The sequence below is a fragment of the Polypterus senegalus genome, chromosome 2, assembly GCF_016835505.1.
Source record: "Polypterus senegalus isolate Bchr_013 chromosome 2, ASM1683550v1, whole genome shotgun sequence".
Taxonomy (NCBI): Eukaryota; Metazoa; Chordata; class Cladistia; order Polypteriformes; family Polypteridae; genus Polypterus; species Polypterus senegalus.
Window position 1 is genome coordinate 174,319,955 of NC_053155.1, and position 288,358 is coordinate 174,608,312.

Here is a 288,358-nt window from a genome sequence, read left to right on the forward strand (position 1 = left end):
CTGATTTTTATCAGCACATTTAGATGACAAAAGACGCTGGTGGAGAGCGATTTAAGGTGGGACGGATTTACGAGTTTTTTCGTAGGCTCTGGTAATTCTAGTGTTAAACAATTTGACAACCCAGCCACAGGGGATGCACAAACCAGTGTGTTTCTTTGTGCCGGTCCCAAGCTCGGATAAATGGGCAGGGTTACGCCAGGAAAGACATCCGGTGTAAAATTTTGCCAAATCAAATATGCGGATAACAATACAAATTTTCATACCGGATCGGTCAAGCCTCGGGTTAACAACAACTGCCACCAGTAATGTTAGTCAAGAGGGTGCTGGTGGAAATTGGGCGCTTGTTGGCTGAAGAAGGAGAAGAAGAGGGGGGAAACGTGTCCGGAGGCAGGCGGAGAGGAGGAAGGTAAAGAGAGTGGAACTGAGGGTAGGAACTTTGAATGTTGGCAGTATAACTGGTAAGGGGAGAGAGTTAGCCGATATGATGGAGAGAAGGAAGGTTGATATATTATGTGTGCAAGAGACTAAATGGAAGGGGAGTAGAGGCCAGGTGGATTGAAATTGTTCTATCATGGTGTTGATAGGAGGAGAAATGGAGTAGGGGTTATTCTGAAGGAACAGTATGTCAAGAGTGTTTTGGAGGTGAAAAGAGTGTCAGGCAGAGTAATGATTATTAAACTAGAAATTGGAGGTGTGATGATGAATGTTGTTAGTGCATATGCCCCACAAGTTGGGTGTGCATTGGATGAGAAAAAAGATTTTTGGAGTGAGTTGAATGAAGTGATGAATAGTGTACCAAAGGGACGGAAAGTGATGATTGGAGCAGATTTCAATGGACATGTTGGTGAAGGGAACAGAGGAAATGAGGAAGTGATGGGTAGGTATGGTGTCAAGGAGAGAAATGAAGAAGGTCAGAGGATAGTGGATTTTGCCAAAAGGATGGACATGGCTGTGGTGAATACGTATTTTAAGAAGAGGGAGGAACATAGGGTGACGTACAAGAGTGGAGGAAGATGTACACAGGTAGATTACATCCTATGCAGAAGAGTCAATCTGAAGGAGATTGAAGACTGCAAAGTGGTGGCAGGGAAAGTGTAGTTAAGCAGCATAGGATGGTGGTCTGTAGGATGATGTTGGAGATCATGAAGAGGATGAGATTGAGGGCAGAGCAAAGGATCAAATGGTGGGATTTGAAAAAGGAAGACTGCAAGGTTGAGTTGAGGGAGAAGGTGAGACAGGCACTGGGTGGTAGTGAAGAATTACCAGACAGTTGGGAAACTACAGCAGATGTACTCGTAGTAAGGGTGACAGCAAGAAGGGTGCTTGGCGTAATATGAACAGAGGAAAGAGGAAAAGGAAGCCTGGTGGTGGAATGGGGAAGTACAGGAGAGTGTACAGAGGAAGAGGATGGCAAAGAAGAAGTGGTATAGTCAAAAAGATGCAGAAAGTAGGCAAGAGTACAAGAAGATAAGGTGCAAGGTGAAGAGAGAGGTGGCAAAGGCTAAAGAAAAGGTGTATGATGAGTTATATGTAAGGAAGGAGAAAATGACCTGTACCGATTGGCTAGACAGAGGGACCGAGCTGGGAAAGATGTGCAGCAGATTAGGGTGATAAAGGATAAAGATGGAAACGTACTCACAAGCGAGGAGAGTGTGTTGAGCAGATGGAAAGAATACTTTGAGAGGCTGATGATTGAAGAGAACGAGAGAGAGAAGAGGTGGATGATGTGGAGACAGTGAATCAAGATGTGCAACGGATTACCAAGGAGGAAGTAAGGACAGCTATGAAGAGGATGAAGAATGGAAAAGCCGTTGTTCCAGATGACATACCTGTGGAAGCATGGAGGTGTTTAGGAGAGATGGCAGTGCAGTTTTTAACCAGATTGTTTAATGGAATCTTGGAAAGTGAGAGGATACCTGAGTAGTGGAGAAGTGTACTGGTGCTGATATTTAAGAATAAGGGGGATGTGCAAGACTGTAGTAACTACAGGGGTATAAAATTGATGAACCACAGCATGAAGTTATGGGAAAGAGTAGTGGAAGCTAGGTTAAGAAGTGAGGTGATGATTAGTGAGCAGCAGTATAGTTTCATGCCAAGAAAGAGCACCACAGATGCAATGTTTGCTCTGAGGGTGTTGATGGAGAAGTACGGAGAAGGCCAGAAAGAGTTGCATTGCGTCTTTGTGGACCTGGAGAAAAGCATATGACAGGGTGCCTCGAAAGGAGTTGTGGTATTGTATGAGGAAGTCGGGAGTGGCAGAGAAGTATGTATGAGTTGTACAGGATATGTACAAGGGAAGTGTGACAGTGGCGAGGTCTGCGATAGGAATGACAGATGCATTCACGTTGGAGGTGGGATTACATCAGGGATCGTGAGCCCTTTCTTATTTGCAATGGTGATGGACAGGTTGACAAACGAGACTAGACTGGAGTCCCTGTAAACTATGATTTTGCTGATGACATTGTCATCTACAGTGGTGTGAAAAACTATTTGCCCCCTTCCTGATTTCTTATTCTTTTGCATGTTTGTCACACAAAATGTTTCTGATCATCAAACACATTTAACCATTAGTCAAATATAACACAAGTAAACACAAAATGCAGTTTTAAATGATGTTTTTATTATTTAGGAGAAAAAATCCAAACCTACATGGCCCTGTGTGAAAAAGTAATTGCCCCCTTGTTAAAAAATAACCTAACTGTGGTGTATCACACCTGAGTTCAATTTCCGTAGCCACCCCCAGGCCTGATTACTGCCACACTTGTTTCAATCAAGAAATCACTTAAATAGGAGCTGCCTGACACAGAGAAGTAGACCAAAAGCACCTCAAAAGCTAGACATCATGCCAAGATCCAAAGAAATTCAGGAACAAATGAGAACAGAAGTAATTGAGATCTATCATTTTGGTAAAGGTTATAAAGCCATTTCTAAAGCTTTGGGACTCCAGCGAACCACAGTGAGAGCCATTATCCACAAATGGCAAAAACATGGAACAGTGGTGAACCTTCCCAGGAGTGGCCAGCTGACCAAATTACCCCAAGAGCACAGAGACGACTCATCCGAGAGGTCACAAAAGACCCCAGGACAACGTCTAAAGAACTGCAGGCCTCACTTGCCTCAATTAAGGTCAGTGTTCACGACTCCACCATAAGAAAGAGACTGGGCAAAAACGGCATGCATGGCAGATTTCCAAGACGCAAAACCACTGTAAAGCAAAAAGAACATTAGGGCTCGTCTCAATGTTGCTAAGAAACATCTCAATGATTGCCAAGACTTTTGGGAAAATACCTTGTGGACTGATGAGACAAAAGTTGAACTTTTTGGAAGGCAAATGTCCCGTTACATCTGGCGAAAAGGAACGCAGCATTTCAGAAAAGAACATCATACCAACAGTAAAATATTGTGGTGGTAGTGTGATGGTCTGGGGTTGTTTTGCTGCTTCAGGACCTGGAAGGCTTGCTGTGATAGATGGAACCATGAATTCTACTGTCTACCAAAAATCCTGAAGGAGAATGTCCGCCATCTGTTCGCCAACTCAAGCTGAAGCGATCTTGGGTGCTGCAACAGGACAATGACCCAAAACACACCAGCAAATCCACCTCTGAATGGCTGAAGAAAAACAAAATGAAGACTTTGGAGTGGCCTAGTCAAAGTCCTGACCTGAATCCAATTGAGATGCTATGGCATGACCTTAAAAAGGCGGTTCATGCTAGAAAACCCTCAAATAAAGCTGAGTTACAACAATTCTGCAAAGATGAGTGGGCCAAAATTCCTCCAGAGCGCTGTAAAAGACTCATTGCAAGTTATCGCAAACGCTTGATTGCAGTTATTGCTGCTAAGGGTGGCCCAACCAGTTATTAGGTTCAGGGGGCAATTACTTTTTCACACAGGGCCATGTAGGTTTGGATTTTTTTCTCCATAAATAATAAAAACCATCATTTAAAAACTACATTTTGTGTTTACTTGTGTTATATTTGACTAACGGTTAAATGTGTTTGATGATCAGAAACATTTTGTGTGACAAACATGCAAAAGAATAAGAAATCAGGAAGGGGGCAAATAGTTTTTCACACCACTGTATAGCGTTAGTAGGGAGCAGGTTGAGGACACCCTGGAGAGGTGGAGATATGCTTAGAGAGGAGAGGAATAAAGGTCAATAGGAAAAAGACAGAATACAAGTGTGTAAATGAAAGGGAGGTCAGTTGAATGGTGAGGATGCAAGGAGTAGAGTTGGTGAAGGTGGATGAGTTTAAATGCTTGGGATCAACAGTACAGAGTAATGGGGATTGTGGAAGAGAGGTGAAAAAGAGAGTGTACCCATGGTGGAATGGGTGGAGAAGAGTGTCAGAAGTAATTTGTGACAGACGGGTATCAGCAAGAGTGAAAGGGAAGGTCTACAGGACACTAGTGACACCAGCTATGGTATATGAGCTGGAGACAGTGGCATTGATTTGGACATGTGCAGAGGAGAGATGCTGAGTATATTGGGAGAAGGATGCTAAGGATAGAGCTGCCAGGGGGAGAAGGTTTATGGATGTGGTGAGAGAGGACATGCAGGTGATGGGTGTAACAGAACAAGATGCAGAGGACAGAAAGATATGGAAGAAGATGATCCACTGTGGTGACCACTAATGGGAGCAGCCAAAAGAAAAAGAAGAAGAAGATTTAAACAATTTGACAAAACCTTAAAGTAGTCAACTATACATAATACAAATTAATCTAACTTTTCTTAGCCAGCATATTAATAAACATATTTGTTTTTGCAATATTTCTAAACTCTAGTGATTATGCCTTAGATAAACAGAAAATATATGTCTAAGCTGTGTCACAAAAATTCCTACATTTAGTACTGAATCAGTCAAGTAATGAAGATCTTGAACTTTATGTAGTTAACAACATGACCTTCTATTTTCTCAAAATTTAAGGAAAAACATGTTTTAATCATTTAGTGTTTCATTGCACTAAACTATTTACTTAATAACACAACAGAAGCATAACAGTTTTTTTAATAAATAAAGCTAATTATACTAATTAATGTTGCTTAAGGACATCTGTAAACAACTTAAGCTTGATAGAGTGGTTCTAGCACTGAACTTCAAGGAAGAGGAATGTAGGAGTACTGTCTTTACATAATTAAATGATTTAAAATGTATGAAGCAATCTCACCAAGAATAGTAGTGGATCGTCCAAAGAAATTCTCAGACCTTTGTAGTGCAATGCTCTGGTCAATAATATGAAAAAGTAAGTCTAAAATAGTGTTTTGCTACTGTGTTAAATATATTTGTGTTCACTATTAGTTACTATGTTCAAGAATGATGGACCAAGTTCTCTGTGTTTTTGCAAGTCCTAACTTAGTCTACTTTAAATAATTCTGGTGGCAAAACTAATTTCTCATTTTGATAAAAGAAAATGAATTGCATGCCTTACTTGTTTGATTCCATTCTTAGAAGTAGGGACTTTACTTGCTGGCAACAATACAGGTATATGTTATTTAATATACAGTATGTAATGCAGAAAGAACACTTTTATAGCAGGCACAAATGTGCACAAATGTGTGTGATGACATTGACTCATAAAATTACTAAAGGTAACGTAATGAATGTGCTTGGGGAGCTGAACCTGTTTACTCCAGTACAGAGCCGTGGCAGCCTCCCCCTCAGTCATATACAAGACACTGTTCTGTCTTCCTGCACTTGCTCTCAAGTTAGAAGCAATGTTAATGCATTTGCTAAAATACAAATTGGCTTGGTGCTTCAAAAATGCACTGTGAAGTGAAAAGTCTCTGGTTCTGTTTTATTTGCATTACCATATATGAAGCATTCATCTTACACCATTTGCAATGTATTCTAATATTGTCTGAGATTGATTTATCTAAAAATTAGAATTATTTAAGCCACAAGCTCTGTTTCCCTTAATTTAAGTACTAATATCTCTACACCTTACTCTAAGTATCTTTAAATCAGAATAAATAACACTCCTATCTGGTGTAACACTACATATTTTTTCCCCTATAGATTGAAGTATGAAAGTCACACACCCCATACAGCTATAAATGTGGATGCAATTTTTCTTTTCAGTCTTTCTTTTTATATGACATGCATTTGGTTTGTTCATAAAATGTTTGTGCCAATTTTTACTCCATATAGTATTTGTTTTCATTTTATGGTGGATTACAGGGTATGTAACTATTATTGAGAAATAAAAAAACTCATTTTTGTATCTGACAGCATGTGGCTTTATCTCCTGATATGCATTGCTGTTTTGTTTTGATGTCATGTATTATAAGAAATGCTCACAATATTTACAGAGCACAATGAAGTTTCAGAGATAGACTTAAAGAAATAGCAATAAATCCATTTCCTAGCAGGTATACAATTCTGTAATAGAGCTTTCTAATGTGTAAAACCTGCCCATGGTTTCTTGTTTTTTTTTTTTTTGTTTGTTTAAGAAAAAATGTACCTCTTTGATGTTTTCCTTCATGGTCGTCTGAGGATCACCTACCAAACTCTGATGATGCATGAGGTGCCAACACTAGGCGAGAGAGGGAGTTGTTGTAAACAGTATTGTCTCAGTACTGTGAAGATGCCCAGTGCGGACAACTGAGCCATACCTACAACATCCCAAGAAGTTTTGCCCCTTCTGGCCAAACCCAGATGTTCCCGGAAAGGAGCTGTCTTAGTTGGGATCCAGAGACTTTGTAGGCTGGATGTCTCTGACTTTCACTCTCTCAACAGCGATCACTCAATTGAGAACCCTTGCTATTTTACAAGGGAACTTACTTGCCTCATTTCAGTTCTTGCACCATCAAGCACCTATTTAAGCTTGTTTTTTTTGGAGTTTGCTAATTAGTGGGGTGGCCCAGTTGGCACCTCAACTGTTTTTACAGATTCCTTTGCTCCTTTGCCCATTACAATATGTTGTTAAAATGTATAAAGCAAACTCAACCTAGTTGTCATAATCATATTCTCCAGTTTTCAAGGATAAATTCAATGCCCGATCTTCTCTAGAAAGATGCTGGTTTTTTGATTATGTTTTTTTTTTTTGTGATTGCTGCCTCTAGTCTGCCCAGTGGTTATTTAGGCAGGCTGTAAGCATACCTTTTCACACATGGGTGCATGTGCAAGCTGAATTTTTTCGATCTTGGGGTTTAAAAGACAGAGTATGTCTAAGTGACACAATGGTTGAATCATGTCAATTACTTATGTACAATTACATTTTAGCATATTTCCCATTGAACAAGAGTTGGAGATTTATGACTGTTACTTTATGTTTCCTGCTTTTGCTGTTGAGTATTTAATGTTGTAGTCCATTTCCTGCACATTCTTGCAGCTAGCACTATGTGCACATGTTATCCCCAACTCTGTGAGCTAATCAAAGCCAGGGTCTTTCCTGAGACCCCCTGCGGCAACATACTCAGTCTAAAGGACTGAAGCAGAGGGTCTGGTATCATAAGTATTCAATCATCTGTCACTCACACAAACATGCTCTGTATGGGCTTCTTTGATTTCTGGCATCTCAGGATAGCGTCTTCCCCCACACCCTCTCTCATAAGGGAAAAAAAAACTTCTGTTCCTTTAGTTTAATTTAAAAGTAAATGTAACAGAAAAGATTAATTTAGAATTAAACCCTTTTTATTCTGCACTGCTCTTACAAATGTTATCTGTGAAATCTGCTATGTAATAAAATTTTTATTGTCTGGTAAAAGATGGTTAAGCCTATGTAAACTGCATCACACGAACGCACTTTACATTAAGATGTTCTCAAAAACCAAAACAATAAAGGGTGACTTACAAGATGTTCTGTAATTGAAAGCATCTAGCATATGCTGCAGTAAGGAAACTGCCATGTCTCTAACATTCTATAAAATTACCTTTTCAAACATCTGCTAACTGCAATGTAAATTCAAATCAAATACACATATGAGATATGTCTAGAAAGTCAATGTAGTGAGCTGCAAATCAGGACTTGGCTAAATTTAGATCATTATAAATCATTAAATCAAGTAAATCATTATTCAATTGAGTTATAAACACTTTTGTTTCTGTCAAGCAAGATTTTTGAGCCCTACAATTGACAATTTAGCTATAGTCAGTAATAAATGTTGATGAATGCTATATGCTAATTTGTTTAATATGTTTTTAAGCATCATAGTGTAATTTTGAGCAGGGAACCAACAACATCTGGGCAGTATTTAAGAAGGTAGTGTACAGCTGTTTTCATCAAAGTTTCCGGAAATTGTGGAAGTCTTGTGTACATTTACCTAGTAAAATTAATTTATTGAGTCAGGACTTGGCATTGAATTACAAGTTAGACTTTTGGTTAGTGTTTTTGGCTTAAGTGATTTGGTTTAGAAATCATTTGGGCTTTTGACCTTTGACCATCCAAGACTATTTCCCTCTTACATCTTCTGGTCCTTCAAGTAATTACTTTTAAGTCTGCCTTTCTTCATTGTGCCATTTTGTCAGAATTATGTCATTGCAATAAAACTCTTCCCACACACACTACCAAACCGTAAAACCACACAATAAGGCAATCCAAATCTTTATTAGGAGTATTATCAGCTGTTCAGATTTATTTTTTGATCTTGTCTTCCATTTAGCTGCTTTTAAAAAACTTAGATGACCTTAACATTTTTAAGAGGATGTGATCATGAAAAGAACAGAGTTAAAGTTAAATTATGATTATTAAAAACAGGCTGATTTATGGCATTCTAGCTAAAAGGCTTTTAAGAGAGCCTTTCATTTTATCTTTCCCACTTTCCTTTTGACTATCTACTTTAATGTTTACACCCTGCCTTGTTGTTTAAAATACTCATAGAGTCTACAATTGTCTTATAATAAGGTCATTGTTATTATTAAACTGTGGTAATTATGAACTTTTATTCAGCTCTGTAGCATGCCCTATTAAGGTTCTTTAGGGGTAAAATGGGAAATACTAACATCCTGTAAGATGATAACAGTAATGACACAAGATCTCTATTTTAAAAGCATAAAAAAATGGGATAAGTGTTTTAAATTTGATAAGCACTCAGATCATGGGGACCAAATGGCCATAACCTTTGGGAAGACAAAAAAAGTCACAAGCTTTAACATAAATAATCCAACAATAACAATTGTAACCTCTAAGGGGCTTTTCAAAGCCCCAAATACCATAAACTACTGCCACAGACAAAGTCCCAGGTTAAAATAAAGTGATATTATTTATATTTTTAACTCAATCCAAAATAATACAATACAACCAAATACTTATCTGTCTCTTTTCTTTCCTCAATAGTGAGTGTTGTCCTGTTCCTTCTGACTCTCACTACTAGAGTGAGGTACAATGCCTACTTTTATGTTGGACCTGGAAGTACTTCTAGTGCCATTTATTCTGTCAGTTCCCTCTGAATGCACCCAACGACTGAGACAGGGTACCTTTTGAACTACTAGTCCCATACAACCCTGCAGGGATCCAAACTGGCACCGAGTCATAAGCGCACTGCTACCTCTTGTATTGGCAGATGAACTGTTCTTAATACAGTGTCTCCCCCAGTCCATCCATTATCCTTTCACCCTAACAGGGATAAGAACTGAAAACCATCCTGGCTGGATTGCACCTTCTTCCATGCTGTCCTTTCATTACAGCCTCCCAGAGTGACAAGATATCGGCCTCTCTCACAGTCGGGATGTAAGACAATCCTCTATATCATTCACACAGTGATGATGATCTTCAAACTAGAATAGCAATGACATGGATGCTGCAAAATAAAATGAAACAATCAACACAGCAACAGGGCTACAACTTTTATACTTTTAACTGTAATCTGTTAGTTGTGAATCTTAAAGTATCTCCCATACAGAGCCAATAACTGGAACTGTCAGTTTTTACCGCAGTATAAATTTGTTCTTAGAACATATATACTACAACATATAGATTCAAATATGGTTGGTATGGACATTTCAGCTTACATTTAACATTACGACTTACATCAGTAATGTGGGACATTGTCCCATAACTTTAAAATTCATTGGCATTTACCCCTTTTTACCCCATAGATGATGTATATGATGTAATAAGAATGAGTCTCCAGACATCATAAACGTTTGGGGCAGCCACCCGAATATTTCCCAGCTGCAAAAGTTTTTGAAATATTTGAACAGAGATGTTCACAAGACTGAGTCCAAAAACAGAACTGATTATTTGGAGGTAAGATGGCGGTTTTAAGGGCTGGGGAAGGAAACGATGTCATCTAGTCTGGAACCAGAAGTGACTTCATCAGAGGTGCTGGAGCTGGAAGTGACGTCATCAGAGGCGCCGGAGCCTGGTGAGATTTCCTGGGAATGGTCTGCAAGAAACTGAGAGAGACAGACAGCACACTCTCACCCCCTGGTCTGGTGTAGTATTACAGTTTCCCAGGCCCTTTAGCTGTCTCCTAAATGCATATGTGTGACAATGATTCAGATATTTTGTCCTTCTGAGATGTGCAACAGTTACATAGGCTGAGATGTACCATTCCAAAATCTGTGTGTAAAAATGAGTTGCATTCAAAGATACTTCTGAAATGCTACTGCTGCCCCTTTCTGCAATTGCTAATAAATCACTTCCATTTAATTAATATTGTGCTCTGCTTTTCTTCAGTGCTAAATTGTTTGCTATAAATGCACACTAAATCTCTTTGTAAATACAGGAAAAAACAAGGCACATGCAAAGCCATTTAAAACATAAAGCAGTCAAATTGATTACTGTTTAATTACTGTTAGTGCATGCAAGATCAAGAATAACAGTAGCTTGGTTTGAAAAAACTTTCTTTGTTTTTTCAAAAATGAAAAACACTGTGTTGTATTAAATCCTGCTTTTGTTTGAAATGCAAGGCTAAATAGTAAAGAGATATCGGCTTCAGTTGGAAGTACTCTTTAAAACTTATTTTCCTTTTAGGCATTGTGTGTTCAAGCTTTAGAATTATTTCTGTATTTGAATAGAACCCTGTCAGTAATAATGTTATGAAGACCTTTTAACAAAGTCAGGTCTATGGTAATAAACTGGTAAATTCTGATAACCCTTGTAAGATTTAAGTCATTCCTGAATGTTCTAAATTACAAATTTTAAAAGGGAAAAGAGGCCTTTTTTAGGTATTAAATTTAAATTGTAAAGTTTTTTTGTGTAGAATTTAGTTCCATTTACTGGAGAAAGTTTCAATTGCAGCAATTTAATATATCCAAAGGTGTTGAATAAAGTATGCAATGTCAGTCATATCTTACTTTCATGCCTGCTTAATTCAATCTTTTATTGTGAGGAGTCTGACACTGCTGTATCCAACCCTAATCAGGACACCAGTCGATGGCAGAACACAACGAAGAAAACAGAAATTCAAACTGAATGACATTTAAATAGTCTTATTGTTTCCATCCATCAATCCATTTTCCAACCCGCTAAATCCAGTACTTGTTAATAGTATGAATAATTTATTTCTTTGCTTACTTTGTAGCTTCTTCCAGTTGATGTACTTTTTAAAAGGCTGCTTTTAATTTTTTTGCAGTTTTTGGTAGTATATATGGATTTCCTACTTAATTAGGTACTCCTGCTCTTCCCAAAAAATTGTCTTCACAATTAGTTCATATTGTATGTGCAGACAATAATACATTACACAAATACAAGCACAGTGAGAGTGAAAAATACTATGAAATTTAAATGGATTTGCATGCCTTAATTTAAATAACACAGATTTGTCAGAGTAAGTCTTTTGGGAGAAGCAAACTTAGAGAATATACCTAGTGTAACAGTGTTTGAGATTGAGAACGAGCCATCATCCAACCAAAGGCAGTCCTGAGGTTAATAACAGACAAACTGAAGCTGGGGCGGCACGGTGGCGCAGTGGTAGCGCTGCTGCCTCGCAGTTAGGAGACCCGGGTTCGCTTCCCGGGTCCTCCCTGCGTGGAGTTTAGCATGTTCTCCCGTGTCTGCGTGTGTTTCCTCCGGGTGCTCCGGTTTCCTCCCACAATCCAAAGACATGCAGGTTAGGTGGATTGGCGATTCTAAATTGGCCCTAGTGTGTGCTTGGTGTGTGGGTGTGTTTGTGTGTGTCCTGCGGTGGGTTGGCACCCTGCCCAGGATTGGTTCCTGTGTTGGCTGGGATTGGCTCCAGCAGACCCCCGTGACCCTGTATTCGGATTCAGTGGGTTAGAAAATGGATGGATGGAAACTGAGGCTGACTTGGCTTTAACAAAGTAATAGACAACATCTAGTAGGTAAACTAACAGCTACGTCAGAGTAGTCAGTGATACTCATGAAAGTTCATTTGCAGTCTGTTAAGGCAAAAGTACACTGGAGGACTAAATAAAACACTGCCTGCCTTTACTAGTCCAGTTCTTGGCAATTTATGTTTACTAGAGGTCCAGGGAAAGACAAATCTGAGATATTGGATTCATCTTGCCAGCTATTACCTGCACATTAATAGTGATGACAGTTTAACATCACACTTGTAACACATAACTGTATCTTTTCATTGTGCATAACAAACAGCATTTCCATGCCACCAGATATATCAGCATTTGTGATTCATCAGGTGGAGCCCTTTATGCCAGCTATGTATCTTCAAATGGGCTTTTTGAGCAAGATAAACCACAAGCTAGAAAGCTAGGAAAAGCTTTGAATGGTTCCAGGAATATACAGTTACGATTGTGTTTTCTTCATTCCAAACATCAGAGGTACCATATCACAATCCATTTTGCATCTACACTCACCTAAAGGATTATTAGGAACACCTGTTCAATTTCTCATTAATGCAATTATCTAATCAACCAATCACATGGCAGTTTCTTCAATGCATTTAGGGGTGTGGTCCTGGTCAAGACAATCTCCTGAACTCCAAACTGAATGTCAGAATGGGAAAGAAAGGTGATTTAAGCAATTTTGAGCGTGGTATGGTTGTTGGTGCCAGACGGGCCGGTCTGAGTATTTCACAGTCTGCTCAGTTACTGGGATTTTCACGCACAACCATTTCTAGGGTTTACAAAGAATGGTGTGAAAAGGGAAAAACATCCAGTATGCGGCAGTCCTGTGGGCGAAAATGCCTTGTTGATGCTAGAGGTCAGAGGAGAATGGGCCGACTGATTCAAGCTGATAGAAGAGCAACTTTGACTGAAATAACCACTCGTTACAACCGAGGTATGCAGCAAAGCATTTGTGAAGCCACAACACGCACAACCTTGAGGCGGATGGACTACAACAGCAGAAGACCCCACCGGGTACCACTCATCTCCACTACAAATAGGAAAAAGAGGCTACAATTTGCATGAGCTCACCAAAATTGGACAGTTGAAGACTGGAAAAATGTTGCCTGGTCTGATGAGTCTCGATTTCTGTTGAGACATTCAAATGGTAGAGTCAGAATTTGGCGTAAACAGAATAAAAACATGGATCCATCATGCCTTGTTACCACTGTGCAGGCTGGTGGTGGTGGTGTAATGGTGTGGGGGATGTTTTCTTGTCACACTTTAGGCCCCTTAGTGCCAACTGGGCATCGTTTAAATGCCACGGTCTACCTGAGCATTGTTTCTGACCATGTCCATCCCTTCATGACCACCATGTACCCATTCTCTGATGGCTAATTCCAGCAGGATAATGCACCATGTCACAAAGCTCGAATCATTTCAAATTTGTTTCTTGAACATGACAATGAGTTCACTGTACTAAAATGGCCCCCACAGTCACCAGATCTCAACCCAATAGAGCATCTTTGGGATGTGGTGGAACAGGAGCTTCGTGCCCTGGATGTGCATCCCACAAATCTCCATCAACTGCAAGATGCTATCCTATCAATATGGGCCAACATTTCTAAAGAATGCTTTCAGTACCTTGTTGAATCAATGCCATGTAGAATTAAGGCAGTTCTGAAGGCAAAAGGGGGTCAAACACCGTATTAGTATGGTGTTCCTAATAATCCTTTAGGTGAGTGATGAAAAAATGAAAATTAACTGCTTGCAGGTCCAATACTGGCTAATCTGTAGCTGTAGGAGAAATCATAGCATTTCACTGTCAGACATTGACCTTTTTGAATTCATGCCCCTAAACTCAGTATGTTCTAAATGCAACCAGGGAGCTGCTATCTGTTTGAATGTAACAATTCAAGTGGATGTTTTCCATGATTATGCTTGACTTTATTGCCTTTTTTAAATGTACACTTTTTTGTCTAATTATTACGGCTCCTTAGGAAAACCTCACATACTAAATAAAGCAGATAGGTAGTAGTCTCTTGATACTAAAAACACGTTACTATTTGTTTGACTTTTGAATTTGCAGGATTAGTAATCATCTATTTTCAGTGCAGAGACAGAAAAATGCTGTCAAAATATTCTCTGAACTCAAAAAATCCTGAAAATACAATGTATGCATCTTTATAAAATACATTTTCATCAAAAAAAAAACTTTGAGTTTCCAATTTTGCAGCTCAGGTGGCACATACCAAAAAATCTTGAATTTTCAATGGTAGGGTATTTATTTCTCAAACTGGGTGAGATGCATGATACTTCTAGTGGAGGAACAGTATTAAATTTCAAGCCCTTCATCTCCTGCTGAGCAGCGTTTTGCAGATCTACCTTCAAATGAATCAGCTTGCCGACTGCTATTGAGCAGATGCACTCCTGTAGAGTACATGAAGTTCTGCCGGCATGTTAAACACTGAATGCTCACTTTGACACATCTATTGGTGTGCTTATTATAAGTAGTTTCTTCTAGGGTAAATTTTATGTGAGATGAGTAACTGTCTATTGAATTAAAACAATGTACAATAAAAATATTCTGTATGTAATACAGACAGGCACTTAAATATGGAATAGATGAAGTAACATTTTTATTAAAAAGTAATAAGTATGGTTTGTCAATAATACACATAAATTTAAACTTTTTTTTTTATTTAGATAATGAAAAAGCTGTAAATGAGAAAGAAAACAATTAACTCCTCTTGTGTGCAATCTTCTCGCAGCAGGAGCCTCTTCCTGACATTCTTTGGTCTGGCAGAAAAAGCATCTGTTACTTTTCGAAAGGACTCCTTATCTGTTTACTGTGGCCTACATGACTATGGCTTCACCTGTGTACATATGGTGTGCGCCTGTGGAGAGGCAATGTCACCTTAAATTAATACCTTAGTGGATTGCATGCTACCAAAATAATTTATGTGCATTCAAAGTATCTGCTTAGGAATATTTTTGTTTTAAATAAACAGCTTACTTAGCATTTCATTCACTATTTTTATCTAAGGGCAGCTTTCACGTTTATTAAACATTATTTTAATATCTAGTGTGTAATTTGACAAGCTGATGTAATTAATGAGAGAGGCACTGCTTGCCTTTTCCATATTTCATAAATGTACTTATCTGCAATCTGGGAACAGCATGAACTTAACATCTTGTTTTTGAGTCCTCTTCAATAATATGAATATGTCCGTGTGTTTGTGTTAAACTGTTTGTTTCGGGGATGTGGGGGAATGAATCTTATTGTTATCCTTATGTTGTATGTTTGTATTGATATCTCATTGTATGAGTATTTTATGGCAATAAAGTATTTACTTGCTTAATTTTAAAAAATGCCTGCCAAAAGAAATTGGAATGATGCTTGTCAAGCCCATCTGCAACAACATTTAATATGCATAATGTCATTCAAAACCCAACCTATTTGGAATCAAATGAAATAACACATCTCACTGCAGAGATCAGTCCACTTAATCAGCCACTTTAGAAATCTAGAGATTTTTCAAAAGATTAAAATACATGTTTTCAAGTTACGTTGGATTAGTTAACAAAGAATCGAGAAATTTGCAGTCAGCTTTAACTGTGGCCCATGTAGAGTTATGAAACAGATTTTACTCAGTAAATACTGTAGTATATAGTGAAAGATTTTCAGAAGGTTATTTTTTATATATATTAACTCATTTTTATAATGATTACAGGACAACAAAATGTATATTTGAATGCTGAACTGTTGCAGAAATAGGCTTGCTGCAGCAATACAGTAAAATGAAAAAGAAATGTAATACAGCAGGCACTGATAAACAAGCATAGTAACTACTATGAAAAAATATTCTCCTGATTATTTAACCATTTGTAGTAAAAGGTAAATTAATAAACAGATCATAAAAGTAGATTTTTGTGGAATTGTCAATAATAGGAAACAAAAGCTGAGCTCCAATATGATGTGCTATGGTAAATTTGGAGATGCAGGTTAAATGTATATGAGTAATAAAAACAGACAGTCAGTACATGTGCTTTTCAGGGTTGTCTTTAGTCCCAGATCAGGTCTAGCATTTGACTGCAATCAATGAGTTAGCACTTGAATGGCCTGAGGGTTTAAACTCTACGGCTGGTGGTATGGTGTTGCTTGCTGAATGACATTGGACAAATAATTTGCTGTTCTCAGAAAATGGACTATGCTTTCTACCAGCATCTCCTATCATAACTATCCTGTTGAATGGCATTGTAACCCCAATGATAAGCTGTTTTTTTTAATGAACTTAATAACCTTACACAAGACGTTTAAGTCTTCGACATCATATTAATGTTCTAGATAGCACAGTACACTTGCTCTTCATTATGCATCTGAAAGTTAGTGACACTCTTTAGCCTCATGAAAAAGTGAACACTCTGTGTCTTTAAGTGGAAAGCTGTGGTGTTAAAAGGTAAGTAAAATCAAATTTACCTCTGCAACGACATTAATGTTAATATTAGAATGAGCTTCAAGTCTTATAGAGTCAATTGGCTCCTTGATAGTGCTGATATTGAAGGACATATTGCTGTTTTAACAGATTTTTTTCTACTTACTTTAGGAAGATCTAATCGAATCTACTGTTATGCCATCAGAAAATGTGATAATGGAGATGGACTTGGAATCATGCTTTGCAACACAAATAGTAGTAGACTGATCAAATGGGGTGGTGAGTATTAGATGTGTGGTCTTGCACTCAGCCTGAGGTCTAACAATCAGACAGACCTCAGTCCAACTCAATGCAGTATTAAGAGCAAGAGCCCCTGAACTTTATACTAGCCAGAAGAATCATATTGATTGCTATGCTAATATTACTGAACAGTAATCTCATGTGTGTTCTTTTTCTTAGTAATTTAGTTAGATGGAAATTGATTCTGCAGTAGGTAAACTTATGTCTGGTTTACTGTATTTGACATGTGCTATGACCAAATGCTTAAAGCATTTCATATATGTTGAAGTAAGTGAAGCAAGCCAGTAGACCTTCATACAAGTAATTTGTTATTTGAATAATGTCGATCTTAAAATAGGTGTGGACTGTAGCCTGATTGAAAAAAGTGTATTAAAGGTGCCAGAACATTGATTTTAGTTGGTCCTAATGAGCTCTCCATATGCTGCCAAGTATACTATCAGAGGTACCCTGAGGGAATTATTGTTCTAGCTCCTTGTCTGTTGGTCCTGAAATAACAGTGGAAGGTGTTAAGCTGATATTGTAAATAAACATTAGTAGTTGTTGTACAAACAGTAGGTTACCTTACTCTAATAGTTTATGATGGTATGGTCACCACTCCACATTTGAAAATTGTATATATTTAGTTTGTGCTTATTTTTTTTTAGTTTTGCATTAATTTAATGACTGAATAGAACATATGAAATATGTGCTGTGGAAGAATCACATTCAGACCAATAAAATATTCCTGATTAACATTTTAATCAGAAATAAACTTGAAAACTACAATACAGCACAGCTAAAATGGATTTAGAAGGAACAGTAGAAATTAATTCTGTCAAAAGAGGAGTTATGACCCTCAATTATGATTTATGGGCTTTAAACCCAGCCTTTTGGACAGCTGCACACCCAATCGTCAGCCTTTAGAGATCATATCACTCTATTTGAAATGAGTTCTGTTTGAAATGATCTATATGAGACTGGATTTGACTTCTCTTACACCTCCCTCAACCCTATGCTCCTGCTTAGATGAGATTGAAGCCTGGATGTCCAAGAACTTCCTCAAGCTGAACAGCACCAAAACTGAAGCTCTTTTAATTGGCACCCCCATCAGCTTCGTTCCTCTGTAAATTGTATTTCCTTTTCTGACTGTAACATTACCCTCTCCCCTTCTGTTGCAAATCTGGGTGTCAAGTTAGACTCCCATCTGTCATTTGATACACATGTCCATCACGTTTGTAAAATTGCATTCCTTCATCTCCAAAACATAGCCAAACTTCATCCCTACCTCTCCCTCTGTGATGCTGAAAAGCTGGTTCATGCCTTTGTTTCATGCAGGCTGGATTATTGTAATGCATTCCTCATCGGGATCCCCAGCAAGAGCCTTCAAAAGCTCCAAACAAATTCAAAATAGTACTGCAAGAATTGTAAGGGTGTGGAAATATGAACACATTTCACCAATCCTTCGTTCACTTCATTGGCTCCCTGTCCACCTCTGAATCAAATACAAACTCTGTTTGTTTACTCACCAGTGTATCCATGGAAATGCTCCACAACATCTGAAGGAATTCCTTATACTACAATCCACTGCAAGAAACCTCCATTTTGCAAATACCAATCACCTTTGCCCCCTGTGACCTAACTTCATACAATGGATGACCGAGCCTTTGCAGCCACTGCTCCACGGTTCTGGAATGCTCTACCAGAGAGCATAAGAACACAGCAGACTGTGGGCTGTCTTAAAAAACAGCTAAAGACTTTTCTATTTAGGAAAGCTTATTAACAAGAATGCCATAGTTATTGTTTTATCGCTGTTTTTATCTTGCCTTGCCTTTGTTTAAACTTTTATGTAGCACTTTGACATTTACTGCTAATGTAAATTGCCCTATAAATAAAATGCATTATTATTATTAACACTAAAATTATTAGAGCCTACGAAAAAACTCGTAGATCTGGCCCACCTTAAATCCCATCGCACCTCTCCGTCAACATCTTTTATCCTGTAAATGTGCTGATAAAGACAAGCAGCAAGCAGCCTGCTATTCCATCCCCCCACCACTGCAGAATGTGGACAAAGTTCTCCAAGCTCATGCCTTGATTATCTGGGAGTGAAGTGCTGGAGTTTTAGAGAGGAAATAATAGATCGTTATTTGGAACACATGCATTTCATGTGTGTTCCATTTCTACAATACTCTGTGTAAACACATTGTTAAAACAGAAACGTTTTTCATATCTTAGTAGTAAATGACAAAATGTTAGCATAAACTATATAATGTGTTAGGTCTGAAGTCCAAAGATCAAATAAACACTCTCACAAAAGGAACAAGGCTAATACAGCAGCTTCCATGGTGTAGCAGTAAGATTTGCTGACTTATAATCAAGAGCCCCCGGTTCGATCTCGACTGCCTCCTATAATTTCAGTTTTCAGTAGTGAATTTCTCTTACTGTTAATATTATACAGTACACACATACAAGTGGTTTGCGTCTGTAACAGATGGTGTACAGTTATAGTACTTGCAAAAGTTACCGTTTTTTTGTTCACTTTTATTCTCTCAGTCACAATCACGATACATACTATCGCCCTAGGGATCTGACGCTGTTAGTTTTATTTGAAACTGGGCATAACTGTAGATGTGAGTGGTGTTTTGAGGCAATGGAAATGGACATTCTCTGATCTGGAGGAATAAAAGCTGACACACAAACGCTGGTGAATCTGCCTTCTTTGTATCTCACCATCACTTGATTTTTTTTATTCAGTTTTAAGTCGCACTGACAAAATAAAAACCAGAGACACAGGTATACAGTATATGATATTTGAAATTATTCTTTTTATGACCTGTATAGTACATTTCGGAAAACATTGTGGCACAGATGCAACATTATTCATATTATTCATATTCATTCGCATAACATCTTGCACTTATAATCAGTGACTGCATGTTTTGTTTATTTTTTCCCGATCTTGCCAGTCCCCACATTTTGGTGCACAGTGCTGTATCCTTTGTACTCCAGGACATGCAGAGGAAAGAATAGCACAGAGTGGTCAGTTCAGTGCTATATGCAATCATCAGATTCAAATGTTAACATTTCACACACACACAAGGACCATCCTTCCTACATTTACAATGTGTGTACCTGTTACAAACAGCGTGACTGCGAGAATAAAAGTGAAAAAAAAACCAGTAACTTTTACAAGTGCTATAAATGTACACCGTCTGTTACAGTTGCAAACCAAATGTATGTGTTTACTGTATTATTTTAACAATAAGAGCAGCAAATATAGGAGGCAGTCAGGATCAAACCTGGTCAGAAAATCTTACCACTACACCACAGAAGCTGGTGTATTATCCTTGTTCCTTTTGTAAAAGTGTTTATTTGATCTTTGGACTTCAGGCTTCACACATTATATAGTATGCCAACATTTTGTCATTTACTACTAAAATATGAAAAACGTTTCTGTTTTAACAATGTGTTTACACAGATTATTGTAGAAATGGAACACACATGAAATGCATGTGTTCCAAATAACAATCTATTATTTCCACTCTAAAACTCCAGCACTTCACTCCCAGATAATCAATGCATGAGCTTGGAGAACTTTGTGCACATTCTGCGGTGGTGGGGGGATGGAATAGCAGGCTGCTTGTTGCTTGTCTTTATCAGCACATTTACAGGACAAAAGACGCTGACTGAGACATGTGATGGGATTTAAGGTGGGCCAGATCTACAAGTTTTTTCGTAGGCTCTGGTAATTCTAGTGTTAAACCTTGTAGGAAAATATATTCACAATAATAAAAAATACATAAATAAATCAAAATAACAGACTCCACAATAATTTTATATACCTATAAAAGACAGTTTTTAGCAAAAATCATTTAAATATATAGAAATAGAATCTTGTGTTGGTTGCCTGCAGCATTTCATGAAGAACAACTCCAAGTAGTGGAAGGATTGCGAAGACCACATATAATTGCGTTCCTAATGAAAACCTATGGATATCCTACTCATTGAAGAGTTGATACTTGAATGATTTGCCTTTCTTGAAGTGGTCTGCAGCTTTGCTCCAGTGAAGTGTCTTTCCAAATAACTGTAAGATTATAGAGGTGTAACACTCCACCCTTCTTAAGCACCAAAGGACATACATTTTTTTCCAGTGGTCAGACATTATAAAGTATTAAACACTAACTTTTTAAAAAACAATTCCCTGGTGAAGAGCCTTCATTCCATTAATGTCTCCAGTCAAAATCTCGAATCTGAGCAGACAACTTGTTGATGCTTAATGAACATCTTTCAGACACCCTGGTAAGTTATTCATTCAGGAGTGGTAATATTTAAATGTTTTTTAAAGAAACAAAGTTTTTTGTTATGTTTTAGAATCATCTTCACCCTAATTACTTATCCAAAAGTGCAGGATTCACCATAGCTCTCAGAAAACGTTGAAGGGCATTCTAGGCTGACAAACTGAAAGTTTAAATTAAGAACATCGAAACTTCAATGTGCTTTACCCATTTCCCTGGATTTACATAAGAATGATTTTTTTTTCTCTTTTATGGAAAACTTAATCCTGAAATAATGGACTGTGACAGTGGAAATTGTGGCAGAAGCAGTGGTGGTAAAGGCAGTTAATGTATTGTTAGTAAAGATAAAAGGAAGAAAAGGTTTTTAAGAGATGTCTCAGGATCCAAGAGACATTCTGAAAATGTATGTTTATTAGATAGATAGATAGAACTTTGGCTTTTAACAGCAGCTCTTTAAATAAATAAATACATAAATAGATACATAAGTAAGTAGATAAATATATATATATATATACAGTGATGTGAACACACACTGCAATGGCTATAAAGCAAGAAAATTCAAAAGAAAGAAAAAGTTCTGACTTGGCTGTGCCAGTCAGAGTTAGGCATTATGCAGGCATATTGCTGTTGGTATAAAGGAGCCCTAATAGTTTTTCTTGACAAACTTCTGCTGAATAATTTGTTGGCTGAAAGTACTCAGGGGTAGTGTATCAGAGAGAAGATGTGCACAGTTGCTCATAATGGCACTGTGTTTTGTTTAAAGTCTCTCCTTTGCTACGACCTCCAGGGGTCCTGAGTGCATGCTATAACTGATCTTGCCTTTTTAATTAGCTGGTTAATTCGGTGGGCCTCTCTTGAAGTGATGTTACCAGCCAGCACACTACAGTGTAGAAAATCACACTGGCCATCAAAGGATGTTACTTCCTTCATTAAAGGAGCACAGTCTCCTATGGAAAAAGAGCCTGCTCTGCCCTGTCTTAGACAGTTCCTCTGTGTATCAGAACCAGTCCAACCTGTCATTAATGTGAACTCCCAAATACTTGCAGGAGTGGAATATCCTATATCCCCTTCTTGAATAGTGACCAGATATAGAGGTTCTTTGGTGTAGCAAAACCATTTCCTTTGATTTCCTAAGTGCGGAATCGTCTGAGAATTTCTGCAACTGACATGACTTGGTGATGTATTTACAGTCATATGAAAAAGTTTGGGAACCTCTCTTAATTCCTTAGATTTTTGTTTATCATTGGCATATGACATGCCTTATGGAAACAGTAGTATTTCAGCAATGACATTAAGTTTATTGGATTAACAGAAAATATGCAATATGCATCATAACAAAATTAGACATGTGCATAAATTTGGGCACCCCGACAGAGTTATTACATCAATACTTAGTTGAGCCTCATGTTGCAAATATAACAGCCTCTAGACACCTCCTATAGCCTTTAATGAGTGTCTGGATTCTGGATGGAGGTATTTTTGACCATTCTTTCATACAAAATCTCTCCACTTCAGGTAAATTTGATGGCTGCCAAGCATGGACAAGCCTGCTTCAAATCATCCCATAGATTTTCGATGATATTCAAGTCAGGGGACTGTGACAGCCATTCCAGATCATTGTACTTCTCCCTCTGCATGAATGCCTTTGTAGATTTCAAACTGTTTTGGGTCATTGTCTTGTTGAAATATCCAACGCCTGCGTAACTTCAACTTTGTGACTGATGCTTGAACATTATCCTGAAGAATTTGTTGATATTGGATTGAATTCATCTGACCCTCAACTTTATCAAGAGCCCCAGTCCTTGAACTAGCCACACAGCCCCAGAGCATGATGGAACCTCCACCAAATTTGACAGCAGGTAGCAGGTGTTTTTCTTGGAATGCGGTGTTCTTCATCCGCCATGCAAAACAAAATTTTTGTCTCATCATTTTAAAGCACTTTGTTCCAAAACAAATCTGGCTTGTCTAAATGAGCATTTGCATACAACAAGCGACTCTGTTTGTGGTGTGAGTGCAGAAAGGGCTTCTTTTTCATCAAACTGCCACACAGATGCTCTTTGTGCAAATTGTGCTGAATTGCAGAACAATGTACAGATACACCATCTGCAGCAAGATGTTCTTGCAGGTCTTTGGAGATGATCTGTGGGTTGTATGTAACCATTCTCACAATCCTGCACATATGCCACTCCTGTATTTTTCTTGGCCTGCCAGACTTGGGTTTAACAGCAGCTATGCCTGTGGCCTTCCATTTCCTGATTACATTCCTTACAGTTGAAATTGACTGTTTAAACCTCCCCTAAACCATGATACTGAAAAATCTTCGTTTTCAGATCTTTTGAGAGGTGATTTGAAGATCCCATGCTGTCACTCTTCAGAGGAGAGTCAAAGGGAAGCTCAACTTGCAATTGACCACCTTAAATACCTTTTCTCATGATTGGAAACACCTGTCTATGAAGTTGAAGGCTTAACGAGCTGATCCAATCAATTTGGTGTTGCACGTAATCAGTATTGAGCAGTTACATGCATTCAAATCAGCAAAATTACAAGGGTACCCAAATTTTTGCACAGTCAGTTTTTCACATTTGATTTCATTTCATACAACTAAATACTGCTTCACTAAAAATCTTTGTTCGGAAAACACCACAGTACTCAGATGTTCCTAGGAAATGAAAGACATACCACTGTTATCTTTCTTGTTGGAAGTAGAGTAAATTATTATGCAGGCTGAGAGGGGTTCCCAAACTTTTTCATATGACTGTATATCCTGAGGTGTACAGAGTGAAGAGAAAAGGAGACAGGACTGTTCCCAGTAGTGCTCCAGTGTTGCTCTGTACCAGAAATACAGTCTTGGAGTGTCATGTACTGCAGCTTGTCCAACAGATAGTCCATTATCTAGGATACCATAGGCTCATCCACATGCATATCTGAGATTACCCCTTTACAGGGATGTCAGGATGGTTTTGAAAGCTTTGGAGAAATCAGAAAACATAATTCTCACAGTGCTGCCAGGTGAGAATAAGCCTTGTGGAGTGGATACATAATTATAACCCCCCTCCCACTCCAATCATTGCCTGATAGACACGTTTTTCCTCAGAATTCTACACACAACACCCCATAATGACAATGTGAAAAAAGTTTACTTGAGGTTTTTGTAAATTTATTAAAAATAAAAAAAACTGAGAAATCACAGGTACATAAGTATTCACAGCCTTTGCTCAATACTTTGTCAATGCACCTTTGGCAGCAATTACAGCCTCAAGTCTTTTTGAATATGATGCCACAAGCTTGGCACACCTATCCTTGGCCAGTTTCGCCCATTGCTCTTTGCAGCACCTCTCAAGCTCCATCAGGTTGGGTGGGAAGCGTCAGTGCACAGCCATTTCAAGATCTCTCCAGAGATGTTCAGCTCTGGCTGGGCCACTCAAGGACATTCACAGAGTTGTCCTGAAGCCACTCCTTTAATATCTTGGCTGTGTGCTTGTGACACCCCGTGTAGTGGGAATTGGAATCACCAGCCTACACTCTAGGTGTCTAGTATGTGGGACCAAGCGTGACCAGGATGATGGTGTAAGACAGGGAGACACGGACACAAAAAGGGTTGGGTTTTTTGAAAAATAAAGTGTGGTTTTATTTACAGGTGCATTAATGTCCTGCGGAATGTATATATATATTAATACACAGTCCAGTACTGCAAAGGACACACAAAAACAGTAATTAAATGGAGCCCAGAAATGACTATATTCAGTATTTACAGTGCTACCTGAAAGTCCCAAATGAAAAAGAATACTGCACACAAACTAGTGGAATCCATATATATACACAAAAATCAAAATGGGAAGCTGTCTTCCTCCACAGTGATCCAAGTCAGTAAGCTGCTCCTCCAAAAAGTGTATAATACAGGATTCACCCAAAAATATTCAAAATACAAAACAAAAAAAAGTGTATATACAAAAATAAACAGTGCACCACTAACCACAACTCAATAAATACCTCCATCAAAGTTAATTGAGAGATATTTATATATACATGAAAAAATATTTACAAAAACAAAGCACAAGCCGTAAAGCTTGGTAACTTCCAAAACCCCCTCTAGAGGCGATGATTTTTTTTTGTATTTGATGCCCCTACGCTGACCAATTAAACCGCTGTACGTCATACAATACAATACAATACAGTTTATTTTTGTATAGCCCAAAATCACACAGGAAATGCCGCAATGGGCTTTAACAAGCCCTGCCTCTTGACAGCCCCCCAGCCTTGACTCTCTGAGAAGACAAGGAAAAACTCCCAAAAAACCTTGTAGGGAAAATGGAAGAAACCTTGGGAAAGGCAGTTCAAAGACAGACCCCTTTCCAGGTAGTTGGGTGTCAAAAGAAGGGGTCAATACAATACACAGAACAGAACAAATCCTTAATACAGCATAATAATAAAAATTTTAGAAGTACGGAGCAGAATTTAACAGTAGATGATATCACATAATAAGATTTGGATATTTTTAGAGTCCTGGAGACCTCATCCATCAAGCTGCCTTCACATTTGGCCATTCCACGGCTGAAACGTTGCTCCGATGAAAGGACCCCTCTTTCCCATGATTCCTGTGATCCTCCATCACGGATGACTTTACCATAGGCAGGCAAACAACTTGGCAGGTGGGCCGTGGCACCAATTGCCACATTTGGGTACCGAGAACAGAAACAGAATAGGTGAGGGTTAGTATTCAATTATAATTATCATGTTACTTATGTTTTAGTGCTAATGACTAACAACAGAGATGCAGTATGTACAGTTAATCAGCAGCTCTAGTCAGGATATGCTAAACTGAAGTAGTGAGTCTTCAGCCGGGATTTAAAGGCTGAGACTGAAGGGGCATCTCTTATAGAAGTAGGAAGACCATTCCACAGTTTAGGGGCCCTGTAACTAAAAGCTCGATCTCCCACTGTTATTTTATTAATCCTTGGAATCCTAAGCAGACCGGCATCTTGAGATCTTAATGTGCGCACAGGTTTGTAAGTCATGATAAGTTCAGACAAGTAAGCCGGACCTTGGCCATTTAATGTTTTATATGTTAAAAGGAGGATTTTGAAATCAGCCCTAAACTTAACCGGGAGCCAGTGTAAGGATTTAAGAACTGGAGTTATGTGTTCATATTTTCTTGTTCTTGTAATAATTCTTGCAGCCGCATTTTGGATTAACTGGAGGCTGTATAAAGAACAGTTTGAACAGCCAGTGAACACTGCATTGCAGTAGTCAATCCTACTAGAGATAAATGCATGAATTAATTTCTCAGAACTTAATTATGCGGGGTACGCGATGACATGAACGCATTTGCGAAAAGCGGCGTCTACTATCCCACATAATTACTATAAAAAGTTGAGTAGCCGGCGCGCGTGCGCATAGCTGTGCCGGCTTTTCAGACATGAACTGCACTTCATGCCATAAGTGAAAGTAAGCACTTTCTATTTTTTTTCCTCCTTCCCCTGAGCTACAGCTCAGACAACTACGAACACGGGATCCCTATGCTAGACCGCGGTAAATTAATATTAAGGCGCTTTGCACTTTCTTTTGCACTTTTAGTGTTAATGAGGTCGTGGGAAACGCGTGCAGGAGTGGAGGACCGACAATGCCATCCCGGCCGGTCAATGGCAAGGCCGTCTCTCCAGTCTACACGAGACCCACTGCGACACTCCCCAAAAGGCGTTCATATCGTCAGCGAAGACATCTTTCTACACTATATAAAAGAAAAAGGCAAGCTTCCTTTCTTTATACCATTTTGTCGTTTTTATCCCAAACAAATGCCTCTCTATTAACACTGCAGAGGACATTTAACTAATATTATTTAATTACTGGTAATGCCAGTGAAGGCACATTACCACAGTGCTTAGGGTCGTTGTCCTGCTGAAAGATGAACCGTCGCCCCGGTCTGAGGCCAAGAGCGCTCTGGAGGAGGTTTTCATCCAGGATGTCTCTGTACATTGCTGCAGTCATCTTTCCCTTTGTTCTGACTAGTCTCTCAGTTCCTGCCGCAGAAAAACATCCTCACAGCATGATGCTGCCACCACCATGCTTCACAGTAGGGATGGTATTGTCCTGGTGATGAGCAGTGCCTGGTTTCCTTCAAAGTGACGCCTGGCATTCACACCAAAGAGTTCAATCTTTGTCTCATCAGACCAGAGAATTTTGTTTCTCATGGTCTGAGAGTTCTTCAGGTGCCTTTTGGCAAACTCCAGGCAGGCTGCCATGTACCTTTTACTAAGGAGTGGCTTCCGTCTGGCCACTCTACCATACAGGCCTGATTGGTGGATTGCTGCAGAGATGGTTGTCCTTCTGGAAGGTTCTCCTCTCTCCACAGAGGACCTCTGGACCTCTGACAGAGTGACCATCGGGTTCTTGGTCACCTCCCTGACTAAGACCCTTCTCCCCCGATCGCTCAGTTTAGATGGCCGGCCAGCTCTAGGAAGAGTCCTGGTGGTTTTGAGCTTCTTCCACTTATGCATGATGGAGGCCACTGTGCTCATTGGGACCTTCAAAACAGCACAAATTTTTCTGTAACCTTCCCCAGATTTTAGCCTCGAGACAATCCTGTCTCGGAGGTCTACAGACAATTCCTTTGATTTCATGCTTGGTTTGTGCTCTGGCATGAACTGTCAACTGTGGGACCTTATATCGACAGGTGTGTGCCTTTCCAAATCATGTCCAGTCAACTGAATTTACCACAGGTGGACTCCAATTAAGCTGCAGAAACATCTCAAGGATGATCAGGGGAAACAGGATGCACCTGAGCTCAATTTTGAGCTTCATGGCAAAGGCTGTGAATACTTATGTACATGTGCTTTCTCAATTTTTTTATTTTTAATAAATTTGCAAAAATCTCAAGTAAACTTTTTTCATGTTGTCTTTATCGGGTGTTGTGTGTAGAATTATGAGGAAAAAAATGAATTTAATCCATTTTGGAATAAGGTTGTAACATAACAAAATGTGGAAAAAAGTGATGCGCTGTGAATACTTTCCGGATGCACTGTACTTCATGATGTGAGAGTAAGTGCCACTGGTCTGTAGTCATTAGGTGAAGAGGTGTCTGCCTTCTTTGGAACAGGAACAATGCAGCATGTTTTCAGCAGCAGTGGCACTTTCTGAAGGAACAGACTGAACAGTTGACAGAGGACACCACAACTTTGCTCAGCACAGGCCTTAAGATCTTGAGGACTGACTCCATGTGGTCTAGGAGGTATTCCTATGTGTAGCTTCCTCAGTTGTCTCCTTACTTGGTCTTCAGTTATAGACAGTCACACTGATGGTTAATGGTGGATTTGGCACTGATCATTCCAGTTGATGTGGTAGGAATTGTTGATGTAGTAGGGATGGTGTGGGGAGACTGGTCATTGGAAGAGGGTGGCATTGGGAGAGAAACTCTGTTACAAAATTGGTTCAGGGCATTAGTTTTGCCCACATCCCCTTCTACCACCTGAGCCCTGGTTTTCTTGAGTCCAGTAATTATGCCCAGTCCATTTCAATCATCCTTCACATTAATCTGAATTAGTTTGTTTTCTAACTTTAGCTTTGTAAGCATCCTTTCCTCGATTCAGTATTTTCTTTAACACATGCTTTGTGTCCTTCAGAGCCTCTTTGTCACTGGATTTGAATGGTCTTTGTTTTAATTCCGGAAACCTTTTAGCTTCTTATTAAGCCAGGGCTTGTTGTTTGGAAAGAAACACCCTATTTTTGTAGGTACAGTACCACTGTGTCGAAACTGAAGTTAATATAGTCTGTGATATGGTGGCATAATCCCTCAGTATATCCCTTATTTGACTCATACATTTCCTAGTCTGTCTTTTGGAAGCAGTCATTCAGAGCCATTTCAGCCCCCATACCCCGCTTTTTCTCTATTCTAGTGGTAACATGATGCCATTCAATAATGGCTGGAAATAAGATGAATCAGGTTGTGGTCAGACTTGCCTAAAGGAGCAAGCACATTACACTTAAAGGCATCTTTAACATTTGAATACTGTAAGTCCAACTTGTTATTTCCTTAAGTGGAACCAGTCACAAACTGATAGAAAATTGTCATTGTTTGTTCCAAAGTCACATGGTTGAAGTCATCACTTATTATAACTGCAGGGTTGGAGTGAGTCATCATGAAAGTGTTGGTGACAGAATGAATCATTTCTGTTGCTAAGTAAACTTTGCAGAGGGAAGAAAATAAACATTAATAAGGATGATGTAATTTTTCTCCCTGGGCAAATAACGTGACCACAATTTCAATGTCTGTATTACAAACTCTAGTTTTACCATGATATACTCCCTTCTATTCATTCACGTAGATGACCAGTCCCCCTCCTGTCTTTTTTCCACACCGCACTGGGTGTCTGCTCAAATAAGATTAAATATGTCCAGCAGTAAATCATTGTCAGGTATATTAGTTTTATGTGAGCTCTCTGTAAAGCACAAAATGCCACTGTACTTATATACTCCATGGTATGCTATAAGCAGAGACAGTTCATCCATCTTATGTGGCAGTGATTGAACATTTCTCATTACAATAAATGGTAGACCAATTTTAAAACCTTTTCACCTTGCTTTTAGTCTTAGTCCAGCACATCGCCCTCTATGTCTGTAGATAAATAGCTCCTGTGGTCAAGTGTAACTGAACTTCTTAGTCATTTGCAATCCCAGTGCAAGTAGCTGGTTACGAGTGTATTTAATACACCCTGCTTTTATTTTCCTCAATGTCTCTTACTGTTTCAGGAGTTGCAGACATAAGACAGCCTTCAGGTCCTCTTCGCAAATCATGTTTACAGCCTGTTTGAAGTGTAGTAATGACAAGTTGATACCTAGGTTTGCGTGCATTGCATTTGAAATGAGTTTATCCGATTTCTAGTGGCTACTATCAGTGACAGGCCAGAAAACAGACCAGTTCTAATTTTAAATAAGACTAACAACTAGTAAAAAAGTTTAGAAAAAAAAAATCAAAAATGAGAAATATGGAGCTTCTGTAAAATGTCTTCTGCTTGCACAGAGACCGGAAGTTATCCATCCATCCAACCATTATCCAACCCGCAATATCCTAACTACAGGGTCACGGGGGTCTGCTGGAGCCAATCCCAGCAAACACAGGGCGCAAGGCAGGAAACAAACCCTGGGCAGGGTGCCAGCCTCGGAAGTTATTATTAACATTAAATGGCGACTGAGCTTAACTGTTCTAATCAGTCCCCAAAATCCCTGCTCCTTCTCAGCAAACTTTTACTGTATCAGGTTATTCTAATCATCAAAATAACATACAGATGAATAAGAATTAGATGCAAATTCCTTCACCAGACATACCTCAAACTGGTTTACCCATTTCCCTGGATTTATATAAAAATGATTTTTTTTCTCTTCTTCTCTTGAAATCCCAATGGTCAAACACATGCTGCAGATCCCTTTAACACTTAGCCAGCTCAGATTAACAACAGCCTTCCATGTCTGGTAATAGTTACTATTTGATAGATCAAATAAATATTATTGTGTTTAAAATCAAAATAATCAATTCTGCAAATGCCTATAAATTGGAATCCTAGGAAGATGTAATTAATACTAATGAGATGTAGCAAGGAGCTCTGGATAGGCTTTTCAGTACTTTGAATCTAAAAAAATTCTGCAGTTAGAACTATATACTGATTCCCTGCCTTTTTGCATTTTTGTACAAATAAGTGGAGCAGCTGTAAGTGTAGAAGAGTTTCTTCAACAGATAGAAGTTCAAGTGCCATGTCTTACTAGTATTTTAGGTAATACGTCTTTACTACTAAAAACAAACAGCAAACAACATTCAAAAGGTAAACAGTCTCCTTAGTCATCAAATAATGTAAAATTTCAAAATTTACTTACAGTATCTGCTAATCAATGGAATCAGTTGTTTGTCTTTCTAATTATATTAATTGACCCTCGATTCAAATAAAATCCTCAGTTGTACTTACAGGACTCCAACTACTTGAGCATGAAAAAGTGTCATTCACAGATGTTCATAAATTAAGTAAGTTGCTGGATATTTGTCAAATGGCAGAGGTGTACAGGAAATTATTTTTAAAATTTGAAAACAGCCTGTAAAACATTCTTTTCTTTTGTGTGACATTATTATGACATTCTTAAATTAAGTTGATTCCTACATGTGAAGTATTTGTGCAATTACTGTTACATGAGCTATCATTCACCCTTTTGTCTCTTAACCTCTTGTGCAATGTGTGGTTTTTCTATTGACTTTTGGCAAATTCAAGACAAAATTGTTAAATGTGCAGATTTCAATTGTTACTTTAAGTCTCACCTGTTTCATCCAACACACTTTTCCTAAATTTTATGAGAAAACCAACAATATAGATTCAGCTTGTGAAATGGAGAAAATGCCTCCTTTCTGTTAAGACTTACACAGTGAATGTCAATTCAAAGTCTCAAAACCCCATTCTGAAGAATGTTGCCTTTGAAAGGACCAAAATTAAAAACAGTCCGGAAAAATATGAATGATTTGCTGTAACTATAAAGCCCAAGGATGTGTGTGAGAAATGTGTTTTCTGATTTTGAAAGCCAAGAAACAAGAAATCATCCCAAATTATATTTAAAGAATGTATATGACTGGGAAATCATGGCCTTGGGCTTCTGCTGCCTTTGCAAAATAATGTTACCTCAAATATCAATGGTACACATTCATAGAATATAATGCAAAGTCACAATGGGTACCTTTTAAATGAAATACCTGACTTGAAAACAATAAATCCTCAGGTTACCTCTCATGGAAAGAAGTTGATGTGATTTATGGACTCTTCGTTTTTCAATGTGTTGCATTGACTTGTTTAACTTTTTACCAATGAAACTGAGTGTTATGCCTAAAGCCATGGGGCTTCAGAAATAATGGCTATTTTCCTTATTTGTTTCAATACAGCTGAAAATCAAGATTACATTGGATCTTATCCTGATCCAAAGAAATACAGGTTCTGTGGGAAATTAATGTTCACTTTCTGCCACATACACAGTATGCTGAGTTGAAAAGGAAGAGAGCCTTTGCATTGTACTTGGTGCACTTGGCAACGTCCTATAAGGTCCTGTAAGGTTTGAAAAGTAAACAAAATTTGTCATTACTTTGAAAGCACTACTAAGCTGTTCTAGATAAGCAAAAGGTAAACAAGAAGCTCCAAGCTATCCAGTCTGGTATACTAATCAAGCTTCCTAGGAATGGTATGTTAAAGAATATTATCAGAAGGGAGATGTACAATTGGATCGCAAAGTGACTGCTGGAAATCCAGCAAAATGATTTATAAATTATTTTTAATTCTCTTTGGAAGAAAACTGAGCTTTAAGCTACCTGCTACTCATAAAGACACCTACTGTACTGCTGACAGAAATTCAAAAAAGTGTCTGGATTGGATTGCATAATTTTTTTCTGAATATTTTGTCTATTAAAAAAAAATACAAAGTATTTTTATGATTTAACCAGTTGGTATCTGCCTGCATGATAATACATAAATATACTGTCCCATGTTAGAAGCCAGGAGTGAAAAATTTACAAACCATAGTATGATATTTATTTACATAATTAAAATATGTATTACTTACAGCTGAGTACAATTTTTCTTTGCTTCACTGATGCAGGTAGAAGATATAGTGCTGACTGCATGTGTCAGATCTAGCATTAAAGTTGCCATAGTTTTGACTTAAAAAGAAAATTCTCTTGGAAAGTGAATAAAATCTGGATTTTTTTTAAAATAGGAATTGCACTCCCCATCTTCCTCTATTAGATTTAATCACATCCATCATTCTGAGTTTGATGTTGAATATTCATTATGATCAAATCTGATCAGAATAAATGTGGTCCAGAAGTTCCACCATTTTGCTCCCAGTCATATAGGTAACTTAAAAAAAAAAGTATTGTTTTCTCCATTAGTCTGTCTTATCCATTCTGTTAACCGTGTCTTTAGAAAAATACCTGTATTAAATTGAGAATGAAAAGTCCCCTGGCTGTAATTTAGCAGGCCTTCTAAGATCACTCTGTAGGGAGAGCAATTTGAAGTCTGATGGTCCCCCAAGGTGATGCTGTATCTACTTGTGAAAGCAAATTGGATATTGGGTAGTTGACAAGTGCACATTAAGCATGGGATGCACCATTAGTTCAATCAGCTTTCATAATTTTATAGCTGGGGTGAAAAAGTGTGTTTTTCTAGTTAAGGTAATCTTTCCCACTCTCGGCTATGAAAATCTCCAGGGATGCTACTTTAGATAGGGCAGGGAATCGTGCAACTTTAAAATATGCTTTTTTTTCTACAATCATCTCAGTAAAATGTACTAAAAACAGAGATCTGACACGGTTCAGACATTCTAGGCAGAAAAGTCACTTAGCTTTACTGTACCCACGCTAACGAAATGCTATAAATGGTTTGTATCTTGCTTTTCTGACAGATGACCCATTAAGTGTTACTGGAGGCGTCCCGAGATTTTTTCAACTCCATCCCGGCTTACTTCTGTCTTCCTGACCACCAGCTATGTGTGTTATTGCCTTGGAAAATAGATCTTTTAGAATATTTTGGCAGGTGATGTAATACATGGTTTTAATATATCAAAACTGTTTTAGAGAGGTAAAGTTCTTGTAAAACTAAAGAAAAATATCCTAATTCCACCTACATATATCACAGGGGAGCCAGAAAATGCTGGTAATTCACTATCTGCTTGTGTCTGGTAAAAGTTAATGGAGACATTGGGGCCTTGGTAAGCTCTCTTTGTTTTAAACGTGCATGCAATCTTGGACTTTTCTTAAATGTAACTTCACTATACTGTAACAACACCAAACTAAAATGACATTTTTACTCAGATCCATCTTTACTTCAGTGGTCACTATAATAGTGATTCTTTCTCAATGGGGCATAATGAGGTTTGCCATACGTGATGGTAGTAATTTTATTCATTTAAAGAGCACTTTAAAAGGGGTACAAATCTATCTCCAAATGTTTTGCGCATGCATAGTGATATTGTTTCTCTGTAAAGTGCAAAGTCCTGCTCTGATATCAAACAGGTAAGGTGACTTGCAACAAATGCCTCAGGTGTCATCGGGATGGGATCTTTATATTCTCCCCAGCTATGCTGTAACTTGTACAGTTTAATTCTTTCCACCAGGAACTACTGTACAGTACATAGACTCTTCTTTCTGCCGCATTATAGCTGAATTTTCTCAGAATCATTGGATGGAATTGCTGTTCTGGTTTTGTCTGTCACAGCTCAAGGTTGTCTGGTTCATACAGTATGACAGACAGCACATCATACATCCCTTTGTAATTCTGCAAGGAACATAATAATGTTTTTTAATTCCCTGAGCAGAAACATGAAGTTCATTTTCTAGTGTGTCTAGGGTGTTTCATATATGCAGGCTTTGAACTTTAGCAAGCTCCACTTCCCAAGTGGCATCTAGTTCTATTGGTTTCCCAAGCTATATTGAAAAATTTAGAAACTGTGTTAGGAAAATATCTGAGGAGGCATTGCTAGGCAGAAAAAAGCCTTTTACACTCCAATGTATCCTGTTGGAGAATGATTTAAATTATATATGGTCATCTTGCACGTAGTCCTCTGGTATCGAAATATTAAATTTTTCTGGTCTGCTAAACCACTTGACTAAAATGCACCTTTTTAATTCTTTCCTTGCCAGTTTTTGATAAATACTATATACGTCCATGTTATCAGTTTTAATGTTTTGTAGTTCAATGTCATAATAAGAACCTGTGATTCTTTCACTGTTAATGCTTCAGTATGTACAGTACACTGGAGGAGCCTTAAGTACAAGATCAGAGACTAAAGATTTAATCTGAAATTTTTTTTATACTCTTTTGCAAAAGAATGCCTGGGTTTAGATACCTTAACTGTACAGATATCTTCTACTCTGTAGATTAGTGACATTGCAAGCAATTTTAAAACCTTTACTGGAATTTAAATTGTTTACATTAGAAAGACCCATTTTTATACTTTGATGGCAACTGTGGCAGTAAGAATGAGTTAGATCTGACAATTTATTGATGCAGGTTCTTCTATTATAACCACTGAAATATATCCAAATTTCACCATTCAATATCTTATTAAACCTCACCATCACGGAGATTTTTAACTCACTCCCTGTGGTGAAATGTTTTATTCTGTTTAACAAATGTTGAGAATCTCAGTTGAAAAAACTCTTTGCTATTATCACGCCAATGTTTTCAGGAATTCTACTGCCATTTAAATTGTCTTTGAGTGCTTTTGCCATTTTATTTTTCAGGACCAATAGCCACATGTACTTATAAACATTTTCTGATCTGTACTGGTGTTGTAACTTTTTTATAGTTGGATTTGCCATTGTCTGCTACAGACATTTGCCATTGAGAGTATGTATTAGACACATAAATGTAATTTATTAATTTATTAATGTATTCTTGCCATTTTAAATGTAAGCATATTGACTAGATAACCTTTCCGACACTTTGACCAAGACCTCAAGACCTCATTTCAACATTTCTTTTAGCTCAAAACTCTCAGGAATCACATAATGATGATGAGAAATGTTTTTATGTAACCCTCCACCTTTGCATGCAAAACAGATACTATAAACTTTTTAAAAGAATCAGAGATAATATATAAATATTTCTTGAAATTAGACATTTTTATTAAATACTTCAACAAACATAGTTAAAATTTATAGTTGTAATTTATTGAAAATTTCAAATAATGCAATACATTTTTTCATCCATGTCAAAAGGCTTTAAAAACTGGTACATTGATAGTTTTTTTTTGCAGCAGCATTTTCCACAATCTTGAGGGTTTTTTGAAAGGACAGAAAAATACAAAGCAGTATTAGGTTTAACCAGGCTTTATGAAAATGCCCATTGCTTTTGTCAAAATAAGCCCAGCTCAAAAACAGAGTTGGACTCTGACAAATGTACTGTCTTGCTGGGATGATCAATTAAGCAGGTTTGACAACTAGATCCCAATCACCAATTATATCCAGAAGAGGAATCATTAAACTCTTACTCAGTTTCAGGGCCTTTTGCCATGTTTCACCCATCACTCCATCAGTGAGAGCAAGTCCATCCCTACCTAATCACTGTTCACATCTCCTGTTCATGGGGCATACCCTGAGTGCCTGTGTCCTCAGCTTAAAGTATGTCTGGGTGGTCAAAACACCATCAGGCACAAAGATGTCGGCACTTGTGCAGACATCCAAGGGCGGAACAGAGTCGGTTTGTACACATTGTTGGTCACAGTTCCTAGTTTTCTTCATCAGAGCTTGAATCATAGAATTTGTTAATTACCTTCCCAGAAAACATGGATTCCAATTTTCTTTTAATCCTTGTCATTCAGACAATATCCCTCAATAATAACCTCCAGATGGCCAATATTTGTATTGAGAAATTTCATAAAAGTCCATTATTTTACAGAGAAGCTCATATCAGTCACCAAAACCTCTATTGCATTTTCCTGGTTATTTTCTTTATATTCAGGAAATAGCAGGTATTTTTCAGAAATAAATACTGCAAGATGTCCCAAAGCATTTTTTTTACCTGTGTCAAAGAACAATTAGAAATATACTAAAATAATGGTTTTGCTTCTCACACATTCTAGAAACCCTACTACTTTTAATCTTTTCTTATAGGAATATTCACAAGTACTTCCATTAATAGAAAAGTGGAAGTCCTAACAATATTACTAAATGTTAAGATTTTTATACAGTCCAAATTAAAAGAAAGAAAAATCTTTCCTACTTCAGAAAGGTGGCACACCATGCCCCTTTAATCTTACAGATAGTTGGAGGTGACTAGGCACACCTTGCAGGGGTTGAACCACATACCACACGGAGTAAAGCGAGTCATTCAAGCATCAACTCTCCAGTGGGGTAGGATACCCATAGGTTTTATAAGAAGCAGTGATGTGCAGTTGTTTACAGACCTCAGTCACCCACCTGCCTGGCACTTTGTAAAGTGCTGCTTTCAATCAATGCAGAATCCTGGTGAGGTGAGTGTTTTGTCTCTTGTTCAGAAAGCGGACGCAACTTCGCCAAAAGCGGACGCCACTTGTTTTTAAGATTAGGCACCCACTCTAAATTTTTGACATTAGGGATCCTGGTGTACCTGGCCTTACCCCCACAAACCTTAAGTTCAGGGTTTATAGTAGAGGTAGACCAGTCTAAAACAAACAACAAGAAGAAGATGGCGTGCGCTTTCTGAACAAGACCCTATTTCTTTATCACTAAAGGTGTCTTTTGTACATGCATGGCTGGAAACATATATAAATAACAGTGTCTTTCATTCAGACCTTTGGTTATTTGTTTTATAAGTAATGCTTGTACTAGCTATTTTTTCCTAACACAGAGCTTGGAAATCCTTTTTTGTGATCAACTTTTTATTGGAGATTTATTAGCAATAATGAGAAATTAGCAGGTTTTTCATAAAATAGACTCAGAATAGAATTATAACAGCTAACAGTTAAAATGCCCCCATACCCAGCTCCACCTACAAAATTTACCCTGTTCAATGAAGAGATAAAATGAAATTGCCTGAGCAAAAACTAAGAGACAGATACAATTCGAATATCAGGTCCAATGGGATATTATCTATAAAGATGTTCAAAAGGATACTGTAAGCATATCATATTTTATGGGGGGCATTATAAGCAATATTTGGAGCATTTAATTTGTAGGAATAAAGGGCAATGGCCAGAGGTATTCCAAAAATAGATTAAAAAGAGGAGAGAAAGTGCATCCATGTCTGACATCAAGGGCTTTTTTGCGTCAAGAACTAATAACGCCACCAGACTAGATAAAGGAGGGGCCAGATCAAGAATGTGCAAATGTAAACTCATATTATCAGCAGCTTGAGGAGAGTGAGTGAAGCATGTCAGATCAAGGTGGATTAGTTTGTAAATGACCAATTACAATGGTTTTGCAAGGGGCTTAACTAACAGTTTTGCATTAAAATTAATCAATAAAATGGGCTAAAGATGGAAGAGTTTTCTGAGTCTTTTGCCTGTTTTAAAAGCTGAGTAATTAGGGCTGAATTAATTGTAGGGATCAGTTTGGAGACAGAAATAGGATTTAACATCTGCAGATACAGGGGTGCCAGTTGTACCTTAAATGTTGAAATTACACCGGGGAGGGGGTAAGCCATCAGTGCCTGGAGACATCCCCCAATTCACTCAATCTTTTTTTAGCTGAGATGAAGAAATCAGGGAATCTAGCATGACTTCATCCCCAAACAATCTGGGAAGAGAAGCTCTCAAACACATTATTTTGCAGACAGTTGGATCTATCAAGACAATTCACAGAAAAGAAGCTGTTATTAATCTGTAGGGGTTTAATGGTGTGAGAATCTGATTTATTTTTAATGGCTGCGGTGAATGTTAATAAATTACTGTTCGTCTGCACAATTTCAACACCAATACTCCTAAGCTTTGCTGTGGACACACAGTAGCATATGTGAGTACAATGAATCTTAAATTCTGCCTCTGAAGCAGCAAAGACTTTAATTTGTTCTGACCATGGAAATCCACAATTTGCATCCAAGATGTACCACACAATGGTGTAATTCCTCCAAGTTAATTTATTTTATTTTACATTGGCATGTATGGATTTGATTTGCATAAAACACTATTGTGAAGTCACAGATTACACCCTTTACACACTGGCAGACATATATCGGGTTTCAGACAGCGGTGAAGTTGATTAAACTAAGGAATTGGTGTGGTTTCACGCAGTATAGAACACACCAGGTTTAGAACTTGAAGAGACAAGCATGTTAACCTAATTTCTAGCCCAAATTTCTAGTGCCATAGTAGAATAAGTAATAAATCAAAAATGCTTGCCTCAATGCTAGGAGTACTAAAAGTAAAATAAATGAATTTAAATTATATGCAGCTTCACATAACTTTTATGTATAACAGAAACCTGGCTAAATAATAGATTTGAGTAGAAATAAAACTTGGACAGGTACATTTTTTTAGGAAACACATGCACACCAGACAAGGCTGGTAAGTAAACATTTACAGTATATAAAACAGAATTTAAATGCAAGGCTTCTTCAGTTAGATAGCGGGTCCCAGGATTGTGAGAATGTTTGGGGACTAGACAGCATTAGGGATCAAGGCCTTTTATTAATAGTGTGTACATAAACCCCCTAATTCAGACAACAGTTTCAATTTATATCTTTTTAATAATATTGAGAAGAAAAGTTTAGAGGGTGATATAATAGTAATGAGGGACTTTAATTAACCAAATATTAAATAGGTTAACCTTACAAATAGCGGAACTCAAGAAGAGTTTAGGTGTAATCAGTGATGTTTTTTTAACACAGTATGTTAAAGAAACAACAAGGTTGGAGGCCTGTGTAGATTTATTATTATGTAATAATCAGGGTAGAATTCAAGAGGTAGAGGTGATTGAACCATTAGGATCTAGTGATCATAAAATAATAGATTTCACAGTGTTTTGGCAGAGTGGATAATCTAAAAGAAAAACAGTTACATGTAATTTCAGTATTTCAAAGTTTGAACCATAGCAGCAAAGTTTATGTAGAATAAATTGGTTTAAGCTTAAGTATAGAGAAAGTTAAGGAGATGTGGAGCAGGTTTAAATGTGTTTTACATATAATACAGTTTATCCCAAACTTTAGCAGCAGTGACACGCTTAAGAAAACTAAGAAGGGCAGGAACTAAAAGGGAAATTACAGTTGTTTGAAAGTAGTCCTAAGTAGTTATATGCATGGACCTTCTGTCAAAAAGATTTATGACCCTTAAGCCCCGCCCCTATGATGCCATACCGGAAATCCCGCCCGTATGATGCAATACCGGACGTCCAACCCCTGCTTACATCATGCCTGTCCCCCCGCGTGACCTAGCCCCGCCCTCCGACACCTGATTGGTTCAGAAAACTGTCAAGGGCCTTTTGATGGATGTCTGCCCCCCTCCTTGAACCCACCCCTGACACCTGATTGGTTCAGGAAACTGTCAAGGGCCTTTTGATGGATGTCTGACCCCTGTTTGAACTCATCCCACAGCCACATGCTTAATTAAACAAACTGTCAAGAGCAGCCCCCCTCCTTTAACGGGCATGCCCAGGGCATGTCCTGACAAAATCCAGGCAAGTTTCTATCCAGACCCTGCCGTCCACCCCTTCTGAAAGGGCTGTATAAAAAAGCAGATCATCTTCGGTTCTAAAGACTCTGTGAAGAAAAATGGAATCTATGCCCGATGCACCGGTGAAGCGTCCGTTCCGCAGAATCTGTTTGAAGGATCGTTTGAGAAGGGTTAAAAGCTGTTTGGTGCCTGAGTTTCTTGAAGCTGAAGCTCGGTCTAAGTTGTGCGAAGCACGGTTGTTATTGGAGGACAACAAGGAAAACTGTCCGCTGGCTTTAGTATTGAAGGAATTAATTCTGCAAATTGAAATGGCGGTCGAGTAACGGACTATGAGAGCTGAGACATAACTCGATTTGAGTGATGTCGTCATGGAAAACCCTCCTTTATTTTAAGCCACGCCCTTCCCTTTTATCATAAATACACAGCCTGTTAGTCAGAGGACCAAAAGGAGGACCATTTAAAGTTCCCCAGCATGTCGATAGCTACAGACTTTGAAATGACGGGAATCGGCGTAACACCCTCAGGGGTCCCGTCTGAAGCTCCAAAGCCTGAAGCTTCATGGTCTGAGACTTCATGGCCTGAGGCTTCATGGCCTGAATCTTACCAGTTCCATAACTCGGTCCAGACTGACGGCCTTCAAGATCCCCAAGAATCTGACCTCCGGTATTTTAGTATACGACCCGATTACAGTCTCTGGTGAAGAGACCTCAAGCTGGATTGCGGATTCCATTCTCCAGGTCCGGGATGGTCTTCCGCCGTCTCCGTTGATGATCAGACGGATAACCCCGTCTCTGCCAATGGTGCTCAGACGGATAGCACCGTCTCCGATAAGGGTACTCAGACGGACATCTCTTACCTAGCTCCAGGACAGGCTCAAGTTGCATTCCGCAAGGTATGGCAATTTTTTCACATCGGATGCAAACTGTTGCCTAGGTGCTGTGATTCGCGCCCCTTCTTTCCTCCCTACTCTGCCGTCTCTGTGCTGTGAAGTGCATTTCTGTATCCCCGGAGATCTGATCTGTTTAAGGCTTTGGCTTTAAGATCCGAGGGACAAATGCCAGCGTGATTTAGAATCCCGTTTCTGGTAAATATTTGTGTCGTGGATTATCTGAGTACAATTCTAACTTTGCGAAAGCACGGTGAATAGTTTTCTAAATGTGTTTCCTTAGGGGCAGCTGATTATTTAAAATGGAAGGTAATGGATGGAGCAGGGCTTTTTTAAGATATACAAAATATAAATCCGATAAATTGTCCGGCTCTCTGTCTACACAGCCAAGTACCTGAGTCTGTAAAAAGCTGACAGGCTCTATGTAGACAGAGATTGAAAGAGAGCAGCGGCTGCTAAAAGCCGGGCTGCTTGTCTTTCGTACTATACGCACTTGCCTGCGTGTACGCTTTGAGCTTCAGCCTGTCTGCTCAGCTCTCATGCGTCAAGAGTGCGGGGTTACTAACAGCTTTTTAGAGTTCCATGTACTCTACTGTGTAGAGAGAGTCGGCAACTCATCTTTCGTGCTTGCCTGCGTGTACGCTTGGAGTTTCGACCCCGGGCATCTCGGGGGTGCACGCAGAGGCTGTCTCAGCTCTTAGCTCTCACACGTCAACTGTGTAGAGTGAAGGGACAGCTTGTCAGCGCAGAGAATGTCCGGGAGCTTGACTTAGATAAAATAAAAAAAAACGGTTTATAAATGCTAAACTAAGGTTTAGATCTTTAAAGTCATAGATTATTTTAAATAATAGATAGATACTGAAGTTCTTACCCAAACCGTAGAGGCAGACAGCTCTGCCCCTTGAAACGTTTTTGTGTGTGTGTGTGTGTGTCTTCGAGAGAAGTGGGCCACCAACAGGTCTGTAACAGGCCTGGGCATGCCCGTTCAAGGAGGGGGGCTGCTCTTGACAGTTTGTTTAATTAAGCAGGTGGCTGTGGGATGAGTTCAAACAGGGGTCAGACATCCATCAAAAGGCCCTTGACAGTTTCCTGAACCAATCAGGTGTCAGGGGCGGTCCAACGAGGGGAGCAGACATCCATCAAAAGGCCCTTGACAGTTTCCTGAACCAATCAGGTGCCGGAGGGCGGGTTCATGGAGGGGGCAGATATCCATCTAAAGGTCCTTGACAGATTCCTGAACCAATCAGGTGCCGGAGGGCGGGGCTAGGTCACGTGGAGGGGAGAGTCATGACATCAGCAGGGGTGGGACTTCCGGTATTGCGTCATACGGACGGGACTTCTGGTCCAAAAGGGCGGGGCTTAAGGATCATAAATCATTTTGACAAAAGGTCCATGCATACAAGTACTGTCCTATATCAATGTAGCTATTGACTAGAACTGAGGTTTTGCAACATGTACAATACATGAGCAGCTCTTAGATGAAATATGATGGTACACATGCACCTGAAAAAAATAGCCCTTAAAACAACATAGTGGCTAAACCTGTGTCTCCATGCTCAACTCTGCTTCAGTTGCACCACACCGCTCTGCTTGATGAGACTTCACTCCTGCCTTGCTTACCCCACCCCTTCTCCTCTTCCATGTCCACCGTTCACACCAATTCAAAGTCTAACATAACCTCACTATCTTGTTTCCTACCTCTTTGAGTCGATCCATACGAAAACTGAGACTGCCTGTAAACCAAATGTCCAAACCATGAGAATTTTTGTGAAAAAGAGCATTTTAAAAAGCTGTTTTTGCACAGTGTGTGTGTCCAATCTGCCAGCATTATAATATTTTTAATTTTGGTAAACATTTATATAATGACTATCAAAATTGTCAGACAAATGAAAAAGAAAATACAATACAGAATATACAATACATACATAAGAAATTTGAAAAACAAGAGGAAACCATTCAGTCAATCAGGTTCATTTGTTTAGCTATTAGCTAAGCTGTCTCAATATCTCCTTCTGAATCTTCTTAAAGGTAGATAGATAGATAGATAGATAGATAGATAGATAGATAGATAGATAGATAGATAGATAGATAGATAGATAGATAGATAGATACTTTATTAATCCCAAGGGGAAATTTACATAATCCAGCAGCAGTATACTGATACAAAAAAATATATACAGTGGTACCTTGGTATACGTCTGCTTTGGAATAAGTCCAACTTGGTATACGACCTTTGTTTGGAATGCGACTCGCGTGCTAACCTTGTTTACCTCTCTCGAGACAAAGCCACGACTGCCCACGAGCATTAGTGCACCAGTTGCTAGCATTCAGTGAACAACCAGCGCTATAACTCTCTTTGAACTTTCACGTGTGTGATATAGCGGGTCCACAGCTCCTGTCAAAGTCCAGCTTTAAAATAAATAATCACCGCACTCGCAGCTTGGTGAGGGGGCATGGTGGTTATGTGGCTGAAGGTTGTCAGGGCGATTCGCAATGTGGCCGTTTCTCACCAAAGTGCACTTGTGAGGGACCGTCTGCATTCATGATTGTTCCTGGGGCTGCTTATCTTGATAAACAGAAGTCAGCTAGAAGGGGAGTAAAAAAAAAGGAATGGAAGGGGAGGTTGAGTGAGTGAGTGAGTGAGTGAGTGAGAGAGAGAGGGCTGCTTATCTTGATAAACAGAAACGCGAGTTGGCTTGAAGGGGAGTAAAAAGAAAGAAGCAGGGGGGAGGTCCAGCCAGGTAAAAAGGCACCAGGCTTCTTCTTGTTTTTTTTTTATTTTTAAAGAATGCTTCCTGCTTTATTTTAACTTCGTTGTTTTTAAGAAGACTTTTTTCTATTGTTTTTAACCTCCACGTTGCACTTCTGATTTTATGGATTATTCATTGGAACTTTGGAGACTGCACTTTAATTTGAACACCTTGTTTTGTTAATTGTTTTAATAAAAGCACTTTGCACTTTTTCACCATCCCCTTGCTTTACCAATGAGGTTAGCAGTGAGGCACATTACCGACAGTGTAGGGTTCAAGGGCTCCCCGGCAGCAGATGGGAGCATACAGCAAACCTGCATCGTCACAACGTGATTTTGTGTTTTTTTCATGTAAATTTGAATTCATTGTTGAAAAGTATGAAGGTGGCATGCGTACCTGGGACATGACTGTTGCATACCGTTAGCCGAGAACGATGGTATCTACGATTGTGAAAAACAAAGATGATGTTAAAAAGTAAAATGAGGTAAAATTTTTATTTATTTCATCTAATTGCTTTTGTATTTATGTATTTTAGTATTAAGCAGTGTTTAAATAATTTTATACAACCCCATTAATGTATAATATGCCAATACCAATAGGATTTTTTTTTTCATGGGAACGGATTAATCATTTTCCCATTATTTCTTATGGGAAAAATTTGTTTGGTATACGTCCTGTTTGGTATAAGTCAAAGGGTCTGGAACGAATTAAGGACGTATACCAAGGTTCCACTGTATATTAAATTAAAGAGTGATAAAAATGCATGTAAAAACAGACAATAGCATTGACTAATGTTAGCGTTTACCCCCCCGGATGGAATTGAAGAGTCGCATAATGTGGGGGAGAAGCGATCTCCTCAGTCTGTCATTGGAGCAGGACAGTGACAGCAGTCTGTCACTGAAGCTACTCCTCTGCCTGGAGATGACACTGTTCAGTGGATGCAGTGGATACTCCATGATTAACAGGAGCATGCTCAGCGCCCGTCGCTCTGCCACAGATGTTAAACTGTCCAGCTTCATTCCTACAATAGAGCCTGCCATCCTAACAAATTTGTCCAGGTGTGAGGCGTCTTTCATCCTTATGCTGCCTCCCCAGTACACCACCGCGTAGAAGAGGGCACTCGCCACAACCGTCTGGTAGAACATCTGTGTCATCTTATTTCAGATGTTGAAGGACGCCAACCTTCTAAAGAAGTATAGTCGGCTCTGACCTTTCTTACACAGTGAATCAGTATTGACAGTTTAGTCCAATTTATCATCCAGCTGCACTCCCAAGTATTTATAGGTTTGCACCCTCTGCACAAAGTCTCCTCTGATGATCACGGGGTCCATGAGGGGCCTGGGCCTCCTAAAATCTGCTACCAGTTCCTTTGTCCTTCTGTGAGAACCCTAAATACAAAGAGGACTGTTTCATTTATGTTAGGTAGAATGCCCAGAGGGGACTGGGCGGTCTCAAGGTCTGGAATCCCTACAGATTTTCTTTTTTTCTCCAGCTGTCTGGAGTTTTTTTTTTTTGTATATTCTGTCCACCCTGGCAATCGGACCTTACTCTTATTCTACAGTATGTTAATGTTAATGTTGACTTATTTTATTTTTTTACTGTGTCTTTTATTTTTCTATTCTTCATTATGTAAAGCACTTTGAGCTACATTTTTTGTATGAAAATGTGCTATATAAATAAATGTTGTTGTTGTTGTTGTTGTTGGTCTTGCTGGTGTTCAGGTGTAAGTGGTTTGAGTCACACCATTTAACAAAGTCTTTGATTAGCTTCATGTACTTGTCCTCCTGCCCACTCCTAATGCTGCCCACAATAGCAGTGTCATCAGCGAACATTTGCATGTGGCAGGACTCCAAGTCGTATTGGAAGTCTGATGTATATAGGCTGAACAGGACCGGAGAAAGTACAGTCCCTTGCGGTGCTCCTGTGTTGCTGACCACAATGTCAGACCTGCAGTTCCCGAGACGCATATACTGAGGTATGTCTGTAAGATAGTCCACAATCCATGCCACCAGGTGTGAATCTACTCCCATCTCTGTCAGTTTGTCCCTAAGGAGCAGAGGTTGGATGGTGTTGAAGGCGCTAGAGAAGTCCAAAAACATAAATCTAACAGCGCCACTGCCTCTGTCCAAGTGGGAGTGGGATCGGTGTAGCATATAGATGATGGCATCCTCCGCTCCCACCTTCTCCTGGTATGCGAACTGCAGAGGATTGAGGGTGTGGCGGACCTGTGGCCTCAGGTGGTGAAGTAGCAGCCGTTCCACATCACATCACATGTGATGTCAGAGCAACAGGCTGGAAGTCGTTCAGCTCACTAGGACATGGTAACTTTGGGACTGGGGTGATACAAGATGTTTTCCAAAGCCTCAGGACTCCCACCTGTTCTAGGCTCAGGTTGAAGATGCGCTGTAGAGGACTCCCCAGTCCTAGCGCACAGGCTTTCAGCAGTTGTGGTGATACTCCATCTGGACCCGCTGCTTTGCTTTGATTAAAATGTCAGCTATTTTTAAAATCTTGTTGTGTGACTACAATTAGCAGTTACCAACAATCCAAAACCATGCTCTATTTTGCAACATTGAGTTTATATTAGTGGGGGACCTTGGCCCAATTCTACAAAGTTTTGGGGAGCTTTGACATAAAGTTTGGGAACTGTTAATATAACTGAATAAGAGACACATTGTTTGAGCAGAGGCAGAAATTATCTGAGTAGCTCATTGACATATGCATTTGCATCAATGTTCACAACAAATTCATAGTCTTTTAATTGATGTACTATACAGTAAGGAATGATTAGGGCAGCATACCTTAGGTAATATGTTATGTCAAGGTTTGATCAAAGGTAATACATTAGGATCAGTCATGAAAGTATAGATCTAGCCACAAAAAGGGCTACTGTGTTACATCCTTTGCTTGTCAAAATGACCAAAAAAATGGGGCATGTGATGTACAGTTCTTAATGATTCAATTGTCTCATTTAATCTTATTACTGTGAATGATGAAATCCACTTAATGTGAAATTTTACAACATTCACTCTCTGGGTGTGGATATTCTGGGAAAGTTTTGACATGCTCATTTTGACCATTTTAAAATATATTCACTTTATTACACTTAATATTTTACACTTCCTGAATATTTGCACTTGGTATCACATACAAAAGCTCATTAAAACTATTTTAATAAGAAATAAAATCATGAAATGACAGTCTAAAGAAGTCAATAAGTATAAGAATCTAAATAATGCATTTATACGCCACAGTTACTTTAATATAATTGATAATCTTACTTCCTTTGTACACATCTGAATAAATTTCATTTGTTCACTGGCTGCTTTTACAACTTAAGCCTTTAAAATAAAGTGGTGTGATAATGAAGTGTATTGGCTCCAGCAGATATAGCGGGTTGGATAATGGATGGATGGATGGATAGATGGATGGATAATGAAGTGATAAGATAATTTTTGTTTTGTACTTTTAAGATTGAATTCAGTCACATCATATTTTTTAATTAGATTGTTTTATTAGCTGGAAAAAAAAATATTGGATGTGCTTCTTTTAAAACATTTCATTCATCTGATCACATATTTATTTACAGTTATATAATGTAGTTTTTGAGAATCCTTGTTTAATCTTGCCTAATGACTTTCTCTGAGATTGCAAGGCATGACCCTTTAACTTCTGAAACTGATGAAGTTTACAGATGTGGTCCACACCAGCAAGTCAAAATTTTGCATGACTGTCTGGTATCTTCTAGTCTTGTTTGATGGGTACCAAGAGGCAAACATAATTTACCACTTTAACACACCTGTCTTCAAAGCCCAAAATAAAAAGCCATTTAAATGAATTGCAAACACGATATGAATTTATTCAGCTAATGAACTGCAAACACAACAGTTCTATTCAGCTTTTTAAATGTATAACTTTTTGTGTAGATGAAAAATCAACACCACAGATAGGACATACTGCAATTTGTGAATCTACTGAAGACCTTAATATTTTTTGTGAAGATACCTGATTTGTTTTTTTTTTATAAATCTTGCATGCAAGTAGCAAGTCTTTGGTGTTAGGCTTTTTTTAACATTCCTTCCGTAATTCACTTTGCCAGTTCAACAGAAGTGTGTTAAATGCTACAGGGGTCCTTTTTGCCAATACAACTTTATAAATCCTCACGGTGACTGCTCTGTTATTAGCCAAGTCCGAAGTTTTTTCTTCTTTAGTTGTAATTCTTGTGTGTGTTTGAGCATTGTTGGTGTTAGTTTTTTGTTATTATTCTTGAGCTATTGCAAGAATATAATTTTCCCATTGCGAGAAATAAAGTACTACAGTATCTCTTCAGTCTTTCTCTCTATCAATTATTCAGGTTTTGTTTTTTTCAAAATACAGTATATCCTCATTTTTTTCAACACTGAAATATGGAACATTTTTGTGAACATATCCTATTTAAAATAGTTTTTATAAATCTCGTATGTAAATCTATGATGTTGAAAGTAAAGCACAGTGCAAACCAAAAAACTTCTTTAAGACAAAATCCTAATATTCTTTCATAACTCACATTTAGCCTTATAATCAGTCTAAGACCCTTAAAATTACTTATACTGTACACTTAAAAATCACAAGATTTCTGTGTATTAATATGTCAGTGTCATTAAATTCGGCAGTTACAGCTTTAAACTGAAAATAATTATAATGATAGTATTCAAGTTGGCCATATGTTTCGATGTGCTAGGAACTGAGGAATATAAAAATTATATAAATTTTGGAATGATATAAAGGATCAGGATTGAAACAGTTTTGAAGCAGCAATTTTATGGTAAGTCCTTGCTTTCATTGCTCTTGTTTATTTTGTGAATCCTTTTTCACTTTTAACAACCTTATTTCATTGCTTGTTTCTATGTCTAGTTTTCATAAATAACACCAATATTTGTTGTTTTAAAAGCTTTAAATTTGTTAATGAGAATAACAACATGGTGACATGATGGTATTTGTGTGATTGGGGTATGTGATGAAGCAGATCACTTCCTTATTCAGTTCCAGCCTTGCACCCAATGTGTCCAGGATACACTTGCCCATCCCTGGGCTCTAAATTGAATTAAGCACTTTGGGAATTTAACTCAATAAAGCGATGCGCTGGCATCTATCAATTAAGGACCTTAAGGAGACTAGAGACATCGAGTATGCACTCTCCATGGCTCTCTGGCATGGGGTTGGGTGGTCCAGGCAGGTTTTATTCTATTTGAAGTGTTAGTAGTAATACTTTGGAGGAGGGAAATGTATTTATCACTTCTTTTCACTCAACATTTGGTAGCTTAACAGGACAGAGATTGGCATAGTACATTCAATAATTCAAAGAGTTCTAAAAACAGTATAAAGTTGATTATTGAAATAAACATATGGCACTTAACAATATGCAATTTTACAACAAGGCAATGGTATCCACTTCTTTCAAACATCTAAAAAATCTTTTGGAGTACCAACTGACATTTTAACTAACTTATACTAACTTAAACTAAATCAAACTTTCACAACGATGATCAATTCATGTCCACTCTCCAATCATCACACTACTGCAGTTCTTTTTCAAAACTGCATAACCCCTAGTTCTGTGTAGGGAGCCTGCTGTTTCACTGTGTTAACAGACTGGCCCCTGGCCTTGTATTTTTTTGCCTTGAGTCCAGTTCTGCTATTTTGTTTTTGTATACTTTATTGATTCCATTGTAGCAATTACAAAGAGTTTCAAAAATATTTCATTTTTCTGAAACCCACCAATCCATTTTCTGGGAATCTATACAAGGTTGCACAGGACAAAAGTCCATCTCAGCAGCATCAAGCAGAAAGTAAGCTCCATGCTGAGCCCACTTATTCCTACTCACTAACACTTTTATTTGCCCACACAGAATGGCTTTCATTGAAACCACAGTGTGGATCACAAATGGAAATTAAACTTATTTAAAGAAACATTCACAATAATGCTGAAAGATATGACTTTGCGGAAGTGAAAGGAAAACCCAGTTAGTCATATAGAGTACATGTAAACTCCAGACAGACCAGAATGCACTCCGGTTCTAAAAGCAACAGCTCTAACTAATGCACTTTTCAACTTTCATAATGTCTGCAGTTTAAAACATTTTAAAGGAAATGCTTTAATCCACTTTTAAACCAACTAGGCGCACTGTGTAATTGTGTTAATGGGTAATAGACTGATATAAGGACAAAACAGACAAAAGAATTCCAGCAATACCACTTGCAATATTTTAGCTGCTTAGATTTACAATTTAATATTAATATCACTACCAAGTAGCAATAATTTAGTTAATTGTTTTTACACTAACAGCAAACATTTTTCTTGCTACTATAGATTATGCCGTACGAACGGATGAAGCATTATACAGTAAAATGAAGTTTAAAATATGCAAAATATATGAATGAGCAAATATTTATGAATAGGATGGAATTCACTTGTATATGTTCATTGAGTATTTTGCTACAATGGTGGTCCCTTCTACAGATATGTATTTTATGATTTTTATTTTATAATGTGTCCTTGAATGTTTGGAAAGGCATAATTAAGTAAAATGTTTTATTAGTGTTTTTATTTTCTGCTGCCAAAATTATACTCATTGGGTGAGTGCTTTTGGGGCTTTTTGTTTTTATGCTCTTAATCTTATCTACTCTATTTATATGAAAAGATTAGCAAAATCGTGCAATGTTTTAATAAAATAAAGCCTACTTAATAGCACCCGCTTACAAATTGTAAAGCTGCATAAACATTCAACTGTCAACAAAATTATGACTGGTGATCATGCAGGAGAAGTTGTATTCCTTCTCCATTTTAAGTTAGATACTGGCGCTACTTCAGCAAGTAGATTACCATTCATCTTGCATAGATAACAATTTACAATAGTTTTAGTATTTGCTATAACTGTAAATAAATCTCAAGGCTAGAGTTTTGACTGTGTTGGAATATACCCGTGGACTGATAGCAAGCAAAATGACTTAATGAAGGGAGTTGGACCACCATAAATGGCCGGGGGTACACTCCCTAGTATAGATATTGTTGTAATTCTTTCTGTTAAATAAATTAATATTAATTTAACTATACATCTACTGGTAGTTTTTGAAAGGGATTATAATTAGGGCCATCTCCTGTGAGACATCCTTGTGTATGTACCCATGAAAAGCGAAACTCTAATCCATGGGGGGGTTGCTATGTTGCAATTACCACAGCTCCTTGTAAAACACATATTGATTCTGAAACTGAAGTCTTCTTTTTTCATCTTCAACAGGTTGAATCTGAGAGATTTAACCACTGGAGATTACTGCTAACAAGCCCCCACTAAGCAAGAATTTTACTAGGCTGCCATCAAATTCTTAACTAATAGGAATAGCAGTTGACAAACTCAAGTGACAGAACTGAGTTTTACTGATTTTTTCTTTGAAATAAGTTGTTTTCTATGTTCCAATGAATTCCAAAATAAAGATATTCCTTAAAATGTAATGTAAAATTGTGGACAATAAAATATTAAATAACTTGTGTTGGTGGAGGTAGAATTGAAAAAAAAAATCAAAGTAATAAATGGTGAAATAATCCCCACAGGACAATAAGTTTTCAGGTATTGTAAACATCTTATTTTCCTTTCATTTTCTGTTTGCTTATCCAGATGATAGTTGCACTGACAGGTTCAACTGGTTTAACCAACTTTCCTTAGCAATAGCCTCCAGCTCCAATTTGGTAATTCACAGGATTGTCCAAACCTTTTGAGATAAACGCTCTTTCTATTTTATGTCCCAAAGTCTTCCTAGTGGGCCACCATGCCAAATGTTTTATTACATGAGAGCAGCAGAAACCCTAACCCTCCTGGATTGTTGAGCTCCTCACACTGTTAGGGAGATCGATTCTCTATCCAAATGAAGAAGCCTGCTTTTGGTATACTACACCTGTGATCCCTTCAGTCATAATCAATCTTTTATAACCATAGAAAAGGATGCAAATCGATGGATAACTTCAGGAAAAAAAACTTAAGAAACTTTATTGAAGATCTTGGCACCCTCATAGTCATTCTAAATGCCAGGAGTGCATAATTGAGCAGCAAATACAATAATATAAAAAAACTACAACTTTTAGAATTTCATTGTATTGGTACAATGACAATAAAGGCTTCCTTGCTTATGTTCCTGCAAGGTAAAACATACTGTCTTATGGCCTTTCAAATAAATTTTAGCACTTGTCTTTTTGACAGTACCTTCTAATAGTAGAAATAAATTGCTCTGTAAAGGGGGTAATTTTATGACTCTTAAGCATTGATCCCTTGGACAGCTGCACACCTGCACACACCATCAGCCATTAGAGAACACATGACACACTGACGGTGCGGGTCAGCCCCATGCTACCAGGCCTCTTGAACTCACTACCGCCAATTACATACCTGAGGGATAAGCCAGCACTTGAGGACAAACACATACACAGAGCAAGCGGTAGGTGCATAAAGGTGCCACGTGCTTTTATGAAAACAATCCAACAAAACAGTGTCCAAAATCTGTGCGGTGCTAACTCTTCAATAAATAAATCTCTCTATTATATAAAAAGAATTTCCGATGTAAGAAGTCATTTTAGGAGACGAGACGAGACCTTTTGGAAAATATTTTTTCAAGTTCGTGAGACGAGAATATTGCCAAGATATTTTTAAAAGTCATGCCCTCCTAGCAACCATTTTCAAACAAAACCATGGTACTCTTACCTCTCAGTCTTGTGAATGCTTTTGTCAGATACACTTCCTGCGCTCTCAGCTCAGTTCTCAGTATCATGTCCAAATCTGATTGAAGAATTTCATCATGAAGGGTTATCAACAGAAAAAATGAGTACACAGGCAATCCTAGCACCTAGAAATGAGGAAGACAAACGAATTTACGCTACAAAATGTCGGTCGGTAGCATAGCAAAATGGTTAAATGCGTATCAATAGACTATGCTGCAACAGTTGGTGGTGATCGTGCAGAAGATGAAAACAACAACATGCAATTTCACGAAGAATATCTACATCCATTAACACTGTCCAGTATTCAACCGCACAAATTACTGTAGAAAGAAGGATGTATCTTAGAAAGGTAATGCAGTATATCTCCTGTGGATAACATTAACCACCAAAGGAGATCTTGATATGTCATTCATATTAAAACATTAACAGCTTCCCGTTAGAATAGCTTTTGCAAAGACAATGAACAAATCTCAGAGCCAAACAATCGAAAAAGTCGTTTTATTTAATAGAGAGAAAGAAACAAAATACAATCACGGGCAGTTATACGTCGCATGGATACAAATGTAACACTTCACATGAAAATTAAAATCTGTTTAAATTGTACATCCACATCCCCATATGCGAGCGGAACAACTGCAAAGAGGCTAGTGTATAGCGCTGGCCGGGCGTTGGAGAACGAAGTGAACTGGGGCCAAAGCCCCCTAGTAATTCATGAAATAAAAGGTGCTAGTGGAGGTTAAAAGTTCCAAGAAATAAATCCTTTAAAAGTGAGGTTAAAAACAAATCTGTTTACAATCTGTAAAAAATTGAGTCTTCTCTCCCATCTTCCTGCCTGCTTCTTTCTCCATGCTTTAACCTCCTTGCCTTTCATTCTTCTGCTCTGCCCTTTTCTTGTGCTAGCTCCCCCTTATATGCCTCTGTGGGTGCAGTGCCTCAGTTTCACACAGCAGAAAGCTGATGAAGCAATTGATACAGACTGCACCCTCATGTGCTGGTGTGTCTCACCCCAATTACCTCACCAACCTCTTGCAGCTGCGTGAGCACGCACACCCACGGAGAGTGAGCTGGCCAGTCAATTATTTATTTATTTAAAAATGGGCCACTAAATTGTTAAGTTGCAGACCTCCTATTCCACAGACAGTTTTGTAAATTGCTTAATGTTTAATTTCATGCACAATAGTAAATATAAGAAATAAATGTAATAGATGAAATGCATAAATAAATTAAGAGACCCCACAAAAATCTTTATTCCTTTCTCTGTAACAAATAGTCAAACAAACGTGTCTCTTTTCAAAACCGCAGGACATTACATAGAAAGAGATGCAACTCCAAAAAAAACCCCAATTTTTAAAAAACATACCCTTAAACATTTAGTGTGTGTTTCATTTCTGTAAAGCATTAACAATATAGTCAACAATTGCTCTAAGCAACTCTCTTTTAGAAAGTAGCTTACAAAAATTACAAACACTGAATGTTCCAATTAAAGCCACTAAGTCCTAACCAACTCTATTTTTAAGCCAAACAGTTTAAATTTCTCCATTTTAAAATGTCAGACACTGAAGAAACCGTATAAAATAAGTCCTAAAACCACTTTAGTCAGCATTCATTACTGCATTTTAAAACTGGATTCTTTTTTAAATAACCTTTCATGCAGTTCACCCAGGAACAAACAAGCACTAAAAGTAAATCCCTATAATACAAGAAACAGCACATAACAACCAGTAATCTAGAAATTAGTGCAACTACTAAGTACATCCATAAACCAGAAAAATACTCTCTAACAAAATCTAATGCTAAAGGGCAAATCCTTATGCTTGAAAGACAAAAGCCAAACCTTTTCCAGAAATTTAAGTCATGTTAAAACTAGAAGGACTAAAGTAAACAGAGCTTTAAATAGAAGTTAAGCCACTTAAATTTCATCATGGAGTTCAACAGGAAATGCCTATCCTTATTAGTGCTTATGGGTCCCCAACCACAGCTCTATTCATGCTGTTTCATTCCTGCTTAATCAATTTAAAGTACATAGGTGCCTGAATCCCATTTTCACAATTTCATATGGTCTCTGGCAGTGAGCAGGCTTTAATTTTCAGATTACTTTTGGAGCAAGTTCTGGAATAGGATATGTAGCACCATTTATAACTTTATGGCTACGAGCTAACAAGGGCACATAACAGTCCTGGTGGAGTTACACGAAAAATCCAAACATTTTAGGGTTCTACTTTGAGGCTGTCACTAGCCAACCTGGAGGTTTTAATTGTTTCTTTTTCACATTCAGGGATACTTACTTCTTCATCTAGAAGCCAGAATCTCTCTCGATTACTCCTGGGGGGATATCCATCTGGGACACACAGTATTTCTCCCTTATCAGTCCCTGACTTCCCAAACAGGAGTGGTAAATTGGACATTCATCCATATGTATATATTTGATTTTGTTTTGTCCTGAAGTGACCTAAGGGTACTTGCAATTCCAAAGTGGACCTCTGTCTGCCAAAAAAACTCTCAAATTAAAAATTGGAAGTTCTGATGAAAAACAAGCTGGTAATAATACCCCTACATTTTGTAGAGACTATGGCATTGCCTGTTTAAAAACATCTGCACATGTTACTTATTTTACCTTATCTTTCCAGAATCTTAATTCTAAACTAGCAATTATTTTGACTACATCATCATCATCATCATTACCAAGTGAATAGCTGCTGTTTGTCAGATTTCTCTGGGTTAGGTGGCTGCCCCTCAAATCTGTTTTCTCCACAGTCGTGGGAATCCTTTGGGATAAGACTCATACTTTTGATATTCCGCAGAACCACCACCAACCACTTCTTCAGTCTCTCTCTGGCCTTGCCCTGTTCCACTCCATATTAGTGTAAATCTTCATCCAATCATCCTGTGCCTTTTACTCCACATACCCAATCTATCTTATTCTCTTTGCTTTGACTGCTGTACTAGTAGAAAAATGTAAATTATCTGCTTTAAATGTGAAAAAAAATCACCTTTATAGATTATTTTAACAAATGTATGCTGCATGAACATAGCATGTTCCAGATCAAAAGTGGATATAACACACCTCTCCATTTGCCTGCAGGCAGTGGTCCCCGCTGGATTAAGTTTAGTTCTTAATGCACAGATTCACGTGTTTTGTATTTCCAGTCAACACATACAGTAGACTATTTGGCTCAGATTAAACTGCTTTATAAAAAAAGACAATAGTTCCCTTTTCTGTATATTGTAACCTAGCAACCTCAGACAGGTAGCTGTTTACCACTGCCCTGAATTTTATGTAACAGATCTTTTATTCACACACCACCTTTTTGGGCAATAGAAAGCTAATATGATGCAAATAATGCTATATAGTACAATATATAAAAAACCACTGAGGTGAGAATCATGTTATAAAGTACCTGTAGGTGTAATAAAATACTATTAATAATTTGCCTTTTTACAGAAGCTCTTTAAATAAATACATACATAAATATTTAGAAAAATAAATAAATATATACACACACTATGGTCTGAACACACACCAGAATGACTAAAAAGCAAGAAAACTAAAAAAAAAAAAAGAAAAGTTCCGACTTGGCTGTCATTGTCACAGTGAGGCATTATGCAGACGTACTGCTGTTAATATAATGGAACCCCAGTAACATTTCTTGAGACTCTTCTGCTGAATGATTTGTTGGATTAAAGTACTCAGTGTGTCAAAGGGAAGATGGGCAGCATTGTTCACAATGGCACTCAGTTTTGTTTTAAATCTCCTAGGCCTCTCTGGTAGTAAGGTTACCAGCCCAACACACCAGAACAAAGGCAATTGCACTGGCCATCACAGAGTTGTAGAAGATGTGAAGGATGCCACTTCCCACATTAAAGAAACACAGTCTCCTAAAAAAAAGATCTTGCTATGCATTTTATTATATATTTCCTCTGTGTTCTGAGACCATTCCAGAATGTCATTAATGTGAACTTCCAAGTATTTCTTGTGACCAGTCTCTTTGGTGCAGCAAAAGTCAATAACTAGTTCCTTTGTTTTGCTAATGTTAAGGTGCAGACAATTCTCTTTTGCACCATGAAGCTAAGTTTTACACCTGGCTCCTATATTATGTCTCATCTTCTGTATCAATATACCCCATAAGTGCAGAATCATCTGGGAATTTCTGTAAGTGAGATGACCTGGTGTTAAATTTATTTAGTTAGCTTTGTTCACATCCCCGTCTAGCACGTGAGCCCTGGATGGCTTAATCCTAGTACTTATACACAGTCCATTCCACACATCTTTCATTTTATTTTGTTTTCTGTTTTTAGTTTGTTTTCTATTTTAGCTTTGTAAGCTTACTTTCCTTCAGTTGTCTATTTTCTTTAGCACACGCTGGATGTTCTTCAGAGCCTACATTACAAAAGTTAATATAGTTTGTGATGCAGTGAGTCCCTTAATATTGTTCCCATGTGGTTTGCACATCATTTCCCAGTCTGTCATTTGGAAGCAGTCATTCAGAGCCACTTTAGCCTCCATGCTCCACTTTTCACTATCTTGTGGTTGAGTGAGGACTGACAAGCTCGAGAAAATAAATGTTGGTGCCAACCTGGTCGTCCTCATTTAATTCTCGTTAGCTTTTTCTTTTACACTCAAAATAAACAGGCATTCTATGGCACAGAAGCAAAATAAACAAAAAGTAAATCACCTCTTGGTGCTTAAATAAAGGGTTCTTAAATGTAGGTCACATGGATGGCACTCAATTCTGCAGGTTGCTCTGTTAAAGCCTGCTTCCTGTAGACTCAGACTGGAAGAGGTAGAGTCAGCTGTCCTCACTATATATCTTCTGTAGATGGAAGGGAAGAGGCCCCACAATATCACGGTGTGGTATTCACAAACTTGTATGTATAAATGTGTATATATCTGTATATATGTATATATATATATATATATATATATATATATATATATATATATATATATATATATATATATATTTATGTGTGTGTGTATATATATATATATATACAGTGGAACCTCGGTTTACGACCATAATTCGTTCCAGAACTTTGGTCAGTAAACCGAGTTGGTCGTGAACAAGCAGTTTCACTCATAGGATTGTATGTAAATACAATTAATCCGTTCCAGACCGTACAAACTGTATGTAAATATGTAAATATATGTAAAGATTAAGCACAAATATAGTTAATTACACCATAGAATGCACAGTGTAATAGTAAACTAATGTAAAAACATTGAATAACACTGACACAAAACACCCAGGCTCCCTGCTCAGCTACATGAGCAGGCTCACTCGCGCTCTCTCTCTCTCTCTCTGTAGCACACACACCACCAAAGCCCCTCCCTCCCTCAGCTACAGGAGCAGGCTGGCTCACGTGCTCTCTCTCTCTCTCTCTGTAGCGCCCGTGCGCACGCACACACACACACACACACACACACCACCCACCCCCTATCCCTTCCCTGTCAGCTGCCCGCTCTCTCTCTCTCTCTGCGCTTGCTTGCACAGCATTTTTTTTAAAATGAGTTTTAAGCACAGCGGAAAAAAGGAAAATTAGAACAAATCCGAAGTGCATGCAAAAACCAACTCACAAGCAACCAAAAAAGTAAGATTGCAGGAGATCACGCTATTAAACTTAAAGCCTGATCGCTGTAAACACTGTTTTTAAAATGAGTTTTAAGCACAGCGTAAAAAAAAAGGAACATTAGAACAAATCCGAAGTGCATGCAAAAACCAACCACAAGCAACCATAAAAAAGTACTATAACAAGATCACTCTATTTTAGCCTTACATTCCAATCGCTGTAAACACTTTTTATAAAATGAGTTTTAAGCACAGGGAAAAGAGAAAAGTAACATTGCAACAAATCGCGTTATGAACTGAAAAATTAACTTTTGAAAAATCCGTAATACAAAAACCACCAAGAAAACTAACCTTGCATGAGTCGAGTTCTGGCATGAAGTGTTTTCCTTCAGGTGTTTTCTCTCTTGTGATTTCTTGGGTTTCTGGTGCTTTTAGCTGGTGAGAGTGAAAGCCTCATGCAGCCATTCCAAAAACAAAGTTCTTGTGACCCAACCCTTCGTGTTTGCTCTCCACATTACTGGCAGTCTGGCTTTGTTTACATTGTGCTGCTTGAAAGCACGAGGGTTCTCAGATTGGTAAATGAGTAAACTGGTAAACAGTTTTTCCACCTCTTGTAATTTCTTTCTTTACTTTGATTTCAATTTTCTTCAAAACTTTCTTCTCACCACTCTTCACTTGCTTAGAAGCCATAGTTAACTGCAAAAGCACATGAAATACTCTAGAGCACAAAGAGAGTGCACGTCTGACTGAAAACAATGAACAAGGAGTGGCTTTGCTTAAATGAAAAAGCCAGGCAGCCACACGGCTTGCTCGCTTTCTCTCTCTCTCTCTTTCTCTTTCTCTCTCAGCCTGCCTGTGGTGGGGGGATGGTTCGCTTGCACTACAGCCTGCAGATTTACTGCGAGCTTTTTGGTCGTGAACCGAGTTGTATGTGAACCGAGACGTTCGTAAACCGAGGTTCCACTGTATATATATATATATATATAGTATGTATATATGTGTATATATATATATATATATATGTGTATATACCTATAATAATAAAAGGCAAAGCCCTCACTGACTGACTGACTGACTCACTGACTCATCACTAATTCTCCAACTTCCCATGTATTTAGAAAGCTGAAATTTGGCAGGCTTATTCCTTACAGCTTACCTAAAAAAGTTAAGCAGGTTTCATTTCGAAATTCTACACGTAACAGTCATAACGGTCGATAACGGTCGACAACGTCCGCCATGTTGAACTTTCTTATTTATGGCCCCATCCACATGAAATTTGGTAGGCGGCTTCCCTGCACTAACCGAAACCGATGTACTTACTTATTTCGATGGTATGACACCAATGTCGGCCGCCATATTAAACTTTCCAACGTCACCAATTTTCAAACTTCCCGTGTAGGTAGAAGGCTGACCCCATCTTCACGAAATTTGGTAGGTGGCTTCCCTGCGCTAACCAAAACCGATGTACGTACTTATTTCGGTGGTATGATGCCACTGTCGGCCGCCATATTGAATTTTCCAAACGTCACTAATTCTCCAACTTCCTGTGTAGGTAGAAGGCTGAAATTTGGCAGGCCCATTCCTTACAGCTTACTTACAAAAGTTAAGCAGGTTTCATTTCGAAATTCTACGCGTAACAGTCATAACGATCAACAACGTCCGCCATATTGAACTTTCTTATTCATGGCCCCATCTTCAGAAAATTTGGTAGGCGGCTTCCCTGCGCTAAACGAAACCAATGTACATACTTATTTCGGTGGTATGATGCCACTGTCAGCCGCCATATTGAACTTTCCAACGTCACTAATTCTCCAACTTCCCGTGTAGGTAGAAGGCTGAAATTTGGTACTTATTTCGGTGGTATGATGTCACTGTCGGACCGCCATATTGAACTTTTAATGGAAACCAATGTCCGTACTTATTTAGTTGGTATGACACCACTGTCGGCCGCCATATTGAACTTTCCAACGTCACTAATTCTCCAACTTCCCGTGTAGGTAGAAGGCTGAAATTTGACAGGCCCATTCCTTACAGATTACTTACAACAATTAAGCAGGTTTCATTTCGAAATTCTATGCGTAACGGTCATAACGGTCAACAACGTCTGCCATGTTGAACTTTCTTATTTACGGCCCCATTTTCACGAAATTTGGTAGGTGGCTTCCCTGAGCTAACCGAAACCAATGTACGTACTTATTTCGGTGGTATGACGCTACTGTCAGCCGCCATATTGAATTTTCCAACATCACTAATTCTCCAACTTCCAGTATAGGTAGAAGGCTGAAATTTGGCAGGCTCATTCCTTACAGCTTACTTACAAAAGTTAAGCAGGTTTCATTTCGAAATTCTACGCGTAATGGTCATAACGGTCAACAACGTCCACCATGTTGAACTTTGTTATTTATGGCCCCATCTTCTTGAAATTTGGTAGGCGGCTTCCCTGCATTAACAAAAAACAAATGTACGTACTTATTTCGGTGGTATGATGCCACTGTCGGCCTCCATATTGAACTTTTCAACAGTCTGTTACTTATGGGCCCATCTTCAAGAAATTTGGTACACGGGTTCCCAACGCTAACTGAATCCTACTTACGTACATATATACGTCCATTACCTGCAGCTCGGTCACGGTGTGAGGTGGCGTTGGGTCCCCCATCCCAACGCCTCCCGCGTTGTTGGCTGCCTGCCTATATAGGGCCGTCTGTCGTTCCAGTCTCTACATTCCCTTCCTTGCTTCGCCACGGGATTCACGTCTCCCTACTGATAACTACAGCGTTTTTGTTTAATCCACGGCTTCTCCGCTGTTTTATTGTTTGTTTATTACAATTATAGTTATTGTATAGGTATTTTACACTTACTTTACATTGCTCAGGTACCCATTTCCTTTATCATTCCAACCCCCATTACCATGTCTATCGAGATGATCACTATCAATCAAAGAACTATCACTTACCGAGTGGTTTCCATGTCCGGAGATACCACCTACCTTTTCCATTCTCTTTGTTACATATTGCACGGCCATATCAGGCTCACTCTTGATATCCGGAGGAACATTGTGTCTTATATATTTAATGACTGGGACAGGTTCAAAGTGTGGACTGATGACGGTACAGGAGATAATTATACTACAGAGGAGCACTATAAGAGTGAAATGCTTAAGCCCTTCACCTATGGTTCTGCATGTGAGTTGATGGCTGCCGCTGAATTGTTCAGTTGTCGCTTTCAAGTGTACTGAAATGGCCAAATATTTTACACCTTTCAACAACCGCCAATGCCTCTTAAACATCTTAGACTCACAAGTGACGATTTCAGTAGTGGACACTTTGATGTTTATGAATGTTTAAACTCTCAAAAGCTGGATGTGATTTTATTGCTGAAACCAGTTGTGTGCTTACAACGCTTGACAGATGCTGAATGTCACTTCAATACAACAAATCCTGCAAATACTGTCATAATTGAAACAAACCATGAAACTCAAACCGATTATGACAGCAGCAATCCAAGCTGTGAGATTTGAGACAAGATTGCTGTTCACATGGCCAACTGTAAGTTGCATGCTCAAGAGTAAGCTCAGCGCACAGCTTGGTCATGTTACAACCGGAGTGCCGAACTGACAACATGGTATACAAAGAGATCCTTAACAAACAATTATTGGCATATTTTCCCTCAGTTTAAAAGGTTATATTTTCTTCTTAATAAAAATTTTAATGCAGTACTTCGCCGCTGCGAAGCGTGGGTATTTTGCTAGTATATATATATTTGTATATGTTGTGACAGATAGGGGGCACTGCCGTCCCCTTGAACCCTCAGATCAGACACTAGGTAAAAGTCCAATAATTTTCTTTATTTGGACAATACAGTGCACAAAGCACCCTTCACACTACAATACTCATACAATAACAAATCAATAATCAATACAATAACCAAATACACAAGCCTCCACTCCCAGACACGTTGTCACCCTGTCACCCGACTCAGCTCGCCCGTCTGTGATCTCCCACAGTCTTTTATAGTCCAGGACCCGGACGTGCTTCTGATCCATCAAGTCAGGTGATTACCCAGCACTTCCCGGTCAGGTGAAAATTCCTTTTCTTCGTCAGCCCAGAAGCACTACAGTATATTTCTTCTGTCCTTGTGACATGAAAGTACTTCCAGGCTATATGGAAAATAAACATCTTTGAGCCTCCCTGCAGCGTCCCCTGGCGGCCCTGAAATTATCCAGCAGGGCTGTGCCCAAAAACTACATAGTCCATGATGCCCTGCTGGAATTCGGGGCATCTCCATGTCTCAGGGAGGGCTCCCTTTGGCGGCCTAGGGGTATGGGCCGGGATGGATGGCCAGCCATAGTCCACAATGTATTTGTATATACAGTATGTGTGTGTGTATATATATATATATATATATATATGTGTGTGTATGTATATATATATATATATGTATATATTGTCACGTGTGCACGCGCATAGGGAGCCGCGTAAAGACCCAACGAGCAGCGTAATATATCGTGCCTGGGGCAAAGGCAGGGTACTAATCTCTCTTTCTTTATCTCCACAGAAAGAACAAAGCAACGCTGCCTTGAATTCACCCGGACTCCCTAACCAAACGCTACCATTTCCGCATTCCTTCATTCCCTCTGGTCCACCTCTGATGATGTCATGACTCCCATAGAAGGTACAGGAATCTAGCCTTATTTAAAAAATTGTAAAATTTCTGTAAGTAGCATACTCATCACAAAAGGATAATATAATTAACTGTTTGTTCACTATTTTAACTCTACTCCAATTAATCGTTTTAGTAATGATAGACTTTCTCCTGTCTGAAATTAGCAACAATAATGTCTTTCAGCCTGCCAACATGTATCAAAACATTCCCTCTGTTTTTCTGTTGGCAGCAGTCATCTAGTACTGAATGGAGACATTTGGCACACACAAACATAACCATTCCTAAAAGGTGGTGTGATTTCAGCATTACCACATTTTCTGAGCAGTCCCATGTCACTCTATCTGGGATTGGTTCCTACCTTGAATTTGATGTTATTGGGTGAAACTTGAGCTTTCTAAAGCCCTAAAACCTGTTTCAGATAGGCTGAACATTTTAAATATGTGTTTGACGATTCATTCGGTTTTATGTTGATTGCAGAAGGGTGGACCAGAGCGTGCTGGATTCTTATAGCTTTTAGTTCCCAACAAGTCAATGAAGGGTTTTGTTCTGTTTTGTTCTAACACAACCATCATATCAGGGTGGACAACTTGTACATTGTAATGAAGGCCAGCCTTGTTTCTTTTTTCAGTACTAAAATTTTTGTGGTTTTCTGTTACAATTAAGGTGGGGAGGTCATATCTTGCTGTTATGCATGGAAACTACGTTAAAGGTGTGCTGTGAGTGTGTTCTGTTTAACTCTACCTCTGCTTTTACTCCCTTTAATATTCCTTGGAATCTACTATAGCTTTCCACAAAGATGTCTTAAATTAATTTAGCATTCACCTATTTTCTGCTTAGCTGCTGATTGAACGTATTCCACATACAAGATTAGCAAAATTTTGATGGAATATTCATCTTCATGTAACTATTCATCATTGTCAGCTTTTTGATGTCCTTTTTTACCTGCAGTATCTTCTAAGATGACCAGTTTTTCCCAATGAAAGCATATTTTCAATCCTGAGATTTAAACATCTTCCACTTAACATTGTTCTCAGACATTCTCCACACATACTTACTTTCCCTGTAGCAACAATATTCCTTAAACTTAGTAACAGCACTAAGAGACTGTTGACATATTTATATATACCTGTTTTCCATTTTAGCTATGGTATAGAGAGTATTCATCATACCACAAGTAAATGTGAATGGCGTAATAAGACTACATGACAATCACCAGTTGTAAATGAGAGGCACAAACAAACATAATGGTTTGGGGAAACTGTTCCCAACTGTAACTGTACTTAAAGAGTTTAGAAAAATTGCAAGCAATAGTCTTTATAAACAGAAGTCCAAAACAGAACTGAACAGGCTATGAAACAGGATGGATATACATACAGGTATATTTGAGAAACATGAAAAGGAGGGATCCGGAAATTACTTTATTGGACTGCGATATCTGGTGATGCTGAAATTGGGTTATTAGGAGGTGGGTTCTTCTTCTGGTCTGCAGATGGACAGTGCCAACCCCTGGTTCATTGGAGAAACACTTTTGAGCTTATAAATCATTTCCTATGTGCATGTGTTTCCATCCATTATCCAACCCGCTATATCCTTACTACAGGGTCACGGGGGTCTGCTGGAGTTTCATTTTACCATTTTAACTAATGGTAAAAACTACTTAATTTGTATTCTGATAATCACATATTATAAATTACTTTAATTTTGATTATTAAAATATGTACTAGTTTACCATGTTAGATTGTACTTGAAATTGGAAGCTTAGCACATTGGTGTGGCAAAGAGTCAGATATAACAAGTGCATAAGTGTTTAACAAATTCAGAAAATGTTAACCAAGTATCTTACAATGATGCTATAATACTGAAAAAACAATGCCATCTTAAAGCATCCTTATGGGGTTCAGCAGAACAATTAGAAGTAAGGTTATGCATAGACTGTGGATTTTCTAATTCCTCATAGAATTAGCTGAAGGATTGTTTCTGGTACGTGCTTACTTAGTATTACAGAACAAACATTTCTATGCAATATCAGAACACCCAAAGCAAACAATCGGAGTTTAATTTATTTGCAGAATTATCAGTGACCCAATGACAAGTGAAAACACCTAAATATTCAGGGCCAACAGTACATCTGCAATATGGATATGTTTTACTGAACCAATGAACATTTTCTTTTTTTATTAATTATATAGTTTTGTCTTATAGTTCCTAACAATGAATATAAAAAATCCACACCTTCACCATTGTTAAAATAATTTATAGGATCACAACCTGTTTCATTCAGAACAAAAAATCAACATAAATCAAAGTCACTGAGAGTCAGTGGGAATGCTGACAGAACTTCTTAACAAATATTTAGACGTATTAGTGCAGTGTTACAATAATCCACTTCAACAGAGGTAGCATGATGTCAAAGTTTGGGTCAAAATCAAACAACCTACTGAAAATTGTATGCCTCAAACTGAAACCTTTGCTCTATTTGATGCATAGAGTATGTTCAACACTACCAGCTGAGCCCACTACAACCAACTGCTGCTTCTCTAACTCCATTAACCTAGTTAGTGCATTGTCTGTTTGTATAGTAAGTTGTGCTTACCTTTATCAAAGCAGAACCAGTTGCCTATTTCTTTTGTTTTTTTGTACACTTTATATACTCATGTACAAGCTTTGCTATCAATTATGGTTCACTGTGAAGTGTTGCAAGATCTAAGAATGACATTATAGAATGCAGCCAGTTCTTTATCCTTCTCAGCTAAGAAGAACATTTTGAAGTGGCAGCTTCCGCGGGCAAAGTAAGAGCCTGCTGTACAAGCTTGTAGAAATTCAGGTAATATGTCAGCTCACTTAGGACCATATTCAAAGACCCTGCACTTGCAACAGCACCCATTTCCAAAGAGATAAGACCATCATTGAGAATTTAGTCAGCAAAGGTCCAATGCAATGCTTGCCACATCAACTAACTGACCCTGAAAACTGCACATTTTTTAGTACTAATTACAACCTGGTGCTTATTCAACTGTAATACAAAAACTTTAAATATATTTTAATAAAATTGACTAAATTTGTTTTATTTTCAAAATGAAATGTACTTAATTACAATGGTTCATTTTAGACATAAAGTTTTATAGTTTATACAAATATGAGTATGTGTGACCTGCACCTTGATAGACTACATCTATGTCACATATAGCTGGCCAAGACTGATGTCCCCAGTTGTAACAACCTGACAGCCAAATACAACAAGAATACACTAATAGTGCATGTTTCTAATATTAAATACACCTATAACAATCAACGGTATATTAAAACAAATTGTTGCAGTCTAAACAAATAACTGTTCCATTCTCCCATTTGGTCACAAAGGTTCAGAGCCTTTATTATTGAATTCTATACACATGAAGACTCACAACCCTGAAGCTGAGAAGCAACATGTCTAACAACTGTGCAATATGCTTTCTTAAATGACAGATTTTTAGATCTGACAAACACAAATTTCAACATTTTTTGTCTCATATTTTGTATAATCTTCAAAGCCAGGATAAAAAACAAATAGTTCCTCCTATATAAGTTCAAAGGAGCTTTTTCTTTATGGGCATGGATCTTCTAAAACTAAATGAGTAGCCGAAGATTTAAATTTTAGTTTTACTAGACCATACTGTAGAACCTCATGCGTACATTCAAAGTCCCAGAAGTGTTTTACCAAACCTTGAATGCTTTATTTATTTTTCCTCTATAAGAGTTTTCTGTTGTCTACATTCCCAAATTACCTGCCTAATTTCTGACTTGGATGTGGTGAATACTCAAAACTGAACCAATCTTTGCAGTTCTACATTTAACTCTGGGATTCTTTTTTTTTCCCCTGTCTGCATCATTTTTCCTTACTTTGTGCATAGATAAGGTTATCTTACATCCTTTTCCTGGTATTGTAATCAGCATTTTTATTGGGACTGAAATACTGTATAATACTTTCCTAGCAGTATAAAATACTGTATTTAACTATTTGCATGTTTATATCGAAAATCTGATGTGTGAAGATCAACAACTGTATGTGATTTTGAATTGTCATTTCCTTGCCTTTACCCAAGCTAATGGATAACACATTTTCTCATTACTTCCTTTTCAATGTGCTGGTGAAACTGAGGGAAAACTGTCAAAAAAAAGAAAAATGAAAGACAGTATTTGAATAAGCAGAATTTTATTGAAGATGTAAATGCATAAAAAATTGGGAATATTGACATATATTTTTGAGAAAAAGAAATAAGAGTATCAATTATTTTTCAAATGTATTATTGAATAATTGAATTAAATAATTAGAATAAAAGACAGCGGTTTTCCCAATTTTGTGCATAAATGCTGTAGATAGTGTATGATCTGTATCTGTGATGCTAACCTTATACTGCTTTTTAATGTGTGCCAATAATAATCCTACTGTATCAAGGAGAAGCTTGAATTCATCGTATGTTATAAGGCAGTGGTTCTCAGTCTTGGTCCTGGGGACCCACTGTGGCTGCAGGTTGTAACAATTATAAAACTATGTTTGGTAAATTTTTATTAAAATGTACTAAGCAGTTATATGGGAAATGTAGTTTATACTTTTTAACAACATTTTCATCCTGATTTTCATTTTTCTTTTCCAGGTTTTCTGGTTAGTTAATCCATTATTTACTAATGAGTTGTAGCCTGTCATCATTCAGGTTTCTGCTCTGCTTCTTTTTAATTGTCATCCTTAGGGTACAATGAAAGAAGCAAACTACAAAGAAAAGGGTCAAAATAATGGGAAAAATGAGTTAAGCATTTAAAGATATTAAAACAATAGAAATACTTCTAAATATTTTATACATTTAAAATCATACTGTTGTGCTTTTCTGAATATAGAATAAGAAGAGAAAAATAAGACCAGCTAATTAAATGATACCAATTATTATCATAGATTTTGAATCTGGTTGAAACAAAAGCCTGTAGCCACAGAGGGCCCCCAGGACCAAGTTTAAGAACCCCTGTTACAGGGCTTTAAGGTAACACTGCCAACAGTAAGTAATCCTACACATTTAAAATGATAGCAGCAAGGAACTCTACAATGGTATCCCAGACCCCAGACAAATAAATGAATGTAGGTAATATTAAGCCATTAGGAACAAAAGAGAAGATACAAAAAAAAAAATCCCTAAGTACTCCAACAGAGATGTAGAACATCATAGGATGTTTATTATTTAAGCGTATGATGTAAGGTGGCTTCTCAGAATATTGAACAACAACAAAGCATCTTGACCCAAGTTGGTTTCTACACCGATAGAAAAGTCCTCAGCTTGCTCAAGTTTTTGCAGATCTTTTTAATATTTCATTCAAACAGGAAAAACTTATGATGGTCATGGTAACAACTGTTCAAGAGAAATCCACAATGTGCTGTACCTGACAACAGACCTGTCACCCAGCTATCCATCATGAATATTTTAGCAACTCATAACCAAGTTCCTGTGTGTAGTTTACTTGGATCAGTTGTAGTTCCCCTACATGGCTAGTGTCAGCAAAATGCACAGTGTCTGTGGATGTTACTAATAATTTTTAATACCTAGAATCATGGCTATGTTTTTTATATTGGCTAAAAGTTAACATTTAACACAATGTACGCCATTCATAAGATTTTATTAAAACAAATACACTTACTCACACTGTGAGGCTTAAGCCTAGTGTACAAACATACATTTACAAATGTGTCCTTTTTATTAATTTAGCCCTCCATAAATATTATTAAAGCATATACAGAAAGTGTATAAATCTTTAAACGCTGGGTCTTTCATAGCAGGGTGGATGAGGAAGACAGGGCTTTCCAAAAACATTGACTATCACGCAATGAGACTTGGAGTTTTCTTCTGATAATTCTCCTGATAATCTCACCTTGGCTGACAATCTCTGAATGCCCTTGGGAAAGATTTATAATGAGAAACTTAGAAAACAGTGTCAAATGGCTAGTGTGGATGAAAAACATTTAATCAAATACAGTATTTGTATTTATTTATTAATTTATTAGTGTTACTGTGAACTAAGCCTTAATAACTTGAATCATCTTTATGAACCTGTTGAATGTCTAAACGTGTATTTTCTTAAAATTTTTTGACCTATGTTGGGTAAAGATGATTAAAGTTGCCCAAATCTAATCCTGTCTTATTATTATGGAACTGTTAACAAAACTGCATTCAACATGTAACTTAATTTGTATCTTATAAAAAACAATAAAACACCATTTTTGTTACTTTGATTCTTGTTTTTGAATCTAATTTTGGGAAATGTCCATATAGACACTATTATTTTCCCCTTTTTTGGACAAAATAAATATCTTAACATAACACACATACAGGAAACCTCAGTCAATGATTCCGATAAAACCCCTAAAGACCTTTTTATGAAATAAATGGACATCCTGCTGCCACCATTAATGTTGATCCCTCCAACTTGTCCAGTGCTGCCACATTACCTGCTGTGTCTTTAATCCCTGTTCTGGTAGATTGGATGTAAATGATATATGGACGGAGGGAAAATGGATTGAGTTTTTTGGTAAATTATATTATTCAGACTTTTAGTCACAACTGATAATTAAAAATATTTTTGAAACTATTTTATCATGTGCTGTGTAACACTTCTGACTTCAGTAGGTAATTAACTTTATATCAGTCTTCAGGTTTTATTTTTGCAGTGGTCTTAAGAGAACTTGATAGTGCTGCAAATAAATGAAACTCTGGTTGTAAATAAAATTAATGAGCCATTTAAGTCACAGTTTTGCTTGTGGCAGTGTGCAGGCATAGCTCTTGTCAGGAATGCAAATGATACTCACTAATATCTGCTAATGGCTTACTTTTCCATTCTTTTTAATGACCCATACTGCAGCACATTTATAATTGATGACCACGTAGGAAATTTCAGGTGTCACTATAAAGTAGTTCAGATCTTATTTTACAAGTAAAACATGTCTTTTTAATCTAGGTTTAATTAATTTTACTTTCCCCAGGGTTCCATTGGGTGTCTCTTTTAAGGTTTAGGCTCTTCTTTCTGGTGTATTATATATCAACATGGTGTTTTAATTTTCGTTTTCATATACTATCACAGAATTAGCTTCACTTGGTAAATTTAATGTCTGTTTTTACCATTTAAACTGATTATGAAACACAAATGCACATAAAGAAGCTAAATCTGTTAAATCGGGCACCTTCTTCAGTGCTGTTTATCAGTTTGCAAGAAAAATCATATTAAAGATCAGAGCATTATTTTTTTCATTCAAATTGTGTTGTATCATATTGTATTTTGTTTAATTTATCATGCTTACCTTCATTGCAGTTGGGCTTTACATTTACGTACATAGATAAGCCAATTTACATACACATGTTCCATACACATTTTTAAACCAAGAAAAGAATAACTCTCATTAATATTTTCATTTAAGAAGAGTATTTCAATTAGTAATTTATTATTATCAGGCGAAAAGAAAACACGTGAAAAAATATTTGTGAAGCAGACAGCAATGGTATGCCATTTTTGGGGAATTTGTGTGAGTCAACTGACCTTATTTTAGGGGATACAGACATGTGCAGCTAAATCAGGTACGATGTTATTAAAGTCACTTTCACAGTTTAATGTGCTTTTACTGTTTTCTATTCTGTTCAGTTTCTCACATATAGACTCTTTGCCTTTCCATCCATCCATCCATCCATTTTCCAACCCGCTGAATCTGAACACAGGGTCCTTTCCCATTAGATATTTTTCTCAGCACTTTATGGTACCTGTTGCCCATTCATGGTGTGTTCTGCTCAAGACTGACTGACTAGTGTATAGACCACCTTACCAGGGTGCCACATTTTCAGCATTCGGGAATTAGACTTTGGTTTTCCATGTTCATGAATTTAAAATAAGAGCATTTGAAATTAATGAATAGATATAAAAAATATTCCCTGGCCAAATCTTATTTTTATAAATAAGGTCCTTAAGACCCATTTGTCTCTCATACCTTGGTCTCATTTTTTCTGTTTCTGTCTATACACCAGGAAGTAACATCTAAACTGGAGGCATCACCTTGTATTCCATGACTACTCTTAAACCTTTTCTGAATTTCCATAAATTCATTGGAGTAAAGTATGGCTATAAATGAGAGTGATAGGTCTTACAATATGACATTTTATACATCCTGAACCTGTGACATGCATTACAGAAAATACTGCATTTAAAAGGTTTTCAACAACAGATCAATAGAAAGGGAACATAGCTGTGATTTAGTTGTGCAATTACAGAGTCAGAAATTAAAGCATTAAAATAACAATGGAAACTTTAAAAATCAAAATATGAGTAGTGGCCAAGTTTTTCCTTAAATATTCAGCCTAATTATATTCATGCCTGAAATGAGTGTGCTGTTGCCAAGGAGCAGAAGATTCAGGAAAAAAATGTGGACAGCATGTTGTCACACCTTGCCATATGTCTCAGTAATTTCTCAATAGCATCACTGCACTTACCAGTAGCGTTTGTACTTTTAGTACGTGGCATTCTAATATAATGGTTCCTCATTGAAGAGAAAAGATACAACAGCTTGTGGGAGATGTTCCCAGATTTAAATAAATGTATCCCTTATGCTGCCATCTCCTCATCTACCTAATCCTCACCAGAATCAATATACAGATGCTAATAATAGGAACATTTGCATTTTTTAAACAGTAGTGTAAATTGCTTTTGTAATTTAAGAACAGCAGAAGCAGTACAATGTAATCAGCAAATGCAATTTAAAATGGCTATAAGATAACTTATCACAAAACAGCAGAAAACAGAACCAAAGAGTGCTGATATAACTTTATTGGAAGTATTGTTAACATACACTAAATTGGGACAGACATACTTAGTTGTAGAAGACTGGAGTGACTGCCAAAAACTATTTTAGTGTATGGCACTGCATTTGGTTTTTTAAGGATTGTTTCTTTCTCGGCCTTTCACTACCTCCCCTTCTTCACTATTTATTTTTATTCACATCCTATAATTTGCTTCAGTTAAAAGCTTAAACTTAAAATTTTAAAACAGAGCTAGTCAGTGAAGTGGTTTGTTTACTGTAAGTATTCAACTTTGGCATTTATCTCTCGGCCTGCAGACTGCCGATGAGGTTGGCTGGTCGGTTTGTCAGAGGGAGGTAGACTTTCACATGCCTTGACCATTTGGCTTAGAAGTTTATATACTTTGGGATGTAATGACAGGAATTGTATATTTATCTTCTTAGCCAGCTTGTTTCTTCTATATATATTAATGCTTTTTATAATATTTACTACCTTCATAAGTTAGGCTAGAGTGTTGGTGCAGTGGTTACTGGTGCCACTGCCTCTCATCTTTACAGTACTTAATTTAAATCCTGTTTGGGACTGGCCTGTATTGAGTCTGCATACTCTCCCTGTGTCTACATGGAGTTTCATTCCAAGAAAAGGTGTACTGGGTTGATCTACAACTCAAAGTAATACTGAATGTGAGCATTTACTTGATGAAGCCCTAGGATGCTTTTGTATTATCCAGGGTTGGTTTATGCCTTAAATCCAACACTGCGGCTATAGGTTCCAACCCACAAACCCCTCCCAACCATAATTTGGAATAATTCAGAAACCTAATGGGAGGGGAGTCATGTAAAACTTTCTGCATATTTAGTTTCTTTGTATTTTTTTTATCTATGGCAGATTTATTCTTGTTTTGTAAAGGTGTGAGATGAAAATATCAAAGTCAACTTAATGTCTCCTGCAGGGGGCACTTTCCTCCTGGGATTGTGTTCTTTATTGAATGCAGAACAGACTTGAGCCCCATACACATCCCGTTACTAACCATGGCGGGAATAATGAGAAGAGAGTAATACGGTGCAAAAAGATATTTCTATGTATATCTTATATATAAACGTCTACGTGTGGAAGTGTGTGTCAGTCGGGGTAAGGGCTCCACCTCCAAGGATACGCAAGCGAGGCCAGCATGTCAGCAAAGTGAAACCTCTGAAGACAGAGTCATTTGCTTAGCGGTTAATACAGCTGTGAGGCGAACACATCGGCAAAACGGTATCCCTTTTACTGTTTCTCCCACCACTAATACACAAGCGAGACAAGCACACCGGCAAAAGGAAACCTCAAAAGAAAGAAAGTCACTTAGCCTCTAATTCACATACTATGCAAGCACGTTGGCAACACGAAACCTTCTAGGAGAGAGATGCCCAGAGTAGTTCCTTTCAGTTACCTGACATCTCTACATCTCAATTTTTTTTTCTGATGATTTCAATAGTTTCTAGGACCCCATGCTTTTTACAGTATGTAATATATATAATAATGTATATGTATATTATTTTACTTACTTGAAAATGTAGCTTTTACTCCCAAAATACAATGTATAATTATTTATACATAAATATCCCAGCTAAAAAGAAGCTTTGGAGCAGTATAATCATTATACAGTTCTTCAGTGAGGAATGCTGATGAATGCACATCGAATTCAGTGTAGTGAAGATGTAATGTGGCCAGATTCCGGCTTCTCTGTTGTTACTATCCAATATAAATACTCTCATATTTTGCATAGTTAATGAACTTTTTTTATAAAACTTTTGCACCTGCTCTAATCACTAATGGGTTCTGGAGACTGTGACCCTGGCCATATATTGATCAGCAAAAAGGGCAGAACAGCCTTTTCTAAATAGTCTGCCTGTGTGTCCTTCACATGTTTCTGTCTATCTCCCTGTTCGTTTCACCCAGTCAGCTAGGTTGTGAGATTTCAGCTTTATGGCCTGATAACATGATGTGTTTGGAATAAACTGCAGAGATCACAGTGGCACACTTCAAACCTATGGTTACACTTTCATCTGCTGTTTTTATTGTTAGTCAATGTAATATAGTAAACTACAAATACAAATGTGGATAAATTTGTTGGTACCCTTACACCTCATCGAAAAAGTGTTGTATACCCCCTGAAAAGTGGATAAATGACAATCAAGAGTGCCATGAATACCTGAAAGTGTGGCATTGCTAATACTACAGAGGTATTTTAAAATGGCCTGGACATATTTGTAGGTACCCCTAGAGCATAAATAATTGGATTTAAGTGAGTCTTTAATAAATATCACACATGTCTCCAATTGAGCAGTCAGTCATTCAGTCATATTTAAATAGAGAATAGTAGTCGCTCTGCTGTTTTGTGTCATTATGTGCCCCACACTGAACATGATGTTCCTGTAACATGAGATGCAATTTTTGTGGCTGCAAGATGAAAATCGCCCCCTGAATGGGCAGAACGATAGTGAGAATAGTAGACAACAAAACTAAGGACAATTTCCAAAGTGATACAAGCTGAAATCTAAGGTCTAGGTCCATCAGTGTCTGATCACACCATCAGTCAATTTTTCAGTGACAGTGGGCTAAATGGAAGAAGACCCAAGAAGACTCCATTGTTGAAGAAAATTATGAAAAGGCTAAACTGAAGTTTGCTAAAATACATATTGACAAGCCACAATGCTTCTGGGTGAATGTCCTTTGGACAGATGAGACAGATAAGATCAGAGTGGAGCTATTAGCTCTATGTTCACAGACAAAAAAAAATTAAGCTATCAAAAAAGAACACCATAACTTCTGTGAAACATGGAAGTGACTTGGTTGCATAGTGTCTATGCTGGAATCAATGAAATATCAAAGCGATCCAAACATTCTGGAGCAAAACGTACTGCCCAGTTTCAGAAAACCCTGTCTCTGTTGCCTGTTATGGATCCTCCTACAGAATAATGACCCAAAACACAAAGCTTAAAGCCCCCCAACAAAACATTGTACTATTCTAAAATGACCTTCTATGAGCCCTGATTTGAGTTCTATCTGACATCTATGGAAAGAACTGAAACCAGCAATCTGTAGAAGGCATCCTTCAAACCTAACACAGCTGGAGCAGTTTGTTCAGGAAGAATGGGCCAAATCAACTGTTGACAGGTGCAGAAGTCTCATTGAGAGGTTCAGGAAATGCTTTGTTACTGTGATGGTCTCTAAAGGTTATGCAATGAAATATTAGGTTAAGAGTCCCTTCATTTTTCTCTATGCCATTTTCATTTGTATTATTATTTGAAATATTCATTTGAATCAAAACTCACAAGCAAAGCCTGAATTTAGTTGAATAAGGAATAAACAATGAAGGACGGCAAATACTTTTGACAGTTTCAAGTTATTTCAGAGACAATTGTTGGCTCTTCTTTTTTCATGGAGGGGTCCCAACACATTTGTCTACATCTATTAAGCATGTAGAATGTTTCTAAGATCTGGATGACAATGAACTAAACAGCAATATGCCTGTTAAATCTCACATAAGCATCTTTTCTTCCACCTCTGTGCAGCCTTTAGTATTTTAACTTGTGAGCCCAATCAATATATAAGGTATGCTTATTAACCATAAAATGAGCTCTTCCTGTCCCTTATCCTGGCAGAACCATCTGCACATTTTTCTTTCTTAGTGCTGATAAAATAAGAAATACTTCTTAACATTACAGTATTTGTGGTGAATCAGATGACATGCTGACTGAGTTAGAGAAGAGATGAGTTGCGAGAGAATATTTCTCATGTTGGCAGTGGATGAGCAGTAACAACAACTGAGAGATTTTAATGATTTTGCTAATTTAAAATTTCAGCTTTGTTTTTAAAAAACATTTTTACAGAGCTTAGAAGTTAAACGTTTATGTTATATACCATTAGAACTGGGATCTCCAACACAAACATATTTTTAAAATGTTTTGTTCATTTTTCGTCTTCCTTTTTACATGAAATAATATTGAATGCACCTACACAGAAATTCCCTGTTAAAGTTATTGTCAATTTCCCCTCAGACATTGATGATCTGAGTGCTGCTATATATTACATTAATGCAGGAGTTTGCTGCACTGCCCCAAAAGTAACCTGTATGGCTGTTGGTTTTCCTTCCAATTATTTTTCAATTTTTCAGTAAATTTTTTTTTTTTAAATCATTTTCAGTATTAAAACTTTAGTGCAGAAAAACATACTAGATTTCAGTTACTTGCTAAGGCAAAACTGGCTAAGCTTTGTAACAAAGAACAAGTAGCCAATTTGTTAACATGTAGATGAGCTATGATACCCAGTAGGCTGGCACAATACAATATATGAACTCTTATTATAGGTGCATGTCCGACTTCTGCCGAGTATTTTTTGGTTGCTGCTGGTTTCTTAGAAGGTTCATTGACTACACACAGCTACATAGGGTTTATTTTACTTATATCTAATACAATGTTTGTAGAAAATCATCCTTGAACAAGCAGGAGTCAGTATATCATACTGTTTAGGATGTAGTTAAATAAGTTAGAAAAAGAAAGCAAACATTCTGATGCATGAAGAGTATTTAATTTTTGAATTCTTAGTATGGCCTTTCAGTAAGGGTTGTGGAAGAAAATTCTGAATACAAACACCCCCAACTGGAATGCCCTGATTTAAGCAATAAAACACAGGCAGGAGAAAGCATGAATCGTTATTCTTTATCTAAATCTCTGAGGAGGTAACAAGTGTATTACATGTTGGCCACATGTTAGTCACATGCTACAAAGAAAAAAGTGTCCTCTGCGCTATATTTATACAATTCATTGATTAGGTCACTATTCTTTAAAAGGAATTTATTACATATTCAGAAAATGTTTAACATGTTTGGTTACACCTAGTTGCTAACAGGACATGGCAGATGTTGATACCTTAGATGACCACAACTTCATTGATAGTCCTGTTTGTTTAGGATGTACATGACTTTTTGAATGTATATTTTCCATTCTTATTTTTATTTTAGGAGATGTGTGAACTTTGCCACATACATCTTGTTCTCCAAAAAGTATAGAACAATGGACTCATTAATTTTATGATCCAGCTTTGGTACAAAAAACAGGAAACTTAGTACTATAGAAAGTGGTTATGCCATAAATATAACATTTCTCTTGTAGGGTTATATAAATAACAAGAATTATGTTTTATCATAGTGAATAATAAAATAACAGCATCAGCTTTTAAGCATAAGATCAGAAGGATATGAGACTCAGGCACATGCCAGATGCAGACATAGAGCAGGGTTCAAATTTAACTCTTACAGGATCTCAATTGGTTGCTGATTGTGTGCTGGATGTTACACAGGCTCAGCTACTACCTAAGAAAGATGCCCACATGGGGACAGGTAAGGACAAATACAGGGTAAAATAGCTTTCTCTGTAAATTAATTAGATTTTGTTGTTTCATGTGCTGTAGTTTCAATATTCAATGTGAAAAATAAAACCAGGTTACCTATATTTCATTTAGCTGACATTAATTTAAATGTGTTCAAGCACAATCAGCTGGGACATTTATCAGAAAACACTCCCCAAGTTCATAATAAAAGTGCTAAATGACAAGTATCCCAGTTCAGGACACTTTTATACATATGAATTGCTTTACTACTGTTTTATTATCCCTAAGGAAAGCTCAAAAGGACCTTATTATCCCACTTACTTTCAGATTTCTGTTCATTATGTCTAATGTGTACAGATGTTCTATTTTCCATGAACCCAACACTTTGATTAAACTGAGGTATTGTCATTGCTACTATATTTTTCATATTCTGTCAAGAGTAGATCATTCAAACAAACCAGTTATGTTCATGTGCATAATTGAAACATGAAGCTTTAAAGTAGTGTGACAAAGAACTGAGGACAAATTCAGAGTTGTCCCTAAAGAACAACCCTCAGTCAGCAAAGTGTATAAAACAAGGTCAAAGAGAATGAAGTTTGCCAAAACATAATGAATAACCAAACAGCAAAATTAAACTTTATAACTTTTGATTTATTTAGTCTTTCTTAACAAAATTATGGCCAGGTCTTTTCTTTGTTTTAAATTAAAAATTAAATACACTTTCTTGTTGGTGTCTCCATGCTTAACAGTGATAGCTCAATGACTTCACACATTATGCGACTAGCAATGGAAGTCATCATTATGATCAATATGGTGGCAACCATGTACCAATATGCACAACATGATAGCATCCGTATTCTTCTTCTTCTTCTTTCGGCTGCTCCCGGTAGGGGTTGCCACAGAGGATCATTTTCCATATCTTTCTCTCCTCTGCATCTTGTTCTGTTATACTCATCACCTGCATGTCCTCTCACCACATCCATAAACCTTCTCTAAGGCCTTCCTCATTTCATTTTCCTGGCAGCTCCATCCTTAACATTCTTCTCCCAATATACCAAGCATCTCTCCTATGCACATGTCCAAACCAACGCAATCTCTCTCTGACTTTTTCTCCCAACCATCTAACTTGAGCTAACCCTCTAATGTACCCATTTCTAATCCTATCCATCCTCGTCACACCCAGTGCAAATCTTCGCACCTTTAACTCTGCTACCTTCAGCTCTGTCTCCTGCTTTCTGGTCAGTGCCACCATCTCCAACCCATATAACATAGCTGATTTCACTACTGTCCTGTAGACCTTCCCTTTCACTCTTGTTGATACCCTTTGTCACAAATTACCCATTCTACCCTGTCTGCACTCTCTTTTTCACCTCTCTTCCACAATCCCCATTACTCTGTACTGTTGATCCCAAGTATTTAAACTCATCCACCGTCGCCAACTCTACTCCTTGCATCGTCACCATTCCACTGACCTCCCTTTCATTCACACACATGTATTCTTTCTTGTTCCTACTGATCTTCATTCCTCTCCTCTCTTGAGCATATCTCAACCTCTCCAGGATCCCCTCTACCTGCTCCCTAGTATCGCTACAGATCAAAATGTCGTCAGCAAACATCATAGTCCATGGGGACTCCTATCTAATCTCGTCTGTCAACCTGTCCATCACCATTGCAAATAAGAAAGGGCTGATCCATGATGTAATCCCACCTCCACCTTGAATGCATCCATCACACCTACCGCAGACTTCACCACTGTCATGCTTCCCTTGTACATATCCTGTACAACTCTTACGTACTTCTCTGACACTCCAGACTTCTTCATACCATACTACAGCTCACTAATCATCATCTCACTTCTTAACCTATCTTCCACTACTCTTTCCAATAACTTCATGCTGTGACTCATAAATTGTATCCCCCTGTAGTTACTACAGTCCTGCACATCCTCATTATTCTTATATATCGGCACCAGTACACTTCTTCTCCACTCCTCAGGACTCCTCTCAATTTCCAAGATTCCATTAAGCAATCTGGTTTAAAAACTCCACTGCCATCTCTCCTACACACCTCCATGCTTCCACAGCTATGTCATCTGGACCAACGGCCTTTCCATTTTTCATCCTCTTCATAGCTGTCCTTACTTCTTCCTTGCTAATCTGTTGCACTTCCTGATTCACTATCTCCACATCATCCAACCTCTTTTCTCTACTTGTTCTCTTCATTCATCAGCCTCTCAAAGTACTCTTTCCATCTGCTCAACACACTCTCCTCACTTGTGACTATGTTTCCATCTTTATCCTTTATCGCCCTAACATGCTGCACATCTTTCCCAGTTTGGTCCTTATGTCTAGCCAATCGGTACAGGTCCTTTTCCCTCTCCTTAGTGTACAACCTCTAATACAACTCATCATACGCCTTTTCTTTAGCCTTCGCAGCCTCTCTCCCTTCACCTTGCGCCTTACCTCCTTGTACTCTTGTCTACTTTATGCATCTCTCTGAGTATCCCACTTCTTCTTTGCCATCCTCTTCCTCTGTATATTCTTCTGTACTTCCCCATTCCACCACCAGGTTTCCTTTTCTTCCTTCCTCTGTCCAGATGTCAGGCCAAGCACCCTTCCTGCTGTCGCCCTTACTACATCTGCTGTATTTGCCCAACTGCCTGGCAACTCTTCACTTCCACCCAGTGCCTGTCTCACATTCTCCCTAAACTCAATCTTGCAGTCTTCCTTTTTCAAATTCCTCATTTTGATCCTTGGCTCTGCCCTCACTCTCTTCCTCTTCTTGATCTCCAATGTCATCCTACAGGCCACCATCCTATGCTGCTTAACTACACTTTCCCCTGCAACTACTTTGCAGTCTTTAATCTCCTTCAGATTGACTCTTCTGCATAGGATGTAATCTACCTGTGTGCATCTTCCTCCACTCTTGTACGTCACCCTATGTTCCTCCCTCTTCTTAAAATACATATTCACCACAGCCATGTCCATCCTTTTGGCAAAATCCACTATCACCCAATCTTCTTCATTCCTCTCCTTGACACCATACCTACCTATCACCTCCTTGTCGCCTCTGTTCCCTTCACCAACATGTCCATTGAAATCCACTCCAATATCCACTTTCTGTCCCTTGGGTACACTGTTCATCAGTTTATCCAACTCACTCCAAAAATCTTCTTTCTCATCCATTGTACACCCAACTTGCGGCGCATATGCACTAACAACATTCATCATCACACCTCCAATTTCCACCTTCATTATTATTACTCTGTCTGACACTTTTTACACCTCAAAAACACTCTTGACATACTGTTGCTTCAGAATAACGCCTACCCCATTCTCCTCCCATCCACACCATGATAGAACAATTTGAATCCACCTCCACCTCCACCTGGCCTTACTCCCCTTGCATTTAGTCTGTTGCACGTACAATATATCAACCTTCCTTCTCTCCATCATATCTGCTAACTCTCTCCCCTTACAAGTCATACTGCCAACATTCAAAGTTCCTACCCTCAGTCTCACTCTCTTTATCTTCCTCCTCTCATCCTGCCTCCGGACACATCTCCCCCCTCTTCTTCTCCTTCTTTGGCCAACAGTAGCCCAATTTCCGCCAGCACCCTGTTGGCTAACAGTACTGGTGGCGGTTGTTGTTAACCCGGGGCTCGTCCGATCCGGTATGGAAATTTATATTGTTGTTTGCATATTCATTAGGCAAAATTTTACACCAGATGCCCTACCTGACATAACCCTCCCCATTTATCCGGGCTTGGGACTGGCACGAAGAAACACACTGGTTTGTGCCTCCCCTGTGGCTGGGTTGATAGCATCTATATTAATAAACAAAATAAAATGGTGACACTATGCCATCACCTAAACAACTATCATAATAATAAATAATGATAATACAAAAACAATGATTACAATGCCATAAATCAAAGAAAACCATAGCAACACCAACTTTTAATTAGTTCTTGATAAACTGTATTAAATTTATTTTACTGGTATGGGTTAAACACATAAGTCTTTTCAACATATTGTAATTGTATGTTTTGCCTATTGTTGATAATTATCTATATTTCCATCCATCCATTCATCTACTGAATGTGTGCAGGGTCACTGGAGAGAAATATTCTTGAAGAAACAAGAAACAATTGTCAATCACCAAACATACAAACTCATATCTGGCCAATTTATTCGTCAGTCACCTTAAGATGCATGACTTTGAGATATGGGAGAAAAACAGATTATTTTGTTTAAAGAGCAAAAAAATCAAATAAATGAGAACAGTAGTGTGAGCTTGTACCAAGAATTAATTCCAAGTTTCTGGATCTGTGAGACAGAAGTAATTTTTGTATGATTTGTATTTTTTTTACATTTTAGTTACTTTATCCTCCATTTATTATGGTAAACAGATAAAACTGCCTTCTGTCTTTTTCATTCCATTTAAACGTGTTTTACTGATCTGCTTAATTAACACATTTTTATTTGTTAGCCAAATTTTTATTTTGTAATGAATTTCTTCAGGCAGATTTTCAATAAATAAATGCTTTAGTCAATGAATAAACTTAGTTGAAGATAGTTACTAAAGATTTATTTGAAAATCAATAGGGCTTATTTTTCTGCATTTTGATGTAGCCTTGAAGCTTATTTCTTTTGATATTGCACTCACAAAGATTGTTTTGCATTTGTAGATCATATACTTGAGTATGGCAGAAACATGCACTTGAAATGTTTGGAACACAATTGAGATTCGTTTTTTTGTCTTTTCCCATTAGGAAGATCCTAAATTTTCCGTGACATTTTCTAATGTGTTTAATTGATGTTAATGCACATTTTAAGAAAAATTAAAAACTGAAGATTACGATCTAGCAAAGAATGCTATTTGCAAGTGTTCTTCAGTATTCTTAAATCATAAATCTTCTCAAAGGAGCATTAAAGTCTATTAAACATTTTAGAAAACAGGGAAAATGTAAGTTCTTCTTAAAAAGAAAAGACAAAGAGCAACATGCATTTTTAAAAAACTTTAAATGTAATACTGGTCTGGCACACTTTTAAAAATGTTTTAAGTTATGCAAAATGTTAAATTGGCCTTATTGTGTGTGTGTGTGTGTGTTCAACCTGTTATAGATTGGCTTCCTGTCCAGTGATTGTTCTTGTCTTGCATTCTATGCTTGCTGGGATAGGATCCAGCTTCCAATGACCCTGCCCTGGAAAGCCAAGTAGAGTAGATACATGGGTAGTTTTAACATTTTTGTCATCTATTTTGTTGGCAGACAATCTGAAATAATTAGCAGAGCAAACTAATTGCATATAGGAAATGCATTTAATTGGTACTACAAAAATATAAATAAAGTACTTTGTATTGTCCATCCAATCATCTGTTCTGTTTATAAGACCAGGTCTTTCAATGCAGTTAGCCATAGTGTGCTTCAACAGAATCGAACACAAGGCAAGCACAAATGCTTTATGGGTACTTTTTTGAAAACATAGAAAAGCCACCATTTAAATAAGCTCAGATAAAAATTATTGGTAAATGTTAGATATGTTACAAGACAATAGTCAAAACACAAACTTTGTATGGGTGTTTAACAGGAATGTGCAGAGACAGGTGGTTACAGCTGGTCAATGCTACCTCTTCAACCCAACACCGTCGATAGCATAACCAAATGAGCTGACAGATGAATACAAAACACATGCTAAACAACAGGTGGTGCAAAAGTGTTGAATGCTGTCAGAGGTGGCTGGGGTGGCGTCCCGGCTAGGACGCCCAGGAGGACCGGAGGAAGGCTTGCGCCTTCCCCAGACCATCTGGGGGCGACCGCCCTGGTTCCTTTGGGGGCCACGGGTACAGTGCTTTAAAGCTCTGCCCTGTAGGGGCCCGTGTTCACCGCCTGGGGGGGCCCTCATGCCTTTGGAGCCCTGGTCCTCAGCACTTCCGCCACACCAGGAAGTGCTGGGGGGAAGAGGAGCAGGGACACCCGGAGTGCTTCCGGGGATACAGCTGGCACTTCCGACACACTGGGGCGTGTCGGCGGGTGATTGCCGGGAAGCAACTGGAGCACATCCAGGTGTGGATAAAAGGGGCCGCCTCCCTTCATTCGTGGCGAGAGTCAACAACAACAACAACAACAACATTTATTTATATAGCACATTTTCATACAAAAAAAAAATGTAGCTCAAAGTGCTTTACAAAATGAAGAATAGTAAAATAGAAGACACAATAAAAAATAAAAATAAGTCAACATTAATTAACATAGAATAAGTAAGGTCCGATGGCCAGGGTGGACAGAAAAAACAAAAAAAAAAACCCAGAACTTGGGGGAGCGGAGTGAGCTTGCTGGAGGAGGCAAGAAGGCACCCTGAACAAGAAAGTAAGGCATTGCGTGGCCAGGACTTTGGGGACTGTGGGGGTTTGTGGTGAACTTAAGACTTGTATATATTGTAAATAAACGTGTTTGTGGGTGACATGAACGTGTCTGCCTGTCTGTGTCCGGGCTAGCATCCACAGTGCTTTTATTAAAAAAAAAAATCAAAACAGAGTCAAAATAAATAGTGCAGTGCTCAAAGATAATCCATACAAACATGAAAAAGTGGGGGATAAAAATCACAATAAATCCTTTAAATGCAGAGGTTAAAAGTCAAAGTCACTGGCTCCGTCATGTTCTTTTCAGTGACTGATGATCCCAGCCCACCTCCTTCTTTGTCTTCCTGGCTCACCCATAACTTGCACAACTGACGTAGACTCAGAAGCCACGATCTTCATCCTCCAACCCCCATCTTGGCTGCCTCATCTGCCAGACCATCCAAGGTCAGATTTCCTCCTGTCATCCTTCATGCACCTGCAGTCGTACCTCGGATCACTGGGGAGGTCATCAACCATGTTCTCCCCACTCCATATCTTTGATCACTGGGGCAAAACAGCCCCTAGAGCACCACTACCTAAACTGCTTCGCAGGGGCTCTGTTCATGTTGCTTTTCTCTCTAGGTGGCCGGATCATCCTGCCTGAGACTGCTGTTCCACCACATTTGAAACTCTGACCCTTTTCTCCTTTTACATGGGGACGTGGCATCAATTATGGACACGGGTGATTCCTCACCTGTGCACTTAAGTGTGGAAACACCCGCGCCGCATCAAACCCGGGAACCGCTCCTGCCACACTACCATGCCCCCTCCTTAAAGCTATGAGTGTGGCAATTATTATTTAAAAAGACAGTCAGCCGTGGACCTTATTGTACCACACTCAAGCCCCTGTCCTTTCTACTTTTACTTGCTAAAAGTCTGAAGCATACAAAAGAATGGTTGTGTCAAGTACCAGATATGTGACTTCCTAAACATTTGACTTGCAAAAGGCACTTTATGGAGAAAAAAAAAATTGATGATTTGATGTATTGTGATGTGAGTTCTTTCTGTCAAAATGGAAAAACTGCATTTGGTGCTTCATGAAACTAGATTCAAATTCTACTATTTGCTTTTACATCATGTTAAGATGTGTTGTAGCAGGAAGATAAAGTACAGCAATCCCTTCTCGATCACGGGGGTTGCGTTCCAGAACCCCCCACAATAGATGAAAATCCGCGAAGTACAAACCATATGTTTGTATGGTTATTTTTATATATTTTAAGCCCTTATAAACTCTCCCACACTGTTAACATTATTAGAGCCCTCTAGACATGAAATAACACCCTTTAGTTAAAAGTTTAAATTGTGCTCCATGACAAGACAGAGATGACAGTTCTTTCTCACAATTAAAAAAATGCAAATATATCTTCAAAGGAGTGTGCGCGTCAGGAGCAGAGAACTTCAGAGAGAGAGAGAGCTCTCGCTCGCTAAAAAATGCAAACAATCAAAAAATCAATACGTCTTTTTGGGCTTTTAAGTAGGCCAAAGCACCGCGATAAGGCGGCATTTTTTAGAAGAGCATCCGTATCTTCTAAGCAAACAGCCCCTCTGCTCACACCCCCTCCGTCAGGCGCAGAGAATGTCAGAGAGGGTGAGAGAGAGAGAAAAGCAAACAATCAAGCACCGGGCAGGAAGCATATCGTATATCATTGAAGAGTTTTAGTTAATATGTAATACATGCTCTGATTGGGTAGCTTCTAAGCCATCCGCCAATATCGTCCCTTGTATGAAATCAACTGGGCAAACAAACTGAGGAAGCATGTACCATAAATTAAAAGACCCATTGTCCGCAGAAATCCGCGAACCAAGGAAAAATCCGTGACATATATTTATATATGCTTATATTTAAAATCCGCGATAGAGTGAAGCCGCGAAAGTCGAAGCGCGATGTAACGAGGGATTACTGTATATGCTCAATGGAGGGGGTATACTGTAGTTTCTAATAATCTAACATAATCAGCAATGGACAAATGCTGTTTTCCAAGTTTGTTAATATCACCATGCCCCGAAGGTAATTCCAAATTTTCCTTTGTAATTAAAAACAATTTAAATAAGTGGGCACTTGTTTGTGTCCAGGATTTAAATGTGTGAAATCCTGTCTGTTGTCACACACGTGTGATTAGGAGGCAGCTAAAGGGCTTGAGTAATTGTAATACTACATCAGACCAAAGGGTGGCGGAGTGTTCGGACTGTCTCTCTCAGTTCCTTCCAGACCACTCCCAGGAAATCCCGCCAAGTTCAGGCGCCTCTGATGACGTCACTTCCAGTTCCGGCATAGATGACATCATTTCCTCCACCAGCCCTCAAAACCTCCAACTTATCTCCACGTATTCAGTTCTGTTTTGGACTCAGTCTTGTAAACAACTCAGCCATTTCAACCTTTTGCATCCAGGATCATAATATACGGGTGGCTGCCCCAAACCTTTTTGACTGTCTGGAGTTTTTTTGTGACACTGTAAAATGCCCATTCTCATTACAGCACTCAAGCTATTTGTCCAAGAATACGAGTTGAAATGTATAAGAACCATAGTCCTGTGGTCTTAGTGTCTGGTTAACAATTGATAATATTCTACTTCTTGATTTGGTTCACAGTTTTAGCTTCTTAGCTAAAGCTGTTGATAATCTTGTACTTTTGTTAACATCTCCAGGCAATTATTGTTTAAACTTGATTTATGAGTTTAATGCTCTGGTTTTTTATAATTGTGCTTGAGAAACTTAAACTCTCCACTCTTGTTGCAGTTTCTGAAACACCTACATCTCCCGGTCCATTTTAACACAACTTGGTGGTTGCTCTCAATTTACATTACAAACAGGCAATTCAGAGAAGGCTGACTGGTATCAAAGAAGCAGGTGGACCAAGACAATGCTGCAGTTCAGCCAAGCTACTTTAGATTCTCCTGACTGGAATAACAACATCATGGTTTACTTGAAATTCCAATCTGGACTTTGCAACAGTCACAATACAGAAAGAACATTAACTTAAGTTGTAAATAACATTTTAACATCTTCTGACAAAGGAAACTATATTGTAATTACGTTGTTAGATTTAAACGCAGTCTTCAATGTCATTAACAACTCTATTCTGTGTTTTCAGAAGTTAAATATAGTGTTCTGCATGTCTGCAGTTCTCAGCCTTTTACTGTTTTCATTTTCCATTCTTCTTCTGAGAGATATCATTACAAAACATAACATTCCCTTCCAGTCATATGCAGCTAACACTTAGCACACCTCTCATTCAGACCAAATGCTGTTTGTCCTGTAATTAATTTTTAAAATAAAAAACAATTGTTATGCATTGGGGGAATGATACAGAATCCAACAATGACATGTCACTTTTTAACTCTGTAGGTGTAAATGTTAAGTTTCCTGAATAAATATGCATCTTACACATTATCTTTGACACCTGTCTGTCATTTAAAACACATTAGATCACAATCTAAAACCTGTTTATTCCAGTTTTTAAAATATTGGAAAATTAAGACAAATTAATTAATGTATTTATTTCTAGTAGAACTGACAATTTGAAAGCAATTATCCCCAGACTGTTGAATCTGTTCTTTATGCATTTTTCGGGTAATTTAAAATAATGCTGCAAGAATCATTACTCAAACTAGAAAGTATGACCATTTAATTCCTATTCTTATGTCATTACACTTGCTTCCAGTTAAGCTTAGGGCTGATTTGAAAATCCTCCTTTGTATATATAAAAGCTTTAAGTAGCCTAGGCCTGCTTTACCTTACTGTTTTATCTTGGTAGAGTAATATATATATTGCTCTACTTTCCCCTATTATATTATTAGCATGTAGCCTTAGAATGCCTAATCTCACAGACTTACCATTGTTTATAAGGTATTATTTTATATAACTTATCCCCACCTTCCCTTCTATATCTATAACCTCAGGCAAATAGATGTAGTAAAAAGATAAGCAGGAGTTAAGTTACACATAAAATAATGTATTACTGATGATATTCATAAATAATAACAAAATGCAAAGTACATTTGAATATTAGCAACCATACAACCTGATTAAATGATGATGTGTAGTTTCAGGTGGCACACAGACTTGTAGTTACTTAAAATGTCTCTAGTTAAGGCATCATTGGTGCTCAGCTTTCAGCCACATGTCTGGTCAATATGGCTGAAACTGTGCTCTTCATTGTGTTGTCTTCAGTTCATGGTGTGATGGTCTTCTTCATCAGATCAGTAAGAGAGAGCTTCTTTCAGATGTTAGTAAGAGAGAGATACTTCTATACCATCACAGGTTAGCAAGAGATGCTTCTTCCAGGTGTTAGTAAGAGAGAGATATTTGTACATCATCACATGTTAGCAAGAGATGCTTCTTTCAGATGTTAGTAAGAGAGACAGAATGAGATAAAGCAAGCAAATTTATGGGTTTTCTGTCCATCCCCTACAACCAATAGGACATCATGGTACTTAAAGGCCTCTGAGACAAGCCAGTTCCAAACAGCCATACCTCAGACCAATGGGGGAAATAGAATAATAACACCTGCCCCCAAACCATATGTTAAACATCGTGGCTTCCTTGCAGGGGTTGAAAGACCTTAGCAGAGAAATACTCATCCGCCCCCAACTCTGTCAAAAAATTCAAAGAGACTCAGTCGTAAAAGGCAGGGCAAACACGAATGCCTCTCACCAAAGTAACACTAAATTACATTGCTTTGCCTAAATTACAAATAAAGATATACAAAACATTTATCAAGTTACATGCTAAATCTCACATCACAACACTTACTGAAATTATAGTTTCATGTAAACTTGAGCATGTAGTGTGATCTCAGGATGCTAGTATGCTAAAATATTCCAAAGACTAATAAAACAGTGTGAGGTTAAGCCCTTAGCTACAGGGTCCCAAAGGCCAGGAAAGAAATTACCTTCTTATATAAGTAACTAACAACCGATTGATCTCAGCTTTAAAATCCATGGTGAAGACTCACTACTTTAATCTAGTACACCCTGGTTAGCAGTGATTGTTAGCTATTTATTGCATTTCTCCATGTTATTAATTTTTTACCAAAATATGAATTACAAAATTTTACTCTATTTCCCACTTTTCTATCCTGCTGCAGCAGAAATTTATTTCTTGTTGGCCCTGCCATTTTGAGTATCTTAGAATAATGTGTTGTTAGCAACACCTCAGAATACTGCTTATGACAGCAGGAAGTTAACAGGTGACATAATTTTTCCATTAATGATGATATTAAGGTCAGCATCCCAGATTTACTGAATGATTAAGATTGTGGCAAACAAGCAAACAGATTTTACGATTACTTTCTTACCTGAGAAAGTGGGGTAAAATTATATCTTTTATTGGCTAACTAAATAGACTACAAATGCAAGCTTTCGAGGCAGCTAAGGCCCCTTCATCAGGTAAGGTGTAACAAAGAAACTGAAAAATACTCTAGGTTATATTGGGACAGCAAAGTGATTTTTTTCTTTCATCTTAACAACCTTTTCGTTTAAATGTTAGCAAAATTAATAAACCTTAGATGAATTAACCCTGAAAGAAGAGAACAATGAACTAATAAAATGTAGAGATAAGATAACCATCACTAGAGAAAGTCCTGTAAGGTTTTTTTTGAAGTACATTGTCTGTAAGAAGTTCACATATCTGCTCATACAATTCTTGTCTGTATTCAGACCATTTTGTAGAGTATTGAATTTAAGCATAAGTTTGTGCTCCTATTCTCTCAGCTCCTATTGGGTCTTGAAATTACCCATAAGCATAGTGACCCTGAGATCCTTTATGCTGTGGCCATTACTGTTAAATTGTGCTGCCACCAGAAGATCAACACTGTTCTGATTAATATAAATTCTCCTGTATCAATCTATGGATAACACGGTACAACACTCTACTGCTATGATTACTTTCTTAGGGTTTTAAATATTTTGTTACAAATTGTAACTATCAGTTTTGTCCTTCTTGTTAGGGTTTTGGTGCAGTTTCTAATCTCCCAGGATTGTCTTTCAGGCTGAATTTTGACTTTATTTTTCATTTCCTCGGGCTTCTTGCATAATGCCGTGCATAGAATTCACATTAAAACATGGAGTACTGACAAAAGTGGGATTGTGCGTACACACAAAAAAACTCAGAATCACAAAACCATCCGTAAGCCAACTTTCACATAAATCCCTGACAGTGTGAAAAGTAACGCTCGTGCATGTGCCTGCCTCCCCAAACCAGACTCCTCCCAGAATTTCACATATTTTAATATGCAAATCAATATAAATAGCCCTTTCTGTTCAAGGTTTGGTTAAAAGACAATGGAAAAAGCACATGAATAAAAGAATTTCAGCGAATGCGAAGTTGAGGCAAGGAAAAACGTACTATTTGTTAGTTTAAGCAATGGCATAAACAACAAAAGGAAGTCGATCGAGTGATACAGAGTGCAGAGAAACTTGAAAGTTTAAGTTCAGAAAGTTGCATAGTGCCGGAAATAAAAAAGAAGTGGTCATATATCAAAGTCGCCATAAAAAGGTGAGTCTTTGCCCACCGTTTGAGTGTCATACAGAAGCGTATTAGGGTACAGAGTAAAGAAAAAGAAAATAGGGACACAGTGATAAAAAGGTCAAAATGTCCATTTTAATCTCGTAGTTTATTTTGTCATTAAAGCAGAACATCATAAACTTAATTTTAAAATCAATGTTTAATTTACTAGAGTTTCTCAGATCCCATCGAAACTAAAGTAGCACATTAAATTCTTCATATTGCATGTGTTCATCTATGTGCTCTATGTGTGTTAATCAGTATATGCTTCTTAAACGGGCTTTCCCTTACGCCGGGAAGACACAGAATACATTACATTCATGATATTACAGTTCCCTGAACAACTTAAATACTAAGATGTATACTTGATATCATGTTCATGTGAAATGAATTAAAGCATGTATTAAACAAGGGGGTGTGGTGGTGCAGTGGTAGCGATGGGCTCGCTCCTCATCCTGAGATTGTTCCTGGCTCCCGCAAGATGGTTGCTGGGACGTGTGCAACCCTTGCTGAAATAATTCATTGCAGCAGTACTGTTTCTTTCAAACTTACTAACCCTCAATTCCTGTCCTTCCTTTTATTTCTCCAAATAACCAATTGCCACACAATAAGTTCAGTAATAAATGTCAAGCCATCTGTAAGCTTAGAGGAACATTGAAATATCTTCATAGCACATGTTTAATTATTCCATTCATTTGGCCATCCAGGGTCATGCCAGACCCAGCAAGTATACAGCGCAAGGCAGGAAAAATCCCTGGACAGGGTGCTAGCACTTTACTTCCACTGCAGCACTGTGCCCACCCATTTAATTATTAACAGTATACATTATTTAAATGAAGTTAAAATTTATCTGTATAATGCAATATACATACTTTAATGCATTTCATCTTAAAAATGATATCAAGACCTCCAAGAAAATGAGTCTTGGAAATCTAAATTGACTTAGAAGCCAGTTTTCATCATCTGTAAATATGCGCTCTCTTCTATTCAATTGACTTGAATTCCTTCATTGTTATTGTATAGTACAATGAGAGTCAATATGTAAATCCTCCATAAACTTTTTTCCTATAAAATGCTAAAATTATAATAATAATAATACAATAAAAACAATGAAAATACACAATATGAAAGGATAAGTACAATATACAGTGCATCTGGAAAGTATTCACAGCGCATCACTTTTTCCACATTTTGTAATGTTACATTTATTCCAAAATGGATTAAATTCATTTTTTTCCTCAGAATTCTACACACAACACCCCATAATGACAACATGAAAAAAGTTTACTTGAGGTTTTTGCAAATTTATTAAAAATAAAAAAACTGAGAAAGCACATGTACATAAGTATTCACAGCCTTTGCCATTAAGCTCAAAATTGAGCTAAGGTGCATCCTCTTTCCTCTGATCATCCTCATCCTTGAGATGTTTCTGCAGCTTAATTGGAGTCCACCTGTGGTAAATTCAGTTGATTGGACATGATTTGGAAAGGCAAACACCTGTCTATAGAAGGTCCCACAGTTGACAGTACATGTCAGAGCACAAACCAAGCCAAACATTTAGGACAGTCAAAGGAATTGTCTGTAGACCTCCGAGACAGGATTGTCTCGAGGCACAAATCTGGGGAAAGTTACAGAAAAATGTGTGCTACTTTGAAGGTCCCAATGAGCACAGTGGCCTCCATCATCCGTAAGTGGAAGAAGTTCAAAACCACCAGGACTCTTCTTAGAGCTGGCCGGCCATCTAAACTGAACGATCGGGGGAGAAGGGCCTTAGTCAGGGAGGTAACCAAGAACCCTATGGTCACTCTGTCAGAGCTCCAGAGGTCCTCTGTGGAGAGAGGAGAACCTTCCAGAAGGGCAACCATCTCTGCAGCATCCACCAATCAGGCCAGTGTGGTAGAGTGGCCAGACGGAAGCCACTCCTTAGTAAAAGGCACATGGCAGCCCGCCTGGAGTTTGCCAAAAGGCACTTAAAGGACTCTTGGACCATGAGAAACAAAATTCTCTTGTCTGATGAGACAAAGATTGAACTCTTTGGTGTGAATGCCAGGCATCACGTTTGGAGGAAAGCATGTACCTCTCATCACCAGGCCAATACCATCCTTACAGTAAAGCATGGTGGTGGCAGCATCATGCTGTGGGGATGTTTTTCAGTGGCAGGAACTGGGAGACTAGTCAGGATAAAGGGAAAGATGACTGCGGCAATGTACAGAGACATCCTGGATGAAAACCTGCTCCAGAGCGCTCTTGACCTCAGACTAGGGCGACGGTTCATCTTTCAGCAGGTCAACGACCCTAAGCACACAGCCAAGATATCAAAGAAGTGGCTTCAGGACATCTCTGTGAATGTCCTTGAGTGGCCCAGCCAGAGCACAGACTTGAATCCGATTGAACATCTTTGGAGAGATCTTAAAATGGCTGTGCACCGATGCTTCCCATCCAACCTGATAGAGCTTGAGAGGTGTTGCAAAGAGGAATGGGCAAAACTGGCCAAGGATAGGTGTGCCAAGCTTGTGGCATCATATTCAAAAAGACTTGAGGCTGTAATTGCTGCCAAAGGTGCATCGACAAAGTATTGAGCAAAGGCTGTGAATACTTATGTACATGTGCTTTCTCAATTTTTTTATTTTTAATAAATTTGCAAAAACCTCAAGTAAACGTTTTTCACGTTGTCATTATGGGGTGTTGTGTGTAGAATTCTGAGGAAAAGAATGAATTTAATCCATTTTGGAATAAGGCTGTAACATAACAAAATGTGGAAAAAGTGATGCGCTGTGAATACTTTCCAGGTGCACTGTACATATGTAGTGTATAGTGCAAATGGTTCATAAAGTGGCTCAGGTTGCGTAATATTACAACTATAGTATCAATCAATCAATCAATCAATCAACCTGGCTGAGAGGCTTCTGCGAGAATCAAGACATCGGGTTCATAGACAACTGGGATCTTTTTTGGGAAAGGCCGCGCTTCTTCAAGCGGGATGGACTGCATCCGAATAGATTTGGCGCCCGGGTCCTCTCCGAAAACATCGCTAAGGTAATTCGTCTATCTTGACTGTCTACTTCTACTGTTAACCCCTTACGTAATGCTACTGCTTTGATAGGACATAATGGCTTAACAGAGTCTTCCGTTAAAGTGCACATCATTAATAATCTAATAACAAATCTTAATGCACGTAAAAAATCTAGGCAGTGCGGCATAAACACCAATAATTTAATTGAAATTACTACTTCAGATCAACACTGCATTAAGACTATAAAAACGGATTGTAGATTACATAAAAAGTACACACAGAGCGTTAACAAAAATAACTTAATTTTTGTTCCGATTACCAATAACACGCATAAAATTCAGCTCTGCCCTTCAGAAACATTAAATATGGCACTATTAAATGTTAGAGCTTTAACTAACAAGACATTTTTATAAACGATCTTATTAGTGATAAAAAGATTGATTTTATTGCTAAATGAAACATGGCTTAATTCAATGGGCGGCAGTTTTAATCGAATCTGCACCTCTGGATTACAGTTTTACTCGTGTAGACCGCCAGGGGAAAAAGGGGGGCGGATTGGCAAACATTTACTCGAGCCGATTAAAATGTAAAGATGTTAGTTTTGGTAAATTTAAGTCCTTTGAGTATCTCGCCGTTGTTATTCATGGAGATTCTCACGTTCTCGTATTATCCGTGTATAGACCTCCTAAATATAACGCGTCTTTCCTTGAGGAATTCTCTGACTTAATGTCAATTTTAGTTACAAACTATGACGCACTCTTAATAGTCGGCGACTCATATCGATAATCAGTGTGACCAAAAGGTAAAGGAATTCATGAACCTCCTGGACTCTTTTGATTTGAGGCAGCTCGTAAATCAGCCTACACATAAAGCAGGTCATACGTTAGACTTAGTGATTACTAAAGGACTTAAAGTTGATATAAAGCAGGTCATTGATATGGTCTATCAGACCATTTCCTTCTACTATTTAATATAGAAATAAAGATAGAAAACGCTCATGAGAAGCATTTTGTTAAAAAACGCTTCTTTGACTCATCAGCAGCTTTAAAACTTACAACTATTCTAAGCAATCAGTCCGTTTATAATGCCAACTATAATAGCGAGGATAATGTAAATAGTAAAGTGGAAAACTTTAATTCTAAAGTAAGAACTGCTGTTGACATAGTTGCACCTGAAAAGACAGTTAAAAAATCCTCTAGTACTGTTATTCCATGGAAGACCCAAAGAGTGTCTGATTTAAAAAGAACATGTCGTAGAGCTGAGCGTAAATGGAGGAAAACTAAACTAACTATCCATTATGAGATATTGAAGTTAAAATAACAGAATACAATAACACTGTCCGTCTTGAGAGGCTGCTATTTCTCTAATATTATAAATAACAATGCTAGTAATCCCAGAGTCTTATTTTCAACAATTGATCGTCTGTTAAACCCAGGTAACACAAAGGAATGCCCCCAGAATACTTCCAGTGAAACCTGTGAGAACATTGCTGTATTTTTCACTCAAAAAATTAATGATATTAGAGATAACATAGTATATCTCCCCAACACTGCAGAACCTCCAAAGCCCCGGTACTCCGTTATAAACAAATTAAATGCTTTCACCAGGATAGATTTACCTGAATTACATAGTATAATCTCTCAACTGAAACCCTCCACCTGCGTCCTTGACCCAATACCAACCAGGTTTTTCAAAGAAATATCAGGCGTGCTAATTGACAATATTCTGGACATAGTAAATCGTCATTAGATACGGGGTCTTTCCAGACTGTCTTAAGACTGCTGTAGTTAAACCCCTGCTTAAGAAAATAATCTTGACCCCTCTGCCTTTGAAAATTTTAGACCCATTTCTAACCTGCCCTTCTTAAGTAAAATTCTAGAGAAGGCAGTCATTATGCAGTTAAATGACCACCTCAATAAACATGCTATTCTTGATAATTTCAGTCAGGCTTCAGAACAAATCACAGCACAGAAACTGCACTTGTTAAAGTAGTAAATGACTTGCGGGTAAATGCAGACAGAGGCCATTTATCTGTTCTCATCCTCTTAGATCTGAGTGCTGCATTTGACACCATTGATCATAATATTCTTAGAAATCGCCTTAGTCAATGGGTGGGCCTCTCTGGCAGTGTCTTAAATTGGTTTGAATCCTACCTGGCAGGAGAAAATTCTTTGTGAGTTGTGGTAATCAAATCTCAAAGACACATGATATCCGATATGGTGTTCCACAAGGCTCTATCCTGGGTCCGCTGTTATTCTCAATCTACATGCTTCCGTTAGGTCAGATTATCTCAGGTTACAACGTGAGCTACCACAGCTATGCTGATGACACACAGCTGTACTTATCTATAGCACCTGATGACTCGACTCTTTCGATACACTAACACAATGTCTTACTGGTATTTCTGAATGGATGAATAGTAATTTTCTCAAACTAAATAAAGAGAAAACTGAAATTTTAGTAATTGGCAATAATGGATTCAATGAGGTTATCAGAAATAAACTTGATGCACTAGGATTAAAAGTTAAGACGGAAGTAAAAAATTTAGGGGTAACCGTTGACTGTAATCTGAATTTTAAATCGCATATTCATCAGACCACTAGGACAGCATTTTTTCACTTAAGAAACATAGCTAAAGTTAGACCTCTTATATCATTGAAAGATGCTGAGAAATTAATTCACGCTTTTGTTTTCAGTAGACTAGATTACTGTAACGCACTCCTCTCAGGACTACCCAAAAAAGACATAAATCATTTGCAACGAGTGCAGAATGCAGCTGCTAGAATCCTAACTGGGAAAAGAAAATCCGAACACATTTCTCCAGTTTTGATGTCACTACACTGGTTGCCTGTGTCATTCAGGATTGACTTTAAAATACTGCTTATGGTTTATAAAGCCTTAAATAATCTCGCTCCATCTTATATATCGGAATGCCTGACACGTTATATTCCAAATCGTAACCTTAGATCTTCAAATGAGTGTCTCCTTATAATTCCAAAAGCTAAACTTAAAAGAAGTGGTGAGGCGGCCTTCTGCTGTTATGCACCTAAAATCTGGAATAGCCTGCCAATAGGAATTCGCCAGGCAAATACAGTAGAGCACTTTAAAACACTGCTGAAAACACATTACTTTAACATGGCCTTTTATAACTTCACTTTAACTTAATACTGATACTCTGTATGTTCAATTCTTCATAATAACTATTCATGGTGGCTCTAAAATCCATACTGACCCCTACTCTCTCTTCTGTTTCTTTTTCCGGTTTCTTTGTGGTGGCGGCCTGCGCCACCACCACCTACTCAAAGCATCATGATGCACCAACATTGATGGACTGAAAGCCAGAAGTCTACGTGACCATCATCATCAGGTCCTTCCATGAAAACCCTAAATACAAAGAGGACTGTTTGATTTATGTTAGGTAGATTGCCCAGAGGGGACTGGGCGGTCTCTTGGTCTGGAACCCCTACAGATTTTATTTTTTCTCCAGCCTTTGGAGTTTTTTGTTTTTCTGTCCACCCTGGCCATCGGACCTTACTCTTATTCTATGTTAATTAATGTTGACTTATGTTTATCTTTTATTGTGTCTTCTATTTTTCTATTCATTTTGTAAAGCACTTTGAGCTACATTTTTTTGTATGAATATGTGCTATATAAATAAATGTTGATTGATTGACAACTACAGTAAATGTGAAGTAATTGTATTTATAAGTACAAATAGTTCTACCAGGAGAACTTGATGAACTAATTGAGTGCATTTATTGCTCTTGGGATGAAACTGTTTCTGAAAAATGAGGTTTGTGCAGGAAAGGCTCTGAAGCATTTGCTGAATGGGGGAAGTTCAAATCCTCTTTAAGAAGGGGAACAAGAGGCTGTGTTCCAACTACAGAGGGATCACACTCCTCAGCCTCCCTGGAAAAGTCTATTCAGGGGTCTTGGACAGGAGGTTCCGTCAGATAATCGAACCTTGGATTCAGGAGGAACAGTATGGCTTTTGTCCTGGTCGCGAAACAGTGGACCAGCTCTACACCCTTAACAGGGTCCTGGAGGGTACATGGTAGTTTGCCCAACCAGTCTACATATGTTTTATGGACTTGGAAAAGGCGTCCGACCGTGTCCCTCGGGGAATCCTATGGGGGGTGCTCCAGGAGAATGGGGTACCGGACCCCCTGATAAGGGCTGTTCGGTCCCGGTACAACCGGTCTCTGAGCTTGGTCCGCATTGCCGGCAGTAAGTCGAACCCATTCTCCGCCAGGGCTGCCCTTTGTCACCGATTCTGTTCCTAACTTTTAGGGACAGAATTTCTAGGCGCAGCCAGGGTGTTGAGGGGGTCCGGTTTGGTGGACTCAGGATTGGGTCACTGCTTTTTGCAGATGATATTGTCCTGTATGCTTCATCAGGCCATGATCTTCAGCTCTCTCTGGATCGGTTCGCAGCTGAGTGGGAAGGAGCTGGGATGAGAATCAGCACCTCCAAATCTGAGACCATGGTCCTCAACTGGAAAAGGGTGAAGTGCGAGATCCTGCCCCAAGTGGAGGAGTTCAAGTATCTCGGGGTCTTTTTCACGAGTGAGGGAAGAATGGAGCATGAGATCAACAGGCGGATCAGTGCGGTGTCCGCAGTAATGAAGGTTTTGCATCGGTCTGTCATGGTGAAAAAGGAGCTGAGCTGTAAGGCAAAGCTCTCAATTTACCAGTCGATCTACATTCCTACCCTCACCTCTGGTCATGAGCTATGGGTAGTGACCGAAAGAACGAGATTGCGAATACAAGCGGCTTAAATGAGTTTCCTCCACAGGGTGTCTGGGCTTTAACCTTAAAGATAGGGTGAGAAGCTCAGTCATCTGGGAGGGACTTAGAGTAGAACCACGGCTCCACCGCATTGAGAGGAGTCAGATGTGGTGGTTCAGGCATCTGATCAGAATGCCTCCTGGATGCCTCCCTGGTGAGGCGTTCCGAGCACGTCTAAATGGGAAGAGACCCTGGGGAAGCCCCAGGACACACTGGAGGGACTATGTCTCCCGGCTGGCCTGGGAACACCTCGGGATTCCCCTTGAAGAGCTAGAAGAAGGGGCTTGGGAGACAGAAGTCTGGGCATCTCTGCTCAAGCTGCTTCACCCATGACCTGATCTCGGATAAGCGGAAGAGGATGGATGGATGGATGGGAAGTTCAAATAGACTGTGTGCATGGCTGAGGCAGTAAGTGCTGCATTGAAAGTAACAACGCTAAAGCAGCTGTGGTATTTGGAATAATTTGGCTATTCGTTAGCCCATTATATTGTTACAGGATGATTACAATCAGATGCCTTAAATTTATAAACAATATGTGGTTAATTTCAGTGTATTTGATAAAGCCGCATCAGGGATGTGAATCTAAAAAGAAAAGGGAAACCACACAGGAACAGCAGCACTGCTTTGATGTTGGGTGCTGCCAGTTTACAAAACCAAGCTGAAAACTTGTATACGCAGTGGATTCACCTGGCTTGAGAATGTGTGTGGTTTTAGGCCAAGTTTAGTTTTTATACATTGTGATGTAAGCATGGAAATGGGTGTACGCAACATTTTTGTGCGTACACACTGTTTATACATGAGGCCCCTGGTCCTTTCTCCTTTTGCCTTATGGCCTGAAATCTCCACCATTTGGCAGAAAAGTGTGATGGAATTGTAAGGAGTAACTACAATTAAAACAATAGCATCACCTTTTATTATATATTTCAAATCTAATCTTTTCTTATATTTTTTCTATTTTAACAATAATATCTTAATATCTGTGTGTAATAGTGCACGTACTAGTTGTCTAAAAGGTAGAGGAATTAGGGTGAAGTTTCAAGTCCAGGTCAATCCATTTCCCCTATCCCCCTCAACCAAAATATGTGAGTAAAGTAGTTGGTTACACCAAATTTGGTATATATGCCCTGCATGGACTGGCTTTGATCCAAGGATGACCCCAGCTCCCCATAACACTGAAACAAAATGGAGCTTCAGAAAATGAATGAAGAGATGCTTTGCCTGCTGATAGGATTACAATGGTACAGTAGTAAATTACATGATCTGGTGAATGACTTTTAAATTTTATTATGATTCATGCTAGTAAAGTATGTGTTGTTGGTGGTTGTGGTACAGACGAGTAAATGTGTAGATCAACAAAAGAATGGTAAAGAATTTAAATGCTTACAGTTTTTTTATTACTAATAATTTAGGTTGCTGCCTTGCATACATTGTTCATAACAAAGTGGCACTGATGGATGGGTTACAGTTTTGCTAATACTAAATAGTGTACTGTATCTTTTTCTCAATTTATCTTAAAATTAATTTTTGGCCACTAAATATTTATTATATTCATCCCATTCATTTGTAAATGTTCTAAATTCATGTTTTGAGTCTATGCTGGAAACATCAAATGCAAGTCAGGAATTAGCCATTGCAAGGCTGTATCATTCCACACCTACACTCACTTATGCCTGGCAAGTTTTTATAGATGCCAGTCAAACTAATGAGTATGTCTTTGGAATGTGGGAGGAAACTGCAGCACCCAGAAAAACTCCATGCAGATACTGATTAGGCTAGTATTCAAGGTTCTCCATTTCTTTCCTCAATACTTTAATATTTCCTCTATTTTTTCATTTTCGTTTGTTTTTGTACAATTTGAAATCATCCATATATTATAATGAGCTCTCTGCTAAACTGGAATATCTCCAGCGTTCAGTATTGGAACACATTCAGCAATGCTTCTAATAACAGTTAGAGCTGGTGAATCACAGTTCATTAAACTAACTTTTAATTCAGTGTTTAAAATGTAATGAATAAATTAAAGCAATTATAACTGCAAGTAAGACTAGAAAGAAGAAAAAAATCACAAAAAATAAGGTCCTGTGTGTCTCTTGCTCACAAAATTCTTTAAGGCCTAAAGATGATTGAAAGTGAAGATCCTGGGATGTAACTACATTACCATGAACATTGAAGCAGTACGTTATTCCTATTCATTATATTTCATTTACAAATGATATAAAACACCATTTCTGTAATGCTTGTCATTTCAAGGCTGTTTGCAATAAGACATCAGGAAACAACTGAAGGGATAGGCCTGGTACTGTATCCTTACCTTCAATAAAATAATAGTTGGTAGGTTGGAGCACCTTTTATACAGTACATTCTAAGCCTTCAAACCATCCATGAAGTTTATAAACTGCTTCCTTCAGTTCACTGACATGAGGCACAGTGTAATCTGTCAGCAACATTTGCTGTTAGTTGAATCTGTTAGTTTTCGCATACCCCTTGGGGTCAGAGCACAGGGTCAGCCATTGTACAGTGCCCAGGAGCAATTACAGGTTAAGGGTCTTGCTGAAGGGCCCAGCAGAATAGATCTCTTTTGGCAGTGACGGGGATTCGAACCAACAACCACCAACAGATCCTTAGCCTCAGAGCCACCACTCCACCCCAGTTTCCCCAGTTAGATACCAAAATACCAAAGCTGGTGAATGGTATGTGCAAATATTGTGGGTTTTTTTCTCTTCTCTCCATCTCCCTACCAGTGAGCCTTTGCCAAAATTCATCTCCTGTCTTCAAATTCAATCGGCACTGGTAGGGAGTGTCTTTTTAAACCCCCTATAGACGTAAGGATGTCTCTGAATTGCTATCTGGGCTTTGTCTATTCCCATTGTGTGTGCTCCATATTAGCTTTGAAACCCCATTAAAAGGGGCATTTCCTAACTAGCTTTTTATACATTAGTTTTTATTGCCTTTAATTCAAGTTTAAGGGTCACAGACACCAGGATCATATCTCAAATGTATCATGCAAATATCATACATTTACTCCTTTTTCAAAGTGCTTCTTCAAAAGCAGAATCCCACTGAGATCGGATCTGGACTGAAGGCTGTATCAGATTCTAGATGGGACAGCATTTCCTTGTAGAGCACAGTCACTCACCCATGGTTAAGTTACAGTCATCAATGTATCTTTCTATACATATTTAGGACGGAGGAAGAAGAAAAAGAAGATCCACAACAATGCTGGACCCTTGTTTACTGCCCCCTCACTGTTCAAGAGAGTTTTCTGTATTTATTTTTCCAAGATTGTAAAAGTCTCTTGTGATGTCTCAAAGTTCACAGTCTCATCTCCTGGCTTCCAGAAGACTGACTAGTTCATTTTTTTCATACTCCACTTTCTTATTTGACGGCTGCTGTCACTCATTGCTGACCTATTTTATAACTGCAGTGGTTTGCGTCCATTCTGCAATTGTTATCTCCTTTGAGATAAAGGCAGCATGCACTAGCTTTTAGAGCATTTGGCTTTAAACTAAAAAGATGCTGGATCAGTCCACCAACTATGACCCTTGGTAAGTCACTTAAACTGCGTAACAAATGCATTCTGATCTTTTAGTCAGGTAAAGTAAAAAGTAGACTACAAAGAGATGGACACTTACCATTTTGCTGCTCCCTTTTTTCATTTCCTATAGAGATTTCTGTAGTCTATGTGTAGTTTTTTTTTTTTGACCTAATGTAGTTTGCTCTCAGTCTTTTGCTTTTAGCCCTAACACTATGTCACGGTAACATTGATTCATTTTGAGATGCTTTTTTATTACAGTGTCACACACCCTGTAATCAGCTTGTCTTTAAGCTTACAAGTAGTGCACTGTTTATCTACCTTACTAGTTTAAGAGAAATTGCTAAAGTTCTCAGGTATCAAGTATTCCTACAGTATATGGTATTTAAAGTTAATCTGAAAATTACTTCTCCTGTTACTCATTTCACTCTTTCAATAGAGAAATTCAGCTTGTATTTTGCATACTGAGCTCTTATGTCAAGTAATTTATACATGAATATGCAATTCACCTGGCTTGTCAGAAAAGTTTTACAGCTTGGCTGCATACTTGCATAAACGTAAACTGAAATATCACCACATTATATATGTAAATTGTATTATGTTTTCTTTTTAAAACATTTATTTCTGTTAGGTGAACATCTTGAGGTGAGAAAAAACAAAACCTACAGACATATGCCATTCTGAAACATTAATAATGCTCAGTTGTGTGATTTTGATGGGCCAAACAGGCCATAAATCAAATATTTTTGTACGAAAACTATTGGTTTATGCGTGAACATTATTGGTTTATGAATAATTACCATTGGTTTGTGTATGAACAATACTGGTTTCATTCATATGAACTACATTGGTTCGTGTCCGTATATTATCGTTTTTTGCGTCAACTATATCTGTTTGTATATGCATAGCACTGGTTTGCATTTGAACTATATTAATTTGCGTGTGTATATCACTGGTTCCAGTGCGTTTATTATTGGTTTGTGAGTGAACTACATCAGTTTAGGCTCACATGTTACATGTGGGTAACAAGTCAGTTTTGCCCTTGAACTATATTGGTTGTATGTCTTTACTATGTCGGTTTCTCGTACGAAACATACTGGTTATGTGTGTGCTCCCTATTGAAACTTTGTGCATGAACTATATCGGTTCTGCGTGTGAACTATATTGGTTCAGCAGAAATGAGAGTGGCAAGAAACAGGAACTCAAGGGCCATTACGATCATGGAGTATGCAGAGAAGTGGGTAGGAGAGGGATCTGTGTTTAAACAGAGCATATTTGTTCATTTGCGAAAGGTCTTGGTGGTAAATATTGCTATTTAACAGAATCTCCCCTTGAGTCTAATATAGTTCATATGCAAACCAGTACTATGCATATAGTTGACGCACAAACCGATAATATATGGACATGAACCAATATAGTTCATATGAATAAAACCAGTATTGTTCACACACAAATCAATTAAGTATGCACGCAAGCAAATAGTAATTATTCATAAACCAATAGTGTTCACACGTAAACCAATAATTTTCGTACAAAAATATTTGATTTATGGCCTGTTTGGCCCCTCATATCCTCATACTTGTTGTATTTTATTCTGTATTTGTAGCTGCGTTTGACGAATGTTACCAAATGGTTCAAAAATAGTTGAAATGCAGTTACCAGATAGACATTCCGGCACTAATATGACTTGTCTTGACAAAAAATACTCCACAGCCCAAGTGGCTTCATTTTAAAGATTTTAGTGAAGTTCAAAGTTCACACAAAAAATAGAGAATATAGTTGATAATATACACAAAAAAGAAAGGGAGAAAAGGGGATTTATGATATTCTGCTTTAATATCAAAGTTACATTCCTTAATGTTTATGTATTGTTCTATGCAATGGACTATAAGAAAACTATATGCACTTAATGTCTGACTGTTCATGTTTCTTTCTAGCTGTCGTGAAAGTGAACCCCGACACAAACAGACACAGAAGACACAAATGCAAAAACACAGGACTTTTATTTTCTTTCTCCCTTGTGAGAAACGTCTTCCCTGTCTCCCACAAGCACAATACAGTCCCAAAAGCACAGCAAAACACACAATTCTTTTCTTCTAATTTTTTTTCTCTTCCTTCTCTTCCCCTCCACTCCTCCCGACTCTGGTTTCCCGAGTAGTGTCGGCTTGCCACTTATATAAGGCACCCGGAAGTACTCCAGGTGCTTGTTGATGGATTTCTGGCAGCACTTCTGGGTGTGGCATCTGCTGCAGCACTCCCTGGTGGTACTCACGGATCCTAACAGGGCTGTATCGAACTCCAACTCCTATCGAGCCCTGCAGGAGTCTGAGGCACCACTGTCAGCCAGAACGGTTGCCACCTAGCGTTCTGGGGGAGGTAATTGTCTAGCCATGTTCCCCCCCAGTCCTTGCGGTGTGGAGGCATCCTGGCAGAGCAAGGGCTCAGGCTGTCCATGACACTGTGTAACTTCAGTCTATGGGCTATTCTACAGTACTGTCACACAGTGTTATGATTTTGAACGTTCCATTTTTAATAATTTATCAGGGGTTAAATCTGAATCTTCCATTATCTTTGTTAAGCTATATAATATTCAAGTTCAAGCTAAGCAGACCAAGGAAAATTTACCATTAACATTAACTAAAAGAATTTGGTTTTTACTGTATTTGCAAAGTTGACTTCTAGCTGTTGGATAGTATCATTCTCATTATAACACAGGAAGCATTTAGAGTAATTTTCGGTTGAAAGATCATGCTACAAAACAACAGCATCAGTTGACACATTGGCAAGGCTTACCTTTCAATTAATATAAACAAACATTAAGTAAACACAATTATGGTATATACTTAAAGGTTTCTACATAGGCCAAAAATGCCATGGTTAGCAAATAAAACTAAAGTCTACAAAAATGAAAAATGTTCCAAAAAAATTAAAGAAATGTCAATTTAATGTTTGTAGATGCCACATGAGCTGGATGGGCATCCCAGCCAGGAGAGGGATCAGACCCAGAAAGGACTGGAAAGGGTGGATGGACAGCCATTAAAAAGACAAGATATTGCTGGGTTTTTTAAAAAAAAAACAACCCAGCAGGCTAGATGGCAGCAACCCTAGTTATCAGTGTCCAGTGGGAAGTCAGCAGGGCACGCCGGGAAATGTAGTCCGGCAGGGCAACCCTGCTGCAGTCAAGGGGTGTCACAAGAGAGCACTGCAGGGAGACAAGCTCCCTACTGTAATGGACTTCCCTATGACCCAGAAGTACTTCGATTGGGCAATCGCCCTGGCACCAGAAGTACTCCCGGGTCTGTATTAAAAGGGACCGCACTCCCTTATCCAGGCAAGTCGAAGCTGGGAGGTAGAGAGGCAACACTTGACTGGAGGAAAACCTGTATTATTTTATGCTTTTGTTACATTAGAAGATCAAAGGTGAATAAATCAACCTTTATTTTGAACATGGGGCTGTGCTTGTGTGTTCGTTTCGAGGTTTGGGCTTGCTGACACCCGGGTTTCTATCACAGTTGTATATTACACTAAGTCTCCACTTTAGTTAAAAAGCATAAATTATAGATAAGACGTATTGACATTTATTTATGGCATAGTTAAATAACTATACGCAGGTTTAAAATCTGTTTAACTAACAACTCTGTCTCTGTGTATACAGTATAGTATACAGTACTAGTTACAGTCTAGAAATTCTTACCTAACCATTGGATACAAGGTTTAGGAACTTGAATCATCATTAATTAATATGATTTAAAAACATATATCCTTCAGACAAAGGTATAATTATTTTGGAACATGACCATAAAACTTACATATAAAATACTTTTAAAAAAGAAAATCATTAAACTATACCTTGGCATTTAAGAGGCAATAAGGCAATGTGTAAAACACCTACTTACCTCTTAGCTTTGAATGCAGTGAGCAAATAGCTTGTTTGCAGAATCTTTCCTGAAGTCTAGTGAAATCATTCAGGCAATTAGGTATTTATTCATTGAAGGAAGTAACATTTTAGAATTACCGTATGTAAAATGACATTAAAACTGCTGAACTTAAGTTAATTTTGTATACAACGTTGAAATTCAAATTGAAATAGTGTAACTTGCTGGCCATGTTTACACCTGGCAGTTGCAAAGCTTACACCTCAGTTTTTGTTGTAGCTTTCTGTAAGTCACAAGTAATTTGGAATTTATGAAGAACTGCACCTAATTCAGTATATGTTAGAATACTTGACAAAAATTAACAAGTATATTATCTAGCACAAACAAGTAAACTGTTTTTGAAATACAACACCTAGGTATTTGCTGCATACATCAATGATCGTAGTGCAATGATGTTTACAAAGTTCCTAAAACGATATGTAAAAAAAACCAAAACAAACTTTTATTCTGTTGAAACAAGCAGAACTCAAAAAACATAAACTACTTTCTTCAAAATGTCTTTAAAAATGTAGCAATTAACATGAACTTCATCTTGGAATCGCACATCTCTGTTGCAGTCAATCTTGTATTATCTATAAAACATTCCCAGAGCTTGATCCTAACTAGCTGGGATTCAGAAGTATGCTGTCATGCTTTGATAACTTCTTAGTTTGATTGCTACAGTTTTCTTTTAAAGTTAATTTTTTTAAAGGAGAACATGGTATATTTGAATTTTTGCTTAGTTTGTCACATGAAATTGCATTTTAAAGTGAAGCATATTTTATTAAAAAAATAATGATAGTAACTAGCCTGCTCTTTGTTTTTTTATAATGGAGTTTATGGGTGTCAACATCTCATTATAAAGAAAAGCCTTAAAAAGTAGTAGTTTCTTAATACATCACATAGTGCAAATTGGACACATCATCAGTGGTAAACCAGAATCATTGGATATTTCAGGTCTTAAGATCATTAAACATCCTTACCTGGGTGACCCGGCTGCATGAGGTTAGTTCCTGGATTGTGTCATCACTACCCACTACCTCATTTGTCTTCCACCATGGCATCGTTTCTGCTCCAGGGTCGTGGATTCACATTGGAAAGTCATCACCAAGCACCGTTATTGACATTAGTGATTGTTGTTGCCCAAATGTAAGTTGCTCTGTCTATTTTGTAGGTAACTAGACAATAATAACTGAAAAAGTCACACTTACATTTGCTTATTTTCTTTAATTATGTGGGGGTTTATTTCTTTATTTCACAAAGATATTGTCTGCTGCCACTAAATTGATAAAACAAGTGCCTGTAACCTTCTTATCTACAACAGTGTCATGGGGCAGATGTCGCCTATCCCAGCAGAATCAAGCTCCAGACAAGCAGCTAGTCCATCGCAGGGCGAACATATACACACACCCAAAGGCCACTTTAACAATGCCAATCTCCCTAAATTAAATGTGGATTGGAAACTGGACCACCTAGGGAGAAAATGCAAACTTCACACAGGCTCAAACTTTATTCTTCTTTGCCACAAGACTGCAGCGCGAATATTATTACTAGTGTAACAGCCGACCCCTTTACCCAGCCGGCAGCTACACCTCCAAGATCTGTGGCCTGGATAATTTACTGAGAAATCTAACTATCAAGCCGTACTTCTACACAATTAAACTTTTCCCCACAATCGACGGTATAAATGCAAGTACACAAAAGCAGGATGTAAAATTAAACGGATTAAATGTATTAAATGAAACAAGACATGCCACACAACAGATATAAATATAAATATCCCTCCACCCCAGCAACAACAAGACAGCACCAAATATAAATACAAAAACCCTCCCTTGTCCCTGTAACATATAACACACAACACGAACAACAAAATGACTGATAAACAGAATGATTGTGAACTTGAGTCCGAATATAAAAAATGTCCTGAATACGGATGACTGAACTAGCGGCAATTGTAGTGTTTGATTTTCCCGGCGATTGGAGCAACCTCACCGTGATTCCTCGGCGTATGGTGGATGGTGAATCGACCCCGGGGTCTCAGCAGATGCAGGTTGAAAGACAGTCCGGAAAATGAAAAGCAAACTGGTGAAAGGCGCGATGTGAAGAAACAGCAAGCAAGTTGAAGTGGTTGAAACAAAACAGTCTTTTTCCTTCTCCCTCTTTCCTCCTTTTTTCTCCTCTCTCCTGATTACTTAAATAGTCTGTGACGGCTGTGATTGATTAATTAAGAACAGGTGTTTTCCAGGTTTGCGGCTGTGGTCTCCTTCCATCATCCGTCCTCCTTTACGGGGACGGCATTAACTGCTACACATACAAACAGCAAACGGGACAATGAAACGAGACGCACTCAGAACTGACATTTAAACACTAACTATGTGGCCCCGCTACACTAGTATTAATTACTGTCCTCAAAATTTTCCATCCGTTAATCTATTCATACATTTTGCACTCCTATAGGCACAATAATAATAATAATAATCCATTTTTCTAATCCACTTATCCATGGCAGAGTCACAGGGAAGCTACAGTCTATCCCAGTGATCATAGGGCACAAGGAACAACACCTAGATAATAATAATGTTCTAATGTTCAAATAATAAAATAGAAACAATAATAATAATAGGTTGACACAATGGCACAGTGGTAGCACTGCTGCCTCACAGTAAGGAGGCCTAGGTTAACGTTCCTGTGTGAAGTTTACATGTTCTCCCAGTGTGTGTGTGAGTTTCCTACATGGGTTCTGGTTTCCACCCACTACCCAAAGACATGCAGTTTAGCTGAATTGATAACACTAAATTGGTTCTTCTGTGTGGTGAGATGTGTGTGTTCATCCTGCGATGGACCAGGATTTCTTCCTGCCTTGCATCCTATACTAACTGAGATAGGCTCCAGCACCCCCCAATACCCTGGGTCTGGATTCAGCTGGTTAGAAAATGACATAATAATAATAATAACAACCTCCCTCAATGTCTACCACCTTGTCTTGGCAGAGGGGCCTGCAAGTGTTTATGGTTCTTAAAGCAATTCCAGTGGGAGCTTTATACTCCTGGTATGGGCTCCCATGCCAGTAAGGTGGAGGTGAAAGGCCAGAATAAAGGTAGACTACTATATGCTCAGGCAAAGATATTAAATTAAAAAAAAATGTTATAACAACAAATGAAGCTCATACTGGCTTGGTTGTTGCACAAGATTAAAATAACAACATTCCAAAAGTGAGTTAAAATCTCCCTGGCACTGGCCAGGCCAGACCACCAGACCCAAACCATTATGAGTGGTTTGTGGGCCCCCCAAGCCCCTGACCACCATAGCAGATAATATCCGCCAGCATTTGCAATGGACAAAAGATATCAATGAGATCATCATTCATACATATTATACAATTACAGAATTAAAAACAGATACAACAAGTTACAGACACACATTACACATTGCTTACACAGAAATACCCAAACATACAACTCACAGATCAAGGAATCACAACAAACTATCCTCACACATACCCTTATCCCATAAACAACTCTCGAACACATAAAACAGGAATTTTCCGCTAACTTACAGAAACAAACAGGAGACACCAACAACAACCCTAGAAGAATGAACACTAAAGCAACTTATATTTTTACCAATAAACCTATCAAGACACTATCCATTGTGAATTATATACTACTATACAAACTAATATTGGACATTGAAAGAACACTCATACAATACACAGCAACAGACACCACTCAGCGTACCCCTTAAAACAAAAACCGCCGAAAACAAAGAAACTAATAACGCAGCATAATAGCACTGTAGCTTGCATCAAGGTAGAGCAACAAAACGTGGATAAAATAACACCATTTGCACTACAAGCAAATCACAATAACAGATCTCACAGAAACAAGAAACAAAAACACACAGCTGACAGGTTTGGGTGGAGTTCACATAAGAGGTGTAAGAGGCTCACTTTTCTGCACTTGGTACTTGCATACAAGCTGACATACATTATACACAACCCACAAGAGACACTACAGTGTTTAATGGAAGGCATCACATACGTGAAGCCCAAGTCAAAAGATACTACAAATCCCAAAAACTACAGATTTCTCACCTGTCTTCCTGCTCTCCACAAAATACTTACTGCATGTATAACAAACAAAATATATGCACACATCACAGATAATGATGTACTTACAGAAAAAAACACTGCCAGAGGCAACAAATGGGTTGCAAGGAACAGCTCTCAAATGTGATACTCCAGCAGGCATATAAAAATACAGAAAGCTACACACAGGATCCATTGGCTATTAAAAAAGCATTTTACAGTGCCCTACACAAATGACTGTACAAATATTACACTTACACAAAACTGCCTACAAATATTAGTGGGTCACTGGAGTACAACACTACATGTATGCATTAACAACACATCAATACATGCAGACCTAATACAAATAAGTTGAGGCATCTTCCACGGACACTTACTTAGGCCTCTATGGGTAGTCTCACTCTCAACTCATTACCAAACAAATTAAACAATATAGATACAAAGTCAAAAACCAACACCAACAACACACCCTATCACAACTATTCTTTTTTTTTTTTATTTTTTTTTTTATTTTATTAATTTTATTACAATCAATACATAGCAATCACATTTTACAAAAAAAAAGAAAAAAAAAAAGAATTATGCTAAGAACTATTCTATATAGACGACATAAACATGTATGCAGGAAGAAACAGACAATACAACAGTTACTAAAAATAACTGAAACATTTTTACTAGCAATACACATGGAGTTTGGACTTGTCAAATGTAAAACAATTAATGTAGAAAAAGGAATCTTTAGAGAAGGTGGGTATATACTCTTGAAAATGGCAACCAAATGGAGGCCATGGAAGATGGTGAACTATACAAATACCTTGGGTTCTAACAGGGCAAACTTATATAAACACAAACAAATTAAATACAGTTTTACACAAGAACATACACCATGTCTTTCACAAATACTAAAGACACATCTTCATACATGCCAAATAATTAAAGCCGTTAAAAATATGCCATGCCAGTACTCAGGTATTCCTTGGGAATTATACATTGGTCACAAGCATACCTAGAACAGCTCCAAAAGAAAACATAAACACTGCTCACAAAACTCAACACCACTCCAAAGTAGTCATAGAATGGCACACTGTCCACTTGCTGAAGGAAGAAGGAGTCTCACAGATAATTAATTTACACAACACACAGATTAATTAAAGAAGATTCTTCCATACAAAACAGCACACATTAACACTACATAAAACAACAGTTCATGCAGACACACACCACTTAACCTACAGACTACGGACAACATTACAGAGGACATAATAACCACACAAGAAACAGACCAAGAAAACATTGATTGGAAGACATCCTTGTGTGGATAAATACTGACTAAGCGGTGATGTTATTTTTGTAGATTAATAATTCTTTATGCTAACCACTCAAGATCAAATGATAAACAAGTATTCTTAAGGAAACCAAGACTACGGACAGTACATGCAGATACTACCACAAGGAACAAGAAACAATCCAACACATCACATCAGGATATAAGCTACCAACGTAGACAGGCTATGTGCACAGACACAGCCAGATGGCAAACATTATACAGACTTTCGCAGCTTTACTCCATTGCGGATTTTATAAGTAAGCATATTTAAATATATATCACAAATATTTCGGTGGTTCGTGGATTTCTGTGGACAACGGGTCTTTTAATTTATGGTACATGCTTCCTCAGTTGGTTTGCACAGTTGATTTCATACTACCCAATCAGAGAACGTATTACGTATTAAATAAAACTCAATTATATATATGATATGCTTCCCGCGCGGTGTTTCGAATACTTAAAAGCCTGAACAACACGTATTGATTTTTGATTGTTTGCTTTTTTCTCTCTGTCTCTCTCTCTCTATGATATTCTCTGCTCCTGACGGAGGGTGTGTGAGCAGAGGGGCTGTTCGCACACTGGCCTAGTGTGCGTTCCTCTGAAAAATGCTGAGAGACTACCTTCACATTGGTTCTTTCCTTGCGGCTGCTTTATCGTGGTGCTTCACATACTTAAAAGTCCGAGCACCACATATTGATTTTTGATTATTTGCTTTTCACTCTCTCTCTCTCTCTGACATTCTCTGCTCCTGACGTGCACTCCTTTGAACAGGAAGATATGTTTGCATTCTTTTAATTGTTAGACGGAACTGTCATCTCTGTCTTGTCATGGAGCACAGTTTAAACTTTTGAAACAGAGACAAATATTTGTTTGCAGTGTTTTAAAGTCACTGTCTCTACAACCTCCTGTGTTTCTGTGCAAATCTGTGATCTAAGCAAGACAATATAAAAATAACAATATAAACATATGGTTTTTACTTCACGAATTTTAATCTTTCGTGGGGGGTTCTGGAATGCAACCCCTGAAATCGAGGAGGGATCACTGTACACCAAATACAAATACAACACGAACTAACAGACACATATAAACCATATTATAAGTACACCCCACAATAATACTATAAAATGCCAAATATAAACAATACTGGGATAGATCTATACTAGCAGACAGAACTATCCACCATAACAGACCAGCCTTAACACTGGTAAACAAACAAAATAAAACTATGTATATATATGTAGAAATACACAGTATTGATAGAAGCATTACACCACTTATGGAGAATGGACAAGGGAATTATGTCCATTGTTGTATCCATCAATGGTGTCATCCCACATACACTACAAAAAATGTAGCTAAAAGTACTATACAGAATGTCACAGAAATAAATGCAAGATAAGAAAAACAAACTAAAATTAGATAAGATTTAAAATTGAATAAATAACAAAAAAATCAACAAAATGGACTTACACAAAAATATGTAATTATTACATTGGTAGAGTCCTTTGTAAATGCCACATAGGACAGATGGGCTTCCCAACGAGGATGGACTTCTTAACCCAGACTGGATGCATTAATGGAAGGACCACAACCAGGCCAGAATGCCCTATAATCTTTATATTATTGAGTGGACTGTGAGAAGGTGGATTTTGGCAGCAGTTTATTCCCCCACACAGATGGTGGTAGTGTTCCTCAAGGCTGATACTAATCAGGACACTTGCAGGAAAACATGGGAATTGGAATGTGAAAGTGCAGCTCTGTCGGGGTCCTATGGTGTCACCAGAGGGAACTGTTGGTGGAGGACATTACTGGATTCCATGTGACATGCAAGTGCTTCCGACATGCAGTTTGGTGACACCAGAAGCAGTCCCTAATCTGGACTGAAAAGGAGCCTGCCATCTCACATTGTGGAGTTAGAGGCGGAAGGCAGCAGACAATACTCTTAGAGGAAGGAAGGAGAAAATTGACTAAACTGTGCATTGCTTATTTATATTTTGCATGGGTGTTTACTGAAAAAAGTGTGGTGGCTAAAAAAATGTCTCTTGTTTAAACCCAAAATTGTGTTGGACATCTGTGTCTGTGGTTTTGGGCTCTTGAGCATCCCCAGTGCTTACACCTTATGTACAGTGTCATTTCATAAATCTCTATAGGTATGTCCAATGACAACATCAGATGGCTGGTAGAACAGAAAAAAAACAAACAAACAAGAAAAAAAGAAAAAAACAGATAAAGTAGAGAAAAAAATTAAACATTTGCAAGGGTCCCAAGATGAAAAGACCACCCAGCCCATACTAGGAATTTTTCCTAACATAAATGAACTTAAGGTGTTCCTTATTGTTTTTAGGAAAGTAGTTCTAATAGTAAATAACACAAGACAAATAAAAGAACAGCACAGTAAGAATGTAAAACTGTGAGGCAGACACTTAACATCCAACCTTCGACATTTGTTTCATATAATATATTCAACCCATTATATCTAACACCCCAGAGATCCTATTATCTTTAGATGCAGAAAAAGAATTTGATAGGGTTGAGTGGGACTATCTATTTACCACATTACACAAATTTGAGTTCGGCATCCCACAAACATTTACACTACAAATACAACTTCTAATCAACACAATTCCACAATTTGCAGGTGTGTACAGTCTCCATCTTCATTTGCACTGTAAGCAGCAGCAAAGAGCACAGGCAATGCACCACCACAGACAACTGGAAAAAAGTCAAAGAATTAGTCACACATAAAAATGAAATCTATTAAAGCATGCATACATGGTAAACTATCCATCCATCCATTTTCTAACCCACCGAACCCGAATACAGGGTCACGGGGGTCTGCCGGAGCCAATCCCAGGGCACAAGGTAGGAACCAATCCTGGGCAGGGTGCCAACCCACCGCAGGACACACACAAACACACCCACAATTTAGAATCGCCAATCCACCTTGCCTGCATGTCTTTGGATTGTGGGAGGAAACCGGAGCGCCCGGCAGAAACCCACACAGACACAGGGAGAACATGCAAACTCCACGCAGGGAGGACCCGGGAAGTGAACCCAGGTCTCCTTACTGCGAGGCAGCAGTGCTACCACTGCGCCACCGTGCCGCCCTATGGTAAACTAAGCAAAGGCCAAATATAAAAAATGTTTTTTTCTTTTTAAGATTTTCACAGAGATTTTTATCTTTATCAGCAGAGTGCAGTGATCCCTCGCTATATCGCGCTTCGACTTTCGCGGCATCACTCCATCGCAGATTTTAAATGTAAGCATATCTAAATATATATCACAGATTTTTTGCTGGTTCGCTGATTTCTGCGGACAATGGGTCTTTTAATTTATGGTACATTCTCCCTCAGTTTGTTTGCCCAGTTGATTTCATACAAGGGACGTTACTGGCGGATGGCTGAGAAGCTACCCAATCACAGCACATATTACATATTAAATAAAACTCCTCAATGATATAAGATATGCTTCCCGTGGGGTACTTCAAACACTTTAAAGCTCTAACAGCCTGTATTGATTTTTGATTGTTTGCTTTTCTCTGTCTCTCTCTGACATTCTCTGCTCCTGACGGAGGGGGTGTGAGCAGAGGGGCTGTTTGCCCAGAGGCTGTTTGTTTAGAAGATACGGACGCGCCTGTAAAAAATGCTGAAAGACTACCTTCACATTGATCCCTTCATTGCGTTTGCTTTTATCGCGGTGCTTCCCATACTTAAAAGCCCAACAGCCCTATTGATTTTTGCTTGTTTACTTTTCTCTCTCTCTCTCTGACAACTATTGCAAGTTGGACACAGAGTGAGAGACACTTCAAAATATAGGCAGGATTGAGATTGTTAACAGCCTTATAAACCTTCAACAGTATTTTAAAATCAATCCTATAGGATACTGGCAGTCAGTGTACTGAAGGTAAAACACAAAAAATAGGCTCATTTTTTCTTTTCTTTAAGATTCTGGCTGCCACATTTTGCAATAACTAAAACAGATTTATGCCTTTCTTAGGTAATCCTGACAGAAGTGCATTAGAGTAATCTAGCCAGTTCAAAACATGTCAGTAGAGATCTAACTTTTGTAATATTTCTTAACTTGAAGAAAGAAGTCCTTACAATATAATTAATATGTGATTTTAATTCTAAATCTCTTTAAAACACCCAGAGTTTTTACTTCTTACTTGATATTTAAATCCAAGTTTATTTCTAAAGCCTACAGTCATTCCATATAAACCAATGCACACACATAAAACCACAGAAAGCAGCCATTTTTAAATACATGTCACATACTGAGGAAATTCCTTAACACAAACACATTACCTTAAAACATATACACATATACAGTACTCATCACATAAAACTGCTTTATATCTTGGCCTAGTACCAATATGGAAAATAGCAATGGGACTATCCCTGAACATATTTTGAATAATAATAATAGTAATCCATCCACCATTCTATCCTGCTTATATATGGTAGCGTCACACAGCACCTGTAGCCAATGCCAGCAAGTATTGAGTGTAAGGCAGAAACAACACCTGAAAAGGTCACCAGTCCACCACAGGGCAAACACACACACACACACACACATGCCCTTTCCCACTAGGGCCAGGTTAGCAATGCCAGTTCAGCTAAATTTATTCAAGATGAAGTTTAGTAGGTTCAGCAGATATGTTTTAACATAGGCAGAGTGGTAGTGCTTACATATTTGAACATCACAACTGCAGGTAATGAATAATCTGAGAAATGATCAAACATTTTTCCAAGGAGAAAGTGCTGCATTTTCAGTCACATTCATAAAGTGAAGAGAAAGTCTTTAGTGTCCTTTCTCTGTAAACTTTTCATAATGTAAGAGCATGTACAGCCTAGTTACTTACAGAAAAATGGGAACTTGTTTAATGCTCACTGGCTAGAAAAATGGATGCATCTGTATCCTGTGATAGAGCATCATAGAGTGTTACCCTTGTGTTAGGAATTTTAGACCAATCCTTTGAGCAATGAAAGCAAAACTTGAGAATTTAAAAATATCCACTTTGCAAAATGTTTTTTGTTTCACAAACACAGATGAATGGAAGGTAAAACCACCACCATATTTCTTTTTCTTTTATGTTGAAGCTGCACATGCCAGTCTGCAAACTTCAGTGTAAAGTGGCTGGAAATGCTGCACCTCTATAAAGACATAATACAGGAGTTTTGGCAACAGCAAGCCACAGCATGGTTCGCCCAAGCAGAGGCACAGTTCACGTTGCGGGACATTATGGCAAATGGCACAAGGTACTAGGTTGTTGTTGTAGCTCTCAGTGGCTCCACAGCGTCCAGGGTGGTGAGTCTGCTTGAAAATCCCCTGGACACGGACAAATATATAACCTTAAAGGCATACCTTTTAGAGACAAACAGCTGCTATCATTGCCGGGCCCCGGAGACACAAAACCATCCTCATTGATGGACTACCTGTTAGTTTTGCTAGGCAGCCATAAGCCTTGTTTGAGCACCTAAGCCTGCATGGGTTGGTTATCAATCCCGCTAAGTGTCTGTTTGAAGTGCCTGTCATAGACTTCCTGGGGCATCGCATTTCAAAAGAGGGTGTGATTCCTTTGCCTTCTAAAGTCTCTGCTGTCACAGATTTTCCACAATCCCACACCGTACAAGCCCTCCAGGTAATGTTGGGCATGGTCAATTTCTACCTCCGCTTCATTCCTCGGACAGCACTCATTATGCAGCCTGCATATGAGGCACTGCAGGGCCAGCCCGCAAAGTCCCCTGTCACATGGTCCAAAGACCTTGATGAGGCATTTATGAACCCCAAATGTGCTTTACCTGATGCAGCCATGCTCACACACCTGCTTCCCAATGCTCCACTCGCTCTTACAACTCACGCTTTGGACCATGCAGTGGGGATGGTGTTTGAACAATGAGCTGATGATGCATGGCATTCGCTGGTGTTTTTCAGCAGACATTTACCGCCCAATGAATGCAAGTATAGCACTTTTGGCCAGGAACTACAGAGTTTGTACCTGGCCATTCGACATTTCCACTTCTTGCTTGAATGCCAACCATTCACTGCATTCGTTGACCACAAACCACTTGTTTTCACAATGTCCAAAGTCACTGAGGCATGGTCTGACTGGCAGCAACGGCACCTGGCTTTCATATCAGAGTTCACAAAAGGCATCCAGCATGTCGAGGGTAAGAACAATGTGGTGGCTGACTGTCTCTCTTGGCCCTCACTAGCAACCATACACATTGGAAATGACTACTCCCAGCTGGCGGCTGACCAAGCTGAGGACCTGGAGGTCCAGGCACTTCACTCTGCAGAAACTGGGCTGCAGTTGCCATAGGTGCAGTTGGACAGCAGCGCTGCTAAGCTCCTGTACTACACAAGCACAGGTTGCCCAATTGTCCCCAGCAACTGGAGACAGCGCATTTTTGACACCATACACAGCCTCTCACATCCAGGGCAGAGGGCAATGTTTGGTGGTGAGCAAATTCGTTTGGTGGGGCCTCAAGAAAGATGTTCTTAGCTGGGCAGCAGCTTGTGTTCCATGCCAGAAGGCTAAAATACATCACCATGTTAAAGCCCCACTGACAAATTTTCCAGTGACTGCTCGCCATTTCATCCATGTTCATGTGGACCTGGTTATCCTGCTTCTTTCTTCTCATGGTTTTACACACGTGCTCACTGTTGTTGACAGGACCACCAGGTGGCCTGAAGCTGTTCCTTTGATTTCCACAACAGCAGTATAAGTAGCGAGAGCATTTATCAACACTTGGGTTGCACGGTTTGAGAACGCCATCCCACATCATATCCGACAGTTCACTTCACAGCTCTAGGCAGCAATGGCACAAGACCTTGGGACAACCCTGCACCATACCACTGCATACCACCCCCAAGTTAATGGTCTTTGTGAGTGATTTCACCCTTCACTAAAGTCAGCCCTCAAGGCCTCCCTTGTCAATGTCAACTGGGTCGACCATCTGCCATGGGTGCTGTTAGGGTTACGTACAGCTCTAAAAGAGGATCTGCAGGTCTTGTCCGCTGAACTCGCTTTTGGTCAGCCTCTCTGTGTGCCCAGGGATTTTATCCTTCAGAGTTATGCCCTCTGGACTGCATCCCGACACCAATCTCTACTCCTGGACACAGCAGCCAACTTCCAGCCAGTGCCTCCTGCATGGCATTCCTCATTCCTGGTTCCCATGCCACCTGCAATTAACAAAGTTCGTGTTTGTCCAGCACAAAGCACATCATGGACCACTGAAATCACCTTATGATGGCTCTTTCTGAGTCCTGGAATGCGGAGACAAAACATTCGTGCTTGACATCGGTGGTAAATAGCAGACGGTCTTGGTGGATTGCTTCTGGCCTGCACATATGGATTCCTCTAAGGTTTTTGACTTTTTTCTGGTACCCGTTGGTGACCTGGCTCCTGCTTCCCATAACCTACCTGTACCTACTGGGCATGCAGATGTTAGTTCTCCAGGTCCGGTCACAACCCTACCTACCCAAACTCGGACAGGGTGCATAGTGCATACCCCAACAAAGTTAATGTTGCTCATGAATGTGAATTCTGGGGGTTCTGTATAGCAGTTGGAAACTCCACGTCTCTATAAAAACACAATACACATGCACTGCAGTGTGGGAGGAGGCGAGGTAATGAGTGGAGAGGCAACAGTTCTGTACAGTATATAGTTTCAAAAATAAAGTCAGTAGTTTTTGCCTGCATTGAGAAAATGTTGTCTGGTGTGTTTTTCTTTCCTCGCAGGGTGCTATAAGTGCATCATTCAGCCATAAGGACAGTAATTTGTAGCTCCTTAATAAATACAGTAAAATGGCATATTCAGGTATCCAGAAATAGTGATTAGGTATAGAATAATTGTTGTCTCTTAGAACAGATAATGATAAAGCTCCCTAATGCTAGTCTGATAGGAAGTAACACTTTACAGCCTGTGACCAGCAGTTCTCTGCATTTTCTGTCCCTGTTCTGCCCCATTTTCTGTTAGATGAGATGTTCTGTTCCAGCTAGAGGCATCTATATTGATCTTTGATCCTGCACATTGCACACAGCTCAAGAATGTTTACCTTTGTTTCTCAGAAGATGTCTTCCTGTTAGCAGGGGACCTTTGCAATGAGCCCCTGCAGATCATGTAATGCTAGGTGTATGCAATGTTTAATCATTTTAAAAAAATATGAGTTTGGGTATTAGATTAAAAATTGGATAATCGATTAAAGTAATTTTCAAGGAATTAAGAAATAGTTACCCATTCTGTACAGAACAGTAATTTATTGTATAGGCACATTCTTGTTAAAATTATATGCATAAGTAAAGACAGCTACTGTTATACAGTTTCCTTAATTTTCAAAACTCACAAGTAAGGCATCAATATTTATTTTTAAATCTATCAGTGTATCTTATCAGTGACAGGATAGTTATAATGACAGCATACCTGCTTTCAAGAACACAGTCACTGAATTTAAACAGTACTAACTACAGACAAGTTGATAGCATGAAACTGTAGCTATGTATAATAAAAACACAACACAAAAATTAAGGCTGCTTTAATGAGTTTTTTAAGAACTCAACTCTACATTTCTGTTTAAATTGTGAGCCTTTTAACTTCAAAAAATAAACAAGACAAACAAAACAAAGGTATTCCAGTGGTACTGTGATCTGCAATGATCTAAAATAAGAAAATAACTGGAGTCTCAGGACATGAAGCGGCCATAGTTCAAGACAATACAACTTACTCAAAACAATGCTGAACAAATAAAAAATTAAATTAAAATAAAACATTGCATTATTCAGCGGGTTGGAAAATGGACGGATGGATGGATGGATTATTCAATCTGTGTAACCTGTATCCAAATGCATTTTTATAAAAAAATAAAAATAACACTTTCATTTGTGGGGTTAGTGAAAGTTTCTAAGTTAAATAGCAGATTCAAAAAATTTTAAAGGAAAAAAAAAATTAATAAGTAACAAATGCCTAAAAGCAAATATGTCAATGGGACCATTTCTTGTTCTTCCTTATATTACAAATGTGTCAAACTGTGTAGGCTTAATGTTAAAACAGGCAGTTTTGTTGTTTGTTTTTATTCCTATGCTAGTATTTTATTATATGTTAAATATATTTTAAAAGAGAATTATATATAATGAAACTTTTATCTTGTAGTATAGTAAATGGTGGGTAGAGGGAGACTGAGGTGATCATCTTTGATAAAAATTACTAGCCAAGAGCCTCTGCAGAGCAAAGTTTGCGCATCTTTAGTAAACAAAATCTTCTGCTTAAATAAAACATGAGACTTCCTGTTTTATATGCTATACTTGTTGGATAAGGGCCATTAAAATTTTATCAAGAAAACTGTAATTACAAAAAATACTTTAATGTATATTTTATAAATGAGTTGTTTTAGGCAATGACTCTTTAATTAAGCTTAATTATGAACCTTACAAACAAAACAAATGAGTAAAGCACAAACACTTTTTTTAAATAGTTGTGAAATTTAATCCATCTGCAAAAAACTGGAAATTAGTCAATACACAAAGGTATTCTAAAGAAGGTAAAAAAAAAACAAGCATATTCTATAATTTAGGATGTTTGTTCACACACAATGCATTACTAAGCCAGCAACAAGTCGGCTTGATATGGTTGGGTTAAAAGCAAATGGTGTTTGTAGTCACTTGTGCTGGGTGTTTGGCTGGCAAGTTTGCCACTACAATGACAAATGGCTGCTAGGGGATGGTACAACCTTTATGCAGTGAAATCTTCAAATGTACAGAATGAGAGCAAGATTGAGACTATTGCCCTGGGATGAAATATGCACTGCCTCCCCAGGCTACTAGAGGATGTGTGCAATGGAGGGATAGCAAAAAGCCTCCTAGCTAAATGCTTGCAGCATGGTGTCCCTAGCTGAGGGCACCAGGAGCAAGTTATCTCTTCATTATTGAGGGCAGGGGGTCTGCCAGTAAGTCACATCATTACTTTCCTGTCTGGACACTAGGGGAATGCACCGTGGTTCCTGACCTGGGGGTAGTGGGCTTTGTGGAGGAAAAACCTGAACTTGGAAAGCCCAGAGGGCAGTAGGATTTTTTCTTTTCTCTCTATATCCCTTCATTGTGTGTTTCATTTTAAAATAAGCACATCTTTTTGATACATTATTTATAGCGTTTTTGGTATTATTTCATCTGTATATGGATGTCTGAAACAGAGCTGTCATTTACTACTAAGATACTTGCAACAGTGATAAAGGATAGAATGGGACGGATGAGAATGGCAGACAAAGCAGAAATGTTCATAAGCATAATATAATTTCAGATTCCATGTATCCTGGGCCAAACAGCCAACCAGCATCACTAAGGTCATTTTGCAATTCCTTGTGTAAAGAAGCAGTTGATGATCATTCCCACAGAATATCCCAAGAACCTGACAGTGAATTCATCATGGGCATCAGTGACACAACCCCTTTAGAGTTTACCAGGTGCATTCAAAGAAGCCCAAGGAAAGAAAGAAAGATTTAGTAAAAGAGAATCATTAGCAACTTCTTCAGTTAATTGAAAAGCTGACAGACCAGACTTAGCCCTGGCTCTGACAAGAGTATTATAAAATAATGACTCTTTAACCTTCATTTAAATACTGGAACTTAAAAGTCCATTTTTGAATCGGTGACTGTGTTGGACATTATTGGGTCTGGAATGTGGAGCTCAGAGGTGCCCCCTTCTGGTTACATATTCATTAGAATACACAAATGAACAAAAAGGAAAGGTAAAGTTTACCTGATAAAGTTTGGGATTTTTTTCCATCCTTGTTCCTTACATTTTATTGGCATGTGCAATGTTCATAATGTGTGTGTCTAATGGGGGTATGAGCATGGACCTTTTGAGCTTCGACACCCTAGGGACCATGGGGTTCTTAATCCAGGCCTGGCCCAAACATTTTCCGTTTAGACATAATACAGGTTCCAGAGAACAGATTTCTATTATATACAGCTCCATTTCACCTTTTCGGCCAACATCGCTTGATGATCAGACATGTGTGTGTTCCAGACTTGAAGTAAAAATTTTTGGATGAAGAATGGAATGAGGTTTTCCATCCATTTCACTCATGTTTTGTTTGTGCCAGAATGCTTAAAGACATTTACAGTTTTCATGCAATACAGTTCTGTAAAATAAAATTAGTTTACATATTCCCAGATATCCAACTGTTTGATGTGGAAAAAATAAAGACATGAGATATTTCAGTTTATTTGTACAACTATCCATCCCTACCCCTCTGTTTTTTTTTTGAAAGTGAAACTTAAAAAAATAAAACAGTCATGTAAGTTATGTCAAAAGGATCCAATCAGCATGCAAAACATTACCAGATTTATACACTGTAAGATATATTTTTTCATGTTTTCTTTCATGAAGAAGTCTTAAGGCCTTTTATGCATTTTTGATGCATTGTGAATATCTTCTTTTTTAGTGAAATTTGCTGAGTAGCTCTGCTTGTGTTGCTACAAGGGACACTCACTGTATTAGTTAAACTTCTTGGTAAATTCATTGACTTACTCCACATATTCTGCAAACCAGTTTACCATTATGAACTAGTAACCAGTTAAAGCTTTTTTTTTTTTTAAATAATCAACTGTGGTCCTTTCGTCTAGTATTGAAGACAATTTCCTTCCTCAGCCATGATACCATACAATGATAAGGGATCTCAGCGGTTTGTCGTAATATTGCAAAATGGCTCCTGTTCTTTCTCCCTCTGCCCTTTTTTCAATGATGAAAGAAAGTTTATATATGCAGAAGTTCTATACAGTGAAGAATTAACCCTTCCCTTATATTAAATTGACTAATCTGAACTCTGAACTCAGGCTTCCATATTACCAAAATCTGCAATCTGTGAATGAATGTGTATGGCTTAAAAAAATGTATTCTCCATGGATTTCACATACAAGAAATGAGGAGCTACAAAGTAAATCTAAAAAGTAGATCTAAAAAGTGCCAGGTGCATGACTAGCACTCTGCATATCATCAAGGGTTAGAACGGGAAGTATGACAAGTGAAGGAATGTTTGAATTAATAATTTTAGCAGAGGCAGAACAGTGTTGCCATATATATATACGCACACTTCAAACACTGATGTTTTGGTACTTCCCCAGGGTGGGTCCATTTTGCAGTCATATTTTTACATCAGTATGTAATAATATGCATTTACTGTTTTTGATGCAGTGTAGGCAGTCCAGTCTAGTTTATATGATTTTTAGAAGTTGCAAGTAAACTACTTCCCCACCACATTTACACTAGGTAAGGGATGTTATGTTGCTCTGAGTAATCAGCTTTGATTCTAATGAGTCCATTTTTTATTTTTTATACTACCATTACCTTCTTTTGTCTTTTTATACAGTGTTCTGTCCTCTTTTTATCCCTTTTCTCCTTTAACCCCTAGTTATTATCCCATTTGTTTTGCTAGAATATCTATTTCATTAATGTCTCATATACAATAATTGGCCTTATATCCAATTGTTGAATATGTAATATATTTAAATATGGAATTTTACGTATAGTTCATATATCTGTTATTTACATATGTAGCTCAATCTCAATCCATTTTTCTTTTTACTTCAGCTGGTTGTTCCTCTGGTATTTTTTAATAATTTGTAAGACAAACTACATTCCATATTCATTTACAGTAAAAAAAGCAACCATCTTGTTAGATGCAAATAGCATTTATGTTTGGTATTAACACGTTAAGTATCAAAAGTTGTGTTGTATGACATTACAATATTTAACTGGGCTGCCGAATAGCACCAGAATACTGGCTTAGACTCCATGTCTGGTCACTTTATATGTACACATTTCCTTCCCTGCCAGTCAGGGAATTACCTATTACTAGATATAGTGGAACTTAACTGAAATTCATGGCAGTTATTATTATCATTACCATTATTATTATTACCACTGATGCTATTATTATTATTATTAGATTAATAATGATATTAATAAGCAAATGCCCTACTTATTTCACATGTTTGTCAATTTACAACAGCTGCCCAGTCTCTGGAAGCAGGCCACTGTCATATAAATTGCCAAAACAAAAAGCCTTCAATGACTTCAAATCTGTCGCCTTAACTTTTCACAAAATCCTTTGAGACCTGGGATATGAAACATAAAACTCTGGCCCATCTGGACCCTAACCAATCTACATACTGAAAAAAAGAGGGGGCTGAAGGATGCCACTGCTACTATTGCTACTCCTCTGCATATGCTGTACAAGCACTTGAAAGGTGGAAAAATTCATAGCAGATTGCTATTGATTTTTCACCTTCTTTTAATACCCATCCAGACTCCCATTTTAGTTGAGAAGCTGATTGATACTTTGTGTTTGTTAGGTTGGATCCTTGATTTTCTTTTTTTTTTATTTTACAAAGAGTTACACTTAATGGTTGGTAGTCTGACAAGCTCTCTTCCTCCATTGTAAATTTTACACAACTCTTATTGGTTTATTGCTTGATGAGGACAACAGTCTCATACCTATCGCTGATCATTCTGCCAAGCAGAGTAAATGTTTTAAATTTTTTTATTGATTATATGAGATTACTTCAAGGAGAATATAACACCTATTAATCAAGGATACAGTGAGTACTACATCCAACACATATGTGTTTACTAAAAATATTTAAATACCTATCCAAAATGTGTTCAAACGTGTTTGGTATACCTAATATGAGAATTCATTGACACGTCAAAAAAACAAATTCTGTATCATTCCTTGTAGAGAAAATTATTTTGTTTTCTAATTGTAAGTAATAAAAGACATATTTTTGTCTCACTGACTTATAGAAAATGGGTTGGAATTCTTTCAGATGAGTCAAATAAGATGATCAACAAGCAATGTAGTGTAAGATATCCCAACAGATTTTTCATGCGGAAATTTAATTTAACAGGTATTCCTCCAGATAATAATATTAAAGAATTTGGAATAATCCTGTGTTCAAATTTGTCTAACAAATAAGTAGTGTGTTTTCCTACTATTTCAGCTAAGTGAAAAGCTTTAACTAAAAATATTTTTTTTCTTTTCCCAAAATGGCACTGTAGCAGCAGCAGCAGCCTGTTACAGCAGCTCCATTGTGTGTTCTTGTTGTAGTTACTTTATTGTGTGTGTGTGGTTATTTACTGAAGTAATATTACTGGCAAGACTATGTTATTGAGACTATATATATAGTCAGAGCACAAACCAAGCATGAAGTCAAAGGAATTTAATGTAGACCTCCGAAACGGGATTGTCTCGAGGCACAAATCTGGGGAAGGTGACAGAAAAATTTCTGCTGCTTTGAAGATCCCAATGAGCACAGTGGCCTCCATCATCCGTAAGTGGAAGTAGTTTGAAACCACCAGGACCCTTCCTAGAGCCATCTAAACTGAGTGATCGGGGGAGAAGGGCCTTAGTCAGGGAGGTGACCAAGAACCCGATGGTCACTCTGGCAGAGCTCCAGAGGTCCTCTGTGGAGATAGGAGAACCTTCCAGAAGGACAACCATATCTGCAGCAATCCACCAATCAGGCCTGTATGGTAGAGTGGCCAGACGGAAGCCACTCCTTAGTAAAAGGCACATGGCAGCCTGCCTGGAGTTTGTCAAAAGGCACCTGAAGGACTCTCAGACCATGAGAAACAAAATTCTCTGGTCTGATGAGACAAAGATTGAACTCTTTGGTGTGAATGCCAGGCGTCACGTTTGGAGGAAACCGGGCACCGCTCATCACCAGGCCAATACCATCCCTACAGTGAAGCATGGTGGTGGCAGCATCATGCTGTGGGGATGTTTTTCAGCGGCAGGAACTGGGAGACTAGTCAGGATAAAGGGAAAGATGACTGCAGCAATGTACAGAGACATCCTGGATGAAAACCTGCTCCAGATCGCTCTTGACCTCAGACTGGGGCGACGGTTCATCTTTCAGCAGAACAACGACCCTAAGCACACAGCCAAGATATCAAAGGAGTAGCTTCAGGACAACTCTGTGAATGTCCTTGAGTGGTCCAGCCAAAGCCCAGACTTGAATCCGATTGAACATGTCTGGAGAGATCTTAAAATGGCTGTGCACCGACGCTTCCCATCCAACCTGATGGAGATTGAGAGGTGCTGCAAAGAGGAATGGGCAAAACTGGCCAAGGATAGGTGTGCCAAGCTTGTGGCATCATATTCAAAAAGACTTGAGACTGTAATTGCTGCCAAAGGTGCATCGACAAAGTATTGAGCAAAGGCTGTGAATACTTATGCACATGTGATTTCTCAGTTTTTTTATTTTTAATAAATTTGCAAAAACCTCAAGTAAACTTTTCTCACGTTGTCATTATGTGGTGTTGTGATTAGAACTCTTGAGGAAAAAAATGAATTTAATCCATTTTGGAATAAGGCTGTAACATAAGAAAATGTGGAAAAAGTGATGCGTTGTGAATACTTTCCAGATGCACTGTACTGTATACTAATGTCACGGATGAATATTGCTCTATAGCATTACCCACTCTTGGAAACTCTGATCACAATATGGTTTAATTGAGGCCTCTGTATAAGCCATTGGTACTGAGGAAACCTGTTGTCACCAAGATGGTAAAGAAGTGTTCTATGGAGGTTGTGAATGAGCTGAAGAATTGTTTTGGAACAACTGACTGGGATATTCCCTGTGAACCATATGCTGAGGAAATTGACAATGTCATAAACTTTTTAACTGATTATATACATTTTTGTGCAGACAATATTGTAACATCTAAAACTGTGCGTTGTTTTGCAAACAAACAAACCCTGGGTTCACAGGTGACCTAAAGGCCCTGTTGAACAAAAAGATAGGGATAGGGACTGTCTGAGGAGCATTCAGAGGGAGATGAAGGTGAGAATTAAGGAAAGCAAAGATCACTAGAGATGAAAATGGAGAGCAATCTTCACAAGGGTAAGTTTAAAGAAGTATGGAATGGGATGAGATGGTGACTGGTGTCACACACATGTGCTTAACACTAGAATTACTAGAGCCTACGAAAAAACTTGTAGATCCGTCCCACCTTAAATCGCTTCTTAAAACCGTTCTCACCTCTCACCATGCAAGCTGTCGTATCAACCGCCTACTGTAACTTGCTTTATTTTTTCTTCACTTATAGTCTAGAATAAAAGTGCACTTGTTTTGTTATACTTGTATACCAACATATGTTCCTGTGTTCGAGCGACACGGGCATGCTAAAAAAATAGACGTGTAATGCCACGAAAAGTGCACGCAGGCACTGCAGTTCGCAAGCATTGGTACGAGAATGCAGTTACAAGTACGCTGCAGTGCTACAGCACATCTTTATGTGAAAACAGCAGTGTCAGATGGGGGGGAGGCAGGGAAGGATCTTGAACATGACTGAGAGAATGAAAAGTGAATAAAAAAAAAAACTAACCTTTACAAGTATCATTAATTATACTGGCTGTTACACACTGAAATCAAATGTATGTTTTTATTTTAAAATAGTAAGAATAAGAGCAGTTTGCTTCTCAAGAGAGAATCGTGCGGGATCAAACTCATGACCTTTTGATTAGTAGTCAGCAGCTGATACCATTACACTACCATGGCAGTTGTGATAAGTATGTGTCAATGTGGCATGCCAAGGCGGCTTTTTTCTGCAGTTATATTTTTGAATAAAAGCATACTTCTTCTGTTATATTTGTACCTTTTGTGAAACTGTTAATTTGATATTTGGACTTCAGGCTTCATTATATAGTTTATGCCTACATTTTGTCATTTACTACTACAATATGAAAAACGTTTCTGTTTTAAAAATGTGTTTATACCGATTACTGTAGAAAAGGAACACCTGTGAAATGCGTGTATTCCAAATAATTATCTATTATTTCTACTCTAAAACTCCACTTCACTCCCAGATAATCAATCAAAGCATGAGCTGGGAGAAGTTTGTGCACGTTTTAAGTCGGTGGGGTGATGGAATAGCCGGCTACTTGCAACTTTTCTTTATCAGCACATTTAGATTAACAAAAGACGCTGGCGGAGAGGTGAAAATGGTTTTAAGAAGCGATTTAAGGTGGGACGGATTTACGAGTTTTTTCGTAGCCTCTGGTAATTCTAGTGTTAAGGGGCAACCAAACAAGTGTGAAAGTATGAATGATAAGGAAGCAGGACAGAGTATTAATGCCTTTTCTTTTTCGTCAACAGAAAAAAAGAACAACAGCCATAAAGAACCTCGGATCCACGCAACCTCAGTACTTCCGTCACTCTGCGATCTCTCCATTTCTGGATTCCACTATCAAAGACATCACCTCCGTCCTGTAGCGAACGTATCAGTTCTGGTCCCATGTCAATGATTTCACTCCCGGCTTCCAATGATGACGTGCAGAAGGAAAAATTATTATATTAGCATAAAAATAGCAAATTAACATAAAGGGCCATAAAAAGTAATTAAAAGCTTCTAAAACATTAGATTAAGCATAAATTAGAATGTTAAGCAAATAAGGTCAAGTAAATAGTTAACTAAAAAATCAGTCATTTTGCATTATTTTTTAAGCTTAAAGCAGAATTGTTAGTATGAGAAAAGAACAAAATGAGATGTAGAAAAATGACGTGTAGAAACCAGCTTAGAGCAGGATAAGAAGATTGAGAACACCTTTGTCCAAGGCTGGGAAGCTAAAGGAACGATACCACAGAGAGAAGATGGCCCTGGTAGGCACGTAAGAGACCAGCTGGATTTGTGAATCAGCAGAAAGGCAACAAAAGGCTTTTACTATAAGCAAGGTCACAATGATGTAATGCATGAAAGAAACATTAGTAAATTCAGGCATTAGAAATAAATATAGAAGGATGTATTAAAAATTAACTTTAGCGTAGAAATTAAGGCAAGTCAAGCATGCCAAGCAATGATTAAATAAAAACACGTACCATATTTCGTTTTAATTAAAGCTTAGCTTTGGGCATCAGACAAACCAGCTTTAAAGTCCAAGAAAGAGGAAGTGATGAGAGGAAAGCCCATATAATGAAGATGAATGTCTGTACCGGCCTTGGCCAGTGAAAGAAATAAGCAAAAACAGAAACTAGAAATGAACAATAGACAGTGAAATACCAGGGGCCCAGCTGCAGGAAGATGAGAAATTGGGTGGACCGGAGTAGAAGGGAGTCAGAGGAAAACAGCAAATGAGCTAATTGAACGAGGTCAAAGTGATAAGAAATTGTTATATAAACTTCGATTGCTGAACCGTTCAGGGCTAGCTCAATTTAGCCGTATTGGGTTGAGTCTGTGTTGTTATTTATGTTGTTTTATTGCAATAAAGCTTTAAAACTCTGTCTATCTCGAATCCTAATAGCCTTCATTTTCAGGTAAAAAGCCTTCTGGTGACAAATGTTTCGCCACGACAGACGTCACTTCCATCTTTTCATTTCTTTCCAACTCAGTTCCGTTTTGTGTTTATCCAATTTATTTCTATAAAACGTCTCAGAAAATGCAATGTATGGGTTGAATGTGTTTTTGTACCATTTATGACCAGATTACAACATTGACGACCAATCAATAAAGCCAGATATTATACTGCGAATTTTCCCAACCTTTGATTGCTTTCTTTGTATTTTCTTCTAATTCACACTAGGTATAAACAGGGTGAATGAGTTTAATGCCTTCTTTAATAGGTTTGATGGTGGGATAATTGCAAATACATCTCCCGGGAAACCCTTATAAAATACCCTTTCTCTGTGTTCTTCATAATTATCACATAACTAACACCTCCCACTGTCTCACATCTCCACCCCAAATCCAGAGTTTATTATTACAGAGGGTGAGGTCACCAAAACTCCTCAAACAATACCCATCTTTTTCAGCATATTTATCTAGACTTCATTCTAACTTTCAGCCTTATCACTCAAAACCTTTTCAATCACTATGGGATCTTCAGCCTCTGAAGTACAGCAGATGTAGTAGATGTACAGTGGCTTTACTATGATGCTTTGGAATCTGTCAACTCTGCACTGACCATGGCTTCCAGGTACAGAATATTCTCAAAGTGGTTTATCCAACTCAGTGTAACTCTTCTTGTTGATTATAACTCAATGAATGTCCCACATACGCTTATACATAAAGCTAATGGTTTGCTAGGATGTATTTTTGGTTGTCTGAATCCTCCCACTTGTAAAACTTTCATTATGGGATCTCCCTGTGGTGTCTACTAACTGTTTGGCCTGCCTGTCATATTTAAATCCAACAATCATTTCTCAAACCTGCTGAAAACACACAGAAAGATTCTTTGTTTTTCTTTTGATGGCTTCTCAATATGGGTGCCCACATGTTGCTGCTATGATGGGTAGAAATAAAATTTGACCCAATATCTTGCAGCTGCTTGCAACACTGAGCTCTACTCATAATACCCATTAAATTCAAACTCAAGTGTCACCTATGTGTTCAAAGGATATATTATTTGCTTTACTGTTCATGAGTGAGTCTCTACAGTTCAGATTGCGTTGGGGAGCATGCACTGGTACAGCATGTTGCCACACCCATCACATGATGAAACAGCTCAGGATCCTTGATGTCAACTCCCTAGGAAGACCCACAGGAAACGACCATCTATCTGTCACATCCAGGTGTTAGGTTGGCGTCCCCTTGGCCTGGTCCAGCTGATCGGGTCCTCAACAATGTGGATCCTGTGTGCTGGATCACGGTCGGGGGATCACATCAAATGGAAATAGTGCGTAAATGATGCCTAAATCACAATGCAGGTAATGTGCCTCATTCAGCACTCCGTAAACATTCACTTGTTTGACGCAAAATCAATTCAGTGGTACCGAAGGATTTTCTGAAGTGACACAGTACCACAGGAGTCAAGCCTTCATCTCAGGCCACTGGACAGCATCCATGTCTCGCAACCATGCAATATTTCAGGAAGCACCAGGACTCTAAAGACTTGGACCTTAGTCCTTTTGCAGAGATATCGGGACACTACACATCCCTTTCCAGCAACCTCATGAGCCCCCTTGCTCTCACAATCCATCTACTGACTTAACAGAAAGAGTAACCAGAGAGTCACTATTAATGAAATATCTACTAGATAGATAGATAGATAGATACTTTATTGCTCTTGAAGGAAATTGAAGTGAAATTCAAGTGAAAAATCCCAATGAGAGGACCACAGAATCACAGATAAAAAGTAACAATAGATAAACAAAGTCCAACAGTATCTGTGTTATATTTTTTTATTTACTGTTCATGTAGAATTTTGCCCGTGAATACTTTTCCAATAAAATTCTTGACAAAAAGTAACTTTAGTAAATATTTTATTATAAGCAGAAATATATCTTAGAGAAATAATCTGTGTTAAAACAAATAGCAAATACATGCCAGTAAAGAGAATAATCAATATGAAGCATTGCCTAGGTAGTAAAGGCTTACATTCAGAGTGGCAATCAACACAGGACAGACCCATTATTGCCTTTAATTAAAAGAGTCATTTAGGGCAGTAGTCTCTTTTTTAATGATGCCCTGAAGTAGCTATTTGAAAGGCACTGAAACAAGACACCCCACCCTGTACTTAACAGTCATAAGTAGAATAACTTCTGTTATCTGTCCTATCTGGTGGGCAGGTAGGTTGGGCTATATCAATATTTTTTATTGGGAATAGGGGCTCATGGATATAGTAATATGTAAGGCATTTGATGGAGTTGTTTCAGGATGGCTCTATAACATTTAGTATGTATTCCTTACCAAGGAAGCAAACTCTGGATGAGTTGAAACATTTTTTGGTTGCCAGTGGCATAGTTTCTGCTAGGAGGTTAGTCAGGACAAAAGTCTTGACTGACAGGTGTGCAGCTGGGATCCAGAGAACTGCAAAAGCAGAAGGTGGATAGGACAGAGATTTGGACAATGAGAAATTACAGGAAAAATAGAATAAAAATGTCTTAAAAGCCTTTATACATAATTAACTGCTGATTGTGAAAAAGGTACATTTCTCGAAATCTGCACCTAATAATATAGAAAAATTGTAAATTTAAGTGTACCTATGTGAACTCAGAATAATATTACTGTATTGTTGCCCTTGTGGAAAGTGATGAAGAAGACATTTTTAACTTACATTGGAGATTAAGAGCTCATGTTGTTTCTATGCTGAATGTTTAAGCACTATTATGGGTTTGATAAAAACTATATCCAGCAGGAATGTGCTAATGGAAGACGGGTAATTAGTTATTTATTCTTAGATCTAGCACTAAACCTTGGAGATTTTTTTAAAAATACGTCAAATCAGCACTTTTAGTGGAAAAAAACAGAAGTTTGTTCAGATTTTAATTTGAACTAATTATTAGTACTATTTGGAATGCTTTTTAAATGCTGTGGGAGACATAAATGTTGTTTGATCTGCTTTGCTGATGCAAATTTTGTACATAAGTAAAGATCCCAGGCTCTTGATATTTGCCTTGGGAATGGTTACCAGAAACAATTTTGAGACTGCAAATATATTTTTTTGCATGCTAACATATAATAAATAATAATAATAATAATAGTGATATTATTTTTTTGAAGTATAAACTTAAATATTTCTAAAACATATTTAAAGTAAAGTGCTACATTTAAAAGCACAGACTTGCAGGCATTATCATTTACCTTTGATTGTGTAATTAAACAATGCATTAATATTTTGCTCCTCTTTCTATTTACAGTATTTATCCCCAAATTATGCTTCATTATGATGTTCTATTTTGATTACATTCAGTATAAACAAAATGGCCAAAAATTTGTGGACACCTGACCATCACTCCTATCTGTGCTTGTTGGACATCCCATTCCAAAAACATTTGCACTAATATGTAGTTGCCCCCGTGTTGTGGCTATTACAGCCTCCACTCTTCTGGGAAGTTTCCACAGGATTTTTGTGAAATGTGGAAATTTGTGCCCAATCAGCCAAAAGAGCATTTTTAAAGGCCAGGTACTGATGACGGACAAGAAGACCTGACTCACAATCAGCATTCCAATTCATTGCAAATTCTTAAATAGGGCTTAGATCAGGGCTCTGTGCATACCACTCAAGTTTCTCCACACCAGACTACTCAAACTATATCTTTATGGACCTGGTTTGGAGCACAGGGTCACAGTCATGTTAGAACAGAAAAGTGCCTTCCCCAAACTGCTGCCACAAAATTCAGTGTGCACAATTGTCTAAAATGCCTTTGTTTGCTTTAGCATAAAGACACATTCACTTTAACCAAAGAAACATATCTGAAAACCTGATAAATGACTCCAGACCATTACCACTTCTCTAGAAAACTTAGGTTTACAGTAGGCATCCACCAAACCCAGATTAGCCCATCAGACTGCAAGATACCAAAGTGTGATTGATCACTTCATAAAATACATTGCCACTGCTCCAGAGTTCAATGTCAACGTGCTTTACACCACTCCACACAAAGCTTGGCATTGCATATAGCGATCTTAGGCTTTTGTGCAGCTGCTTGGAAATTGAAACCCATTTCATGAAGCTTCCATTGCACAGTTCTTATTCTGTTGTTGTTTTCAGAGACAGTATGGAACTTTTTTGTGAGTGATGTAAAAGAGGGTAAGTAATTTTTACATGCTATGCACTTCAGCATTTGGCAGCCCCGCTCTATAAATTTGCACAGTTTGCCACTTTGTGGCTGAGCTGTTGTTGCTCCTAGTTAACATGCTGACTTGTAACAAAGGTGGCATCTTATGACCAGGTCAGGTCAGATCAGGTTGAGGAGTATGCACTGGTACGATGTGTTACCGCATCCACCATACAACGAAAAAGCTTAGGATACCGGTTGGCAACACTGTAGGCAGACATATGGTCCAGTCCCACCATCCAGAAATGGCTATGCATCTGCTGCAGCCAGGTGTTACATGGGCATTCCCTTGGCCTGGTCCAGCCACTTGGGTCCTAAGCAATGAAGATACTGCAAGCCAGATCACACTAGGGGTAATCGTGCCACATGGCTGTAGTGCTATAACTGATGTTCCCATCACAATGTAGGTAATGTGCCTCATTCAGCACTCTGCGAGCAACCACTTGTTTGTCACAGAGTCAAATCAGCGGTACCCAAAGGATTATCTGAAGTGACACAGTACCAAAGGAGTCCAGTCTCCATCTCAGGTTACTCCATAGTGTCCATGTCTCACAAAACAGGAAGCACCAGGATTCTAAAGACTTGGACCTTCGTCCTTTTGAAAAGGTATCGGGAGCACCACACACCCTTTTCCAGTGATCTTATGAACCACCCCATGCTCTCCCAATCCATCTACTGACTTCATAGGAAGAGTCACCAGAGACATGATTGTCACTGCTGAGCTAAGATAACCTCTCGATGTATCCTATGACCGTGAAATGTTTAATGTTACTGTGATCTCCAGTACAACCCATTCTACCACCAATGTTCTCAATGGAGATTGCATGGCTATGTACTTTATTTTATGCACCTGTTAACAATATTATAATATCTGAAGTCAATAATTTGAAGTGGTGTCTACTTATTTTTGGTCATATAGTGTAATTATATATTAAACATTTTGTCAACTTGATAGCCACTTTATTACCAAGTCCAAAAAGTTTATTGCATCATTGTCAAAAAAAGTACAATTAATAGTATAAACAGAGGGACATGTGTTGTGATGCTGAGAGCTCTCTTACTATTGCACAGGATCCCCTGTGCATCTACTAGCCTTGTCGGCATTTGGCGATGAGGAGTTTCTCTAATTAGCTCAGCTGACTGAAAAGCATGCTATTTATTTCCAAGGTTTGGAGTTCACGTCCCAGCAGTGTGTAATGTGAAGGAATGCAGCTGCATGGAGTTACACCCTGAGTGAATCCCTGAGCAAGTAAACATATTGTTGTTGTTTGAGTAAAACTGAGCAAAATGGAAAATACAAAAAACATATTTTTGAAAAGTTTTAAACTTATTAAGATTACAATTTGTTCCAAAATAGAGCTGTAATTTAAAATACCAAATTTTAAAGCCAGTCCTCATGAATTAAGTTTATGCAATATTTTTGTTGAATATTTATTTCACGTATGTGATTTTCATACATTGTGAAAACCTGAGATGAATAGATTACTGCTCTGTTCAGGGATTCAATGACTTTCTGCAAATTTAGCATAATTTATTCTGATTGTTCTCTAGTAGCTAAGTCTGTCCAGTCTCACAAAGGATGTTGTCACTAATCTCTTCAGTTCTAGGGTTGCAGTGGAAACTTGCCGAGCTGAGTTGACCAGAACACTCTTGTCCTCAGTAACCTTTTCCATCTGCTCCTGGGGAATTCCCAAACATTTACAGGAAAAATCAACAGATTGCTTTACGTAGTGTATTCATATATTCATGTTGCCAAAATATATTAATTACAGTTTAAAAATACCTGTTTGTTCCCAGCTATAAAATTTTTGAATTCAGTTTGTCCCACACATTTATTTTCAACATTCAGGTCATTTTGTAAATTGAAACTAAGGAGTTAAAGTATAAGTTTATTTTCAAACAGATTACATACTGTATATATAGAAAACATAAAGAACCAGAACTGTTGTGATTATCCTTCTAACATATGCAGAACAGCAGTTGGGATTATTATTAGAATTAGGTATCCAAAGGAAAAGGATTAGTTGGGCAAAATGTATTTTCTGTTTTTGTTGATATAATCACTTTTTATATTTTTTGTAGGCTCCAGGGTGTATAGCAATGAGGTAATGTTTTATTTTTTGAGGCATCTATCACCTGAATCTTTTTTGTTAAGTGGTGCTGGTTAACCTTTCACAATTTGCTTATTTGACTTTAAAAAATTCTGTTTTATTACAAACATCAATCAGGCACTGCATATTGCTGCTTTTTCTGTGGTCCTTCCCTCCTCCGACATCTCTTCTCCTATTTGCACTTCTTGCTGATCCTGCTTATTTAATTCTTGAGTCAAGGGCAACCAGAGCCCAGCTACACCCAAATCAGTTCTAGACATACGTATGCACTCATTCACATTCAGTTGCAGAGTTTTCAATTAACTTAACATGTTTAAACAATTTCTTCTCTCATTTTCAAACCTGCTTAATCCAGTTTAAGGTCATGGGGGCACTAGCCCTATCCCAGCAGCACTGAGGACAAGCTTATCGCAGGCTAACTCATGCATGCACTCCAACTCACAGGGGATCAATTTGGAATTGTGAGGAAAACTCATGGAGGCATGGTGGAATAACTGCAAACTCAACATGGGTAAGGTTTGGATGTGGGATTTGAGATGCACTATTCACTGCACCAAAGGCAGCCATAGCAGTTTCAATATTTTATGAATACATTGTGGGCAAAAGTATACTAATACCGAGTGAAGCTCATAACTACCGTATATAGAGAAATACTGGGATTTTTCCTATACTCAAATTAGCAAATATTTTAGTGAAAAATGATATTATGGGAAAGCAAAGTAAGGGTTTACTATGTGAACTTGGGCAATGGCACCTGTCATGCAATTGACAGCACTTTTAGCTTGTCAGGTTTGATTTTTATGAAGTCTATGTAGACAAAGAAGATGTATTTCCTTTTTTTTCTGACAGCAGTGTTATGGCCTAATTGTAAGGTGTGCAATGAATAAGGATGTATACTCAATTCATAGTATACTGTATGCCTTAAAGAACAAGATACCCAAACATCAGTAATTTGAAACTGACATTTTGGCAGCAAGTGAGATCAAGAAAAAGAGCCACCACTGTAAAACACATTCAGATATGTACTCAGAAACACACTGGTGATTTAGGATTCTCTAGCTTTGGATAAACAAAGAATTAGCAAAGTGAAATATTGAAGGCTACTTTGTATCTTTTCTAAGCTTTTTGTTTAAATAAGTGCTTTTATTATGTATCAGTTTAAACATGTGAAATGCCCTATCAAATGAATATCAGCCTTGATGCTCCTTTAAAATTATCTACTAGAGTATACTGCATGTGGATATTACTACAACTCCAATGCAGGTGCAATTTTTCAAAGACTACTGTGTTACAAAAGCCAGTAGGTTGTTTTGTTCATATTAAATTAGGATTAACGTCCATGTGCAACAGAAACTGCTGAACTTGTGTTCAGCCAGGAGAAATAAATCCTAATCACACATAAGTGGCAGGCAGTGAGGGCATAACCGGTGTCTTTGAAAAGAAACTACAAGTGCATGTAGACATCTCAGTCTCCCACATTGTCCGTACACAAATTTTGTGGGAGGAACTGACATTCCATTTATTAGTTTACTGAATGTGGACAGCGTAATCAAACTGATCACTACAATGAGAAATGTAATCTTTATCTGAGAGTATCTAAAGGATAAAAATGTTAAAGACCTTCTAGCAGCTCTATAGGCATTAGGAATTGGCAATTTGATGCTGCTTAAAAGATTACTGTACCATTTGTTGATTATAGGTTACATTACTATCTTATCAGATATACATTCTACATTGTCAACTGGGAGTTAGAGTCAGATTATGTGCTATACATGCAGGACATAGTTTTTTGGTGGTTTCAGCTGTTGTAGCCTGGACCCCATTGTACCATACTGTGTAAACTGTAAGTAAAGCTAATTTACATCATTTAGATAAATCATAGTTTTGTAGACAAGTGTCAGCTTTTGGGTTGTCATGCCTCTCAGAAGAGTTGATTTTGATGATAACTGCAGTGGTAATAGTGAGCTTAGCCTAACCTTCTAACTGTGACTGTGGTACATTCTAATTTTTACCATTGTGCATTCTTTACTTTACTTGGATTAATTGTATCCACTGCGTGAAATTTAAATTGGTAGAGGACATAGAAATAAAACATCAGCACAAATATTCAACATAAGGATAACAGTAGTTCTTATTTCCTAACAACTTTCAATCAAAGTAACATATACATAGCTCTATGCAATGAGGACATCTGGTAGTTCTGGATTTGATAGACTTTAGCCACTTACCTGACACAAGTAGAGTAAACAGGGACTGGCCTGTGTGTGACTAGTCAGAAAATATCTTAATTAATTGCAGGTTTCATTCTGCAGAAGTAAAATGTATCCACATAATGATTCTTAGAAGCAGTATTTGAACTCTTTCTAGCAGATTCCATAGCAAATTTTGAAAAAGAAAAAAAAAAAATCAAAAACACACATTTAATTATACCTGTAGAAAATATTCATTCCTTCTTATGACACTCTGAGCTTTTTTTATACCTTTTAGAAAGAACAGCCTATGGTGGAAGTTCTAGACCATGTCAGCTATGTTGTCATGTTTAAAATTTTGCCTGCTATATTTACAACCTGGACTTGATGAATAAAGGTGAAAGTGAACTTTTGGCTCTCTAACTATATTTAATTTCATTATAGGATGGCTAAACCAGGAAACCAATTCAGCTACAGTACATTATTCTTCGATGCACACTGATCACAATTTGTGATAGGACCAACAGGATCTGCATGTGAAATGGAGTCACTCATGTCCAGTGAATAAAAGAGGGATAACATACAGTAGTGCAACTCACCAGGGCACTCATTCTCAGGGTGAATGCCATTTTGATGTTATCAGTAATGTGTTTACTGAGTTTGTAGCCTTATGTGGTTGTTTATCAAGTCTTATTTCCTTTTGTGCTCCACTTTTTATGTACTCAATTTGAAAGACATTGTAGCCTGCTTTTATCTTCCTTGATTTCTGTAAAGTAGGTTAAGACTGCTACTGTCTACTGCTTCCATACTATAGTTATATGAATTTAATAATACCAGCAGAATATTGAATTATTAAACAATAATAAGTGTATTACCTGAAAGTGCCCAAATTAAATTGTTAAGATTGTTATTCTCTTGGGAAGGTCAAATAACTTTGCCATTGGACTCAACACAATACTGCACCACCAGTGAAAGTAAAAAAGATTAAAACTGTTAATCATAATAGTCTGTTTTGTAATTTATGGAGAATGCACTGTGGTAATATGCCCTACTGGCATTACCATTAATTAAATAAAATTAGTTTAGCGTCCTCTGCTGTGTAAAGAGGGAGGCTTTTGTTTGGAGGAAAAAATGTATAAATAAAGGAAACTTACCTTTTTTCATTTATATAGTGCAGAAAGACGTCTTTGTTGACGATATTAGCGTCTTTTGGGGAGTGTCACAGCGGGTCTCATGTAGACCGGAGAGACAGCCTTGCCATTGACCGGCCGGGATGGCATTGTCGGTATCCCACTCCTACACGCATTTCCCGCGACCTCATTAACTCTAAAGGAGTAAAAGAAAGTGCAAAGCGTCGTAGTATTAGTTTACCGCGGTCTAGTAAAGGGATCCCGTATTCGTAGTTGTTTGGGCTGTAGCTCAGGGGAAGGAGGAAAAGAATAGAAAGTGCTTATTTTCTCTTTATGGCAGAAGTGCTGTCTCAGAAGCCGGCACAGCTATACGAGCGCACGCGCCGGCAGCTCCATTTTATAGTAATTGTGTGGGAAAGTAGACGCGCGCAAACGTGTTCACGTCATCGCGTACCTCGGGAGGGATGACGTACAGCGGTTTAATTGGTCAGCGTAGGGGCGCCGAATACAAAAGGGAATCGTGGCCTCTAGAGGGGGTTCTTTCTGAATAGATCTTCTTAGAGAAAGGTACCTGACAGAACAGCATTACGGCTTGTGCTTTGTTTTTGTAAATATTTTTTTCATATAAATATCTCTTGAATAACTTTGGTGGAGGTATTTATTGGGTTGTGGTTAGTGGTGCACTGTTTATTTTTGTATATACACTTTTTCTATATTTTTGAATATTTTTGGGTGAATCCTGTATTATACACTGTTTGGAGGAGCAGCTTCCTGACTTGGATCACTGTGGAGGAAGACAGCTTCACATTTTGTTTTTGTGTATATATTTGGATTTCATTAGTTTGTGTGTATTTTACTTTTCTTTTGGGACTTTCAAGTAGCACTGTAAATATTGTATACAGTCATTTCTGGGCTCCATTTGATTATTTTTTGTGTGTCCTTTGCGGCATTGGACTGTGTTTTAATATATAAATTCCAGGACATTATTTTTGATTATTTTCTTTAAGTGCACCTGTAAATAAAACCTCACTTTATTTTTCAAAAAATCCAACCCTTTTTGTGTCTGTGTCTCCCTGTCTTACACCATCATCCTGGTCACGCTCGGTCCCACATACTAGACACCTAGAGTGTAGGCTGGTGATTCCAATTCCCACTACACGGGTGTCACATTTTGGTGGCAGCGGTGGGATCTGATCAGGTGTGCTAAAAGTAAGACAGTATTTTTGATTTTGGAGTACGGACGAAGACAGTTTTGGCAGTATGGCTCCAAAGAAGCCTCAAGGAGTTGGCACTCCAGACCGCAATACAGGAGTGGTCTCCGGAGCAGCACAGGCAGAGGAAGAAGTCCAAGTCACTGGGGATATCCGTACAGTGGAGACACTCTTGCGACAATTCATCACTGTGCAGGAAGACAAAGACCAACGATTGGAACAGCGATTCAAAAGTCTGCAGCACCAGTTCGCCCAGCTACAGGGACAGGTGAATTTGGTTCAACAGTCGCAGTCCTCCAACCCGGATGAATCTGTAGAAAGAAGTAGAGGAGCCTCAGCAAGAACATGGGAATACCCTTGTCTGATGCCCTTCCAGGAGCCGAGGACATAGAACATTACCTTTCAACATTCGAAAGGGTGGCTACAGTGTGTGACTGGCCAAGAGCAGATTGGGCAATCCGTCTTGTTCCTTTACTTACAGGAGGGGCCAGGGCGGCATTTTTGGCCATGCCAGTAGAGGAGTCCCTGATCTATGACTCATTAAAAGCTGCCATCCTTGAGAAGTATGAGATCAGCACTGAAACATACAGGGTGAGGTTCCGTTCTCTCGAATGGGAGGAAGGTCAGTCTCCTAAAGAACTTCTGACACTGTTGAAAGAATTATGCACTAAATGGTTACAACCCCAGAAACACTCAATAGACCAGATAATTGACTTTATTCTGTTAGAACAACTTTTGCAGGTATTTGATATTAAAATCCGTACATGGGTAGAGGAGCATCGGCCAAAGACTTCCAAAGAAGCAGCGGAGCTGGCTGAGGTATTCCTGGCTGCCCATCGTCCAAGGAACCTGCGGAAGGAGGATAAAGTCATTCAGAGGCCCAGAACAACAGCTAAGCCCACAGGTATGTCTCGGGGTGAAATGGGTCGTGGTCCTACAAGATTAGTCAACCCACCTGCAAAGCCAGATTATAGGGAGGGTTGGTTGTGTCATGGTTGTGGACAGAAAGGCCATCTAATTAAGTTTTGTCCAAACAAACGTAAGGAGGCAAAATTTTGTTTTGTTCCATGCCCCCTACCTGAGAAGAAGACACCTTTTAAGAATAGGGAGAAAATTCTAAGGGTTACTATGGCAGGTAAACTGTACCCTGCATTAATAGATACAGGAAGCACCCAGTCTCTGGTGAGGAAAGACTGTTTGGTCGACCAAGTGGTACAGTCAGGTCAGCAGGTAGTATTGAGGTGTGTCCATGGTGAAGAAGTCACCTATCCTCTTGTCCGGGTGAACCTGGAGATTCAAGGTTTGGGATATGAGTTGCCCATGGGCGTATTAGACAACATGCCTTACCCAATTCTACTAGGGTTGGACGTGCCGGGGATCGAAGATCTCTTACAGAGTACTCTGCAGGCGGAGACTCTGATGGTCACAAGGGCCCAGGCGGCAAGGCAAAAGCAAGATGCCCAGGATGGCTGGGATGTGCTGCCATTTGGGGAAGCTGACAAGACAGGCACGGTCCGTAAAGCCCGTAGTCAGAGAAGGCGTGAGAAGCTCTGGGGCGTTCCCAGAAGCAGGGTGAGCTCATATTGCCTTTGGATCTCACAGGAAACAGTAGCGACTTACCGAGTGATGTGGCTTCCGCTCAGCGGGACGACCCCAGTCTGCGTGTCTGCTTTGACAAGGCCACAAGGGGTTCACAGTCTAAGACAGGAGAGAAATTTATTATTAAAGATGACCTCCTGTATCATCAAGATGACCATGGGCAGAGATTGGTGTTGCCATCTAGTCTGAGGGCAAAAGTGTTACAGATTAGCCATAGCATTCCCTGGTCAGGTCATTTGGGGCAAGTAAAAACATCTGATAGGCTAGCACGGCATTTCTATTGGCCAGGATGGACTAAAGACGTAACAAATTATATAAAAGCATGTGCAGAGTGTCAGAAAGTTGGACCAGTGAAGAGAGGAGACAAAGTTCCACTAATACCTTTGCCTGTAGTGGAAGAGCCTTTTTCCAGAATAGCGGTTGATATTGTGGGTCCTGTCGAACGTAGCCCACTGGACATAAATATATTTAGTAGTGTGTGACTACGCAACCCGGTTCCCAGAAGCCTTTCCCTGAAGAAGACAAATGCAAGTAACATTGTGAGGGCTCTAATACAGCTATTTGCCAGAGTGGGGATCCCAAGAGAAATGTTAACTGACCAGGGGTCCAATCTAACAGCAAAATTGATAAGACAGGTGAATAGTTTGTTAGGAATTCGGGGTTTAAGGACCACACCCTATCACCCGCAGACGGATGGGCTAGTGGAGCGATTTAATGCCACCTTAAAACAGATGCTGAGGAAATTTGTTAGCGTGACTGGATCAGATTGGGATCAGTGGCTACCATACCTGTTGTTTGCTTACCGGGAGGTTCCGCAGGCATCTACTGGATTCTCTCCGTTTGAGCTATTGTATGGTCGGCATGTCGAGGACCCCTTTCTGTGCTAAAGGAAACCCTAGAGGGAGATAGAGACAGAACTGAGTCACAAAATGTGCTAACTTTGTCCTTAAGTTGCAGGAAAAATTCGCCAACCTGTCGCAGTTTGTTAAAGCAAATATGGAAAACGCACAAGCCAAGCAGAAAGCGTGGTATGACAAGGCAGTCAGAGACCGAAACTTACAGTTGGACAGAAGGTACTGTTATTATTGCCTACTTCAGAGAGCAGTCTTTTAGCCAAGTGGCAAGGGCCATACACAGTAGTTGCTCAAAAGGTCCTGTCACTTATGAGATTGATATGCCTGATCACCCTAGGAAATTAAGGCAAACTTTTCATATTAATATGCTGAAGCCATGGCAGGAATATACTAACCCTTCAAGTCAGCTATTCATTCAGTAGCGTTCGAAGAAGAGGAATCGGAGGAGCAGTACTTGCCATCTTGCAGAGAAGTCCAAGTGGGACCATCATTGGAACATCTTGAAGAGACAAAAAGAGCAGAAGTACAACAATTGATTCCAGAGGGTCTGTTTGGATCTTTGCCTGGTAGGACTCCTCTATACATCATGATATTCGCCTTACATCCCCAGGTCCTGTGAGAACATCCTACTGTAGAATTCCTGCACGCCTACAAGAGGTTTTCAGAGAGGAGCTGGAACAGATGAAAGATTTAGGCATCATCGAACCTTCAGTGAGTGACTGGTGTAGTCCTGTGGTACTCGTTCCTAAAAAGAATGGACAGATGAGATTCTGTGTGGATTACAGTAAGCTTAACGCCATCTCAGCTTTTGATACCTACCCAATGCCTAGAGTGGACGAGCTGGTAGAGCAGCTAGGTCCAGCAAAATATTTAACAACAATTGATCTTTGCAAAGGTTATTGGCAGGTCCCACTCACCGATGAGGCAAAACCACTTACCGCTTTCAGGGCTCCCGGAGGTTTGTACCAGTTCACGGTCATGCCATTTGGGTTGCATGGAGCGGCGGGCAACTTCCAGCGCCTCATGGACAAAGTGCTGCAAGGAGCAGAGAGGTATGCTAGAGCCTACATAGATGATGTGGTAGTATACAGTAAGACCTGGGAGGAGCATCTAAAACACCTGGCGGATGTGTTTGAAAGGTTAAAAACAGCTGGGCTTGTGGTTAACCCTGAAAAAACAGTCATTGCCAAAGAGGAAGTGCAATACCTTGGTACACCATAGGGGCGGTTTGATCCGACCCCAAATTGACAAAATGCGCTATAAAGGATCGTCCGTGTCCTGGAACAAAGAAGCAGGTCCGGTCATTCCTTGGTTTGGTGGGGTGGTACAGAAGATTTATCCCCAATTTTTCGGATATTGCAGCACCCCTCACCGACCTGCTTAAAGGATCTGCACCACGAAACGTCAAATGGACAGAGTCATGTGAAAATGCCTTTCAATCTCTGAAAAAAATATTTTGTAAGAATGTTGTATTGCATTGTCCTGACTTTGCAAAACCTTTTACTTTGCAGGTTGATGCCTCGGGGGAAGGTTTGGGAGCAGCCTTGATGCAGGGAGAGGGTGACGAGAAGAGGCCAATTTTGTTTATTAGTAGGAAGCTGTTTGACCGAGAGAAGAAGTACGCTACCTTAGAGAAAGAAGGATTAGCAATAAAATGGGCTGTAGATAGCCTTAAGTATTATCTACTGTCCAACAATTTATTGTGGAGAGCGACCACCGAGCATTGCAGTGGATCCAAAAGATGAGGCATTCTAATGCTCGTGTGGCCCGCTGGTATTTGGCTCTCCAGCCATACAGGTTTCAGGTATGCGTTATGCGGGAAAAAGAATCTAGTGGCAGATTATTTATCCCGCACATATGACCTGAAATCTTGAGGGGGAGGGTGTGTGGTAATATGCACTACTGGCATTACCATTAATTAAATGAAATTAGTTTAGCGTCCTCTGCTGTGTAAAGAGGGAGGCTTTTGTTTGGAGGAAAAAATGTATAAAGAAAGGAAACTTACCTTTTTTCATTTATATAGTGCAGAAAGACGTCTTTGTTGACGATATTAGCGTCTTTTGGGGAGTGTCACAGCGGGTCTCATGTAGACTGGAGAGACAGCCTTGCCATTGACCGGCCGGGATGGCATTGTCGGTATCCCACTCCTACACGCGTTTCCCGCGACCTCATTAACTCTAAAGGAGTAAAAGAAAGTGCAAAGCGTCGTAGTATTAGTTTACCGCGGTCTAGTAAAGGGATCCCTTATTCGTAGTTGTCTGGGCTGTAGCTCAGGGAAGGAGGAAAAGAATAGAAAGTGCTTACTTTCACTTTATGGCAGAAGTGCCGTTGGCGTCTCAGAAGCCGGCACAGCTATCTGGCGCGCCGGCAGCTCCATTTTATAGTAATTGTGTGGGAAAGTAGACGCGCAAAGCGTGTTCACGTCATCGCGTACCTGGGAGGGATGACGTACAGCGTTTAATTGGTCAGCGTAGGGGCGCCGAATACAAAAGGGAATCGTGGCCTCTAGAGGGGGTTCTTTCTGAATAGATCTTCTTAGAGAAAGGTACCTGGCAGAACAGCATTACGGCTTGTGCTTTGTTTTTGTAAATATTTTTTTCATATAAATATCTCTTGAATAACTTTGGTGGAGGTATTTATTGGGTTGTGGTTAGTGGTGCACTGTTTATTTTTGTATATACACTTTTTCTATATTTTTGAATATTTTTGGGTGAATCCTGTATTATACACTGTTTGGAGGAGCAGCTTCCTGACTTGGATCACTGTGGAGGAAGACAGCTTCACATTTTGTTTTTGTGTATATATTTGGATTTCATTAGTTTGTGTGTATTTTACTTTTTCTTTTGGGACTTTCAAGCAGCACTGTAAATATTGTATACAGTCATTTCTGGGCTCCATTTGATTATTGTTTTTGTGTGTCCTTTGCGGCATTGGACTGTGTTTTAATATATAAATTCTGCAGGACATTATTTTTGATTATTTTCTTTAAGTGCACCTGTAAATAAAACCTCACTTTATTTTTCAAAAAATCCAACCCTTTTTGTGTCTGTGTCTCCCTGTCTTACACCATCATCCTGGTCACGCTCGGTCCCACATACTAGACACCTAGAGTGTAGGCTGGTGATTCCAATTCCCACTACACGGGGTTTCACATGCACCAGGTTTGAAAGTTGCGCATGTCAGGATGCATTGCCAGAACAACCTATAGCACCAGACTGGTGTCCAATGATAACCCAAAAAAGAAGCCTTAAATCAACATTTTCTATATGAATTTGCATCATGAGCTCTGCTGAGCCTCTCATGCACGTTAATGTGTTGTAATTTGGTTTTATCATATTGTCACGCTTGGGTCACAGATTTGCACAGAGACACAGGTGGTTGTAGAAAACAGGAATTTTATTCAAACACTGCAAACAAACATTTGTTTCTTTTTTCAAAAGCTTAAACGTGCTCCATGACAAGTCAGAGATGACAGTTTCGCTAGGAACAGAGAATGTCAGAGAGAGAGAGAAAGAGAGATAAAAGCAAACAATCAATTCCAAAACTGACAGGCGCTGCACAAGGCTTTTAAGTCGGCGGAGTACCGCTTGAGGTTTGTATTACGCGTTACAGCGCAAGGATAAAGAGCAATGTGAGGGTAGTCCGTGTTTCAGGGGTTGTGGTTTTCCCAGGGGCGTCTGTATCTTCTTGGGGTGCGATCAGCCCTCCAGCTCACAATATAGAAATATAGTCTTCTTGAAGTATTGAAATTGATAAGGGGATGCTTCTCTGATATATCTACAGACTGGGAAAAGGTCTGTGGGCAGTATGGTGAGAATATTGATAGACTTACTGAAGCATTACTGGGTACATAATGTTGTGTGTTTGACACTGTTATTCCAACAAGGACTGTTTGTTGCTTGATAGTACAAACATATAAGACATTGTTATTCAGGTACAAGAAAACAAGCCAAGACACAACAGCCAATAACTAGTTGTGATAAGTATTGGATGTAGCAGCGTCTCAAACCCCGAAACACAACTACATAACACAGTACTGGGTTCAAACAGAAGATTTTTTTTTTTATTTTACAGTACCTCCTAATCCTTTCCTCAACAGCACAATACAAAATCTTCTTCTCTCCTTTCACAATACAAAATCTTCTGGTCTTCTTCCACACCTCATGCTCTCTTCTCCTGATTCTGATTATACATACAAGAAACTCGGATACTTTTATGCTGTTCTGGGGAGTACTTCCTGTGCTGCCACATTTCATCCAGGAAGCATTTCTTGGTCAGGCAAAAGTTATTTAAAGTAAAGGTGATCTGCTTCTGCAGCTCCCCTGGCGGCACCTATGGACCATAACTTGGCTGTCTCACAGGATTGCAATTCCTAGCCTGCCCTGTGGGTTTTCGTGCAGGCACTGTAGCCCAAGAAGATTGCCACCTATCGTATAAGGGAAGCAAGTAGTCCATGTGATTAGTTTCATCCTGTCCTTGTGTTAAACGTGCTGGGTACAGAACCTTGAACCACCCTGGCTGGAATGCCAGCACATGCCTGGTGTACATGAAATAGTGTTAAGTACACACACTCAGGAATAGTACAAATATTAATAATTACAGCACACAATATAATAATTCAGAATTTAGCATTTAGCAGCATCCCTCTTAGTAACAAAATTCTAAATGCTTATAGCTCTGGGAATAAAATAGTCCTTAAATCTGTTGCTCATTACCCTCAAAAACCTAAATGTGTAGCCTGATGGCAACCGCTGAAATTTAGAGAATAATAGGATGGCTACTTTCTGACAGAATTGAGTTGGCCTTCTTTCTAACCTGTTTGTAATACATTTCTGTGATAGGGTTCTGCTGTAAACCAATAATTTTAGTGCTAGTTTTTACAACATTGTTAAGATGGTTTATATTTTTAATGCTGAGGCCGACAACCCATCAAACAGAAACAAATGTAACAACGTATTCCATAAATGTCAACATGGTTTCATCCACTTGAAAGCAGTTGATTTTCCAAAGAAAGAATAACAACGTCTGCCCCCATCTTATAAATTAGTTCTGTGTTAAGATCAAAGTATAGCCTGTTATTAATGATTGTCCATAGATATTTCTAGAGCTCTATTATCTCCACTGTCTCCTCTTTAATTAAAGCAGAAACAGTGAAAGTACTGGAGCACCTGAGATCTACAACCATATCCTTTGACTTTGAAATATTTAGCTGAAAAAAACAAACTTGCCAACAACAGATCCTTATTTGTAAAACATTCACAATGACTGAGTCGTCTGCAGATTTCAGGATACAGTATGTTTGTCCTTGTGTGAACTCCTGCAGTAATTTGTATATAAGATAAAAGAGGCGATAGGCAGAGGCCTTGAGAGTCTATCAGAAAAAGCCATTAACACTCACTGTTTTGTGTTTTGTTAGTTAAAATGTCTAAAATCTACCCCACAAAGTTGGAATCCAAAAAGAATTGATCAATCAGTTCAATTGTATTAAAACCAATTAGAATTCTATAAGCAGCAATTATGCATGGTTTATTTATCCTTCCAAATGCTCATACTGTACTGTAAACTCAGAAGTGTTGCTGTGGTACCCTTCAGCCCTCTCTTTATTCTGTATGCAAAATGGTAAGGGTGCAAATAAGCCTGGGTTTTGTTATGTAGTTGTTTCTTAATTATCTTCTCAATAGATTGATATGTGAAGTTATGGCCAATGGTCTGATTCACTTAATGCTTCTTAATGCTTTTGCCAGTTTCCATAGGCTGGGTAAATCCAAAGACATCTCAGATATGGAGTGGAATATTGGAGAGAGCTGCTATGCACAGGAGTAAAGCAGACACCCACTTATTTTGTCTGGACCAAGCTTTTATTTTAGGATTTTTAAGGACCTTTCTGAAATCATTCTGGTTAAAGAAGAGCTAACTCCTGGCTCCAATCCTGAGTCTATTCTTTTGCTGACTAATTTCAAAAGCTAAATCTGAAACCTTGAATAGAATTCATTGATATTTTGAGCCAACTGATATTCAGTTTTAGCAACTGGCAAACATGGTTATTGCATTTAGTGTGAATGCCAGCCATCATATTCATGCCATGCCATTCCACAATGAACCCAGGATATCAGTCAATAGTTCATACTCTATCCTGTCCTTATACTCACACATTTCACCTTTTTCTGTAGTTCTTTCTGTTCAGTTCATTTTCCATGTTGAAATGCTTTTTGTATTCTCGTTACCAGCTCTGTTAAATCTCTGGTAATCCATGGCTTGTTGTTAGGAGTACAGTATATAATGACTGAACTGACCAGGATTATGGTGTCCTTCCAGAATTTTATATAACTGCTTACAGTTCTGTCAGTTTGTCAGTGTCAGAGCATAATTTTTTTAAAAATGATCCAGCCAGTGTATTCAAAGCTGCCCTGCTCAATAGTATCCTTACCTCAGACTCTTATCTTTTTAATTTATGTTTTTCCCCTTTTAATGACTGGTTTATTAATAGGAATAACTTGGACACATTTATGGTCAAATGAATTCAAAGAGAGTTTGGCTCTCAATTCATAAGTGTCTTTTATATTCCCATAGTCCTGATCAAGTACCCGGTTGTGATGAGTTGACATATTGGTAAAAACTATGCAGTGTTTTGTCCAGTAAATACTGGTTAAACTCACCCAAAATAAAATTCTGGGAGTCAAGAGACAACAACTCAATTATTTGTATCACTCTGGAGATGGTGTTAGTGGCTTCTTCCACCGCTGTCTTCGGGTGAATATAGACAAACAAAAGAAAAATTTGTGGAAACTCTCTGGCAAGTAAATAGTGCACAGCAAGGCAGACAGAAGTTTCACATCCTTTGTGCTCACTTTTTTTCTAGCCATCACCATTTTACACCATTGTTTATTAATATGCCTCTGGCATGTTACGTACCAGTGATGGTTAACTCAATATCCAAATGGGCCCAATCCATCGATCTTCTAGTGGTCATCCAAATCATTTTAATGCAGACATATTCCTGTAAATGTGATTAGAACATTAGAACATCAGAACAATCTAAATAAGAACAGGCCATTCAGCCAAACAAAGTTTGCCAGTTCTATCCATTTAATTCTTCTAAAAAACATCAGGTCTAGTTTTGAAAGTCCCTAAAGTCCTACCATACTACTTGGTAGCTTATTCCAAGTGCCTATGGTTTCCTGTATAAAGAAAACTTTCCTAATGTTTGTAAGAAATTTACCCTTAAAAGGTTTTCAACTGTGTCCAATTGTTCTTGATGTACTCATTTTAAAATATCAGTCTCAATAAACTGTACTATTTCCCTTCATAATTTTAAACACCTATTAATCTTCTTTTGCTTAAATTGAAAAGGCTCAGCTCTTTTAATCTTTCATCATAATGTATCCCCTGTAGCCTTGGAATGAGCCAAGACGCTCTTCTCTGGACCGTTTCTAGTACTGCTATGTCCTTTTTGTAGCCTGGAGACCAAATTGTTCACAATACTTTACACACATGTATTTGTAATTGACCTGAAAGTGTACACATGCTTGAAGTTCATCCACTTTATTTCAGAAATTTTTGTCTTTCTCCAATACCTCCTGTTTTTTTCTAACTACATGACTATTATGATATATTAATAAATTAAAAATAGTGGTTAGATTTACTGAGAAATCATGTGTAGATTTGTGTGCTCATGTGAGTTCCACTGTAACAGGTACTCTCTGCTGTACGTAATTTGTGCAAGCTGACTATTAGGAGTAGCATGAAAATAAATCCAAATAAATCCAAATGATAAACATAAGAACACACATTCTGAATTTGTATACTTTGCTCCAACACAATCAACTCCCCACAAAAGAATAAGAATGAATAGATGAATATAAAAAAAGGAAGGAAAATGTAAAAGAAACAACAAAAAAGCAATACTGCTACCAGAAAAATTAAGCCTTCAGGGCTAGAGACAGTTGGGAATTTATAGGATGTAGAGGACTAAAGGAAAAGATCCAGGAGACTAAAGAAAACTGGAGACCAAACTGGAGGCTAATGAAGAACATCACAGGCTTTATACATTTCAAGTGCAGATCAAATGTGGGGATATTGGGGAAGGCTAATAAAGCAATTCATTAACAGGCCTGACTGTGGCTTCCCTGCTCACAGTTTATCCAACTAGGTAACTGGGAAATCTGTAGGGTTTAACTTTCCTTGTGCCCCAACTCCAGTATGCATTACTCAGCAAGACCATGTACTATGGACCCCATGCTATTCCTCCCATCCCCCTTACTTTCCATTCATACATCGGCATATCAATTGCCAGTGTCTCTGTCCTCATGTACCAGCTATAATGATTAATATCCACCATTCTCATAAACCTTGCAGCTACCCAGGACTGACTTTCACATAAGACTGGATGAAGAAAGAATAACAGAAACTCAATCAATGCAAAGCTGACAGACCCGATGGTGACATCCCTAAGATACTGAAAGAGTTGTGCTGTGCAAGTGTTTGTGTAGTTTTTGATCATATCATTCATGTAAATATTATCATACATAGGGTTCTAGCTTTTTGAAAAACATCTTCCGTGGCACCAGACTCAACAATAGGGCAGCTAAAAGTCTTAAATTACTACTGACCAATGATTCTGACCTCACACTTTAAGAAGACCTTGGAAAGGCTAATATTGGCTCTCTTGCAACCCCTGGTCAGAACAACACTGGGCCCTCTACAGCTTGCCTACCAGAACCATAAATGGGTGAACGAAGAAGTCATCTATCAGCTGAATAGAGCCTATTCCCTTCTGAAGAAACAGGGTAATATGGTGAGGATATTATTTTTTGACTTCTCTAGTGCTTTCAAAACCATATAGCCCAAACTTTTGGGAGAAGAGGATTGTCAATTTTTTTTACACTATGTACTTCAACCCTTGGCTGACCTGCTCTGTGAATCTGAATTGCATGGCTGAGCTATTGTTGTTTCTAGATGCTTCCACTTCACAATAATAGTACATGAGCGGGGTCGATCTAGTACAGCAGAAAATTTAAATACTGACTTGTAGCAAATGTGCCTTAACATGACAGTGCCACATTTAACCTCTTTGCCATTAACCTTGGTTGTGATTCTGGATCTGAATTCTGTCTAAATATGAGTATTTCCAAGTCATACTTGAGGTGGCATGCAATGATCTGCTTTAGAGCGTTAAGCTTATGTCTCAGGACAGTACACATCTGCCATATAGTTGATGAAATAACATCATGCTGTTATTTCATTGAGTTTTGTGACTCTAAGGTAACTCCAACCAAAACACAATGGCATGTAAATGAGAACCTATAGAGCTGTAGAACAAAGTGAAACTGAAATATTAACTGAATAAAGTGACAGTAATGGCAATGTGAAATTAAGTCCAAAGTTGACACGGATAGTGAAATTAATAAATTTTAGAATTTATGACTGAACCGCTATAATATGGCCAGTTAATTCGGTCGTCTGACAGTTCACTGTGGTACAAATAGGTGTGTGGGAAAAAGGTAAAATAATTGCAAGGACAAGAAAGACTATAGCCATCTAAGCACTATTCACAAAATGTGGTAGTCATTAAGCTTTATGCTATGGTAGCATACAAAGGGTGTGTCGATCATGATATTCTATCCTCTCAAGCGCAAGCAACAGTAAAAATATCACAAGAAAAGTGTACAAAGAAACAGAATCTACAGTCCCAATTGTCACATCAGACAACATTGATCAGTTATGGCGGCACGCACAGACTTGGCGGCTCGGTGCTCTTCGCTTCAATGTTTAGTGTGCATCTGGGCATTCTACCTAACATAAATGAAACAGTCCTCTTTGGATTTAGGGTTCTCACGGAAGGACTTGATGATGATGGTCACGTAGACTTCTGCCTTTTAATCTATCCATCATTGTTGGAGCATCATGATGCTTTGAGTAGGTGGAGGTGTCGCAGGCAAAAAGAAACAGAAGAGAGAGTAGGGGTCAGTACGGATTTTAGAGCCACCATGAATAGTTATTATGAACAATTGAACATAGAGTATCAGGATTAAGTTAAATTGAAGTTATAAACAGGCCATGTTAAAGTAATATGTTTTCAGCAGTGTTTTAAAGTGCTCCACTGTATTTGCCTGGCGAATTCCTATTGGCAGGCTATTCCAGATTTTAGGTGCATAGCAGCAGAAGGCCACCTCACCACTTCTTTTAAGCTTTGTTCTTGAAATTCTAAGGAGACACTCATTTGAGGATCTGAGGTTACGATTTGGAATATAAGGTGTCAGACATTCCGATATATAAGATGGCGATTATTTAAGGCTTTATAAACCATAAGCAGAATTTTAAAGTCAATCCTGAATGACACAGGTAACCAGTGTAGTGACATTAAAACTGGAGAAATGTGTTCGGATTTTATTTTCCTAGTTAGGATTCTAGCAGCTGCATTCTGCACTAGTTGCAAACGATTTATGTGTTTTTTGGGTAGTCCTGAGAGGAGTGCGTTACAGTAATCTAGTCGACTGAAAACAAACGCGTGAAATAATTTCTCAGCATCTTTCAGTGATATAAGAGGTCTAACTTTAGCTATGTTTCTTAGGTGATAAAATGCTGTCCTAGTAATCTGATTAATATGCGATTTAAAATTCTGATTACAGTCAACAATTACCCCTAAGCTTTTTGACTGTACACACCAACATGTTCACATTGTTTTTTTTCCGAGTCCAGGACAATGCCCCTTCTTCAGTTGTTTGTCCACCCTTATTGCTTTTGCTGTCTCCTTCATCTGGAAAAACTCCAGCCCAGTGCAGTGCATAGCATGTACATTAGCATAATATTAATAAATATCTACAAATAAAAAAACACAAGTCAGATAATTTCTTTCTATAACATCATCAAATTTCTATCAAGTCATTGAAAGCATTTTTGATATTTTGGGATATTTATCTTTTCTACTGTGCTACTCCTAATCATGGATATGCCAAAATTCCTTTTTTAGTGGATACCTACTGCTCTAGATATATATTTCTGCCAAATTTTAGATTTTAAACTAAATGCAAAATAGTGTGACTGAGTGAATGAACTTTACATTTGAGATAGATAGATAGATAGATAGATAGATAGATAGATAGATAGGCAAAAGTATAGTAATCAAAATGACTATATTATAAGTACACCAAAAATGATACTAGTACATTAAATTCATGTGATAGGGAAGTATGCAGAATAATCCAGGTACAGTATGACTATAAGAAGGCAATGAAAAAGGAAAAAAATCACAAAGATTAATTAAAAATGTTAAATGAAGACACAGGTCAAATGTGCATAGGTTGGGAGCCGCAGTCTGTTATCAACTGTTAACAAAATGCATTTAAATCAGTTTCCTGGACAATACACTTCCTTGTTTAGTCTTGTTAATCCCCTCCCTGAACCCAATTATCAAGAGTTTTTGTTTTCAGTATTTAGCTATTCAGAATTACAGCACAGAAATTAATTAATGTAGCTAAAACAGGCAGTAATTTGTATTAAAACTGACACTCATTCATTAAAAACAGTCATATTTCCTGATCACTACCCAAAAGCAGTAAATAGGAATTGAATTGACACAGCTCCTCTTTCTCCTCCTCTTCTTCATAACACTTTGGAGATAATGCCCTCAAGTCACAGGCTTACAGTTCCCTGTGTCTGCAGGCACTCTTTTAAAAGGTCTTTAATTCCCACTGCAACTGTGTATTTGAACAGTATTATGAAGGACAGTATAGATTTACTGTTTGGTATTGATCCAACTTTTACTACTTTCAGGTCAAACTTTTTTTGTGTTACACTGATACTCTCTGCAAAAGTCTGTGTGTAAGCCAAAGTGAAACATGACCTGAAATTAAATATGTTTATGGTTTTCTTGAATCTGGGTAAAATTGTAAGAAAAAAATAAAATAGATTATGAATAATCTTCCATGTACATATAGTAAGAAAATGAGTAATAAGTAATTCAAGGGCTAAATTATAAATATTCAACTGGCAGCAAATATACAATGTCATTCATACATTATTTTTAATGCTAGCCTGCACTGACAGGCTTTGAACTAAAAGAGGAATATCAGTACAAAAAAAATCTACTTTAGCTTACAACTTGAATTGATCAGAAACGTCTTGCACCCTACACATCTGCAGTCTATAAAAATGTATTAAACACAGACCTGGTTTGTAAATATATTTTGTTTCAACTCTTACGCTGTATTTTCAATAAAACATTGTAGAAGCATGACCACTGTTGGTTTAGCCATATTTTATATACAGTATTTTCACTGTTACATATGTATTACTCTGCTGGCTTGAGAAATTAAAGAAGCACTATGATTAAAAAAATTTTTAATTTAATTCTATAATTAAGTTAATTATAGAAACTGACCATTAAGAAATATTTAAAAACAAAGCAGTAAGCAAACACATTGATGAGGTCTACTTGCTACTCATATAATATTAATGTACCAAATGTGGCTAAATATACCTATATAAGTTTATATGGCATTTTCATACATTGCTTGGCCAAGAAAATATCCTTTAAAATAAATGCAAACATTGTTTTAATGCTTAGATAAATGTAGAACATTTTACATCATTTTAAATGAAAATGTTCTGTACTGTATTAACTAGATTTTATATTTGTTCCAGTGCTCTTCAACACAATTAGATTATCTTATTTTTAATTATGAAATGCTCTGATTTGCATTTAAAATATTTCCCTTGCTCTGATTAGTTTACATTTTACAGATTCATTCTATCAAGACATTGTGAAACATATCTCATTTTGATTGCTTCCTCCTAAAGTTTGAATGACCTCTTTGTTCTGAATAAAATTTGCAACAGGCTTCCTCCTTACCTTGTCCTTTAGAATATTTATTAAAATTAAATGAATGCAATAAAATTCTATTATTTCCATTTTTTAGGTTCTTCCAGACTAGATTTTGTACCTACACATACAAATCGAATTGATTTGAAGGTCTGGGTAACCTGGTCATCCTTTTATTTTGTCCTGATGGGTTGTTCATTTCGCTGGAGCTGGTAGTGACTCAAGCTTCATTTATTTGGTAATTTTCAGGTAAGGAAGACCATCATTTCAAAATTAAGGAAGAAGATTCAACGTAAGGTAGTTATACTTACTCACTAATATTGGCGCTGGAGAATGGTGTTGTATTGCATACTGATTAGTACACAGTGTTATGAAATGGAGGTTCCTACAAGTCAAAAATGGGTGACATCTGCAAAAGAAGTAAGAAAGCAGGCAAAAAACTGTACCTGGTCTACACATCAGAGGAAACCTTAACTTCCGACAGACAACCTGCTGACTTCAGCTGGAGTAGGCCTAAAATGAAAGAGCTGGCAAAACAACTAAAATGTCCATAAAATATCACTAAACCCACTGCAAGAGGAGGGTAATGGACAAATGGGCATGCAAAGAACCTTTATTAAAATAAGACTTATTAATGATATATCAAAAATACAATGATATGCTCCACATTTAAAAAGAGGCACAAAGGAGTTGCTAGATCTTCCTGACTCATTTATATAGCCAGAAGGGGGCCCTTTACTGGTCGGGCAAGGGTGGTGGCCACCTCTTGGGCTTCCACTGACAAAGAACATGGAAAATACTCACATTTAAAGAGACAATATACAAATACATAATCACATAACATTAAAACATGAAAAATAATAACTCAAATAAGAAGAAACAATAAAAAAACATAAAATACACATAACGTCTTCTGAATATTTAGCACATAGAACTAAGGTTTTAGCTGTACACTTAACAATAATGATCCTATTGTAACAGGCGGCCTCGGCCACTACCCGGCCAGGGTGCCAACTATATGGAAGGACCGGGAGAGAGCACCTGTGAGGCACTACCTCCCCTGGAATGCTAGGGGGCAGCCCTTCGGAGTGGCTGTGGCACCACGGATTCCTGCAGGGCACACTGGGAGCTGGAGTTTGGTGCAGCCTTGTTGGGTTCTGTGGCAGCCACCAGAGGGAGCTGCAGAGCCCTATACTCGACTTCCACCACACCTGGGAGTGGTTCCAGCTAATCATGATGAGCCACCAGGAGTACTCCCAGGTGCTGAATAAAAGGAGCTACCTCACTCCATTCGAGAAGCCAAAGTTGGGAGGAAGCGAATGAAGCTCACTGGAGATGGAAGGACTAGCAAAGAGAAGGAACTGTGTTTCCTCTACTGCTGTGGCTGTGTACTGTGCTGTGGGGAGCAGAGAAAGCACTCCCACCTGTAAATAAAAGCATGTGTTGTGTGGCAAACTTGTGTCTGCCTGTCTGTGTCGGGTTAGACACGTGCTGTACACACCCTTGGGCATCACACTATACCAACAAGTCACCAGTATAATATTACTATCTGAACTTTCTGTATTGATAATATTAAGTGAAGAATTCACACTACTGCATGCTTTGTGGGTCTATAATACATTCTTAGAGTCATGTTTAAATCCTTGCTACTTTCTTTTTGTACCCAAATATCCTCATAAAGAAGCACCCTTCTTATTTACTGTATATATTAAAATCATTAAAACAATCTTTAGCCTATGATTGTTTCATTTAACCATATGTCTTTATCCATTGCTTGAAACACCATTGCTTATGTTAACTACAAAGGTACATTTTTAGGTGTAATCAGGAAAATTTATACCGCATCCCTATCACTCTATTTCACACTGTAAAGTTGCAAACAGACTATACTGAATGAATGTTCTTACTCTTGCCTTAGATTGACCTTCATTTAAGATTTCATCTGATGCTGCCCCTGCTGATATACATCTCTCCAATTTCAACGTAACCATGTTGCACAGTCTCCATTACCAATGCTCTGGCCAAATATACCCTATAATTGGCTCTCTCTCAGAGTAACTGTTGTTTGAGTCATAGTAACAAGCAAAATGATTGCTTGACTTCATGATGGGATATTAATTGCAGGAATTATCTCAACGTGAACACCCATGTAGAAGCACCTGCTTTCAAAAGAATTGGTGTTTTATTTTTGTGAATATTAATTAATAGGAAAATGTACCTGAAATCTGGTCTGCCCTCCTAGTCATTCCCTTATTAAATGGAGCTCAACTCCTGGTTACCCATCCCAGAAGTGCAGGTTGTGTCTTTTATACAGGGAATCCCAAAATCCCATAAATCTCTGACTATCATATAAGAAGATTTTAAAATCTTCACATATTGTTAATTTTATCAAAACTGACACAAAGTACAAATAGAATTTATGAGAAAAAATCCTTACCACTTCTGTCTATAAAATTTTATTTAATGTTATTTATTATTGAGCACTTCCACAGTGGTGTGGGGGTGTAACGTCAAGTAGGGGATAGCTCTTTAAGGCTATGCCATCAGTGGAGAAGGCCTCGGCTGAAGTACCACTTAAGGCGTTTCGCAAGGTGGATGGGCTTAAAGAAAACCCTGAAAATGGTGGCTAACACAGGCAACGGTGAAGTAAATGCAGGCAGCTTTGACAGAATACATGGTCAGAAGGGCGATTCGGCATGTCAACTCGACTACAGTTTTGGTCAGCCTGCTGCGGGCACAGTTATTAGACCACATGTCACGATTTTCATGCCTGTGTAAATTGGTCCGTGTGCCAAGAGAGAGTGGGATTTGTTGCACAAGTATCTCTCACTATAATCCACTCCAAGTGAAGATCTGTTATTGGTGGTGTGGTGCATCTTTTCCAAGTCCTGCAGAGATGGGAGAGTGGCAACGGGCACAGGTGGAGGATACCACTGGGATTGTCTAGTTTCAAACCTGCATGTAGGTGGCTCAAGTGTGATGGCCACTCGTTGTAGACCTGGAACTACTGCAATGTGCGTGTCCTACTTGAGTGGCAGAGCAGCTCTATTTAGGGATAGCACTTCTCTCTTTGAGAAGAAGGTGAGGATAGAAAAGATTCCTCAAACAAATGCTAGTTCCATCTCCTCCTACTGGTAGACCGCGACCAGTTGGATATCCAGTTTGCAGTCGAAACCTGAGCAAGAGTAAGAATAATCGCCAAGAGCGGCCAACACTTTGGCCACATGGAACGTCCGTAACCTTCTCGACAACACAGATAGTCATGAGCGAAGAACAGCAATAATTGCCAGAGAGCTATCTTGATACAATGTCGATATTGCTGCACTCAGCGAAACACGTATTTCTGGTTACTCACAGTTCACAGAAGCTGGAGGTGGATATACCTTTCACTGCTTTGGACAACCAGAAGGGATACCTAGACAGGGTGGAGTTGGTTTGCTATTAAACAGTCGATAGCTACGAAGGTGTCTGCTTCACCAGTTGTCATCTCAACTCGCCTGATGTCCATGACAATCGATCTGCCTCAAGGGGGGCAAGCTACATTGCTGTCCAGTTATGCACCAACAATGACAGCAACTAATGAAGACTTCAATGCACGTGTAGGCCGTGACTATAAGACCTGGAAAAGAGTACTTGGGCGTTATGGTGTTGGTAACGAGAACGCAAACGGCACCCTGTTGCTGGAGTTGTGTGCCAAACATGAACTGGTGGTTACGAACACAGTCTTCCAGCAAGCAGACAAGCATAAAACAACATGGATACACTCTTGTTCGAAACACTGGCACATGCTTGATTATGTATTAATAAGGAATTGTGATGCCAGAGAAGTTTGTTTAACATGGGTCATGTGTGGTACATCATGCTAGTCAGACCATAGACTAGTACGTTATTCCGTCTTCTTGTTGATCCGCCTACCGTGCAAACAGCGTTGTGCAACAGCAGTGAGGAAATTAAACGTGGCTTCACTTAAGAACCCAGAAAAACAGCTGAAGCTACAGTTAGAATTTATGTCCAAATTGGCTGACACTGGTGAAGGCTGCCCAGCTTCGTGCAATGAAAGAATGGTGGTGGGCAGCTAATACTATGGAACTTCAAGCGTCAGCAAATCGTCGTGACATGAAGGCATTCTACTATGACCTGAAAGCCGTGTATGGACCACGCAACTCTGGCAGTGTACCTGCGCGATCCAAAGATGGCAGTTCACTGATCACGGATTGGAACAAGATCATGGAATGTTGGGCCGAACACTTTCATCACCAAGAATCCTTGTTTTAATGAGAGTGTGCTAGCTGAAATACCACGATGGCAGATAGCTGACAACCTTGGTATACCTCCACCTGAGAATGAAGTCTTATATGCCATCAAATGCATTGCATCTGGAAAGGCGCCAGGAGTACGCGGTCTTGTTCAAGAAGTGTTTAAGCATGGGGGCCAGCCGATAGCATGCAAACTAACACAACTGTTTATGCAGATCTGGGGACAGGAGACGGTACCACAAGATTTCAAAGATGCACAGACAGTTCACATATTCAAACGTAAAGGGGATCACTCAGTATGTGGTGATCATTGAGGCATAGCCCTATTATCTATCCCTGGCAAAATACTTGCACGCGTGATCCTGAACAAATTATACACACACGTCTGAAAATGGCATACTCAGTGTGGCTTCCATCCTGGGCGTAGTACCATGGACATGATATTTGCTGCAAGACAGCTTCAGAAGAAATGCCGCCAACAAAACAAAGATCTGATGGCTGTGTTTATTGATCTCACCAAAGCCTTTGATTCTGTAAATAGAAAAGGACTTTGGCTCATTCTGCATAAAATTGGTAAAATTGGCTGTCCCACAAATCTGGTGAATATTGTCTCTTCAATTTATGATGGCATGAAAGCTTGCGTCACTGAGGATGGTAAAATATCACAGGAATTCATGGTCTCCAATGGCATGAAGCATGGCTGCGTGCTTGCCCCACTCCTGTTCAGCATCTTCTTCTCATTTATGCTGTATATGGCTTTCAAAGATTGCAACATTGGTATTCCAGTACAGTTCAGAGCAGATGGTGACATCTTCAATCTTAGCCGCTTACAAGCCAAGTCCAAAGTCCATAATGCTATCATACGTGACCTCCTATTTGCCAATGATTGTGCTCTCATGGCTCATTCTTTGGATGACCTACAGGGAATCGCTTTGCCAGTGCAGCCAAACGTTTTGGTCTCACTGTCAGTCTCAAGAAGACAGAAGTAATGGTTCAGGCATCTTCCAGTAGTCACCTCCAACAACAAGCGGTGACTGTTGATGGGACAGCACTTGTATATGTAGACAAGTTTACTTACCTTGGCAGTGTCCTGAGCAGTTCTGCGGGCAATGACCGTGATATTTCTTCAAGACTCGCCAAAGCCAGCATATCTTTTGGTAAAGTTCAGAATCGCCTCTGGAATGAACATGAAACTGGCAGTATATAGAGCCGTTGTCCTAACGACTTTATTGTATGGATGTGAAATGTTGACACTGTATGGCTGCAATCTGAAGAAGCTAGACCAGTTCCATCCATCTGTCTCCTCAGAATCATTCATGTCAAGTGGCAAGACATGGTCCCAAATACAGAGGTGCTGCATAAAAGTGGTATGCATGGCATCGAGGCAGTCATCAAAGCTGCACAGTTGCGGTGGGCAGAACATGTGGTGCACATGGCAGATACTCGGATCCGAAAACAAATCTTCTTCGGACAGTTGTCAAATGGCCGTTGCTCAGTCGGGCGTCCTTTACTCCGATATAAGGACACTGTCAAATTCAACCTGAAGACGTGTGGTCTTACGTTACAATTTTATCAACTTGCTCTGAACCGGTCCACCTGCCGACGAATCTGTCATGAAGGTGTCCAGCACTTTGAGGTGAGCAGACTTACACAGCTGGAAGCAAGGAGGATGCAAAGGAAAGAAGCAGCAAGACAGCTAGCCAGTGGTGTTTTACCTGTGATGTCTGCAGTAAAACCTGCAAATCCCGACTTGGCCTACACTCCCACAAAACTACACACCGATGACGAGTTCCATCGTATCGATGGCTCAGTCCATGATTATTGAGCATCTCTAAAAAGTTAGATTTCCTCCTGGGGACAAATAAATATCTATCTAACTATTACATGTTATATGTTTGCTTAACCTCCCATTCACTAGCTGTCATTAGACTACCAAAACAGGCAACACATGCATCATCATGCTACACACGTGCATGATAATACCTGTGGCAGGCAATATCTTTGTGAAAAAACGCAATACATTTTTTTTTGAATGGCTGGAATAAGTTTCCATATGATTCAGCATATATGTCAGCATTAGGGCTGTGCCAAGGGGAAATGTCAAACCTTCACCCATGACAGCTGCTATGAGAAGAAAATTTATTTTTACTTCAAGAAAATGCTACCAAAAATTTGTGATATAATTTATTCCAATTTACTTTTATTGTCATAAGCACTTCTCAGAAACACAGAAGACAGGTTTACTTGAATCAAAACCTTTGGTTCTTCAAAGTGGGCATACTAGCAAGTTTTAATGCTTTTGTCTTTCACTATCATTTTAAAGTGCAATAGCAGTACTTTTTAAAATTCATTTATAAATGCTCCACTTTAGAACTCAATTTCTTTTAGCACAGTAATATACAGTATATTGTGATTGTCAACAAATAACTTGACTTGAAAACTACCCTGCGGTGGGCTTGCGCCTTGCCCGGGGTTTGTTACCTGCCTTGCGCCCTGTATAGGCTGTGATTGGCTCCAGCAGATCCCCGTGACCCTGTAGTTAGCATATAGTGGGATGGATAATGTAGGGATGGATGAAAAATACCAGACTGATCCTTTAATTCTTGCCAACTGACACCATTGCTTAAGCAATTTTTAAAACTCATGTCAAACTCATCCCTAGTTTGGAGGTGACCCACAGGTACTCTACAGTCCTATATAATAACCCAGAAGTATCAGTGTTGCCATTTTGGAGTTGATGCCCCAGAATGTTCACATCTTACATTAGACAGTGATCCCCCTGCCTATTCATCTCATGACTGATACCCCTCTGCCCTTGCCATTTTTGACGGGCACTGTCTCTCTAAATACATACTGTATGTGTCATCGGCTGCATATCTACAGTAAGCTGCTAGAAAACGAGTCTACAAGAATCCACGTTAAACAGCATTGGCATTGTATCTATTCCCTTTTTTTAAGTGAAACTGTACTTATTTCATTCTGTATTTTTCTTTGTAACTAAATAAAGGTACACTATATGCTATGTGCTTATTTATCTGGTAGATTAAATTATTCTCAGCAGATTTCATTAACGTGATACTAGGCCTTCTTAAGTCGTATTTCTTTCCGTGCCTCTTCAACATGGAATGATTCTATCATTGTTGCACTTGTCTGTCTTTACATAGTTGTGATAGAAAGAACATGTTTACTTAATACCCCTTTTAAAACATATTTTACTGTTTCCTATATTTCTGTACTCCTAGTGACTTATATTTAAATGAAAATAAATGAAATATCTTGAAATATATATTGATGTCTAAGATAGAAGTAATACCAATAGTAATAATGTTACAAAGAGGAGAGGTAGGGGTTGATCTTTGGCGATAACTTAGCCTTGCCCTCTGGATGAATTTGCTGGTAGTGAACATAATATGCTTCACAAAGCCAAGAAAGCAATTCTGTCCTCTGTTTTGCAGCCATGAAGAATGAGTGATGGCATGTGCTAAAGAGAATAGAAAGACTATACTGATCTGAAAAGTAATAAACCATAAAAAAATAAAAGTAATCTTAAGATGTCTAACTTTGGATGATTTACCTTTGCCATAGGGGTTGTAATGTTTCTCTTGGGGAAGATCTAATTAAAAAAAAGTTATTAACAAGAAGAAATCAAGGGAGCAAACTTAAAGTGGAAATGTCAAAGGAAAAAAATATGAAGTTTTCTTTACCCTACCCTCTGTACTATTACTGCTCACTAGAAACAAAAGAAATTTTATTATGTATTTTAGCTCTGATACGTGGTGACACAGAAAAAACTATAATAGTTTTAAATATTTGTCACCATATTTTTGCTAATGCTTTTTCATAACTAAATAGAAAATAAGACAGCAGAAGACAAAATCCCACTGAGTACAAAAATAATTTGCTTAGACAGATAAAATATTTTGTTATTGATGAAAAGAGAAAAAATAATTAGCCATTCCACAACCAGATGCATTGATTTCGGTTTATTAATGGTAAATAGAACTGTTTAAAAACAAATAAAAAATTATTAAAAAAACGAATTTCTGTGAAGAAGTGAATGGAATACAATGAAAACCTTGACTGAGTTATACATAAGACTAAATCTGCTAAAACATTAAAATTGATTTTTATAGGTATATTAATTTTATTTCAAATCGTTTTGCATAAAAATGACTTGTTTAAAAATAATTCAAAAACTATAAATAAGGTTATCGTTTAATTTAATAAATAATTTTGTAAAAATGAAATACACCCTTCTCTTCATTTCCAAATCTATTTTATCAACTTAAGGTCACGTGGCGACTTGAGCCTACAGTATACTAGTAGCATTGACAGAAAATGAAGGAAATTATGCAATTAAAATTATATTAAAATGCCATATATTATCTAGCCTAAAATGTAATAGTTCAGTGTGCAAATAATATAAGTTATACAACCATTGCAATGTAAATTCATTCAGTATTCAGTATCAATTATTTTAATAAGTGATAAAAACAAACCAAGAATGAGAAGAATAATCTTGATGGGCTTAAAAACTTTACAAATAGGCATAAATAATGATGACGCTTTGCATTGTTTAGTTAACATGTTTTTATTATAAGAAAATAAATCTCCACTGAAACGTGTTGGACAAGGTTTTGTCCAACATGGTTTTGTATCAATAACAGCATGGTAGATGTCAGGGTTCACTATATGTGCACACTTAAACTAGCATTCAAAAGATTGTAGTGTGAATTTGAAATGAACGAAGAAAGAATGAAACTATTGTGTAAAGTTTTTTTTCTCAGGAAGATCACATGTCTCTTATGCATGTTAGGATGGAATTTGAGGGCCAATTACTTTTTCCCCTTTTCCTCCATAAACTTCTTCCAGAAAACCACAACAAAATTTATATTTTATTCACCTTTCTTCAGAGGTTCAAGTGGTGGCTGCCAGATATCCATCTCTCTGCCTCCTTCTCTGGTTTCTGAACTGGTGAAGAAAGCTGTTTGTACCAAGAACGCCATTGCCTTCACTGAGGATATAAAGGAGTTTGTTTTAGACCAGCTTGCTGTCATGAGATACTCCCTGCAGTTTTCCTTTTGTGAAAAGCTCAGCATGCTTAATCGCAGTCACTGAGGTTAAAGAAAAGTATAAGTAGATCACAAAGGTATTTAATGCACAGGTAAACATGGTGAGCTGCCATCACAGTAAGGTTTTGACAGTGGAACATTAAGTTGCTTCTTTAACTTCCACGCTAAAGGATTTAGATAACAGAAACCAAAGAAATAATTGCATAACAGTCATCAATGAAAATGCAGAGAATGATGTTGTGGTGCTTGCTGTGCTTCTGTGTCAGTTTTCGAAAATCAGGTGCTATAAAAGCTTTTACACCCTGTCTGTGCTACATTTATTTTTGGCTCTTATGTTGATTCTGTACGTATGTATTATGTTGTATTACTTCTACCCTGTTTCTGTTTTGGATAATGTTTCTTTGCCTCATTATAATGCATAAACTATTTCTGGCATACTTGAAATAACTTTGTAAAATGAAATATAAAGTAAAAAAAGCAATAATTTTAAAAAGGGATTAAACACCCTGGGTCATCGATATTTATAAACCAAGATAGATTTGGCAATGAGGACACATAAAACAGAAAGAGTGGCTGCAAAGTGTGCAATGTTATATTTTCATTAAAAAAATTAATAAATAATCAAATAAATAAGTTAAAAATCCAAGGTTAAAATATGTCAGGACCTGGTCATAAAAACAATCATGACCCTCTGTGTATCTATGTAAAACCACAGCTCTTCTGCACACCCATGCAGTCTGCTCAACAGCAGGATTTGCCTTCTGATAAGCATAGTCAGCAATTTAATTGGCTTGTACCCACTGCCATCCCTCTGTGTTCAGCGAGGACCCTGCGAGTCCTTCACTTCTCTACCACCACTGTCCCCTAGCATTCCGCGGGAATCTCTCAGAGCAGTTAGTCACTCCTGCTCCATGGGCACTCAACAGGAGCGACCCTACCCTGTGAGTACTATCTTCTCCCTCCATCTAGGGGTATCATCTCCGAATACTTGCCTCCTCTTGATACTTTTTACTCTTTTCTTCCTTTCCTTTATCCTCCTAATCTTTTATATCTTCCTATCTTTCTTGATCTCCCTTTTAGTGTTTTTATATCGATCTACTTGTTACCTGCTCAGGCTCCCTTTTGTATACTACTGTCAGTTTTGGTTACCTGATTATGCCACACGGTGTGCAAATTAAGAAACCCACTGAAAGGACCATGCCTGCACTTGAATACACGGCCAGTCAATTTCCCTATTAAACACCCACTATTAAATACCACTTTGTGCATACCCATATGCACCAACCCTGAGTGCACTCTATCCTATTTTTAAACTATGCACTGCCACGGACCCCTAAATCAATTTTACTACATCTCATAGATGGCACACCAATAATATTACCAATGCTGATGAAATGTAAATACACACTGTTCTTTCCACATTTTGGTTAGGTGTTTGGATTCAGTTTGACTTTCTCAATAATAATTCTGAACAAGTCTTGGTCCTCATGTGAACTGCTCCAGTTACAAAGTGTGTCTGGCTATGCCTGCTTCTGTTGAATTAGTAGTCAATACATTGGTAAATAGCAATAAAACTGGCATTTGATTTTTTTCTAGGTCCTTATGAAAATGTGATGATCTTCCCAGCTAAGGCAACTGACTTTTTCTGACACCCCCTGTTAGACAAGTCCTGACAACTGAGCAGTCTCTCTGCTCCTGAACCTTGTCTGTCAGTAACATCACAGTTAGTGCTTGAGGACCGCTGAGTAATGCACATTGTATTCATAACTAGTATTCTATTGTTCCTCCAGTTTTTTGGAAATATTTTTTAAGTGAGTGATTTTTGAAGATCTTACTAACTGTTTGGGTATTTAATTAATAAATATTTAACAAAACTTACATAAGCTTAAATCTGAATTAATTACTTTTAATATAGCACTAAAAGTATGAATGTTAGTAAACATCTTTGTACTTGGCAGAGTATTTGGTCAGTAGAAGATAATTATAATATCTCAAATATCATTCACTCAAATCAAATTGCACATCGTATCCACACACCTGAGCAGTTTACATTCATCACTGTGTGTGTGTTTGTGTTTGTGTGTATGGTTAGGATAAAAGAAGAAACAGGAATGCCTGAAAAAAGATGCAGAGAAATGCAGTGAATTTGCTAGAGCTACATAGTCAGTGACAGGACCCAGGTACTAGTGGAGTCAGGCAAAAGTACAAGCCACTTCACAATGCTGCTCCTATTAATAACTAGCCATGAATCTGCTTAACACTGAAACTAACTAAACCATTAAACAGCGTTAGGTGAAATGCAGTCTTTCCTGTCTAGGATGTTCTAACAGAATCACAGGGATGTACAGTGGGGGAATACACTAGCTTGACTTGTGTGCTAGATATTGTTTGCCTAAACACTAGGCATCATACAGTACATTCTGAAAAAAATCAGTTGCTTTTATACTTCTCTTGTTTGAATCACTTTTAAAATGATCAAAAATGTCCTTATTACTGGGTGTTGGATGCCATACATCATCTTAATCTCACTTTCACTTAAAAAAAAGTACTTACGTAAAGATAGCGGTATAAATCAAAGCAAATTTGAATTTTCAGCATTTGTTCCCCATGAAATACATACAATGAGACAACCTTAAGGCTTTCATTAGTTGAGTGTCATCATTAATCATTAATTGAATCTGAATGGATGTCCATGAAGTGCAGCTTTCACCAAATCTCTTAGAAAACCTGGTGTAAGAAGTAAAAGAAATAATGACAAAATTAGATAAGCAGCAACAAAGTGCTTTAGAATATTGAGTCATGAAAAATTTAGATGTGAACAGAAATATAAGATGAAAGAAGCTATTTAGAGTAGAGATCCATCATCATTTCTGTTTGCAAAAACTATGGAATACAATGAAATGCTTCTTTAGTCTAGATGTTTGATAAATTCTGGATATTTTCAGATCAAATATGGGACAAACTTGATATTAGATGGAAGTATCCTTATATATTACAACATTGCATTCTTCAAACCTGCTTAATCCAATTTGGCAAGTAAAATTAATAAGTGTTACATGCAAGTAGATTGGATGGACAGCAACACAGACGCTCTCCATCTGCCTTTCAATTTCCAGCTGCCCTCTTCAAATAAGCTACTGACAAAACGTGAGAGAGCAAGCTTCTAATTAGAATGTGGACTGTTGAACATCCAGGACTCATTAATAGGAGCACAAACATTCACTTGAAGACAAAACATTAATACTAAGAATCAAATCCAGACAAGGAAAACTGTGAGTCATTAGCCGAAAATCAGAACCTGAAGCACTAAACCAACACTTGTTCACAGTTCAGTTCCATCAACTCGGACAAATTGCCACAAACAGAAAAAATATGTTTAAGGCAAAAAAAAAAAAACACATTAACAAGAAAAGAGGAATTTTCAGTCTTTATAAACAATGAATATAGCATAGCAATTTGTGTTTAAATTGCTCATGTAACAATGCATGGGATGTTTCCTCTGTTTATATACACACATAAAAGTACTATGAATTAAATAGCAGGTCTGTGACATGTGACACAATCCCCCTTTCAATTTTAAAAATCCAGCTAGAGCTGAAAATCAAACCAAAAGTATTTATATATAATATACTTGAGCAAAGTTGCCCTTTTCTCCATTTAGGCACTAGCCTGATAATGGAACATTTTCAGTTTATTTTCTCAGGTTAGGAAAAAAAAAGTGACTGACTTCAGTTAAAAGCCTTTGCCATTAAGTGTTATAGCCGCAGATTCTGGACAAATCGCATCCTCACAGTATAAACATTAATTTCTTTTCATGATGTATCTTAGGATTGTTATCAGAAATTTTGTTTTATTTTAATTTGTAAACTGGACTGCCCCACAAAGAAAGGATGCCCAGTGCAGCTGTCACTAAATGTAAACTAAGTCTCTGTCTCTAATAAACTAAAGAAAATAAGCAAAGTAGAGGTCAACGGACTATTAAAAAATATGTGTTGTCAGAAATTGTTTATTTGATATTTTTACATCAGTCTTCACACATTATACATTTCATGTCTACATTTTGTCAATTACTGCTAAAACATGAAAAACGTTTCTGTTTTAGTGATGTATTTACATAGATATTTGTAGACACAGAACACACATGAAATGCATGTATTGCAAATGATGATATATTATTTACCCTCCACAACTTCAGGCACTTCACTCCAAGATAAACAGTAAGTACTGAGAACCTTCTTTGCGAATTGAACTGTAGAGGTGGGTGGGGAGATGGGATAGCAGGCTGCTTGCTGCTTGTGCTGATTGACACATTTACAACACAAAGGACGCTGACGGAGAGGTGCAAAGGGATTTAAGATTGGCCGGGATTACAAGTTTTTTCATAGATGTCAGTAATTATAATGTTAATGAGGATAAATACCTATTATTACTGCTAGAGGTGGTGGCTATCACACCTTTGTCTCCTTATCCTTTAATAAACACATTCTCATGTTTCTTTATCTTAACGGCAGACCTGATCACCTTTGCTTTTGTAAGCCGTCCATTGACTAGCTGGCATAGCATGATGGAATGGGCTTCTCATAAATGACATGGGTATTGCACAGAGACCAGCATTCCCTTTAGTTGCACCTTATTTTTAAAAAAAAATACTGAAACACATTTTAAATTACTACTGCATTGCACCCAGCGTTGCTAAGATAAGCTCTTGACACTGTTATAGCTATACTTGTCAATATAGTTGCCTTACTTCTCAGAACATTTACAGAAGTAGTCTACAAGTTTCTGAATTTTTTTGGTTGAGTGTGAAGCCAATTATGCTGCACTTCATCACAAATACAATTTGACAACCAATGCTAGTTGTAATGTAGTTTCCACAATCATTACCATTCTGTCATTTAGAACAATGATCCTAGCTTCATTCTGCTTCTCATCACACCTATCCCAAAAATTTTAATCCATGACAGTTTACCAAGCATTGCTGAGCATCTCTGTGCACTCTTATACATTATCCTCATATTAAGTGCATAAAAGGATGTGAATTTCTGCTCCTTAATTACATAACACTTTTATGATGCATAGCTATGTTCAAGACTTGATAAAAACACTCACATTTCTCTTTGTTTTTTTATGGGCCAACATTAAACACATTCATAATTCATTGCATTTATATAGCGTTTTTCCTCACTATTCAAAGCGCTCAGCAATTGCAGGTTAAGGGCCTTTTTCAAGGGCCCAACAGAGCAGACTACCTTTTGGTATTTAAGGGATTCGAACCGGCAACCTTCCAATTGCAAATGCAGATCCCTAACCTCAGAGCCACCACTCCACCTTCATTCACATTCTTCATTATTACATGCATTTCTCACTCAACTCTGAGAAACTCATCATGATGGTTAGAACCTTCATCAGACAACTCAAAAAACAAATCTGTCACACTAAAATAGCAGCTCCCTGCTGTAAATGGCCGCATATTAAACAATTCATACATGTAACATTTGTTTAATCCATTTACACAGACAAAGCTGGTGAGAAGCATAGAGTAAATGTTTCTAACAGTGTTTCCTCTGTGTTAGACAGAAAGCATGTGCTCTCAACCCCTGTCAATTATTCTCATACTAATTTACTCTCAAGCATATAAACTGCTCCACTGTGAGCTACAATAGTGTGCAGTACTGTAAGGATCAGCATACTGTCACACATGGACAAGGCATGTTGAGTGCAAAGTGTCCAAGAACCACAGACTAGGTCCAGAAATAAGGACCATTACTGTTGATAATGTAATTAACCATGGCCTAAGCATGGCTGAGGCAGGGAGACACAAGCAACCTCAGCTGGTCTACTGTGACATCCATACTGCAGATATTTCAGAATGAGAACAGGTACTGAATTTTACTCTATATCCATGTTCATTGTTATATGAATGTTTAGTCCTGAACAACGTCATGTAGATCAGCTGGAGCCTATCCCAGCCAGCACATGATTCAAGGTGGGAACAAAACAAACCCTGGACAAGGCACCAGTCCATCGCAGGGAATCCCATGCAGATACAGGGAGAACATGCAGACTCAACACAGGGAGGACCCGTGATGCGAACCTTGGTTTACTTACTGCAAGACAGTAGTGCTAAAACTGCACCATGATGCCACCCCAATAGCAAATTTGGCGAGGGCAAATGATGCCATTATACTTCCTTAAATCCAATGTGCTGTTGCAAATGACAATATAACATTTAGGAACGTAGCATCTGTTAGCTTGTCAACTGTGGGCCGTGTATTGAAGAGACATGCAGTGATAACTAAGCAACAATACAAAGTTCCATAGGAATGAAATAGTGACAGGGTAAAGAAGTAAAGATATCTACATGTACAGGTAAGGTCATATAGTATTGTTGTTTAGGCAGATACCTGCACTCTGCCATGTATTTTGACACTGTACCATGTAACAATTATTTCACTTAAAGTATATTGCATTGACAATTTACAGTAAGTGCTACAATATACTGAATGAGTCCAGTGATTTACAGGTAATTGTTACTTCATTCAGAAGGTGTTAGAGCTCGAGGGCAGTGAGACTCTACACACATTTGTGTATGTTGATCAGGCAGGCTTTAACCTCAACAAGGTCTGATGTGCCTTGACAACAGGCAGCAACATCACAATGTGTGCTGCATTGTCTGAACAGGGTGTGCTCCACAATGTTCCAGCTATTGGGCCCTTCAATACAGATCATCTTGTACTATTTTTGGATGGGTTATTCAATGCATTCATTCCTGAAACTGAGAGAGGAGTGGTTGCTCTACTCAAATAAAAACTTGATTTGACACCCAACCAAAGATGTTCAACTTGTTTCTTCCACCATATTCACCCTTCCTTGATCTAATTGAGGTGTTTTGTTCTGCATGGAGGTGGAAGGTGTACAAGCACCAATCCCATAACCAAATGTCTTTGCTAAAGTAAATGATGACTGAGTGTGTACACAACACTTGGAGCATTTTATGGGTGGATACAACATGCTTAAAGATATTTCCCCCTGTGCCTTTAAATACAAATTATAAGGTGTAATTCGGATCCAGTTCTGTGGCCGGAAACCGAAGAAATAATAGATGGCGTGAATAGGGTGCAGGGGGTCGGCAGTCTGTGTATATTTTTTCATTTGCAGGATACCTTTCAATGTAATATTTTCATAATTTCTAACAGACATGTTTTTACAGAAAGTTTCCATTTCCTGTATAGGTTTACTACAATTATTTTTACTTGATTGATAAATACAGTGGTACCTCGGTATACATCCTTAATCCGTTCCAGATCCGTTGACTTATACCAAACAGGACGTATACCAAACAAATTTTTACCATAAGAAATAAAGGGAAAATGATTAATTCGTTCCCATAAAAAAAAAAATCCTATTGTTATTTGCATATTATACGTTGATGGGGTTGTATAAAATAATTTAAACACTGCTTAATACTAAAATACATAAATACAAAAGCAATTAGATGAAATAAATGAAAATTTAACCTCACATTACTTTTTTAATAATGTCTTTGTTTTTCACAATTGAAGATACTGTCATTTTCGGCATACAGTATGCAGCAGCCATGTCCTGGATACACATGCCACCTTCATACTTTTCAACAATCAATTCAAGTTTACGCAAAAAAACACAAAATCACATGAACATTCACATGGAGTTATAGCACGGGTTGTTAACTGAATGCTAGCAACTGGAGTACTGACACTCGTGGGCAGTCGTGGCTTTGTCTCAAGAGAGGTAAACAAGGGATAGCACACGGGTTGTTAACTGAATGCTAGCAACTGGAGTACTGACACTCGTGGGCAGTCGTGGCTTTGTCTCAAGAGAGGTAAACAAGGGTAGTGCACGGTGTTCTAGCACGTGAGTTGTACTGCAAACAAAAGTAGTACACCAAGCAAAGTTTTTCACGTCCAAACAGGACATATACCAAGATGGACTTATTCCAAAGCGGACGTATAACAAGGTACCACTGTATATTTGTATATACTGTAAATATATAATAAATGTGTGTTAGTTACGTGTCATTATATGGTATTGGTTTCACCTTTGTTGTAACAGCAGTATTCCAAATGCCAGGTTTTGATGAACAGAAAAAAAATCTGTTTTGGAAAATGCTTTCACAGCTGTGAAAATGTTTTTTTTGGTGTGAGAAATGTGTCAAATCTATTAAGAACTAAAATATTGAAAATGGGATCCACTTGATCTCCATCACCAACTTCTTAGCACACCAGAAGTCTTCTCTTACAAAGGTGTGAACACTTTTTCATTGGTTCCATACATTTTATACACCTTTTTTCAAAACTGTTAACACAGATTTCATAGGAAGACTACAAACCTCCATTGGATTAACTGTGTTAAACAAAATTAAAATACCGATACACAGCTAATAGAAATTACTTGCATTATTATGAATATCAAGTGAATCTACTGTATGTGAAACACCTTTGCACACTACTTCAATCACCAATCACTCCTTATCCATTGTCACACATTTGCGCTTGGAGAACAACTTAAGGGCTTGGTTAATGATATTACTCCCCCGGAACATACAAGGGTGCTAAACAATAAAAATTTCTCTTCTCCTTTCCCCTCTGCAAAAAGGAAGATTGACATACCTCCAACCATGATGTCACTTCCGGAGTTACTCCACTTGGACCCACTTCTTCCTCCCAGAAACCATCAAATCTTTAAAACATAGCTACCTTGGACAGACTCTATGAACTTATCAAGAAGTCTTGACATTTGTGCTTAACATGTGTTTTTTTGTGCCTTTTGTGCTTTTAAATATACAGGGTTTACTTTTGTGGTGCCCCAGACCCTTTATAATTGTCTATCTTGTCATTACAGTGGCAGTGCCAGCAGGATCAATTGTGGTAATGACAGAACCCCAGTACATCACAGACTTGCTCCGAAAGATGGCCGAAGTAATCCAGGTGCTAAAAGTCCAGGTGGGGCAACAACAAACCCAACTTACAGAGGTTTAGGAAGGTAGCCAAGATTGTGTCGCTCTCCAGAAAGACCTACAGATGTGTCCATCCCTGGTACTATTACCCCTCCATCTGGATGGGGATATTGAAACATATTTTCTTGTTTTCAAGAGAACCGCTACCCGTCATCATTGGGATTTTGCTGAGTGGGCACATATACTGTTACCATCCCTATGAGAATTGGTAGAGATGGCTTACTATGACATCGAGGAAACCAACACAGGTGAGTACAATAAGTTAAAATCCGAGGTGCTGCTCAGATATGAGATCACTCAGGACCAATAGGCGAGGGCTTGCCATGAGTGGACCTTCAACCCTGACAAACTTGCCAGGTCCCAAGGTTCTGAGATCTGCAGGCAAGTGGGCCGATGGCTAAAACCAGAAACCAGCTCATCCAAACAAGGAGGCAAGAGTCCTGTCCAGAGGTAAGAGTATAGGAGCATGGACAGCCTGATCACAGCCATCGAACGTCACCGCATTGCCTCCAAAGCAGAGAGGGCTGATAGACATATGCACCACCACAAGCCTCATCAGGGACATGCCAGCCACTCAGAACCCTCTCGACATGATAAAGGAACCTGTGGTGTGACCCAAGGAGAGATCCTTAATACCACCCCGCTGCTACAAGTGTGGGGAACTTGGCCATACCATCCCTAACTGCTCCCTTTTTGGTAAGCCTATGGAATGCAGCTGGGTGAAGGGAGAGAAGTATTTCTTTTTGCAGAATAGTATAATCGAAAGTAGGAAAGCCACCTCTAGGAAGAAATTAGGCACAATTATTGATGGTGGCAACCCAACAAAACACAACACAAGTTGTTCCCACGAAGCGTATACAGCTGGGGGGTGACCTGATTCATAGTGCTACTTAGTGGGACGAGAATGATGTACCAACATTGCAGTCTAATGATGTAAGTGAGGTGGAGAACACAACAGTTCGGGATATAACTTCACCCCTTGAGGTTACAACTGATGTCCTTAATCATTTACATTTTCAGCTGCTGTTCTGATTGATGGCCAATGTACCAATTATCCCATGCCTCAATGAGTGCACTTTGTTTTGAAAAATGATTTGCTCTATTGGGTAGCCAAACATGAGGGTGAAGTAAGGTCGTCATTGTTAGTACCATGTACTTTCCAGCTACAAGTGTGCGAGTTAGCACACATCCACCTTATGGGTGCCCATTTATGTACTGAGAAGACACTTGAGAGAATAAAAGTTTGATTTTATTGGCCAGGGATCAACAAGGAGATCGGTTGCTTTTGTGCTTCCTGCCCTGAATGCGACCTGTGGCAGATTCTTTGGAAGGACCCTGCTCCTCTTGTTCCTGTCCTGCTCATTGAAATAGGGTAAATACTGCAGGATCCCTACAACACTCAGCCAGAGGCCACAAATATATTTTACTTATGGTGGATTATGCTACCTGATACCCAGAAGCCATCCCATTAAGAGTGGCTAATTCAAAACTTGTCAGAGTGTTTGTGAGGGTGGGCATCCCTAAAGAAATCCTAAATGGATCAAGGGATGACAAATTACTCCATATGAAGTATTTAGAAACCTCCGTGTATCATCCCCAGACAGACAGTTTAGTGGAGCTGGGATCAGTTACTTACCCTGTTTTTGTTTGCCATACTAAAGCAAAACATTAAACATGCCCAATCAATGCAGGTTGGTTATGACCGGGTCACGACTCTAAAAGAGTTTCAACCCAGGGACTTGCATTATGGTTCTTATTCCCACATCTCACTCTAAATTTATTGGCTCATTGGCAGGACCCATATGAGGTTAAGAAAAAGAAGTGCTTGGTCGATAACTTGATTAAACAATCAAATAGACGACCAGCCGAGTGATTATATCATTTCAATCTTCTGAAACTGTTGAAAGGAAAGCGATCCTGATTCTTACTCCACTTCACCTTGCTCCTTCTTTGCATCCAATAGCCTTAACTTTGGTTCTGATTTAACATCCATACAAAGGCGAGAGCTTGAAGAAGTTATATTATTCATTTCGGATGTTGTGAATGAGAAACCTGGAAGAACCTCCTTGATTGTGCATGACATTTTATAGAACCAGGTGTCATCATCTGCGGACGCCCATATTGCCTCCTGGTGGCCAAACGTGCTGAAGTCAAACTAGAAATCAAATGCATGTTGGACCTGGGGGTAATAGGGGAAAGTTTGAGACCTTGGTCCAGTCACATTTTCTTAGTCTCAGAGCCTGACTGAAGTAGGTGTGTCTAAATCCGCCGCCTTAATCAGGCATCTTGGTTTGCCACCCACCCGATGCCCCGAGTGGAAGAACACCTCGAGAGGCTCAGATGGGCACAGTACTTGACTACTTTAGACATGATGAAATTGTATTGGCAAATTCTCTTAGCGGAATCCACAAAGGACCAAACTGCGTTCAGTACCCCGAGTGGTCACTGGCAGTATACGGCTCTTCCATTCGATTTACACGGGGCACCTGCAACCTTTCAGCATCTGATGAATAGATTGCTCCGACCCCACCAAACTATCAGTGCCGCATATTTGGATGACACCTGGAAGGACCATATACCACAGGCACGTGTGGTGCTCTGGACACTAAGCAATGCCAGCCTATGAACTAATTCAAAAAAACATTTTTTTTACGGTTGACTGAGGCAAAATATATGGGCTACCTGCTGGGCCGGGGAAGCATATGACCACAGTGTTCAAAAATTGCTGACAATATGAATTAGCCCCATTTAATAACTTAGAGGCAAGTACACGCTTTTGTAGGACTAGCAGGATATAATTGCTGGTTGTACCTCATTTTTCCAAGAGAGCTTCCCCTTTAACTGATATGACAAAGAACAGTGCTCCCAATTCTGTGAAATTGGATGAAAAATTAGACGCTGCATTCTGTGACCTTAAAAAGGCCCTTATATCAACACCTGTACTAATAATGGCAAATTCTTCTTTACCTTTTATATTGTAGACTAATGTTTCGGAAACAGGCTTGGGCACCGTGCTAAGCCAAAGCATCAATGGTGTTGAACACTCGTGACCTACCCAAGTCGGAAACCTTTGGATCGGAAGTCGAGGTATGTGGCTGTGTTTGGCAATCAAATGGGATATTAACAAGCTAAGGTATTACCTCTTGAGATGAAAGTTCACCCTGGTGATGGACCATGCCCCTTTATATTGGATGGCCTTGCACATGCACAAACCTGGTGGTTTCTGGACTACTTAGGATGCCCTATCCGATGGATTGGTGGGTTTGGCACTGTCACACATGTGTGCTTGGGGAACAACTTAATTAACTAAGCCCTGTTAATTAAATCATTCCTACGGAACACATAAAGGTGGTAATGATTTCTCTTTGCCTTTCCCCTCCGTAGAAAGAAAGATTGACATGCTTCCAACTATGACATCACTCCACGGTGATCTGCCTCTTCTTCCCAGAAAGCATCAAAACCGGAAAAGTAGCCATCTTGAACAGACTCTATGAACTTATCAAGAAGTCTCTATATTTGTGCTTAACACACTTTTTTGTGCCTTTTGTGCTTTTCAATATACACGGTTTGCCTCTGAGGTGCCCCAGACCCTTTATAATTGTCTGTCTATTCATTACACCATATAAAAAAGATGCCACCTCCTTCATTGCTATTTGCCACCAGGGAATAAAGAGGCCAAAGGCATGTAGGGTGAATAAGATGGAATCATGGCAAGAGGAGAAAACAGAGCTGAAGTTTCCAATGAAATTTTGGCAACAATTACTGACCATTTTATAAGTCATTGCTTGTCCATTAGAGAGGCCGAACAAATGGTCCAGCTCATTCTGAATGAAAGCTGTGAGGCATCTATTGTCAGAATTGTTTGGAATGAAAATAGGTAAGTCACAATGTTACTCTGTACCACTGCGTATTGCAGCTTTATTGCATTGCAATGGCAGAATAGACTGTGTCCATGTAGTTTTTTCATTAATCACATTTATGTGACTGCCACAATGTCAGTTTTGATATATTTTTTGAATTTACATTACAAATTCACAGGCTACCACACACTGGTGGTAGAAAAAAATATCTTTACAGTAGTGCTGAACAGGAGGATACCTTTGAAGTCATGGTGTGGCCAAAAATGTGATCAGACTATGAAATCCAGGCAGCAGTTTTTGCAGATCACATAGCATTTAGGAAAATCAACATTGTAAGTTTGGCTGCTTTCGATTGGCTTTGCAGCGCAGCCCTGCATATTGATGCAATTCCTCCCTACATGTTCCCCTTTTCTCAAAATAATTGAGGAATTCTTCTCTTCATAGAGATGAAAGGTACATGATCACCAGTCATTTGGCCAGATGTCCCTACTGGAGCAATGAGTGCTGCAGGCCTGGCAACAGGTGAATAGGTGCAGAGGATAGCCATGCAAGGAAGTATTTCCTGCAATTCATTGCAAATGAAAACATCCAATGTCATGTTGAGTAGAACCTGTGGCCTAATTGTCAGAAATGCATTGACTGAAAGTGAAGTTCAAAATATTTCAGCTGTTCAATTTTTGTTATATTTTTTTCACCCATATTTTTCCTATGATTTCATTTATGTGTGCTTTATTTACATTAATTCAATACTTATGAGTTTGAAACCTATGGAAAAAGACAGTTACATTTACAGTATATGCATGAATCTGATGCTGTACAACAAAAATAATTTCTGATTTTAGGTGAATTTCTTTATTGGTTCTTTGGTGAAAAGTGAATGCAGAACAAAAGCTGTACCATACAGAATGCAGGTGAGGAATTCTGCAGGATTTGTTACTGTATCTCTTGTAAAATTATTTTGAAAGAAAAAAATGCAATTCATGCTTACTTACCTCTTTTGGCACATAGTATGATTATGTAAAAAAATCAACAAGTAGCACAGTAGAATATATATCACAAATTACAGTCAAACAAGTTCATATTGATAGCTGCATTTTGTTGCCCACTGTGTAATGGTTAGTTCTAGGAATGTATTAATTTGACCACAAGTTGTGGTGTTTGAGGGAAATATTTGCTTTGGTTGCCTGTTGTAGGTTTTGAGAGCGTCAGACCATTTTGAAAACAAAATTAGTAATTTTACCTAGTCAGCTTCTATTTCAACTGGCAAATCAAATCAAATCAAAAGTTATTTATAAGGCACAATTTTAAAACACCATAAGTGTAAACCAATGTGCTGTACAATAAAATAAATAAAAATCTATACTAATAAAAGGCAAAGCCCTCACTGACTCACTCACTGACTCACTGACTCATCACTAATTCTCCAACTTCCCATGTAGGTAGAAGGCTGAAATTTGGCAGGCTCATTCCTTACAGCTTACTTACAAAAGTTGGGTAGGTTTCATTTTGAATTTCTACGCGTAATGGTCATAACTGGAACGTACTTTCGTCCATATATACTGTAATAGAATGCAACTCGATAGCTGTGGGAGGCGGAGTTTCGTATTAAAGCAATTAACCAATCACATTTCAGCCATCATTTGTTGCCAGGCAGAGAGGCTTTCAGAATCTGTTGTGGAATAAATAATAATAAATGTTGATTAACCTGTTGCTTCAACCAATCAGATTTTGAGTTGGTGTCAGTAGGGCCCTTTAGCAGGCGTACGGCAACGTCACCGTATTCAGACTCATTGATTGGATAGAAGCCGATATGAGGAAGTCTACGACGCCACTGAATGCACCACAAACGCTCTGAGCGAAAGATCGTCGCGTACACTACGGCCAACTCCATGGCAGGATTCTGGACAATATTATTTGCTAGACACAGACCAGATTTCAAGACCATGAAAACCTGATGTTTGTCACGCTCCTCGAGCCCCAGAAGTTTCGGGAATGCAAGAAAAATTTCACACATGCAGCCTTCTCCAGTTTAATACAAGCGCTTTTTGATCTGTCTCGGCTAAAAACAGAACAGACTGTAATGTATGCTATGGATAATTTTGCAGGAGAATCTCCCACTGATCTCCTTGACTTCCTTCATCAGAAAAATCTGAATGAGAGCATGGGGCAGCTGTTCACATTGGTATATTGTGGCTACAGGAGTATATATATATATATATATATATATATATATAAACTGTATATATATCCCGATCTACATGTTGTCAAATAAATGAACCACACGGCGTGGCGCAACACGAGAGGCTTCACCTCTAGCGCTGACATCTGAGGTTCGATTCCCGAGAGGGGGTGCAGTGAGTATGTACGCCTGATGAGCCCAGAATTAGGATGAAACACGTGCCGCGTATTGTCTGCATTAGTTGACAGTAAAACTATTTCAATATATTCAATATATATAAATCAGAGCTTCCCGATTCATTTTACCCTCGCACCCCCTTGGTTTGAAAAGAAGTATGAAAAAATATGAGATTAACGCAGAAAAAAAGATCACCAATTGAAGCTTTATGAATAATGGATACTTTATTCGCCATCAATAATTATTTTGGTAAAGCCATACTCACTGTAATCCTCCTTCCATGTTCTGATTTTTTCGCGACTAGCCATGATTAAATGAACGGTAAAAAAGTAAGAGCTAAGCGAGGGTGACTTATCCAGGCAGGCAGGCGACAGCTCAATAGCTCGAATTTGGATATAAGTAGGTTTTACTTAGTCGACAGAAATATCTTTGGTAGGAATGTAAGTTGAATTTACTCTTTAAATTTCTATGGTGAAGAAAAATTTATGCAATGCTGACTAAATTTAACTTTCATTCCTACCAAACATATTTCTGTCGACTAAATAAAAATTACTTATATTTAAAATTTAAATAGAACTTGAACAGATACGATACTTCATAATACCCATGCAGCACTACAGTAAGTGCACGTAAGAACAGGAGTCATCCGTTTTAACAAGCAGCATATTGCACTGATAGGAAATAGCCTGCCCATTTAATTATTTAGGAATGTATAGATAAATTAAGATTTTGTACAAATAATGTTTTTCATTTTTCTTCCTCGATGGATTCTGGCACCCCCAGTAACATCTGCTCGCACCCCAAAGGATATATATATATATATATATATATAGATCGAGAGATGATATATATATATATATATATATATATATAGATATAGATATAGATATATATATATATATTTAGATATATAGATAGATAGATATATAGATAACAGTGACAAAAAATTATATTCATTACATTGACAATCATGTTACGTTATTTTCAAAATGTTTCCTTTTCTTTTCCATTACTTCAACACACTACTTCTCCGCTGCAAAGCGCGGGTATTTTGCTATATATATATATATATATATATATATATATATATATATATATATATATATATATATATGTGTGTGTATATGTGTATATATATGTAGATGTGTATATGTATATATCTATAGATATGTGTAGATATGTTTATATGTATATATGTCTATGTATAAATGTTTATATGTGTGTGCGTCTGTGTGTATATATAGGACAGCATCACTCATATCAGTGACAAAACAATTACATTAACATTCATGTTACATTATTTTTAAAATTTTTCCTTTTCTTTTTCATAACTTCTTTAACACACTACTTCTCCGCTGCGAAGCGCGGGTATTCTGCTAGTCAATAATAAATCAGTAAACAAAGTACAAAAATTACATAAATACTAAAACAAATAAGTTAAAAGAACTGATTAGAAGATAAACAATTTACAGAAAAACAATGGATATGAAAAAATATATATTAATAAAATTGATACCAGAGTTACTCATATACAGTTAAAAGAAATGGAAAACAAGTGTGTTTTAAGTCTAGATTTAAACTTTTCACTTGATTGTGCCAACCTAATTTCAAGAGCATTCCATAACTTTGGTGCTAGTACTACAAAGGCACGATCACCCCTTGTCTTCATTTTAGACTTTGGCACAACCAACAATTGCTGTTGAGAGGAATGTAAAGAGCGGACTGGTGTATGGGACGAGCAACTTGGCCAGATAGGATGGGGCAACACCATTTAGCGACTTATAAACCAAAAGTAAAAATTTAAAATGAATCCTAAATTCAACTGGGAGCCAATGAAGGGAGGCCAGAATTGGAGTAATGGACACAACTTTCTGAGACCCAATAAGAAAACGAGCAGCAGTATTCTGAACCAACTGCAGCCGAGAAAGATTAAATTTACTGATTCCAGAATAAAGTGAATTACAATAATCAAGACGCGATAGTATAAAAGCATGGCATACCTTCTTCAAATCAGAGTGCCCCAGAAACGGTTTGACTCTAGTAAGCAGTCTAAGCTGAAAAAACAGATCTTAACAATGGACGAAATCTGTTTATTAAAACAAAGATTGGAATCAAGGATAACCCCAAGATTTTTGATGTGGGGTTTGCAAAACCCAGCTAATGAGCCGAGCTGATCCCTGACAGCCCCATCAGAAGCCATTGGTCCAAATACAATAACCTCAGTCTTACTCTGATTGAGATTCAAAAAATTTACAGCCATCCAATTTATGACCTCATCATAACATTCATGTAGTGACTTTAAGGACTCCTTAGTCATAGGTAAATACTGTAAATCTGGGAATGAAATACCATATTTGCGAAATATGGACCCAAGGGGTAGCAAATACAAGGACCCAGAATAGACCCCTGTGGAACACCATATTTCAAATGAACAGTAGAGGAAAGTACAGACTTGTTACCAACAGAAAAGGTCCTACAGTGGAACCTCGGTTCACGAACATCTCGGTATACGTACAACTTGGTTCACGACCAAAAAGTTTGCCAAAATTTTGCCATGATTCACGACCACACACTCGGTATACGAACTAGCCAGTTTCCCTTTCGGTTTGTGCGTGCCGATGATTTCCCCACGTGTTGCATTGTTCTCGATCAGACGTGCCTGCCTGCCTGCACGTGCGTGCCTGCTGGTTCATATGCGCCGATTACTGTATTTAAGCACATGTTGAGCTGCTCCCTGTTCATTGTTCTCAGTCAGACATGCGTGCTTTACCTGTGATCTCTTTGTGCTCTACAGTATTTCATGTGCTTTTGCAGTTAACCATGGCTTCTAAGCAAGTGAAGAGTATTCAAATGTTCCTCTCTATTTTGAGAGGGAAAGAGCGAGCGCGTGCTGCTGAGAGAGAGAGGGAGGGTGTGTGTTGCTGAGAGAGAGAGAGAGAGCAAGCCTGCTCATGCAGCTGAGAAGGGAGCCTGGGTGTTTTGTGTCAGTGTTATTCAATGTTTTTACGTTAGTTTACTATTACACTGTACATTGTATAGTGTAATTAACTATATATGTGCTTAATCTTTAAAAAAAATATTTACATACAGTTTGTACGGTCTGGAACAGATTAATTGTATTTACATACAATCCTATGGGGGAAACTGCTTCGGTTCACGACCAACTCGGTTTACGACCAGAGTTTTGGAACGAATTATGGTCGTGAACCGAGGTTCCACTGTATTTGTGAAAGATTTAAACCAATCTAATGCACCCCCTCAGAGTCCTAAACACTTATTCAGCCTTAACAACAGTATGTTGTGATCAATGGTATCAAAGGCTGCAGTTAAATCCTTCCATCCATTATCCAACCCTTCTATATCCTAACTGAAGCCAATCCCATCCAACACAGGGTGCAAGGCAGGAAACCTAACCTGCATGTCTTTGGACTGTGGGAGGAAACTGGAGTATCCGGAGGAAACCCATGCAGACACGGGGGAGAATATGCAAATTTCACACAGGGAGGACCCAGGAAGCAAACCCGGTTTTCCTAACTGCGAGGCAGCAGCGCTACCCACTGCGCCACCATGCCGCCCACAGTTAAATCCAAAAACATTAAAACTGTCGAAACCCCAGAGTCAGCTGAAAGTAAAATATCGTTAACAAGCCATTTCAGTGCTGTCATAAGTTTTAAAACCGGACTGAAAAATTTCTTGACCACCATTACCATCCAAAAAAATCAGAAGCTGCTGCAAAACAACTTTCTCAAGTACTTAAATAAAAAAGGTGGTTGAGAAATCGATCTAAAATTATTTAAGTTCACCTTACTAAGGCTAGGTTTTTTCAATAAGGGCTTTACCACTGCATGTTTAAAATAGGCAGGCACAATTCCAGTGGTAAGAGATAAATTAATAATATGTAGTCATAATAATATGTAATCATATGGCAATCATGTAGTAAAAGAGAACAACACAATATTACAATTTATGAAAATGGAAAAACAAGAAGGAAATGAACAAGGTGAACAATCTTGGATAAGGCGAATTTCCCTCACTCAGCCACCATTAGGCAATGGTTTGCATCCCACTACAGTCTGCTGATGGAATTCTTTCCACCCTGTTCATTATTCCTTAACCCAACTGAGAAGTTATACTCAACATGGAGATGGAAGGTTTACACTCGCCATTCATACTATATATTTAGATAACCCTGCTGGATGCCATGAATGTAGCATGTGAGGATGTTACAGCAGACCCCTGCAGAGGCTGAATAACACATTCTAAAAGATTCTAAAAGAGAACATTTTTGTTGTGATGTGGATGAGAAACTGGGGTCCAACAGACCGGAACATCAGAAGGTGTAGATAGATTGCACTGTAATTCTCCATACAGCACTGCATGTGCAATTCAACCTAAGCGGTGTTTCCTATGTTTGCATTCCTAATTTTGTTTTTTGTCCTTTGCACTATGCAGTGCTTTTCTTATCTGTATCAGAATGGCATAGTCTGTAAAAAAACTGCAGTACATACAGTAAAATTGTAAATATGAGCCCTGTCCAACCTCTTGCTATCTCCCACATACAGCAATGTGTAACATTGTACTGTTGAAATTGATATGTGCCATAGAGAAAAACTGCAGCCTTGTGCATTTTCCAATTATTGTCATCAGAATCTTAACCATAGTTCACATCAGGATATGTGTTATATTGACAATATGGCAAAGCATTTTCATTATCTTGTTTGTAAACAATGACACAAGGACTCATCTTTATGATGGCCCTGACATGTTTATTGATATAAATATTTAATTTTGAGATATAAAATAAGGATTTCAAGCAAATTACAGGCTTTTGCAGGTAATCCATTGAGTTTTTATATTTGTATGAATTGTTTTGAAAAATACACTTACTATTTTGCAAAATGTTAAGGGTGATTTCAGAAATGTTCCAATGATCACTGAGAAAAACTGTAATGTTCAATCCCAGTATAAAGGAACAGAGACTCTTACTTAGCAGAGGTCACGTCTGAACTGATGCTGTAATATTTCAGTGAAAGAAAAAGTGGGATCTTCAATATTCTTGCTTTAGAATTTGAAACATTTAAAGTTATCAATAATCAAAATTGTAACATTAATTCTAAAAATAGTATCCATATCACTTCAAAAAATAATCCATAAAAAAAATGTCCAGCTTTCCAACTCATTTGCTTAATTGAACCAGGCCTGTGCACAGCTGGAATCTGTTAAATCAACAATGAGAACAAGACAGAAATCAAACTTAGACAAGGCAATGGACCACTGAAGATAAATGCAGTATCTACATTAGTAAAGGTGTGATCTATGTGTCATCAGCTAATAGTCCCAAGCACCAAACACTATATCTTGGACAGTCAGTTAAAAGTGAAAAGGAAACAAACATGAAAACACATGTTATATTTCTCAATTCAGAAAAACATACAGAAACCCATTTGTCTTAGCGTTGTGAATCTGAAGTTACAATAAGAAAACTAATTTGTTTGCTCTGCAATAATACAGTGTCATCAAGATATACACTAGCAATTCAAGCTAATTTAGTGGAACACATTGAAACTGAAAGTTCACATTTACAGAAATTATGTTACAAATTGTCCTTCAAGGACAAAATGTACTTTAATAATACATAACTGTTGCTGTTACTGAAATAAACAACATAATTCAAGTTTTAGCACTAGATGGTAATTGTATGCAGTAATAAGACAATTAGCAACACAGTTTTTGATAAGAAATTGTCCACCGCCAGGTGATGCATAAAAAGGTTGCTGACTACTTAAAACTATTACTATGAGCATTGATGGATAGGTTGATATCCAGAAATGTATTATTGTAAAATGTTTTCTATTTCTGCAGTAAATTTCAGCAGTCACCTGCAGCAACCTTTGAAATAATAAAAAAAAATAAACAAAACAAACAAAACAAAAACAAACTATTAAGTCACTTTTCTCTTCTGAGAAATCTGGACACCTGCGGCACTGCGTAAGTACCTTCAAATTGTATATCTTGTCAAATTCCAGTTGGGATATAAAGCAAAACCACAAACATCCTCCCAAATCCCAACAAACAAGAGCAGTTAATAGTTTCATTGTATTTATTAATGATTCATAAATATATTTATTATAGCAATAATTATTGGTTCAGTGAAATTAATCCAATCCAAAAAAGTTTAAATATACAGAGGCAAAACAAGAAATAGCAAAACCAAAGAACAATACATGGTCACTCAATTATTACTAAGGCTAAACAAAATTAAGGAAGGCTAAGAGAAAATGTCCAAAACACAAAGAATTACTTAACAACAGTCACAAAAAGACAGAGAAACGTACACTATAAATAAATACAAAATGCCACTGAGAAAGTGATAACAGCTTTTAAAAATTAACGTCCTGCAAAAGAGTCAAGCTCCAATATTCTATTTAACAGTCTAAGAGACAAACACTAGAAAAGAAGCAAAAAAACAAAGAAGAGCAAATTAATACCACAGCAAACTGACAGGACTGAGACAATGAAGCAGTGCTGACAATTTCTTTTGCCAAATGTAACATTTATTAAGGAACTATCATTAACCTTGCATACAAGTATTTTAGTTAGCATTGTACACTTAGGACCACAGAAGATGAAATACATTTTTTGTTTGATTACAAATAAGCAAGAGCTAGAAGCACTTGTCATTGATTGTCGCCCACCTACTATCTTTGAGCATGTTGTAGGCAGCAGTGAAATTAATGATTTATATTGTGTCACTGTGGACTGTGTATTTAATATGCTTGCACTCATATAAAATAGTCTGATTATGAAACATAACTCTTTCATATACAATATATAATTTTATTTCTGATCATTATTATTATCTATTATCACTATGTCACAGTGCTTATTTTTCCTTTTCGTTATGCATCACTGCCTATTTTTTATTCTTGGGCTCTGAAGGCCAAGAAAGGCCAAGAAAGTTTTTTGTTTTTGCAGAGACTTCAAAAAAAGGGGTGGAAAAACACCTACATAGATACTGATTGGTTTATGGTATGAAAAGATATTACCCTAATATTATAAAAGTCTTACCACACCCTGGTATGTTCAGAATCTACAACTGCTGGACCCTGGACATGATGGGACACCACAGCTGATGAACTACTCAACCCTGGAACTCTAAAATTGTTGCCCTCTGTAAGTTTCTGCACTCCAAACCTCAACAATCTTGTACAAATGAACTTCTGAAGAAGAAAGGAACTGGAGTAGCTAAGCTTAGAACTGCTTTTATCTCTGTCAACTTCTAGCTTGACCTCACTGTGGGTATGTATGCTAAAAGATTCTTTATACAAGCTAAGTATAAATGTATTATTTGCATTGTGATTGATATGTGTCATTGTTACACAAAGCACAAGTTATTACATTCAATGTAAAAAAAATATTTTTTTTTCAGTATAACATAACTGGAATCATTCATTGAATTGTTGAGACAGAAATTGAAATGAAAATACAATTAATTACTATACTCTGCAGTGGCAAAAGCTCCCTAAAAAATGTTTTTTTTTACCCATTTTAACAACCACATTTTTCCACCTACAGGTGTTCCTACAGGAACAGAGGAAAGCTTGAACACAGCTCAATTGTTAATGGTGAGTTAAATAAACAGCTGTTGAATGTATAGAAAAGCAACACATCAACATCAGAACAAAAGGCTCTGGTCTAGTACAGAAAAAACAGTAACAGTCCAGCACATTCTTGTTGCTTTGTCATTCACTGGCTTTTTTTTTTTTTTACAATTTTTTAATTTTGTAGAAATCCAAAAGGTGGCCAGCGTGCATGCCAATGATGATGGATGTTGAGAAGTATACTGCAGGCTAAGTAGGTTTCTTAATAATTTTATATAAATGTAACATAAGATTAAATAAATAAATAAATAATGTATATTCAATCAAAGCACAAACCATAGCCATCTTTAATTTTGTTAATTAAACAGTATATGATATAAAACCTACACTGTGAAAGACTGGAATGACATGATTGGCCTACTGCCAGTTCCCACCCTTAAAAAGAAAAACATGATAAAATATTTTACTGGTTGGGACCATGCTCTGTGCTCTATTGGACATGATGATTTCCAAATTTCTTCCAACCTCATGTGGCTGTATTTTTTTTTATAAAAGGTTAGTAAGCTTTCTGCATGCATCTTCTGAATTATCATCTTTTTTATGATATTCTGAAGGAATGCTTTCCATATTTGTACCCCTTTTGTTGTCCTTCCAGGGCACACAGCACACATACAGGGTGTAGTGCCCTGTGTTTTTTTCTCCCACTATTATTCTGTAATTGATTTGTTGTTTTACTGATTGTAAGGCTAAAATACGAAAGATTTCAATTTGTTTATCTAATTTTGGAAAATGTTTCCTAATTACCAAAACAGTACAATGTCGATCAATTAATTTATTTTGCAATCTGGAATGTTAGTGGTCTCAATCATAATCTTAAGAGTTAATCTTAGTATTTTGCAAGAAATATGCTTTAAAAGCAAGGATATTTTTTGAGATTGGTTTAGTCAGTTTTTTTCAGAACAATTCCAGTTGTAGCCATTGACGTAGTCTCTGACTTGGAAGGGTGATATATTATGGTATTCAGGAATATCTATGAATTAAAAATAATTCCTAAGGGTGTATGCTTAAGGTTCATTTAATAGTTATCAGAATTGTTACTATTACAATATTACTATTATTATTAGTACTGTTCTCTACTGAATCTTGTGAGTACAATGATATTTTTTATCTCTGACCATACTCTTCTTATCTTCAAGGTCAAATCAGTATGCCACACAAATCCAGCTCATAATTGGCAACTAGCTGGTGAGGACATTATAAAACTAATCTAAACAAAAAATTTTATTTTTTAGAGATCATGCAAAAAGATTTCTGCAGGAATATTCTGGGAAACACATAACATAGTTTTAATAGGCCAATTTAGCCTGTATATTTAAAATAAAAATAAACTGTAAATATAAGGGCATTAAAGTTGATCACCAAGATTTCTGGAAATGATTTTATACATATTTATATATCCATACATCAGGTGCCTCATGCATAACGCTGTGCGTAGAATTGGCACTATAACATGACGTAAGCGCAAAAGCCGAAATGTGCTTAAGTACAGAAAAATCCACATGCAGTGGAGTGCACTTCCGCTACATAAATCCCGGTCAGCGTGAAAAGTAACACTCGTGCACGTTCCTTATGTCCCGCCCCAACTCCTCCCAGAATTACGCCTCTTTGAATATGCAAATCAATATAAATCGGCCTTAAGTGCAGCCTTCTGTGAAAAGACAATGGGAAAAGCACGGGGGAAAATATAAGAATTTCAGTGGAGGCAAAGGAAAAACATACTATTTGTTTAATTAAACCGTGGTATAATCAACAAAAGGAAGTTGATCGAGTGACATAGCATGTTGGAGAAACTTGAAAGCTCAGATATCAAAGTTGCCGTGAAAAGGCGAGTCTTAGCCCACTGTCTGAGTGTCATATGAAAGCTTATTAGGGTACAGAGAAAAAAAAAGGCACACAGTGGGGAAAAAGCACGAAATGTCAACTTCAATCTCGAAATTTCCATTTTAATCATGTAGTTTATTTTGTCATTAAAGTAGAACATCATAAACGTCATCTTAAAATCGTTTAACTAACCAGTTTCTCAAATCACATTGTAATTAAAGTAGCACGTTAAATGCTTTGTTTTGTATATAATCTTCTGTGTGCTCTATGTTTGTGAATCACTACTTGCTTTTTAAACCGGCTCTCTTCCTCCAACTGGACACAGAATCAATTACATTTGTGATATTACAGCTCTCTGAATAACTAAAATACTGAGATGTATACGTGATATCATTTTCATGATGACAGGAGTTAAAGCATGTTATTAAACATGGGTTTCACGGCACAGTGATTGTGCACGACCTTCGATGAAATCATTTATTGCAGCAGTACTCATGGGCGGCTCTAGGCTTGTGGTGGCCCTGGGCAGCGAAAGAATCAGTGGCTCCTTCGCCGCCAATGTCAATATGGTAACTTATGCACGGTGGATGGCCACGTCCGTGTGGACACTGCATAGCCGCCTCGTGCTCATGATACAAGCGTTTAACTTTTGTCGAAATTTGCCACTGCGTTTTTAACTGTGTCGTTATTTTCTCTTTCTGTTTTATATTCAATATATATTGGCGTGGCCACCCCTGCTGTCCTTGCTTTTTTTTCTCCAAGTAACCGTTTGCCACACAATCAGCTCTGTAATGGATGTTATACATCGCGATTTGAATGTGCAAAAGTTCTTACGCAACATTTCTGTGCATACGCACCATTTATACATGAGGCCCCTGGTCACAATCTGATTTTTCGATGGTTACCTACCAGATAATGCTTCTGGTTGGTCGACCAGTTGGCAAACATCCACCACGCCTTCTCAGTTATGAGAAGCAGATCACAGACTTGTAATATAGTACCTGTGAAATAATAGAAAGAGTGCACAACACGTGTTTCGTCCTAATTGGGGCTCATCAGGTGTATGCACCTTTGGTTCTCATTCACTCTTCAGACATCAGGCAGTATATATATATGCACACACACAATATATACACATATATATATATAGGAATCTAGCATAAGATTTCACAAACCCTGATAATCATGTACTTGCTTGAATATGACATTGTATCAGGTATAAAACCACGACTAAATCTTTCAAAGGTTGTCTCAGTTATTCTTAATTATGTAAGCAAATAAATGCGCTTGATAATATTTTTAATCCATAAATGTACAGTTCTCTGAATTATAAAAATCCATCAAAAACATCTTCAAATAACTCAGGGGTGTGCTTAACAATAGGGAGATTAGTGCCAAAATGTGAATATCCATATATATCGGGGAACAACTAATAGGTTACATCCTACAGATGTTCTGCAGCAATTAAAGTAAATTAAGTCAAGTAAATTGAAACAAACAATTTGTAGATGTGTCCCAGGTTCTGTGGATTACTTAAAAAACCTTTGTCAGTCTTGAATCAGAGTTAGAACAGACTATGTTACTACACACTCTGAAGTACTTGAACAATATTCCAGCGATAATGGCAAGAAAACGACAATTAACAAGTGAAATGAAGTGTAGGCCTTTGATTGTTTGTTTGATTGTTTGATCTGTCAGACCCAAAGTCACAACCCAATCAGAAGACACTTTTCTGAGGGTCACCAGCTCACTTAATAGTCACCTCACAGCACAACAGTCTCAAGTACAGTTTAACAGTTATCAAAAAGGAAAGTCTCAGTTTCTACTGTGAAGAGGAGACTTTGTGCTACAGGCTTAACAAGGCAAGTGGCAGTAAGAAAGCCATTCATTAAAGGACAAAAAAGTGTATTGAAATACTGGCTGTTTACTACTGCAAAGTAGAAAAAGTGACTGAGGCGTTTCACTGAACATCATTCAGTTGTGATTTACCATGCATACATTTCAGTTTAGAGATATAAAAATGTAAGGTTGATTTATATGCTAGATGGTACAGCACAAATAATAAAGAATTTGCTATAGTTGATATAGTATTTGTATTGCTAACAATATTTCACATCATTCAATCAAACAACCAAGCAATTACCAATGTTATAGCTCTGGAAACCTGTACCATATTGCTAGTATACATATGCTGAATTTACTTCTTAGTCTCCATATGACAGAAGTACAATAACAACACAAAACTGCCGTATAACATCCAATAGAAGCATGGAACTTTGCTTACGCACAGTTTTATCTATCTGAAGTTTTTTATGTATACGCAAATTTCTGTTTTTGTCCGTACGCTATGTTTTAGTGTGGATACTACACATAGCGTTATACATGAGGCCCCTCATGACTAGGCAGTCATAATCCTTTGGAAAGATACAGTTTTAAATAACACTAGCTAGTCATCTGCTGCTACCTGTTAACCTGGAGACTCCTGGCTTCTTGACATTTCTACATGTTCACTATTAACATATATATGTATATATTTTTGCATGTGTGTGTATGTGCAGAGCATACACACAGTATATATGTATACATGCATACATATATGAGCCATATAACTCTAACTCTAGATGATGATCCAGCAAGTTTATGGATTTAGCATTTAAATGAAGGAGAGGGATTTATTACAGTGAAGGGAATCCTCTCTCCTTCTCAAGTGCGTTAAGAAAAGAAGTACAGTGATGAAGACTCAGAAGAAAGCTAATTATACACTGTAAAAGCTAACGAGAGAGAAAAGGCTTAGAAAAAATGTTTAAAAACTCTACAGGGAGCCTGTCAGGATCCGGTGAATTACTACTCAGTTAAGATTTAATGATCCACAGCATATAATTTCTTCAATATTGCCTGATTTTGAATATTTTTTGGGAACAATTGATAAAATATGACAGTCCTGAAACATAGAGTCTATTAATAAAGGGTCACCAGCAGACCTTTACAAAGAGGAATAAAAATAATGTAAAATGTGTATTTACTTTTTGATAGTTAAGGATAACAAATTTAATCAGGGCAAAGGAAGCTAATCCATTTAACTGTGCAGTATGAATGTAACAGCTGGAGTAACCACACATAAAGTATTTTAAAGTGTTTAATTTAGTTTGGTTACATGTCAAATGAGTTATTCCTCTTTTTGAGCTATAGGTCATTTAACACACTGAGCATCACATTTTATATTGGAATTGGTAACATATTAGGTATGTTAATAGTAACTGAACGAAAGCATTCAACATTTTTTGGTAAATTTTACACTGTTTCAAAGAAAAGAATATATATGTAGGAAAATAAATGTTTTACAGATTTACAAATTAAAATAATATATATCTGGTACAGTGTGCAGTAACATAGTATTAAAACAACAGTATTACAAGATAGTTAAAGCATAAAACATATTTTTCTTGCTACTGTAATAAATAAATGGAAGAAAATTATTATGTAAAAAAATATAACTAATAATGATGGACATAGGAAAAGGATTCCAGACAGGCTGAAAATAATATTCATTAGAAACAAATCTAGAGAAAAAAAGCACTTGAAGGCCAATTGTAAATTTCATGCATATTGGGTTATCATTTAGTAATTATACCAAGGCTTCACTGAGCAAAAACAATATTTTGTGCAATTCAGAAGTAGCTGTGCATTATTAACAGCGACTGGAGGACTGATTGTTGAATACAGTTAAATAAAAAACTTCCTCAGGTTGCCCCCAAAGTAAAATAAATACTTAAAAATGGATAATGCACATTTATTAATATACACAATATAAAGAAAGTGTTATTTAAAACTAATATATAGCACTGAAACATGTTACATTTTTCAACTGCAAAATATTGTGATACAACTACATTTATTTACCCAGCCAGGATACCATCCCTGTGGAAGCTAGATGGCAGCCCCCCAGGTTACGGCAGCGCCACGGATTCCCACAGAGCATTATGGAAATTGGAGTTCTTTGGCTCAGCCCTGTTGGGTTACGTGGGTGCCACCAGGGGTTTGGTAAGCCCTACTTTGTCGGGCTCCAGCCTAAACCAGAAGTGCTCCTGGCAATGATTATGGGACACTGGAAGTACTTCTGGGTTTTATATAAAAGAAGCTGCCTGACTTATCTCAGAGAACCAGAGTCGGGAGGAGTGAGACAAAGCTTGTTGGGAGGAGTGGAGGAAGCAGAAAGAGAGAGAGCGAGAAAGAGAGAAAGAAGAAGACAAAGACTTGCTTATTGTTGTACATGTGTTGGTGCTATGGGAAACGATTGGGAAAGTGTTTCCCACAGAGAACACAATAAAAATACTCTTGTTTGCTGTGACTTTTGTCTGAGCCTATCTGTGTTTGGGGAGCTGGAGCGCCCCCTGGTGGGCACAATGTAAAAACATAGAAGATTTCTTGTAGTAATCTTGGAAAATCTAGAATTTATTTGTTTTATAAAGCATATTTGCCATTACCATGAATTTAACAGTGTTGCTTGTGTTAAGGTTCATGTGACAATAAATTTTAAAAATCCTATACCAATGTGAAGAACAAACTGGAGTATATTATTGTAAAACCAACATTGAGTCTTATTCCTGTCTTCCTCTTTCTTTCTCAAGTCCGCTTGGAATTGGATTTGCAAAATATGGGCTTCCTCATTCTGCATCTACCTGTATATGCTATAGCTAAATACAACATATGCAGTTATTTCATGTGCAAAATTCACACTGTGAAGCAGATTTTCATTAAACTTTAATAATGTTGCTGACTGTCCATAAATTCTAAAATATTTGTTTAATCAGGATATCAATATGCTTAAATGAATATAAATAAGCATAGTTTGTTTAAGCAGATTAATTTCATTTTATTTTTTGGCAGCATAAATATTTGCTTTTAATTATCAGTTATGTCATAAAGGGACCTGCTAAAAAATTATGAATACAACCCAAAAAGTTTTTTTTCTTTTTACATTAGAATCCCCAAAGCCTTCAAAAATATTCGTAATGCTGCCTTTGCTTTGTAAATGTGTCAATTGGCTGCAGGCAGGCAGCCTGCTATCCCATCCCCCACCGGGGCAGCTGAAGTAGGATGCAAAGTACACACAACTGAAATCTGTTTATCTAGGCGTGAGGTGTCTGGAATTGTATAGGAAAATAATATATTGTTATGTGAAATATATACATTTCCGTGTCTACAATGATCTGTGTGAATGTAGGTTATGTTTAACACATAACTAAAAAAGATTTTTTTTTCATCAACAAAACAAGCGTGCTTTTATTCATTTACATAAAATCACACTTGTTTTGTTATACCATATATTTATCTGAAAACTAACAGTGTCGGATTGGGGGAGAGTGAACGTGACTGAGAGAACTGAATTGAAAAAAACACTAACTTTTACAAGAATCATAGCTTTACACAGGCTGTTAAGACGGTTAAGAATATTGCACTGAAAAATGGGATTTTCTTAAAAGTGCATCAGCCTGGTCATTTAATGAAAAAATTTAAATGTTTATTTTAAAAGTTTATTTCCCTTGACTTCAATTACAGTGCAGACGGTTAATCGGATGTATCAGAAGCGCTATGTAACTAAATACTTTTTAGTATACAATATTTGCAGTTAGTTTTTTTTTAAACCGGGGATAATATTATTACTGTAGTTCACAAGAGCTGCTTAGTGTTTATGCTATGTACAGTTGCCCAGAGTAAAACATTTCTGGCATAGATTAAGTCCTGCTTTTCCTAGTGGCTGACTTAGGCTTTTAATGAAGTTCATTGCGAAACACTATTTTATGGGAAACTGTTTCTTTTTATCTGAAACAGATTATCAGTAGTAATAATGGGAATTTTGAGTATTTATGTCCACCTGCCTTGTGACCTATGCTTGCTGGCATATATTCTAGTTTCCCCGCAGCCCTGTTCAGGATAAAGTAGGTTTAAGAACTAGAAGAACAGATGAACAGAGGAATATTATTATTAATTATTAAATGTTAACAATTTTCATTTGTGGACATCATTTACTCAAGAATTACTTTTCATGTATTTTCATCAGTTGTATATTCAAGCTTTTTTTTGTTTACCACAGCCAGATAATAAAGTTGTTACAGTAAATTGTGTTATACTTTAACTTGTTACAAAAAGCAATGATGTTTACAGGCTGCACATCTGTCTGAACCATGCAATGACTTAAATATTTGAAATGCACAACCCCCACCTCCTCCAGCCTGTCTGTTTTCCTTTGTCACGGCACCACTGCTTAGTCACTTCTACATTCATGCTATTGGTAATTGGCAAGTGATGCAGTTGAGCTGGTGGCATTCAACTGACAGCCACAGTTATCTGTGCTTAGCAGAAATTAATACAGGGTCCTTAAAATACCTCACTGTCTAAAGCATTATTATTGATATACTTGTATATCAACAAAATCAAAAAATGTGTGGTGGCTAATTTATATTTTCTAAAACGTCACCAAATTTCTGTCAAATCACTTTAAGCATTTTTGAGGTTTTAGGGGTATTTACTTTTTCTATGGAGAGTTTACCCCTGAATATTGACCAGAAGGGGGCACCACTGGACCCCTAAACCTCAGACAGAATAGTACTCCACACAGTCCCAGGTTCAAATAAACTATTTTAATGTAAATAAGTTATGAAATTTACAGTAATGACCTACCTCAATTGCAATTAGAACAAGTGTTGTTCTTTCCTCTCCTTCTGCTCCTCATTTGAGTGTTGCCTACTGCCTCCCAACTCTGCCCACAGAATCAAGTTGGACTCAGGGATGCTTCATTTGTCACAGAGTGTCTTTTTGGAAGCACTTCCAGGTCAAATGGAAAGCAAGGAGATCCTCCCCCTACAGTGCCCTGTACTGGCACCCAGGGACCCTAACTTGGTTGCACTTCCAGACTCAAACTTCCAAGCACCCCTGTGGGTGCAACGGAGGCATGACCACGGGGGGGCTAGGGTGGGCACTGCCCCCGAGACAATCCGTGCCCACCCTGCGAAATGCTCTGTCTGTCCAATGAAAACTCTGGAGAAGAATGACATTTGATTTTCACAGTTCACTTCGCTGCGCATTTTGCAGCACGTTTTGAACCTGTTGACCGTATTCTTTAATTAAAACAGCATATATGTTCCATTCTTATTTTATTTTCTGGTTAGTAACACCAAAGGCTATGCATAGGTGGCTTATTAAAAAGCAGACATCTTCAACCTCTGTCCCTCCGCGAGCTGCTGGCTCCACGGTTGAGCCCAGCACAACTGCTACCAACATGCAACACAGCGCACCCACGTCGGGAACTGAAACTCCAAAAGATGTAGATACGCCTACACTATCCTCCAGTTCTGCGCCCGTGTCGGGTACTCCAAACCTCTGCCTTCAACAAAATATACAGTACAATCTGCCTGACTTAAATATGGATAACCCATCCCAGCCCATTTTAATTAATTATCCCAAGTGCGCATTCGGAAAGACACTCAGATGTTTTAGTGCAAGCTGGTATCAGTCTCGACCATGGCTTGAATATTCTGTTGTCCGTGATGCCAGCCTTTGCTTTGCCTGCCGCAAATCAAGTGTTTCCAATTCGGACTGCGAGGACATATTCACCAAACACGGCTACACTAATTGGAAAAAAGCTCTAGAAAAAGACAGTGGCGGCTTCCACAAACACGCATCTAGTATCCCACATGTCAGAGCCATGTCTGCATGGCAAGAGTATCGGCGCCGGGCAGAGACGGGTGAAAGCATAGTTCAACTACTGGATCCAACCCAGATACAAAAGAATAGATATTATGTGAAAAGCAATGGGGAGGCCGTTCAGTTCCTTGCAGTCAATGAACTGGCTTTGCATGGTCACAATCACGAAGGTGGGGAGGAGGGACTTTTCCTTAAGTTCTTTGATTACACAAAAAAGATGCTCAGATCTGGGAGGAGCATTTATCTCAGTGTGAAAGTAGGCCTACCAATTCACTCAAAAGGAAACGGAAAGTTAATTTACAGCTTGATGATAGTATTGTCGTGTCTTCGCTTGGGCATGGTGACTCTGATGAACAAATTGCTCCTAATCAAACTTTTAAAAGGGCTATGTTCAGCATTCTTGATAGAGCTATTGTGGAAATAGAGACAAGATTCTCTCAGAGAAATGTTGAATTATTGAGGGCCACATTGCTTCTCCTGCCAAAATCAGAATTATTTCTTGATCATTCTCTCCTGAAACCACTTCAGGCACTTGCAGGCACAGAGCAAAACAGCATGAGCTTGCAAAATGAAATTGCTGTGGCAAAAGCAATGTTGATTAATAAACTGCCAGCTGATGCTAATCTCTCTGAAGCATGCAAATGCATTCAGCAGTACAAAGAGGCCTTCCCTATGTTGCATTTGCTATGTGTCACAGAACTCATCATTGGTGTGTCTTCAACTACATGCGAAAGCTCTTTCTGTACTTTGAACTGCATTCTCACTACACTCCGCCGAACAATACTGTATTCAAGGAAGAGAATTTTAGTCATTCTGGCACATGAGAAAAACATCACAGAAAATCTAGACATGAATGAATTTATTTCAGAAATTGCCAAGAGTAACTGCAGACCGGTCCTGTAGATAATATCCAGGTTAAACACTGGAAACTGATATCCTATAGCCTCCCTAATAACTACAATGAGCCTCGTTTCTGTTCTTGCTCTCATATGTTGTATACATTTGACTTTATTGATATTTACCTTGTATATGTAGTTCTATATTTGTTCACAAAAAATAATACAAGTTCCATTGCCTCTGTTAATTTTATTGAACAATAGGTTATGATTTATGCCACAATTTTTTCTTTTATATCTATACTAATAAAAGGCAAAGCCCTCACTCACTGACTCATCACTAATTCTCCAACTTCCCGTGTAGGTAGAAGGCTGAAATTTGGCAGGCTCATTCCTTACAGCTTACTTACAAAAGTTGGGCAGGTTTCATTTCGAAATTCTACGCCTAATGGTCATAACTGGAAGGTATTTTTCTCCATTAACTGTAATAGAGTTGAGCTGGAAAGACGTGGGGGGCGGAGTTTTAGTGTGACATCATCACGCCTCCCACGTAATCACGTGAACTGACTGTCAACGCAGTGCGTAGAAAACCAGGAAGACCTCCAAAAAGCTCTTAAGAAAACATGCATTATATAATTGAGAAGGCAGCGAAACAATAAGAAGCGAGCGAGTGACATATACTACCATATTCATGAGTGCTGCTACCTCGGAAAGAAACCAAGGTGTAAACCTAAACTTTAAATTAAGTTCATAGACAGGCTACCGCTGGCGTTTCACATGCCCACAGGTAATGCGGGATACAAGTTTAATGAGAGGACGCAGGATATAAATGAGTTTTGATCACTTTGTAACTAAGTTAAAATTGTAGGTGAAGGGGTGTGCTTATGCAAATTCCGAGACTGTGTTTGTGGGGATTGACAGTTAAGGCGGGTGGGGAGTCACGTCATCATCTCCCTCCCATTCATCATTTCGCTCTGAGCTGAGCTCAGCTAACGCCGTCTTCGAAGCAACTTCGTCAGACTGCCACCAAATACTCACAGAAAAATCCACAAGTTAATACACACGCTGTCTCTAGAGTTTCTACACACTGAATCCTCCAGGCACTACTTACAAAAGGTCACATTGACAATCGTGTTACGTTATTTTTAAAATCTTTCCTTTTCTTAGCACAAGCACAGCTGAGAAGCTTCGATGCATGTGCTCCATAACGCGTTAAAAATAATGCATTTAATCACACTTTGCATTACAAGCAAAGGGAGCTTTTGTCAATGCATGATTTCCTGGTACACCGATTACATTGATCAACGCATCCCGATTAATTTTACCCTCGCACCACCTTAGTTTGAGAAGAATGAAAAATATGAGGTTAACACAGAAAAACAGATCACCAATTCAAGCTTTATGAATAATCGATTCGCCATCAATAATTGTTTTGGTAAAGCCATCCTCCTTCCATTTTATAATTTTTCCGCCACTAGCCATGATTAAATGAACGGTAAAAAGTAAGAGCAAAGCGAGGGTGACTTATTTAGGCAGGCATATATATGACAGCAACACTCATGACAATGTCAATCATGTTACGTTATTATTAAAATGTTTCCTTTTCTTTTCATTACTTCTTTAACACACTACTTCTCCGCTGCGAGGCGGGTATTTTGCTATATATATAATATATGAATGACCTCCAAAGAGCGCTGAGACTTTTGATATCATGAACGTGTCTGCAAAAACTGGGGTCTCCTGCCCAGCAAAAGTCGAGCAGCCAGCACGCGTGCATAGCTGTGCCGGCCTTTGAGACGCTGACTGCGCTTCTGCCTTAAGTCAAAGTGAGCACTTTTAATTTTTTTCATCCTCCCCCTGCGCTATAGCCCAGACAAGTGCAAACACGGACCCCTTTTCTACACCACGGCAAAATAATATTAAGGCGATTCACACTTTCTTTTGCATGTATACGATTATGAGGTCCTCAGCTCGGATTATGAAGACACGCACAGGAGTGGAGGACTGACAGTGCCATCACAGCCGATTAATGGCGGGACGTCTCACCAGTCTACACAAGACCCACCGCGACTGTCCCCAAAAGGCAATCATAACGTCAGCGAACACATCTCTCTATACTATATAAAAGAAAAAGGCAACTTTCCTTTCTTTACACCTTTTTTCCTTTTATCCCAAACCAAAGCCTTTCTCTCTTAACACTGCAGAGGACACAAAACTAATTTTCTTTAAATGCCGGTAAGGCACATTACCAGAGGCACAAATTTGAACGTTCACATAGAAAATGTAATTTCAATGTACCTGTACTTCTTAAAACGTTAATGTTTTACTGTTTAATAACTTATAGACTATAATTTATTATTTTTCCCTTGCACTCAGTGACCAAACCTATACACACACATATAGACACATACAAACATACACACAAGTATATGTATGTGTATATATATATACACACACACATACATACATACATACACACATATATATAATTTGTGTGTGTGTATGTATGTATGTGTGTGTATATATGATGTAGATAGATATGTATGTATATATATATATATATGTGTGTATATGTATATAGATATGTAGATATGAAGATATGTATGTGTATATATATGTATATCTATAATAATAAAAGGCAAAGCCCTCACTCACTCACTCACTCACTCACTCACTCTCACTCATCACTAATTCTCCAACTTCCCATGTAGGTAGAAGGCTGAAATTTGGCAGGCTTATTCCTTACAGCTTACTTACAAAAGTTAAGCAGGTTTCATTTCGAAATTCTACACGTAACGGTCATAACGGTCGATAACGGTCGACAACGTCCGCCATGTTGAACTTTCTTATTTATGGCCCCATCTTCACGAAATTTGGTAGGCGGCTTCCCTGCGCTAACCGAAACCAATGTACTTACTTATTTCGATGGTATGACGCCACTGTCGGCCGCCATATTGAACTTTCCAACTTCACCAATTTTAAACTTCCGTGTAGGTAGAAGGCTGACCCCATCTTCACGAAATTTGGTAGGTGGCTTCCCTGCGCTAACCAAAACCGATGTACGTACGTACGTACTGTCGGCCGCCATATTGAATTTTCCAAACGTCACTAATTCTCCAACTTCCCGTGTAGGTAGAAGGCTGAAATTTGGCAGGCCCATTCCTTACAGCTTACTTAAAAAAGTTAAGCAGGTTTCATTTCGAAATTCTACGCATAACGGTCATAACAGTCAACAACGTCCGCCATATTCAACTTTCTTATTCATGGCCCCATCTTCACGAAATTTGGCAGTCAGCTTCCTTGCGCTAACCGAAACCAATGTACATACTTATTTCGGTGGTATGATGCCACTGTCAGCCGCCATATTGAACTTTCCAACGTCACTAATTCTCCAACTTCCCGTGTAGGTAGAAGGCTGAAATTTGGTACTTATTTCGGTGGTATGATGCCACTTTTGGCCGCCATACTGAACTTTTAACGGAAACTGATGTCCGTACTTATTTCGTTGGTATGACACCACTGTCGGCCGCCATATTGAACTTTCCAACGTCACTAATTCTCCACCTTCCCGTGTAGGTAGAAGGCTGACATTTGGCAGGCTCATTCCTTACAGCTTACTTACAACAATTAAGCAGGTTTCATTTCGAAATTCTACACGTAACGGTCATAACGGTCAACAACGTCTGCCATGTTGAACTTTCTTATTTACGGCCCCATCTTCACGAAATTTGGTAGGTGGCTTCCCTGAGCTAACCGAAACCAATGTACGTACTTATTTCGGTGGTATGACGCCACTGTCAGCCGCCATATTGAACTTTCCAACATCACTAATTCTCCAACTTCCCGTATAGGTAGAAGGCTGAAATTTGACAGGCTCATTCCTTACAGCTTACTTACAAAAGTTAAGCAGGTTTCATTTCGAAATTCTACGTGTAATGGTCGTAACGGTCAACAACGTCTGCCATGTTGAACTTTCTTATTTATGGCCCCATCTTCTCAAAATTTGGTAGGCGGCTTCCCTGCACTAACCGAAACCAATGTACGTATTTATTTCGGTGGTATGATGCCACTGTCGGCCGCCATATTGAAGTTTTCAACAGTCTTTGTTACTTATGGGCCCATCTTCAAGAAATTTGGTACACGGGTTCCCAACGCTAACTGAATCCTACTTACGTACATATATACGTCCATAGCCTGCACCTCGGTCAACATGTGAGGTGGCGTTGGGTCCCCCATCCCAACGCCTCCCATGATGTTGGCTGCCTGCCTATATAAGACCGTCCGTCTCTACATTCCCTTCCTTACTTTGCCACGGGATTCACGTCTCCCTACTGATAACTACAGCCTTTTTGTTTAATCCACGGCTTCTCCGCTGTTTTATTGTTTGTTTATTACAATTATAGTTATTGTATAGATATTTTACACTTACTTTACATTGCTCAGGTACCCATTTCCTTTATCATTCCAACCCCCATTACCATGTCTATCGAGATGATCACTATCAATCAAACAACTGTCACTTACTGAGTGGTTTCCATGCCCGGAGATACCACCTACCTTTTCCATTCTCTTTGTTACATATTGCACGGCCATATCAGGCTCACTCTTGATATCCATTGTGTCTTATGTATTGAATGACTGGGACAGGTTCAAGGTGTGGACTGATGACGGTACAGGAGATAATTATACTACACAGGAGCACTAGAAGAGTGAAATGCTTAAGCCCTTCACCTATGGTTCTGAATGTGAGTTGATGGCTGTCGCTGAACTGTTTGGTTGTCGCTTTCAAGTGTACCGAAATGGCCAAATATTTTACACCTTTCGACAACCGCCATTGCCTCTTAAACATCTTAGATTCACAGTTGACGATTTCAGTAGTGGACACTTTGATGTTTATGAATGTTTAAACTCTCAAAAGCTGGATGTGATTTTATCGATGAAACCGGTTGTGTGTTTACAACGCTTGACAGATGCCAAATGTCACTTCAACACAACAAATCCTGCAAATACTGTCATAATTGAAACAAACCATGAGACTCAAACCGATTATGACAACAGCAATCCAAGCTGTGAGATTTGAGACAAGATTACTGTTCACATGGCCAACTGCACGTTACATGCTCAAGAGTAAGCTCAGCACACAGCTTGGTCATATTACAACCGGAGGGCCGAACTGACAACATGGTATACAAAGAGATCCTTAACAAATAATTATTGGCATATTTTCCCTCAGTTTAAAAAGGTTTATTTTTCTTCTTAATAAAATTTTAATGCAGTACTTCGCCGCTGCGAAGCGCGGTATTTTGCTAGTATATATATATATATATATATGTATGTATGTATGTATGTATGTGTGTGTGTGTGTGTGTGTGTGTGTGTGTGTATATATATGACAGCAGCAATCCAAGCTGTGAGAAAACAGTAAAAAGGAGGCGTGTCGTGGTACATTTTCTGATGCAGCTACCGAAAACAACTTCGTGACGCTGCCGCCAAATACACAAAACAATTACTTTGACAATCATGTTACATTATTTTTAAAATGTTACCTTTTCTTTTTCATAACTTCTTTAACACATGACATCGCTGCAAAGCGCAGGTATTTTGCTCTATATATATATATATCACAGCGACACTCATAACAGTGACAAAACAATTACATTGACAATCATGTTACGTTATTTTTAAAATGTTTCCTTTTCTTTCTCTTTCCTTCTTTAACACACTACTTCTCCGCTGCCAAGCGCGGGTATATATATATATATAGATAGATAGAGATATATATATATAGATAGATATGAGAACAACACTCATATCAATGACAAAACAATTACATTAACAACCATGTTACGTTATTTTTAAAATTTTTCCTTATCTTTTTGGTACCTTCTTTAACACACTACTTCTCCGCTGCGAAGCGCAGGTATTCTGCTAGTGTTATATAAAACTATGTTGTTATTATTATTTGACCCCCCTATAAAAATGGGGATGGATGGATGGATGGATAATTTTTGCCAACCAACAAGCCAAATGCTCACCCACACATGATGTTCTGGTCACACCTCTGGGGTGCAACAAACTGGGATGCTACCAGAGGAACGTGCTACTGGGATGCTACCAGAGGACCACTGCCATCTGCCATATGATGGGTGGAATTGTTCCAGCCTAAAATTGTGCTGGTCCATCCATTACATTGCCACCCTTGAATGAGAGGCTTGGATATCATGATGATTCATAGGAACTCGCCCGGAAAAAATGTAACTATGATAAGGCACTAAACAAAGTTGTGCATAAAAAAACAAACAAAAAAAAAAACTAAGAAGTAACAAAAACTACAGAAATTCTATTGTAGTGTCCTGGATGGGTTGAAGCCCCGGGGAGTGGAGAAGGGCAGTAACTGCTGAGTTGATCGAGAGAGGGAGAACTGACATTGGGTGTATGATTGACGGTAAAGAGAGGAAAAGGGGCAGCACCCTGAACAGAGAGGAAGGAGAGAGGCAGAAATTGTAAAGAGTTCATGTCCAAAGTTGTTAATTTTCCTTTTACAACCATGTAATTTTTCTTTTTTGACTGTTCCAGTAAACTATTCTGTGATCCTGTCTTTGTTTGTCCGTTTCTTCCTTTTTTCGAACCTGACATGTTGAGGTTGCCACAATATGTAAGCTAGTGAATATGTAATGTTTTCTTTACCTATGTTTAAAAATATCAGATTGACTAAATATGTTCATGTTAAACTGATTTAAAACAATGCTGTAAACATAGTGTAATTTATGTAATTTTGATTAGATTTCAATTTTGTACTTAAATGTGATAGAAACATTCTAATTATGTTTTTATTGTGTTCATGAATGCAAAAAAAAAACAACAATTTTTATTAGTTTAATTTTGCAGATCTGTGCAAGTGGAAAGTGGGCCTTATATTTGTGTATATCTGGACAGTTTCATAGGGTGCTGCGCTCTTAGTGTCCAGCGGCAGGATTTTCCCATTCCATGTTTTGTTTTATTTAATTTTTTTGTTCAATTTTTCATTATATAAAAAAGTTGGGACACTTTGTAAAAATGCAATTAAAACTAAAATCTTTATTTTAGTAATTAAAGTGTAATTTTAAGAAAAGGGGATGTGATCCAGCAGTAAACTTACATCTGTCCCAACTTTTTTGGAGTGTGTTGCAGGCATCAATTTCTAAATTTGTTTATGTTAACAAATAGACTTACATTTGTCAGTGAAAAAACTGAAAATCTTGTCTTTGCCTTTTTGCCTGTTAAATAAAGGTTCAAGTGAATTACCAAATTACAGATTTTAGTTTTTAATGCATTTTTAGAAAGTGTTCCAACTTTTTTGGAAATGGGGTTTGTGTGTGTATATATACCTAATCCTTATTCTTTTTTAGGCTTAACAATGTTGTAGCTAAATAAACAAATTCAAAATGTTTATCTTACCTTTATCATTTGCATTTACTTCATGCTTCCCCTCCTTAAAAAGCCTACATGGATTTCTTACAGCAGAGACTACCTGTTTTAATGGAACTTATTTATACACACATATCTACCACCCAATTTCTTAGTGAATCCCAGCACTATTATTAACACAGTAACTTGGAAAGAATGAGAAGAGGAAAAAGAGGTGGTATTCAAGAAAGACTGAAAAAACTGCGTGGAGTTTGATCCCTCTTACGAACTGTTATAATGGGAAATGTTCTGTCTCTCCGAAATAAAGTAGATGAAATTCAAGTGTGTCCACGCTTCAGGCCAATTACTGAGACACATGCATTATGGCGTTTACAGAAACCTGGTTAAATGGAAACGATTTGGGTGACCGCTTGACTATAAATGGATTTCATGCACCAATTCATCTGGACAGAGACACAGCCATCACTGGTAAGTCACAGTGGTGGTGTCTGCCTTTATATAAATAAACATTGGTGTAAAATGGTGATGGTTAGAGAAAAAGTACATGAAAGGTGTGGAACTTTTGTCTGTCTTGCTGCATCACATTTATCTGTCCATGAGAATTTCTACAGATTTTCATTATGATTGTGTATATTTACCCAAAGGCAGTGGTGAGTGAGGCCATTCACATCATTACCAGAGTAATACAAAGGCTTGAATCGCTGTCACTATTTTGGGAAGCTTTAACTGGCATGCACTGAACAAAACCCTTTGCAGTTTTTAACAGTATGGCACTTGCCCAACTCATCACAATTGAGTGTTTGATCAACACTACAGGAACATCAAAGGTGCTTCTGAAGCAGGAGCAAATCTGCCTATAAAAAGAGGGCATTTAGAGTATTTCAACATGGAATATTAACTGCACAGAAGGAATTACAGAAGGAGGTGAAACGTGAAATAAAGCAGGCAAAGATGAAGTTTAAGGACAGGATAGAGAATATACTGTGGACTGATAACCTGGGGTTAATTATGGAAAGGTATGAAAATGAAGGATGACATTAATAGAAAAAGTAATACTTGAGTTGAACTGGCAGGGGTCAAAACTGATTATCAGAACTTGAATTAATTCTACTTAGGATTCGAAACACAGGATTTTGCTTCAGAAACAAGTCAGCAAAAGAGCAGACTCAGGACTAGAGCCAGTAATCAGCCCTTTCTTGACCAGAGTGATATCAGAAAGGTCCTTAAACAAACAAATATCCAAAAAAGCTTGGGTCTATACAGACTAACTGGCTGTCTGCTTCACTACTGTGTAGAGTATAATAAGTGATATATATATATATATATATATATATATATATATATATATATATATATATATATATATATATATATATATATATATAGTGAGATGTGGCCGGCTTGTCATCCCGGCCAATACCCCCAGGCCGCCAGATGGAGCCCTCCCTGCAGTATGGAGGTGCCCCGAAGACCAGCATGGAGTCATGGGACATGTAGTTTTTATACAAGACCCTGCTGGATACCACAGGGGCCACAAGAGGGAGCTGCAGGGAGGACCAAAGATTTATTTGTGCCCTATCACAAATCACAGTTTGTCAAAGGAAGAGCGACAGGCTTCCGGGGTGAAGAAAAGAACTTTTACCTGACCTGTAAGTGATACAGGATCACATGGACTGGGATTGGGAACACTTCCGAGTCAGAGAATATAAAAGGACTGTGGGAGCTCCCAGACGGTGAGCTGAGCTGGGTGGAAGGGTGACAACGCGTCTGGAGTCAGAGGATTGTTTACTGTAGTTATTGTGTTTATTATATGAGTATAGTGGAGGAGAGGGTGCTTTGTTCACTGTGGCAATTTAATAAAGTCAAATCTTGGACTTTTACCTGGTGTCTGGAGTCGTGGACAGGGGTTTAAGGGAGCGAGAGTGCCCCCAATTTGTCACTATATATATATACAGTATACAGTATATATTAGTTACACTAATCTTCTTCTTTCAGCTGCTCCCATTACGGGTTGCCACAACAAATCATCTTCTTCCATATTTTTCTGTCCATAGCATCTTGCTCTGTTACACCCACCGCCTGCATGTCCTCTCTCACCACATCCATAAACCTCCTCTTAGGCCTTTCTCTTTTCCTTTTTCCTGGCAGCTCTATCCTTAACATCTTTCTCCCAATATGCTCATTATCTCTCCTCTGTACATGTCCAAACCAATGCAATCTCGCCACTCTGACTTTGTCTCCCAACCGTCCAACTTAAGCTGACCCTCTAATGTACTCATTTCTAATCCTATCCATCCACGTCACACCCAATGCAAATCTTAGCATCATTAACTCTGCCACCTCGATCTCTGTCTCCTGGTTTCCTGGCATCCTCATCATTCCACTGACCTGCTTCTCATTTACACACATGTATTCTGTCTTGTTCCTACTGACCTTCATTCCTCTCCTCTCCACAGCATATCTTTACCTCTCCAAGGATTCCTCAACTGGCTCCCTAACATCGTTACAGATCACAATGTCATCAACAAACATTGTAGTCCACGGAGACTCCTGTCTCATCTCGTCTGTCAACCTGTCCATTGCCATTGCAAATAAGAAAGGTCTCAGAGCTGATCCCTGATGCAATCCCACCTCCACCTTAAATGTATATGTCACTCCCACCGCAGACCTCACCCACGGTCACATTTCCCTCGTACATATCCTGTACAACTTACATACTTCTCTGCCACTCCCAACTTCCTCATACATACCACAGCTCCTCTTGAGGCACCCTGTCCCATGCTTTCTCCAGGTCCACAAAGACGCAATGCAACTCCTTCTCGCCTTCTCTACTTATCCATCAACATCCTCAGAGCAAACATCCCATCTGTGGTGCTTTTTCTTGGCATGAAACTGTGCACTCATCATCACCTCACTTCTTAACCTAGCTTCCAGTACTCTTTCTCATAACTTCATGCTATTGCTCATCAATTTTATCCCCCTGTAGTTACTACAGGTCTGCACATCCCCCTTATTCTTAAATATCAGCACCAGTACACTTCTTCTCCACTCCTTAGGCATCCTCTCACGTTCCAAGATTCCATTAAACAATCTGGTTAAAAACTCCACTGCCATCTCTCCTAAACACCTCCATGTTCCACAGGTATGTAATTGGACCAATGGCCTTTCCATTCTTCATAGCTGTCATTACTTCCTCCTTGATAATGCTTTGCACTTCCTGATTCACTATCTCCACACCATCCAACCTTCTCGCTCTCTCATTCTCTTCATTCATCAGCCTCTCAAAGTACTCTTTGCATCTACTAAACACACTCCCCTGGCTTGTGAGTAAGTTTCCATTTTTATCCTTTATCACCCTAACCTACTGCACATCATTCCCAGCTTGGTCTCTCTGTCTAGCCAATCGGTACAGGTCCTTTTCTCCTTCCTTAGTGTCCAACCTCTCATACAACTTTAGTTACACTGATATAACATTAGCACAATATGTACAAAAATAGTGCTTGAAAATTGTACACTTTTTAAATCAAGTATATTTTATTGCACTTTTTTTTACTATGACTTTCAAGACCATAAATAAGGCTTTACTAAATATTAGAGCATTAACCAGCAAGACTTGTTACCTTAATGATTTTATCAGTCAGCCAACTTTCTGTCATTAAGTGAAATGTGACTCAGCCACCAGCTTTAATGGTGCAACAGTGTTAAATGAAGCAGCACCTCTGAATTATTGCTTTATTCATTTGGTTCACCAAGGCAAAAAGGGTGGCAAGTATAGAGTGAGTATTTACTCGAGCCAATTAAACTGTAAAAACTCCTGATATGGTGCTTTTACTTCTTTTGAGTATCTTGCCATGGTTATACAAGGAGTGTCGCAGTCTCTCATATTGACTATTTATAGACCTTAAAAATATAATGTCTTTTATTGAGGACTTCTTAGACTTAGCATCTATAATAATAACTACTTTGGAACCACTAGGTTACTAATTACAAGCGATTTTAATTTTCAAGTGGATAGCCAGTGTGACCTGACAGCAAGAGAATTCTTGAATTTACCGCAGACTTTTGATCTAAGTCAGCAAGTAAGCCAGCCCACACATAGGGGAAGACACGTCCTGGATTTAATTATTTCAAAGGGATTAAAAGTTGACATGAGGCAGGTTGTGGATATCGGTATGCTGGACCATTTTTTGCATTCCAATTAATGTAGAAATACTGATAACTACAACTAATGAGAAGCATATTATTAAAAAAATGCTTTTTTGATGCATCTATGGCTATAGTATTTGTTAATATTTTAAACAATTTGGATTGTAGTACTTACCTTAATGATACTATTAGTGTAAATAGTAAGGTGGAAAATTTTAATTCTAAGATGAAAGCTGCAGCTGACTCAATGGCCCTGAAAAGACAGTTAAGAAATCCTCCAGCATTATCATACCTTGGATCATCCAAAGAGTGTCTGATTTAAAGAGAACATGCCGGAGAGCCGGGTGTAAGTGGAGAAAACTAAACTCATAGTCCACTATGAAATACTGAAGGCAAAAATAATTGAATATAACCACTCAGTCCACCTTGAGAGGCAGTCCTATTTCTCTAAAACTATAAATAGTAATGCTGGTAATCCAAGAGATTTATTTTCAACTATTGGTTGTCTTTTAAACCCAGTTCACTCAATGGAATGCCTCATAAAAAACTACTAGTGAAATTTATGAGGCTTTTGGTATATTTTTTAAACACAAAATAAATGATATTTCAAATAATATAGTACATCCTCCCAAAGTTATACTAATTGAATCCCAGCATGCTCTTTTAAGTGTGTTAAATTCTTTCACTGGAATAGATCAACCCATACTACGTAGAATTATTTCTCAGCTGAAACCGTCCATCTGTGTCCTTGACTCTGTACCAACAGGCTTTTAAAAATAAGTCTCTGATGTGCTAATTGATAGTGTACTTGACATAGTGAATTCATCATTAAATATGGGGGTCTTCCCTGACTATCTAAAGACTGCAGTAGTTAAACCTCTGTTCAAGAAAAATATTCTTGACTCCATTGTCTATGACAGCTTGACAAGTTTTAAGAACAAACCATAGTACAGAAACTGCACTGGTTAAAGTAGTAAATGATTTGCGGGTTAATGAGGACAGAGGCCGTATATATCTGTTCTTGTTCTCTTAGACTTGAGTGCAACATTTGGCACCATAGATCACAGTATTCTCATAAATCACCTTATACAATGTTTGGGTCTCTCTGGCAGCAACTTAAGTTTGTTTCAGTCGTCCTTAAAAGATACAAAATTCTTTCTTAGCTGTGGTAATTGTATTTCAGAGACCCATGATATTGTAATTGGTGTACCACAAGTATCTCTTCTGGGTCCACTGCTTTTTTCAATCTACATGCTTCTATTAGGTCAGATTATCTCAAAGCACAAAGTGAACTACCAGAGCTATGCAGAGGACACACAGCTTTATCTGATCCAATGTCTTAACAGTATTTCCGAATGGAGGAGAAGTAACTTTCTCAAAATAAATAAGGAAAAAACAGACATTTTAGTGATTGGCAAGCATGGTTATAGGGAGGACATTAGAAATGCACTTAATCTCTTAGGTTCATGGCAAAGGTAAAGAATTTAGGGGTAATCATTGACTCTGACCTAAACTTTAAATCGCATATAAACCAGATTATCCATCCATCCATTTTCTAACCCGCTGAATCCGAATACAGGGTCACGGGGGTCTGCTGGAGCCAATCCCAGCCAACACAGGGCACAAGGCAGGAACCAATCCTGGGCAGGGTGCCAACCCACCACAAGACACACACACAAACACCAAGCACACACTAGGGCCAATTTAGAATCGCCAATCCACTTAACCTGCATGTATTTGGATTGTGGGAGGAAACCGGAGCGCCCGGAGGAAACCCATGTAGACACGGGGAGAACATGCAAACTCCACGCAGGGAGGACCCGGGAAGCGAACCCAGGTCTCCTAACTGCGAGGCAGCAGCGCTACCACTGCGCCACCGTGCCACCCTATAAACCAGATTACTAGGACTTAATTTTTTCACTTAAGGAATATAACAAAAGTTAGACCTCTTATAACTTATACAGTGCATCTGGAAAGTATTCACAGCGCATCACTCTTTCCACATTTTGTTATGTTACAGCCTTATTCCAAAATGGATTAAATTAATTTTTTTCCTCAGAATTCTACGCACAACACCCCATAATGACAACGTGAAAAAAGATTACTTGAGGTTTTTGCAAATTTATTAAAAATAAAAAAAACTGAGAAATCACACGTACATAAGTATTCACAGCCTTTGCTCAATACTTTGTCAATGCACCTTTGGCAGCAATTACAGCCTCAAGTCTTTTTGAATATGATGCCACAAGCTTGGCACACCTGTCCTTGGCCAGTTTCACCCATTCCTCTTTGCAGCACCTCTCAAGCTCCATCAGGTTGGATGGGAAGCGTCGGTGCACAAACATTTTAAGATCTCTGCAGAGATGTGCAATCAGATTCAAGTATGGGCTCTGGCTCAAGGACATTCACAAAGTTGTCTTGAAGCCACTCCTTTGATATGTTGGCTGTGTGCTTAGGGTCGTTGGTTCCTCTTTCAGCAGGACGTCACCCCAGTCTGAGGTCAGGAGCGTTCTGGAGCAGGTTTTCATCCAGGATGTCTCTGTACATTGCTGCAGTCATCTTTCCCTTTATCCTGACTAGTCTCCCAGTTCCTGCCGCTGAAAAACATCCCCACAGCCTGATCTTGCCAACACCATGCTTCACTCTAGGGATGGTATTGACCTGGTGATGAGCGGTGCCTGGTTTCCTCCAAATGTGACACCTGGCATTCACACCAAAGAGTTCAATCTTTGTCTCATCAGACCAGAGAATTTTGCTTCTCATGGTTTGAGAGTCCTTCAGGTGCCTTTTGGTAAACTCCAGGCGGGCTGCCATGTGCCTTTTACTACGGAGTGGCTTCTGTCTGGCCACTCTACCAAACAGGCCTGATTGGTGGATTGCTGCAGAGATGGTTGTCCTTCTGGAAGGTTCTCCTCTCTCCATAGAGGACCTCTGGAGCTCTGACACAGTGATCATCGGGTTCTTGGTCACCTCCCTGACTAAGGCCCTTCTCTCCTGATCGCTCAGTTTAGATGGCCAGCCAGCTCTAGGAAGAGCCCTGCTGGTTTTGAACTTCTTCCTCTTACGGATAAAGGAGGCCACTGTGCTCATTGGGACCATCAAAACAGCAGAAATTTTTCTGTAAACTTCCCCAGATTTGTGCCTCGAGACAATTCCTTTGACTTCATGCTTGGTTTCTGCTCTGACATGAACTGTCAACTGTGGGACCTTATATAGACAGGTGTGTGCCTTTCCAAATCATGTCCAATCAACTGAATTTACCACAGGTGGACCCCAATTAAGCTGCAGAAACATCTCAAGGATGATCAGGGGAAACAGGATGCACCTGAGCTAAATTTTGAGCTTCATGGCAAGGGCTGTGAATACTTATGTACATGTGCTTTCTCAATCTTTTTAATTTTAATAAATTTGCAAAAACCTCAAGTAAACTTTTTTCACGTTGTCATTATGGGGTGTTGTGTGTAGAATTCTGAGGAAAAAAATTAATTTAATCCATTTTGAAATAAGGCTGTAACATAACATGTGGAAAAAGTGATGCGCTGTGAATACTTTCCAGATGCACTGTATATATATATATATATATATATATATATATATATATAAAATGTTTTTCATCAGCTAGATTATTTTAATGCACTCCTAGCAGGACTACCTAAGAATGACATCAATCAACTATAGGGTGGTCCATATCTAATTATGCAATTTTCATTACACTATAATTTATTAAGTTTATTACATAGAAAATCACCTGAAAAATCCCGGACCATCGAGAAGTGTGCAAACTGACAGCATGAAGAATAGTGTTTGTGCCGAACTGGAATCGTCCCTGCATAAATCAAAGTCATCCAGACGATTTGGATCTGCCTAATTAGATCTGGACCAACCTGTAGAATTAGTGCAGAATGCTGCATCAAGAAGTTTAACTAGAAAAATATAATTTCACAAATCTCACCAGTTTTAGTATTGTTACATTGGTTATCCATGTTGTTCAGAATTTACTTTAAATTAGGGATGCACGATAATATTGGATTTATATCTGTATCGGCAGATAATGGGTTAAAATAATTTTATCGGCATCGGACCGATGACTAAATTGGACCAATAATTCGAATCGATATTGATGACGCATTAACTGTGTTCCGGATGTGCCAGACCTTTAGGCGACGCTGGGCTACTGTGTGAAAATGTCTGCGGTGTGGAAGGTTTTCAAAGTGAGTGAGAGCGACATAAAATATGCCATTTGCAACACTTGTTCGATTAATGTTTTGCGCGTAGGGACCAAAGTGCAAAATTTCAATACCACCAACTTAATTACACACTTGAAGACACGTGATCCTGACAAATATACAGAATTCCTCAGAGCAAAAGAGGAGAATCCTGCGCCACCACACACAAAATCAAAAACTACAGTTGCTCAACGTGTTGATCAGTTACTTGAAAAATCAAAGAAATTTGATAAAGATAACCCTAAAGCTCAAATAATTACTGCAAAGGTGTTGGAATTTGTTGCTCTGGACAATCAGTCATTTTCTGTTGTAGAAGATACGGGATTTCGAAGGCTGCTTGAGCACCTTGAGCCCCGTTACCAGATACCCAGTCGCCGTTATTTTTCTGACATAGCGCTGCCAGAGTTACATAAGATTCATGTGCACAAACTCCTTGCTGAAGATGTCACAGCCATAAGCTTTACTACTGATATATGGACATCTGATATGAGTGCTATTAGCATGCTTAGTTTAACTGGTCAGTGGATCGACCGCAAGTTTGAATTGCAGAAAGCAATCTTGCACGCCCAAGAATGCTCTGGAACACACACGGGTGCTGCACTCCCTGTTACATTTAAAAGAATGTTTGAAACATGGAAAATACCTAAAGAGAATGTTCATGTAGTATTACAAGACAATGCACGCAACATTGCAAAGGCTATGGAGGAATGTGGGATCCCAAGTTTGTCATGTATGGCTCATACTTTACAGCTTGCCGTGTATGGAGGAATATTTGGACAAAATGAAATAAATAAATAAATCGTAAATAAATAAAAGTACTGTGAAATGTGAGCATAAATAAATACATGTGTCATGAAATGAGAGCCTTGATAAATAAATATGTCATGAAATGAGAGCATAAACAAATAAATGTGTCACGAAATATGTTTTTAGATTTGCTTATTTATTTATTTCATTTTGTCCGTAACATTCCTGCAAACCGTCATGAAATACGGCTTGAAATAAAACTGTCACTTTCACTCGTCAAAGTTGAGAGGGTGGGCTCTAACACGCCCTCTAGTTACTGATTGGTGAATCGATAGCACAACGATTAATTAGAAAAATGCTTACTGCTGCCGATTAAATGGATTCTGCGAAGATATTACATTATTTCAGAGAGATTGAAGATTTATCGGAAGAAATTACAATGTTGGCGGCCCTTTTAGAACTGAGTATTTGACCCTTGTTTAACGAGTAGAAAGTCAGTTGCATATTAGAGCTACTTTTCAAACAACTGTACAGCTCTGATCAGTGGTAAAGTTGTTCAGTTCAAAATATTAGGTGGAGCTGCTTTGGGCATTCCATGTCAAAGTACCTAAACTAATACAGCCGTTGCAGCTTACGTATATCAAACTGGCTCATTAAGCCTTGTGATCGTCTTCTCTGATACATCATACAGATCTGCAATCTGTTGTACTTTTAAACCGCATAACAGAAGGTGTTCTATTGACTCAGCTGGAATGTCAAAGGATGGGCGTCAGAGCAGGGAACTGCATCACCTGAACTGGAGTGTAGTAGAGTCCGTTCCACCTGTTCTTGATAATTTCAAAACAGTTTCATCTATATTGGAGTCTAAAGGGCGCCAACATTCTAATTTCTTCGATAAATCTTCAATTCTCTCTCTGAAATACGTAATATCTTGGCAGAGTCCATTTCATCGGCAGTAGTAAGCATTTTCTAATTAACTCTTGTGCTATCGATTCACCAATCAGTAACTAGAGGCGTGTTAGAGCCCACCCTCTCAACTTTGACGAGTGAAAGTGACAGTTTTATTTCAAGCCGTATTTCATGACGGTTTGCAGGAATGTTACGGACAAAATGAAATAAATAAATAAGCAACGAAAAACATATTTAGTGACACATTTATTTATTTATGCTCTCATTCATGACATATTTATTTATTAAGGCTCTCATTTCATGACACATTTATTTATTTATGCTCACATTTCACAGTACTTTTATTTATTTACGCATTTATTTATTTATTTCATTTTGTCGAAATATTCCTCCATAGCCGTGAATGATGGCGTACTATCCCAGCGCAGCGTCTCGGATACATTAGCGATCGGCAGAAAAATAGTCGGTCACTTTAAGCATTCACATTTACCCAACTCACGTCTTAAAACTATACAAACTGAACTTGATATGCAGCCAAAAATGCTTCAACAAGACGTTTCGACTAGATGTAACAGCGCATTCTATATGATGCAAAGCTTGCTGGAGCAAAAAAGAGCCATTGGGGCTTATGCCTCCGATTTTGAGTTACCTGCAACTCTAACACCTATTCAGTGGGGTTTGATCGAGAACATAATCACACTCCTTGCTCCATTTGAACAACTGACAAAAGAATTTTGCCAGTCTGAAGCCTTGGCTTCTAACATTATTCCCTCAGTTAATGCTTTAAAAAGACTGTTGATCAAAAGTGCTCATACTGACTTCGGAGTCAAAACTAGTAAAAGCACTCTCTTGGATGCTGTAAACAATTGTTTCATTGAGATTTACACAGAATCCATGTATTGTGTTGCCACTATTGTAGACCCGAGATACAAAGACCACTATTTCGATACAGATGTAAAATCATTGGCACTCAAAATGTTGCAAGCCCAGATGGAACTTGCATCAAACGAAATGCAGACGAGTGAATCACAGATAGATGGTCCACGACAGAAAAGGGCCAAGAAAAATGATAAGGTGGCATGCACGCTCTTCGAAATGTACAACGAAATTCTTGAAGAGAACTCTTTGATGCCTCAGGAAAACAGCCAGATGACAACAGAGGTGAGTTAAAAAAAAGCCCTGTGGAGATCTTTACAACATTGTTTTAAGTAAATAACTAGGGCTGTTGGAGTGAATATCACTATTCTAACATAGTTCGAATGTATAAATAAAATATCTTGGAAGGCAAGAAAGAAAAACGGCAATCAAATGGAAAAGTGCGGTTGTTGGTTTTACCTTGCACTAACTTTGGCTTCATGTTACTTAAGACGTGCTGGACACTACGGTGGGATTTTGCAGATCTGTTTTTGCATGTAACCTTTTAGGATCAGCCTATATGTGTTTCTAAATTGATAACCCATATTGTTATTAGTCATTAATTAAACGGTCAGCATCTTCTGTGCTAAACACACCCATTTTAAAGATCTCTAGTTTTCATCAAGCGACTGAGCCGACTCCTATATTTCTTTGCTTCATATTTTTTTTCGGTGCGTGTTAACTAAATAGTTTCATAAATAAACTCAAACTCGTTTTACATTTTTTTGTTACTTTGAAAAATGCTGTCTGCTAATAATTAATTATAATACACAAAATACTTAAAAGACCTCAACAAAGTAACATTTAATACACTTGTAAAATTCATTTGTAAAACACTTAAAGGGTCACAATGCTTCAGTTTATTTACTGTAAAAGATAGACACATGGATATAAGGTCCTCTGGCCTCTAGGAAAAAAAGAAAAAAATGACTGCATTTACTTTGTTTGAGCAATCACTGACAATTTTGTTTGTTTTTCTTTTGAACATGTCGTTAGTAAGTGCCAGTGTGGTGCGTGTCTTATTTTTCTTTGCGTTTCCTTTTGTGGGAGAGCCAATCACATTCACGGAAGCCTCTGTTTTCACTGGAGTCTCTTAAGCAATAATGAGCAACTTGTAAGCAGATCATGATCTACAGTAAAAAGTAAAAATATTTAATGTTTCCAAAAACAGCAAATACAATGCAGACATGCATTCAATTCAAATACCATATACTTATTTTTATTGTAAGGTTTCTAATCTTAATCTGACAGCCCTGGTAAAAGCCAAAATGTAGATCTATCTTTTAGATATGAAAGATGATACAGAATATAATACTGGAACAACAACTGGAGTCGGTTTCCTACCATTGCCAAAGTCACACGCAAGTTCCTGTCAGCTTCATGTACTCGTGTGAACAGCGAGAGATTATTCAGTTTGGCTTCTATTGTGATCAACGAAAAGAGAAACAGAATTTCTTGTGACAAGGCAGAATTGCTCTTGTTCGTTAAGAAAGACCTCCCCATCATGCTTAAAAAATAGAAAAGAATAATAAGCCTCCAGAAAAAAAATTATTTACTGTTTTATGCTTTTTTGTTTTTTAAAATTATAGATTGGTTAGATGTATTCCATTAAAAAGAAAGAAAAAGCGTTATGTGGTATTTAATACTTCAGACTGTACAACAAAGGATCAGATAGCCAGCCAAATGTGGTTGAGCAGAAGCCATTTTAATGATTGTAAATAATCTGCAAAAGTTGGTATTCTTAAGTGGTATTGCTTATTTCATTGTCATTGTACATTTTACCATTTTTCAATTTTTCGATTATTGTTGAATTTGTTGTATTTGTTCCATCAAAAAGAAAGAGAAAAGTGTTATTTAAAGCAACAACCTGCAAAACTGTTTCCTATATAACCAACAGGTATCCAGCCAAATGTGGCAGATATAATTTGTTTTAATGATTGAATGTGTTGTGCAAAATTGTTATACAAATAAATGTTCACTTTGTCTGTAATTCTTGTCCAGACAGATGAAGTCTCATTTATCTCTGTATCTTATAAATATGTATATCGGCATCGGTAGATAAGTACATAGACATTATTGGATATCAGCATCTGCCCAAAATTCCCATATCGGTGCATCTCTACTTTAAATACTACTAATCTATATATATAATTCACTAAGGGCACGCAAGACAAAGAGCCACTCTAACAGAGCTCCGCCCACCAACTGTAAGACCATGTGATACTATGGGATACGCACGACAGGGCCAGGCCCGCCAACTCACAGAGCCCCGCCTGCCAACTCTAGGACCATTAGATACGCTCAACAGAGCCCCACCCGCCAACTCTAACCCTCCTCCCGCGTCATGGGATACACACGACAGAGCCCCTCCCACGAACTGTAACCCTCCTCCCGCGTATACCATTGACTTATCATTGTTCTTTTTGGTTCCGGCTGATTTTCTGTATAGATAATCAACCAAGTCGCCCAACCATGGGGTACGCACAACAGAGCCCCGACCGCCCACTCTAACCCTCCTCCCGCGTCATAGGGAACGCACGACAGAGCCCCGCCCACCATTCACTAAGGGCACGCAAGACAGAGAGCCACGCCCGCCAACTCACAGAGCCCCGCCTGCCAACTCTAAGACAATGGGATACCATGGGATACGACAGGGCCCGCCCACTAACTGAAGTCCTCCTCCCGTGTCCACCATCGCTCTAGAGGCATGTGCACTGCCTGCTCATGTACCCGCACGCAACAGCTCACCAAACACAGTCTCAGACGCTTTCGTCTGTGCTACAGTCCACATGTACCTCCGAGGCATGTTGACTTTTCATTGTTCTTTTCGGTTCCGTCTGCTTTTCTATATATATAATCGACCAAGTTGCCCGACCATGGGGTACGCATGACAGAACCACGACCACCCACTCTAACCCTCCTCCCGCGTCATGGTGAATGCACAACAGAGCCCCGCCCGCCATTTACTAAGGGCACGAAAGATGCACGCAAGACAGAGAGCCACGCCCCCCACCAACTGTAAGACCATGGGATACACATGACAGGGCCAGGCCCGCCAACTTCTCTGATGGCCAATGAAGAGCATTACAAGAAGTACATACTGCAGTAGGTAGGCCAATGTCAAGTTCTTGGACGGGAATGGCGGTATCTTTTTGAAAAGCAGCGTAAAACTGAATGCGATGACTGTGCATGGGGTTTGCGAATTGAAACTGAAAGGAATTGGAATGAGTTTGTAAGTGCTTCTTGAGAGCACGAGTTGTTTTGAAGCATTGCTGGCAATGTTCACATTGCATAATTTGTTCAGTGGAGTGTGATTTTAAATGTGCATTGAGATATCATTGCAGTCAGAACGTTTTCGAACAAATAGTGCATTGAAAGACCTGTGTGGAATGCGTTTGTTCAGTGGAGTGTGTGTTTAAATGTGCTTTGAGATATTTCTGGAGCGTGAAGGTTTTTAGAAGAATTTCTCGTGTGAAATGCGTTTGTAAATGTTTTTCAGTAAGAGGATAGTGGGAAGGTGACATCACATCAGTGTGGCTGCAGACAAATATTTGTGTTGAATGGATTTCCACATGGTTGAGGAGATCCGTTTCTGTAATGGCACTAGACTTTCTGTTACCAGTATTCACCGCAATGTACTGGATTGTAAGACTATCACATCTGCTACTTTACAAACTGTCCTTATTCTCTGGATTTCCCTGACCCCATCAGATTCAAATTTCCCTTTTTTCGTTTACACGCAGACAATTTCCTGTTAGATTGGCATTTGCAAAGGCAATTAATAAGGCACAGGGACAAACTTTCAAAGAGATATACCTGTATCTGCCAAAACCTGTTTTCAGTCACGGATAATTGTATGTTGCTCTCTCCAGAGTTCCATCTTTTCATTCACTTACAGCTGTATCCTCAAACCCTCCCCATTTGGACAACTGTGTCTTTCAGGAAGTGTTCACACATCATAAATAATTATGCGGCGTATGCTACGCTGCGGGTTGGCTAGTGGTTTATAAACCCTTAAATAATCTTGCTCTAACTTATATTTTGGAATGCCTATCCCCCCACACTCCAAGGTGTAACCTTAGATCTTCGAATGGAGGTTTGCTAATAATTCCAGAAGCCATGCTTAAAAGAAGGGGTGAAGTGGCCTTTTGCTGTTATGCACTTAAATTCTGGAATACCTTACCCATAGAAATTCACCAGCAACAACATTTACTGTATGTATATAGCACATTTTCATACAAATTATGTAGCTCAAAGTGCTTTACAAAATTAAAAAAAGAAAAAAGAAAAATATAAAAATAAGATTAGGCAATACTAAGTAACAAAGAAAAAAGTAAGATCTGATGGCCAGTAGGAGAGAAAAAAACAAAAAAAATCTGCAGGGGTTCCAAGGCCATGAGACCTCCTAGCCCTGACTAGCTATCCTACCTAACACCACTTCTTTTAAGTTTAGCTGTTGGAATTATAAGCAGACACTCATATGAAGATCTAAGGTTACGAATTGGAGTGTAAGGTGAGAGGCACTTTGAAATATAGGATGGAGTGAGATTATTAAAGGCTTTGTAAACCATAAGCAGTATTTTAAAGACAATTCTAAATGGCAACGGTAACCAGTGTAGTGACTTCAAAACTGGAGAGATGTGCTCGGATTTTCGTTTCCTAGTTAAGTTTCTGGCAGCTGCATTCTTCACTAGTTGCAATCAATTGATGTCTTTTTGGGTAGTACTGAGAGAAGTGCATTTCAGTAATCCAGTCGACCAAAAAACTAAAGCATGAACTAATTTTTCAGCATCTAGCAAAGTTATAAGGGATCTAATTTTTGCTATATTTCTTAAGTTAAAAAATGCTGTCCTAGTGATCGGATTAATATGTGATTTAATATTTAGGTCAGAGTCAATAATTACCCCTAAATTATTTACCTCTGTCTTGATTTTTAAGCCTAATGGATCAAGTTTACTTCTAATATCCTCATTATATACATTTTTGCCTATCACTAAGATTTCTGTTTTCTCCTTATTTCATTTGAGAAAATTACTACTTGTCCACTCAGAAACATAAATAAGACATTGGGTCAATGAACCAAGATAGATCATCAGGTGCTATTGATAAGTACAGCTGTGTGTCATCAGCATAGCTGTGATAGCTAACGTTCTGCCTTGAGATAATCTGGAAGCAAGTAGATCGGAAAGAGCAATGAACTCAGGATAGATCCTTGTGGAACATCTTCAAAGTATAATTACCACAACTAACAAACCATTTTTTACCTGTAAAGTAAGACTCAAACCAATTTAAAACATTAGTATAGAGGTCCACCACTGACTGTGGAGATTTAAAATAATATTGTGATCAATGGTATGAAATGCAGCACTCAGATCTAGGAGAATGAGAACAGATAAACGGCCTCTGTCTGCATTTACTACTTTAACGAGTGCAGATTCTGTACTGTGATTTGTTCTAAAACCTGACTGAACCTTGTCGAGAATAGAGTGTTTGTTCAAGTGATCATTTAGCTGTGTAATGACTGCCTTTTCTAGTATTTTATTTAAGAAAGGAAGGTTAGAAATAGTCTAAAATTTTTTAAAAACAGAGGAGCTGAGATTATTTTTCTTGAGCAGGGGTTTAACAACGGCAGTTTTAAAACAGTCTGAGAAGACCCCATATCTAATGAAGAATTTACTATATCAAGAATACTATTAATTAGCAGACCAGATACTTCTTTTGGTATTGGGTCAAGGACACAAGTGGAGGGTCTCAGTTGAGAAATTATTCTATACAGATCAGGTAAATCTATCCTGGTGAGAGAATTTAATTTGATTAAAATGGAATACCAAGATTTAATTTGATCAGAATTGAGTGAATGTACTATATTACTTCTAATATTATTAATTTTGTAATTAGCAATCCATTGCGTGGCCTGGCAATCCATTGCGTGGCCTGGTTATAGCAAACAATCAATTGTAGAGAATAAAACTCTTGGATTACTAGCATTGTTATGTATAATTTTAGAGAAATAGCACCACCTCTCAAGATGGACTATATTGTTGTATTCTGTTATGTTAGCCTTCAGTATTTCATAGCGGACAATCAATTTAGTTTTATCTCCATTTACGCTCAGCTCTTCTGCATGTTTTCTTTAAATCAGACACTCTTTGGGTTTTCCATGATGTAACAGTGATGGAGATTTTTTTAACTGTCTAGCAACTATGTCAGCAGCAGCCTTTACTTTAAAACTAAAATTTACCTTACTATTTACATTATTATCACTATTGTAGTAAGCACTACAAGTGGACTGGTTGCTTAAAATGTTGGTAAACTTTGAAGCTGCAGATGAATCAAAGAAGTGCTTTTTAACAATACGCTTCTCATTAATTTTATCTATCAATATTTCTATAATAAATAGTAAGAGAAAATGGTCAGATAAACTGATATCCATGATCTGCCTAACATCAACTTTTAATCCTTTAATAATAACTAAATCCAGTGGGTGCCCCACTTTGTGTGTTGGCTGATTAACTTGTTGGCTCAGATCAAAAGAGTGCAAGAGGTTCATGAATTCTTTTGCTTTCTGGTCACACTAATTATCGATATGAAATTTAAAGCCGCCAACAATGAGGAACCTGTCAAAGTTAGTTATGATAACAGGCACTAAGTCTGAGAGTTCCTCAAAGAAAGATGCATTATATTTAGGAGGTATATACACAGACAATACTAGAGACTTAGAAACTCCTTGAATAACAAAGGCAAGATACTCAAAATACGCAAACTTGCCAAAGCTCACATCTTTACACTTTAGCCGACTCAAATAAATATTTGCTAAACCACTACTTTTCTTACCTTGGTGAGCCGCATGAGTAAGGCTGTAATTCGGAGGTGCAGATTCAATTAATACAGCTACACCATCAGAACTAAGCCATGTTTCATCTATACTAATAAAAGGCAAAGCCCTCACTGACTCACTCACTGACTCACTCATCACTAATTCTCCAACTTCCCGTGTAGGTAGAAGGCTGAAATTTGGCAGGCTCATTCCTTACAGCTTACTTACAAAAGTTGGGTAGGTTTCATTTCAAAATTCTACGCGTAATGGTCATAACTGGTATGTATTTTCGTCCATATACTGTAATACGTAGAATGCAGCTCGATAGCCGTGGGAGGAGGAGTTTCGTATTAAAATATTTAACCAATCACATTTCAGCCATTATTTGTTGCCAGGCAGAGAGGCTTTCAGAATCTGTTGTGGAGGCACTCTAACACAGAATAAATGTTGATTAACGTGTTGCTTCAACCAATCAGATTTTGAGTTGGTGTCAGTAGGGCCCTCTAGAAGGCGTACAGCAACGTCACCATATTCAGACCCATTGATTGGATAGAAGCTGATATGAGGAACTCTACGAGGCCATTGAACGCACCACAAAAGCTCCGAGTGAAAGATCATCGCGTGCACTACGGCCAACTCCATGGAAGGATTCTGGACAATATTATTTGCCAGACACAGACCAGATTTCAAGACCATGAAAACCTGATGTATGTCACGCTCCTCGAGCCCCAGAAGTTTCGTCAATACAAGACAAATTTCACACATGCAGCCTTCTCCAGTTTAACACAAGAGCCACGGAGCACTTTTTGATCTGTCTCAGCTAAAAACAGAACTGACTGTAATGTATGCCATGGATGATTTTGCAGGAGAATCTCCCACTGATCTCCTTGACTTCCTTCATCAGAAAAATCTGAATGAGAGCATGGGGCAGCTGTTCACATTGGTATATTTGGCGGTGAGCGAAGTGTACACTGCTTCTGTCGAGCGGACATTTTCAGATCCAAAGCGAAATAAAACTTATGCCAGAAATACCATAGGACGGGTTCGCCTTTCAGCATTAGCTTCGATGGCGATAGAAAAAGTGAGGTTTTGATGGAACTGAAGTGCATGGATAATCCGTACGACAGAGTAATTGAACTGTTTTTGAGGAAAGAGAGGACGATGGATTTTGTTTACAAATAATCTGAATTTTTTGGTGAGTAAAATGTTGCAATTTTCCTAAATAATGTTGCAAGTTTATGAGTTATTATTGATGTTTTTTATGTGTGTCGCGGCTGTGGCTACAATAGAAAGGAACTTGCTCACTCCTGGTTTGTCTTCACTACAGGACATATTTTACAAACGCAGTGTCCGCAAGGCCTGCAGCATTGTGCAGGACCCATTACACCCCTCACATGCACTTTTCACACTTCTGCCATCCAAGAGAAGATACTGCAGCATCAAAGCCAAATCTGCCAGGCTGCAGGAGAGTTTTACCCCAAGCTGTTAGACCTTCCACACGACCTCATCCACCACTAAAAACAGAACTTTTATACATGAAAACCACTGTCCTGCAAAGATGAGTGTGCATGTAGAAAAGAATTGAAAATCTCATACTGACCTTTAAGGATTTTGACACTCTTGATATCCTTATGCTACGAAACATTCTGACCTGTCATTGTTTACACACGTCTTCAACAACTATTATCATACACTGATAATTTCTGTATTATCTATATCTATTATTTATTATTCATTTATTTATTATATTACATATCTTACACATCAATATTGCTGCTACTTCTTTGTCCTTTCTTTGCACAAGAAGTTTGTGTTTTAATTTTAAATTTTTATTCTATTTTTAATTTACTATTTGCACATCATGTTGTTACACTGTGGACCCTGAGCTTCGCAATTTCGTCTATCTGTATACTTGTATATGGTTGAGATGACAATAAAGTTCACTTTGACTTTGAAATAAAGGCATTTATTGTGGCTACAGGAGTATATATATATATACATATATATATATATATATATATATATATATATATATATATATATATATATATATATATATATATACCCCGATCTACATACTGACAAATAAACGAACCACACACCGTTGCGCAACACGAGAGGCTTTGCCTCTAGCGCTGACATTCGAGGTTCGATTCCTGAGAGGGGGTGCAGTGAGTGTGTATGCCTGATGAGCCCAGAATTAGGGCCAAACACATGCCGCATACTGTTTGCATTATTTGACAGTAAAACTATTTCAATACATTCAATAAATATATATCAGCGCTTCCCGATTCATTTTACCCTCGCACCCCCTTGGTTTGAGAAGAACTATGAAAATATGAGGTTAACGCAGAAAAACAGATCACCAATTGAAGCTTTATGAATAATGGATACTTTATTCGCCATCAATAATTGTTTTGGTAAAGCCATACTCAGTGTAATCCTCCTTCCATGTTCTAATTTTTTCGCGACTAGCCATGATTAAATGAACGGTAAAAAAGTAAGAGCGAAGCGAGGGTGACTTATCCAGGCAGGCAGGCGACAGCTCAATAGCTCGAATTTGGATATAAGTAGGTTCTATTTAGTCGACAGAAATATCTTTGGTAGGAATGTAAGTTGAATTTAGACTTTAAATTTCTATGGTGAAGAAAAATGTATGCAATGGTGACTAAATTTAACTTACATTCCTACCAAACATATTTCCGTCGACTAAATAAAAATTGCTTATATTTAAAATTTAAATAGAACTTGAACAGATACGATAGTTTATAATACCCACGCAGCACTACAGTAAGTGCACGTAGGAGCAGGAGTCATCTGTTTTAACAAGCAGCATATTGCACTAATACGAAATAGCCTGCCCATTTAATTATTTAGGAATGTATAGATAAATTAAGATTTTGTACAAACAACGTTTTTCATTTTTCTTCCTCGATGGATTCTGGCACCCCCAGCAACAGCTGCTTGCACCCCAAAGGATATATAGATATAGATATAGATAACAGTGACAAAACAATTACATTGATTATATCGACAATCAAGTTACGTTATTTTCAAAATGTTTCCTTTTCTTTTTCATTACTTCTTTAATACACTAATTCTCCGCTACAAGCGCTAGTTTAATGTAATAAAGTCGATTTTCCTATCACTAGTAAGATCGTTGATGGAAAACGTCTTGTTGGTTAATGCTCTTATATTTAATATGGCCATATTTAAGGTCTCAGAAGGGCATAACTGAATTTTTGGAGAATTACTGCTGGTTGAAATGATAATTATTTGTATTAATGCCGCTTTGAGTGGATTTTTTATTTAATCCATAGTCTGTTTTTATAGTTTTAATGAAGTGCACATCTAGAGGTGAAATGGTAATTAAATTATTCGGCTTTATACCCACTGTCTGGATTTTTTATATGAACTAAGGTTGGTTATTAAAGCTTTGATGCAGTGCACATTTGAGTTACAGTTCACTACAGTGTTACTGAGTCCTTGCAAGACATTATGGAAAGAATTAGGATTAATAGTACATACTCAAGGGAGATGAGTTACCTTACAGATGTTTTCAGAGAGGACCCCGGTCCTGAATCTATTAGGATGCAGACCATATTGCCTGAAGAAACACAGCCTCTCCCAGAAGAGATCCCAGTTGCCCAAGAACCCGATGTTTTGTCCCTCGGAGAACCCTTCCAACCAGATGTTTAATACCAGCAGATGGCTGTAGTACTTAGGTAAAGGTCTTGAGATGAAGATTCTTACAGCCGGGGTCCTCTCCTTCATGGCATTAATGAGGGCTGTGAAATCCCCCTTAAGAATCTCTGACTGTCGGTATCTCACGTCATTAAACCTTGCATGTATTATTATGGTTCCCACTGCCCTGTTCTTATGCCTCTCAAAGACTGTCGGCGCTCTTCTCATAACATCTTGTACACGAGCACCAGGAACACAAGAAACAAAAGATTTCAGGCTAATGCTGTGGAACATTTTAAAAACTGCTAAAAAACCATTATTTTTTTTTCATAGCTACATTTTTGTTGCATTCTAGCAAACTATATGAGTATAGAATTATCAAATTCTTCACGGTTAGGGTTGTACAATCTGTAGTAATCCACACTATTCTCTGCTGTTTTTTCCGGTCCTTCTGCATTGGCAATCTGCGCCACCACCACCATGCAGCTGCATGAGACCAACTTCATCAGTATTCTATCATGTGAAGCATGAAAACTAAGAGATTTAATTTACAAACATACAGTATATGTTAGGTTGATTGTCTAGTAGGTGCTGCGTGGTCTCTTGGCCTTGGAACACTCGCAGATTTTGTTTTTTTTTTTTCTCCAGCCTAACTGGAATTTTTTTTTTTTCTGCTCTCCTGGCGATTTGACCTTACCTTTTTTATTGCTACTTTATTATTTAATATTATTGCCTAATCTTAATTGTTTTTCTTTACTTGTATCTTTCTGTTTGTTATCTTATAAAGCATTTGAGCAACATTGTTGCATGATAATGGGCTATATAAACAAATGTTGTTGTTGCACAATGGTCTGATCGCTTCTATTTACAATTAAATATTTCTAAGAGAAAAGACATGATTGTAGATTTTAGGTGCTCCCCTCCATAATTGAAAAGGAGACAATGGAGATGGTAGTGAAATACAAATATCTGACTACAATCATTGCTAACAAACTAAACTTTGATCTTAACACAGAGTACAGTTGTAAAAATGGACAGTCACAACTTTTCTTTCTTAGGAAACTGAAATGTTTTAAAGTGGACAAAACCATAATGACACCTTTTTATAAGTCTTTTGTTGAATCCATTACCTTATAAAATTAGCAGTAAAATTATTGGTTCACAGCAGACCTCTATCATTGGAATGCATTGCAAACAGGTTATAATAAAAGCAAACTCAGTTCCGTAAGCTTCCCTCTTTTCTCTAAATTCTAGCTGCATTTTAAATTCTGTTACTTGTAGGGATGCTGCTAAATGTTAAAGTCTGTATTATTGTTTTTGTACTGTTGAAAGTAATCATTCTTCTTTGTACTAATCGAGTGTGTGTTTATGTAATAACATTGGTTGTCAAATGCTGTGTCTTTATCTATTTGATCAATGTAACAATGTTTTCTTTTCTTTTTTTTTTTGTATTTTTTGCTGCATACAAATTTCCCTTTGGGATAATAAAGTCTGCCAAAACTCAGAAGCCCTGCAGTAATGGCTTAACTACAACAAATGAATGTAAAGGTAGTTCTTCAATTAAAAATGTTGAACTGTCTAAATGTTCTTGTTTATTGTGTGCAAGATTATTTCCATAAGTGGTTTACTGAACAACATTTTAGCATATGATGGGGCATTGTGAAAGTATTCATTGGATACCTGATATTTATATTATGCGACACAAGTAAATTAAATTTTTTTTCAAATTGATGTTTTATAATGTTTTGTATCAGGAATTTTGTGACCTCCTTTTTTATGAAAACATAAGATTAAAGATTTTTCACAGCCATTGATACAAACAACAGAGAATAAATACCTAATGCAAAAATACCATATTTTGGGTGGAATATTCCTTTAAAAACAATTTTCTACATATCCAGTTAGTTATTATTATTTATTACAGTGTGCTATTCTCTGTCTAGTCATTTTAAGTTTTACTAGTTTTATTGTATATTTAAGGTTTTTTTTACAATTTTGGTGTTCTTTTTTTATTTTATTGATTTCTTTTGAGGAAAATAACATTCCAGATGATCAAGACCAACTTTTAAAATAAAGAAAATAACATTACATACAGTCAAATCAAACTTAACTATCCACAATTCAACCTCCGTCCAAGAGAAAGAGAGGAGAGCCAACAGCAAGAGCAAATTTTTAAAAGCAACAAAGAAGGAAGAATGTCCTTTTACCAGATATAAATGTTTATTCTAAAATTGTATTTATTTTATCATCTGAGTGAAAATTAAAATTTTTCCAATTTCAAATAGTATAGAGCATCAGTTACCCACTGCCTTATAACAGGTTGGTTAGATAGTAGATCTAGATAAGTCTACATGCTAGTACTGTGGATTAAGCAATTACAATCATTTTGTCCTTCTCCACTTTAAGTCCATCTGGGAGTATACTAAACACAGCTGTTAATGGGTTATGAGTGATTGTGACACCAAGGCTCTCTGATAGGAATTTAAAAGATTTTCGTCCAGAATGACGTTCATTTGGTGCACACCCAAAACATGTGGCTCAGTGAGGCTGGAGCTAGAGTGCAATGTTCACATGTTGAATTTTGGGCTGGACATATTTTAAACAAATTTAAACGAGAAAATTTGTGCTCGATAAAAGATTTTAAGTTAAGTGATTGAATGCTTTGTGCATATGGAGCTAGTGTGTATTCTATGCACGGCTGCCTTCCACTTCATTTCTGAGATGCCAAATGAAACATCGTTTCCCCACCATACCTTGGGATATTTGAAAGAAAGGGATTTTAAAGTGTTTTATATACTATTGTGATGTTGTCTGAGTAGGTTCCTTTTTGCAAAGTTTCTGATTTGAAAGTAGTGAGAAAATTGTGTTGATGGCAAGCCCAATTTGAAGCATAATTGTTTCTAAGATGCAACGCATTATCTATATACAATTCTGTAAATAATCCCAGATATTTTCCAAACATTAAGCACTGTTTAGGTTTGAAAGGGTAGAAAGAGGTGATTATTATGCAACTGATAAAAGCTTCTAAACTTTAAAGTGCTTCTGAATTGGTTCCATATGCTGAGTGATTGATGTAAAATTAGATTATTTGTATATTGATGATAATATGTATTTACAATTGCACTAAGCAGGGCATATAAAGAAGTACATTAAGATTTTATTTCTATTGTAGACCAAGCTTGTGTGTATTTATCAATATGTGTCAATTTATAAATCTTTATAGCTTGTATATTTGCCACCCAGTAATAAAACTGAAAGTTAGGTAGTGCCATGCCACCTTCTGCTTTAAGTCCTTTGGAGAGTCACCCTCTGGATGCGTGGATGTTTTGAATTCCAAATAAATTAGGTTTTAATTGAATCTAATTTCTTAATGAATGTTTGTTATAAAATATATATGAGGATGCTCTGAAATAGAGAAAGAAGCTTGGGAAGGATGTTCATTTTGACAGTTTTGATCAGTGAATGGCAACCTTTTTTGAGTTGCGGCGCACTAAGACTGCCCATAAATAAAGTCGTGACGACACAATCTATGGACACTCGCCAGTAAAAACAGTTCATTTTACAAGTTTAAAAGACATTTTATTAATAAAGGAATCAAAGGATAAATCTTAAATTTAATTAATGTGAACGGTGAGATTGTTTTTCAGCACATATGAGATTGATGCGAGGATCAATTTTTGAAAGACAGGTGCACATTTCCTTGTTGATCATTTGAAGTCGTTCGCGTTACTTAGACTTCATTTCATAAGTGTTCCGTTATCTGTTTTTCCAACATAAAATATATATTTTTAAACATTATCTTTTTAATCAACCAAAAGTTCAAAAACACTAGCAATTTTACATATTTTACAAAAGATTTCGTGGCACCCCTAGAAAATTTTGATTCTCCCTGGTATAGTGAGATGGAGGGTAGAGTGTTCACATCTTGTTTAATTTTTTCCATGAGAAAGCAATTTTTTTCCATCTGCCTATAGTGATATTATCTGTTCAAGTCCTCCTTCGCTAATCCACTTTATCTGTGATGCATTTCAAAAGTAAATGGCCATTGGCTCAATGGTAATTGCAAAAAGCAATGGTGATAGGGGGCACCATTGGCAGGTACCATACTGTAGTTTGAACTAGTTTGAAATAATGTTAATAAAAACAGAGGCTTTTGGACTAGTTAATAGTAGTTTTATCCATACACATATATTTGGGCCAAACCCAAATTTGTACAGTATGGTAAATAGTCCCATTCAACCATGTCAAATGTTTTTTCTTTGTCCAAAGATAATAAGATCTCTGATGTGTTAGATTTTATGGGTGAGTCATATTAAACAAATATCAAAAATTAGAAGCCAAGTGTCTACCAATTAAATTTTGCCTTGTGATATTACAGAAGGAAACATTTCCTCAATCCTTCTGACTAGAACTTTGGAGAGTATCTTAACACCGTTATTTAGAAGTGAAACTGGTCAATATGAAGCACATTGTAATAAGTCCTTATTTTTCTTTGGAAAGACGTTAAATAATGCTTGGTGAAAAGTTTGAGGTAGAATTTTGTTGTTTCTAGCTTCTATAAACATTGCTAATAATAGTGGAGCTAACTTATTTTAATTTTTTTTGCATAAAATTTCACTATCTATCTATCTATCTATCTATCTATCTATCTATCTATCTATCTATCATTTGGTAGCTGTCAGGGCCTGCTGCTGTCCCATGTTGGAGTGACTTTATAGCGTCCAGTAATTCTTAGAGTGTCAGAGGTTTGTCCAGTTCCTCTGCATTAAGAGTATCTAATTGAGGTATTTGTAATGCATAAAAAACTCATTAGATTGTATCTTATCTTCTTTAAACCGTGTAGAATATAAGAACTTATAGTACTCTCTAAATGAGTGGGTTATATTTTCATGGTCAATGATTCTATCTCCATCTGTGTTGGTAATTTCTGTTATTGTGTTGTAAACTTAATGCTTGTGGATTCTATCTGTGAACATAGTATTGATGTTGTAATTTAAAGTTGAACTGTTCCATTTATTTTGTTGTCTTTTGATTAAATTTTGATTTCAAAACTGTCTTATACTATTTCTTTAATGTTATTAGTTTTTAGTCTTTTTAATTATTTACATGAATATTATATTCTTTCTCTATGTCCCATTTCTAATAATTTGTTTTTAGAGTTTTACATACTTTTTGTTTAGTACAATCAATTTACTTGTTGGTTCACTATATATTAATTTACTCATTCCTTGATATTTTTTATGTTTTTGGACTTTTTTTTTTAAACCACAATATCTTATGGAACTCAACCATTGTATTGAACATATGGGGAAATAATACATTCTGGGTCAGTTATATTAAGCAATATATCTCAGTATAGAGGGCAAATTTACATTAAATGTATGACAGGTAGGTCAGTTACATCAGCAAAAAATAACAAGACAGAAAGATTCCTAAATAGAAGACATGTCTTAGAATATAGAAATCAGTTTATATTGTTATACAAAGTGCATTGCTTTACCTATAAAAGGTACCAATCAGGTAGAAATATAACTAATAAAAAAGAGTGATATGAAAATGGGCTAGAAGAAGTAGTATGGACAGGGGCAATATTATGCTAGAACATACTGAAGCATGCCTGATTCAAAGTATTTGACCTGAATAGAACACCACCAAAGGGCATTAACCTCTTACATTGGAGTGTGCCTCCTCAAACATGAAATATAAATGATTGGATTGTTCCATTGCTTAAAAAATGAATAAGAAACTCCCATATTTCCACTTTATAGTAAAACAAATGGCAGCAGGAATTCCCAAGGAGGAAGCCTATTACATAGTCAAATTACCAGGACTATTCCTGAGTACATAGTACTTTAATTGAGATGTATAGGTTCAGCCATGAATCAATATTACAAAGTGGGTACTAGACTTTTAGAGTGTTTTTTACCCTAGAATTGTACTTTGTGAGTAAGAGTCTGATTCAACGGTTCCTTACAATGAGGAAAAGCAGTTAAACAAGAAAAACAAGTTCAGTGGAGATACACTGAGGTTTTTGAGATAACAGGTAATCTTCCTCCATTCCTAGTTGTGGATGGCATAATTTTAAAGGGCCCACGGTAGAAATGAATGAGTTTTGTTTTCATATTCTTTCTCTTTTTCACAGCCATCAGCTGAATGTGAATATAGTAAACCCCGATTTATTACAATTATTATACCTTTAGCATTTACTTTCAAGAGCACATTTCCTTTGTAAACATTAATAAATGTACATAAGCAGTATGCTTGTTAATCAGTCATTCTGTCTTACGAGCCTTTTACTGTTTATAATCACTTTCATTATTATATGCCTTTGGTGTGTTAAGGGCTAACTAAACTTAAATAATACAATGCCAGACTGAAAGGTAAAATTAATTGTCAGTGAAATAAAAGACTCAATACCAGAGAGTTCATATTTACTCTTCACATTATGGTGACTGTCAAGTTTGACCAGTGATTCTTGAGCAAGCTGATTTGCATGTAATGTAATTGGTTTGCAAGAGCAGGGGTAAAATCTAAATTAAAAACAAAAAGGTAACCTATTCTGACTTTTAAACCATGTCACTGAGCATTCTGAGTTAGAGAAAAGCAATTTCAGTTTATGTTATAAAATGAATTACCATTCTCATTTCCATTTCATTTGATGAGCTCTTTCAAATGAATGAAGTAGTGTTATTTTTTAAATAGCCAAGTAGACTTGCCTTCACAATTGCTTTAGCCTAATGCCCCTTATGTTCTTAAACTGTGGAAATGATGTGTTTGATAAATTAGTATTCAAATGTTTATTTTTGTATCACTGCACAATATTTTCTGACCATTTGTTACAACAGTCACAACATACAAAGTGAATTTTAATAGTTATCCAAACGTTACTGATCACATTTCCACATTACCCTAAAGTTTTCCTTATGGAACATTAGAGTATTTTCTGTTTAAAGCTGTTTCTTAATAAGGAGGATACAGAAAGTCTGTATATAAGCTCTCAAATATAAATCACATTTATGTTTTCCTTTAAAAACCGTTGGATTGTTATTGAAAAGTTACAATGCTGCAGTAACATAATAACTAAAATACAGGGATGTCCACTTCTGTTATAATGTGAGAAGACACTTGGAGACCGCTCTTACACTGTGAACCATTTAAATCTGAGGGAATCAGTCTGAGGTACTTAGAACATGTGCCACACAACTGTGTGGTGCCCTTCATTACCTATTTACCTTTCCTTTAGACCAGTGAAAGGCAACCTTTTTCGAGTTGCGGCTCACTCCAAAAAGTCCAAAAATTTTCTTTCACGGCGCACCTGAGGGACGGCCCATAAATAAAGTCGTGATGAAACAATCTATAGACAATCGCCAATAAAAACAGTTAATTTTACAAGTTTAAAAGACATTGCATTAATTAAGGAATCAAAGGATAAATCTTAAATTTAATTAATGTGAACGTTGAGATTGTTTTTCAGTACATATGAGATTGATGCGAGGATCAATTTTTGAAAGACAGACGCGCATTTCCTTGTCGATCATTTGAAGTCTCTCGCGTTTCTTAGACTTCATTTCCATAAGTGTTCCGTTATCTGTTTTTCCAACATAAAATATATTTTTTTAAACATTATCTTTTTAATCAACCAAAAGTTCAATAACACTAGCAATTTTAAACATTTTGCAAAAGTTTTCGTGGCGCCCCTAGAAAATTCCACGGCTCACCAGTGCACCACGGCGCACCGGTTGCCCGACAATGCTATAGACGAAGACTCTTTAGTGCTCTTAAAAGTTACAGATTAGCAACTCTAACATTTTTTTAAAAGGTAGGTCCTAAAGCAACAGCAACCTCTGTTCAAAGACTACCAGGATCTCCAGCAGTTATTCTTACTAGGCACATGACTATTTAATGTATATATTCCACAGTATGTTAAAAAAAACTCCTTCAATCCTTAAATGTAAAGCTGATACAAGATTCTTTTTTGATTTCCTCAGAATCATTACCATTACATAGGCTTCTTGGTTAGAGAATAAGCTCAAGGCAGCACACAAGTCAATGCACCTATAGCATCTTGGAAAACAGACCATCAAACTGACATGACATGTTTTGGAGATGGTGGCAAGAAACGCAGGGGCATTGAGAGGAACTGTCTCCCCTTCTCTTCAGCCACTTATTTTAAATACAGTTTTATTTTACCCTGCGTTTACAATAGAAATGAGAAGGAGTGAGTGTTTATAAAGTTGGTATGGGGATGACCAAGGGCAACTTATCATTACTCAAACAAAGGATTTATTGGTGTGTCTCCTGAGATTAGCTACCATTGTGACAAAGAATAACAGGTGATTTACATTTATAAATACCTGGTAATCCATCTGCTCATTAAGATAGATTGGCATGTTGCATGAAAAAGAGTCCATTAATGTGTGTGACAAGCTCCTGAGGATGTTCTACCAATTTATATTGGCCAGTATACTGTTAGCTGTGGTTGTATACTGTGACATTAATGCCTCCTCAGGAAATGTAAGATGCCTGAGTAAACTGATCAGGAAGGTCAGTTCCATTACAGGACTGATCTGTTACTGATTGGAAGCAAAAGAACATAGAGGATAATGGCACAATTAAAGGCTTTCATGGAGCACTTTTAGACATAGTGGGTTTTGCAGTGCCTTCATCCATTTAGACTGTGTAATACCTCCCCCAGCACACATCTTCATTCTGGTCAGTTTATAGCATATGGGCATTAGGACAATACTTGTTTAATGACACTGCATATTAAGTATACACTGGGTTTCTAGTGTGTAGTGTTCTAGGTTTTGCACTTATGCATTACTTTGCAGTTTGTGTACTTCGTACTTGCTGTTTTGTACTGTGTCCTGTTTACATTAGGTTTTTCTCTTGCTGCCTGAGTTTCCACCATGGGAATCAAAAATGTTATCAATCTATTTACATGCAACAAGTAGTTTTTTTTTTTAAATGGCTTCCTATTAAGTTTAGAGCTGATTTTAAAATCTTTAAAACATTTAAATGGTTTATTGGTTGAATGCTGAGTTGTTGTTTTTTTTTTTTCAAAATATATTTTACTCTCATTTGCCTGATTTAGTTGTGTTTTGTTTTTATTAATGTTTTGCTTCCTAATAAAATAAATTTAAAAAGGAGTATCTCATTTTTACCTTACTGTACATGACTTATTAATGCTAATAATTAATAGTTTACAATGTAAACTGCTTACACTAGGATTGACACCAAGTGCCAGTTTTACTAAGTCATCCCTTTGGATTTTAGAACAGAATTTTAGAGTTGATGGTAGGCCTTAGTATCATTAGTATTAATTTCAGTTCATCATGCAGTAGAACATTATGAAACATCCACGGAATTGCTAGGTGGCCAGTTGGTCTACTGTAGGACAAACAGCTTTTAACTTTTTTAATTAATTAATTAAGCTCATAGTTAGTACCACTGGCTTGTACAGTTGTGCACTTCAGAGGAAGAACACTGGCATAACCAAAAATCAGAAGTAGGCAAGGTTGTCAGATTTGCTAGAGTGTCTCAGGAATATTATAAAGAGTAACAAAGGGTGTTTCAAGAATATTACACCCCAGAAAAAATAGCTAATGGTAGTACTGTAATTAGAAATAGACTGTAAAAGAAGTTACAATTGCATAGGGCAAGTTTTCATGGAACATATAGGGCTTGATGATAAAAGCATCTGAATGCCATGATGGTAGCATAGCACCCATCTGTAAAAAAACATTTACATAGGAATAACATTGCATGTTACAAGACTAACTGTTTTGGCTCCCACAGTCCATTCAAACATCTGTGAATAAGCTATTAAGTGTAAAGTTATTTTACAATAATCATTGCACACATTGGAAGGAAAAAACATTATTAGGGAAGTGTAAAGTGGCTACTTACTATATACGTTCAGTTCAATTTAACATTATAAAGTGCAGTGTCCATTTATGAGGCCACCACACCACACATTATTACAAATTCAATATAGTTATACATTTCATGTAAATACACTTTGCGATTTAAACGTATAAAAAAGAAAAAGACCTGTTCCAGAATTTCAACTGACCTTGATCAGCCAACCAAGGAAGTTCTACTATGAATACTGTGCAGTGTACTGTGCAGTAGGCAAATGTCAATGATTCCAGCTGAACACCAGAAAGTTCTTGCAATAGGTCTGTTATTAGTGATGACACATCCACTTTAATGTCCTTTTCCAAAATAAGGAGAGAGGGTTTGATAAAAATAATAATGTCATCATGTACCAACACATAACACCAAGATTAAAAAACAACCGTCAAAAAAGGCTTCTGATTGTTTAAGCAACTAAACTTGAGTCACATGCCCAAAGCAATCATAATTTGCAATGAGCTGGTATACTCATTATGAAGACTAGTGATCCAGGAGACATAAAGGAGTTTTAAGTTATTTAAATTTCTTTAAAAAAAACTAAGTTAAATTTATTTTACTGTATTGTATGCATTAGGATGCATAAGTAACACTGAAAAAAGGCTTGAATGAATTATTTTTGAGTAATACATGTTTGTTATTATTAGTCCTGTGGAAGATCAGCCCGGCTACAGACAGACAATGAGACACGCAATGTCCAAAACACACACACATTTATTAATTGTCTTCTCCTATACATCACACAGTGCACAGATTACCTAAGTAAAACTCAGTCCCTTTTTTTCTTTTCTCTTTTTTTCTCTTCAGCCACCTCCACTCTTCTCCTCACAAGCTCTGTCCACTGCTTCCTGACTCCGGCTCCCCAAATGGAGTGAGGTGGCCCCTTTTATGTTGCACCCGGAGGTGCTCCAGGTGCATCCTGAAGATTTTTCTGTAGCACTTCAGTTGCGCTCAGGTTCTCTTCCAGCATCATTTCCTGGTGTGGCAGAAATGCTGCAGTCCAGGGCTCCAAGATTGTCCAAGTGTGGTGGCCACGAACCCCAACAGGGCTGAGCTTCCAAGCTCCAAATCTATGGTCCCGAAACAATCCAGGGGTGCTGCCCTCTTGTGCCCCGGGCAAGATATTGCCCCGGTCCCGATCCTTCCCTTCTCCAGGAGTCCCGGTGGGGCAAGGTCCCCGGTCATCTGCCACAGTTCACATGTAAATTAATTTGTTTCTGTATTCTGTTTGTAAGAATGATTGGCTTCATGCACTATTCACTATTCCTTTCTGCACTCTTTTATTAATCAAAACAAGTACTGTATATTGAAGTTTGCACTTTGGGCATAAAGTGGCACAGCATTTAGTAGTGCTTTTTCCAAGCTGTAGGAGACTGGGTTCAGACTGCTTCTTAATCCAACACTCGACATAAAGTCATAGTGACAGCCATTTGAAATGGTTTCTGCTGTTCAAACAAACAACAAGTAATGTAAAAACAATGACCTTGTATTTAAAGTAAATACAATGGGGTTTCTATGAAAGTAGAATATTGGTTTTATTTATCTTTGGAAATTTAAGCAGGTCTACATCTTTTGAGGTAAAGGTATACATTTTCCAAAGGGCAAGGAGGTAGGTCTAAGCCATTTAGATTAAATGCGAAAACAAAATTGCCTCTGTATTTAAGAATATAAAAATGTCACTTAGACTAGTCATATTATATGTATTGTATGTAGCATATACAGTAGACATACCTTGTTATGATATTTGTTTTGAATTTAATGCAAATTAGTAAGTGAGGGATTTAAACTAATATAGTTTGCAATACTTACATCAATATGATACAAATTACTAAAATAACTTTTTATTATCTTGCATATTTACAAGAAGAAGATCCACATAAATGTGTCAGTATTTCTGTACTGGAGAAAACATGTCAAGATAGTGTCGAGTTGTAACCAGTGAAGGTTAACTCATTGTCAAAGATATAGTAACACCTACTGTATATTGAGTGTATACAGCAAATCTGAGTTGTAACCCATTTGAATTGTTAGTAATGCCTTACTATTTACAGACCCTGAACTCTCTAGTAGTATTTCAATCAATTCTGAATTAAGGGATATTTTTTCTGTGCTGTTTTACTTAATGACGTCACTAAAGCAGTATCAGTGTTACCAATAAAACAGCCACATATTAGCTAAATATGCATTATTATGATTTCTGATACATTGAGTTATATTTCTTAACTAGCAAAATACCCGCGCTTCACAGCAGAGAAGTAGTGTATTAAAGAAGTAATGAAAAAGAAAAGGAAACATTTTGAAAATAACGTAACTTGATTGTCAATATAATCAATGTAATTGTTTTGTCACTGTTATCTATATCTATATATATATATATCCTGCTGTTGCTGGGGGTGCCAGAATCCATCGAAGAAGAAAAATGAAAAACATTGTTTGTACAAAATCTTAATTTATCTATCCATTCCTAAATAATTAAATGGGCAGGCTATTTCGTATTAGTGCAATACGCTGCTTGTTAAAACAGATGACTCCTGCTCCTACGTGCACTTACTGTAGTGCTGCGTGGGTATTATGAACTATCGTATCTGTTCAAGTTCTATTTAAATTTTAAATATAAGCAATTTTTATTTAGTCGACGGAAATATGTTTGGTAGGAATGTAAGTTAAATTTAGTCATCATTGCATACATTTTTCTTCACCATAGAAATTTAAAGACTAAATTCAACTTACATTCCTACAAAAGATATTTCTGTCGACTAAATAGAACCTACTTATATCCAAATTCAAGCTATTGAGCTGTCGCCTACCTGCCTGGATAAGTCACCCTTGCTTCGCTCTTACTTTTTTACCGTTCATTTAATCATGGCTAGTCGCGAAAAAATTAGAACATGGAAGGAGGATTACACTGAGTTGTCAATGTAATTGTTTTGTCACTGTTGTGAGTGTTGCTGTCATATATATATATATATATATATATATATATATATATATATATATATATATATATATATATATATATATACACACATATAAACATATATATATACATATCCATACATATACACATATATTTGTACACACACAAAAGTACATATATATATATACATATCTACATATACACTGTAAAAGAGCAGAAGCAAACAGCGTAAAGGTTTGGGGTTTTCTGGCCCTGTATATTGTAGACAATCCACAATAATTAAAAAAAAAGCAGGTCAAAATATAAACAAAACAGTTTATATGCACGACGCCCTTCAGAGGCATCGGCCATTTTATAGGGGAGGAGCGGAAGTGGAGGAATGCTGGGAAGGAACCGTGAGGGAGGATGGGACTGCTAACGTCAGGAAAGATGGCGGAGGAAGGGCGGAAGTAGACGTACTGCAGGAAGGCTATGATGGCGGAGCGTCTCTTTTCCTGGAAGACAAAGGAGAAAGGTTAGTACCCCGCCACTCCCTGCTGGCGAACGTCTTTCGAAGCGGTTTAAGGTCCTTCCGCGGCCTCCTACTCGCGTATGCGTGACAACACACATACATATATATATACACACATACTACATACACACACATATATACACACAAATACATATATATATATATACATACACACACATATAAACATATACATACATACATATCTATATATATACATATACACACACACATATATATATATATATACATACATATCTACATATATACATATACACACACACATATATATCTATACTAATAAAAGGCAAAGCCCTCACTCACTCACTCACTCATCACTAATTCTCCAACTTCCCATGTAGGTAGAAAGCTGAAATTCGGCAGGCTTATTCCTTACAGCTTACTTACAAAAGTTAAGCAGGTTTTATTTCGAAATTCTACACGTAACGGTCATAACGGTTGATAACGTTCGACAACGTCCACCATGTTGAACTTTCTTATTTATGGCCCCATCTTCACGAAATTTGGTAGGCGTCTTCCCTGCGCTAACCGAAACCGATGTACTTACTTATTTCGATGGTATGATGCCACTGTCGGCCGCCATATTGAACTTTCCAACATCACCAATTTTCAAACTTCCCGTGTATGTAGAAGGCTGACCCCATCTTCACGAAATTTGGTAGGTGGCTTCCCTGCGCTAACCAAAACCGATGTATGTACTTATTTCGGTGGTATGATGTCATTGTCGGCCGCCATATTGAATTTTCCAAACGTCACTAATTCTCCAACTTCCTGTGTAGGTAGAAGGCTGAAATTTGGCAGGCCCATTCCTTACAGCTTACTTACAAAAGTTAAGCAGGTTTCATTTTGAAATTCTACGCGTAACGGTCATAATGGTCAACAACGTCCGCCATAGTGGTATGACGCCACTGTCAGCCACCAAATTAAACTTTCCAACGTCACTAATTCTCCAACTTCCCGTGTAGGTAGAAGGCTGAAATTTGGTACTTATTTCGGTGGTATGATGCCACTGTCGGCCATATTGAACTTTTAACGGAAACCGATGTCCGTACTTATTTCGTTAGTATAACACCACTGTCGGCCGCCATATTGAACTTTCCAACGTCACTAATTCTCCAACTTCCCGTGTAGGTAGAAGGCTGAAATTTGGCATGCTCATTCCTTACAGCTTACTTACAACAGTTAAGCAGGTTTCATTTCGAAATTCTACGCGTAACGGTCATAACGGTCAACAACGTCCGCCATGTTGAACTTTCTTATTCACGGCCCCATCTTCACGAAATTTGGTAGGTGGCTTCCCTGAGCTAACCGAAACCAATGCACATACAGTACTTATTTCGGTGGTATGATGCCACTGTCAGCCGCCATATTGAACTTTCCAACATCACTAATTCTCCAACTTCCCATGTAGGTAGAAGGCTGAAATTTGGCAGGCTCATTCCTTACAGCTTACTTACAAAAGTTAAGCAGGTTTCATTTCACAATTCTATGCATAATGGTCATAACGGTCAACAACTTCTGCCATGTTGAACTTTCTTATTTATGGCCCCATCTTCTCGAAATTTGGTAGGCGGCTTCCCTGCACTAACCAAAACCAATGTACGTACTTATTTCGGTGGTATGATGCCACTGTCGGCCGCCATATTGAACTTTTCAACAGTCTTTGTTACTTATGGGCCCATCTTCAAGAAATTTGGTACACGGGTTTCCAACGCTAACTGAATCCTACTTACATACATATATACGTCCATAGCCTGCACCTCGGTCACCGCGTGAGGTGGCGTTGTGTCCCCATCTCAACGCCTCCCCCGTTGTTGGCTGGCTGCCTGCCTATATAAGACTGTCCGTCGCTCCGGTCTCTACATTCCCTTCCTTGCTTCGCCACGGGATTCACGTCTCCCTACTGATAACTACAGCCCTAATTTGTTTAATCCACGGCTTCTCCGCTGTTTTATTGTTTGTTTATTACAATTATAGGTATTGTATAGGTATTTTACAATTACTTTACATTGCTCAGGTACCCATTTCCTTTATCATTCCAACCCCATTTCCATGTCTATCGAGATGATCACTATCGATCAAAGAACTGTCACTTACCAAGTGGTTTCCTGCCCGGAGATACCACCTACCTTTTCCATTCTCTTTGTTACATATTGCACGGCCATATCAGGCTCACTCTTGATATCCGGAGGAAGATTCTGTCTTATGTATTGAATGACTGGGACAGGTTCAAGGTGTGGACTGATTACGGTACAGGAGATAATTATACTACACAGGAGCACTATAAGAGTGAAATGCTTAAGCCCGTCACCTATGGTTCTGCATGTGAGTTGATGGCTGCCACTGAATTGTTCGGTTGTCGCTTTCAAGTGTACCGAAATGGCCAAATAGTTTACACCTTTCGACAACCGCCAATGCCTCTTAAACATCTTAGATTCACAGGTGACGATTTCAGTAGTGGACACTTTGATGTTTATGAATGTTTAAACTCTCAAAAGCTGGATGTGATTTTATCAATGAAACCGGTTGTGTGCTTACAACGCTTGACAGATGCCAAATGTCACTTCAACACAACAAATCCTGCAAATACTGTCGTAATTGAAACAAACCATGAAACTCAAACCGATTATGACAGCAGCAATCCAAGCTGTGACATTTGAGACAAGATTACTGTTCACATGGCCAACTGTAAGTTACATGCTCAACAGTAAGCTCAGCGCACAGCTTGGTCATGTTACAACCGGAGGGCCGAACTGACAACATGGTATACAAAGAGATCCTTAACAAATAATTATTGGCATATTTTCCCTCAGTTTGAAAAGGTTTAATTTTCTTCTTAATAAAAATTTTAAGGCAGTACTTCGCCGCTGCGAAGCGCGGGTATTTTGCTAGTATATATATATATACACTCTTTGGGGTGCGAGCAACTGTTGCTGGGGGTGCCAGAATCCATCAAGGAAGAAAAATGAAAAACATTATTTGTACAAAATCTTAATTTATTTATCCATTCCTAAATAATTAAATGGGCAGGCTATTTCGCATCAGTGCAATACGCTGCTTGTTAAAACGGATGACTCCCGCTCTTACGTGCAAGTCTGCGTTGATATTATGAACTATCGTATCTGTTCAAGTTCTATTAAAATTTTAAATAGAAGGAATTTTTATTTAGTCGACAGAAATATCTTTGGTAGGAATGTAAGTTAAATGTAGACATCATTGCATAAATTTTTCTTCACCATAGAAATGTAAAGAGTAAATTCGCCTTACATTCCACCCAAAAATATTTGTGTCGACTAATTAGAACTTGAAAAGATATATTTTTTCGAATGTGATTGCGCAATTCAGATCGAGTTGACGCGCACTACATTGAGCCCGCGTGCTATTGTGGTTTCGCCTCAATAAGTCACCCTCCCCTCTTACTTTTTTACCGTTCATCTAATGATTAATGAATCTAATGATGGCAAATAAAGTATCCATTATTCATAAAGCTTCAAATGGTGATCTGTCTTTCTGCGTTAACCGCATAATTTTTCATACGTCTCAAACCAAGGGGATACGAGGCTAAAATGAATCGGGAAGCACTGATATATATGTATTTGTGTGTATATATATATGTATATATACATTGAAATAGTTTTACTGTGAAATAATGCAAAGAGTACGCAACACGTGTTTCGCCCTAATTTTGGGGTCATCAGGCATACATACTCAGTGCACCCCCTCTCAGGAATCGAACCTCGGACGTCGTCGTTAGAGGTGAAGCCTCTTCCATTGCGCCACAGCGTGTGGTTTGTCTATTTGAGAGTATGTAGATCGGGGTATATATACAGTATATATACCCGCGCTTCGCAGTGGAGAAGTAGTGTGTTAAAGAAGCTATGAAAAAGAAAAGGGAACATTTTAAAAATAACGTAACATGAATGTCAATATACAGTAATTGTTTTGTGAGTGTTGCTGTCATCAAGGATTTGATTATCATTATTTCTTTCAATCAGGTTCGTATTTGTAGGATGTGTCGTGTTCAAGTTACATTCCGTGTTTGTCAATCATTGTAAAGATAACAGGTTTCATTCATCGATTCGTTTCTTACTGCATCAATAAACAGCTCGTCTTCCTCTTTATCTGAGACGTGACACACTGCATGCACGGGGTTTTTTTTTACACTTTCTTCCTTTAGCGGGACATTGACTTTTTCCACCGTGTACTTTGTTTCCGCAGTAGTTGCACTTATGACTATGCTTGTATGTGTCACACGCTTCATATTGTTTTGCTGTCTTCTCAATTGTGTAATTCGGTTTTTGTTCAGCACTCTTTGAAACTGTTGCTTGTTGTCTGTGCACTGCGTCAGTTCACGTGAGCTGCTCGGTGTACATGCATCGAAGGTTCCCAGCTGTGCTGGTGCCATCTCGTGCGATGTCCACGGCTCCATTTAATGTTAGCTAAGACCCGGCACTTAAAAGTTTCTCTCACAGTTTGGCTGAGTTTGTGCCAAACACCACCCTGACCATCTCATCTTCGTCTGCATGAGCACAGTCCTTCACCCGTGAATATTTAGCGCCAGTGTTTCTATTGGATTGCTGCTGACGGACGGCCTTATATGGGCAGGCACTAAATTACGTGGGAGGCGTAACTCCGCCTCCCACAGCCATCGAGCAGAAGTCTATTATAGTATATGGACGAAAAAATAAGTTCCAGTTATGACCATTACTCGTAGAATTTCAAAATGAAACATGCCCAACTTTTGTAAGTAAGCTGTAAGGAATGAACCTGCCAAATTTCAGCCTTCAACCTACACGGGAAGTTGGAGAATTAGTGAAGAGTGAGTGAGTCAGTCAGTGAGTGAGTGAGTGAGTCAGTGAGGGCTTTGCCTTTTATTAGTATAGATCAGGGGTCTGCAACCTTTAAGACATAAAGAGCCACTTGGACCCGTTTTCGAAAAGAAAAAAAAACTTGGAGCCGCAAAACCATTATAAAACAAATCTAACACTGCATATATTGTTTCTTACCTTAATGCTATATACAGGATCATGCAGTTAGCTGTCAATCTGAAGAAAAAAAGGACTTTTTCATTTAACAATGTAAAATATATTTTTGCACATTAATAGCTAATTAAAATATTTAATTTACCTGGTTAATGGGATTTTTGCTCCTGAACCTCAGTGCACAGTGTCTGCACATCAGGGCTGTAAGACGTCACCTTCATTTTCACACAGGCTTGCAAGCTGTCATCTGTGAGGCGTGATCGATGTTTGTTTTTAATATAGTTCATGTTGGAGAAGACCTGCTCACATACATATGTGGAGCCGAAGATCGACAGCACTCCAAATGCATACTTTTTCATGTTTATATAAGTGTTGGGGATGGCATTCCATGTTTCGAATACAAGTTTGTCCTGTTTGGGAAGGTTTTCAATATCAGTCCATTTATGATTCTGAGCCAGAATGGCCTTCTGACGGGCAACATCCTCAAGAGTAGCGGTCAAGCATTTGAACTTGGACACCCATAGATCTTTGTCGGCTATATTGGCCAATTCCATCTCAAGATCAGGTTGACTTACACCTGTAAATGCAGTCATATTCAATAGGGATGGATCGATCTCCAGGGGAGTGACAGGGAAGGATAATGACTTTGTTTGAACTCTCTCAAAGAGGGAAAGTGAGACAGTGGGCCTCTCTGTAAATCTTTGACAAACACTGTCAACTTGCGCTCGAATGCCAAAACCTCCTCCAGTATATGCAGGGCTGTGCCTCCTTTCCCCTGAAGGGTTGTATTTAGCGTGTTTAGATGTGCTGTCATGTCTACCATAAAATGTAATTTTTCCAGCCACTCTGGCTATTCCAGCTCAGCAAATGTGAGCTCTTTGCTCTCCAGGAAGGTTTTTACTTCTTCCAAACATGTGACAAAGCGTTTTAGCACCTCGCCTCTGGACAGCCACCGGACCTTGTTGTGGAGCAGGAGGTCAGAATATTTGCTTTCAACCTCATCCAATAACAAACGGAACTGGCGGTGGTTTAAACCCTTTGCCATTATCTTATTTACAATCTGAATGACCACATCCATCACTTTTGTGCATTCCGGCGGAAATGTTTGAGCAAACAATGCCTCTTGGTGCAGGATGCAATGAAATGACAGCAGCCTTCTACCCAACGCCTTCTGCAGTAGAGCCACAAAGCCCTTCTGTGCTCCTGTGCAAGTATGCCATAACTGAATTAATGTCTTGAATTTGTGGTTTGCTAATGTTGTCTGCCATTTTTAGGGTTCTGTCTTTGACAGTCTTCGCAGAGAGTGGCATGTTTTTGATTTTCTGCACAATTTAATTTTTGTTTTTGACGTCCATGTATAGATGTTCCGAAATATTAATGAATGCTTCTTTTATATACTCTCCATCGGTGAAGGGCTTCCCGTGCTTGACTATTTCCTGAGCGGCCACAAAACTAGCATATGTTGTGGTATTTGCAGACTTCACCCACTTCTTGAAATTATTTTTGCTCATATTAACCTTCCTGATAAGTTCTGCAACAGCTTTTCGTCTCTCATCTCCATCTAGATATTTTTCAGCAAAGGCTGTGTGTTTATTCTGGACTTTTTGTGGTTTGCTAATTTCTCACCACATATGAAGAATACTGGTAAACCAGTCTCGTCAGTAGAGAATGCAAATGATTCTGTCCACGTATCATTAAACACTCTGTTTTCTTCAGAAATGTTTCTCTTCTTGCCTTTATCCATGGATGGCCTACCAGGGGGTTGAAAACAGCAACGTAAGTAGAAATCACAGGGCCCCATACCAAAATTTGCTATGCCCACTTCCCCTTCCTTTACCTGCAACCTGTTTGAAAGTTTTTCGGCGTTTCTGCCGCAATACCACTGTACCGCTAAAAATCACAGATCACCACCATTACTGGGCCAATAAGCCCCCCATATAATGTGCCAGTAGCCACAGACCCCCTATAATATGCCAGTAGCCAATAGGAGCCCCACAATATGCTAGTAGCCATAGCTCCCCCCTACATTGTGCTAGGAGTCATAGTCCCCCCTATAATGTGCCAGAGTCCAGGCCCCCCATATAATGTGCCAGAGTCCAGGCCCCATATAATTAGCCATTGGTGTTAAAGAAAAGAAAAGAGGAAAAAAATAAAGTGTGACTTACCTCCTGAGAGCGAATCACGCGCCTTTCTTCAGCCCGGTCCTCCTCTTTACGGCAGGCTCAGCAGCGCAGCGGCAGTCTGGCGGCCTCTCTGATAGGCTGCCGGCCAGCGGCAGCACACACGTCATCCTCCGCGGCGAGCAGCCTGACAGGTAAGGCGGCGCCTCCCATTCTTCAGGAGCGCGCCGCAGCCACTGAAAGACTCTGGCCCGCGTGACACACTACCAAAGGTGAAAAAGAGCCGCATGCGGCTCTGGCGCCGCGGGTTGCCGACCCCCGGTATAGATAAACACATATTAACCCCAGGGCCAACACTGAGGGTCATCCAGAATATAGAGAGGCAGAGAGAAAGAGCTGATGAAATATGGCTGCCTCTATTTATGTATTTTAATCTCTTTTTAGAAATGTCTGCTTTTGATATTGACCTTAACTTACAGGATCACTGTGTCTTTGATGCAGCTGGCTTGTCAGTTGCCTAATAGGGGGATTTGTTAAAAAGTCTTAATTTAATTCATGTATACATTAGTCTGAGAAGGGGCTCCCCAAGAGAATGTCCTGAGGTAAGGTTACAAAGAAAAAGTAACTTACTTTTGTAGATCACATTGGCTTATCCAAAGGCAGCACGTCAGGATGTGCTCATGCTCACGCTTACGCAAGGGCCACTAGCATATTTAATGCCTGTCTGGCAGGCACTAAGAGTAACACACCTGTGCAGAGTGTACTTGCGTCAGTTGCGAATGGTGTAAAGAAGCAGCATGTCTCAGAAATTGGTTGAAGATTTCTAACCCAGATATAAAAGGCACTTCTTTTGAGACCTGGGTTAACAGGGTGCTGGCAGAAATTGGGCTACTGCTGGCCGAAGAAGGAGAAGAAGAAGGGGAGGACGTTTCCGGAGGCAGGAGGAGAGGAAGAAGGTTAAGAGAATGAAACTGAGGGTAGGAACTTTAAATGTTGGCAGTATGACTGGTAAGGGATGGAGAGAAGGAAGGTCAATATATTGTGCGTGCCAGAGACTAAATAGAAGGGGAGAAAGGCCAGGTAGATCAGAGAGGTAGATTATATCTTATGCAAGAGGGTCAATCTGAAGGAGATTGAAGATTGCAAAGTGATGGCAGATGAAAGTGTATTTAGGCAGCATAGGATGGTGGTCTGTAGGATGACGTTGGAGATCAAGAAGAGGAGGAGTGTGAGGGCAGAACCAAGGATCAACTGGTGGAAGCTGAAAAAAGAAGACTGCAAGATTGAGTTCAGGGAGGAAGTAAGACAGACACTGGGTGGCAGTGAAGAGTTGCCAGATAGCTGGGCAACTACAGCAGAAGTAGTAAGGGTGGCAGAGGAAGGAGGAAAAGAAAACCTGGTGGTGGAATGGGGAAGTACAGGAGAGTATACAGAGGAAGAGGTCAGTGAAGAAGAAGTAGGATAGTCAGAGAGATGCAGAATGGAAACGAGTACAAGGAGATAAGGTGTAAGGTGAAGACAGAGGTGGATAAGGCTAAGGAAAAGGTGTATGATGAGTTGTATGAGAGGTTGGACATTAAGGTGGGAGAAAAGGACCTATACCGATTGGCTAGACAGAGGGACTGAGCTGATAAACATGTGCAGTAGGTTAGGGTGTCAAAGGATAAAGATGGCAATGTACTCACAATCGAGGAGAGTATGTTGAGCAGATGGAAAGGATACCTTGAGAGGTTGATGAATGAAGAGAATGAGAGAGAGTGAAGGTTAGATGATCTGGCAATAGTGAATCAGAAAGTGCAATTAATTAGCAATGAGGATATCTATGAAGAGGATGAAGAATGGAAAGGTTGTTGGTCCAGATAACATACCTGTGGAAGCATGGAGGTGTTTAAGAGAGATGGCAGTGGATTTTTTAACCAGATTATTTAATGGAATCTTGAAAAGTGAGAGGATGCCTGAGGAGTAGAGAAGTGTACTGGTACCGATTTTTAAAAATAAGGGGGATGTACAGAGCTGTAGTAACTGCAGGGGGATAAAATTTATGAGCCGCAGTATGAAGTTATGGGAAACGGTAGTGGAATCTAGGTTGAGAACGAAGGTGATGATTAGTGAGCAGCAGTATGGTTTCATGCCGAGAAAAAGCACTGCAGATGCAATGTTTGCTCTGAGGATGTTGATGGAGAAGTATAGAGATAGCCAAAAGGATTTGTATTGTGTCTTTGTGGACCTGGAGAAAGCATATGACAGGGTGCCTCGAGAGTAGTTGTGGTATTTTATGAGAAAGTTGGGAGTGGCAGAGATATGTGTAAGAGTGGTACAGGTCATTAATAGCACTAAATAGCCTACAGCTCAGGACATCTATAACACATGCACAGGGTTATTTAAGACATCAGCCATTCTGAAATTGCTTTTGTCACTCCTCCCTTCTGAAAAAACGATATAGAACCATTCAAACTTACACCAGTAGTTTCACAGCCATTCATAATAACAAATGCATTATGTCCACAATACATATTATTCTATATAGGATGCATTCTATGAACATTGCTCTTGCGTTACTGTTACTATTCTGAGGAGATCTGCAAGGAAGAAATTCATTGTAATATGTACACATGACAATTACCATGAATTTGACGAAAGATCAAACCGCAACCACTGGAAAAACTCAAAATACAGTATTAGTAGCAGTATTCACACACTGCAGAAAACCATGTCCTAGGGATAGAAATCTGTTGTGTAGGGAGACAGGCAATTTGAAGAACACTTCTTCTGAAATGGCAGAATTTCATTAAAATATACTTTATTCCTGAAAAAGACATTGTGTTATCGTCTGTTTACCCCTTACACTATTTATTGGATTGGTCTACTCCCACACCCTAAATAATAACACACACATACATAGATACACACACACTCAGACCCTAACCACAACAGTGCCCTGCAAATAACAGACACACAGTTGGCTAACTTTTAGCACTTTAAACCACACAAGTGTTATAAGAATAACACAACTTGTCACTCTCTCAGCACATCAAGAGACTTATTTATTATCGTCACGAACAGCATATGATGTTTTAAATAGATGTCAGACGTAAATATTACTTTTGGTCTCCAAGAAAATATTAAAACATACAAAGACTCAACATCCTTGACTATAGGCAATTTATCAGCCAAGAATGCCTTACTTTACGTGCTGTTCCCTACTATTGAGTGGAGCTCTTACAGAGGTAATGGCAAATCTCCTGCTGCACTAGATGCTCAAAAAAATCTAACTTATTATTTCAATGACTCTAGACATTAAAACAAAGCATAGAAAAATGAAAAGTTAATATTTATTAAAGAACAATAATAAGCAATAGAAAATAAGATTGATAGTAAAGTCTGGATAAAATAGTCTTAAAAAAACCTTACTGAAAGGAATAAGTGATGTCAAGGATGAAAGTCCCAGGCTGGCATTTGATTTAGCAATCGATGTTCATGAAAATGCTGTTAACTGACGATCAGATGAAAACTGGTCACAGGTGTCTTTGTTTTCTTTTCTGATGTTGCTCTTCTGTTGTCGCTGTTTCTTTTCTTCTGACGTTGCTTTCAAATCAGGCAAATTTATTATAAAGTTTCATGCCGTGGTTTCACAGCACATAATTGTTGCATGCACCTGATTGGCTGGCGGTCAATATGATGGATGAATTTTGCTCAAACTCTTTATCTTTTCCCAGATAATAAAGTTTTTTGATGTTGCCTAAAACATTGCCTTGTCCGTCTTTCCCAGGCTGTAAACCAAATTGTTGTCCCAGATGTCCATCCATAAAGTAATCAAAAGCCTTCAGGTATCGGCTCAGTCTTCCTTTCCCAGGCTGTAATACCAATTTAGCACTATACTATGAACGACTGTTATAAAAGTGAGGTGTAAGGGAAGAGGATATGCCTTTTTTATTATAATGCCTCCTTATTATGAATTATAATTCATCTTGTTGGGATTGAGAAAAATATAATAATAAAAATATAGAGAATCATTTGTAGATTTTTTACACCATAACAGACATGAATATGCTGTTGTACAGAATTTGTACAATATCAAGATGCTGATCAATACTGTAGAACATTCTTGACCTGAGAAACATGCATACTGTCTATCTGGCAAAGTTCATGATAACCTCAGAACTATGGACATTTTTCTAGATATGTTAGCTTTTGTAAAATATCATCTTGTCTGCCATATTCCATTCCTTTTTAGGAGTCTGGGGAGGCCATTTGAAAAAAAAATATACAGCATATATATACATATAATTTTTCAATGAATGACCTGTTTGAGCAGGTAAGCATTAGAATATCCCATAGTACTGAGGCTCCCCTACTCTGTGCACTGAATGACTTATTGATAAGCTGTGATGCTGACATCTACTCAGTTTTGCTCTTGCTAGACATTTCAGCTGCATTTAACATGGCTCTTGCTGAATCATTTAGAATCCCAAGCTGCTGAGTTTGGCATGTATTTGTTGATTTGCCTCTTATTAGTCAAATTAATGCCAGTTTATAGCTGTAAATAATTTAAAGTACACAACTGTACCTCTCCACTTTGGTGTTGCTCAATGTTCTTTTTTAGGCTCTACTCTATTTCCTACATACAGTGCTTCCACATTTTGGGTAATATTATCTACTTCAGATTTTCAGGTTCATATTTATACAGATAAAACTATAAGACACTCTTATACCATATTCTTATATGTTTCCTTACTTTGAATTGTTTCAATGAAATTTGTCCATGTGTGAGCTTGAACTTGAACTTTCCACATCTTAAGATAAGAATACTACTGATATGGAACAGAGAAGAATGCTTGAGAACCTACTCCATATCTTCAAAATTCTTAAAGGCATTGCTAAAGTAGATCCAGCTGAGTTCTTTCAGCTACTTGGTGCATCCCATACATGAGAATACTAGTGCAACTTAAGTGCATTTAAGACTGAAGCCAGGAAGCATTTTTTTATTAAAAGAATGGTGTGAATCTGGAACAAACTACCAGGTCATGTAATTGAAAGAGAATCCTTGGCAGTCTTTAAGAGATATCTTGGGACAACTTATATATATAACATATTTTACAAACACAGTGTCCGCAAAGTCTGCAGCATTGTGCAGGACCACTTACACCCCTCACATGGTCTTTTCACGCTGCTGCCATCTAAGAAAAGATACTGCAGTATCAGAGCCAGATCTGCCAGGCTGCAGGACAGTTTTTACCCCCAAGCTGTCAGACTCCTTAACATCATTCTACCCCTGGGATCGTCCACACTGCCTCAATCATCCTCAACCTCACTTTTCATGTGCATGTAGAAAAGAACTGAAAATCTCATACTGACCTTTAAGTATTTTGCACACTGCACTTTGACATCCTTCTGCTGTGAAACATTCTGACCTGTCATTATTCACACGTCTTAAACAACTATTATCATGCACTGATAATTTCTGTCTTATGTATATTATTTATTAATTTTATTACATATTTATTTACTATATGTATTTTGATTGCATAATACCATACATTGCATCGATGTTCATATTGCTTACTACACATCAATATTGCTGCTGCTTCTTTGTCTTGTCTTTGCACAATGTCTTGTCTTGCTTGTATTTTAATTTTCATTTTGAATTTTAAATTTTAATTTTAATTGTAATTTTAATTTATTTGTACTTCATGTTGCTACACTGTGGATTCTGAGCTTTTCAATCTCGTCTATCTGTATACTTGTATATGGATGAGATAACAATAAAGTTCGCTTTGATTTATTTGATTGTTAACATTTATAGAAGTTGGAGCTAGAAAAATCACATTTTTATTATTTATAATAATAAATATGCCTTTGTCCAATGATCAGGAAAGGCACTGGGGGTTCAAAAAGAAAGCATTTACATTTTGTATTTAACTATTTTACATTTACTACTAATTAAGATAAGATTGTTACCTTACTGGTATACAGACTCACCTACATTTTGAAAAAGAATATAAAAGAAATGTGATCAACCAATCAAAATGCATGTCAGAACATGCTACTACATTTTGTGACATATACCGCTAATATCATTTTGAATTGATTAGTATTCGACTTTTTTCCTCTGTGATTCTAATTCCTTGTGAGCTCTTTGATCAAGAGTCTGTGCATCACAATGAACAAAAATATCAGTGAGGCTAAAATACGTTTAATTATGCAAGTCACCAGACACATACTGAGGTTCTCTTCGTTCCTGCTTCATTTAACATTGTCACAGATGTCTGGGGTTCTTACCTGGCCGGGATGCCTGGAGGGACCGGAAAGAGACATTCAGAGCTTCCGGGTTAGGAGGGTGCAACCGGCCTGGAGCAGAAAAGGACCACGGGAGAGGAGAGACTTTACAACTCATTGGGACCTGTGGCCACCGCCAGGGGGCACCTTAAGCCTCCTAGAACCTGGGAGAACTTTACTTCCGCCGCACTTGGCAAGATGGCGGAGGAACCTGCCAGAGACAACTGGAGTGCTTCCGGGTCAAAGGGCAGCACACCAGGAAGTGCTGCCGGAAGTGTGACACCAGCAACCTGGAGCACAACCTAACAGTCGGGGAGCTAGAGTTGGGAGCAGGACGAAGCTCCCAGGAGGAGATTGGCGGCCAAGGACTGAGGAAGAGAAGGATTATTGTGGTGATTTAATAGCTGTGTGCATTGTGTGTTGTTCGGGACTTTATTCCTGTGATTATTTGATGGAAAATAAATGTGTGACTTGTGTGTGGTTTCCGACTGGTGGTGTCCGGGCAAGTCTCACAACATATAATTATATTCACTCCATTAATCATTTCATTTCACTGTTTAATAAAATAGAAAGTTATTATTTGTTGAAGTAAACCTCAAAATTTTTATTTATTACTAAAGAAAATATCAGATTCATTACAATACCATTGTAAAATTGTCTGTTATGTAATGTCATAAAATAACATCGAACTCTGTATTGTAAAATTTGCTGTCCTCTGTGCTTATAAGAAAATGTAGTGCATGTGCAAATAGGCAGTGGGAACAGATTAGATAACCACACTTTTCTCCTAGAATATTATGTGAAATGAAGTGCCTGCTCTTCAAGGTATTTACAGTATGAACATATTATTTACCTAGAAACATGTGTAATGCAAGAAACAAAACTCTAGTTAATTCAGTAACTGTAATAGGATTTTGGGAATGTAAACTAATGCATTTCACTACTCTTGTAACACAGAAATGTAACTAGATCACCGTAATGTTATTTTGTACCACATTAACCCCAATAATCAGACCCTTTAATCTACACACTAATGACAATTGTGGTAGTGTGTTTGAAGCACTTCAACTATGGTAGAGCTGCTCTGTGGTTGGATTAGCTGGAATATTAGTTTCTTATAAATTCACTCATCATCCGTTGATTACGCACATGAATATGCATCTTTGGAAGGGGATGGGGCCAAATTCCATGTAAGTACAAATGTCCTTACTTTACAAAATGAAATCTTTTATAGTGAAATTAGTCATGCAGAAGACAGGACAAAACTACTATTGCTATGTAATAAAGTGCTGGTTATCAATGGGCCTAGATGTGCAATATTTATGGAAAAAAGCTTGGTAATGCAATTGGCATGTGTTCTTTAAAGAAGACACATAATTCTCTGCTGTTTTTAACAAGTCATGGTCCTCCTGATCTTGAAGTGTTACTTTTATGTGTACCGCCATTTATTTTTGGCATTTACATTACCTTCTAAACAAATCAGACGATCTATGTTATTATCCAAGCCACTGCCAAAGGAGATGTTGACAGGCGACTCCAAACAATGACCACGATCATCGTCAGTTATGCCTGTGAGAGGTTCGGTCAGATGGAGAAGGGTAAGACCAAGTCCACCTCATATACTATGAACCACAGGGCCCTCAACATACATCAGATATGGCAAAAGCTTCGAACCCTCAAAAAACAGTACAAGACAGCTGCTGATGAGGAAAAGCAGGAATTGGCAGAATTGCAGAACATCCTACGGAAGAAGCTGATGACCCTTTGCCGAGCAGAAAGGCACAGGAGGCAGAGAAGAGAGAGAGCGAGGAGGCAAGCAGCCTTTATTGCAAATCCCTTTAGTGTTATGAAACAACTACTACAGGATAAGCGCAGTGTGCGTCTTGAGTGTTCATTGGAGGAAGTGAAGTGCTTCCTCCATGACACATTGAGTGATCCTAGGAGGGATCAAGATCTCGATACCAATAAAGCCCTCATCAACACTGCCCTCCCAGTAACAGCATTCAGGCTGGGTGAGCCAAGTCTGAAGGAGCTTGAGGAGGTCATAAAGGCAGCCCGATCAGCTTCCACTCCATGCCCGAGCGGTGTACCCTACCTTGTCTATAAGTGCAGTCCTGCGCTAATCCAGCACCTTTGGAAGATCTTAAAGGTGATTTGGCGAAGAGGGAAAGTCACTGACATGTGGAGGTGTGCTGAGGGAGTTTGGGTCCCAAAAGAGGAGAATTCCAGGAACATTGACCAGTTCCGAATGATCTCCCTGCTGAGTGTAGAAGGAAAGGTGTTTTTCAGTATCATATCCCAAAGACTGACAGAGTTCCTCCTCAAGAATAACTACATCGACCCCTCTGTCCAGAAGGGGGGGATTCCTGGAGTTCCTGGCTGCCTGGAGCACACAGGTGTGGTAACTCAGCTTATTAGAGAGGCTCATGAGAACAGAGGCGACCTTGCTGTGTTGTGGTTGGACCTGGCCAATGCCTATGAGTCTATACCACACTAGCTGGTTGAGCTCACACTACATTGCCACCATGTTCCCAGGAAAATCAAGGATCTGGTCCTGGACTACTATAACAACTTCAGGATAAGGGTCACTTCTGGGTCAGAAATGTCAGACTGGCATTGGCTTGGGAAAGGAATAATAACAGGGTGCACCATCTCCGTTATTCTTTTTGCCCTTGCCATAAATATGGTGGTCAGGTCAGCTGAGGTAGAATGCAGTGGGACCCTGTCTAAGTCGGGTGTACGACAGCCCCCAGTAAGAGCCTATATGAATGATGCAACAACCATCATGACAACATTGGTCCCAGGGAGCAGGTGGATCCTGCAAGGACTTGAGAGACTCATCACATGGGCAAGGATGAGTTTTAAGCCTTCCAAGTCAAGGTCCAGGTGCTAAAGAAGAGGAAGGTGACTGATAAGTACCAATTTGCTATCGTGGGAACAGTCATCCCATCCATCACAGAGTAGCCAGTCAAGAGTTTGGAGAAAGTCTTTGACTCAAGTCTGAATGACACAGTTGCCATTCAGAAATCAACCCAGGACGTGGCTCACCAAGGTTGATGGGCCTGGCCTGGCCTGCCTGGTAGGTTTAAAGCCTGGATCTATCAGCACTCAATGCTGACCTGAGTCCTATGGCCTCTGCTGTAATATGCAATCCTGTTTTTTTTTTGGATTTGCAGGATGCTCACTCTGCAGAGTCCTCACACGGCTGGGCATAACAGGAGCGGCCAAAAAGAGTCCCATTAAATCCGCAAGTGAAGCCGCAGAGAAAGCCTCAAGGTGGCTTTAAAGAGGGCTGATCCGTGGATCGCTACTGGGATGCAAGTTGGGGATTGATCAACCCTGGCTGGGTCGCCTGAGCAAGGGTGTATGATGTTGCGAGAACCGAAACGCCCGATAACCTCAGGTTACATCACTGATGATAAATCCCAGTGCATCCAGGTGATGTTTCTTATATAGTGCTGGGAAAATGTATATCACACCATAACTTTAGACACCAGAACCTTTCAATGAGGGAGCAAGCATTCTGAGTTTGTAAACTGGTCAGCTTACTGAGAATGTGGAGAAGAATTTATCTTATATGCTTGCCTGGAACTTACTCTCTTCTCTCCCCCTTTCTTGTACTGTCTTTGCTTCAGTCATTTGAGTTTGATTGTTTCATAGATTTGTGCCACAGAGTAAATTAATTATAATTTCATATATTATAGAAATGAAAGTTCCCTGAGATGCATCATCTGGATTATTCATAGGATACATTTCAGATCACATATTACCACATAAAATAGTATGCTAAATACTGAGTGATATAATACTTGCCACAAAATTTGCACTTAGGAAAACTTGGTTAATTTTTGTACATAATCATGTGCTGACCAATCACAAACATATCTGTGATCCATGGGAATATAGCCGTGGTCAAAACATATTTTTGGTTTTAAATAGAAGTAAACTATTTCATGTTCTGGGTAATGAAAATAGAATAAAATGGTTACAAAATGTTTGCATAAACAAAGCTATGTATTTGACTATATTTACAATATATTAAAGAGTTAAATAATCTTGTATTTTATTAAAGATTTATTTATATAGAGAGAAGGGAATGTGTTTGATTCATTTGTGTAAATATAAGTGCTATTTATGTCTCTTACTTTCTGTGTCATTTTACTAATCTGTAAGTAAACTCCAATACAGAGGTATACTTTGAGGAAGCCACATATCCACTGAGGGATGTATTTAAATTAGTTTTTTGGGATTGTTGCCAAACGACAGAAGCAGTGAATATTGTTTAGTGATAGTCAATTACTTCTCTGCAGAGCAGAGGTTGTAACCAGAATAATGCTCAAGTGAATAAATCCATTCTGGGGAATTCTTGTAAAAAATTAGTCAGATTAAAGGGCATTTTTACATACCCAGTGTGGTACAATACTGTTTGTACTGTAGTTTAAAAAAATGGTTCAACATGCATTAAGAAAACAGTGAGAATGTGGCCAATGACAAGAGCAGCTCTAGCTGTAGTCCCCTTGCAGTTTTGGGGAATACTGAGCATTAACACCACCACAAAGCAATAACTCAGAAAATAAAACTGATGTATAAAATAAGTTAACCTTTTATTTCAGTTTTGTACATTATGTAGATATACCAACTTGTTTCTCATAGACTTTCTTGTAGAAGCCTGCTGTGTTAAACATTTTATATTTCTGTGTTTTAAATGCAAGCTTTCAATAGTTCTTTAAAACAGGAAAAATGTTTTTATTCCTTATGTTTAATACTGATAAAAATGTAAAACAATACTAATTCTTTAAAAGAACTGAAAAACAGAATATGTTGATTCACCAGTTTAGGGAAAGGAGTGTCACCTTTATGTAAATGGTATGTGTATTTTATTATTTATTCATTCTTCTAAAGAAATTAACCCTATTTAATAGGTTTATCTTCTACAGTGATATTGTTACAAAATCGCAACACTCTTAAAGGAACTATAAGTATATCAGTACTTCCATAGCAGTACACCTCTAACCTGAAACACTATTGGTAGCATGATCTCACAAGCAAACATCCTGGCAATTAACTTAAGTCACCCTTGCATAGAATGCAGTTTTCCATAAATTAGGCAAGGTATGGTTTTTACAGTTCAGAATTGAACTTTGAGCGCATCTCTTTTAAGTTAAATTGTCAAAAAATATATAAAAAATGCAGGTGACATGATTTTTTTTCAAAAATGAATTTTTGCCTTGTACTTAAATTTTGTTGGTCATATGTGACTAAAAATAAAGTTGTGGGGTGCCAATAAAATAATTAATTTAATTCAATTAAAATGCATAGATTCATTAAAGTGAAATATTAACCAGCTTAACTATGGAAGGAAAATGACACATCATATAAAAGTTGTTTGAAGTATGTAGTATAATGGTTATAATTGGAGAAATTGTAAGTTATTTTTTTTAATTATTTAAGGAATCTATTTTATCAATTCTATTTTTAGTAACATATGACCAACAAAATCTTAGTACAAGAAAAAAGTGTACTTTTTACTTTTTTTTAATAAAATTGTGCCACGTAAAAATCTTTTTTTATATACTTCTTAGATGTCGTAATGCCACACAGTTCTGTGTGTTACAAAAACCTTGACTTGGGTGGGAAGATAATATGACAGAAATGACATTAGTGACAGAGTGGAATCGAACCGACGAATCCTCATTTCAGAAAATCCTAACCATAGTGAATCCTTACATGTGTGAAGTACTGGAAATGTGTGTTTGTCTACTGGAGAAATGAACTTACAATCTTTCTTACAAAAGCCTAACACTTTATCCACTGAGCCAATATTGCCAAATCACTGAAAAAGAGAATTTCACCAAATTTCCATATAAATGATGAAAAATTGGTAAAATAAAAAAAAAATGTTTTTGTGCATTGGTCTCAAGCATTTTGCCATTTCATTGAATGTGCAACTTGCTAACCACTATAAAAATTTAAATTTGACATAATGAACGTACAGCTCCTGAGTCAAAATTGATGAAATACAGCGTTGTCATTGGAGATCAGCATGCATGCAAAGTTTGAAGGAAATTGGTTTAGTGAAAGTGGGTTAAAAATTGATTGCAAAATTTGACCCAGACAAAAAAATCATGTAATAATAATAATAACAATAATAATAATAAAATCTAACCTAGATTGCTACCCTACCTGAGAAAATTTTAGTGGGAACATGATGTGCTCTACTATTTACTTAAAAAATTAAACCAATTATAAATCTTCTGTGTTTGGTAGCACAGTGTTAACGCAAAATAAGAAAAACAAATTGTTGTCTTTATTTTCCCTATGTTTTCTTGTTAGGTTATTAAAGTGTGACCTTCCTAGCATCATATTGCATTCTTTTTTCATTTCTTTCTGTTATTTGTGTGGGGACAATTAACCTGAACTAGACTATTGTATTATACCAAAGTTTATTTTTAAGCTACATAAATGACTTATAATCACCTACATCCGGTGCCGTCGTGAGTGGCAGCCATTCCAGCAGCTCCGTGATTTTATTTTTTTACTTTTTTTCTCTATTATTCTCTATTTCACTGATCACTTCTACCACTTTCTTTTATGTGGAATCGCTCCCTGGATAATTTTTTTTACTGCTTTTACTACTTGACATGGATTTTTACATGCCGAGACTCGCCTATTCAAGTTGTCAACGCTGAGAAGAAATGCCCGTGCAGATGTGGTTCCCTATTTACCTGGCGAGGTAAGAAGACGATATCGGGGCAACCAAGCTGGCTCTAAAATAAATGCCAAGTGACTTGAGAAAAAGTGGCGATGTAAACCTTCGGTGCCTTCTGTGATCCTGGGAAATGTGAACTCACTACCAAAATAGATCGACAAACTAGTAAAAAATATCAGAACCTACAAAGAATGCAGCTTGCTGTGTTTTAGTGAAACTTGGCTAACAACTACCATCCCAGATCCTAACGTGGAGCTACCTGGGTTTAGCACAGTTAGAGCGAACAGAGACGCAAATACCTGTGGTAAGAATAAAGGAGGGGGAGTTGTTCTCTATGTTAATACAAGGTGGTGCAACTCAGGACATGTAAACGTTAAAATCTCCACTTGCTGCTGGGACATCAAACTGTTGGCCGTAAGTTTGCGTCCCTATTATTTGCCCAGAGAGTTTGGACACGAGATTGTTGTTATTGTTTACATCCCCCCTCGAGCGAACGCGGAGATAGTGAATGACATCATCCATTCCGCAGTTGCTAAGTTACAAACGCAGCACCCTGAGGCGCTTGTGCTAATCTCTGAAGACTTTAACCAAGTGACACTGGACAAAACATTACCTGCCTTCTCCCAGTATGTGGACTGTAACACCTAGGGAAATAGGACTATTGACCTACTGTATGCAAATGTTAAAGACGCATACAGTGTCACCCCACTGCCTGCACTTGGGAAAGCAGATCATAACCTGGTTCTACTTCAGCCTCACTACAACCAAGAGTGAAAGTGCTACCTACAACCACACGATAATTCAGGAAGTGGTCCCCTGAGGCAGAGCAGGCTCTGAGAGACTGCTTTGAAACCACTGACTGGGATATCCTGCAGGGGCCACATAGTGAGAATACTGAAGAGGCTGCTGACTGCATAGCCGATTACATCAACTTCTGTATGGATATTGTAGTTCCAGTAAGAACAGTACGCTGCTATGCTAACAACAAGCCATGGATTACAAGTGACATCAAGGGCCTTTTAAACCAGAAGAAAAGGGCTTTTAAAGGCGGTGATCAGCATGAGCTCAAACGTGTGCAGAAGGGACTCCAAGTCAAGCTCAGGGCAGCGAAGGAGCAGTACAGGAGAAAGCTGGAGCAGAAGTTGCAGAATAACAGCATGAAGGAAGTGTGGGATGGGATGAAGACCATCACTGGCTGCAGCTCGAAGCTGGGTGCCACCATCGAGAGAGACATGGAGAGAGCAAACCAAATGAACAACTTCTTTAATAGGTTTGACCACCCTAACCCACTCTCAACTCGGAGTACTGCATCCTCCAACCATCCTTCTGCTGATACCAGCATAGCAGAGACATCCCCACCCACAAATACAATTACAGCAGCGCAGGTGAGCAGAGAGCTGAGGAGACTTCGTGCCAGCAAAGGAGCGGGTCTAGATGGAGTATCACCATGACTGTTGAAGGCCTGTGCGTTGGAACTGGGGAGTCCTCTACAGCGCATCTTCAACTTGAGCCTGGAACAGGGGAGAGTCCTGAGGCTTTGGAAAACATCTTGTGTCACCCCAGTCCCAAAGGTTTCACGTCCTAGTGAGCTGAATGACTTCCGGCCTGTTGCTCTGACGTCACATGTGATGAAGACCATGGTGCGGCTGCTGTTTCACCACCTGAGGCTACAGGTCCACCATGCCCTCGACCCTCTGCAGTTTGCATACCAGGAGAAGGTGGAAGTGGAGGATGCCATCTTCTATATGCTACACCGATCCCTCTCCCACTTGGACAGAGGCAGTGGTGCTGTTAGAATTATGTTTTTGGACTTCTCTAGCGCCTTCAACACCATCTAGCCTCTGCTCCTTAGGGACAAGCTGACAGAGATGGGACTAGATTCACAACTGGTGGCATGGATCGTGGACTATCTTACAGACAGACCTCAGTATATGCATCGCGGGAACTGCAGGTCTGACATTGTGGTCAGCAACACAGGAGCACCACAAGGGACTTACTTTCTCCGGTCCTATTCAGCCTATATACATCAGACTTCTAATATGACTCAGAGTCCTTCCACGTGCAAAAGTTCGCTGATGACACTGCTATTGTGGGTTGCATCAGGAGTGGGCAGGAGGAGGAGTATAGGAAGCTAATCAAAGACTTTGTTAAATGGTGCGACTCAAACCACTTACACCTGAACACCAGCAAGACCAAGGAACTGGTGGTGGATTTTAGGAGGCTCAGGCCCCTCATTGACCCTGTGATCATCAGAGGAGAATGTGCGCAGAGGGTGCAGACCTATAAATACTTGGGAGTGCAGCTGGATGATAAATTGGACTGGACTGCCAATACTGAGGCTCTGTGTAAGAAAGGTCAGAGCCGACTATACTTCCTTAGAAGGTTGGCATCCTTCAACATCTGCCTTCTTCTACGCGCTGGTGTGCTGGGGAGGCAGCATAAAGATGAAAGACGCCTTACGCCTGGACAAACTTGTTAAGAAGGCAGGCTCGATTGTAGGAATGAGGCTGGACAGTTTAACATCTGTGGCAGATGGGCGCTAAGCAAGCTCCTGTCAGTCATGGAGAATCCACTGCATCCAATGACCAGTGTCATCTCCAGGCAGAGGAGTAGCTTCAGTGACAGACTGCTGTCACTGTCCTGCTGCACTGACAGACTGAGGAGATCGTTCTTCCCCCACACTATGCGACTCTTCAATTCCACCGGGACGGTGTAAACGCTAACATTATTCAAAGTTATAGTCTGTTTTTAAATGCATTTTTGTTACTCTTTAATTTATTTTTTTTTGTATTAGTATACTGCTGCTGGATAATGTAAATTTCCCCTTGGGATTAATAAAGTATCTATCTATCTATCTATCTATCTATCTATCTATCTATCTATCTATCTATCTATCTATCTATCTATCTATAAAATACTACACTGTTTTCATAACTTATTAATGATGTTTAAACTGAAGCAAAAAAATAGCTAAACAGTGTAAGAAATCTTATGAGAATATGCACATTGATATCCAAACTCAGAATAGTTCATACGAATTTCTGAAAATTCCACCTAATAGTAGTAGTATCAATGTCTTTATAATCTGTATTTTTTTAATAACAAAGATGTTTAACGCTATGTTGCACCTTTTTTTTTTTTTTTTATTAATTTTATTACAATCCATACAAAGCAATCAAGTTTTACAAAAGAAAAATAGAGTTAAGAACAGATCGATCCCCACCCTGAGAGAGAGAGCAAGCCAAACGTAAAATTTAAGGCTTTAAACATACCTAAATTAATAAATTCTCTGTGCTTTATGAACTTATTTTAAAATATTACTGATTAGATCCTGCCATGTTTTGAAAAAGTCTGTACAGATCCTCTAACTGAGTATTTGATTTTTCCAATTTCAAATAATATAACACATCAGTTTCCCACTGACTTAAAGAGGAGAGTTTGGGTTCTTCCAGTTTATCAGAATAAGTCTGCGTGCCAACAGTGTAGTGAATGCAATCACAATTTGTTTGTCTTTCTCCACTTTAAGCCCTCTGGAAGAACCCCAAACACAGCTGTTAATGGGTTAGGAGGGATTGTGAGTCCAAGGCTGTCTGAAGGTAATTAAAAATTTTTGTCCAGAATAATGTTAATTTGGTGCAGGCCCAGAACATGTGACCCAGTGAGGCTGGGACTTGTTTGCAACGTTCACAGGTTGGATCATGCCCTGGAAACATTTTGGAGAGTTTTAGTCGAGACAGATGTGCTCGATATATAATTTTGAGTTGTATAATTGTATGCTTTGCATATGGAGCTCGAGTGAATTCTCTGCATTGCTACTTTCCACTCCTTTTCTGATATATTAATTGAGAGATCTTTTCCCAGTGTCCTCTTGGATCTTTGAAAGGGAGGGATTGTAAAATGATTTTATATATTGTAGAGATGGAGTCTAAGTCCTTGAGATTGAGCAATATTTTTCCAGCATGGATGAGGGTGCAAGATGAGGAAAATCTGGAAGGTTCTGTTTAACAAAGTTCCTGATTTGAAGATAGTGAAAGAAATGTGTAGCTGGAATGTTAAATTTGGAATGTAATTGTTCATAGGATGCAAAGACGTTGTCTATATAAAGATCTATAAGCAAGTTAATTCCAAATTTTTCCAGATATTAAAACTGCATATGTTTGTGAAGGTTGAAAGAGGTGGTTCTCTTGCAGAGGTGCCACAGATAGAAGCTTCTCCGTCTTAAAATGCTTTCTACATTGGTTCCAGATTCTAAGTGAGTGGAGCACAATTGGGTTATTAGTGTATTGCCGATAGCGTGTGTTTATTGGAGCACAGAGCAAGGAATACAAAGAAGTACTGCAGGATTTTACTTCTATTGTGGTCCAAGCCTGTGTATGTTCTTCTATTTGTGTCCAGGTTCTTATCGCCTGTATATTTGCTGCCCAGTAATAAAACTGGAAGTTAGGTAGAGCCATGCCACCTTCTGCCTTTTGTCTTTGTAGGGTCGCTCTTTTGATGCGTGGATGTTTTGAATTCCAAATAAATGAGGTTATTGTTGAATCTAATTGCTTAAAGAATGATTTATTAATGTATATTGGGATGTTTTGAAATAAAAAGGAGCTTAGGAAGAATATTCATCTTAACAGTGTTAATTCTTCCAGCTAGTGTGAGATGAAGGGTTGACCATCTATGCAAGTCTTGTTTAATTTTTTCCATGCAGACGTGAAATTTTGTTGATAAAGAGCTTTATGTTTACTTGTGATGTTTACCCGAGGTATTTAAACTGTTCTGCAATGATAAAAGGTAGGGTGTCTAATCTAATATTATATGCTTGAGAATTCACTGGAAAGAGTACACTTTTATTCAGATTAATTCTGAGACCAGAGATCTTTTGAAATTCTGTGAGTGCTGCTAAGACTGCAGGCACAGAATTTTCTGGGTCCGATATATACAGTACCATGTCATCTGCATATAATGAGATTTTCTGTTCCAGTCCTTCTCTGCTAATCCCCTTTATCTGATCAGTATTTCGACAATGTATTGCCAGTGGTTCAATGGCAATGCAAACAGCAGCGGTGACAAGGGCATCCTTGTCTAGTGCCACGTTCTAGTTTAAAGTAGTCTGAGCAAATGTTATTGATGCAAACTGAAGCTTCTGGGTTAGTATACAGTAATTTAATCCATGCACAAATGTTGGGCCAAACCCAAACTTCTCCAATGTAGTAAAAAGGTATTTCCATTCAATCATGTCGAATGCTTTTTCTGCATCCAATGATAATAATATTTCTGGGGTGTTTGATTTAGTTGGTGAGTATATTACATTAAACAGGCGTCGAAGATTTGAAGATAAGTGTCGGCCCCTAATAAATCCAGTTTGGTCTTGTGATATTACGAGGGAGCACTTTCTCCATCCTTCTAGCTATGATTTTAGAGAGTATTTTAACGTCGTTATTCAGAAGTGAAATTGGTCTGTATGATGCACATTGTAATAAGTCCTTATTTTGTTTTGGAAAAACAGTGATTAGTGCTTGGCGAAAGGTTTGTGGAAGAGATTGGTTATCTCTGGCTTCTGTAAATGTTGCTAATAGGAGGGGAGCTAGCTGAGCGGAGAATTTCTTGTAAAATTCTGCAGGGTAGCCATCAGGGCCTGCTGCTTTCCACCTTGGAGTGACTTTATAGCATCTAGTAATTCTGATAATGCCAGAGGTTTATCAAGTTCCTCAACACTAAAAGCGTCTATTTGTGGTATCTGTAATGTATCCAGAAATGCATTAGATTGTGTATTGTCTTCTTTAAACTCAGTAGTATATAGGGATTTATAGTAGTCTCTGAAAGTGTGCATTATATTTTTGTGTTCCATGATTTTATCTCCGTTCGTGTTAGTGATTACCGAGATTGCGTTGCGCACTTCTTGCTTGTGAATTTGTTGAGCTAAAAGCTTATTAGCTTTCTCTCCATGTTCATAATAATGATGTCTGGATTTGTAAATTAGTTGTTCAGTTTCTTTAGTTGTCAAGAGGTTTAATTCTGAATGTAGAGCCTGCCTCCTCCTATGTAGAGTCTCGCTTGGTAGTCTGGCATGTTCTTCATCTATTTTAGTAATTTCGCTTTTTATCTCTGCTACTTTCTTGGCTTCGGATTTATTTCTGTGGGAAAGATATGAGATAATCTGTCCTCTTAAGAAGGCCTTAAGAGTTTCCCAGAGTATTCCTGCAGAGATCTCAGGGATGTATTCGTCTCTAGAAAGAATTTGATTTGTTTGGATATAAATTCAGTACAATTCTCGTCAGCTAATAGAAGCGGGTTGAGGCCATCTGCGGGTGAGTGTATGGGGCTTAGTAATTTTAGCTCCAAGATCATAGGTGCATGGTCAGAAATAACAATAGCATCGTATTTACAAGATTTAATCTTAGGCAAGAAGTTATTGTCTATAAAGAAGTAATCAATCCTTGAGTAGCAATGATGTACTGGTGAGTAGAAAGAATATGTTCTTGAATTTGGGTTTAAAAACCTCCAGGGATCTGATAAGTTGTGATCAGTTATAAACTTTGTAATTATCTTTGCGGTGTTAGATGCGTTCCCCTGTGGAGGAAGTCCTATCTAAAAGTGGATTTAGAACACAATTAAAGTCCCCAGCCATTATAACTTTATGAGTGTTCAGATTGGGAATGGATGCAAATAAATTTTGTATAAATTCCTTATCATCAACATTAGGTGCATAAACATTTATCAAAATCATTTTACAGTTAGATAAGTCTCCCATGACCATTACATATCTCCCTTCAGGATCCAATACTACATCTGATGCTACAAATGGTACTGTTCTATGTATGAGAATTCCCACACCTCTAGTTTTCTTCGTAAAACTAGAATGGAACATTTGGCCAGTCCAGTCTTTTGCAGCCGGAACTGATCCTTGCTTAGTAAGTGGGTTTCCTGTAAAAATACTATTTTAGCATTTAGACCTGTTAGGTGAGAGAGTACTTTCTTTCTCTTTAATTCGTGATTCAGGCCTTTAACATTCCAGCTTACGAAGTTAACTGTCCCATCATGGAGACACTGATTCTGAGTTTTTGATGTCATTTTATAGTCTTAACTGGAAGTGAGACAGCTTCGGTCTTAATTTCCTATTTCCCCTAGAGTTGTTGCCATGCAGCTTATTATTACGTTGGTAGTTATAATTATAAAGATTAATAGGATAGATTAGGTATAGATCAAGCCTGCTCTCTTTCTCTCCCCCCCTTAACCCCACACCCTCCCTTTTGCCTCCCCAAGTGAGGCTAAAACCCACTTCACATAGTCCCAGTCCTCTGACATACCCAGAGACAGAGCACGTCCAAAGCAAAACAAGCCCCAATGCAGCGGCGCTTTAGGGTTAAAAGATAGAGATATCTGTTACCAATATAGTCTTTAAAAAAAAAAAAAAAAAAAAAAGAATTTTGCACTTAAAATATATATATAGTCTTCAGCAATTTTAGTGCATTAAGATGATACACCCAGATAATAAACCCGGTGATGGTGTTAAAGATGTGTCCAAAATAAGCATAACAAGTCTTAATGCAGTAATAGCAATAACAATAAACCAAGGGTATGATATTGAACAGTCTTGTTTAGGGTAGAGATGAAATAATTAGAAAAAAAAAAAAAAAAAAAGAAAAAGTAATTAAGCACAATAAAACATAAACAGATAGCCCTAGTAATACTAAGTAATAATGAGAAAAATGAGAATATATGCTGATAAAACCCGTATTTTAAAACGAATAGATCAGACAGTAGATTATTAACCGCCATGACTCACTATTATGTATCAGAATAGTCCCGGGATCAGCTTTCTTAATCCCTTTTCTGCTTCTTCCTTGCTAGCGAAGACATAGAAATGACCTGCCATTCCACTTTCAGTTTTGCCGGATACAAGAGGCTGTATTTGACGCTGGCTTGCCGTAACCGCTGTTTAATGTTGTAGAAGGCTGCGCGTTTAGTAGCTGTTGCTGGAGAGAAGTCAGGAAAGATACGAATGTGGTTATTTTCAAATGTAATATCTTCCTTGTTTCTGAGGAGTGCCATCACCTCTAGCTTAAATGATAATCGTTCAAAACGAACTATAAAAGACCTTGGTCTGGGTCTAACGGTGTTTGATCCGCGTACGCGGTAAGCTGCTGCTATCTCAGATTCTGCTTTAAAGTCGCCCCGATTATTTTAGAAAAAGTTCAGCAGCGAATTTCACAGAGTTTGAACTTTCTCGATTCTCAGGCAGACCTTCAATTCTGACATTATACCTTCTACTTCCATCTTCCAAAGCAGCCAGTCTTTCTCCGAGTTTTTGCATTCGAGCTGACATTTTCTGCTTTTCTTCAGCACTGGTGGCTAAATTTTCGGCTAATTCAATCCTAGTCGTGAATGTCTCCTTGAGATCCTCCAATTGATCAGTAAGCGTTTCAATTTTACCCAGCACCTGTCGGATTTCCACTTGCATTTCTTGTCGCAGCCTTTCATTTGCCTGTTGCAGCATCAGCCGTTGCGTTTCGTTTGCTTGCTGCCATTCCTGTTTCAATTCCAGCAACTCTTGTTTCAGCCTCTCATGTGCCTTTGCCCTTGCTTTCTCATTTGCCTTCTCGGTTTTCTTTATATCTTGTACGATCTCAGCGAGCATCACCTCCAGTTTAGACATTTTAATTGTGCCTTCTTGTACCGTGGGTGAAGCGCCAGACTCTACTGTAGCCAGTGCTCCCGCTACTTCCGGCTCGCGTGGAGTAATTGAGATCGCGGACTTCCAGTTTCAGGTGTTCTCCGATCAGCGAGCTATCGAGATCTGCACTCCCGATCTTACATTCGCTCCCCTTTTCACTCTCAGCCGGCGACGATGTAGCGGACCTTGGTCCCGAAGAGTCTGTACTTTCGCCCAGCTGTTCCAGCTCTCTCTCTGAAAGGCCGTATCTTGAGCTAGGGCTTGCTGATCTTGGCTTGGGTGCAGCTTTAGTTTTCTTTTCTTTCGGACCACCTTTCTTGCTGGCCATATTTATATATACTTACATATATAATGTAGCAGTGTCCTTGGGTTGAATAAATGCAGGATATCTCAGGATAATAAGCAAATAATATGAAAAATAACACCGCTGCTAGCGGAGCTCCACTTCAGACGTCCATCACTCGCATCGGACGAGACCAACAACCCCTGAACATGCATGGTGCTTTCTCATTCCTATCTGCAGTCAGATCTGGTTCAGTGCTGAGACTAGCTCTCTTTTATCATTATATGTTGCCATTAGGAAATGTAAATCAGAAACATAATTCTCACTTTCACTCATGTAGTGCTGAAACTCTGCTGTTTTCAGTAAAACGTCTTTATGTTATTTTAATTTCAGTAGTGAAAGTTGATTTGTCTTTAAATACAGAAAATATTCTTTTAATGTGTGACACTTCTTCAAATAGCAATCCATCCATCCATTTTACAACCCGCTGAATTGAACACGGGGGTCTGCTGGAGCCAATCCCAGCCATCACAGGGCACAAGGCAGGAACCAATCCCGGTGCCAACCCACCACAGCAAATAGCAATGCAATATGTATAAATCAATTTAAAGGACTTAAAGTTTACTTTTGAAAAATGACAAATTTTGAGAGTTACCTGTGTCATGGATTTAACATTTAGTTGTGAAATTTCCGTGCTAAAACCTTCCTTCTCAAGCTTAGAAAGAGAATAAGATTCTTAAAATGTAGCATCCTTAAAAGCTAATTCATCCACCTTTAATAGTACTAACTATTGTACTTCCCAATTTTTTAGACCATTTAAATTATTTGTGTACTACTCTGCAGCTAACTCAAAACAATGAATCAAGAATCATAAGTAAAAATACTGTAAAACTGTGCAGCTCTTGTTCTTTAATTACTACACTGGCTTCTATGCATTTAGAGCTTTTTTTTTAATTTGAATACTTTTAATTCATAAAGTTGTTAAAGGCTTAACTTGCTCTCATACTACACAGTGCTTTAATGACAGTTTTCCAGAGTGTACACTGTTATTCCAAGGTTCAGGATAAATAAGATAAATAAAAAAAATTCCAAGGATAAACAGCCAAACTCTGGATTGATCCACCTACCAGAGATGTGACCGTTTAAATCAAATTTGAACTTTCATTATTTTAGCATATATTGCATTCAGAAATATTTAGACCCCTTCAGCCTTTTCACCATTCGTTATATTTAGCCTTAAGCTAAAATCTTTTCAATGAATTAATTTTTCCTTATTAAGCAACACTCAGTTCCTAATAATGACAAAGTGAAAACACTTTACAAATTTTTTCAAGTTAATTAAAAAATAAAAAACTGAAATATCACATTGACACAAGTATTCAAAACCTTCTGCTTGGTATTTCATTGGAGCACCTTTGGCAGCAATTATGACCTGGAGCCTTCTTGGATATGACAGCAGTTTTCCCTCAAACCTGTCTAGTCTTTCAGTCCCTTCAGCTGGAAAACAACCCCACAGTGTGATGCTCCACCACTGGAGTGGTATTGTGCAGGTGATGAGCAGTACCTGGTTTCCTACAGGCATGATGCTTAGAATTAAGGCTAAATAGTTCAATCTCAGTTTCATCAGACCACAGAATCTTGTTTCTCATTATCTGAGAATTCTTTAGGTGCCTTTTTGCATACTCCAAGGGACTTTTATGTGTCACCTGGGTTTTTGCCAAATTGATTACTGTATATTAATGAAGTAACCTAGCCATAGGGTATGCACAAACCAGTGTGTTTCTTTCTGCCAGTCCCAAGCCTGGATAAATGGGGAGGGTTATGTCAGGAAGGGCATCTGTAAAATTTTGCCAGATCAATATGTGGACGACAGTACAGATTTCCATACTGGATTGGTCAAATAAAATGGTGAGGATACAGGAAGTAGAGTTGGCAAAGGTAGATGAGTTTAAATACTTGGGATCAACAGTACAGAGTAATGGGGATTATGGAAGAGATTTGAAAAGAGTGCAGGCAGGGTGTAATGGGTGGAGAAGAGTGTCAGGAGGAGTTTGTGACAGATGGGTATCAGCAAGAGTGAAATGGAAGATCTGCAGGACAGTAGAGAGACCAACTATGTTATATGGGTTGGAGATGGTGGCACTGACCAAAAGACAGAGCTGGAGGTGATAGAGTTAAAGATGTTCAGATTTACATTGGGTGTGACACGGATGGACAGGATTAGAAATGAGTACATTAGAGGGTCAGCTCAGGGTGGATGGTTTGGAGACAAAGTCAGAGAGGTGAATTTGCAGGAAAATATGGAAAAAGAGTATCTGCTGTGGTAACCCCTAATGGGAGCAGTCAAAAAAAGAATATTATATTAATGAATTGTTGCAATGGTTGTTGTCCTTCTGAAAGCTTCTTCAATCCCCAAATAGATCCCCTAGAGCTTAGACAGATTGACCATCATGTTCTTGTTCATCTCTTTTACTAAGGCCCTTCTTTCCTTTTTGCTTAGTTTGGGTAGGCAGCCAGCTCAAGGAAGAGTTGAGGTTGTTCCAAATTTTTCCATTTAAGACTTATGACTATATGAGACATTTGTTTGTTAGATATGTTAAATTGTTATTCTAATTAATGCATTGAATAATCTAATTACTTCTTATCATTCTGACTAGCGATCACTTCAGTCAATGACTATAATCCATCTTACAGTTGGTAATGCAAACAGTTTCAAACCACACTGAATATAAATAAAGTACAGAAGTGAAGCCTACTGTATATAGAATGTAATTGAAGTTTAATACAAGAAAACTGTGATTGTAATGAAAAAGAGAAGAAACCTTTTTTCCTTTATTCTGCCTTTAATTTTGTGCATATAGTAACTTGTTTCTGAATTTTTGTGATTTGTTCTTTCTTCTTCTTTTTCTTGTTCTTATTCGTCCTGGGTATGACATTATGCTGCATCTGCCCTGCAAACAGTCCTCCAACTTGCAGGGGAAACTTGGGGGTTGGTGGCAGGATTGACACTCCAGCCACCGTAAAAAACTTCCTGCAGTTCCGAAATGACAGACAGGTCTTTTTTCTGCTCTTTGTGGGAGAAGCTCTGCTGCAGCTGCCCATAGGAAGGCTGCTTACATTATGAAGGGAATGGGGAAGCCCTCAGGAGCTTCATCCCCAGAAAAGTGAAAACCACTTGAGAGCCAATAGGGTCAGGCCAGTTGAGAACAGGAGCTGGTGTGGCGTTGACATGTCACCCGCTGTACGGCAGTACTTGTGTCGCAGTTTGAGGTGGCCAATTCAGGTAGGCACATGAAATGTCTTGTCTCTTCCAGAATGATGATCATCTTCCTCAGTTGTCGGAGGAGCTTCATAAACTTTGCATTTCAGTGGTGACCCTCTATGAGGTGCGCAGACCTGGAACTAGCCTGATTTTTTTTAGGTGGTGTGATAAAGGGGCTTTATTCGCACCGACCCAACGCAGACTGACACCAGACGCATGGGTAAAACAAACAAAATGTTTTTATTTTCTTCTTCAACCATGGGACATATCATCCCCTTGACTTTAGCTGGAAGAACTTTTTGGCTTGGGGGTATAGCAGGCTGCTTGCTGCTTGTGCTGATCAATATACTTGCAAAAGTAAAAGACGCTAATGGAGAGGTGTGAAGGAATTTAAGGTGGCCCGGGATTACAAATTTTATTGTAGGCTTCAGGGATTCTAGTGTTAAAGGTTACCTCAAAGCTATTACATAAAGTTTCTCCTGGTCCTTTAATATTCTGAAGCAGCTTTTTGTTTGTCTTGTGTATGTTCTGTGTATCTTTCCTTATATTATTTGTTTCCTTTGTAGCCTTCTTTAAATTATTCTTTAGCTCTTTTATGTTATTCTTTAGCTTTATGTCCTCCCTGAGAGCAGTGATCATTGCAGTGATCTTTACCTTCAGCTCGGACAGTTCGTTTAGGTCTTCTCCATTCTCTGCAGGTGTAGTCGGTGTTGCTGGCTCACAGGAGGTAGTTGACATAATGGAAGGTAAAGCCATTTTCAGTTTCAATCAACCTTCTGGAATCGGCAAGTACTCCTGGCCCGACTCACTTGCACATTCTTTCCCACTTTTGGTCTTGGCTGGAGATGATGCAGAAGCGTCAGGTGCCGGGAGATCTGTGCTTTTACCTATCAGTCTCTGGCAGGCCGTACCTTGAGTTTGAACTTGAGGCCTGTTTAGGCTTGTATGAAGCTTTAGTTGTCTTTTCTGTTTCTTTCTGAGACTTTTTTCTGCCAATCATACTTATATATGCTTGCATATACTGTAATTGAATTCTCTCAAGTTAAATAAATACATGATACCTCAGGATGATTAAAAAAAAAATGGAAAAATAGCACAGCTGCGAACGGAGTTCTGTTTCAGACGTCCTCCTCCTGAAGCAGATGAGATCAACTCCAGTACATTTTAATGCTAATATATTATATGGTTTCTCTTCACAGCATCCTACAATGGCACTTCTTTGGTGTGGCCAGGATGTTGCTAGTAATGGTCCTTTTGTTTTGAATATTTCACGATACCATGATTGTTTCAGATCAGATTTTTCTTTTAGAATAGTAATGATTAGTTATAGCATTATAAGGGTACTGCACTAGGTGGCTATAAAAAAGCACAAAATTTGAGTTACAAAAATGTTGATGCCTATATATGTTTGAAAAGTAAACATACATTTTTTGAAAGTCGATTTCAATAAACTTATTTGCTTTTTAAAAACCCCTTTCTAATTACAGTAGCAACATTTGTTGACATACCAGCCTTTTCAAAATATTGTTGTGCTTCTTTTCATTTGTTATGGATAGAATTTGGTATTTTGCAACCCAAGTGTAGTTTTGAGGCTGTTATCTTCAACATCTCTTTTTAAAGCATTAGTTGGATGCTTTGATGACTCAATGAACAAGAGAGAAGATGTACTATACACTAATCATTTTCTAAAATAGTACTGTATTTTTAGAGAGTACTAAATAACTCCTATATAAAAGCTTTAAGATAATCAAAGTTCTTAAAATATGTTGTCTAAAATCAAAATATAGAACCTGTGTCTGGTTTATTTACATATACATTTCAGTGGAACCAGAAAATTGGAATCATTCATGCTTACATTGAACTGTATTTATAACATTTTTTACACCCTTCAACATAAGTATGACTCTAATATTCTTTTTTGATGTGGTTTCTTGTAAATGTCTTTATGTTCAGTATTAAATGTATACAGTAGTATGTTTATATTAATTGCTTTGTAAAGCTGTTTGATAGGTGATGCTAGAAAAGTGTCATCTTGAGTCTTGAAGTATATATTATTAACATGGTTACTGCCATTTTAATTAGTTTCTAGAGTGTTTTCCCATAGTGTTGTCAAAAAGATAGAAGGTCATGACTCTTTATTAAGAGATTGACAAGTTTCTCGTGTCTAATTACAATTAAAGAACATGCAGAAACTGGTCCAAAAAACAAGAAATGTTTTGCAGCATGTCTACCAATGCCCTGGGAGAAGAGATTATATTTTCATGGCATTTTATAATAGAACTTTTTTTATATCCAAAAACGTTTGAATAGCACAGGCAGATTAAAAAGACATTAGTTCAATTCAATCTGTTGGACTAAAGTTCTAAAAATAAGAGATAGATAAGAATTTATGGTCACCAACTTTGTCTATATTTGTTACCCAGTAGTGGGTTTCAGTCTCTGTCATCTCCATTACTTCTCTGTTTTTACCTTTTTCCATCAATTTTGCTTACATTGAGTTCTATATTATCCATCTATTATCCTCATCCTTGCTCTCCCTTTACTCTTTTCTCTGCCTTACTGGGGCCTCTGTTTTGTTTAGAAAAACATATTTTTTCATGGAGACTAATCCTATTTTTTAAAATTGTTGTCCACAAGACCTGCTGCGCTGAATCCACTGGAAGAAAGCCTGGAAACAGTGTGGAATGATTAAAGACATTTATGTTAGGTAGAATTCCCAGTGGAGGCTGAATGGTCTTTTGGCTTTGGAACTCCTGCAGATTTTGTTTTTTTTGTAGCTTAACTATTTTTTTGTTTTATTTTACTGTCCTTTTGCCCATCTTACCTTATCATCACACTCATCTTTAGAGAGTTAGAATATGATATTTTATATTAAACTCTACTTTTCCACTAAGCACTATGCTTATTAAGCTCATACTGACTTATTTTTTATTATTTGTTATTCTTGCTCAATTAAATAGTTTTTCTTTTCCTGTAACTATTTCTTTGGCTTCTGGTAAAGCTATATACTGTGTATGAAAATATGCTATAGAAATAAGAGTTGTTTTTGTTGTTGGTACTAGGAAAAGATCTTATTTCTGGTCATGAAGTAAAAGGTCAGAGAGGTTGTGCGCCTACCTTGTTTCTGTCAAAGTACAGGACCATTATTAAATTGTAGAGTGCCCAGAAGTGTGAGCAGCTTTTTAGGATTCTGGATGTGCTATTTTTGAAAGACTAAAGATCCAGCAGACCACTATTCATCTATTCTTTTCTTTTGTAAAATGTCTACTCTTCGTTTTCATTTATTGTTGGCATTTTGAGTCTTTTCTTGCAAAGTTAAAAAGGAGTAAGATAAGCAGATGTATGTTTCATGGGGCCACTAAAGGTTCAGTTCTTTGAACTAGTTACTAACATCAGGTTACTACTATCAAATTATCTCTCACTGCATAGTAAAAGAAAGCAAAACACTATGAACATGTGTATTTAGCTTATTTTCATGGTGAAAGTAAATAGAGCTGAAAATAGCCAATGGAAAAACTAGCCAGTAGTTGTTTTCGTTTATTAATCCATTCACAAGCCTCACGTTATCTTTAGCATTTACCCTCTGTGTTATAATATTTAATATCCTTTATGCCAGCATCAACCATTTTCCCAAGGACACATTTTTAAATATATTTTGTTTCCTACTGGTAACATATTTAGTTTCTCATATACAATTACTTAAAAAAACCCTACAGCCTGTTAGAATTCTACCAATATAGCTAAAAGTATTGAAATAGCCCCACCCTGTTGGAATTCCATGGATGTTTTTAACACATGCTACAAAACAAAATAGGCATATTTATATAAAATATTTAAATATGTTCACAAACTTAGAGATTTTACATAAAATTCACAGACCATAATAATGCACCAAACATTGCACCATGTAAACAAATGATTCACTCAGAATTTTTAGTATTACAGTTGCACCCAGAAATATTGACTTAAGTAACATGACCTGGATTCAAGGCAGACCTTGAGTCACAGATTTGGTGATGAATTTTCTTCCTTTCTCCTTCATCTATGTATTAGCATGCAATTAATAGTTTACAAATATAATAAATACAATAACACATGCAAAAAGTGTTTCAAAATCATTCACACTTTATGTACATTTTTTCGATGACATTATATGTGGTGAAAAACAGATTTTGACTTGTGTGGGACTTAAATTATAAGACTTGAGGCTTGACTCACAACTCGCCTGTGCTGACTTGATACTTGCCCACCATACCTTACAGTGGGACTTGAGTGTAAAGACATGAGACCTAATTGTTATGTGCAAAACAATGACTTGTTTAATATCTCCTTATACATTATTTTCTGCTTTGATCATTCCTTTTTTGCCTGGTATATTCACCCTAGTTTTCTCTATATTTATTGTTGTGCCATACTTTGTTTAAATTTGTGTTATTTGTCCAAGACTTTCAGTGATCAGAAAACTACTTTCCTCTAGACATTAATTTTCTAGCCTGTTTATACAGTTTGGAATTGTGGGGAGCGTCTATAACTGCTGCACTGAATGCAAACTCACACATACTGGGCCAGTTTAATGTTGCCAATTAACCTAATAACATGATGAAGAAAAACATGTTCAAGCTGTTATTCCTTTTTTTACAAATTATTCTAAATGCTTTTAACCAATTCAGCACCTTTCAAACATTTATAATGACAATGAGGGGTTGGTAGCATTTGCTGAGTGCTTTATTTAATTTAATTGAGTAATGTATTTATTGTTAATCATTCTGGAACTGCTTGACACCATCTTTATAACATTTGGAAGGAACATTCTGAAGGAATATTTACCCTTGTTTGTGCCTCCTACTTGTATTTTTCTTTTCAGCACACCAAACGTATTCTTTAAGTTGGTGTCTAAGTAGATAGACTAACCTCAGCTTAAACTAATGCATACAAACAGGAAGTGTTTTATAGCTGTCTAGACAATTTCATGCTATTGGTCTCTATTTAGTTTTTTTAAATGGTACTGTTAACAGTGATCATATCAGATGTGGAATATTTCCACACTATTCTTGAATTCATTGTAATAAAGAAAACACTACAGACCCCCTTTATCATGCTTCTATCATATTGTATATATTGGTTTTCTACTACAGTATAATTTTATCTTTGCTCACCCACTCATATATAAACTCTTGTTTTATATTTCTCAAGTCCTTCCACGATTTCCCTTGTTTCTGATTATATATTTCTGCCTCTATCATTTTATGCTTTATAATTTTATTTCTTCCCCAGCACCGTGCTCTTTTCTCTGTTTTTTATATCACCTATTGTTTAAATTTTTGCAGTTTGGTGACTTCTTTATAGTTTTTCAAGCTATACAATACCTCTAGTTATTTGTTTACCTTTAAACATTGCTCAGTTTCTGTCATATGCCAAAGCTTTTATGTAGTTTCACACACCAAGAACACACCTGTTTTTTTCTTCACTTAGGCCTTCTCATGGACATGCTTTTTTCTCTAATTTTGTCTTTTCAGTAATACCTCCCTTTCATCATTTTGTTTATGTTTTGTTAATTTTTTATGTGTTGTTTCCACTCTATTTCTGATAGATCATAGCAGACATTTTTTGCTCTTATTACTAGTAAGTTTATGGTTTATATTTTCATAATCCCACTTTATTCTGGACAAACTTGAACATATCTTGGAGAATCTGCTTGCTAAAACTAGCTCAATCCATTTTTAATTACCGAAATAGTTCAACTCTTCCCATGTTCCAACAGTTTCTGTTCCATTCTCCCTTCATTTGTCTCCCTTCACCTTTCATTTCTGTTTTTTTCTTCATTTGAGACATCCTCTGCTGTCTGCTGCATTCAGCTATCTCCATTGTTCCTTCATCTTTCAGACTTTGTTTTCTCCAGAACATCAATAAATCTATCTACTTGTTCTTGATTTTCTTTCTCTTCCATTTGACTTTGTGTTGTTATCTGTGAATTATCTTCCATTTCCCTGAAATATTCACTGGACACCTAGGGGCCAGAGTGCAAGAGGTAGGCATGATGACCAGCTGTGTGTTGTGTCTCTTTCCTGTCCATTTCTTGAAAGTAATAGCAAGTGGAGGACATAGTTTTCCTGCTTACCATCCAGCCAAGAAGAATCTGGGAAGCAACAGTGCAATCTTCGTCATCAAAAAAGAAACAAAGGACTTTTCAGTTCTGGAATTTACTATGTGGGGTCATGCCTTAGTTCTCACTCACAAAACAGGAACTTTTTTGTTACACAGAAGCTCTTGCATCATGGAGTGAATAAGGTGAACTCTTAGTGGATCTGAAACGTGTGCTTGTGTTCTTTCTCTGTGCTGCAACAATAGATTGGGGCTTGTGGAGCTGTAGTAAGAAGCAATCAACCTTATCATATTTGCCAAAACCATGGCCAACTGTAAGTGGATATGTATAACAACAACATTTATTTATATAGCACATTTTCCTACAAATGAAAGTGCTAAGCAAGATGAAGATAGAAAAGTTTATAAAAAAAATAAAAATATAAAAGTAAGATCAGGCAATACTAAATAACAAAGAATAAACTAAGTTCTGATGGCCGGGAGGACAGAAAAATCAAACAAAAAAAAAAAACTCCAGAGGGCTGGAGAAAAACAAAAACCACGATCCACAGGGTTTCTGAGGCCATCACAGGGCATAAACCAATGGGCATTGTGGAATATGGCCGGCCATTCATCCCGGCCAATACCCCCAGGCCGCCAGGTGGAGCCCTCCCTGCAGCATGGAGCTGCCCTGAATGCCAGCAGGGAATTATGGACATTGGAGTTTTTCTTTACAGCCCTGCTAAATACCACAGGGGCCGCTAGAAGGCGCTGCAGGGAGGAGAAGTGACAATTTCCCCTACGTCCCGGAAGTACGTCCAGGTCACATGGACAAAAGGAACGATGCACTTCTGGAATGAAGAAGAGGATTTTTATCTGACCCGGAAGTGATAGGAGATCACATGGACTGAGGGATTGGATACACTTCCGGGTCAGGGAATATAAAAGGACTATGGGAAATCCCAAACGGGGAGCTGAGCTGGGTGGAAGGGTGGAAACGCGTCTGGAAGTGGAGGACTGGTTTATTGTAGAGTACAGTAATCCCTCCTTAGGTGAAAATCCGCGAAGTAGAAACCATATGTTTGTATGGTTATTTTTATATATTTTAAGCTCTTAGAAACTCTCCCACACTGTTTATAAATATTCTCCGCACAGTTATACAGTAAACCCTCGTTTATAGCGGTTGATCCGCTCCAGACAGATAAATGAATTTCCAAGAAGTAGGATTCTTTATTTATAAATGTAATATTTTCGCAGTTAGAGCATTGAAAACCTGTTTACGACCTTCTAAATACGTTTTTTAACATTATTAGAGCCCTCTAGACATGAAATAACACCCTTTAGTAAAAAGTTTAAACTGTGCTCCATGACAAGACAGAGATGACAGTTCTTTCTCACAATTAAAAAGAATGCAAACATATCTTCCTTTTCAAGGTGCACGTCAGGAGCAGAGAATGTCAGAGAGAGAGTAAACAATCAAAAATCAATAGGGCTGTTGCGCTTTTAAGTATGCAAGCACCGGGATAAAGCGGCACAATGAAGGGATCAATGTGAAGGTAGTCTTTCAGCATTTTTTTACAGGCACGTCCGTATCTTCTAAGCAAACAGCCCCTCTGCTCACACCCCCTCTGTCAGGAGCAGATAATGGGGCCAATCATACGCCTCCTTGATTGTATTGCATGATGGATAAGTATCTGCCTGTATTTCTCAGTGAGAGTGAGAAAGACAGAGAAAAGCAAACAATGAAAAATCAATACGGGCGTTAGAGCTTTTAAGTGTCTTGAAGCAGCAGGAAGCATATCGTATATCATTGAGGAGTTTTATTTAATATGTAATACGTGCTCTGATTGGGTAGCTTCTAAGCCATCCGCCAATAGCGTCCCTTGTATGAAATCAACTGGGCAAACAAACTGAGGAAGCATGTAACATAAATTGAAAGACCCATTGTCCGTAGAAATCCACGAACCAGCGAAAAATCCGTGATATATATTTAGATATGAAATGTTCAGAGAAGAGATGCTAAGAAGCAATATACATTCTCTTATGTATTCAGTTAGAAGACTGGAAGGCATGCAAGCCACTTGGAATGAGACATTCTATTCTAGGCTGATGTCAAGGGATCAAGTTGGGGAAATAATCCAGATAGAAAATGTCATTAGGGCAACACTCCCATATAGACTGAATGCCCTTACTTCAGTTCTGGCAATCAGATCATGTCTTCCGCCAATATTTCCTTTCCCTGCACAATCTTTGGAGATCAGGATGGCAGAGATTTGTTTTACTTTATTCCATACAAAATACAGAACTAAGATAATTAGCATATATCCTTAGGATTGGCAGGACAAGAAGTACTTGCGTTACTGGACTCAGGCAGTGATTTCTACAAAGTTTGCTACAAAAACTAAACTGTAAAAGGTTGGAGCAGATATTCAGAGTATCCAAGAAGATGTAAAAAAAATATGAGACTGTGCTATTTTCAGTAAAATATACAGAAAGAACATAAAATGTTTGGATGGCAGTTCTGGATATTTGTCCAAGGCCAGTGCTAAATAGGGACACAAAACTGTCCTTTCTCTCAGGTCCTTAAAATTTTACAAGGGTGATTTTCTCCTACACTTCTACAGATTGAGAAAGTGACTCATTAAAAAAGACTTTGTCGCTGCCGAGAAATTGAACCGGATTTAAATAGTGAAAGTGGTGGAGAGTCTGCTACTGGGAAATTAAAATTATTTGACAATCACTGAAAACATATGCCTAAACCTGATGGCTATGTATCTTCAAATTCCTCTGATAGTAACAAGAGTTTCCCAATTTGTAACATGTGAAATGTTACAAAGCTTGAGTAAGTTCATTTACAAAATGAACATAAAAGTTCGGAATTTGCTTCTGAACAGGCGCAACTAGCAAATGAAGAGTACAATAAAGAAGAAAAGGTGCATAAATTGAAAACTCCACATTTTATTTTTAAAAATATCATTTATACATTGTGATATCAAATCGTATCTCTGCTGTCTTCACTGGACAGCTGCTTATTTTTACATATGTTAGGAGGTCTGTATTTGAGTTTTTTATTGTTGGAATCTTGTCAGATACTCTGCATTTGTTTTAATGTTAATTTTAGAAGTTCCTTTTGAAAGAATCTCGATTGATATTGTTGCGTCATTGCCCAAGACAAAAAATTGGTACAAGTATATATTCTTTATTGTCTTTATTGTCATGTGTACAAGTACCATGTACAATGAAAAAAAAAACACAATAATTAAATGAATATAAATAAGTAAATAAATAAAACCAGAAACCTAGGAATAAATAGAGACAGTGGCAAAGGTATATGTGCAGGTAGCAGTGGAGGTGACACAAGGTTACTGATTATTTATTTACTTTACAAAAAAGGTTTATGCCTGTATTTTTGTAACATTAATTTCTAAGCTCACTTTTTTCATGTAGTGTTCTAGGAAGTTGAAAGCAATTTAGCTCTACTGGTTGAAAGATAATATTAGTAATTTGTGTAAATATTGAGAGAAAAATGTTAAAGTGAGGCTCTACATTTTTGCCTTTCTGAAGTTGGTCTAAGAAGCTACTGTACTTGATAGGCATTTGCGAAGGATCAATTTGAAATAATTGTCTTACACCACTACCTTCATTTCACATTTTTGAAATTTCTAAAGTGTTGAAAAGATAAAAAATGTCTGTTTATCTTGTGTGTTGTGTTGCATTCCAGACCTGGGGCCTCATGTATAAAGTCGTGCGTAAAATTCACACTAAAACATGGTACAAGGACAAAAGCGTAAATGTGCGTAAGCAACAAAAAATCCAGATGCATAAATCTGTGTGTTCACCAACTTCCATTCTTCCACTTCATAAATCTCAGTCAGCGTGAAAAGTAACGCACATGCATGCGCCTGGTGCCCCACCCTAAGTCCTCCCAGAATTACGCCTCAATATAAATAGCCCTTAAGCTCAGCGTTCTATGAAAAGGCAATGGCAAAAGCACAGGGGAAAATAGAAGAATTTCAGCAAACACCAAGTGGAGGCAAGGAAAAACGTACTATTTGTTGGTTTAAACAGTGGTATAAACAACAAAAGGAAGTTGATCGAGTGACATAGAGTTTTGAAGAAACTTAAAAACTGAAGTTCACAAAGTCGCACTGTGCCCGAAATAAAAAAGAAGTTGTCAGATATCCAAGTTACTGTGAAAAGGCGAGTCATAGCCCACTGTCTGAGTGTCATATGAAAGCTTGTTACAGTACAGAGAAAAGAAAAAAAAATAGGGACACAGTGAGAAAACAGCTTGAAATGTCAACTTTAATCTCAAAATTTTCGCTTTAATCATGTAGTTTATTTTTTCATTAAAGTAGAACATCAGAAACATAATCTTTAAATTGTTTAGTTCACTAGTTTCTTAAATACCATCATAAATAAAGTAGAACGTTAAATGCTTTGTTTTGTATTTGATCTTCTATGTGCTCTTTGTGTGTAAATCACTACGTACTTCTTAAACAGGCTTTCTTTCCCTCTGACTGGACACAGAATCCATTACATTCGTGATATTACAGCTCTCTGAATAATTAAAATACTGAGATGTTTACTTGATATAATTTTCGTGATGATAAGAATTAAAGCATGTTATTAAACATGGGAACACGGTGGCGCAGTGATAGTGACGAGCCGGGGCCCTGTCCAGGGATTGTATGTGCCCCCCTGCAAGATGCTTGCTGCGCCGTGCGCGACCTTCGATGAAATAATTTATTGCAGCAGTACTGTCTCTTTCAAACATACTAATTTCCAATCCCTGTCCTTCCTTTTCTTTCTCCAAGTAACCACACAATCAACTCTGTAATAGATGTTTAGCCATCTGTAAGCTTAGAATGCCAATTCTTCAAAACTTTTAAGGAGCATTGAAATATCTTCATAGTACATGTTTAATTATTCTATCCATCTATCCTTCCACCCTCGCACCAGCCCCAGCAAGAATATAGCGTGAGGCAGGAACAATACCTTAACTAGCTAGCGCTGTGTCCTCACGTGTTTAATTATTAACAATATAGATTATTTAAATGATGTTAACATTTTATCTGTATTATGTAATAAACATATTTTGCTCTGTTTCATCTTAAAAATTATATTTTCGTCATATGTAAATACACGCTTTATAAAGTGGCTCAGGTTATGCAATATTATAACTGCATCGCAAGTTTACAGTGAGGTAATTGTACTAATAAGTACAAACAGTTCTACAAGGAGCACTTGATGGACTGATTGAGTGCGTTTATAGTTCTTGGGATGAAACTGTTTCTGAACCGCAAGGTCAGTAGCGGAAAGGCCCTGAAGCGTTTGTCGTATGAGAGCAGTTTAAATAGAGCATGGCTGAGGCGGCATGTGCTAGATGCTGTATACCAATAATTCTCTTTCTAATCAGCTGCTGTAGAGCTGTGATTCCACACTCAGATACAGTGGAATAGTCTAAGTGGTGCATTGAGAAGAACAACGCTAAACCTGCTATGGTATTTGGAATAGTTTGGCAATTCTGTGGACCATTATATTGTTATAGGTTAATTGCAATCAGATACCTTAAACTAATAAACAATATGAGGTGTGGAACTTGGCCCGGAAACAGACAGAAGGACATTGTTGTTGCACCCAACACACGTTTATTCACAAGAAGGGACTCCTCCGGCTCGCGCAGAGCCACCGGGGAAAACAGGGAGACAGACGTCGGTGGGCTTAACTGTCCATCAGCCGCACTTGTTGTCTGCCTCCTGTGAGCCACTCCCTCTGGCCCAATCGGGTCGCTTCCAGGCACGAGACTGGTATTCCTTGGTCCCGCCTCTGTACAGTCATTGGCGGGCACACAAGACACACCGGCCAATCCCGTGCCTGTCAGCGGGTGGGACTTCCGGTCAGCGGCCATCTTGTCTCCCCTTCTCCAGGTGCGGTGGCGTGCCTCCTGGCAGCCTCGCAGCTGCTGCGCGTTTTTGAGCTGCAGCGGCTCTGATTTCGCAGCCTCCTCCGCTGCCGCCCTCGCGCTGCCGACAGCTTGTGGACCGGCGTGCTCCTGCCACGGACGCGGATCCGGATCGTCCCTGCCTGTGGAAAACAAGGTAAAGCTGACCCCGCAGGGCCGATTACCACAGGGCAGGGCACTTACCTCCCGGATCCCGTCATTCCGAGGCCCCTGCCTCAGTGTGGCCATCCGTGTCACAACGCCGGCCGGGCCGTCCTTCCCGACAGCGCGACTATCGGAGCCCGTGGCACTCTGGCAACGCCCGGTTTCCTTCCACCGCACCCGGGGAACATGGCCATACTGCGGGGTCCGTGGAGTGAACCACTCCTGCGGGGTTGTGCACACGCCACTCCCACGGCGAGTGTGTGGGGTCCGCTGCTGCGCCGGGCCGTCCACAGAAAAATGTTTTTTGAATACAGGTCCCAGTCTTGCACCAGACAGCGCATCCTGCCGACTACGCCACTGTGGAACTTGGTCCGGACACAGACGGACGGACATCGTAGTTGCACCCAACACACGTTTATTTACACACTATTTACAACATTTACGTCAGTGCACATCCCAGTGCCTCCAGCACCGATCCCCCAAAGTCCAGGCCTCACAATCCAACTGCCTTTCTGGCCGCCTCCAGTCCTCTCTCCAGCTCCGTCCTTCTTCCACCTGACTTCCGCTACTGAATGAAGGGAGGCGGCCCCTTATATAGGAACCCGGATGGGCTCCAGCTGCTTCCCGGCATTCCTCTGCAGACACGCCCTCCGGGTGTCCCTTGTCTTCTTCCCCCAGCACTTCCTGGTGTGGCGGAAGTGCTGAGCTCCAGGTTTCTTCAGGCACTGGGGCGCCGCCTGGAGGTGGCCACAGGCCCCTACATGGCTGGGCTTCCAAGCCCTCTACCCGTGGCCCCCAATACAACCAGGGCGGTCGCCCCCTCGCGGTCTGGAGGAGGTACAAGCCGGATGCCACAGAGGTTAATTTTAATGTATTTATAAAGCCGTGTCAGGGATGTGCATCTAAAAAAGAAAGGGAAACCACACTTGATCAAAACCACTGCTTTGACACTGGCTGCTGCCAGTTTGCAAAACTGAGAAGAGAACTTGTGTACCCCAGGGTTTAAGCGTGGCTTTATGCCAGGTTTAGGTTTTATACATCGCAATTTGACCGTGGAAACGGGAGAATGCAACATTTTTGTGCGTACACACCGTTTATACATGAGGCCCCTGGTTATTTTGTAAAGCAATTTGTGATTATCCTAGACATGGAAGATGATAAAGATGACTTGAACTGATTTTTGTAATATACAGTGTGCCCAAGTAGATTTTCAATTCATGAATGTTGAACTTTCCGTGCTTATCCTTGACATGGCTCTCACACTGTCTGCTTGCTTGAAACAATCTAAACACCCAGCCACAACACAGGATGAAATGGCAGACATGTTTAAGAGGCTGAATGAAGAGGAAAACTGCCTTGCTTTGATTCCTACTGGGTTTTGCCATTCTCAATAAATTGGATTGAAAAATAGATTACAGAATAAGTATCTTCATAATAGTTTTCAGTATAGTCTGTGAAGACATAATCAACAAAATCCTAAATTCCACAATCACAGTTTCTTCCCAACTGCTCTTCAATCCCTCTGTAGCTGTCTTTTCTGTGGATTTTTCCACATTCCTGTTTTTCAGCTTTTCATATCCATACATGTTAGGTTGATTTCAGACTTTATATTAACCAGTAGTGACAAAGAAAAGTATGTGAATTTTTTGCAATTACCTGATTTTCTTCATTAATTGTTCATAAAATGTGATCTGATCTTCATCTAAATCACAAGTTTAGACAAACATAATATTCTTAAGCTTACAGCACACAAACAATTATAACCTCATATGTATTTATTCAACACACCTATCAAACATTCCAGTGTGTTGTGGGAAAAAGTAAGTGAACCCTTGATTTATGACTGGTCGAACTAACTTTGCCAACAATAACCATTAAAAGCTGTTTCCAGTTGCTGTGGATCTCACCTGCACAACTATCAGGAAGAATTTGGGACCATCCACTGCGTTAGGTGAGTCATACTTTCCGCATGTCTGATGTCTAATGTGAATGCCCCTCTAATGGATTAAGTTCTTGGCTCTGAATGGGCCACTCCAAAAGGCATATTATTCTTTTTTGCTGAAGGCATTATGTTTAGTGTTATTGTTCTACTGCATCGTCCAACTTCTACTGAGTTTCAGCTGGTAGTCAGCCATCCTGACATTATACTGTAGCATGTGTTGATAGAGTTGAAAATTAATTTTCCCTTTGATGGTGGCAAGCTGTCCAGGCCATAAGTCAGCAAAGCAGCCCCAAATCATAATGATCCCTCCACTGTACACCACCATTGGGATGAATTGTCGGTATGCAGTGTCTGTTTTACACCATACATGCTGCTGAATATTCTTCCTAATCAATTCATCCTTACTCCCATGGGTCCACAAAACATTTTCCCAGTGGCATTGTGGAGTGTGAGATGTTCTTTGGCAACTTTGAGCATGCAGCAATTATTTTATTGGAGACAAGTGACTTCTTCATTGGTGTCTTGCCAAGGACACTATGCTTGTTCAAGTTTTGCATATTAAATTAGATTAGATTAACTTTATTAATCCCACAGTGAAATTCAGATGCATACAGCAGCAGAAACATAAAAAACAAGGATGCATACTAACAGGAAAAATAATACAGCCAATCAATCAATAAAATAAATAAATACATTTACATGGACACAAGTCATGGGCTGGTATGTTGGCTGGCATTTTTCAAGTTTCCTTACCTGGCCCTAGAGACCTGTTTAATGGAAGGACAGAGGAGATTAATTGCATGGACTATTTGCTCCCCCAATACAATACGTTGCAGTCTTCCTGCATTACAGTACCTGCACGGATACCCATGGGCTTGCTGGAGATTGCAGTCCAGATAGACAGTCTTGCTGTGTTCCATGGGTGCCACCAGGAGAAGCTGCAGGGATTGACTGTCTTCCCTTTAAGGAGCTTCCGCCTGACCCGGAAGTGCTTCCAACCTGTAGTGTGGTAACCCCGGAAATAATCCCTGGTCTGGCATAAAGGAACCTCATCCAGTTGAGTCAGAGTTGGGAGAGGACCTGGACAACACTTGCCTGGAAGAGTGAAAGAAGAGGAAGAGAGAAAGGAATATAGAATAGATAGGATAGGAGTAATTGTAACTGTGCTGTGTTTGTGAATAACCCGTGAAGGCATTTGTTATAATAAAATATTATTTCTTCCCAAGAGTTATGTTGGTGTTGGTGGGTCTGGGGGTCAGTGGCAGCCCCTACAGGTCATAAAATGCATATTGTGCAGATATTTAACACTAGATCCGTCCCACCTTAAATCGCTTCTCACCTCTCCATCAGTGTCTTTTGTTCTTTAAATGGGTTGATAAGCAGCAAGCAGCATGTTTTCACATCCCCTACCGGCACACAGTTTTCTCAGCTCAAGTCTGTTTACCTGCGTGTCAGTTGCTTGAAGTCAAGCAAAATCACACCTTTTATAAATACAATATCGTTATTTGGATCACATGCATTTCATGTGTGTTCCGTGTCTACAGCGATCTATGTAAACACATCGTTAAAAAATAAATGCTTTTCATGTCTTAGTAATGATTGACAAAATGTAGACATGAAGTTTATAATGTGTGAAGCCTGAAGTCCAAATATCAAATAAACACTTTCACAAAAGGTGCAAATACAACAAAACAAGTGCACTTTTATTCAAGACTATAACTGAAGAAAAAAGAAACTCACAAGTACACTGCAGAGCTTCCTGTGTTTGAGCGACACGGGCATGCTCAAAAAATACACGTGTAATGCCACGAAAAGTGCATGCAGACACTTCAGTTTGCAAGCATTGGTACGAGAACGCAGTCAGACTTCTTTTTAGGGCACATACACCATCCAGATGTTATTTATTTGGATTTATTTACTTACTTACTTGATCATAGATTAATATTATTTACTTTCAGCCTTTCTCTTTTATCAATCTTAACCATATTTTGCATAAAGGCCATGTGCATTTGACATGATCCATAAAAAAAGAAAACTT

General features: G+C 38.3%; 1 long non-coding RNA gene across 1 annotated transcript; it reads right to left on the reverse strand.

Annotated features, from left to right (window-relative positions):
• Positions 1-142,728: 142,728 nt before the first annotated feature.
• LOC120524646 lies at positions 142,729-143,303 on the reverse strand. Its single transcript, XR_005632801.1, has 3 exons — positions 143,237-143,303; positions 142,901-143,043; positions 142,729-142,797 (listed from the first exon to the last, which is right to left on the reverse strand). It is a non-coding gene; the product is annotated as an uncharacterized LOC120524646 (long non-coding RNA).
• Positions 143,304-288,358: the final 145,055 nt, after the last annotated feature.